This window comes from Embiotoca jacksoni, unplaced genomic scaffold (assembly GCF_022577435.1).
Source record: "Embiotoca jacksoni isolate LCO1_2020_lvr unplaced genomic scaffold, fEmbJac1.0.p SCAF_4, whole genome shotgun sequence".
NCBI lineage: Eukaryota > Metazoa > Chordata > Actinopteri > Embiotocidae > Embiotoca > Embiotoca jacksoni.
The window spans coordinates 24,228,775-24,491,035 of record NW_027185392.1 but is presented as its reverse complement, the minus strand read 5'-3'; the positions used below and the strand labels follow the sequence as shown (position 1 = coordinate 24,491,035).

The 262,261-nt window shown below is 43.4% G+C and overlaps 15 protein-coding genes, 1 long non-coding RNA gene and 1 pseudogene across 31 annotated transcripts in view; 5 read left to right on the top strand and 12 right to left on the bottom strand.

Annotated features, from left to right (window-relative positions):
* ccsapa (centriole, cilia and spindle-associated protein a) overlaps positions 1 to 10,939 on the bottom strand; it is an 11,547-nt gene extending 608 nt beyond the window's left edge. The window contains exons 1-5 of one of the 6 annotated variants that reach the window (XM_069167358.1): positions 10,804 to 10,939; positions 9,841 to 9,963; positions 9,365 to 9,759; positions 5,187 to 5,518; positions 1 to 4,088 (exon numbers count right to left, since the gene is read on the bottom strand). The exon at positions 1 to 4,088 is cut by the window's left edge and continues 608 nt beyond it. In XM_069167358.1, the coding sequence (XP_069023459.1) occupies positions 3,909 to 4,088; positions 5,187 to 5,518; positions 9,365 to 9,725 (873 nt within the window). In that variant the 5' untranslated portion in view covers positions 9,726 to 9,759; positions 9,841 to 9,963; positions 10,804 to 10,939 and the 3' untranslated portion in view covers positions 1 to 3,908. The remainder of the gene's footprint in view (positions 4,089 to 5,186; positions 5,519 to 9,364; positions 9,760 to 9,840; positions 9,964 to 10,803) is intronic. The other 5 variants (XM_069167353.1, XM_069167354.1, XM_069167355.1 and 2 more) reach the window with 5 other exon arrangements.
* Positions 10,940 to 19,223: 8,284 nt separating this feature from the next.
* acta1a (actin alpha 1, skeletal muscle a) lies at positions 19,224 to 26,179 on the bottom strand. Its single transcript, XM_069167456.1, has 7 exons — positions 26,025 to 26,179; positions 24,158 to 24,288; positions 23,136 to 23,460; positions 22,843 to 23,004; positions 22,515 to 22,706; positions 21,691 to 21,872; positions 19,224 to 20,247 (listed from the first exon to the last, which is right to left on the bottom strand). The coding sequence occupies exons 2-7, from the start codon at positions 24,284 to 24,286 to the stop codon at positions 20,104 to 20,106; spliced, it is 1,134 nt and encodes a 377-aa protein (XP_069023557.1). The 5' UTR covers positions 24,287 to 24,288; positions 26,025 to 26,179; the 3' UTR covers positions 19,224 to 20,103.
* Positions 26,180 to 29,237: 3,058 nt separating this feature from the next.
* nup133 (nucleoporin 133) lies at positions 29,238 to 53,729 on the bottom strand. The gene is made up of 25 exons (XM_069167660.1): positions 53,485 to 53,729; positions 51,154 to 51,269; positions 49,876 to 49,979; positions 49,164 to 49,397; positions 48,848 to 49,018; positions 48,227 to 48,382; positions 47,504 to 47,574; positions 45,068 to 45,215; positions 43,869 to 44,019; positions 42,955 to 43,109; positions 42,731 to 42,822; positions 41,184 to 41,347; positions 40,825 to 40,919; positions 40,109 to 40,333; positions 39,896 to 40,018; positions 37,057 to 37,156; positions 36,047 to 36,310; positions 35,228 to 35,361; positions 33,978 to 34,136; positions 32,684 to 32,819; positions 32,366 to 32,484; positions 31,526 to 31,606; positions 31,369 to 31,433; positions 30,755 to 30,843; positions 29,238 to 30,272 (listed from the first exon to the last, which is right to left on the bottom strand). The coding sequence occupies exons 1-25, from the start codon at positions 53,610 to 53,612 to the stop codon at positions 30,136 to 30,138; spliced, it is 3,417 nt and encodes a 1,138-aa protein (XP_069023761.1). The 5' UTR covers positions 53,613 to 53,729; the 3' UTR covers positions 29,238 to 30,135.
* Positions 53,730 to 54,227: 498 nt separating this feature from the next.
* Positions 54,228 to 65,625, top strand: taf5l (TAF5-like RNA polymerase II, p300/CBP-associated factor (PCAF)-associated factor). Of its 2 annotated transcripts, none has more exons than XM_069167945.1 (5): positions 54,228 to 54,404; positions 61,002 to 61,146; positions 62,513 to 62,617; positions 62,800 to 63,557; positions 64,378 to 65,625. In XM_069167945.1, the coding sequence occupies exons 2-5, from the start codon at positions 61,008 to 61,010 to the stop codon at positions 65,173 to 65,175; spliced, it is 1,800 nt and encodes a 599-aa protein (XP_069024046.1). In that variant the 5' UTR covers positions 54,228 to 54,404; positions 61,002 to 61,007; the 3' UTR covers positions 65,176 to 65,625. The 2 variants fall into 2 exon arrangements, with proteins under 2 accessions (XP_069024046.1, XP_069024045.1); XM_069167944.1 differs by having other exon boundaries at positions 54,229 to 54,404; positions 61,005 to 61,146.
* Positions 65,626 to 66,779: 1,154 nt separating this feature from the next.
* On the bottom strand, positions 66,780 to 75,996 carry cdc6 (cell division cycle 6 homolog (S. cerevisiae)). Its single transcript, XM_069168182.1, has 13 exons — positions 75,903 to 75,996; positions 75,331 to 75,583; positions 72,594 to 72,885; positions 71,921 to 72,172; positions 71,270 to 71,469; positions 71,021 to 71,169; positions 70,831 to 70,937; positions 70,295 to 70,434; positions 70,109 to 70,209; positions 69,939 to 70,006; positions 69,673 to 69,848; positions 68,129 to 68,269; positions 66,780 to 67,177 (listed from the first exon to the last, which is right to left on the bottom strand). The coding sequence occupies exons 2-13, from the start codon at positions 75,499 to 75,501 to the stop codon at positions 67,085 to 67,087; spliced, it is 1,890 nt and encodes a 629-aa protein (XP_069024283.1). The 5' UTR covers positions 75,502 to 75,583; positions 75,903 to 75,996; the 3' UTR covers positions 66,780 to 67,084.
* Positions 75,997 to 77,771: 1,775 nt separating this feature from the next.
* Positions 77,772 to 80,870, bottom strand: LOC138209123 (uncharacterized). Of its 3 annotated transcripts, none has more exons than XR_011179139.1 (5): positions 80,437 to 80,870; positions 79,650 to 80,151; positions 78,801 to 79,614; positions 78,291 to 78,672; positions 77,772 to 78,077 (listed from the first exon to the last, which is right to left on the bottom strand). It is a non-coding gene; the product is annotated as an uncharacterized lncRNA (long non-coding RNA). The 3 variants fall into 3 exon arrangements; XR_011179140.1 differs by having other exon boundaries at positions 79,650 to 80,351; positions 80,691 to 80,870; XR_011179138.1 differs by having other exon boundaries at positions 79,650 to 80,870.
* A 959-nt stretch (positions 80,871 to 81,829) lies between these two features.
* Positions 81,830 to 96,481, bottom strand: LOC138208825 (WAS/WASL-interacting protein family member 2-like). Its single transcript, XM_069166977.1, is given in 9 exon segments — positions 81,830 to 83,980; positions 85,020 to 85,121; positions 86,808 to 86,862; positions 86,864 to 87,057; positions 90,221 to 90,904; positions 91,126 to 91,245; positions 91,562 to 91,694; positions 92,447 to 92,477; positions 92,479 to 96,481. Coding segments are annotated over 9 exon segments (1,389 nt in total). The 5' UTR covers positions 92,505 to 96,481; the 3' UTR covers positions 81,830 to 83,936.
* A 2,344-nt stretch (positions 96,482 to 98,825) lies between these two features.
* gtpbp2b (GTP binding protein 2b) lies at positions 98,826 to 113,653 on the top strand. Of its 4 annotated transcripts, none has more exons than XM_069167689.1 (12): positions 98,828 to 99,543; positions 102,641 to 102,667; positions 103,701 to 103,885; positions 104,557 to 104,668; positions 105,009 to 105,206; positions 106,201 to 106,375; positions 107,179 to 107,398; positions 108,464 to 108,572; positions 109,661 to 109,779; positions 110,396 to 110,567; positions 110,989 to 111,153; positions 111,240 to 113,653. In XM_069167689.1, exons 1-12 carry the CDS (start codon positions 99,352 to 99,354, stop codon positions 111,432 to 111,434), a joined length of 1,869 nt encoding a protein of 622 aa, XP_069023790.1. In that variant the 5' UTR covers positions 98,828 to 99,351; the 3' UTR covers positions 111,435 to 113,653. The 4 variants fall into 4 exon arrangements, with proteins under 4 accessions (XP_069023792.1, XP_069023790.1, XP_069023789.1 ...); XM_069167688.1 differs by having other exon boundaries at positions 98,831 to 99,543; positions 108,437 to 108,572; XM_069167690.1 differs by having other exon boundaries at positions 98,832 to 99,543; positions 108,437 to 108,572; positions 109,661 to 109,719.
* Positions 113,654 to 113,771: 118 nt separating this feature from the next.
* LOC138209242 (apoptosis-stimulating of p53 protein 2-like) lies at positions 113,772 to 140,757 on the bottom strand. 2 transcript variants are annotated; one of them, XM_069167686.1, is made up of 18 exons: positions 140,378 to 140,757; positions 128,232 to 128,379; positions 127,691 to 127,804; positions 127,153 to 127,229; positions 126,842 to 126,943; positions 126,087 to 126,243; positions 125,242 to 125,447; positions 123,845 to 124,009; positions 123,529 to 123,748; positions 122,581 to 122,700; positions 122,260 to 122,366; positions 121,423 to 121,795; positions 119,769 to 120,499; positions 119,546 to 119,683; positions 118,332 to 118,465; positions 116,689 to 116,855; positions 116,268 to 116,467; positions 113,772 to 115,664 (listed from the first exon to the last, which is right to left on the bottom strand). In XM_069167686.1, the coding sequence occupies exons 1-18, from the start codon at positions 140,384 to 140,386 to the stop codon at positions 115,623 to 115,625; spliced, it is 3,210 nt and encodes a 1,069-aa protein (XP_069023787.1). In that variant the 5' UTR covers positions 140,387 to 140,757; the 3' UTR covers positions 113,772 to 115,622. The 2 variants fall into 2 exon arrangements, with proteins under 2 accessions (XP_069023787.1, XP_069023788.1); XM_069167687.1 differs by lacking the exons at positions 113,772 to 115,664; positions 116,268 to 116,467; positions 118,332 to 118,465 and having other exon boundaries at positions 116,739 to 116,855.
* Positions 140,758 to 144,071: 3,314 nt separating this feature from the next.
* rrp36 (ribosomal RNA processing 36) lies at positions 144,072 to 151,015 on the top strand. 3 transcript variants are annotated; one of them, XM_069167814.1, is made up of 9 exons: positions 144,072 to 144,182; positions 144,390 to 144,537; positions 145,421 to 145,816; positions 147,118 to 147,250; positions 147,332 to 147,398; positions 149,040 to 149,144; positions 149,369 to 149,446; positions 149,748 to 149,865; positions 150,488 to 151,015. In XM_069167814.1, the coding sequence occupies exons 3-9, from the start codon at positions 145,444 to 145,446 to the stop codon at positions 150,649 to 150,651; spliced, it is 1,038 nt and encodes a 345-aa protein (XP_069023915.1). In that variant the 5' UTR covers positions 144,072 to 144,182; positions 144,390 to 144,537; positions 145,421 to 145,443; the 3' UTR covers positions 150,652 to 151,015. The 3 variants fall into 3 exon arrangements, with proteins under 3 accessions (XP_069023915.1, XP_069023913.1, XP_069023914.1); XM_069167812.1 differs by lacking the exon at positions 144,390 to 144,537; XM_069167813.1 differs by lacking the exon at positions 144,072 to 144,182 and having other exon boundaries at positions 144,202 to 144,537.
* A 9,658-nt stretch (positions 151,016 to 160,673) lies between these two features.
* Positions 160,674 to 180,865, top strand: jag1a (jagged canonical Notch ligand 1a). Its single transcript, XM_069167227.1, has 17 exons — positions 160,674 to 160,875; positions 162,780 to 163,073; positions 164,209 to 164,266; positions 167,888 to 168,145; positions 168,270 to 168,330; positions 168,613 to 168,743; positions 169,856 to 169,975; positions 171,072 to 171,179; positions 171,265 to 171,378; positions 171,927 to 172,040; positions 173,165 to 173,281; positions 175,392 to 175,505; positions 175,617 to 175,726; positions 176,818 to 177,048; positions 178,223 to 178,351; positions 179,089 to 179,236; positions 179,682 to 180,865. The coding sequence occupies exons 1-17, from the start codon at positions 160,816 to 160,818 to the stop codon at positions 180,170 to 180,172; spliced, it is 2,658 nt and encodes an 885-aa protein (XP_069023328.1). The 5' UTR covers positions 160,674 to 160,815; the 3' UTR covers positions 180,173 to 180,865.
* A 1,660-nt stretch (positions 180,866 to 182,525) lies between these two features.
* Positions 182,526 to 182,922, bottom strand: LOC138209496 (uncharacterized). The gene has a single exon (XM_069168116.1). The coding sequence runs from the start codon at positions 182,920 to 182,922 to the stop codon at positions 182,761 to 182,763; it is 162 nt and encodes a 53-aa protein (XP_069024217.1). The 3' UTR covers positions 182,526 to 182,760.
* A 367-nt stretch (positions 182,923 to 183,289) lies between these two features.
* Positions 183,290 to 186,295, bottom strand: LOC138209494 (uncharacterized). The gene is made up of 2 exons (XM_069168115.1): positions 186,112 to 186,295; positions 183,290 to 183,487 (listed from the first exon to the last, which is right to left on the bottom strand). Exon 2 carries the CDS (start codon positions 183,473 to 183,475, stop codon positions 183,290 to 183,292), a length of 186 nt encoding a protein of 61 aa, XP_069024216.1. The 5' UTR covers positions 183,476 to 183,487; positions 186,112 to 186,295.
* Positions 186,296 to 200,285: 13,990 nt separating this feature from the next.
* Positions 200,286 to 203,665, bottom strand: LOC138208762 (solute carrier family 22 member 7-like; annotated as a pseudogene).
* An 8,181-nt stretch (positions 203,666 to 211,846) lies between these two features.
* LOC138208913 (atlastin-2-like) lies at positions 211,847 to 233,826 on the top strand. 2 transcript variants are annotated; one of them, XM_069167142.1, is made up of 14 exons: positions 211,847 to 212,269; positions 219,061 to 219,353; positions 223,984 to 224,118; positions 224,329 to 224,433; positions 224,667 to 224,717; positions 225,805 to 225,861; positions 226,150 to 226,242; positions 226,437 to 226,575; positions 228,090 to 228,217; positions 228,468 to 228,524; positions 228,711 to 228,782; positions 229,204 to 229,635; positions 230,036 to 230,050; positions 230,913 to 233,826. In XM_069167142.1, the coding sequence occupies exons 1-14, from the start codon at positions 212,206 to 212,208 to the stop codon at positions 231,021 to 231,023; spliced, it is 1,752 nt and encodes a 583-aa protein (XP_069023243.1). In that variant the 5' UTR covers positions 211,847 to 212,205; the 3' UTR covers positions 231,024 to 233,826. The 2 variants fall into 2 exon arrangements, with proteins under 2 accessions (XP_069023243.1, XP_069023244.1); XM_069167143.1 differs by lacking the exon at positions 230,036 to 230,050.
* A 5,348-nt stretch (positions 233,827 to 239,174) lies between these two features.
* LOC138209623 (creatine kinase M-type) lies at positions 239,175 to 250,009 on the bottom strand. Its single transcript, XM_069168312.1, has 9 exons — positions 249,897 to 250,009; positions 249,259 to 249,305; positions 248,730 to 248,928; positions 247,345 to 247,502; positions 245,985 to 246,117; positions 243,090 to 243,243; positions 242,732 to 242,855; positions 239,994 to 240,183; positions 239,175 to 239,784 (listed from the first exon to the last, which is right to left on the bottom strand). The coding sequence occupies exons 1-9, from the start codon at positions 249,910 to 249,912 to the stop codon at positions 239,624 to 239,626; spliced, it is 1,182 nt and encodes a 393-aa protein (XP_069024413.1). The 5' UTR covers positions 249,913 to 250,009; the 3' UTR covers positions 239,175 to 239,623.
* A 1,070-nt stretch (positions 250,010 to 251,079) lies between these two features.
* The window catches only part of rcor3 (REST corepressor 3), a 13,284-nt gene continuing 2,102 nt past the window's right edge, over positions 251,080 to 262,261 (bottom strand). The window contains 8 exon segments of the mRNA XM_069167447.1: positions 251,080 to 253,209; positions 253,211 to 253,366; positions 253,911 to 254,155; positions 254,544 to 254,601; positions 255,067 to 255,144; positions 256,869 to 257,084; positions 259,907 to 259,985; positions 261,523 to 261,647. Of these exon segments, the coding sequence (XP_069023548.1) occupies positions 252,979 to 253,209; positions 253,211 to 253,366; positions 253,911 to 254,155; positions 254,544 to 254,601; positions 255,067 to 255,144; positions 256,869 to 257,084; positions 259,907 to 259,985; positions 261,523 to 261,647 (1,188 nt within the window). The 3' untranslated portion in view covers positions 251,080 to 252,978.

Below are 262,261 nucleotides of genomic sequence, written 5' to 3'. Positions count from 1 at the left end.
AACGTTCCTTTATATTTATTTTTTAAGAATAACACAAAGAAGTCGTGGAATGTAACACAAATATTCTACTTCAGTAAAATTTGTACTTGAATATTGTATTTTCATAATGAATACTATTTAGAAGAAAATATACTTTTTACTGCACTACATTTATCTGACAGCTTTAGTTGAGGATTTTCATTATTAAAATATCCAACAGTAAACACACATTTGGACTCACTATATTCTGACTTCTTTTGTTCAAAAGTAAACAATTAATCAACAGAGTAAACAGCAGATTGATCCTTAATAAACCTGCTCACGATGAGCTGCTTCAGACGGGACGCTCAGAGACGACGAGAGGTTTCCTGTTGTCCCACAGCGCCGTGAACAGACACGGCTGTGCACATTCAGAGCGACGAGGTTCAGCCGGCGTCACGTCCATAAACATTCTGAATTTAGAAGCATTCAGTTTGAAAAATATTCTCACAAAATGTGAAACATCGCAGGTGAAGAACATTAGCCCTCAGTGTGAGTCACCACATGTGACGTCACCATGCAGTTACAATCTCAAGCTACACACAAAGTACAAACTCAAAACTTCACGTTACATTGACGGTTTTTTTCATGATCACACTTAAAGCCTGCAGTTTCTTCACATCCTGAGTCTGATCGATAGAAACAGAAACAGAAATTTTAGATGCCTTTAAGGAGGTATTGTTCTACTTAAACCCCAACAGATGTTCATGCATTATTCATTTATTCTTGGAAATTATTTGCCACGTATGTTGAACTGTGCACTAAAATGTCGAGAGCTGCAACGATTAAATGATTATTCAATCCAAACAAAATCACTCAGCAGGGAACTGATTTTGAGTTTTGGTCATTTTTTTTAGCATAAAGGCCAAAAATGTGAAAGTTATAGACGTCAAATGTAAACATTTTCTTTTCTTTTAGATTTCATATTACAGAAAATTGAATATTTGTTGGTAAAACAAAACAAGACGATGAATGTTAACTTTCAGCTGTTTTAACAACATAAATCTGTCATATTATAAAGCTGCATTTTTATAAATCTCACATGCTCATCATTTAAAATCTCTATTAAACCTAAAAGTTTACCATAATTTAAGTGTTTACTTAATTCATAATCACCCAAAGAAGTTGAACAAAGCCGAGAGGCTCCTGCTATTTAAAACGTGGCCATTCACTGTCTACTGGTGAGTTAACAGAAACATGTTTGTTGTGTTATTACTCATTAAAATCAGGAGAAACAAGAAGCTTCTTTGTGCGCAAACTCACAAATAAACAAGTCAGCTCTGAAATTGTTTAACAGTCACCTGATTTAAATTAAGACTGAAAATATTATAAACTCAGCACATCTTAAGTAAAATTTTTACCCTAAAAATACCTTAAATACTCATTTTATCTTATAAATGACGTGTTTATATATTTCTGCTCAACCATCCAGCAGTAATTTCTTCAAATCTAAACACGAGTCTTTAGTTCCAAAATACTCAGATATCAAAAATAGTTGAGTTTGGTCCTTTGTGCTTTCTGATCAAACACGTGTGAACACACAGCTGCCTGGAAAAGTTGCCTGAAAGAAGATTAACAGCTAATTTAAAGCACAGAAGTGTTTTCTTTCATGCTGAGAAATAAAATACATTCAAGTGATTGTTTATATTTATAGAAAAGCTCACAAGTAAACTCTGCTGTTGGTTTGTTCATCAATCTGCCAACAGAACCTCAGAACCTCAGAACCATAGTCCCACAGAACCACAGAACCTCAGAACCTCAGACCCACGGAACCTCAGACCCAGACCCACAGAACCACAGAACCTCAGAACCTCAGACCCACGGAACCTCAGAACCAGACCCACAGAACCACAGAACCTCAAAACCTCAGAACCTCAGACCCACAGACCTTCAGAACCTCAGAACCACAGAACCTCAGAACCACAGAACTTCAGAACCTCAGAACCACAGAACCTCAGAACCTCAGAACCACAGACCCACAGAACCTCAGAACCTCAGAACCACAGCACAGTTCACTCCATTACCTCCAAAACTCTTCTCAACTCTTTTTTTACTTTTGCTTTTGGTCATTTTGAAATAACAGTCATATTTGTTTGTTTTTTTGCAGGTTATCTGAATCTATTCCTTAATAAAAAACTTAAAACACACTTTTTTTTCTTTAAGTTTGGTGCCACTAAAAGACCGACAGCCAGCGAAGCAGAGCTTGATTTAATATGAACGTTTCATATATATATTACAGAGAAACTTAAACGGGTTTTGACCAACACTTAAATGAGCTTTAAACTCGGTTAAATCCTTTTTTTTATCCTCGGCAGCCTCTCAGAGGAAACTGGAGCAACAAGACAACACTGTCCCTGTTGTTTCGTTACTTCATCATCAATCACTAAGTGTGACGTGGTATAAGAGCTGAGCGGGATTACACTGAATGTCCTATTCAGTAATCACATAGGTGATGTTAACTGAAGGGACAATTCTTAAACTTGTTTCCTGTTTTGGTCAAAGTGAGGAGAGCAGATATTTAAAATATAGTGATCACATAAACTGATATTGATTATTTTTTTAGGTGGGCCTTTATTTAAGTGGCTAAATTATAAATTTGAATGACCCCTCCAAAGCTGGACATTAATTATCTTCTGTGCCAGTCCGACATGGGTGACCCCTCCATCCCAACTCGTCTACTGCAGGTAACATGGAGGCGGAGTCTCAAATCACATACTTACATCCTTATACTTGTTATTCTGAGTGCATAAATTTACACTGTTAATTGTGGAAACGAAGTAAACTCACTGACTGGATATAAAATGGTTCCGATGCAGAAGTGTCTTCAGCTGCAATACCAGCGAGTGCCACTAGAGGTCGGCTCCAAAAAGCCTCCGGCTCCATAGACTCCCATTCAACTTCTCTCATCAAATCCAAAGTGAATAAAATGTGTCCATCAGTTATCTCGGTGTTGTTAGCTAAAGTCACTCCTTCTTATTAGTTTTCTGGAGGTCCATCTGAAAATAATCCCTCATTCATTAGAAAAGAAGATTCAAGAAGACCTGTTTTTGGGGGCGTGTCTGTTTGATTGACAGGCCTGTGGTGCAGTCAGGTTACAGCTATCGGTGGGCAGGACGTAGTATCGTCAGGTTTCCAATCAGATCGGTCAGATCCAGCGCTGGCTCCTCCCCCAGCTCATCCAAATATGGTCACTTCCTGATTTTTATCCTGACAACAATGAAGTGATCATAATAGAGCGCGTATTATCTTTACTGATATATTACGTGATATTTCAACATAAGTGTTGCCATTACATAGAGTAGTGACAGAGACAGCTGATGTTGATTCATCAAATATATAATGTTATGTGCAGTAAATGTCTTGGTCATAATTTTGTAAAAAAAAAATTATATATATATATATTTAAGGGATTTTTAATCAAAAATCTTCTTTGCTTCTGCAAAAAAAATGAAATGTTGGCTAAGATATTTGATTTTTATGATTTTAAAGACTGACATAGGTGTTAAAAGATCCAGTTTGAATCAGGATAAAAAAATTAATTGCGCTCTTGTCCATCGGAAAAGTTGCAGAGACTTATGGGTAATGTAGTATTTAGAGCTCCTGGATTCACCGAGCTCAGCGGTGAAGGAGGGACGTGAAACTGTGTCTGGATCTGAAGGCCACAACGTCATCCTGGTATATCTTTGAAACCTTTCCACCTAAAATCTGCACCAGCAGCTGTTCACACCTGCTGACTATTGCTCTGTGTTATTTCATCAAATAAGGAGACAACATTTTGGTTATGATGGACAGTAACGAGACAACGTGGTTCTCAGTCTGTCTTGTTAATTCAACTGAAAACAATCAGCTCCTCCTCACTTGGCGGTCGGCGGTCTGCGTGGACGCCGTCTCTACCTCAGCCTCGCCGAGAAGCAGCGCATGTACTCCGTCATCCAGCGGTCGTCCACCACCGTCAGCTGCGACCGCCTCGTCTTCTCCAGGTCAGCTGACCGCGCTCGCCGGTGGTCCAAGTTGGAGCTCCGCTTATCGGACCCGCGGCGGGTCTGAACACCGGCGTCAGCCGTGTGGATCTGTGAGGAGAAACCAGAGAGAGAAACACACACCGGAGATTTATTATTCATGGTCACTGGCTTCACTTCTCTGGTGTCCTCTGAATGAAGTCCACCTGCTCTGAAGGACTCCAACTGATCTGACTTTTAAATTGGACATTCAACACTATCACAAGGTTGGGAATAAATTAAGTGACAATAATATTAAACAAAAAAGCAGTCGATATTGTATTTTTTTTTCTTGTCAACGAATTCCTCGAATCTCCTAAAACCTGGTGTCAGTAAATAAAATGCACTGGACAAACCACAGACTGGATGGAAAAGAGTTCGTAGCTTCAAGTCTGCAAAATGGTTCCGATCCAGAAGTGTCTTCAGCTGCAATACCAGCGAGTGCCACTAGAGGTCGGCTCCAAAAAGCCTCCGGCTCCATAGACTCCCATTCAACTTCTCTCATCAAATCCAAAGTGAATAAAATGTGTCCATCAGTTATCTCGGTGTTGTTAGCTAAAGTCACTCCTTCTTATTAGTTTTCTGGAGGTCCATCTGAAAATAATCCCTCATTCATTAGAAAAGAAGATTCAAGAAGACCTGTTTTTGGGGGCGTGTCTGTTTGATTGACAGGCCTGTGGTGCAGTCAGGTTACAGCTATCGGTGGGCGGGACGTAGTATCGTCAGGTTTCCAATCAGATCGGTCAGATCCATCGCTGGCTCCTCCCCCAGCTCGTCCAAATATGGTCACTTCCTGCTCCAAACCGCTCCGAACTAACAAGATGGTGACGGACAGAATCTGAACTGGAGGATTCATAACGTTCACAAACCAACGATGACATCGCTGATGGATGATGACATCACTGATGGCTAATGGATGATGACATCACTGATGGCTGATGGTTTGGACAAACCAGTACATCGATGATATAAGAATATTTAAATCTGGTAGTTTTTTAATTCAAATTTGTACTTACAACTGAAAGAGAATAAAATGTAAGAAATTATTCAGTCATTTTGAAAAGCGGTTAGTCGTCATGGAATTTATATTTAATTTTATGACTAAGACACAACTGTGTGTTTAAAAATAACTTTGCGTCTTAACTGAGACAAACACATCATGTGACTGACCTCCATCTGTCTCTCGGACCAGTCCAGTCGGCTGGACGGTCTCCGGTTCTCCTTCTCCTTGGTGCTGATTGCCGGTTGGCTCTTTGCTCTCAGAGGTTTGCATACGACAGCTAGTTTATCGTCGTGGGAACTGTCCCGATGTCCCAACTCTGGGCGACGGGTGCGGCGGCGGTGACATCGTTTTGGTGCCGGATTCACCGGTTCCGCGTCAGAAGACTCCGTGTCGGCCGGTCCGTCGTCTGTCGCCGTGTCGTCGGGGGCTCCGCCGGTGTTCAGAGGACCCGTCACAGAACCTCCGCTGGCCTCAATTACTCTGTTTTCTACAACTTCTACTTCAGGAGACAAACACATGGGAGACAAGGAAGATGATTAATATTATGTTTTCCGATTGGTTGGGTTACAGAAGGTGGACTTTTTAAAAATGTTCATTTACGTGTGATGACGGATCAGTATTTGCTCAAAGGAGGGAGTTCCTGGGTTCAGACCACAGACTGTTTCTAAAAGTGTTCGTAGCTTCAGGTCTGTAAAATGGTTCCGATGCAGAAGTGTCTTCAGCTGCAATACCAGCGAGTGCCACTAGAGGTCGGCTCCAAAAAGCCTCCGGCTCCATAGACTCCCATTCAACTTCTCTCATCAAATCCAAAGTGAATAAAATGTGTCCATCAGTTATCTCGGTGTTGTTAGCTAAAGTCACTCCTTCTTATTAGTTTTCTGGAGGTCCATCTGAAAATAATCCCTCATTCATTAGAAAAGAAGATTCAAGAAGACCTGTTTTTGGGGGCGTGTCTGTTTGATTGACAGGCCTGTGGTGCAGTCAGGTTACAGCTATCGGTGGGCGGGACGTAGTATCGTCAGGTTTCCAATCAGATCGGTCAGATCCAGCGCTGGCTCCTCCCCCAGCTCGTCCAAATATGGTCACTTCCTGCTCCAAACCGCTCCGAACTAGCAAAGATGGTGACGGACAGAATCTGAACTGGAGGATCCATAACGTTCACAAACCAACGATGACATCACTGATGGTTGATGACGTCACTGATGGATGATGACGTCACTGCTGGTCGCTGATTGGTTTGAACCTGTTGGTTGGCCGTTCTGTGTGGAGTCTGCTCTCTTGGCTTCCTCCCAGTACAAAGACTTGCATGCAAGCTTAACTAGTGATAATAAAATGACCACAGTGAGTTGCTCTCTCTGTCTTCAGGTTAGCTCGTCCTATGAACCAGGGTGTCCTCCACCTCATGTGCCATATGAAGGATAACAATGCTGCCATACTGGTGCATAGCTTCAACAATGAATGTGGTTTTCCACTGAGCAGCAGTGAGTCCGGTTGGAGACCTTTGAAGTACGTTTCCTTCCTACTGATAGTTGGATCGTTTTAACACAACACTCACCAGCCTACAAACACCTCCGACAGGTCACACAACAATTTGTGACAGAAATAGACAAAGCTCCCATGTATTGGGTGATTGGTCCATACTGGTCATGTGACGACTGACCAACAGATATCAGCGACAGCCCATAGTACATTATAGCTGCCTTGATGAAGGCCTGAGAGGCTGAGACGGAAGGCATGTGTGTGTTAATGTGATTGAACAGCCACGACTGATTAAAGGCTTTTTAATTAATCACCTTGTGGAAGGCCTCACATTTCTTTGAGATTTCAACTGTTTGATCCACAAACTGAAGAGCAGCAGAAGGACAAGCGTTCACCTCCGAGCAGCACCGCACGCCGACAGTTTCACCACACGCTCCGGAAATAACGAGCAGACAAACTAAACAAGCCGATACAGCGATTATCAACTCAACGCAGCCGATTAGTTCCTGAGGTGCTCGGCGACGTGCCGTCCAGTGGAAGTGAGGCAGCATGCTGCGTTTCTGAATCTCCAGGATGTGAACTGACAGTCTTCCTAAAAAGCTTTCCAGGCCTTTAATTTGTCGTGCAGCGATGAGCTGGATGCAGCTAGACGTCAGCAGAGACCCAACAGCTCAGAGACGACCAGGTGGAAAACGTGTGGCGGATTTAATGAAAAATGTCAAGTTTTAAGTGAGTTTTTTGCGGAAAATTGCAGGAATTAGAAGTTGAGAAAGAAAAATGATTTTTTTTTTTAGGCCCTACCTGATAAAGTAATAAATGTGTAATCACTTCCTGTGATAATAATCATGCTGCACATCAGAGATATTTTAGTTCTGATTTTGTTTATGTATTTATACATTCTCATACATAAAGAAATGTGGAGGTAAAAGCTCCTAAAAGCTGCGTATGTTTCAGCACCATCTGGCACCATCGGCACCATCAGCACTATCAGCACCATCTGCACCATCAGCACCATCAGCACCATCTGCACCATCAGCACCATCTGCACGATCAGCACCATCTGCACCATAAGCACCATCTGGCACCATCTGGCACCATCAGCACTATCAGCACCATCAGCACTATCAGCACCATCTACACCATCAGCACTATCAGCACCATCAGCACTATCTGCACCATCTGCACCATTTGAACCATCTGCACCATCTGCACCATTAGCACCATCTGCATCATTTGCACCATCAGCACTATCAGCACCATCTACACCATCAGCACTATCAGCACCATCAGCACTATCAGCACCATCTACACCATCAGCACTATCAGCACCATCAGCACTATCTGCACCATCTGCACCATTAGCACCATCTGCATCATTTGCACCATCAGCACTATCAGCACCATCTACACTATCAGCACTATCAGCACCATCTGCACCATCTGCACCATCAGAACCATCAGCACCATCAGCACCATCAGCACCATCTGCACGATCAGCACCATCTGCACCATAAGCACCATCTGGCACCATCAGCACTATCAGCACCATCTGCACTATCAGCACCATCTACACCATCAGCACTATCAGCACCATCAGCACCATCAGCACTATCTGCACCATTTGAACCATCTGCACCATCTGCACCATTAGCACCATCTGCATCATTTGCACCATCAGCACTATCAGCACCATCTACACTATCAGCACTATCAGCACCATCAGCACCATCAGCACTATCAGCACCATTTGCACCATCAGCACTATCAGCACCATCTGCACCATCAGCACCATCTGCACCATCAGCACTATCAGCACCATCAGCACTATCAGCACCATTTACACCATCAGCACCATCTGCACCATCTGGCACCATCAGCACCATCTGCACCATCATCACTATCTGGCACCATCAGCACCATCATCACTATCTGCACCATCAGCACCATCAGCACTATCAGCACCATCTGCACTTTTTGCACCATCAGCACCATCATCACTATCTGCACCATCAGCACTATCAGCACCATCTGCACTTTTTGCACCATCAGCACCATTTTTCAGATGTATATATTCATTTCTATGCTGTTTATGTCTATCAGTTTTTTTGTTTTTTTTTGCACACTGACAGTGAAGTTACAACCGGAGTCAAATTCTTTGTATGTGTAAACATATCTGTCCAATAATCCGATTGTGATTCTAATTGTAATTCTGATTCTAATTGTAATTGTGATTGTGATTCTAATTGTGATTCTAATTGTGATTGATTCTAATTCTAATTGTGATTGTAATTGTGATTCTAATTGTGATTGTAATTGTGATTGTAATTGTGATTGTGATTGTGATTGTGATTCTAATTGTGATTATGATTGTAATTGTGATTGTGATTCTAATTCTGATTGTAATTGTGATTCTAATTGTGATTGTGATTGTAATTGTGATTGATTCTAATTGTGATTGTAATTGTGATTGTAATTGTAATTGTGATTGTAATTGTGATTCTAATTGTGATTATGATTGTAATTGTGATTGTGATTCTAATTCTAATTGTGATTGTAATTGTGATTATAATTGTGATTTTAATTGTGATTGTAATTGTGATTGTGATTCTAATTCTAATTGTGATTGTAATTGTGATTATAATTGTGATTTTAATTATGATTGTAATTGTGATTGTGATTCTAATTCTAATTGTGATTGTAATTGTGATTGTGATTATAATTGTGATTTTAATTGTGATTGTAATTGTGATTGTGATTCTAATTGTGATTGTGATTGTGATGTTCCCCAGTTGGTGAACCAACTAATGGCCAACTAATCATCACATTGTTTCCAAGTCAGTCGGGTCGTCTCCAGGTGTTTGCTCACCTGTACCTGGTGCCACCTCCACAGCCGGATCCTCTTCGGCTCCCACCTCGTCATCGCCGGTCTCAGAAGGCGGCTTCGGCCCGGGACCGCTCTTCAACAACTTCTGCTTGACCTCGGAGGACGTCGGCGCCGGTGGGAGAGACAGAGGAGCGACTTTGTTCCTGGTCAGCCTCGGCGTGGACCAGCCGCTGGAGTCGGAGCCGCTGTCCCAGCCCTCCCAGAACCAGGGCTTGTGGGAGTGCTCCATGACCCGCCGGGTCAGACGGTACTTCACAGAGTCCTCGTAGCATTTGGAAAACGTCTCCCATTTGGGATCCCTGAACTTCTTCATATATTCTGTCCTCACTTTCTTGGTCACCATGGTTGCCGTGGTTGCTTGTGGTTGGTCCTTATCACTGCAGAAACCACAAGCAAAAATACAATACTCATATTTTTAAATAAATCTAAATAAAAACAAAACTGTGAGTAGCATTTACCGTGACTGTCTCTAATGTAGTCGGGTTACCATGACGAGACAAATGATAGACTCATTTCGACAACTTGTAAGTTTTCGGTCACGACCCAGAGGTCAGTCTGCTCTGCTGTTGATATGAATTATTCTGAAAACATGACACATCACACTTTTAGGGGTTATAAAGTAATGAAAACATAATTATGAATATTCTAGTCTGTTTCTGCACATTAGACCTTGATAGCCCTCCTACAAACTACACACCGACCCTTTAAGGATTCCACCTGCAGCACCTGGTGACGTATGGTCTACCTGTAAGCCCCGCCCACCTCCCCTCTACCTGTAAGCCCCGCCCACCTCCCTCCACCAGAGATTACCATCAGGGAGGCTTACTGTAGATATTCTACTGACTGTGGCACAACTAGGTTACTACTCACTCTACTGGACCAGGAACACACTTTCTAATTTAGTCAGGAGTCCTCCCGCCTACACGCATTTATTTTATTTTATTTTAAATTTAAATCACTTTAAAAAAAAAAAAAAAAAAAAAAAAAAGAACTACATCAATTATTCATCTGTTTGAGCTGGCCTATATCTGATAAGGATGAAACCGTAACAAAAGCCTATTTACTGTCATCGTCTGAGACCATTTATTGCTGTATTTCTCTTGTATTTTCCATACAAACTGTCTCTTGTTTTGAAGGCTGTCATTTCCAGTCACACCCAGTACAATGTGTTTATACCTTTCAGTCCATTAATAGACACCGCACAAAAATTAAATACAAAAACATTTAGCCGTTTGTGTCCGTTGAAAGTTTAAATCAAATGCATTTCAATGTAAATGATTAAAATAAGAGGGAACCGTGTTCAAGCGGCTCCAGCCGCGTTCACCTGCCTGCTGCTCCGTTAGCCTCCACCTGTAAACACGGAGAGCTGTCCAACCTCCGGCTGACGGTCGCGTGTTAATGTCACATATGAATTTGCTCACCCACTCCTGGTTCCGGAGGGGATGTACGACCAGTCTGTCCCCCCGGTTCGGCTGTCAGACGACGGACATCTCTCTGCTGACGGACGGCAAAACACCGAGAGCGGAGCCGAGCTAACAAGTTAGCATCAATGCTACAGACGGATACCTGCTGAGAATTTCAAAATAAAACACCTCGAACGAAACAACCGTCTCCTCTGGGAGAGAGGAGGTAATGAGGGACCTTTCACTTTCATTGGCTTCGGCCCTGCACATAAACCAGTTGTTTGGTCTGCAGCTCCTCGACACAGCTGATCAGATCAAAACAACAACAGGAAAACACCCACCTGTCCTGTTGATGGCTTGCTGGGTTTAAGACCGCACAGAAAAGAAACAGCAAACCTATTCATATGGCTGAATGACTGAAGTAACCGGTAAATTAAACTTTTCCTTTAGCGCCTCGATGTATGGAATTTGGGATCAAGGGAATTCAGTTTAATTCAATTCAATTCAATTCAATTCAATTCAATTCAATTCAATTCAATTCAATTCAATTCAATTCAATTCAATTCAATTCAATTTTATTTTATTTATATAGCACCTAATCACAACACAGGTTATTTCATGGCACGTAACACATTAAAGTCTTTACAGCAAAACTTTACAATATTATACAGAGAAACCACCAATTCAACAATTCAACAATTCACCAATTCAACAATTCAACAATTCAACAATTCAACAATTCAACAATTCAATAACTCAACAATTCATCAATTCAACAATTCAACAATTCAATAACTCAACAATTCATCAATTCAACAATTCAACAATTCAATAACTCAACAATTCAACAATTCAACAATTCAATAACTCAACAATTCATCAATTCAACAATTCAACAATTCAATAACTCAACAATTCATCAATTCAACAATTCAATAACTCAACAATTCATCAATTCAACAATTCAATAACTCAACAATTCAACAATTCAATAACTCAACAATTCATCAATTCAACAATTCAACAATTCAATAACTCAACAATTCATCAATTCAACAATTCAACAATTCAATAACTCAACAATTCATCAATTCAACAATTCAACAATTCAATAACTCAACAATTCAACAATTCAACAATTCAATAACTCAACAATTCAACAATTCAATAACTCAACAATTCATCAATTCAACAATTCAACAATTCAATAACTCAACAATTCATCAATTCAACAATTCAACAATTCAATAACTCAACAATTCATCAATTCAACAATTCAACAATTCAATAACTCAACAATTCAACAATTCAATAACTCAACAATTCAACAATTCATCAATTCAACAATTCAACAATTCAATAACTCAACAATTCATCAATTCAACAATTCAACAATTCAATAACTCAACAATTCATCAATTCAACAATTCAATAACTCAACAATTCAACAATTCAACAATTCAACAATTCAATAACTCAACAATTCAACAATTCAATAACTCAACAATTCAACAATTCAATAACTCAACAATTCATCAATTCAACAATTCAACAATTCAATAACTCAACAATTCATCAATTCAACAATTCAATAACTCAACAATTCAACAATTCAACAATTCAACAATTCAATAACTCAACAATTCATCAATTCAACAATTCAATAACTCAACAATTCAACAATTCAATAACTCAACAATTCAACAATTCAACAATTCAATAACTCAACAATTCATCAATTCAACAATTCAATAACTCAACAATTCAACAATTCAATAACTCAACAATTCATCAATTCAACAATTCAACAATTCAATAACTCAACAATTCATCAATTCAACAATTCAACAATTCAATAACTCAACAATTCATCAATTCAACAATTCAATAACTCAACAATTCAACAATTCAATAACTCAACAATTCAACAATTCAACAATTCAATAACTCAACAATTCATCAATTCAACAATTCAACAATTCAATAACTCAACAATTCATCAATTCAACAATTCAATAACTCAACAATTCAACAATTCAATAATTCAACAATTCAACAATTCAACAATTCAACAATTCCCACATAAGCTAGGAAGAAAAAACTCCTCTTTAAGGGAGAAAAACCTCCAACAGAGGGAAGAAAAACTCCCTTTAACAGGAAGAAACCTCCGACAGAACCAGGATCAGAGGTGGAGAACATCTGTTAACAGAACCAGGATCAGAGGTGGGCGGAGCATCTGTTAACAGAACCAGGATCAGAGGTGGGCGGAGCCTCTGTTAACAGAACCAGGATCAGAGGTGGGCGGAGCATCTGTTAACAGAAACAGGCTCAGAGGTGGGCGGAGCCTCTGTTAACAGAACCAGGATCAGAGGTGGGCGGAGCCTCTGTTAACAGAAACAGGCTCAGAGGTGGGCGGAGCATCTGTTAACAGAACCAAGATCAGAGGTGGAGAACATCTGTTAACAGAACCAGGATCAGAGGTGGGCGGAGCCTCTGTTAACATAACCAGGATCAGAGGTGGGCGGGGCATCTGTTAACAGAACCAGGATGAGAGGTGGGCGGAGCATCTGTTAACAGAACCAGGATCAGAGGTGGGCGGGGCATCTGTTAACAGAACCAGGATCAGAGGTGGGCGGAGCATCTGTTAAGAGAACCAGGATCAGAGGTGGGCGGAGCATCTGTTAACAGAACCAGGATCAGAGGTGGGCGGAGCATCAGCCTCGACCGGTTGGGGTGATTTAGGCTATACAGCACTGAATCACAACATAACAGGTTATTTCAGGGAAAATTCAGTGCATCATAATCATTTCCACAGTTACACCTGCGTTCAGGTGTAAACTTTCTTTCTTTCTGTAGTTAATGCACTCTGCTGACTGATATGAATTTGAGTTTGGGGTTGTTTTTTTTAATTGGAAGCTTTATTTTGAAAGGACAATCTTGTATTTCCGGCACACTTTTTTAAAACTACATTTGCACACATCTTCAAGACAGCAGACACGCCCAGAAATCATTATGATTTTCCGTGAAGATGCAGGAACCAGAGTGCGCATGCGTGCTCTGCCTCCATCTGTGCAGTGAAGACAACAGGTGAAAACAACCACCTGCAGAGAAGAGAAGACTTTAATTAAAGTAAAGGTATATTTAGGCCTGGTCTCTTAAAGGGCCACGACACCAACGTTACACATAAATACTAGATGACTAGTAACTACTCACCCAATCTGGGAAAACAGTTTTGTCAGGTCAGGATTGATAAAATAACCCTGATGATGTCATGCTGTGGAGTTGCATTATGGGAAATGTAGGATTCAGTGATGTTTGGGATTTGCCATTACAAGTAAGGACCAGAAGTCAGAATATATTGGCCCTTGCGGTCTCAGTTTTGATCTCTCCTGGTTTTTATCTGTTTCTCACAAGTCTCCTTTTACCTTTGTGGAAATTTAATTTAGAATTGCTGTAGTTACCTTTTGTCTATTTAACCACTTAATACTGACAAAAACAAGACCTGGCAACCCCTCAAAATATTTGTAATAAACCTGCATAAAACACTCATCTTATTATTTCAAACATCGGAGAGGTTTTGTTATTTCACTAGATGTCCAGGAAAATACAGATTTTCCAAAGAATGTTTTGTGAGCAGACAGACAGCAGCAGGGAGAGGATACGAGTAAATCTGCTCTTAAATCATAGAGTTATTGAATTTGGCTCACAGCACTTTGCTGCTGGATTTATTTTAACACTTGAACCTGAACTCTGTGTTTGTTTTAAAGCTTTAAGAGCCTCAGCGTTTATTATTAGTCTGGTTTTACTCTTGTGTTTGGAATTGGACCAATAAAGTGGGATCTCTGAGGGCAGATTGACGACGTAGTTTATTTTCATGGGGAGGTTATTACCGGCCGAGCTGTGGCTCAGCGGGTAGAGTGGAGGTCCCCACGGATCTTCTGGTTGGGGGTTTGATTCCCGTCCTGCTGTCCCCATGCTAGCAGCAGCTCTGCACCGTTGGTGTGAGTGTGTTCGCGATAAAATAAATGAACTGTCAAGCACTTTGAGACTGATAAAGTGCAGAACATTTATTTTGTATTAGTGTTCAATAAAAAAAAATTATTTTGTACTGAAGTACCAATTCTATAGTTAATGCTAATTGTTCACAGTATTAACTATTTTCCTTTATGGCTTCTGTACAGTGGCCCTGAGGGGCAAACACAAAACATTTAACAGAACACAAAAACGTTACTTAACGCAAAATAAATTCACAAAACGCAAAAACAGTCAAATTTAAAGAAACATTTTTGTGTTCTGTGAAACGTTTTTGGATTCTTTGAAATGTTTTTACGTTTATTGAAATGTTTTTGCTTTAGTGAAATGTTTTTATGTTTATTGAAATGTTTTTGTGTTTAGTGAAATGTTTTTATGTTTATTGAAATGTTTTTATGTTTAGTGAAATGTTTTTATGTTTATTGAAATGTTTTTATGTTTAGTGAAATGTTTTTATGTTTATTGAAATGTTTTTGTGTTTAGTGAAATGTTTTTACGTTTAGTAAAATGTTTTTGCGTTTAGTGAAATGTTTTTGTGTTTATTGAAATGTTTTTATGTTTATTGAAATGTTTTTATGTTTATTGAAATGTTTTTGTGTTTATTGAAATGTTTTTATGTTTATTGAAATGTTTTTGTGTTTATTGAAATGTTTTTGTGTTTAGTGAAATGTTTTTATGTTTATTGAAATGTTTTTGTGTTTAGTGAAATGTTTTTACGTTTAGTAAAATGTTTTTGCGTTTAGTGAAATGTTTTTGTGTTTATTGAAATGTTTTTGCGTTTAGTGAAATGTTTTTGTGTTTATTGAAATGTTTTTGCGTTTAGTGAAATGTTTTTGCGTTTAGTGAAATGTTTTTACGTTTAGTAAAATGTTTTTGCGTTTAGTGAAATGTTTTTGTGTTTATTGAAATGTTTTTGCGTTTAGTGAAATGTTTTTGTGTTTATTGAAATGTTTTTATGTTTATTGAAATGTTTTTATGTTTATTGAAATGTTTTTGTGTTTATTGAAATGTTTTTATGTTTATTGAAATGTTTTTATGTTTATTGAAATGTTTTTGTGTTTATTGAAATGTTTTTATGTTTATTGAAATGTTTTTGCGTTTAGTGAAATGTTTTTGTGTTTATTGAAATGTTTTTGCGTTTAGTGAAATGTTTTTGCGTTTAGTGAAATGTTTTTGCGTTTAGTGAAATGTTTTTGTGTTTATTGAAATGTTTTTGTGTTTATTGAAATGTTTTTACGTTTAGTAAAATGTTTTTGCGTTCAGTGAAATGTTTTTGTGTTTATTGAAATGTTTTTGCGTTTAGTGAAATGTTTTTGTGTTTATTGAAATGTTTTTACGTTTAGTAAAATGTTTTTGCGTTCAGTGAAATGTTTTTGTGTTTATTGAAATGTTTTTGCGTTTAGTGAAATGTTTTTGCGTTTAGTGAAATGTTTTTGTGTTTATTGAAATGTTTTTGCGTTTAGTGAAATGTTTTTGTGTTTATTGAAATGTTTTTATGTTTATTGAAATGTTTTTATGTTTATTGAAATGTTTTTGTGTTTATTGAAATGTTTTTATGTTTATTGAAATGTTTTTATGTTTATTGAAATGTTTTTGTGTTTATTGAAATGTTTTTATGTTTATTGAAATGTTTTTGCGTTTAGTGAAATGTTTTTGTGTTTATTGAAATGTTTTTGCGTTTAGTGAAATGTTTTTGCGTTTAGTGAAATGTTTTTGCGTTTAGTGAAATGTTTTTGTGTTTATTGAAATGTTTTTGTGTTTATTGAAATGTTTTTACGTTTAGTAAAATGTTTTTGCGTTCAGTGAAATGTTTTTGTGTTTATTGAAATGTTTTTGCGTTTAGTGAAATGTTTTTGTGTTTATTGAAATGTTTTTACGTTTAGTAAAATGTTTTTGCGTTCAGTGAAATGTTTTTGTGTTTATTGAAATGTTTTTGCGTTTAGTGAAATGTTTTTGCGTTTACTGAAATGTTTTTGTGTTTATTGAAATGTTTTTGCGTTTAGTAAAATGTTTTTGTGTTTATTGAAATGTTTTTGTGTTTAGTAAAATGTTTTTGCGTTTAGTGAAATGTTTTTGTGTTTATTGAAATGTTTTTGCGTTTAGTAAAATGTTTTTGCGTTTAGTGAAATGTTTTTGCATTTAGTGAAATGTTTTTGTGTTTATTGAAATGTTTTTGTGTTTATTGAAATGTTTTTGTGTTTAGTAAAATGTTTTTGCGTTTAGTGAAATGTTTTTGTGTTTATTGAAATGTTTTTGCGTTTAGTGAAATGTTTTTGCATTTAGTGAAATGTTTTTGTGTTTATTGAAATGTTTTTGTGTTTATTGAAATGTTTTTGTGTTTAGTAAAATGTTTTTGCGTTTAGTGAAATGTTTTTGTGTTTATTGAAATGTTTTTGCGTTTAGTGAAATGTTTTTGTGTTTATTGAAATGTTTTTGCGTTCAGTGAAATGTTTTTGTGTTTATTGAAATGTTTTTGTGTTTATTGAAATGTTTTTGCGTTTAGTGACATGTTTTTGCGTTTCGTGAAATACTGTTACGTTTAGTGAATTTTTTTTGCATTTGACCTTTAGGGCCACCGTACTTCTGAGTGAAAATCACCCTGTGTTCCGAAATGGTTAACTATCTATTTTTACTTTTATTACGGACTGCAGCTGCCCTTAAAAAGTATTTATTGTTGCATGTAGTATGTTTACAACTGGGACAAACTACTTCATCATAAAATGCGTCTTGAATTTTGACCCACTTGGTCATATCCGTTGCGATCCGTAGCGCGACGTTTGTAGTAAAAAGAAAAGGATGCAATTTTTAACGAGTGTGCTTCCTTTTAATGATTCTTCTTCTTCTCCTCCTCCTCCTCTTTCTTCTTCTTCTTCTTCTTAGTCTGGTAGTATGGATACTAGAACATACTAAATAGTGTGGTGGTATGGATACTAGAACATACTAAATAGTGTGGTGGTATGGATACTAGAACATACTAAATAGTATGGTAGTATGGATACTAGGACATATGAAAATCTGTTAGTGTGGATACTAGAACACGCTAAATAGTATGGTAGTATGGATACTAGAACATTCTAAATAGTGTGGTAGTATGGATACTAGGACATATGAAAATCTGTTAGTGTGGATACTAGAACACGCTAAATAGTATGGTAGTATGGATACTAGAACATTCTAAATAGTGTGGTAGTGTGGATACTAGAACATTCTAAATAGTATGGTAGTATGGATACTATAACACACTAAATAGTATGGTAGTATGGATACTGGAACATATTAAATAGTATCATAGTATGTATACTAGGACATACTGATAAGTATGGTAGTGTGGATACTAGATCATGCTAAATAGTGTGGTAGTATGGATACTAGAACATACTAAATAGTATGGTAGTATGGATACTAGGACATACTGATAAGTATGGTAGTATAGATACTAGAACATGAAATAATCTGGTAGTGTGGATACTAGAACATGCTAAATAGTATGATAGTATGGATACTAGGACATGCTAAATAGTATGATAGTGTGGATACTAACATGCTAAATAGTATGGTAGTATGGATACTAGAACATGCTAAATAGTATGATAGTATGGATACTAGAAAATGCTAAATAGTATGATAGTATGGATACTAGAACATGCTAAATAGCATGATAGTATGGATACTAGAAAATGCTAAATAGTATGATAGTATGGATACTAGAACATGCTAAATAGTATGGTAGTATGGATACTAGAACATGCTAAATAGTATGATAGTATGGATACTAGAACATGCTAAATAGTATGATAGTGTGGATACTAGAACATGCTAAATAGTATGATAGTATGGATACTAGAACATGCTAAATAGTATGATAGTATGGATACTAGAAAATGCTAAATAGTATGATAGTATGGATACTAGAACATGCTAAATAGCATGATAGTATGGATACTAGAAAATGCTAAATAGTATGATAGTGTGGATACTAGAACATGCTAAATAGTATGGTAGTATGGATACTAGAACATGCTAAATAGTATGGTAGTATGGATACTGGAACGCAGGGTCTGTTTAGATTTATAAATTTGTTAACCATGTTGGGAAGTAACGAGTTAAATGTAACCAAATTACAAAATAACTGTTATTATAATCTGTTACTGTCCCTAAGAAAACATGTGTAAATAAATTATAGTTAGTATTCAAAATATTGGTGATTACAAAGAGTTTACATCCGAATAAATTCTTTATTCTTACACAGCTTTGGTCATTAAATTTTTAGCACTTTTTAGCTTAATTGCCCAGTTTAAATAATTTGTTAGAAATGTAGTCAAAAAGTAATCAAACACAGTAAGTTACATTACATATGACATAATTGAAATAGTTACATTACTTAACAGGGTAACTGGTCATCTGTAAGCTGTTTCAGAAGTAACCTTCCCAGCACTGGTTGGTAACTGTATTTTGATCACGTAATCAATTGATACATCTTTAAATGAAATTTTGATAAATTAGACTGTTCCATTTGTTTTTATTGGCCCTCTTGAATGAAACACGCTTTGGATCTTCAAACAGGTCAAATATGTTCATGAATTTCAACCTGAATCAAGAAAACTGAAAGATTGGTCCAAAATTGCCTCGAGTCCCCGATTGACCCTTACCCCGTGCTGTAGTCACTGCTCTGGGATGATCTCCTCCTGATTCCACTTCGTTTCAACTTCCAATGTAAACATTACAAAACCATGGTAAATAAATAAATAAAATATCTGAGCATCAGTGGTGCACAAGCACATCATTTTAACTCAACTGGAGACACCAGCATTGCTAGTACACTGCTGCAAAAGGAGGTTAAATAATAATGACGTTCTTCTTTTTTTTACCAATTTTAGATTATTTTCATTAATATTCAAGCAAATTTGATGCAGTTTCTTGTTTGTTTGGTTTGTTGAATGAAATAAAGGAATAGAGTAGAATCAGAGTTGGATGATGTGATAAATAAACCTGCATCGATTAATCAGCTACATTACAACAGACAGCAGTCATATGTGAAAATAAATGGATTTTATTCGCTTTCATGACTCTTTTGTTCTTTTTGTGTATTTTTCTGTCGTACCTCGAAGCCAACACTCACATTCGCACACAGTCACATTCGTAACATCACATCCATACAAGAAGGAATAAATAAGTTATGTACAGGTTAGATGTGATCACATGATCCCTGCTGGTGAACAAGCAAACGTCCCGTTAGGCGATGATGTCACGGAGTCCGGGGACAGCAGCGTCCTGAAGCTGACGGGTTTAGAAACACTTGCGGTGGACGATGCTGGGACCGGCCTCATCGTACTCCTGCTTGCTGATCCACATCTGCTGGAAGGTGGACAGGGAGGCCAGGATGGAGCCGCCGATCCAGACGGAGTATTTACGCTCTGGGGGAGCGATGATCTGCAGAAGAAGAAGAAGAAGGTTTTACTGCACGTACGAAACAAACACTCACACCAATCTTCATCCTCCAAAAAAACTGTCGATACGAACTGTCAATCAAACCTCTTACAGAGAACCAACAAATGGACTCTTCATTAAACTAAAGGCACTCAAATCAAAGGATCTGGTGGATTTCAGAACTATTCAAACTATGTGATAAAGTAATAAATGATCAACAGCCTGCTGGTGTCCGAGGGTTGTTCCACCTGAGAGACAGTAAACACAACCTGAGAGGAACCTGAATATCTAAAGGACACATAGAAAACACTGTGTTTCAACTAAGGGAGTTTCTTTGAGGAACAACTTTATCAAAACTAAAAAGAATCTTTCAAAATAAAATACTGATGGATTTGTGATGAACGGTGATTCCTCTGATTGGTTGGTTGGTTTCTGGTGCGTTACGTCCTTGTCTGGTGGCTGTTTGAGTGATCTGAGAACATGGACACATAGTACCATCCGTCCTCTGCAGCTCATCCAGAATGCAGCAGCTCGACTGGTCTTTAACCTCCCGAAATACACTCACACTACTCCGCTCCTCCTCCTCCTCCTCCTGCTGCTCCTCCTCCTCCTCCTCCTCCTCTTCCTCCTCTGCTCCCTTCACTGGTTACCAGTAGCCGCCCGCACCGTTTCCAAACATTGGTACTTGCGTACCGTGCTGTGAACAGATCGGGCCCAGTCTACATCCAGGACATGGTCCAACCCTACATCCCAACCCGTTCACTCCGCTCCTCCTCCTCCTCCTCCTCCTCCTCCTCCTCCTCTACATCCAGGACATGGTCCAACCTTACATCCCAGCCCGCTCCCTCTCTTCCTCCTCCTCCTCCTCCTCCGTCCTGGCTCCTAAATGGTAGAATGAGCTCCCCAACGACATCAGAAACTCTGAACATCTTCCACCACAAACTAAAAACACACCTCCTCCTCCTCCTCCTCCTCCTCCTTCACCTTGAACAGTAGAACTTTAGTATCTTAACATGGAACTTACTGATAGAACTTTGTAGTTTGGCTTTCTGGAAGAAATTATATTTTCTTGATTCTTGTTGTTCTGGTTTAAACCCTCATGGTTGAAATGAACTTATTGTAAGTCTTTGGGTAAAAGAGTCAGATAAATGAAATGTAATGTAATGTATTGTAATGTAATGTAATGTAATGTATTGTAATGTAATGTAATGTAAAGTAATGTGATGACACTAAGGATTGGAGAGGAACTCTTTTCTTTCTTACCACTCTGGGATTAGTAGAAGTGGGAGGACCAGAAAAGTTGATGAACTTCTTCCTTCCTCTTCTGAACATGATTTCCAGCCTTTTCATTTGGCTGTTGTTGTATTCTCTTGTGAATAATGTTGTTTTTTTGTTTGTGAAATGTATTTTATTGTTTCTACTTGTTATATGTTGGTGCTGCTGTACCTTGATCTTCATGGTGCTGGGAGCCAGAGCTGTAATCTCCTTCTGCATGCGGTCAGCAATTCCCGGGTACATGGTGGTTCCACCGGACAGCACGTTGTTGGCGTACAGGTCCTTTCGAATGTCAATGTCACACTTCATGATGCTGTTGTAGGCGGTCTCATGGATGCCAGCGGACTCCATACCTGTTCAGGTGAACAGCAGACGCTCAGGTTAAACCGAAAGAAACGACAATTAAACCAGCGGGTCAGTTTAAAGAAGATCGGAGAATGTATTTAAAAATTATAGCAACTTGTAGTTTCATGGTGAGATGCTCAAAATGGCCGCCACGCCACCGGCACAACCGTTCGACGAAAACAAATTATTTCACAACTATTCATCCCAAATGTCTTAGGAGTGCACACGCCAAAGTTCAAGTCGGTCCGATTAACCCTGTAGGAGGAGTTCATTAATGTACAACACGTGCAAATCGCCAAAATGGCCAATAAACTCAAAATAGCGGACTTCCTGTTGAGTTTAGGTCGTGGTGCCGATAGAGGTTTTTTAGATCTAGCTGTGATACACGTCCACCGAATTTCATTGATGTAAGTGAAAGCAGCCTTGAGATCCCGTTTTAGAGCCAAAACCAATAAAATACTTCCATTTCCACTGGGGAAAAGTTTTTGAGCATGTTAAAGCTGCCAAAAATGCATTTTATTTGCCAGAACTATAACAACAACAATTCCTTGCATATTAAGACGCTTTTAACTGTTGATTCCTGAAACATTTCAGGTTGCATCCGGTTCATTTCTCCACAGAATGAAATGAACAGCGTTGATGCTACGTACCGATGAAGGAGGGCTGGAACAGCGTCTCCGGGCAGCGGAAGCGCTCGTTGCCGATGGTGATGACCTGACCGTCGGGCAGCTCGTAGCTCTTCTCCAGCGAGGAGGACGAGGCGGCGGTGGCCATCTCGTTCTCGAAGTCCAGAGCGACGTAGCAGAGCTTCTCCTTGATGTCGCGCACGATCTCCCGCTCGGCTGGTTAACGGAGAACAGAGATCAGACCTTCTGCACGTCGGGTTGAAAAAATGTCTGAAGAAAAACTACAAACTGATGCGTGACTTGTTTGGACGGAGCAGAGAATAAAAGATCGGCGGCTGTGTTGTGCGTTTACCGGTGGTGACGAAGGAGTAGCCGCGCTCCGTCAGGATCTTCATGAGGTAGTCGGTGAGGTCGCGACCCGCCAGGTCCAGACGCATGATGGCGTGAGGCAGCGCGTAGCCTTCGTAGATCGGCACGTTGTGGGTCACGCCGTCACCGGAGTCCAGCACGATACCTGAGAGGTATATTTAATATTAAAAAGATCTGTACTTCTCCAACAGCTTATCAAACCTCGTATTTCTTTTATTTTCCAGCTTCCTCTGATGATTCCTGCCGGAAGGCGGAGAGCTTTGAGCTCAGACTCACCGGTGGTGCGGCCGGAGGCGTACAGCGACAGCACGGCCTGGATGGCCACGTACATGGCCGGGACGTTGAAGGTCTCAAACATGATCTGGGTCATCTTCTCCCTGTTGGCCTTGGGGTTGAGGGGGGCCTCGGTCAGCAGGGTGGGGTGCTCCTCGGGGGCCACGCGCAGCTCGTTGTAGAAGGTGTGGTGCCAGATCTTCTCCATGTCGTCCCAGTTGCTGATGATGCCGTGCTCGATGGGGTACTTCAGGGTCAGGATGCCCCTCTTGCTCTGGGCCTCGTCACCCACGTAGGAGTCCTTCTGACCCATGCCGACCATCACACCCTGATGGGGTGGGGGGGGGGGGGGCAGGTGAGTTCACTAGTTCATCCACATATACTGTCTAATTTACTTATAACCTTTCATTCATGAATGTATTTTACTGTAGTTGGTTGTTTCATCTCTCTGTAAATATAAATGTGCTCTATAAATAAATGGATTAAATTCCTGATTGAAAAAAAAATATCCAAAGAACATTTGTCAAATAATAACTTTAGAAATAACAATTAAAGAAAGTTGTATTTCTTATTTGAGTCTCTAGTCCTTGTGTACAGAATTTGGTCCATTTCTGGGGTCTATAAATGTTCCCACTGACGGTGTGACTTAACATGTGAAGATAAGTGTGAAAGGGAAATGTCCCTGTGAGGAAGAATACTAATGCTGGGCTTGTATTTCACTTGGTAAAGTAGAATTAAGTTATTATTGTGTTTACTTTTATGGATTTTATCTGTGCTTATGCATCTAATTTATTTTCTATATTTTTAAATGTTCCTTTATATCTTGTTTTTATGTGAACCACTGCATGTAATTATCTTGCTGTGAAGCACTTTGACTGCATTTCTTGTATGAAAGGTGCTCTACAAATAAAGTTTATTATTATATTTTGGGATCAGAGTTGGTGTGAGAGCTCAGAAATAATCAGAGAAAGATTAAAAACAGGCGATCATCTTTGATTTGTTTGTTTGGCTTCTCTGCGGGGTACCTGGTGACGGGGGCGGCCCACGATGGAGGGGAAGACGGCCCGGGGCGCGTCGTCCCCGGCGAAGCCAGCCTTCACCAGGCCGGAGCCGTTGTCGCACACGAGGGCGGTGGTCTCGTCCTCATCACACATGTCTGCAGATTGTGGAGGAGGAGGAGACTCAACGCTGGAAATACATTCATATGAACTACTGCTTCATATCTGGTATAATTCATTAAAAAAAACATTTCTAGCAGCGTGGTTTCTTTTCCAGATGTGTACAGATGCTGCATTAATGACACATGAACTAACAGATAAATACTAGAGCTACAACGAACAATTAATTTAATTATTGCTTATTGTGGACTGTCTTCTTCATTAAGAATCAACTAATTGTTTTAGCTGTTAAACAAAATGGCTTTCAAACCTTAATCTTTGGATGTGTAACATTTAAAAACAAAGCTGTAATTCATGTAACCGCAGCAATATGTCATCATATGTAAATAAACAGTATCGTGCTTTGTTTCGCTTCTGCAGCCTTCGTACTTTAAAAAAACTACTTTTGTTATTTTGTTTAATTCTGACCAAAAAAACCAAGTTACTTTCTCGCAGCTGCAAAAACTAAAGCCAACGTTTAAAAAGTGGCACATTTTAGGTTGATATTCGTCAGAAATGTTTAGATTGGATTTAAGAGGAAAACAATGATGACATGCAGCCATCAGAAGAAAAATACAAAAGCCATCAAATCTGATTTATTGTGCTGATGCCTTCAAGTCTTACCCATAAATCCGAAATCTGAACTTTAACCTGTTATCACGTATCAAAGTGCTGCTGGAATCATATTTAAAAAGTTGCCTTAAAAACATATGTATTATATACGTAAACTGAAGGACAATATTATCACAATTTCTCTTCAAGACTTGACTTCAAACAAGTTGCATCTGCACAATAAAATGTTATAATTACATTCTGAAAGTAGAGGCTATTTTAAATATAATATTACATTTCCTTTTTTTCTGTCTGTTTTTCGCTTTAATTTTAATTTCATTTAAAAACACCTGTTTGTGGGCTACAATCCATTTATAGTCATTTTTTGTAACTAAATTTTGTGATTTTATCTTCGAATTGTTCTGACTCACAAATCTAATTACTTCGAGACTACGTCCTATTATTTTCTCTCAAAACTTTGAATTAGCCAAAACGATCTCCTCAACTCAGTATTGACAATGTTGAAAATGTAAGTTTGCGTGTTTTGTAAATGTATTTTCTTTTTATTCCGATATAACGTTTGATTGATCGCTCCCTCCCATTTCCATTACTCAACACTATTCTGTTGACACAGTTGAACATGGAAACAGATTGTCTTTGGGATAAACAATGTGTGCGGTGATTCATGTAACGCCGCAATAAAACGACGCAGTCAAAAGCCGATTTTGGTCATTTACAACGTACAAACATGTCGAGCTCTCGTAATTAAGGACATTTCCGACAGCATTGAACGCAGCACGGCTCCCCGACAGGAAGTTCCCCGTGCCTGTCATAATAAAAGCTTCTTTTTCTACGTCACTGTCAGCAGTTAACCACTTAGTCCGGATTATTCTCCATCTGTTTCACCCAGTTAATCCATAACAACAAGCCCGACTCCGCTCCCCTTCTCCCCTCCTCCCCTCCTAACACCCGACTCCGCTCCCCTCCTCCCCTCCTCCCCTCCTAACACCCGACTCCGCTCCCCTCCTCCCCCCCTCCTAACACCCGACTCCGCTCCCCTCCTCCCCTCCTCCCCTCCTAACACCCGACTCCGCTCCCCTCCTCCCCTCCTCCCCTCCTAACACCCGACTCCGCTCCCCTCCTCCCCTCCTAACACCCGGCCCCGCTCCTCCATGCCACTTACCTGCGCTGGTCCTCGGCTCTCAGTGGGGAAACTTTAACCGCTGATGATGCTCGCTGCCCGGCCGACTGGTTCTTATATACCCGGTCTCCTCAGACCCCCCGGACGGGTTTCCTTCTTCCCAGACAGCTGTTTGGCATGCCCGAGTATTCCACAGGAATTCAACCGGCACTTCCTCCATATTTGGTAGCGCGCGAGGGCCGCCGCCGCATGCAGGCACGTAGAGGCTCGCGCGCCGGGCAGGCCAAATATGGAGAGGAAGCCCCCCCGGGGAGTCCGCCGTGGAGCGCACGAGCCCGTGTATGGAGCGAGACCAGAGTGACTCCACATAATACTACTACTAACTACTACTACTACTAACACTAACTACTACTACTACTAACACTAACTACTACTACTACTAACTACTACTACTACTAACACTAACTACTACTACTAACACTAACTACTACAACTAACTACTATTACTACTACTAACTACTACTACTACTAACACTAACTACTACTACTAACACTAACTACTACTACTACTACTAACACTAACTACTACTACTACTAACACTAACTACTACTACTACTAACTACTACTACTACTAACACTAACTACTACTACTAACACTAACTACTACAACTAACTACTATTACTACTACTAACACTAACTACTACTACTAACACTAACTACTACTACTACTACTAACACTAACTACTACTACTACCCACTACTAACACTAACTACTACAACTAACTACTATTACTACTACTACTAACTACTACTAACACTAACTACTACTACTACCCACTACTAACACTAACTACTACAACTAACTACTATTACTACTAACTACTACTAACACTAACTACAACTAACTACTACTACTACCCACTACTAACACTAACTACTACAACTAACTACTATTACTACTACTAACTACTACTAACTAACTACTACTACTATCACTACTAATACTAATATTAATACTAACTACCACTACCACCAATACTACTACTCATTTAATATTCTATTTTATTGTATATATTGTGCATTTTCATGTTTAATATTTGTTCACAGCAGCCAGTTTCTAAACCAGCTGAGACTGAATGAAAAGGAGAAGACGACGTCACTCAAACATCCGGTGACACAAACGTTTTCCTACTTCCAGACGTTGACCCGGAAAAACATCCTGATGTTCAGCGGAACTAACGGATCCCTCTGGAGAGACGAACAAACCGTCAACCTCTCCGGCCCGTTACTCTTTAAACCAAACCACTTTACTGGATTGTGATTTGGTCATTATTAATCTGCAAACTGTGGTTTCCACAGAATCTCAAAGAGCAGCCTCCGTCTGTGGTCGCTGGAAAAGAGAAAAGAGGAACATGAACCCAAATATTAAAATTCTGCACCTGAAAACCAAAACAATCAGCTGAAAAGCTCGACAGAGCAGAGAACCCCTTTCACACGTTCTCCTGAAGGGGGAGCAGCCCAGGAGCTCACATCTATTTATAACCAACATCTGGCCTTCCTCACCACACTGGAGGAAGTCCTGACCAACGCAGCCCGGCTTCTGGACTCGGCACCTCCAGGCCAAGATTTCTGACACTTTCTGGGTCAAAATGCTCTGATATGATGCGAGAGATTATAAATCAGAGATATATTTAACAACAAATGTTTTAACACTCGACAACCATTACTGTTCCCTATTTTACATAACAATATAAACATTTAAAATGAATTATAATTCAACCCCAATTCCCCAAAAGTGTGGACGCTGTGTAAAATGAAAATAAAAACAATGCAATGACTTGCAAAACACATAAACCAACATTTTATTGCAGATAGACTAAAGACAGCATATTAATGTTGAAACGGAGAAATGTTGTTTTATGAAAAATATATGCCGATTTTGAATCTGATGCAGCATCACGTCTCTATAAAGTTGTTCCAGGATCATGTTCACCACTGAGCTGCATCAACTCTTCTTTTAACAACACTCTGGAAACGTTGGGGAACTGAGGAGACCAGTTTCTGGAGTTTTGAAAGTGAAATGTGGTCCCATTGTTGCCTGATAGAGGATTTCAGCTGCTCAACAGTTCAGGGTCTCCTTTGTTGTATTGTTCATGTCCTGATGCTCCAGATGTTTTCAATGATTGACAGGTCTGGACTGCAGGAGGCCAGTTTATCAGCGGACTCTTCTACTAGAGAACCATGCTGTTGGAATACGTGCAGAATGTGGTTGGACGTTGTTCTGCTGAAATAAACAAGACCTTCCCTGAAAGAGACGTTGTCTGGATGGCAGCATATGTTGCTCCAAAACCTGAATATATCATTCAGCACTAATGCTTCCTTCCAGATGTTCAAGCTACCCATGCCATGTGCACTAATGCATCCCTGTACCATCACAGATGCTGGCTTTAGAACTGAGCTGATAACAAGCTGGATGGTCCCTCTCCTCTTTGCATTGCATTCAGTTTTTATTCACATAGTGAACAGTGTTCCAACTTTTTCAGAAACGGGGTTGTATAGCTGCATATAACTGAAGAACATTTACTCTCTGAGGAAATAAATGCTTCATATTTTACTTTCCGGTAGATTTAGTCTTAAATAGATGAAAGTGACATTTCAATAAACTATGTTAACGAATGCTGGCTTTAAAATGGGATGAATAATGAAGAGTGCACATATGTTTTTTTATATTTTTAATAATTTAAGATTATATTGTATCTCTATTAAAAGGTATTTTCTGGTTTTGTAGGATGACAAAATATGTTTTATATATTAAAAGGTAATGCAAAACTCTGCAGACTACTAGAGGCTCCTGCTTTCTTCTGGAGAAATCTATTGATCTAAAAACTCCTTTAAGTTTCCTCTCACTAATTACATAACATTAGTACTTTATCAACTTAATGCCCAGTACAAAGTACTGAGTTGATTCATGCTGGGACGTTACACTGGGAGCAGCTGAGCGAGGAACGGAAGAAGAATAGTGTTGAGAGGATGGGAAATTAATTTTAAGGTAACAAAAAACACCCTGAGAGAAAAAAAACAAAAGTAGTCCTCCAAAACATGCCCACGCTGCCCCCTGCGGGGCGCCGTAGATGGTGGACATGAATGCAGCCGTCACTCAGGAATTTTCTGCCCTCTCAGCAGGGAAAAAAATAAATACACGATTTATTATTATTCATCTTTTAACTGTTACAGATTGAAAGCCGAAGCCAAATGGACTTGATATCAAAAACAAAATGATTTGGGTTTATTGTCCACACTCTTAAAGATCAACACAAAATGTTTTTCACCGTTTGCTCAGCTTCATTTAAAATGCGACAATTTTTTTGTGTGACACCAGAGAGAATATACGGAGGCCAAAACTCTACAGCCAGTGTTTGGTTTGTCCCTTCTTGGCTACCGTACCAACATGGTGCTGCACCCACAGTCTGGATGTAAAAGTGTTCGTAGCTTCAGGTCTGTAAAATGGTTCTGATCCAGAAGTGTCTTCAGCTGCAATACCAGCGAGTGCCACTAGAGGTCGGCTCCAAAAAGCCTCCGGCTCCATAGACTCCCATTCAACTTCTCTCATCAAATCCAAAGTGAATAAAATGTGTCCATCAGTTATCTCGGTGTTGTTAGCTAAAGTCACTCCTTCTTCTTAGTTTTCTGGAGGTCCATCTGAAAATAATCCCTCATTCATTAGAAAAGAAGATTAAAGAACACCTGTTTTTGGGGGCGTGTCTGTTTGATTGACAGGCCTGTGGTGCAGTCAGGTTACAGCTATCGGTGGGCGGGACGTAGTATCGTCAGGTTTCCGATCAGATCGGTCAGATCCACCGCTGGCTCCTCCCCCAGCTTGTCCAAATATGGTCACTTCCTGCTCCAAACAGGAAAGTAAGATGACTAATGATGGTAAATAATTGCTCTGTTTTGATCAATTACAGTATAGTAACAGTGTCTGTAAAATCACGAAGAACTCAGTGCCTGTTTTTGTAAAAATATCAGTCCAAGTACAGAAAATAACAACATTTATTTAGAAAAAGAGCCACAATGGAGACAAATCTGTAAAATGATCAGAATGCAAAGGAAAGCTGAAGCGCAACAGATGTTACAGGAGCAGGAGGCAGCTGTCACATCTGGGCTTGGAGGTAATGTTCGTAATTGGCTCGAAGAACAAATTCAAAATAAGGCTTTGATTTTAAAGTGCTCAGCTCGTCCAGCTCCAGCAGCTCTTTGACGTCGGGCAGGTACGTCTGCAGGGGAACACCTGGAAAACAGACGTAGGAAATACAGCATTTTAAGGCTTGTTTGCAAGTCGATCCTTTAATACGACAATACGTTCTGATCACATGACGATCCAGATGAACTGAAACTGAACGCTTGATGCTAGTTTGTTGCTCAACAACAAAAGATGCATAAATTAAATGAATTTTGCCTGTTTTTTCGAGATGTGTAAGAAAAAACACGCATCAACAAACAACAGGATGAATTATTAACAGTTCTTTCTCTCACTGTAAAATATGCCAGAATGATAAAGATCATTACATATGAGCAAGTGTTAGTATGTTATGTACTTATATAGTAAAGAAAGAAAAAGCTAATGTTAACCTCGCCCCACATTTGTGTGTTCTGTGAAATGTTTTTGCGTTTGACCTTCAGGGCCTCCGTATTCAGGGTCTAAATATCTTCATTTAACATATTTCTGTCCTTCAGTGAAATCTTAAAGACACCTTCCTGAGCGTTTCTCACCTTCCTGTATGAGTTTGAGGAGGATCTTGATGAAGATGCTGTCCTTGGCTGCTTCCAGAGGGTCGTCGGTCCCGTCAGCAGAGGACAAGCTGAGAGGCAAACACAAGTGATTGAAAACAACAGCCACAGTCTGGGAAATAACATTTACAAATCAGCGTTTCCATCCATTTCTTCTGACGTATTGTTTTCCACACTAAACATTCAAATTTAAAAACGGCAATGCTGTAAAAGCCTTTTTGCGAACACTAGGGGGCAGCAGAAACAAGCTGGGAACATAACATTAAGACTTCATTCACACCTTTCAAGTTGTTTTTAGTGAACTGAAACAAATCCATCAGTATTATTGAGCTGGAGTCGTGTTTCTGATCACCAGGAGAACAAAAGTCCAAAATTCAACATATTCTAACTCTGCTTTTGGTATCCTGAGAGAAATATCTGGCTGCTTAGGGTTGTTTTCTCTTTGTTAAAACTGCAGTGTAGATCCGTCACTAGCAGAGAAATCTTTCATGTTTCCACTTTATAAACGTTAAACAAATACTAACTAGAGCTGCTTTAAATTTGACAAATCTGTGGTCCATTTAAATGACTGGACAAACAGAAACATGACATCTTACTCGTCTCTCTTGAGCGCTTTGCCGAAGATCTCACATTTGAGTGAGTCGATGTCCACGTCGTCCTCCTGCGATATAAACACAGAACAATGTTGACGTTAACTGAAGACTGACTTGTTCAAACCTAGAAGCCAGCAGAGCTCAATGAAAGCAGATAAACCTCGTCGATGTACTCCAGCAGGTCCAGAGCCTTTTTGAAGTCGTACTCGTTGGCTCTCCTGTTGTCGTCGCAGACGTACAGCTGCAGAGGAGGAAACGCTGAAGGTCACTCTGCTGACGTCGCACTGATCAGCTTTCACAAATATCAGAAGAGCAAACGTTGTTTTCTTCTTTTATCTAATAGGCAGAGGCTCATTTCAGCTGGTGTTCAACACCATTAACTTTCTGACTTTGAGTATCTGAAGGTGGATGACGAGATAAAAATTAGCAACAGTTCAGATTTCACAAAAAATAAGGTGTAATTTCAAATTATGCAACCAGTAGCTCCGCCCCCAGAGATCTGACTGGTCAACTGAACATCTGGAACAGATCATCATGACATCACATCCTGCTCATCACTACAAATATCCCTCCACCTCCTCAATGGAATATAGAATTAGAATAGAGTTTCATATAATATGTAATATAATGTAGTTTCTACTTGTTATAGTTCTATTAAATGACCCATTTGGTGAAGTCGGGTCTCTTTTGGTCCTTTTTGGTCGCTCCGAGCACCCGTACCGTAACACCACGGATAGTCACGCACTTACAGTCCTAGCGACAAACATAGAATAATAATGCGTGTACCTGTCATCCATTTTTTGTGTGCCTTTTAACGTAGTCACTGACATAAAGTGAACGTTTCAAATAAACAATAATACAGTGATGTTGATTGATTTTGATAGTGTAGGAAAATGTTGGTCTCTGCTACCAACACAAACAATTTCTGCAAAGATTTAAAGCACTGAGAAGACGGATGTGGTGCTGCCGGTGTTTGAGGCGTCTGCATGCGTGTTTCCACCTGGATGAGGTTGTGAGCGCTGAGCAGAGGCATGGTGTCGGGGTTCTGCTGCTTCTCCTCCAGCAGCTGGCGAGGCAGCGTCTCCTGGTGCAGCAGGAAGCGCTCCTGCTCCACCATGTCTGACCGGACACATGAAGGCAATAAATCTATTTATTTAGGACCACTTTGATTAAACTTAAGACAAAATGTAAAACACAAAACTTATTTTTATTGAAACAGTGACCAGAAAAAGTTTCACAGTTTCAGGCGTCCCGGCTGAGATAACTCCTAAAAAATACTTTAAACAGTGACGACCCGATGACCAGGAGGTGCTCTTACCGTTGACTTGTTTGTTGAGCTCCTCCGCCGGCAGGTCGGACGCCAGCGCCGTCAGCTTACTGAGAGCCAGCAGCGTCTTCTTCTTCACGAAGTAGCGCGTCTCCATGTTGGCCTGCTTGTAGAGAGTCCTGTAGGCCTGCGGACACACGAGACGCCACGTCAGCCACGACGCCGCGATAAAACCTGCATTACACAGCGCAGCGGGTTATTAATGGAGACGTTTGGAGACCGGAGACCGGATTCACAGAGTCCTCGAACTAAATGTTCCTCAGAGTGAACAAAGTCTCTGAAAGTTCTTAGAGTTCTGACGTTTTCTCAGAATTTCCCCTCAAAGTTAAAAGTAGATCCTCATAAAGATAAAAACATCTCCAGCCTTCAGAGAGCTGCAGGAGGTGAACTGTCCGGATCAGAGAGGAAGACTTCAAGAGGATGAAGAGTTTCTTATAGAGAGAAAATGATACGAAGTCAGAGAAATGTTGTTCAAACTCTGAATGACTTGATGAAAGTGTCCAGATGGTCTGCAGGATGTTTGTGGTCTCATCAGAGACGTCTCTTCTCCCACCAACACAACAACACATGAAAGTGATGAAGATGTTGGAGTGTAGAAATGACTGGAGTCTGTTCAACCTTCATCAGCACTCATCACACACACGCTTTAACACGCAGTTCACTTGATCTCCACCGGAGGTCGCTGTCCGTTCTGTCCCTTTATCACCAAGAGGGAATATTTTGGATCAACCAATCACATCTGTTAAAAGGACGTGTCACCTAGCAACGGGGTGGACCACACCCCCTCCCTGAGATCAGGTTTCTGTCCTTTCCTCCATCACAGCTGATCAGAGAAGTTTCCTGAGAGGTTTTTATTTCTTTATTTTAGTTAGTAGCTCTGAGGATTGAGACTCTTTGTGAATACGGTTCCTGAAGTTTCACCAAAATATTAATGAATGTGAGCTACAACTACCAATTATTGTTTTTTTTAATTCCTTGTTTCCCGTTTACTTTGGAAGAATGTACAGAATTTTATCAAATGAATTGATAAAAGAACAAATATTTTGTGATTAAAACTTAAAACTTCCTTTTCTGACCATCAACTATTAATTAAATGTCTCAAGAGTGTCAATTAACTCTTAAAGTGCTGCACAAAAAGAATAAAGACTGACAAATGAATATTGTTTTAAAACACGTTGAGCCAAACGAATGCACCGTGGCAACGAGGCCCTCAGAGACAGAAGTAGAAGAGTGTGTGTGTGTGTGTGTGTGTGTGTGTGTGTGTGTGTGTGTGTGTGTTGTGTACTCGGTGGTAGTCGTGCAGCTGGATGTGGTGCAGCCAGCTCAGGTGTTGGTGGGCCTCCAGGAAGCTGGCCAGCTGCTGGTACTGAGCGGCCGGCTGGGACAGCAGCTTCCCCCTCTTCCCCTTCTCCATGTACCAACGAAACAGGAAGTCGGCGAAGTTCTGCAGCAGAAAACAACAGATGGGACGAAGAGGGAGTCGGTGAGTGTGATGGACACGAGCAGCTTTGTTACACCATTGTTGTTTTTGTTAATTGCAGGAACCTCTCTCAACCATCAATGATGTTATCAACTATCAGTGATGTCATCAACCATCAGTGATGTCATCGTTGGTTTGTGAACGTTATGAATCCTCCAGTTCAGATTCTGTCCGTCACCATCTTTGCTAGTTCGGAGCGGTTCGGAGCAGGAAGTGACCATATTTGGACGAGCTGGGGGAGGAGCCAGCGGTGGATCTGACCGATCTGATTGGAAACCTGACGATACTACGTCCCGCCCACCGATAGCTGTAACCTGACTGCACCACAGGCCTGTCAATCAAACAGACACGCCCCCAAAAACAGGTCTTCTTGAATCTTCTTTTCTAATGAATGAGGGATTATTTTCAGATGGACCTCCAGAAAACTAAGAAGAAGGAGTGACTTTAGCTAACAACACCGAGATAACTGATGGACACATTTTATTCACTTTGGATTTGATGAGAGAAGTTGAATGGGAGTCTATGGAGCCGGAGGCTTTTTGGAGCCGACCTCTAGTGGCACTCGCTGGTATTGCAGCTGAAGACACTTCTGGATCAGAACCATTTTACAGACCTGAAGCTACGAACTCTTTTATTAACAGTCTGTCTGAATGTGACTGACTTGTCGAGTAAACTTGTGTTTTTTGGAGCATTGTTACCCACTCTGCATGTTTTTATTTGTTTTGTTTGGTGCACTTTTTTAAAGTCCACCGACTACTTTGCTTCATCTTCTCAGGGCTGTGGTCTCATTGTGTTACTATGGAAATGCAAATCACAATAAACTGAGGATTCATGTTTGAATTAGTGTTTAAAAAGTACCTGAAAACAACAAGGAATCAAAATATTACTGCTGATGGCAAAAAACGACATTGAACATGCTGAAAATAACACGCTTCATAATATATTTGTCTGCATTTTAATTGAGTCAGTTCAGTATCTTTAGAGTCCAACATCACAAATCTGCCTCGACAGCACAAAACAAATAAAACAGAGTTTGTGTTTGTGTCGTTGTGCACCTGCTCGGCGAACTTGGCCATGTAGTGCTGCAGGCGGCTCTGGTTGTCCGTCTGCTCGCACATCTGGACCAGGATGTCGAAGTCGCAGTACTTCTCAGCCAGGGCGGCCACCCACGGGTACTGACCCAGCTCCACTGCAACACACAGCACACGGAACAGAACCATTTTGAATTCATTTTGCAGCATTTTTACAAGATTGTTATTTGTAAATGCAGCTTTTCATCGTCTGAATAAAACAGACAGCAGATTACCGGCTGCTTCCTGTTTTCTGGAGACACGTCTTCATCTGAGCTTAATTCAGGTTTACTTCCACTCATGAGAACATAATGTACTAATCAGACACATAATCCCCAGTTCAAAGTAATATTCAATCACAAAGAGAGCTGGGACGCTGTACAAAATGAAAATATAAACCGCATGCAATGATTTGCAAATCCTTTAAACCCACATCTCATTCAAATTAGATTGAACTAAATTTAAATATATGCATATTTTAAATTTGATGCCAACAAGTTTCAAAAAAGTTGGAAGAGGAGCAACAAAAGACCGGAAAAGTTGTGTAAAATAAAAAAAATAAAAACCTGGTGGAACATCTGATAACTAATCAGGTTACCATGGCAACAGATTGGGTATAAAAGATGATTTCAGAGAGGCAGAGTCTCTCAGCAGTGAAGATGGGGAGAGGTTCACCACTCTGAAAGACTGTGTTGGAAAATAGTTCAACAATCTAAGAATAATGTTCCTCAACGTAAAACTACAAAGAATTATAAAATCATTCACAGATTTCCAGGTTTCCTGTTTGTTCAACGATCTACTCACACAGCGGCGACAGCAGCTCGGAGCGCCGCTGGCTGTACTCCATCTCCAGGCTGTTGTAGCGCTCCTGTTGGGCCCCGGGGGGCCTCTGCTGCTGCAGGGAGGTCAGCTGGGCCACGTAGCCACCCAAGTAGATATCCAACAGCGCCACCAGCTGCTCACAGAGGGCGCTGCGCAGCTCTGAGTCGGCGTGCGGGTACACGGAGCGCAGGATGATGTCGTGCTGGCGGGAGATGACGGTGCGAACTCCACCAACGCTGCCCGACGCTGCAGGACACGGACCAGACGAAAAGATTCAAATATAAAGAAAGTTGATATCAAAATACTTTCAGCCATCTGTGATATTAATTCGGCATTTAAAATAAATGTAATTGTTTAAGAAAGTAATTGGACAGAGGGAAATCTATTTTTAGCAACTATTAGGTATCTGAAGTGTGCTTCATATTTTTCAGGATTTTTTTTCCCGATTACTTAAGTTGCACTTTATTTACAGCAAACATATGACTTGTTTTTCCTTCTTTGTTTTCCTCTTGTAACTTTTCATATTGAAATATGATTTTTGAGAAGATCTGCTGCCAGATGAAGCATTTTTGATGGACACGATCACAAAAAGAATCCTGGAGATGTTTAAAGGACGTTTAGGATGCGTGTTGTTTCCTAGCAACACCGGCAGCTTGAAAACAGCACAGGCTCATAACTTTATGACTGAACACAAACTGAGTTTCACAGGCAAATTAATTCACATGTTTTGCTTTTGGTTTTGATACCTGGATAATAATTGTGGTTTCGCCTCCGTCGGAGTCCGAGCGAGCTGCTATGATACTAAAAGTTGATGTGAAAACACTGCAGACCACCGACTGGTCGGAAAAATAAATCCATCTCCCACCAACCTCCCAGTCTTAACCAATGAAGCTACTGAAGCTGTTCCTGTTTTTCAGCAGGTTTTTTTGTTGCTGCCTCTTTTGAAACACAATTTGTCTTCTGTTTGACAAACAGGAGAAGACGGATGTTACCTGTCCATGGGATGTACTCGGGCTCCACAGCAGCATTTTCAGAAGCTCTGTACATGGAGGCCTTCGTCTCTCTGTACTGACCAGACGCCTGGAGTATGTCCTACACACACACACACACACACACACACACACACACACAGAGACACACACAATATTTCATACACATCACTATAAATTGCAGGACTCCCACTTCAAGTCAAACGTCCAGTTCAACGACTCTCACCTAGTAAAAAAGCTGAAACTACAATAAACAGGACGGACGAGAAACAGACACATTATTTTATTCTCAGCCATTTTCAACAGAAACCTTTTCACTGCTTAAACCTGCTGCACAATTATGATCCCACACGACTCCTGTGCACTTTATAAACACACTGATCCTGGTGCAAAAAAAAACTTTTAAACTTTTAGAAAGTGGGAAGCGAGTCTGCTTCTTACCGAAAGCCTCCGTCTCCCATGTTTAATAGACCTTTGCTCGTTTTACAAACTAAAGCTTCAGCTTTTCTGTCCTCTGTTTTTATCACTCAATCTTTGCCGTCTTCATTTTGTAACTGAAGCTCTTGAAATTGACATTTTCCTGCATGTTTATGGAAAGTCAGAATCTTTACTGACGTGCTGCCGCTTACTGAGGAACAGAAGGAGGATAAAACCACCACGGCAGTATGGAAACACGTGAAATAACACGGGAAATAACACCTGAAATAACACGTGAAATAACACCTGAAATAACACCTGAAATAACACGGGAAATAACACGTGAAATAACACCTGAAATAACACCTGAAATAACACGGGAAATAACACCTGAAATAACACCTGAAATAACACCTGAAATAACACGGGAAATAACACCTGAAATAACACCTGAAATAACACGGGAAATAACACCTGAAATAACACCTGAAATAACACCTGAAATAACACGGGAAATAACACCTGAAATAACACCTGAAATAACACGGGAAATAACACCTGAAATAACACCTGAAATAACACGGGAAATAACACCTGAAATAACACCTGAAATAACACGAATAAAAGACCACACATTCTGAGAAATGGCAACAAAAATAAAAACGTGCAAACTCCCAGAGACTCCCTGATACTCCCAGACTCCTAGAGACTCCCCGATACTCCCAGAGACTCCCTGATACTCCCCGATACTCCCAGACACTCCCCGATACTCCCAGAGACTCCCTGATACTCCCCGATACTCCCAGACACTCCCCGATACTCCCAGAGAATCCCAGAGACTCCCTGATACTCCCAGACTCCTAGAGACTCCCCGATACTCCCTGATACTCCCCGATACTCCCAGACACTCCCCGATACTCCCAGAGACTCCCTGATACTCCCAGACTCCTAGAGACTCCCCGATACTCCCAGAGACTCCCTGATACTCCCCGATACTCCCAGACACTCCCCGATACTCCCAGAGACTCCCTGATACTCCCAGACACTCCCCGATACTCCCAGAGAATCCCAGAGACTCCCTGATACTCCCAGACTCCTAGAGACTCCCCGATACTCCCTGATACTCCCCGATACTCCCAGACACTCCCCGATACTCCCAGAGACTCCCTGATACTCCCCGATACTCCCAGACACTCCCCGATACTCCCAGAGACTCCCTGATACTCCCCGATACTCCCAGACACTCCCCGATACTCCCAGAGAATCCCAGAGACTCCCCGATACTCCCCGATACTCCCAGAGACTCCCCGATACTCCCCGATACTCCCAGACTCCTAGAGACTCCCCGATACTCCCTGATACTCCCCGATACTCCCAGACACTCCCCGATACTCCCCGATACTCTCAGAGACTCCCCGATACTCCCAGAGAATCCCAGAGACTCCCTGATACTCCCCGATACTCCCAGAGACTCCCCGATACTCCCAGATACTCTGAGATTCCCCGATACTCCCAGAGACTCCCCGATACTCCCAGAGACTCCCCGATACTCCCTGATACTCCCCGATACTCCCAGACTCCCAGAGACTCCCCGATACTCCCCGATACTCCCAGAGACTTCCAGAGACTCCCCGAGAATCCCCGATACTCCAAGAGACTCCCCGATACTTCCAGATACTCCCCGAGACTCCCTGATACTCCCCGATACTCCCAGACTCCCAGAGACTCCCCGATACTCCCAGATACTCTCAGAGACTCCCCGATACTCCCAGACTCCCAGAGACTCCCCGATACTCCCAGAGACTCCCCGATACTTCCAGACTCCCAGAGACTCCCCGATACTCCCAGATACTCTCAGAGACTCCCCGATACTTCCAGACTCCCAGAGACTCCCCGATACTCCCAGAGACTCCCTGATACTCCCAGAGACTCCCCGATACTCCCAGAGACTCCCCGATACTCCCAGACTCCCAGAGACTCCCCGATACTCCCAGATACTCTCAGAGACTCCCCGATACTCCCAGACTCCCAGAGACTCCCCGATACTCCCAGATACTCTCAGAGACTCCCCGATACTTCCAGACTCCCAGAGACTCCCCGATACTCCCAGATACTCTCAGAGACTCCCCGATACTTCCAGACTCCCAGAGACTCCCCGATACTCCCAGAGACTCCCCGATACTCCCAGAGACTCCCCGATACTCCCAGACTCCCAGATACTCCCAGAGACTCCCAGAGACTCCCAGAGACTCCCTGATACTCCCCGATACTCCCAGAGACTCCCCGAGACTCCCCGACTCCCAGATACTCCCAGAGACTCCCAGATACAACCAGACCCGTGGGATTGCTGCATTTAATAAGTCTTTTGTCTTCTCTCTCTGTTAGAGCACATCGCCCTTCATGAAATGACAACTTGTGAATTTACCTTGATGATGTTGTTGACGGTGAGAACCACCTCGGCCCACTGCACTGAGTCGACCGGACTCTCCCTCAGACTCCGCTCCTCCTCCTCCAGCAGACAATCGAACACCGAGGAGATCTGAGACACCTGTGAGCGTAACCACAGCAACAGTCTCACAGCCGTGCAAGTACAACAACACTAAACTGTATGGGCGTTTCCACGGGGTGGGACACGGACCTCCCTGAAGAAAACGTCGGCGGCGGTAAGGCTGGGCGGCACCGAGGTGTTGCTCCTCTGCAGCGCGGCGCTGATGGCCCGGTTGACCAGCTCAGGGTGTTTGGTGTGGTGGTTCTTCAGCACCATGGCTGCCTGCAGCTTCTCGGCGTGCTCGCACAGCAACAGGCGGGTTGCCATTGGAGATGAACGCACAGTCACCTGACCCAGCCGGTCCAGCAGACCCACCTGCCAGGAGAGCATGGGAGGTATGAAAACACCGATCTCTCATTCCGGTCTGTGAAGATTCATTTTTAGTCTGTTAGTGAAGGTGCCTTCAGCGCAACATCAGCGGAGGTTTACTGCACGAGTTGGGGTCTAAAACATCGCGGTCCAGGCCATCAGATGTGTCGTGAATTTTTTGTGGGTGAACAGGATGCAGGTGAAGAAGGCTTCTCTCAACTTCTCGCTTCTCACTCACTGTCTGTGACTCCGTGTGCACACGGCACTGCAGTCTTGTGCCCTTTTATGGGCATTAGCAGGGCGTTTATGCTAATTAGGAACAACTGGCATGCGCTTTGAACAAAGGCGCAAACAAATGTTTAAGAACACGTTGTGAATTTGACGTAGACTTTTTCTGAGGACATTTAAGAACAAATTTAATGAAAATCTTAAGAAGATATTGGTGAATGAGTGTATACACACACACAACACATTCACAAACGTGTGTGCGCCTTCACCTGGAGCAGAAAGTCCATGAAGCAGCCGTGGGCCTTCATCTTGTCCTCCAGTTGGTGGAGGATGATAAGGGAGGTGAGAGGGAAGCCGGCGCTTTCTGAAACAACAGAAACAGAAATAAAAAATGTATAAACAAAAAAACACTAAAAACGTATGAATCCTCCTCTAAAAACAGGATGTAAAATATCAAATCCAGAGCAGAGCCTGACAGCGTCGGGGAGTTCGTCTGCTTTCTCGTGGCTCAAACACCTTCCTGCAGTAGAACATCAGGCCCCAATTCATGCAGAAATTATATCAAACATCATGACGGGTTTAAACTTTTTTAGGAGCTGGTTAATAACGTCTGTCCTCCCGTCCTCACCATCGGGGACGGACTCGGCCCAGCGGGGATCTGACGCCGGGTAATCGTCCACCAGGTCCAGGTTGATCTGAGTCACCATGTTGTCCAGCTCTGCTCCCTCCTCTCCGTCCCCGTCGGCGGGGAAGAGCTCGTCTGTGACCGTCTGAGCTCCCACCAGGTCGTTACTGACAGAGGAGAGCACAGCAGCTTCTTATTCAGAGTTCACAGCTTCTTATTTGCTCAGAACTGGTTTGTCAAAGATCCAGGTGGAGTAAAGAGCTGACACTCACAACACAGTTTTAAAATCAGGGACAACGGCGCACATTTGAAGACAATCTCTTCAGAGAGACGCTGATAGTTGCATCATCAGCATCGAGTTGTACACACAAAAAATATTTTTTATTATCTGCAAATGTCAAGAAAAACAGTCAAAATATTGAGAATGAAGTTGAAATTAGATTTCAAGAATAAAGTCGAACTTTTGAGAATAAAGTTGATATCTTATTTCAAAAATTAAACACAGGTGTTGAGAAGCCAAGGAAGTATGTTTGGACTTCTGCTGGGGTGTTTCATGAGCTCCACAACTTCAGGATCAAACATACCATCTATGATCTTACTGTGTCGAGTACGTCTACCTCCTCCATGTTTGTGTGGTTTATCCGTCCGGTCCTGATAATCAATAACAAACTGTGTTTAATCGAGAAATAATTTCCTCGTTACGATGACAGTTGCATGAGTTCATCTACACGAGGCATCATGTAGGATCATATGTGCAAATTAATTAGTTCAATTAATTCCCAAAAGTTCGGCTTTATTCTGGAAATTTTATTAAAACTTTTTTTCTTGACATTTCGACTTCCTGTTAAAATATTCGTTAAATTTTATTTTTGACATTTCAACTTTATTCTCAAAGCAAACCTAAAAAAAAAATGAAATCCTCTTCTCGTTGTTTATCCTTTAATGTGGCCCTAATGCTCTGTTGTAAAGTAATAAATAAAAGAGTGTTATTCTTTCTTAGGTCGACAGATGGCCGATCGTGGTGTGAAGTGGGTTTATTGTTTCAGAAGTAAGGTTTGGAGGTTTCTGAAACAGTCGAAACAATTCAGCATGCAGCTCGGTTGGATCATGAATCCTTTCTAAGATCCTAAAACCCGGTCCGACATGCAGGGTCAGGGTTTGGATCGTTTAACGCACAGTTAAATGTGTCAATTAGCTGCAGAGAATCTCAACCACAGACTTTTTCTTTTTAGTACTGTGAGCTCAAGAAAAGATTTATTTTCACATCGTGTTCATCAGAAGTCTAAGATGTTGCAAACAGCCAAATTTACCAACAGTAAATGATGCAGAGAAATAAGAAAGCTCCGAACATCATGTTTGATGTCATGGTTTCACCTGATTTGGCGGTAATATCCCCACAGAGCTGAAATGAACCACCTTCGTCTTTGCCAGAGGAACACAGATCCTTTGCAGATTCTGTCTGATGCTCGACTGAGACGACTGAACTGGACCTGCTGATGTCAGGAATCCTTCTCTTGTTTTTTTTTAAAGGAAGCTGTTTATTTACGTACCGACAGAACTGCAGGAAAGCTGCCTTCAGGAGTCTGGTCTTGTCCTCCTGAGCTACAGGCTCCCCTCTGGTCGGAGTCTCCATGGCCGAAACCTTCAACGCAAAGTCTAAATTAGAAATGTGTGATGGATTCGGTGACGAGCAGAGTGTCATTATATCCGTCTTCTCTATCCGTCTCCTTTTTTTTCCCCTCGCTGGATCTCCTCCTGAAGGCTTGTGTTTTACCTCTGGGGCAGCGGCCAGCGAGGAGCACAGCGACTCCTCCATGGTCTCCGGCAGGATGGAGGCGCCCTCTCTGGCCACCACCGCCACCAGCCCGCTGTTCTGGGAGAAGAAGACGGGCAGGTTGGCACAGCAGCCGCCTCCACGGACACCGTCACCTGGATGCAAAGACCAACGTCAACATCCCACAGGCCTGAACAACAACACTTCATATGGAAATAAAGTTTCCATGATAATAAATCAGACTGTTTCTGTAAGATGTGATGCTCATGATACGTTTTTACTTATTCAGGGTTTCTTCCGGGGTTTGCCGAATAAAATAATAAAACAAACAATATTAAATACTGTACAGATTGCAAATCAAACCTCTTTTTAACACCAAAATATAAAAAGAAATATGACAAAAATATTATTTCAACACCCAGTGAGCATGAATTTGTTTATATTTATATCGCCTTCTTATGTCAGTGCTAACCAGCGTTTCCTAATAAACTTAATCAGGATGTATTTGAACTCCACATACAGACATTTCATATGGTCAGAGGTCCTAAATACAAAAACTATTGAGGACTTTTTTTTTTTAACACCATTTAAGTCTTTCTGTGACCTGCACAACACCTAATGTGAAGTTTTTTATTGAATGATGCCATACAAATAAACTTGCATGTACATTATTCATTTAATGTTGTTTCTGTCTCCTCACTATGTTCCATGGATACGATTAATAGTAAAATCTTTATCAAGTGACTTCTGAACAATCATTAAAATCCTCTGTAACCCCATCGAGCTGTATTATTTCCATCGGACTCTTTTATCTCGTCTATTATATTCAGTGTTTGTACAGACAGCAGCAGAGATTCACATCAGCTCTCCGGTGTGATTCGTGAGCTCCATCTCACAGGACTGTGACTCCTCACCTGGAGAGTTGAAGCTGATTTTCTCATCAGGAACGTCTCCCCTGCCGGTTCCCGTTGAGCAGGCGAACACCAGCTCGTCGTTGTAGAGGAAGGCGGTGGAGCCGGGGCAGCGCGGCAGCAGCAGCCGCGTGGCCTGCAGGGCCTCCTCGCTCTGAGCAAACAACACAGGAAAATACTTTCAAAATAAAGCACACATTTCCTGTTTCCTGTGGCAGAAAGTCTAACAAAACACAAGGGAGAGAGACAAATACTAAAATACAAAAACCAGACTGCCGATGCAACAAAACTAAAGTGGAAGTTCAGACAAATATTTATATATTTATAAATGATTGTGTTGTTATATAAATATACGTGATTTTTATATATATAAAAAGATATATATAAAAATCACGTATATTTATATAATACGTGATTTCATTTTTCTCTGGTGTGTGATCTTATCTGACCATGTTTGTTTCAAACAACCATCTGAGGTTTCCACTGTGACTCCAATGAGAATGAGGCTCAAAGCATTTCACATTTTTTAAGTAAAAAAAAAAGTCAACAACTGCCTCTTTCCAGAAACCCTTGCTGTGTTCCAGATGTTGTACTCGTGTTCCAGATGTTGTACTTGTGTACTAACTCTCTACTCTGAGTACATCAGTGTGTTCTCTCTGTCAGTACAGAAACATCAGAACACTACAAGTTCCAGGATGAATCACTCAGAACGCTCCAAAAAAAAAAGAAGTAGTGTGAAACTCTGGATACTTTCCACCTTAAACGGTCGCCATCTTGTCTCTGTAGAGGAAGGGGCGGGGCCACCGACATAAAGGATTTTCAAATGAAGGCGTTTCTGTCAGTGTGCGATTTGAAACAACACAATTCCTGTTCTACACAAGTAGGAGTCCCAACATGGAAGAGTACTATTAGTTAGTGTAGTAACGGAAATATGTCATCTGGAACACAACAAGTGTCTTGGTTACTGAGGATAATCCACAGTCAGCAGTTTTTACAAAGACAAGTTATTTGGCAGAAATTGCCTACAATTTGGATCCACTAGTTTTGGAATATACAACTGATTTTTTTTTATAGTCTGCATGGCTGGATATTACACAAAGAAGTAAAAAAATAATAATAATAATAATCTGAGACTTTAACAGACGCAGTCAGGAAGGCTGTGCATCCTCAGACTGGGTTTCATTCTCCCCTGCAGGACTGACCTGGAAGGGAGAGTTGTACTTGGTGACCTCCACGGTGAAGTGGTCAGAGATGGAGGCTCCATGGTCCTGCAGGGTGACGAGGCAGAAGTAGGCCATGCAGGGAGTGTCCGACGGGTTCCAGGCTGCAGCCAAAACCACCAGACCAGCTCTGAAAGCACACGGAGGAGAGTCGGGCCCGGTTCAGTCTGAGATGCAGAATTGTGCAGAGCTTTCAACAACTGAAAGTAAAGTTAACAAACTAATAACTTTTTTGACAAAGGTTAAAAGGAGCATGAAGTTTGTAGGGTTGGATGAATTTTTTTTTCTCAATTTATCTTTAATTGAATGAGCCAATATTGATTTTTAAAATTCTGAGATTGATGTTTTCTCAGTAAACGTGTTACATCTGCGCTAAATATTTGGTCATGCTAACGACATGGCCAGAGTCCAGATCAATTCAGAGTCAATTCAACAATATGCATAATAAGTATGCATTTACATATGGTACAGGTCTTTTATTATTTTATGTTCACTGTTTTGTGCCCGCAAACTGAAAACAATGAGTCACGTTTTAGTCTTTTGTGAAAAAAATCCAAGAACCAAGAAATCCCTTTACAATTCAGCCTGTTTAGTGCAACATCTTGTGTTGATCACTTGTTAAATGTGGAGTAAATGGACATTTGAATGATTAATGGTGCGTTCAGGCAGCTGGAAAGTGGGAAAGTTCTTATTTGGTAACCTCCGACTTTCCATTTGAGAGCGTTCACGTGACCACAACAAAAAGGCAACATGGCCGCCACCAGGAAATCTGCTCTATATCTGCTGTCTGAGTGCAGGAAAGTCACAATCAACCTCGTCATCACCCAGCAGACCACCACAGGGACAAATACAACCATTATTATTCGACCACTACATTTCTACATGTCGATTTTAGCATAACGTTTAAAACAAAAAACTAATGGCAACAAAGTAAGGGCAACAAACTAATGGCAACAAAGTAACAGCAACAAACTAACGGATTCATAGTAACGCAAACAAGCAGCAAGAAACTAATGGCAACAAACAAACGGCAACAAAGTAATAGCGACAAATTAATGGCAACAAAGTAATAGCAACAAACTAACGGATTCAAAGTAACGGAAACAAACAGCAACAAACTATTGGCAACAAACTCATGGCAACAAAGTAACAGCAACAAACTAACGGATTCAAAGTAACGGAAACAAACAGCAACAAACTAATGGCAACAAACTAACGGCAACAAAGTAACAGCAAAAAAATCTAACAGCAACAAACTAACAGCAACAAACTAATGGCAACAAAGTAACAGCAACAACCTGATGGCAACCAAGTAACAGCAACAAACTAACGGATTCATAGTAACGCAAACAAACAGCAAGAAACTAATGGCAACACAGTAATAGCGACAAACATTAATAATGGTAACAAACTAACATCAACAAACTAATGGCAGCAAACTAACGGAAACAAAGTAACGGAAACAAAGTAACAGCAACAAACTAATGGCAAGCAAGTAACAGCAACAAACTAATGGATTCATAGTAACGCAAACAAACAGCAAGAAACTAATGGCAACAAAGTAATAGCGACAAACTAATGGTAACAAACTAACATCAACAAACTAATGGCAACAAACTAACGGAAACAAAGTAACAGCAACAAACTAATGGCAACAAATTAACAGCAACAAAGTAACAGCAACAAACTAATGGCAACAAAGTCAACAAACTAACAGCAACAAACTAACGGCAACAAACTAATGGATTCAAAGTAACGGAAACAACAGCAACAAACTAATGTCAACAAACTAATGTTAACAAACTAACGGAAACAAAGTAACAGCAACAAACTAATGGCAACAAAGTAACGGCAACAAACTAATGGCTACAAAGTAACAGCAACAAAGTAACGGCAACAAACTAATGGCAACAAAGTCAACAAACTAACAGCAACAAACTAACGGATTCAAAGTAACGGAAACAAACAGCAACAAACTAATGGCAACAAACTAACGGCAACAAAGTAACAGCAACAAACTAACGGCAACAAACTGACGTCAACAAACTAATGGCAACAAAGTAACAGCAACAAACTAATGGCAACAAAGTCAACAAACTAACAGCAACAAAGTAACGGCAACAAAGTAACTGCAACAAACAGCAACAAACTAATGGCAACAAAGTCAACAAACTAACGGCAACAAACTAACGGCAACAAAGTAACGGAAACAAACAGCAACAAACTATTGGCAACAAACTAACGGCAACAAAGTCAACAAAGTAACGGCAACAAACTAACAGCAACAAACTAATGGCAACAAAGTAACAGCAACAAACTAACGGTAACAAAGTAACGACAACACACTAACTGTAACAAACTAATGGCAACAAAGTAACAGCAACAAACTAATGGCACCAAACAACAGGTTTCACTCACTGGCAGAGTTTCATGTCCAGGTACGCCACGTTGGCGCCCTCCTTCATCTCCTGGTAGTTGCTGTCTGAGCCCTGGTGGAAGAGACGTCACTTCATTTAGTCATTAAAACTTCACTCACATTCTCAGCAATAAAATTGTTTGTTTTTAATCAACCGGGAAAAACTTATGTAATGCAAAGTTAAACTTTACTGAGGCTTTAGTTGAATAAAAGATAAGTCTGATTGAAGGTAAAAGTCGGGTTACATGATTCTGCATTGATGAGAAACACTCTTTTTGTGTGTGCAGGTGGTAGCTGGCAGAATTTAGCACAAAACTGGCACATTAATTTTAGACAAGAAAAAAGAAACGCTTCATGAATGTGATATTTCCTGTCAGCAAGACTTATGGCCAATGATCCACTGCTGAATGTTCACATTCGTCAAAACAACTGACAAAAACGTTAACTTGTGTATTTGTAAATTTATGAATGTGTGTGTTTGTATTTATTATTAATTTATATATTATTGTATAATAAAGTGAAATAAAAATAAAAATTCATTGGTCTTATTTTTTTTGTTGGTCTTATTCTTTTTATCGATCTTATTTTTATTGTATGCGTTTCTGTAATTTATTTTCTTATGGTGTATCTTCCGGTTTCTTTGCTCTACTGTGACCCCAGAACTGTGTGATTTAGTGCACCGTGACATCCCTCGTGATGCGGTCATGTGAATCCTTGGTACTGACCCAGATGGCATCGGCGATGCTCTCCGTCAGAGCTCTGCAGGAATCCCAGCTGAAGATCTGGTGCTCCGAGCTGTCGTCCACCTCCCACTTGCTCAGACTGGAGGTGGTCAGCGTGTACAGACAGCTGCTTCCTCCGGCCCACAGCACGCCGTGGAGCTGTAACAGACAGAGACGGCACGATTCAGCTGCAGTCTGCGAGAAGTCCCGCTAAATACGAAGAAGATGGAGGAACAAACAGGTACGGGGGGGCTACAGGTTGAATGTTATCACGGTGATGGAAACAAGTGGGGGATAAAGGTTTGCAGGATTTCAGAATATGATAAAGTACTTGAGCTGTAAGATAACATCCCCTCCTGCACAGTAATTTCTACGCCACCTTCAATAGACACACACAAGTGTCTCCGAAGTAACAGCACAGATGTACAAGGTCTCCAAAATACCATAAATGTGAACACACTGACACGTGGGGACATGTGGCTTCATACAGGAGCCTTCGGTCAACATCAGCAAGTCATCTTTTTACAGACACAGAGGTTGTAAAGATGCTGTAAAGGCTAACGACGGAGCCGTCACACAAAATGACCACCACCCCCCACACACACCCTCCCCCTCCCCTCTCACCGTGTCACTGGCCGGCGAGGAGAGGATGCCGAACAGGCTGGAGACCCGGCGTCCGATGCCCGACAGCATCCCCTGACCCTGATGCAGCGCTCGATACTGCAGCTTTCCAGAAGGATCGGCGCTCGCCCTCAACAGCTGACTCTTAACTGAGGACAAGACGAAGCTTCCACCCTGAGAGGAGAGAGGAGCTGTTCAGGAACCACGTGAGGAATGTGCAAATAAAAAAAACAAAAAAAGTCCCGCTTTATCAAACAGATTTTGGTAACGAATCAGCTGCCATGTCCGGAGAGAGAAACGCATCTGAGCGTCTACTTACTCTGACGGCAACCACAAAGTTGCAGAGATCTCCCAGGTCCACGTCTGTGTCGGTGTAGTTGCCCTCCTGAGCCAGGCTGGGCCAGAACCGAGCCGTTCCCTCCGCGGCCACCGCCAGGACGGCGATGGACTGAACGGCGGCCACGTCCAGGGGAGCGGAGGACGTCACGGCGATGAGGTCGGCCGTGTAGTTGTATTCACTGCTGAGCAGCTGCAGCTCCTTACACACCGACAGCTGCAGGAAACAGTTAAAGAACCAGGTGTTTGACCGCAGCTCCTCACCGGCTGCAGGTGATCATCACTTTGAGCTATGAGCATTTTTACATTCATCATTTAGTCCAAAAAATATCAGAAAATGTAAAAAAAAAAATGTAAAAAAATTGCTTGTCTTTCTGAACAGTTCGAAAAAAGAAACATTAATTTTCATCAAATCGTCCCGTTTGAGGAGCTGCAGCCCGTCAACGCTTTTCCTCCTAAACTACTTAAGAATCAATAAATGATTCAGATTGTCCACATTTTATTTTCCTGTAACCTCAGACTTGTATGAATATAACAGACTTCACAGGAATGTTCCAGAGCTCAGTGTTTCCACCCCCCAACAGCGTGTGGTGGGGGGGTGCGGCGTGTGGTGGGGGGGTGCAGCGTGTGGATTAATTTTAAATGTATTTATTCCTGATGGATCTGGTGAGCGGTGGCGTTGCCATGACTACTACCTTCGCTACAGTCGTCTGGCAGATCTTCCAGATGATCAGAGTCTCTCCACACACCATCCAGGCCCAGCCGCTCTCATTCACCTTCACTGAGATCTGGTCGTCAGCTAGAGGACACACGGACCAGAACCATGGACGTCAGGACGCCGGTCTCTTCAACCAGACGGTGACATTAACAGAAGAAAAGAACTGGAAAACATTACAGTAAATACACACACAAAACGTTTCTAGGACTGGCCGACATCAATATTTTCTTGCGTATTTTAATTGATATCATACACCCAGTAGCTCCGCCCCCAGAGATCTGATTGGTCTCTGGAACAGATCATCATGACATCACATCCTGCTCATCACTACAAATATCCCTCCACCTCCTCAATGGAATATAGAATTAGAATAGAGTTTCATATAATATGTAATATAATGTAGTTTCTACTTGTTCTAGTTCTATTAAATGACCCATTTGGTGAAGTCGGGTCTCTTTTGGTCCTTTTTGGTCGCTCCGAGCACCCGTACCGTAACACCACGGATAGTCACGCACTTACAGTCCTAGAGGAGGCTAGCTGGACCGGTTTGGTTTGAACACATGACACGGAGCTAAAATGTTAAAAACACATGAGAACATGGATATCTTTGTTCATCAGATATCTTTGTACATCAGATATCTTTGTTCCTCAGATATCTTTGTTCCTCAGATATCTTTGTACATCAGATATCTTTGTTCATCAGATATCTTTGTTCACCAGATATCTTTGTTCATCAGATATCTTTGCTCACCAGATATCTTTGTTCATCAGATATCTTTGTACATCAGATATCTTTGTTCACCAGATATCTTTGTTCATCAGATATCTTTGCTCACCAGATATCTTTGCTCACCAGATATCTTTGCTCACCAGATATCTTTGTTCATCAGATATCTTTGTTCCAACCAGACTGAGCTAGCTGATCAGTTTAGTGTTTCCATGTTCTGTATTTATTCAGTTGGAGACTAGAAATCCTCTCTGTTGCTAGGTGGTTGCTAAGGGTCGGACTACTTCCTGGAGTAGTAAACATTACATAAGAGTCTACTGACGCGTTTTCCATGTGTTGCCATGGAAACGGAGATCTCGCTAACAAAAGGTTTTATATTTTAGAGTGAATCGCTCCACAATATGAACACATTTAGATTACATGTTTTATTTAGATGGTAACTTGTTGTATAATCACAATATTACACTCTTAACGCGACGCGGTCAATGACGTCATCACACCCTCTTAACTAACATCTCGTCATCTCACCATCCGCCATCGTCAGAGCTTCCATCACTTTGACGGGCAGCGACGAGCCGAAGGTCTGCACGTCGTAGTGGATCATTTCTGCGGCTGCGTGGTTCTGGACTCGAGTGGGCGTCGACCTGGTGGACGAACATTTCACAGCTGAAGACCCAGTGAGCAACTTCACAGCACGCAGCCTTCTGTTGGCGTTGTGACGTGTTTCCTCTGCTTCAAGAACTCCGTTTGGACTTTATTCTTTTATTTTTACTTTATCAATTACTCTGATCATTGCGATCGAAATTAATTAACGCAAATTCAAGCAAACTGCAATATTTGTGAGCTTGAACTTTAAATGGTATATTTTTATATTTCTGTTGGTTCTTTCATCTAAATATTGAATTCAGACTCTAAAGCCTCACAACTGATTTACTTCACAGCAGACTGAAAACCCCAAAACATATTCAGAATCTTTCCTTGTTAATTAATGAAAAAAAGGTTTCATGAGATTTGAACAGAAAACACACCAAGGTGATAGTTTGGATGACCTGAAAGAGCCCAACAGACCTGAAAGATCCCAACAGACCTGAAAGAGCCCAACAGACCTGAAAGATCCCAACAGACCTGAAAGAGCCCAACAGACCTAAAAGAGCCCAACAGACCTGAAAGAGCCCAACAGACCTGAAAGAGCCCAACAGACCTAAAAGAGCCCAACAGACCTGAAAGAGCCCAACAGACCTGAAAGAGCCCAACAGACCTGAAAGAGCCCAATAGAATGGAAAGTAATGGAAGTAATGAAAGTAATGGAAGTAATGAAAGTAATGGAAGTAATGGAAGTAATGAAAGTAATGGAAGTAATGGAAGTAATGAAAGTAATGGAAGTAATGAAAGTAATGGAAGTAATGGAAGTAATGGAAGTAATGAAAGTAATGGAAGTAATGGAAGAGAAGCTCCATCAAGAGAAGCTCCATCATGAGAAGCTCCATCAAAGAGAAGCTCCATCAAGAGAAGCTCCATCATGAGAAGCTCCATCATGAGAAGCTCCATCAAGAGAAGCTCCATCAAGAGAAGCTCCATCAAGAGAAGCTCCATCATGAGAAGCTCCATCATGAGAAGCTCCATCATGAGAAGCTCCATCATGAGAAGCTCCATCAAAGAGAAGCTCCATCAAGAGAAGCTGCATCATGAGAAGCTCCATCATGAGAAGCTCCATCAAAGAGAAGCTCCATCAAGAGAAGCTCCATCATGAGAAGCTCCATCAAGAGAAGCTCCATCATGAGAAGCTCCATCATGAGAAGCTCCATCAAGAGAAGCTCCATCAAGAGAAGCTCCATCATGAGAAGCTCCATCAAGAGAAGCTCCATCATGAGAAGCTCCATCAAGAGAAGCTCCATCATGAGAAGCTCCATCATGAGAAGCTCCATCAAGAGAAGCTCCATCAAGAGAAGCTCCATCATGAGAAGCTCCATCAAGAGAAGCTCCATCATGAGAAGCTCCATCATGAGAAGCTCCATCAAGAGAAGCTCCATCAAGAGAAGCTCCATCATGAGAAGCTCCATCAAGAGAAGCTCCATCAAGAGAAGCTCCATCATGAGAAGCTCCATCAAGAGAAGCTCCATCATGAGAAGCTCCATCATGAGAAGCTCCATCAAGAGAAGCTCCATCAAGAGAAGCTCCATCAAGAGAAGCTCCATCAAGAGAAGCTCCATCAAGAGAAGCTCCATCATGAGAAGCTCCATCAAGAGAAGCTCCATCAAGAGAAGCTCCATCAAGAGAAGCTCCATCAGGAGAAGCTCCATCAAGAGAAGCTCCATCATGAGAAGCTCCATCAAGAGAAGCTCCATCAAGAGAAGCTCCATCAAGAGAAGCTCCATCATGAGAAGCTCCATCAAGAGAAGCTCCATCAAGAGAAGCTCCATCATGAGAAGCTCCATCAAGAGAAGCTCCATCATGAGAAGCTCCATCAAAGAGAAGCTCCATCATGAGAAGCTCCATCATGAGAAGCTCCATCAAGAGAAGCTCCATCAAAGAGAAGCTCCATCAAGAGAAGCTCCATCATGAGAAGCTCCATCAAAGAGAAGCTCCATCATGAGAAGCTCCATCAAAGAGAAGCTCCATCAAAGAGAAGCTCCATCATGAGAAGCTCCATCAAGAGAAGCTCCATCAAAGAGAAGCTCCATCAAGAGAAGCTCCATCATGAGAAGCTCCATCATGAGAAGCTCCATCAAGAGAAGCTCCATCATGAGAAGCTCCATCAAGAGAAGCTCCATCAAGAGAAGCTCCATCATGAGAAGCTCCATCAAGAGAAGCTCCATCAAGAGAAGCTCCATCATGAGAAGCTCCATCATGTCCACTCACCGCGCCGACAGGGACGTCCTCCGCGGGGAGAACAGCAGGCTGCCGGCCGCGCTGGAGACGCTCCTCCTGCCGGCGGTCCGACCCTGCTGCCGGCGGCCTGAGCTCGGGGCGGTGCGGGGACTGAACATGACTGTGACGGAACCCCCGAACTGCTCGACCGTGGACGAAAATCTGTTTTCCTGACCGTAAAATGTCTGCTGGCACAAACGTACCCGCCAACCCAAAGGACTTCTTCTCCAAACAACGCGCCGTGTCGTCGCTTGAATTAAACGTCATGACGTCGCCGCCCGCCCATTTTGAAAAACCTTTATTATCTGTGTGAACAGAACAATTTATAACATAAGATGTCTAATAATAATAATAATCCAGCTGAACTTCACTAAATATACGAGAGATTGCTTATTTTATATTGTGGTTGTTGTTACTTTGGTTTGGTAAATATTGACGTCCATTTGTGAACTATATATACTGTGTGACATTTTAGGAGGTGACCGGAAGGCAGCTGATACAAGACTAACGTGAAGAAGTGAGGCTGTCATTGTTCTGTAGTTTTATTTATCTTATAAATAAAGTTACACAAAATTAAGTTACAACAAATTATTACTTTTAAGCTGCTTATTTTTCCTACAATATGACATCAAATGATCGTATATGATAAATGTATAAAGTGTTGACGTGCTGACGTGTTCAGGCCGCGACGCTTCCGTGAGGTTTCTGAACGGGTTCAGAGAGCAGAGCGACAGATCGACAGATCTGGCGTCGATAGATTCAGACTGCTGTCAGACAGGAGGAGGAGATCACCGAGGGATCGAACGAGCGGATGGAGGCGGCGTAGCTTCACCGGGACACCGGGCACGAGTTAAACCGCAGGCAGCTCACACACACTCACCGAGAAAGGGGGAAGAACAGCACGATATGCAGTGAGTATCCATTTCCAACAAGGTGCTTCGGGGCCGAATGAATCCTCTGACCCGGAGAGGAGCCGCCGGGCCGCCGCAGCCCCCCGGGACCGGGACCGTTAGCCCCGCTAGCCGGTTAGCTCGCTGCGTTCACGCTGATCAGATGTGGAAACGAGACCATTTATATTGGATTCGTTTTGCAGCTCCACTTGTCCCGGATTAACAGATGATCTGATTTCATAATTGGGCGTTTAACGGTGTTTTGTTTGTTTTCTGCGTCACGTCAGTGCTTTGTTGTGCTAGTTAGCTGGTTCGTTAGTTAGCTAGCTAGCTGCTGCACTCAAGATGTTTAATGTCGAAACGGAGAAGATGGAGTTGAATTTAAGTTCCGGAACAGAAACGCTCGGTTTCCTTCGGTCTCCTGACAGCTTGAAAACGGTCAGATTTGACTGTCTAGTGCCTCCGATGATCCGGTGGACTGGAGGATGAAAGAAAGGTGGAGGTGTCTTCTGAAACACGGTGGGGGGGGGGGGGGTGATGGTGGTGTGGTGTGGTGTGATGGTGGTGTGGGTGTGGTGTGGGTGTGGTGTGGTGTGATGGTGGTGTGGGTGTGATGTGGGTGTGGTGTGGTGTGATGTGATGTGATGGTGGTGTGATGTGGTGTGGGTGGTGTGGTGTGGGTGTGGTGTGGGTGTGGTGTGATGTGATGGTGGTGTGGGTGTGGTGTGATGTGGTGTGGGTGTGGTGTGGTGTGATGGTGGTGTGGGTGTGGTGTGGTATGATGTGATGGTGGTGTGGTGTGATGTGATGGTGGTGTGGGTGTGGTGTGATGGTGGTGTGGGTGTGGTGTGGGTGTGGTGTGGTGTGATGGTGGTGTGGGTGTGGGTGTGATGTGGTGTGGTGTGATGTGATGGTGGTGTGGGTGTGGTGTGATGGTGGTGTGGTGTGGTGTGGGTGTGGTGTGGTGTGGTGTGGTGTGATGTGATGGTGGTGTGGGTGTGGTGTGATGGTGGTGTGGGTGTGGTGTGGGTGTGGTGTGGTGTGATGGTGGTGTGGGTGTGGTGTGATGTGGTGTGGGTGTGATGGTGGTGTGGTGTGGGTGTGGTGTGATGTGATGGTGGTGTGGGTGTGGTGTGATGGTGGTGTGGGTGTGGTGTGGTGTGGGTGTGGTGTGGTGTGGGTGTGGTGTGATGGTGGTGTGGGTGTGGTGTGGTGTGATGGTGGTGTGGTGTGATGGTGTGGGTGTGGTGTGGTGTGGTGTGGGTGTGGTGTGATGTGATGGTGGTGTAGGTGTGGTGTGGGTGTGGTGTGATGTGGTGTGATGTGATGTGATGTGATGGTGGTGTGGGTGTGGTGTGATGTGGTGTGATGTGATGTGATGTGATGGTGGTGTGATGTGGTGTGGGTGTGGTGTGGTGTGGTGTGGGTGTGGTGTGATGTGATGGTGGTGTGGGTGTGGTGTGATGTGGTGTGATGTGATGTGATGTGATGGTGGTGTGATGTGGTGTGGGTGTGGTGTGGTGTGGTGTGGGTGTGATGTGATGGTGGTGTGGTGTGATGGTGGTGTGGGTGTGGTGTGGTGTGATGTGATGGTGGTGTGGGTGTGGTGTGATGTGGTGTGATGTGATGTGATGTGATGGTGGTGTGATGTGGTGTGGGTGTGGTGTGGTGTGGTGTGGGTGTGGTGTGATGTGATGGTGGTGTGGTGTGATGGTGGTGTGGGTGTGGTGTGGTGTGATGTGATGGTGGTGTGGGTGTGGTGTGATGGTGGTGTGGGTGTGGTGTGGTGTGATGGTGGTGTGGGTGTGGTGTGATGGTGTGGGTGTGGTGTGGTGTGGTGTGGGTGTGATGGTGGTGTGGGTGTGGTGTGGTGTGGTGTGATGTGATGGTGGTGTAGGTGTGGTGTGATGTGGGTGTGGTGTGATGGTGGTGTGGGTGTGGTGTGATGTGATGGTGGTGTGGGTGTGGTGTGATGGTGGTGTGGGTGTGGTGTGGTGTGGGTGTGATGTGGGTGTGGTGTGATGTGATGTGATGTGATGGTGGTGTGATGTGGTGTGGGTGTGGTGTGGTGTGGGTGTGGTGTGGGTGTGGTGTGATGTGATGGTGGTGTGGGTGTGGTGTGATGTGGTGTGGGTGTGGTGTGGTGTGATGGTGGTGTGGGTGTGGTGTGGTGTGATGGTGGTGTGGGTGTGATGTGGGTGTGGTGTGATGTGATGTGATGTGATGTGGTGTGGGTGTGGTGTGGGTGTGGTGTGATGTGATGGTGGTGTGGGTGTGGTGTGATGTGGTGTGGGTGTGGTGTGGTGTGATGGTGGTGTGGGTGTGGTGTGATGTGATGGTGGTGTGGTGTGGTGCGGGTGTGGTGTGGGTGTGGTGTGATGTGATGGTGGTGTGGGTGTGGTGTGATGGTGGTGTGGGTGTGGTGTGGGTGTGGTGTGATGTGATGGTGGTGTGGGTGTGGTGTGATGGTGGTGTGGGTGTGGTGTGGTGTGGGTGTGGTGTGGTGTGGGTGTGGTGTGATGTGATGGTGGTGTGGGTGTGGTGTGATGTGATGGTGGTGTGGGTGTGGTGTGATGGTGGTGTGGGTGTGGTGTGATGTGATGGTGGTGTGGGTGTGGTGTGATGGTGGTGTGGGTGTGGTGTGGTGTGGGTGTGGTGTGGTGTGGGTGTGGTGTGATGGTGGTGTGGGTGTGGTGTGGTGTGGGTGTGATGGTGGTGTGGGTGTGGTGTGGTGTGGGTGTGGTGTGATGTGATGGTGGTGTGGGTGTGGTGTGGTGTGATGTGATGTGATGGTGGTGTGGGTGTGGTGTGATGTGATGGTGGTGTGGGTGTGGTGTGATGGTGGTGTGGGTGTGGTGTGGTGTGGTGTGGGTGTGGTGTGATGTGATGGTGGTGTGGGTGTGGTGTGATGGTGGTGTGGGTGTGGTGTGGGTGTGGTGTGATGGTGGTGTGGGTGTGGTGTGGTGTGGTGTGGGTGTGATGGTGGTGTGGGTGTGGTGTGGTGTGGGTGTGATGGTGGTGTGGGTGTGGTGTGATGGTGGTGTGGGTGTGGTGTGGGTGTGGTGTGATGTGATGGTGGTGTGGGTGTGGTGTGATGTGGTGTGGGTGTGGTGTGGTGTGATGTGGTGTGGGTGTGGTGTGATGGTGGTGTGGGTGTGGTGTGGTGTGGGTGTGGTGTGATGTGATGGTGGTGTGGGTGTGGTGTGGTGTGATGGTGGTGTGGGTGTGGTGTGATGGTGGTGTGGGTGTGGTGTGGTGTGGGTGTGGGTGTGATGGTGGTGTGGGTGTGGTGTGATGGTGGTGTGGTTGTGATGGTGGTTGTGATGGTGGTGTGATGATGGGGTGGTTGTGATGGTGGTGTGATGGTGGTGTGATGGTGGTGTGGTTGTGATGGTGGTTGTGATGGTGGTTGTGATGGTGGTTGTGATGGTGGTGTGGTTGTGATGGTGGTTGTGATGGTGGTTGTGATGGTGTTGTGGTTGTGATGGTGGTTGTGATGGTGGTGTGATGGTGGTTGTGATGGTGGTTGTGATGGTGTTGTGGTTGTGATGGTGGTGTGGTTGTGATGGTGGTGTGATGGTGGTGTGATGGTGGTGTGATGGTGGTGTGGTTGTGATGGTGGTTGTGATGGTGGTTGTGATGGTGGTGTGGTTGTGATGGTGGTTGTGATGGTGGTTGTGATGGTGGTTGTGATGGTGGTGTGGTTGTGATGGTGGTTGTGATGGTGTTGTGGTTGTGATGGTGGTTGTGATGGTGGTGTGATGGTGGTTGTGATGGTGGTTGTGATGGTGTTGTGGTTGTGATGGTGGTGTGGTTGTGATGGTGGTGTGATGGTGGTGTGATGGTGGTGTGATGGTGGTGTGGTTGTGATGGTGGTTGTGATGGTGGTTGTGATGGTGGTGTGGTTGTGATGGTGGTTGTGATGGTGGTTGTGATGGTGTTGTGGTTGTGATGGTGGTTGTGATGGTGGTGTGATGGTGGTGTGATGGTGGTGTGATGGTGGTGTGGTTGTGATGGTGGTGTGATGGTGGTGTGATGGTGGTGTGGTTGTGATGGTGGTGTGTGATGGTGTTGTGGTTGTGATGGTGGTGTGATGGTGGTGTGATGGTGTTGTGGTTGTGATGGTGGTGTGGGTGTGGTGTGATGGTGGTGTGGGTGTGGTGTGGGTGTGGGTGTGATGGTGGTGTGGGTGTGGTGTGATGGTGGTGTGGTTGTGATGGTGGTTGTGATGGTGGTGTGATGATGGGGTGGTTGTGATGGTGGTGTGATGGTGGTGTGATGGTGGTGTGGTTGTGATGGTGGTTGTGATGGTGGTTGTGATGGTGGTTGTGATGGTGGTGTGGTTGTGATGGTGGTTGTGATGGTGGTTGTGATGGTGTTGTGGTTGTGATGGTGGTTGTGATGGTGGTGTGATGGTGGTGTGGTTGTGATGGTGGTTGTGATGGTGGTTGTGATGGTGGTTGTGATGGTGGTGTGGTTGTGATGGTGGTTGTGATGGTGGTTGTGATGGTGTTGTGGTTGTGATGGTGGTTGTGATGGTGGTGTGATGGTGGTGTGATGGTGGTGTGATGGTGGTGTGGTTGTGATGGTGGTGTGGTTGTGATGGTGGTGTGATGGTGGTGTGATGGTGGTGTGGTTGTGATGGTGGTGTGATGGTGTTGTGGTTGTGATGGTGGTGTGATGGTGGTGTGATGGTGTTGTGGTTGTGATGGTGGTGTGGGTGTGGTGTGATGGTGGTGTGGGTGTGGTGTTGGTGGTGTGGTGGGTGTGATGGTGGTGTGGGTGTGGTGTGATGGTGGTGTGGTTGTGATGGTGGTTGTGATGGTGGTGTGATGATGGGGTGGTTGTGATGGTGGTGTGATGGTGGTGTGATGGTGGTGTGGTTGTGATGGTGGTTGTGATGGTGGTTGTGATGGTGGTGTGGTTGTGATGGTGGTTGTGATGGTGGTTGTGATGGTGTTGTGGTTGTGATGGTGGTTGTGATGGTGGTGTGATGGTGGTTGTGATGGTGGTTGTGATGGTGGTGTGGTTGTGATGGTGGTTGTGATGGTGGTTGTGATGGTGTTGTGGTTGTGATGGTGGTGTGGTTGTGATGGTGGTGTGATGGTGGTGTGATGGTGGTGTGGTTGTGATGGTGGTGTGATGGTGGTGTGATGGTGGTGTGGTTGTGATGGTGGTTGTGATGGTGGTTGTGATGGTGGTTGTGATGGTGTTGTGGTTGTGATGGTGGTTGTGATGGTGGTGTGATGGTGGTGTGATGGTGGTGTGGTTGTGATGGTGGTTGTGATGGTGGTTGTGATGGTGTTGTGGTTGTGATGGTGGTGTGGTTGTGATGGTGGTGTGATGGTGGTGTGATGGTGGTGTGGTTGTGATGGTGGTTGTGATGGTGGTTGTGATGGTGGTTGTGATGGTGTTGTGGTTGTGATGGTGGTTGTGATGGTGGTGTGATGGTGGTGTGATGGTGGTGTGATGGTGGTGTGATGGTGGTGTGGTTGTGATGGTGGTGTGATGGTGGTGTGATGGTGTTGTGGTTGTGATGGTGGTGTGATGGTGGTTGTGATGGTGTTGTGGTTGTGATGGTGGTGTGGTTGTGATGGTGGTGTGATGGTGGTGTGATGGTGGTGTGGTTGTGATGGTGGTGTGATGGTGGTGTGATGGTGGTGTGGTTGTGATGGTGGTTGTGATGGTGGTTGTGATGGTGGTTGTGATGGTGTTGTGGTTGTGATGGTGGTGTGATGGTGGTTGTGATGGTGGTGTGATGGTGGTGTGGTTGTGATGGTGGTTGTGATGGTGGTTGTGATGGTGTTGTGGTTGTGATGGTGGTGTGGTTGTGATGGTGGTGTGATGGTGGTGTGATGGTGGTGTGGTTGTGATGGTGGTTGTGATGGTGGTTGTGATGGTGGTTGTGATGGTGTTGTGGTTGTGATGGTGGTTGTGATGGTGTTGTGGTTGTGATGGTGGTGTGGTTGTGATGGTGGTGTGATGGTGGTGTGATGGTGGTGTGGTTGTGATGGTGGTTGTGATGGTGGTTGTGATGGTGTTGTGGTTGTGATGGTGGTTGTGATGGTGGTGTGATGGTGGTGTGATGGTGGTGTGATGGTGGTGTGATGGTGGTGTGGTTGTGATGGTGGTGTGATGGTGTTGTGGTTGTGATGGTGGTGTGATGGTGGTTGTGATGGTGTTGTGGTTGTGATGGTGGTGTGATGGTGGTGTGATGGTGGTGTGATGGTGGTGTGGTTGTGATGGTGGTGTGGTTGTGATGGTGGTTGTGATGGTGTTGTGGTTGTGATGGTGGTGTGATGGTGGTTGTGATGGTGTTGTGGTTGTGATGGTGTTGTGGTTGTGATGGTGGTGTGATGGTGGTGTGATGGTGGTGTGGTTGTGATGGTGGTGTGATGGTGTTGTGGTTGTGATGGTGGTTGTGATGGTGTTGTGGTTGTGATGGTGTTGTGGTTGTGATGGTGGTGTGATGGTGGTGTGATGGTGGTGTGGTTGTGATGGTGGTGTGGTTGTGATGGTGGTGTGATGGTGGTTGTGATGGTGGTTGTGATGGTGTTGTGGTTGTGATGGTGGTGTGGTTGTGATGGTGGTGTGATGGTGGTGTGTGTTTGTGGTCAGCAGGTCATGAAGCGGGTCCGTACGGAGCAGATCCAGTACGCTGTGGCTCAGTACCTGAAGAGGAGGCAACATGTGGACACAGACGGCTCACTGAAAGGAGCCAAACTGTTCCAGTCAGCTGAAGAGATGGCAGCCAGCCTCACAGGTGATATGGAGGGGGTGGAGGGGGTGGAGGGGTGAAGGGGGTGGAGGGGTGGAGGGGGTGGAGGGGTGAAGGCGATGGAGGGGCGGAGGCGATGGAGGGGTGAAGGTAATGGAGGGGTGAAGGCGATGGAGGCGATGGAGGGGTGGAGGGGTGGAGGGGATGGAGGTGTGGAGGCAATGGAGGGATGGAGGGGTGGAGGCGATGGAGGGGTGGAGGGGATGGAGGGGTGGAGGCAATGGAGGGGTGGAGGGGATGGAGGGGCGGAGGCGATGGAGGGGTGAAGGCAATGGAGGGGTGGAGGGGATGGAGGGGCGGAGGCGATGGAGGGGTGAAGGCAATGGAGGGGTGGAGGGGATGGAGGTGTGGAGGCGATGGAGGCGGTGGAGGGGTGGAGGGGATGGAGGCAATGGAGGGATGGAGGGATGGAGGGGCGGAGGCGATGGAGGGGTGAAGGCGATGGAGGGGTGGAGGGGATGGAGGTGTGGAGGCAATGGAGGGGTGGAGGGGATGGAGGGGCGGAGGCGATGGAGGGGGTGAAGGCAATGGAGGGGTGGAGGGGATGGAGGGATGGAGGGGTGGAGGGGATGGAGGGGCGGAGGCGATGGAGGGGTGAAGGCAATGGAGGGGTGGAGGGGATGGAGGTGTGGAGGCGATGGAGGGGTGGAGGGGTGGAGGGGATGGAGGCAATGGAGGGATGGAGGGGTGGAGGCGATGGAGGGGCGGAGGCGATGGAGGGGTGAAGGCGATGGAGGGGTGGAGGGGATGGAGGTGTGGAGGCAATGGAGGGGTGGAGGGGATGGAGGGGCGGAGGCGATGGAGGGGTGAAGGCAATGGAGGGATGGAGGGGTGGAGGGGATGGAGGGGCGGAGGCGATGGAGGGGTGAAGGCAATGGAGGGGTGGAGGGGATGGAGGTGTGGAGGCGATGGAGGGGTGGAGGGGTGGAGGGGATGGAGGCAATGGAGGGATGGAGGGGTGGAGGCGATGGAGGGGCGGAGGCGATGGAGGGGTGAAGGCGATGGAGGGGTGGAGGGGGATGGAGGTGTGGAGGCAATGGAGGGGTGGAGGGGATGGAGGGGCGGAGGCGATGGAGGGGTGAAGGCAATGGAGGGATGGAGGGGTGGAGGGGATGGAGGGGCGGAGGCGATGGAGGGGTGAAGGCAATGGAGGGGTGGAGGGGATGGAGGTGTGGAGGCGATGGAGGGGTGGAGGCGATGGAGGGGGTGGAGGCGATAGAGGCCAGTTTATGGGCTCCATCAGGGAGAAGTTGTGATCGATTTACAGTTTTAATTTGACTTCCACTTGACAGTGCTGTATCCTCCCCCTCCTCCTCCTCCCTCCTCTTCTCCCCCCCCCCCCCCCGAGCAGTCCAGACTGAGTCGGGCTGTTCCAACGTGGTGTCAGCGTCTCCCTGCCAGTCTGACTCCCATCAGTATGAGGTCCAGTTCTCCAGGCTGCGCTCCTTCCTCTCAGGTAGGACCTGAGGACCTTCTGTCCTCCAGACGTGAACACTGTTGGTTCAGACACCTTGAAGCACTTTCCACTCGTCCTCCTGAAGAGTTTATGGACTCCGGAGTCACGTCGGATGTTTGTGAGCGGTTTGTCTTGGTTTTTGATCTCAAACCCTCCGACGTCTTTTTATTTCCCCTGAACAGAAGCAGACATCTCGTGGGCGGAGGAGGTGAGCGGCATCCTGTATCCGCTCTTCGTCTACCTCCACCTGGACATGGTGCGCTGCGGCCCGAAGGGGGCGGTAGACGGTTTCTACACCCGTTTCCACGGCGACTTCCTTCAGGACGGCGAGCGGCGCGCGACCGTCGAGCAGCTCCGCCACGTTGTCACCGCTCAGGACGTCGCCGCCAACCCCGAGCTGAGCGCCTTCCTGGAGCACAAGTACGTGGTCCACCTGGCGGAGCCGGCCTACGGCTACCTGCTGCGCTTCCTGCAGAGCGAGGACAACGGCGCCCTCTGCAGGGCCCTCAGCGCACACCTGCAGGTGGAGGTCACCGCCTCCAGGCGCACGGACTACCAGCTGTACGGCACCGCCGGCGGGGCGACCGCCGCCCCCAACTCCGCCTCCTCGTGGGCGGGGGTGGACGGAGGGGAGGGCGGGGAGGGGGTGGAGGTCCCCGCCGGCATCCCGCAGAGCGAAGTGGCGCTGGAGGCTCTGCGGGACTGCGTGAAGAAGGTCCGGGAGGGCCCGCCCTCGCTCACCACCGTCTGCTTCTACGCCTTCCACCACACGGAGCAGATGCTGACCGGCGCCGAGGTGTCGGCCGACAGCCGGCTGCTCGCCGCCGGCTTCGACAGCTCCGCCGTGAAGCTGTGGAGCCTCCGAGCGAGAAAGCTGAAGGCGCGACCGCATCGGGCCGACGTGTCGCGCATCCACCTGGCCTGTGACGTCCTGGAGGAGGTGAGGCGGCGCTGCCGGTGCATGCTGGGACGCGTTTCCTCTGCTTTCCTGATTCCTTCTGGATGTTTTCTTTCACTTGGTCAATCCACCTTTTGGTTTAGGAATCATTGCGATCGCAATAATTAACGCAAATTCAAGCAATATTTGCGGAACTTTCAACTTTAAACGGAACATTTTTACATTTCTGTCTTAGTTCTTTTATTTAAATATTGATTTCAGACCCTAAACATTCAAAACTGAAACGTATTTACTTTCCAGCACCCTGAAAACCCCCAAAATATATTCAGAATTTGTCCTTGTTGAATTGCAGATTGATTAACGATTAGATGAAAAAGATGTTTCATGATATTTGAACAGAAATACAATTAAAACATTCAGAGTTTGAATTACCTAAAAGAACCTAACACTGCTTATTTAATGTGACTCGACAGAAACATTTGATTGAATAGATGAAGATTTCAACCAAAGAAGCAGAAAGCAACTCAAACTCTAACAAACATTTGGTTTGATAAATTCATTAACAACTAATTAATCACTCAATTTGTGCCATTGCTGATCATTTATCAATCAAAAGTATCTTCAGTGTGATTATTGGTTGGTTTCCTCAGTCAGATATAATTATTAACTGGAATATTTTAGGATTTCAGACATTTTGTTGGACAGGAGACATTTGAAGACGTCTTCATGGTCTCCAGGAAACTACGTTGGACATTTTCTCAATTTGTTTTTGCCAGTTCAAATAATAGATGAAAACAGATTAAGCGAGAATAAAAAGGATGGTTGGTTCCAGCTCATCCAGATGTTCCCCGTGTCTCCTCAGGTGGACGAGGAGGACGCGTCCGGCAGCGAGGTGAAGACGCTGCGGGGTCACAGCGGCCCGGTGTTTCGGACCGCCTTCCTGACGGACAGCTCCGGGATGCTGTCCTGCTCCGAGGACACGACCATCCGCTACTGGGACCTGGGCAGCTTCACCAACACGGCTCTGTACCGCGGCCACGTGTACCCGGTGTGGGACGTGGACGTCAGCCCCTGCAGCCTCTACTTCGCCAGCTGCTCCAACGACCGCAGCGCTCGCCTCTGGACCTTCTCGCGGACCTACCCGCTGCGGCTCTACGCCGGACACCTGTCCGACGTCGACTGCGTCAAATTCCACCCGAACTCCAACTACCTGGCCACCGGCTCCACGGACAAGACCGTGCGGCTGTGGAGCACCCAGCAGGGGGCGTCGGTGCGGCTCTTCACCGGCCACCGCGGCCCGGTGCTATCGCTCGCGTTCTCGCCCAACGGGAAGTACTTGGCGTCCGCCGGCGAGGACCAGCGGGTGAAGCTGTGGGACTTGGCGTCGGGGACGTTGTTCAAAGACCTGCGGGGACACACGGACGGCGTCAGCAGTCTGTCCTTCAGCCCCGACAGCAGCCTGGTGGCGTCGGCGTCTCTGGACAACTCGGTGCGCGTGTGGGACGTCCGCAACTCCCACGGCGGGACGGCGGCCGACGGCTCGTCCGGCGAGATGGTGGGACTGTTCGCCGGGAACACCAGCAGCGTGCTCAACGTGCAGTTCATGGCCTGCAACCTGCTGCTGGTCACCGGCACCGCCCAGGAGAAGGCGGAGCCGTAGAACGGGTCGGTCCCTCGGCACCGCCCAGGAGAAGGCGGAGCCGTAGAACGGGTCGGTCCCTCGGCACCGCCCAGGAGAAGGCGGAGCCGTAGAACGGGTCGGTCCCTCGGCACCGCCCAGGAGAAGGCGGAGCCGTAGAACGGGTCGGTCCCTCGGCACCGCCCAGGAGAAGGCGGAGCCGTAGAACGGGTCGGTCCCTCGGCACCGCCCAGGAGAAGGCGGAGCCGTAGAACGGGTCGGCCTCATGTTTTCCTCACAGGTTAAATGGCACCAACAGGCTCAGACTTTGTTTTCCTCGTGAGTTTTTTAATGAAAAGACTGGCTTCATACTTTTTTTTTTTTTTATAAATCACAAGTCTCCCTCTTCAGAAAGATGCTTTGATATTCATTTATAGATAAATATTACAAAAACATGTTCACTGGATGTCAGAATTAAAGAGTTCCTCAGTTTCTCGTTGACCTGATTATTAAACAGTGTTGAGGTTCTTTGCTGTTCTGCACCATCAAAACAAAATATGGTTATTGGTTAATATCGGTTTTACCCAAAAGAGAAAATAGCACAAAGAAAAAAAGACGTGACTGAAGTGCATCAGCTGGTTCTGGAAATATAAACGTGATTGAACACAGAATTTACAAGATAAAAGATTTGTGGCAGAAACAGACGGACAACTAAGATAATGATACCACAATATCAGACCAACATCATACAGCAAGTAGCTCTGCCCCCAGAGATCTGATTGGTCAACTGAACATCTGGAACAAATCATCATGACATCACATCCTGCTCATCACTACAAATATCCCTCCACCTCCTCAATGGAATATAGAATTAGAACTGAGTTTCATATAACATGTAATATAATGTAGTTTCTACTTGTTCTAGTTCTATTAAATGACCCATTTGGTGAAGTCGGGTCTCTTTTGGTCCTTTTTGGTCGCTCCGAGCACCCGTACCGTAACACCACGGATAGTCACGCACTTACAATCCTAGAGGAGGCTAGCTGGACCGGTTTGGTTTGAACACATGACACGGAGCTAAAATGTTAAAAACACATGAGAACATGGATATCTTTGTTCATCAGATATCTTTGTTCACCAGATATCTTTGTTCATCAGATATCTTTGTTCATCGGATATCTTTGTTCATCAGATATCTTTGTTCATCAGATATCTTTGTTCACCAGATATCTTTGTTCATCAAATATCTTTGTTCCTCTGATATCTTTGTTCATCGGATATCTTTGTTCATCAGATATCTTTGTTCACCAGATATCTTTGTTCCTCAGATATCTTTGTTCCAACCAGACTGAGCTCACTGATCAGTTTAGTGTTTCTATGTTCTGTATTTATTTAGATGGAGACTAGAAATCCTCTCCGTTGCTAGGTGGTTGCTAAGGGTCCGACTACTTCTTGGAGTAGGAAACATTGCGTATGTTACATAAGAGTACTAACGCGACTGGTTGTTTTCCAGTTCTTAGTCATACCCCATGTGTTGCCGTGGAAACGGAGATCACGCTAACAGTTAATTGCTCCACAATATGAACACATTTAGATTAAATACTTTATTTTGTCTTTATGACTTCAAAGCAAAGCCTTGTGAAATATTGCTTAATTTAAAAAACCAATAGAATTGATTTCAATGGATCTTATTCATCACTTTCTCACACTGCAAATGTCTGTATATTTGTTTATTTACAGAATAAAAACTGCAACAAATGCTGTTATTTAACAACCGCTGTGACATTAACATTTTCTAACAACGTAGTTATGAACAGACACCAGCTGGAGAAAATATTAAGAATTCATTTAAACTTTTTCCAAAAATACTGTACAAAGTCCGGGCAAAAATTTGAATAAAAGATCAAATTCAACTTAAAAAAAGTGAGCTAAAAAGGAAGTAAGTTGTGCATCAGGAGGGAAGTCCTGCAGCGAGGATGCTGCCCAGCAGCGTCCGGTCCTTCAGAGCGTTCTCCACGTCGCTCTCCTCGATCTTCAGGAACACCTGCAGGAGACAGGAAGCAGGAACACGTCTTTAAAACCAGACGGAGCACCAGCACCCAGAAAAACTATCAAATAAGAGCCGTCATCTCCACTACAAGTCATTTAAACCTAAAAAGAAGACCTTCGGTAGAGAAACTGACAATAAAAACAAACATTCAGTCAATAGATTCAACAAAATCTAAAAAGAGCATCCGTGTTTCCATGACGACGCGTTGATGACCCGTTGCCGTTGACGACGCGCAGCCTCATTCACTAATATGAGCGTAGAAATGTTGTTACTGTGCTCACGCAAAATCACAATTCATGACACGCGTTCTCACCACATCCCGCTTTGTTTGAAATAATAATAACAACAACAACAACAACATAATTATGAGCTGAGGTATCGGCCAGGTTCGCCCCAACAATGACCGATACAGGAGCTTAAAACGTGAAGGCAGTGAATTATTAACATGAATATAAAAGGAAAACGTCGTATAAACGGATGGAAGTGATGACATCATCCACGGGTAATTTATTTATAATATGTGTGAATATTTGAATTACGTTAATAACCGATGAGGATTAAAGGTTTCACGGTTCGCCTGTTTGATGCTTTTGGTCAACGCATTAGTGAATTAACGGTTTTCAATATTGTCGTTTATTAAATCCTTTCTTAATGATTAAAGTTTTGAGAAGCTAAAAGGTGTGTTTACATGTTCTCAGTCATCATCTGTTCCTCCTCATGAGCTCGTTCTACATCCAACAATCCCAGATTAGTGAAAACGTCTCAGCAGATGAACAGGTCGTCACAAATAACCAACAATTCAAACAACAACTCCAGACGCACAATAAAGAGACAAACCCGTAAGATCAGACTCCAGCTGTGAGCAGCAGGAAGATGAAAGCCTGATGAGAGTTCATCTCTTGGTCATCGTGGTTGTGTTGTGTTGTGTTGTGTTGCGTTGTGTACCTTGGTGAGTCGAGCCTCTTTAGCCTTCTTCAGAGCGACGACTCCTCGACTCTCCAGCAGGCTGCAGAGCGACAGACACTCGGCCTGACCGACCGCACACACCTGCTGCCGGACGCACACCCGGCTGTACACCTCGTGGAGCTGGAACACAAACACACTGCTCACTACACACACCGACAACACACTGCTCACTACACACACCGACAACACACTACACACACCGACAACACACAACACACACCGACAACACACTGCTCACTACACACACCGACAACACACAACACACACCGACAACACACTGCTCACACCGACAACACACTGCTCACTACACACACCGACAACACACAACACACACCGACAACACACTGCTCACACCGACAACACACTGCTCACTACACACACTGACAACACACTGCTCACTACACACACCGACAACACACTGCTCACTACACACACTGACAACACACTGCTCACTACACACACCGACAACACACTACACATACAACACACTGCTCACTACACACACCGACAACACACTACACACCGACAACACGCTGCAGCGCCTCCTGCAGGTCGACCCGGTGAAATGAATCCTAATATTTATTAGTTAATCAGAACCTCCAGAACGAGTTTGTTTGTGATTGTTTTGATCAAAATGTTTGATTTTCTCAGATTTACGATATAATTTGTGAAGTTTTAAGTGAGGTTTTTTTGCGTAAAATTGCAGGAATTAGAAAAAGAAATTGCAAATCACAAAGAAAAAATTTTAATCACCACCTGATAAAGTAGTAAATGTGTAATCACTTCCTGTGATAATAATCCTGCTGCACATCAGAGATATTTGAGTTTTGATCTTTTTTAATTTATTTATTGAACTTGGAGAACCGTGGAGATAAAAGCTTCTAAAAGGTCCTAAAAGGTCCTAAAAGCTGCGTATGTTTCCAGAACAGACCGTCTGTGACTGGAATATAGAAACAAGGACATCAGCCTTTCAAAATAAGAGCTTTAGATGCTGTTTAATTCATGTTCATTCAACACATAGACCTGCTGGATGAAACAAACAAAGAGACGTCTCTGACAACTGGACGTGTGGAGAAAACTCATTTAACATCCAGTAATATGGAATCACTTCCTCTGATCACAAACATTTAATCATCATTTTAATGTGAAGAACACATTTCCCACAAACCCCGTCACTTCCTGTTTCTCCTCTTGTTCCTGTTTCTCCGGTGAACAGAGTTTTATTTGGAGATGAAAACAGGAGCAGAGACTTTCTGGTTGAAATGAGGAGTTATTGTTGGTAATAAAGAGAGTTTAGTTTGAAAAGATTTACTTTATGTTTTAATACTTTCAGATTCTGATGACGACGTTTTTTGTGCAAAAATTATTGGGATCACAAGATGGTGATTTCCTGGAGGGACTGATTACGCTTTAATTAACGTGGACGAGATCATGAATGAACTCATGTTCCTTCCTGATGATTTCATGAGGTGTTAATGCAGGAATGAATCCTTAATATGTCATAGTTCTGTTCCTGAACTCACCTTCCCCAGGATGACCTCTTTGCTCTTCCCGGTGCGACTGACCAGCAGGAGGCAGCAGACCAGCAGCTTCTGCTGCAGAGGGAAACTCTCGCCCGTCGAGTCGCCGCCCTGCGACATGCGGTCGCCGTACACCTCCGACAGAACCCGCGCCACCTGCGGGAGGCCGACCCGGGACGCTGCGGACGGAGAAGAGCTTCAGCCGGCGTTCACGCAACGATCTGACCTCCGACACGGTCACCGCACCGCGAACACAAACATGGACTCACCTTTACCTGCAGCGCCGGGATCGGTTGCTTTCTTTCTCTCGTCAGACTCGACGACCTCAACGGCTCTCCTGAAAAAAAACACGAGAAAATCAAACTAACGTCAGTAAAGAGCTGCGAGACGCGAACGGAAAGAATCCAGCCGAGGACACAAACGTTCAGCTCGTCTCTACCTGCAGATGTCCAGAGCCTTCCTGGCGTCTCCGGAGACCGCCGACACCTTCCGGGCACAGAACTGGACCGCCGAGGCGTCGAGGAGCCCGTCGGCCGACGCCTGATAGGAGACACACAGATCAGACGTGAAGACGCCACCAGGGACGCTCAAATCAAAAAACACTGAATCGCACAGCGCCGCGTACCTGAGCGAGGCGGTCCTGTACGATGGCCGTGAGCTCCTGCCGGCTGTAGGGAGGGAAGTGGAGCAGCAGGGGGCGACAGTGAGGCCGAGCCTGCAGCCGGGGCAGGATGCGGTCCGTCAGATCCAGAGCGTTGGCGATACCTGCACAGGTGTTACAGGAGGGTCGGGTTACAGGCGGCTTTGTACAAACACACATAACTGGATCTATACAAGAGCACACGTATGTAACTTCAAGCATGCAAACAACACGTGTTCATTTTAAACAGACTGGATATAGGTTAGGTTAGGTAGTTACTTTATTAATCCCCGAGGGGACATTTTTTATATAAAAGATATAAAAGAGTTCCTAGCTTCAGGTCTATAAAATGGTTCTGATCCAGAAGTGTCTTCAGCTGCAATACCAGCGAGTGCCACTAGAGGTCGGCTCCAAAAAGCCTCCGGCTCCATAGACTCCCATTCAACTTCTCTCATCAAGTCCAAAGTGAATAAAATGTGTCCATCAGTTATCTCGGTGTTGTTAGCAGACGGCGTCCTTACCGACGAGACAGAGACGTGACCCGGGCAGATACGGCCACTCGAAGATGGTGTAGAGGACATCTTGAGTTCTGCTGTCCAGCTGATCCATCTCATCCAGAACCAGCAGCCTGACGGGGAAGAAAGACGGAGTCAGTCTCTGGCGTCCTCTGAGGGGTCGTGACCTTTGAACCGGAGAACCCAAAAGACTCACACAGCGGGCCCCGGGGCCGTCAGGAACCGCTGCAGCCCGTTTGGCCCGCCGGACGCCTTCAGCTTGTCGGCCAGCAGAGGGAAGACGGCGTGGGAGCTCCTCAGACTCATGCAGTTCACCACCACCGTCTGCACGCTCGCCAGCTCGGCCTGACGACACGGAAACAACGACACGACACTCAGCGACCAAACGACAACAACCCCGAGAAGAGATCAGCTGTTCGTCCTTCAGAGAACGTTTCCGGCTCACCTCCATCTCCTGCAGCACACAGCTGAAACACGCCGTCTTGCCGGTTCCCGGAGCTCCGGAGACGTAGAGGCTGCCGGGGAGGCGGCGCAGCGCCGTCTCCTCCAGGAAGGAGCGGATGGAGGTCCGCTCGGCCTCCCGGGACAGCAGGCGCTCGGGCACGGCGGTGTGCAGCGCCTGCTTCACGCCGTGGAACCGCGAGTCTGTGGAGAAGTCGCGGTTAATAACGCCGTCGAGAAAAGAAACACAAACTAAACGCAAGTCTGATTACTGAAGCTGAACTGGAGGACGACGTGGACATCATTTCTGGTTTGATCCATAAACTCATAAAAAACTTCAAGTGACTGGTTTTAACCACAAAGTCTAAAGATTTTGCATCAATAAAGAAAAATAATGAGATCAATTTTCTGTTTTTCCTTTAAAAAGATGAAAACTTATCAGCTGCTAGTTTACTAAAGTAAATCAGTTACAGACACTCAGATATAAATATGTGCTTGGTTCTTTTTTAAATGGTTTTCAGTTGTGTGTAAATATTATTATTATAAATAAGTTGTTGCCCGTAAATGGTCGAGAAGTAATACAAATAAACTGATAAAATAAAGTCCAGATTCCTGGATCACAGGTGTTTCCTAGATGGATCATTGGTTTTCATACTTTCTGCAAACAGCCGAGTGACCGCGGGACTCTTCCTGGACTTGTGGCCGAGGCTCCGGCTCGCCGTCTCCTGGCGCCTCGGCGGCGACCCGTCGGCGGGGGAGCACGGCGAGGACGGAACCAGCCGGCGACGGGCCGACACCGGCGAGTTCTCGTCGAAGCCCAGTTTTCGCGGTGAAGACGACGCCGGCTTGCTCTGCTTCGGCGGGGAACCCTGCAGCACGGCGCCGAGGTTGCAGCCGTTGTCATCACCTTGACAAACAAAATACTCGTTAAGCCTTTTACGGAAATGACCTCATCACGTGAACGCATCACCTCCAACATATCTGAACTAATCAAACGCCTCCTTCTATAAAAACATTACATAAAAAACATTATTCCTTCCATCTTTTTTCTACTTTTGTGAAATATATTAGTAAAACTCATGTTTTTTTTCTCTTTCTTTTTTGATGATTTATGACATCAGAACTTTGTTATATTGCACAAAAGACATTGCAGCCGTTTCTATAGACGGGCAGCCGGTGCCGTGGAAACTGGACCCGCAGTGAGTGGAAATGTGACTTTGAGCCCAGAAACTGTTTGTGGTTTTTTTCCTTGTCTAATACGAGTCAGTGGTTTTAGATCTTGAAGGTGGAGAAAACATTTACACCAGAATAAATAAAAGACCTCTCACCTGCACGCTTCCGAGGGCTGAGAGGAAGCCGGGTCTGCGGTGAGGGCGGCGCTGCCGGGCGTCGGGGTGACAGAGGAGTGAGTCGGTGGGGGAGACATCTGGGTGACAGAGAGCCGGGAGGTTTCGGGGAGATCGGTGCCATCCGGGTCGGGGCCCGAGGTCCGGGCTCGGTCGGTGAGGGAGCCGGCGGTTTCTTGGACTGGGAAGAAATTCTGCAGGATTTGCGTCGAGGGAACGCCAGCGTGGGCTGAGCTCCGTCCTGAGGGCGCCTGCTGGGCATGTCGGGTTCAACCTGAAACAAAGACGGGGAAAAAAAACCTGGAAATGAACCTTCAAGTCTCTAATGTTGATGCAGAGTTCAGATTTATCCCCACATGAAGTCTGAATCTGGTTAATATTAATTCATTGATATTAATTAATATAAGAGATGTGACATGGAAAACATTCGTATTCACTTTAATGGGTCAATAGGTTTTTCTTTGAGTTGCTGGAGAGAGAAAAAACCCAGCAAAATATAGACTGGAACAGATCTCAGAGATTCATTTCTGGATAAAAAATTAATTAATTAGCAAAAATTCAAACAAGTAGAAAAACTTCCAAGCTCCCAAATACAGACACTGAAAAAGGTTTAAAAAATAACCTCATTACGGTGGTTTCTATTTTTTTTGTTTTTTATTCATAAAAACGGCCTTCACATCCCAAGCTCCTAATTTTACCGGTTAAACTGATGGGAAAAAGGATTTGTCTCTTCCTCTTGTTTGCGTTGTGGCTCCGGAAAGTCTCTTGTCAAGCAGACAATGTCCGATGTGTTTGATTTTGAACCAAGCCTCTTGAGTAATTTTTCCAACATAATTGGTCCTTCGAGCCGGATCCCAACATCTCCTCCTCTCTCCGGACACATCCTGAAACCGTGAAAGACCTCAGTTTGGACATTGGTGAGATCAGGACTGACTGGAGAGAGGACGAGTGACGGGATCCTAGAACAAGGCTGATTCACCATCAAAACATCGGACACCCGGGTAAGACAACTTCTTTTGTTGTTGTTTTGATCTAAAGAGTAGACTAGGTAAACTAAAGAGTCTGAGTAGATTAGGTAAACTAAAGAGTCTGAGTAGACTAGGTAAACTAAAGAGTGTGAGTAGATTAGGTAAACTAAAGAGTCTGAATAGATTAGGTAAACTAAAGAGTGTGAGTAGATTAGGTAAACTAAAGAGTGTGAGTAGATTAGGTAAACTAAAGAGTCTGAATAGATTAGGTAAACTAAACGGTCTGAATAGATTAGGTAAACTAAAGAGTCTGAGCAGACTAGGTAAACTAAACGGTCTGAATAGATTAGGTAAACTAAAGAGTCTGAGCAGACTAGGTAAACTAAAGAGTCTGAGTAGATTAGGTAAACTAAAGAGTCTGAGTAGACTAGGTAAACTAAAGAGTCTGAGTAGACTAGGTAAACTAAAGAGTGTGAGTAGATTAGGTAAACTAAAGAGTCTGAGTAGATTAGGTAAACTAAAGAGTCTGAATAGATTAGGTAAACTAAACGGTCTGAATAGATTAGGTAAACTAAAGAGTCTGAGCAGACTAGGTAAACTAAAGAGTCTGAGTAGATTAGGTAAACTAAAGAGTCTGAGTAGATTAGGTAAACTAAACGGTCTGAATAGATTAGGTAAACTAAAGAGTCTGAGCAGACTAGGTAAACTAAAGAGTCTGAGTAGATTAGGTAAACTAAAGAGTCTGAGTAGATTAGGTAAACTAAACGGTCTGAATAGATTAGGTAAACTAAAGAGTCTGAGCAGATTAGGTAAACTAAAGAGTCTGAGTAGATTAGGTAAACTAAACGGTCTGAATAGATTAGGTAAACTAAAGAGTGTGAGTAGACTAGGTAAACTAAAGAGTCTGAGTAGATTAGGTAAACTAAAGAGTCTGAGTAGATTAGGTAAACTAAAGAGTGTGAGTAGACCAGGTAAACTAAAGAGTCTGAGTAGATTAGGTAAACTAAAGAGTCTGAGTAGATTAGGTAAACTAAAGAGTGTGAGTAGACCAGGTAAACTAAAGAGTGTGAGTAGAGTAGGTAAACTAAAGAGTCTGAGTAGATTAGGTAAACTAAACGGTCTGAATAGATTAGGTAAACTAAAGAGTGTGAGTAGACCAGGTAAACTAAAGAGTCTGAGTAGATTAGGTAAACTAAAGAGTGTGAGTAGACCAGGTAAACTAAAGAGTGTGAGTAGATTAGGTAAACTAAAGAGTGTGAGTAGATTAGGTAAACTAAAGAGTCTGAGTAGATTAGGTAAACTAAAGAGTGTGAGTAGACTAGGTAAACTAAAGAGTGTGAGTAGAGTAGGTAAACTAAAGAGTGTGAGTAGATTAGGTAAACTAAAGAGTCTGAGTAGATTAGGTAAACTAAAGAGTGTGAGTAGACCAGGTAAACTAAAGAGTGTGAGTAGAGTAGGTAAACTAAAGAGTGTGAGTAGATTAGGTAAACTAAAGAGTCTGAGTAGATTAGGTAAACTAAAGAGTGTGAGTAGACTAGGTAAACTAAACGGTACACTGTATAAAGACCGGTTGCTCAGGTGGACTCCATACTAACTGGTTGGCTCACAGATAGAAAAAATGGGATTATGCTGTAATCAGATCGAAGAGATCCCTCTGGAGGGAGACGTGAAACACATGCACTCAAAAGGTGCAGATTACATCAAATATTTTAAAAAATGGTCAAAGAAACACGGATTCAAGGGGAAACTACCAGTGACAGGCTGGTCCTCCCAGTGTTCAGAGATGTGCGGCCCTTTAGAGCCAACAACTGTGATGAAGAAGATGTTCCTCGTGATTCTGTTGTTCTGTCCTTGTTCTGTTGGACTAAACAGGAGGGATGTGATGGAAGGATGTGTCCTCGCGTCGCATTGTGAGGGTACATGAGAATAAAAGTCCGATGTGTCTGGTTCTGAACCGAGTCGGGTTTCCAACATCAACGATCTCTCGTCTCGTCGGACATTTTCCTGTAAACTTACAAACATCATGATGAGCTTCAGACCAACGGTGCAGCGAAGTGAACTAATGGCGCCAAACACCGGCGTCGTCATTAAAACAAGTACTGTGGCTGAATGTGAAACGTATCAGCTCAAAGGAAGAAATGATCTGATTTCATCGACACATGACGTGAAGAAAAGAAGTTAGTTGCGTTGTTTTAGACGAAAAACGAGCAAACAACCAACTAAGTTTCAAACAGACCCGCCTGCTCAACTCACTTCCGCCTTTTGATTAACAAACTATTTGACCTCTGTTTACTTCCACGTGCGTGTTTGATGAACGGTTTACCTTTGTCGAAAGTAGAAAGAAGTCCTTTTAGCTCAAAGTAGAGTATCCCCTCTCGGCCCGTCCGTCTCCTCCGTCTCCTCCGGCACACTGAACACAAAACTGGCGCCAAATGGTGTCCAGCTCCTCCTCGATCAGCTGCGGTTCCCGCCACAGCTCTCTGATTGGTTAGTGATACAGCGTCCGCGATGCTCATTGATTGGGCGTTTCCTGGACGGGATGTTACGTCAGTGTTGCCATGACGCGCTCAGCCCGGCGGTGGGAGTTTCAATCGAGGGCTGTTTTGGCGGAATATAATTTTTCCCGGGAACTTCAGTGTTGTTGTTCTTAAGTACGGTTTCATAATTCACTCTTTGGGCCAGTTGATGACGTCACTCTCCTTTTAATTTACGGTGCCACAAAGTCACCTGAAATGTTGACTTCCTGTGAATGATGACGGTTTATTCAAAGAGCTGCGATCTAAAACTGATGTAGTTTCTAATAAGTATTTATGTAGTCGTACTGATGACGTTTGTACGATACATCCGAGCAATAAGATAGATGTAAAAACACTCATTACAATTAAGGATGTCATGCTGACCATCCAGTTTTCAGGCTCCTCCCCTGTGGAACCAGCTCCTCCCCTGTGGAACTAGCCCCTCCCCTGTGGAACCAGCTCCTCCCCTGTGGAACCAGCTCCTCCCCTGTGGAACTAGCTCCTCCCCTGTGGAACTAGCTCCTCCCCTGTGCCAGCTCCCAGGTTGTGTTCCAGAGGCAGAAACCCTCTCCAGCTTTTCACATCTCATTAACTTCACTCTTTCACTCTCGAAACACTCATATCTCACCATTACACCTTTTCTCTCTCTGCTCTCCTCTCACCCCAACCAGTCGAGGCAGATGTTCTCCACCTCTGGTTCTGTTGACAGATGTTCTCCACCTCTGACCCTGGTTCTGTTAACAGATGTTCTCCATCTCTGGTTCTGTTAACAGATGTTCTCCATCTCTGGTTCTGTTAACAGATGTTCTCCACCTCTGAACATGGTTCTGTTAACAGATGTTCTCCACTTCTGGTTCTGTTAACAGATGTTCTCCATCTCTGGTTCTGTTAACAGATGTTCTCCACCTCTGAACCTGGTTCTGTTAACAGATGTTCTCCATCTCTGGTTCTGTTAACAGATGTTCTCCACCTCTGAACCTGGTTCTGTTAACAGATGTTCTCCATCTCTGGTTCTGTTAACAGATGTTCTCCACCTCTGAGCCTGGTTCTGTTAACAGATGTTCTCCACCTCTGAACCTGGTTCTGTTAACAGATGTTCTCCATCTCTGGTTCTGTTAACAGATGTTCTCCACCTCTGAACCTGGTTTTGTTAATAGATGTTCTCCACCTCTGGTTCTGTTAACAGATGTTCTCCATCTCTGGTTCTGTTAACAGATGTTCTCCACCTCTGAGCCTGGTTCTGTTAACAGATGTTCTCCATCTCTGGTTCTGTTAACAGATGTTCTCCACCTCTGAACCTGGTTCTGTTAACAGATGTTCTCCATCTCTGGTTCTGTTAACAGATGTTCTCCACCTCTGAGCCTGGTTCTGTTAACAGATGTTCTCCACCTCTGAACCTGGTTCTGTTAACAGATGTTCTCCATCTCTGGTTCTGTTAACAGATGTTCTCCACCTCTGAACCTGGTTTTGTTAATAGATGTTCTCCACCTCTGGTTCTGTTAACAGATGTTCTCCATCTCTGGTTCTGTTAACAGATGTTCTCCATCTCTGGTTCTGTTAACATGTTCTCCACCTCTGAGCCTGGTTCTGTTAACACATGTTCTCCATCTCTGGTTCTGTTAACATGTTCTCCACCTCTGAGCCTGGTTCTGTTAACAGATGTTCTCCATCTCTGGTTCTGTTAACAGATGTTCTCCACCTCTGAGCCTGGTTCTGTTAACAGATGTTCTCCATCTCTGGTTCTGTTAACAGATGTTCTCCACCTCTGAACCTGGTTCTGTTAACAGATGTTCTCCACCTCTGGTTCTGTTAACAGATGTTCTCCATCTCTGGTTCTGTTAACATGTTCTCCACCTCTGAGCCTGGTTCTGTTAACAGATGTTCTCCATCTCTGGTTCTGTTAACAGATGTTCTCCACCTCTGAACCTGGTTCTGTTAACAGATGTTCTCCATCTCTGGTTCTGTTAACAGATGTTCTCCACCTCTGAACCTGGTTCTGTTAACAGATGTCCTCCATCTCTGGTTCTGTTAACAGATGTTCTCCACCTCTGAACCTGGTTTTGTTAATAGATGTTCTCCACCTCTGGTTCTGTTAACAGATGTTCTCCATCTCTGGTTCTGTTAACAGATGTTCTCCACCTCTGGTTCTGTTAACAGATGTTCTCCATCTCTGGTTCTGTTAACATGTTCTCCACCTCTGAGCCTGGTTCTGTTAACAGATGTTCTCCATCTCTGGTTCTGTTAACATGTTCTCCACCTCTGAGCCTGGTTCTGTTAACAGATGTTCTCCATCTCTGGTTCTGTTAACAGATGTTCTCCACCTCTGAGCCTGGTTCTGTTAACAGATGTTCTCCATCTCTGGTTCTGTTAACAGATGTTCTCCACCTCTGAACCTGGTTCTGTTAACAGATGTTCTCCACCTCTGGTTCTGTTAACAGATGTTCTCCATCTCTGGTTCTGTTAACAGATGTTCTCCACCTCTGAGCCTGGTTCTGTTAACAGATGTTCTCCACCTCTGAACCTGGTTCTGTTAACAGATGTTCTCCATCTCTGGTTCTGTTAACAGATGTTCTCCACCTCTGAGCCTGGTTCTGTTAACAGATGTTCTCCATCTCTGGTTCTGTTAACAGATGTTCTCCACCTCTGAGCCTGGTTCTGTTAACAGATGTTCTCCATCTCTGGTTCTGTTAACAGATGTTCTCCACCTCTGAACCTGGTTCTGTTAACAGATGTTCTCCACCTCTGGTTCTGTTAACAGATGTTCTCCATCTCTGGTTCTGTTAACAGATGTTCTCCACCTCTGAGCCTGGTTCTGTTAACAGATGTTCTCCACCTCTGAACCTGGTTCTGTTAACAGATGTTCTCCATCTCTGGTTCTGTTAACAGATGTTCTCCACCTCTGAGCCTGGTTCTGTTAACAGATGTTCTCCACCTCTGAACCTGGTTCTGTTAACAGATGTTCTCCATCTCTGGTTCTGTTAACAGATGTTCTCCACCTCTGAACCTGGTTTTGTTAATAGATGTTCTCCACCTCTGGTTCTGTTAACAGATGTTCTCCATCTCTGGTTCTGTTAACAGATGTTCTCCACCTCTGGTTCTGTTAACAGATGTTCTCCATCTCTGGTTCTGTTAACATGTTCTCCACCTCTGAGCCTGGTTCTGTTAACAGATGTTCTCCATCTCTGGTTCTGTTAACATGTTCTCCACCTCTGAGCCTGGTTCTGTTAACAGATGTTCTCCATCTCTGGTTCTGTTAACAGATGTTCTCCATCTCTGGTTCTGTTAACAGATGTTCTCCACCTCTGAACCTGGTTCTGTTAACAGATGTTCTCCACCTCTGGTTCTGTTAACAGATGTTCTCCATCTCTGGTTCTGTTAACATGTTCTCCACCTCTGAGCCTGGTTCTGTTAACAGATGTTCTCCATCTCTGGTTCTGTTAACAGATGTTCTCCACCTCTGAACCTGGTTCTGTTAACAGATGTTCTCCATCTCTGGTTCTGTTAACAGATGTTCTCCACCTCTGAGCCTGGTTCTGTTAACAGATGTTCTCCACCTCTGAACCTGGTTCTGTTAACAGATGTTCTCCACCTCTGAACCTGGTTTTGTTAATAGATGTTCTCCACCTCTGGTTCTGTTAACAGATGTTCTCCATCTCTGGTTCTGTTAACAGATGTTCTCCACCTCTGGTTCTGTTAACAGATGTTCTCCATCTCTGGTTCTGTTAACATGTTCTCCACCTCTGAGCCTGGTTCTGTTAACAGATGTTCTCCATCTCTGGTTCTGTTAACATGTTCTCCACCTCTGAGCCTGGTTCTGTTAACAGATGTTCTCCATCTCTGGTTCTGTTAACAGATGTTCTCCACCTCTGAGCCTGGTTCTGTTAACAGATGTTCTCCATCTCTGGTTCTGTTAACAGATGTTCTCCACCTCTGAACCTGGTTCTGTTAACAGATGTTCTCCACCTCTGGTTCTGTTAACAGATGTTCTCCATCTCTGGTTCTGTTAACAGATGTTCTCCACCTCTGAGCCTGGTTCTGTTAACAGATGTTCTCCATCTCTGGTTCTGTTAACAGATGTTCTCCACCTCTGAACCTGGTTCTGTTAACAGATGTTCTCCATCTCTGGTTCTGTTAACAGATGTTCTCCACCTCTGAGCCTGGTTCTGTTAACAGATGTTCTCCACCTCTGAACCTGGTTCTGTTAACAGATGTTCTCCATCTCTGGTTCTGTTAACAGATGTTCTCCACCTCTGAACCTGGTTTTGTTAATAGATGTTCTCCACCTCTGGTTCTGTTAACAGATGTTCTCCATCTCTGGTTCTGTTAACAGATGTTCTCCACCTCTGGTTCTGTTAACAGATGTTCTCCATCTCTGGTTCTGTTAACATGTTCTCCACCTCTGAGCCTGGTTCTGTTAACAGATGTTCTCCATCTCTGGTTCTGTTAACATGTTCTCCACCTCTGAGCCTGGTTCTGTTAACAGATGTTCTCCATCTCTGGTTCTGTTAACAGATGTTCTCCACCTCTGAGCCTGGTTCTGTTAACAGATGTTCTCCATCTCTGGTTCTGTTAACAGATGTTCTCCACCTCTGAACCTGGTTCTGTTAACAGATGTTCTCCACCTCTGGTTCTGTTAACAGATGTTCTCCATCTCTGGTTCTGTTAACAGATGTTCTCCACCTCTGAGCCTGGTTCTGTTAACAGATGTTCTCCATCTCTGGTTCTGTTAACAGATGTTCTCCACCTCTGAACCTGGTTCTGTTAACAGATGTTCTCCACCTCTGGTTCTGTTAACAGATGTTCTCCATCTCTGGTTCTGTTAACAGATGTTCTCCACCTCTGAGCCTGGTTCTGAGAGTTTTTCCTTCCTTCTGTTGGAGCTTTTTCTCCCTTAAAGAGATTTTTTTGTGTGTGAATTGTTGAATTGTTGTGTTTGTCTGTAATATTGTAAAGTTCTGCTGTAAAGACTTTAACGTGCCATGAAATGACCAGAGTTGTATTTTGTCGCTACACAAATAAAACTGAACTGAAGAATCCTGTTTTCTAGGATGACACTGACTTCAGTCAGAATCACAAACAGTCCCATATTCAAATAGACAAAGGCCAACTTAAAATAAGTGTATGTAAAGAAAGCGGTTGAGTTTGAAGTGGCCTGTGTGCATAAACTAAAAATAAATGTGTATGTCTTATGCAGCTTTTTACAGTGTAAGATAAGGAATTACTGAAATGTTCTGTTTCTGTTTTCCTTTAACGACGACCTACGTTTCTTATTTTACTCAGACGTATGAAACAGCGATTCTACACACTGAAAATTAAACGAGAAACAAAATCCATCGTTTTACTTTTACATGTTTGTACTTCTGTGTATTTTACTACTTGTATGTTAAGTGTTTACTTCAGTGCTGTTTCCCTCTGGATAATTAAAGCTTGTATTTTCTCCTAGCGAGGATTCTGTCGGTCTTTAGTTCAGCAGTCATCCAACACTTGTTGACGTGAGAGTAAGAAAATCACATTAAACTGAGAGATCTGTTTCAGGGAACACAAACACCTGTGATGTCACCACATTTTTAAAACAGTGATTTAAAATTGTTTTTATTTGTATTTGGTAAAAATCACTCTTTTTTTTAAGAGCAAATAAAAGTGACAGTTGCAGGTACAAGTTGTTGTTGAAACTTCTCAACAGTAACTTTAACAGTTTGTGAGCTCCAGAGAAAGAAGACAGAGACACGGTGAATCAGGTACCCTTTTATCCCCCAACAGGAATATATTTATTTGAAATTATTTCAAATGATAAAAAACATGGTTGATTAAGATGAACTAGCCGCAGAGTTTCTGCTCGTACGAGTGGACGAGGTGAGCGATCAGGAGACGGCGTGGCCGCTCGTCTCCGGCGTGTTACGGTGAATGAACGTCCCCCAAAAGGAAGTGAAGGTCGATATGTTTTGTTGTTGTTTTTTTTTGGTGTGTTGTTGCTGTCATCCACCGCTCACCTTCTCTAAATTACAAACCAACTGTTTTTGTTTTCAGAAAGCAGATCTCCGAAGTGTTGGCTGGTAGGAACCCGTCACACACATTCAGCTCCTTCAGCCCGACGGCCCAACATCCAGAGTCTGGAACAACCTTCTTATAACGCTTCATCTGTTTTCTTACCTATATTACAAGCTTTTTACAACATAAAAATAGATCAGTGACTATAATTACCATATTCCTTAATGTAAATATACAACATTTATTGCATTTTCAAATAGACTTGTTTCTTATTTACCTTGTTGTCATCATCTTCCCCTTGAAAAAAACCCAACAAAACATAAAACCAACGGTACCGATGAGTGACAACAGGTTTGTGTAAGGCAAAGACCAGCAGGGGGCGCTGCATCACTGACAATCTGACCTCAACCAGCATTTTGTTCTTATTCATTTGTCCTGCATTGTATTTTGGTGGGAATGATGTCATTAGTGTTTTTAAAGTGAAGCTTAATGGTTCATAGAAAAAAAATTAAAAAAAAGGATATAATAAAGAACCTCCATCTGTTCTTCAAAAGTTCTCTGGCACTTAAGTGTTCCTGTTATTATTATGGTTTTCTTTTTGGTTAGCTGCTACCATCTACAATCTGTACAAACTGCTCTTTGCATAGCATCTGAACAACAACAACAACAACAACAACATATTGTCTTTCATACAGACCGACACACCGTCCTTCTTTAAAGGGCCACCAGCAGCAAAAGTAAAACTCTTAAATCAGAGCAGAGTCGAGTTTTTAGATCAACTTCCTCAGAAGATGATTTCTGCAAAAAAAAGTGAAACACGATTCCTCGCAAGAAAAATCTGAACTCTCGGTTCAGTAAACAAATAATAAACTAGTGTTGACCTCGCAGAGAAAGCAGCGCGTCGGGAGGAAGATGTTGGTGAGTGAACTACAGCTGGTCAGAAACTTCAGGGACAAAATCAGAATGAACCCTGTTTGTTTGTTTGTTTATGTTTTTGTTGTTGTTTTCTTTAGTGTTAAATGAACGCGAGTGTAATCCCGATGTCCTCGGTGCACCAGGATCCTGCACAGTGTCTCGGTGGAGCAGGTAAGCTGCTGCGCAACGTCGCCTCCAGATGGAAACGACAACACGCCCAGAAATAAAGGAAAGAAAGAGGCGACAGGAACGTTCTCCTCCGGATGTAAAACAAACAGCAGTGGTGACGTGGAGAGCTTCGTGTTCTCCGTCCACAATCAGAACTATAAACGTCACTCGATGTGACTCCTCCTGCATTTGGCACGCTAAGAAAAGAGTGGATTCAAACGCTTCCTGGCACTGCTTAATGGCTAATAAACACAAAACATTATCAAAATAAGAAACACTAGGAATTCATCAGTTTTGTCAGAAAACTCGAATTTTTTTCCTGCTGAAAAAGTTTTCATTCATTAGTGTTGAATTTTTCTTCCCACAACTTTATGCTGACACCAAAAATAATAAAATAAACTAAATAAAGAATTATGAAAATCACAACTACTATCATCATTATCATGAATATGCATAAAAATAAAACAACAATGGAATGCAGAGATGTGGAAGTGTTCAGAGTTTGGTCCTGATATGTGTCAAACAGAAGTCCGGTCCAGGGGGTCACAGTCACAAAGGTCCAGTCGGCTGGTTCTGTTCTCTCGTGCAAAAGATATAAAGTGACCGGCGGGTAGTGTGGGACCGGCCCGGTGTGGGCGGGGCCCGGTGTCATAGTGCTTACTTTGTGTTCCCCGCTGTGCTTCTGGCTGCTGGTTTAGTGTAGTGTTGTGTTTGTGATCCGAGTGCTTCGTCACCGCTCCCTCCGTCCGGGTCCCCGAGCCGAGGTCCGTTCACCTTCCCACCGGTGGCGCCGGAGGAGCTCCTCTCATCATGGCTGAGGACGGAGAGACGAGAGGAACCGAAGGTCAGACCCATTAAAGAGCGCACACGCTGGTGGAAATGATTAACTCTGAAAAACGGGCCGTGATATCTCAGGACAGAACCAGAACCAGAACCACAACTACAACCAGAACCAGAGCTGCAGCTCAGGAGCAGAAACCTGGTTTTCAACTGATGTTGAACTTTAAACTTGTCTTCTTATTTTCTTCTCACACATAAATATAATCTTCACATTGTTATGAAGAAATCAAACCTCGTTTGATTCCTAAATGTTCTGAAAGAATTTGAACTTTAAACTACTTTTAATAAATAAAAAACTCCTTCAACGCCAACAAGCAGCGACTTCATGGGAAGAAACAGAATCACGATCACATCCATCTCCTCTATTCAAATAAATGAGGGTTCAAACCGGGTCATCTATTACAGAACCAGAGAGGACTGAGTGGTGAATATGAGAAGAACCGTGATCTCCTCTGACAGTCCGTCTCTCTGCCGTCCTCACGTTCACGTGGAAGAAAAAGCACCACGACATGAAATCATTTCACCGAGTCAGCAAACGTGAGGCGCCATTACGGGTTCGGCTTCTCGCTTCAGGACCCGTCAGCACGAGGACAGGAAGAGGCGGAGCCAGCGACCACGAGGACAGGAAGAGGCGGAGCCAGCGACCACGAGGACGGGAGGAGGCGGAGCCGGCGACCACGAGGACAGGAGGAGGCGGAGCCGGCGACCCCTCAGCACGAGGAATTTACAAATATTATTGCGATTGTAAGATGGTGATTTCCTGGATTTACTTCCTTCATCCAACTAAAAGTTAATCACGACCGAACTAAGTGACGGAGACACGACGACAGATAGTTCATGAGTCACACCACAGACATCAATCACTCCTTCAGTCTGCGGATTTCATCACATCACATCTCACAAATAAACCGAACTAGTCTGGCAGGAACACTTCGCTCTTTCAGAGGATGGAAACGGAAAGAAAACATTTATTAATAACGCAAAAGCGTTATGAGGAAGAAGAGGACTCGTACCCTTGTTGTTCTTGCTGGGGTAAACCCTGCTGGCATGCCGGTACTCTTCAGGAGGTGGAAGGTCTTCGATGGGGTGGAAGTTGAACTTTGACTCAAAATCATCTGAGGGAAGGAAACAAACACAAAAAACAGCTTTTTAAAATATGATTATACAGCAATCAATCCCACCTTTATACATCTTTGAATGTTCATTTGGTTTATTTTATTTGAGAGAAATTTGAAAGTCAATGAAATTCAGATATTTATGTAGCTGTCTGTGAGGCGTTCAGGGGACGTCTGTAAATTGTAGCGTCTACTATATGTGAGGTGTTTAGGGGACGTCTGAAAATTGTTAATCGCTGACTGGACTGAAAAACAATTAAAACATAAAACAACAAAATATAAAACAAACACGTAACAAACATTAGAAAAAGATCCTCCAGGGAGAAACACTCGATGTTCAGTTGAATCGCGGTCAAACGGCCAACCTTAAAAAAACCTCTTTGACCTCCACGTTATTAACTTCATTCATACGCTGAAAACTTGTATTTTGATTATCTTTTGGTATGAATGTTAAACGTGAAACGAGGCTCAGACGGTAATCGAGGAACGGCGTCGGCCCTCCTCATGTCCAGCGCTACAGGAAACAACGAGGCTGGTTTGCATATCTGCAGTGGAACATTTGACTATCAGCACCGTCGCCTCCGTCACCAGGTCTGACCCCCGCTGCTTCCTGTTTGTGGGGAGGCTCATTCACAGAGCAGCTTATTGACCTTCTGAGAATCCAACAGTGTCTAAAGCCCTGAAAAGTTTCAAAATAAAAGCATCTCCTCAGAGATATTAGCTGACAAAGCCATGTTGAATGTTGCTTCTGGTCATATGACCTCACGTCCTTTTGAAGCTGGATAAAATCAGATCTGGATCCCTGGTCCTATTTCCCCCTTTAAAGACTTTTCCTTTGATGATTGTGGCTGTAAAGGTCAAACGCTCCTACACAATAAAATCATCTCATATTTTTGAATTAGTATTGAAGTGATTATTTTCCCCTTTCTTTTCTCAGTCCCAGCTTTTATGGGAGAATGATACTGAGGCACCAACAAAGCTCTTTGAAGGAGGAGGACGGAGACGGTACCAGGAGCTCCTCGGAGGCCTTCAACACACTTGTGCAACATAAAAATTAAAGTTGTTGGATTTTAGGAGGTAGATGTAGTGTTCTCTTATAATCAGTGTCCACAGTCTCCTGTTTCTAAACACCTTCATGTTCATTTAAGGCCATTTTATGTTCAACTTCATTTCTAGTTAAATATTTGACCTCACAGCTTGACTAGTTTTAAACTGACGTGGCGTTCAGGTAACTGGCCCAGTGTGGTGGAGGCTGGGTGGAGTCGGGTCGGCCTTTCATCATTAATGTGGCATTACATGTAAAATCAGAAATATGGGCAACACAATTTAAAGAAACAAATATTTCCCTTTTTTTTGCCTCCTGGAAACTGCAGAAGTTCCTGCTCTGATCTCCTCTCTCCAACTGGTCCTGCTCTACTGAGACGCACTGAGACATATTGAGACATACTGAGACACACTGAGACATACTGAGACATACTGAGACATACTGAGACATATTGAGACATACTGAGACATACTGAGACATACTGAGACATACTGAGACATATTGAGACATATTGAGACATACTGAGACATATTTGTTCAGTAAATCACTTCAAAACTTGTAAATACGATAACAGTCCACGGGCCTTTTCATGAATGAGGAGGAGAAACACGATGATACCGAAGCGGTCCGTCCACACTCACCTATGATGGACTTGGAGGAGGTGCTGGAGGAGTGGCCGTTCCGGATGGGCGGGGGGTGGCGGCGGGGGTCCGGCCGGGGTCCGGGAGGATGAGGAGGAGGATGACAGGGAGGAAGAGGAAGGAGGGGGAGGCGGTTTTCCCGCTCGGCTGTGGGCCTCTGAGACCGCAGAGCTGTGGCCACGGTACGGGGGAGGGGGGGGAGGGGCGTCCCGATTGCCGTTACGAGAGCCTTGAGGGGGTACCTGGGGGGCTACACACACACACACACACACACACACACACACACACACACACACACATTACAGTTGTTGAATTCAGAGTGAAGGTGATAAAATAAAAACTGCTGTTATGAAATGAGTTTAATGAATGTTGATGCAGAAAGTGTTAAAATGTGTAAATTTTGCTGGTAAATCTGTTGCCGGAGTTTTTCCCACCGCGATCACATACGCTGTGTCAGCGTTTCTTCATGCTGATTAAACCCAGAATCTCTGGAAGTCATGTTTTCACACACTGGAGATGATTTCACGTCATGGAGGAATTTATTGGTATCCTTAACCTCTCAGTGAAAAAAGGGATGACATTTTAAGTAATTTTCTCACGTCTCATGTACATGATAAATTATTTATTGTTCCACGAAGACTAATCTAAAATGACCTTGAAACATTTGTTGACACCCGCAGAAAAATAATGAGTAATAATTAGGTTTTAGTCATATTTTATGTTTTTTTTGTGTTTTTTTAGTATCACAGGTCTTCAATCTTGTACTCAGTCAGTGATCTTATTTAAACGGACAGAAGAGGTCGTCATCGTTCTCCCGTTGTACTGAACATGGAAAATATAGAAAGATGACAAAGATAAAGGCAAAAGGCTGTAAAACCATCTCCAAGCAGCTTTATGTTCCTGTGACTACAGCTGCAGATATTATTGACGAGAGTCTGAGGGACTGTCGGAGGGACAACGAAGCGAGGACAACGTCCAGGTAGATAAGAGCTGCTCATAAAAGATACTGGAAGTTACTGAAATGTCTATTGAAGAGCCGCAATTACAGAAGGAGAACTTCCTTTGGACAGATGAGACAAAACACATCAGCTCTGTGTTCACAGACCAACAGATGAAGTTTGCTTTTTTATTATTTAAGTATTCTGTTTAATCAAAAATCAAAAAATAAAGTCTGATTTTTGTTAAATATGAGATGAATAATGAAGCCGCATTATTTTGTCAGTTTCAAATTATTTCAGAGAAAACTGTGGCTTTTCTTTCTTTGCTTTAAGATTCCCAACAAATTCATCCACGACTGGATTTCCAGCAGCACAACACCAACAAACATTTCAATATTGGTGCTTTTCTTGTTTTTCATGCGTGTTTGGTTCTCCACAAAAACAACCTGCCAGCTGTAGGTGACGTCCTCAGATCTCTTATTTCGTCTGTCCAACAGTCCCAAACCCAGAGATATTTACTTTAAAATGATGCAATTGCAGATGTAAGCTGCGAATTCTCACGTGAAGAGAAGTGAGTGTCATAACATTATAAGCAGATTCCCACCTGCCATAAGCAATAATGAGGCTGCTTACAGGAAAGTGTTTTTCTTCTTCTTTGAACCAACAATTGATGTTTTGTAACAGAAACCAGCTAAATACTGACATGAGAAATGATTTCCATCATTCGTTCCAGCAGAAGGTCAAACACAGTTCATCTCATTTCAACCTTGCATGTAATCAATGTAAGAACGATGAATGAACCTCAGACGTGCTGCAACTTAATGTGAAGGTGGTGTAGAGGGAGAAAGTAAAGAGCAACGCTGGAATATTCCACCGGGCTGCAGGAATGCAGAGAAACCAGGAGATCGCGTCGCCGTCCAATCACGAGCCGGAGCGCCGGCTAACAAGCGCCTTCCTGTTTTGTGTGTTTGCTCTGAATTCAAACATTGAAAACGTCTGCAGTGAACCAGAAATCTACCGGAGGGAGGAAACAAAACCAACTGCATGTTGAGAGCCGGTGCAGACACCTGACCGCAACGCTGTAATGTTAAATAGAGCAAATCACACGGCAGCCTTCTGCTCTACTTTCACACCCAGAGTAGTTCAGTACTCGTCAAATAGGAACTAAGATTCTCCTGTTCGACTGGTAGTCATGAGTTCAAGCCAAAAGTCCACCGTTTGTTGTTAATTTAATCATTTATAAGATTCCAGGGTTGACAGAATAAAAAACCCACCGATAGCTGTAACCTGACTGCACCACAGGCCTGTCAATCAAACAGACACGCATTATTTTCTGGGGCAGCGAACACAATTTTGACGCCTCTTCAGATCCTTTATTGTTAACTACAGAGACTTAATCAGCGCTGTGGACGCACACCTCACCGTGGCAACGGATTCTCTCACTCCCACCAGACTCCATCACTTCCCACAACAAAAGCCCACGTCACCACAACTCCACAAGAAGACCTCTCTGGAGGAGAAGAAGATCTCTCTGGAGGAGAAGAAGACCTCTCTGGAGGAGAAGAAGACCTCTCTGGAGGAGAAGAAGATCTCTCTGGAGGAGAAGAAGACCTCTCTGGAGGAGAAGAAGACCTCTCTGGAGGAGAAGAAGATCTCTCTGGAGGAGAAGAAGATCTCTCTGGAGGAGAAGAAGACCTCTCTGGAGGAGAAGAAGATCTCTCTGGAGGAGAAGAAGACCTCTCTGGAGGAGAAGAAGACCTCTCTGGAGGAGAAGACGACCTCTCTGGAAGAGAAGACGACCTCTCTGGAGGAGAAGATCTCTCTGGAGGAGAAGAAGATCTCTCTGGAGGAGAAGATCTCTCTGGAGGAGAAGAAGACCTCTCTGGAGGAGGAGAAGACCTCTCTGGAGGAGAAGAAGATCTCTCTGGAGGAGGAGAAGATCTCTCTGGAGGAGAAGAAGATCTCCCTGGAGGAGAAGATGACCTCCCTGGAGGAGAAGAAGATCTCTCTGGAGGAGAAGAAGATCTCCCTGGAGGAGAAGATGACCTCCCTGGAGGAGAAGATGACCTCCCTGGAGGAGAAGGCTCAGCCAGAGACAACAGTTTTCTCAGTCATTCACAACGTCTCTGACAAGTTTTCGTTTTCTTCCTGCAAATGAACCACTAATAAACTCATTCAACTACGACTCTTCTCACTAACCAAGTTCTCAGTGAATATCGAATAGCAATATATATACGCTCCCTGTCTCCTGTGTCTGCAGGGAGGACGGGGGTGTCTGTCTGCAGGGAGGACGGGGGTGTGTGTCTGCAGGGAGGACGGGGGTGTGTGTCTGCAGGGAGGACGGAGGTGTGTGTCTGCAGGGAGGACGGGGGTGTGTGTCTGCAGGGAGGACGGAGGTGTGTGTCTGCAGGGAGGACGGGGGTGTCTGTCTGCAGGGAGGACGGAGGTGTGTGTCTGCAGGGAGGACGGGGGTACCTGCTCTGCGTCCGGGCGGCTCTCTGGCGGGTGGTGGCGGTCTGCTGACCTGCTGAGAGGATGGAGACGGTGAAGGAGGAGGGGGTGGAGCGTGGCCACGTCCTTGGCTGCCACCTCCTGATGTGTGTTTTTTGTGCAGGGAGTTATGCCTCTGGGGGAGCTCTGGAGCCCCGCCCCCATCCATGTGGGACGGCCCGTTGGAGAGGCTGCCTGATGAGTGGGGTCTGTATGGCGGAGGAGGAGGCGGTGCTGAGGAGCCGCCGGTTGGTGGCCTGCTGGAAGATGGAGGCGGTTTCACGGTGCTGGAAGGGGCGGGGCCTTTGTTGGGTGTGGGTGGGAGGGGTTTCTCTCTGCTGTGGGAGGAGGATGAGGAAGGTGGAGTAGGTGCCTTCTGGTTCGGAGTAGGCGGAGCGTTGCCACGGCCACCTCGGTTAAAGGGCGGAGGGGGAGGTGGCGCGGAGGTGCTGTGCTTCATCCCGCTGCCTGCAGAAGAGCTGCTGCTGCTGCTGGGGGGGCGGGAGATGTCTGGCAGGGAGGGGCGGTGGGAGCGCTGGTGCTCGGGTGGAGAGGGCTTGCTGGCTGGGGAAGGGGAGGTGGGGTTGCCCGCGGGGGGGCGAGGGGCCGCGAGCCGCGAGCCCGGAGGACGCAGGGCGGACCTGCCGACAGAACCACCCGCCGAACCATCTGGGTGGAGGACAGACACAAGTTTAGTACAACACACCTGCTGTCAGGTGGGCTAAAGCTGGAAGTAAGGATTCTGCTGATCATTTATCTTCACATTTAAGAGAAGGGGGAATGTTTTGGTAGTTTTGTTTAAAAAAAAAAAGATTTAACCTTTAAAAATAGTTAATGTTATATAGTGCGATAGAGAGAGAGAGAAACCGAGAGATAGGTTGGTGTTTTACCTCCAATTGAACGTAATTTTGGCACACCTCCTTGGAAAAGGCCAGCCATACCCATCGGTGCTCCGCCTCCAAATCCTCCTCCTCCTCCTCCTCCTCCTCCTCCTCCTCCTCCTCCTGATTCTGGAGAAAAGATTAAACACATTAATACTGACACACATTAAAGCTAAACTATCAAGACCATGATTCATTCCCAACTCAATTCAGCAACATTTATGTGGACAGTCTTGGCAAGTTAGAAGAAAAATATGACCTTAATTTGGAAGCCTTTTGATGATATTGATGAAACCCATACAGGAACGTCTTCTTTGAAATTATTTTTCAAAGAAACAACAACTTTACTAATTTCAATTAAAGTTCTGACTTCATACGTGTCATCCTGATCATCTGTGTGTGTGTGTGTGTGTGTGTGTGTGTGTGTGTGTGTGTTGTGACTCACTCTCCAGGACCGGAGCGCTCCGGTCGTTCACCGCTGCCACCTTCTTTAGCCGGGCTCCTTTGCAGATGTCTGACAGCAGAGCTCCTCGGCCTTTTGCGTCAGAGGAGTTCAGTTTGGGAGGATTCATGTTCACCTGTGGAGGAAGTCAACAGCTACGTTAACACACCTCCAGTTCCTCTGCTCTGAAACCGTAGAGGGAAGTTTGAAGTGTGTCTGGGTGCTTCACTGGACAGATGTTCGGTAACTTCTCATCCTGCCAGCTTTGAGAATGTGGCTGACTTTAACTACAGATACTGACACGGCTCATTTTTCTATGATGAACCTCCTCTGATGTTAACGCCAGACGAGAGCTCGAACATGATGCAGCCTTCAGACTGAGCTCACGGTCTAATAGAAGAAGAAGCTACACTACAGATCTGTTGGAGGACTTTTCCTGCTGTGCTCACTGATAAACAAAGACGTGTTCAACATCTTATTTCATTTTAAACGTTTAAGCAATTTGTCTCAAGATTAGTCTTCCTTTGGAAAAAGGCAACACTAAATATTTTGAATATTAATACAATATAAATATTGCCATCATAATGAAGTCATTTAAAATGAAATATCCGTTGGCTGCTTCCCTGTAATTGTGTCCAGGTGCTTCCTGGTAAATTGGTAAAGTCCAAAACAACTACAGCATCAGAACAATCTTAGCATTAAGAATATATTTAACAGAAAACTGTTTGGGACACATGAGTTTATGAAATATAAAGGACAGAAGTGTTTGTGAAGCCGTATCATCATGTGTGACGTCCAGTTTTATCCCATCATACATTGTTAATGTCTCATTAATTATCCCACACACACGCCGGTGGATCGTACTGTGTGTTTGGTTCAGTCACTGACCTCACTGAAGGTTGGGGGAGGCGGGGGGCCCCGGGGGAGGGGGGGGAGGAATAGGCATCCTGTTCCTCTGGTGGCACCTCTCTGTGGGGGGTAAAGGCCGGAGACCTCACTGCCTCTGCTGGGACAACGCACACGGACTCCTGGAAAAGGAGAGACACATTTCACATGATGGAGATGAAATATTGTGGAACATGAGTTGGAGCAGCTTCACTGGTTCGAGAGCCGGCTGTAAGAATCAAGGAAGCTCTTCGCCCAGATTACAACTGTTGAAGCTCACTTCACATGACGTCACTTGTAGGTCTGGAGTTGATCTTAAAATGTCCTCTAGGAGACTAGAAATCCTTTCTGTTGCTAGGTGGTTGCTAAGGGTCGGACTACTTCCTGGAGTAGGAAACATGGCGTACGTTACATAAGACTCAACTGACGCAACAGATTTTTCTCCAGTTGTTAGTCGTACCCCATGAGTTGCCACGGAAACGGAGATTACATAGGAAAGCACACCCTCTGTGTAATACTGTTTAATTGCGACACACTCGATTTTCAAGGAAATCTAAGGTGTAGATTTGAAGCAGGAAGCAGGGAGGGGCTGCAGGGTGTCTTCATTACTGCCTTCACTAACCAGGACGTCAGCGGCTAGAGGCAGAAGGAAAAAGATGAATTATGAAGTATGAAGTATGAAAGTGCTTCTATTTTGTCGAAGCGTGCAAAAGGAGTTTGATGAGTTGACTGCAGCTGTTTCCAGGATAATTCACCAGGAAACTAGCTGCTGAATTACAGTTGACATGACTGATGTGAAACATGACTCATGAGTAAAGGATCTGACAGCAAACTACGCAGTTGTCAAAATAGTTCATCAATATATTGTGTTGTAATGACGAACTTCCTCTGTGATACAGTCTCTATCTAAACATATTAATCACAATTCCTATTTCTTTTATAATATTTCAGGCTCGTCTGTGATTTTATGTTCATCGCTGCACTCTTCAGTAAATCCAACGTGGAGTGCCAACATGTTGATTACTCAGTTTTGAAATACTTCCAGGATTTCACAAGACTTGGGGGGTGTGAAGACACTCACTCCACCTTTTGTAGGACAGAAGTGAACAAACCTGAAAGCAGCAGGATTCGTTACAGCTGCTCGACTTCTCTGATGCGTTGAAGAGAAAACAAGACGACGAGCCGGACGAGTTTCACTCTCCTCGCTTGCATCGGTGGAGTTCAGAGAAGACAGACGTCGTCAGGACAAGAGAAACGTGGTGCCTGAAGTGTTTTAAATCTCATCTTTAAAACCCACTTGGCACGGTCCAAGGGGTGGTAGCGGTCCAAAGTTAAATATTTTAGCAACTCTCTGAGACTAATTGCCAGAACAGTTCAGAGCTTCATGGAGAGGATTAATCCCAAAACATCCACTCAGACACGAGGTCAGAGGATGCTGTCGTTTCTGAAAACGACTTTCTGAAACAAAGCCAAGGTTCTCTATAAATCACACAGATGCCAAAACGTTGATTGATGGCTTCATTTCTAGCTTTAACTTGAATGTTCACGGGCCTCCCAAAGAAAACAACACAGGGACTTCAGATCCTCCAGAACTCTGCAGAACCAGGAGGAGAGTTCTGCTCTGTTCACCTGTAACACACAGGAGGGACTTTAAGCTCCGCCTCCTGACATCCAAAGCTCTTAATGGGCTCGGACCGAGTCACATCTCTAACTCTGGTTCACCATGAGCCTTCAGGAACACCGAGATCATCTGCTGCTGGTTTATTGGAGGTTCTCAGCAACAGATGGAAGAAGTTGGGGATTCAGCTTTTGTCAGTTCTGCTCCAAAGCTGTGGAACAAACTATCTGTTAGATATCAGAAAAACCAGCTCAGTTAATACTTTCAAAAGAAAGATAAAAGCATGTCTTTACTTCGGCCTTTAACCAGCTCTACCTGAAGCTCTCCTGCCTTCACTTTGAACTACCGCACCTTTAAAATGCACATTGCTGTATTTTATATTTTAACTCTATTGTATTTTAATATTTTAATTTCATGCATTTTATCTGTTCTTTTGCATTTAATATCCTTTGTATATTTTTTAAATGTTTCTTTATATCTGTTTTTATGTGAATCACTGCATGTAATTTCCACTTTGAGCTGCACGTCTTGTATGAAAGGTGTCGTTCAAATCACGTTCATACTCTGTCAAATATGATCATAAACTCTGTTTATATGATATGATATGATATGATAGACAACTTAAGCCAAAGGGAATTTTACTGTTGTATACATTGTGAACAATACAATCACAGACATTATGGAAAATATTTTAATTTTATTGGCTGCTATATGCCAGTAAATATATAGAAGGGAGCAGTGAAAGTGCTGTGATGGACAGGAGCACCTGAACCGGCTCTAAATGGGTCAGCACCGCACACGATGAGGTCACTGGATCCTCCCAAACCAGTTAGCCGTCGGGACCCATTGTTGGCTCAGCGTCGGGCTCCAGTATTGAGTTGGATTGAATCAGTCCTCTAATTCTGAGTACATGTTATATTGCAGAAATAATCAAAACAATTAAAGCATTTTTTCTTGTCCTCTGATGATCATCTGGTACCTCGACAGCATCCAGGCCAAAAAAAAACAACCACAAACAAAACCGGCAGCAATACTGTAATAAAAACCAACAGGTGACCTTTGACCCCTATCATCTAACAAATCCTTTCCATTCAAGATCAAAGTAAAGTGAGGTCACACATGAAAGATTAAAAACAAATTAATCCCACACACAAAAAGGGTTTCCCCACATGGACAGTGTGACTCTGCAGCTGGGGAGGGAAGGAGGGAAGGATGGAAGGAGGGTAAGAAGGAAGGAAGGAAGGAGGGGAGGAGGGAAGGATGGAAGGAGGGAAGGAGGGAAGGATGGAAGGAGGGAAGGAGGGAAGGAGGGCTGTACGAGGAAGTTGGATGTTTTTGTGTTCGAGGAAATACAGAGTTTAAGACCTGTGGCGCTTCACTGGGTGTTTCTAGGATTTTGAGGAGCATGAACTCCCCATCTGTCTGAACAGGACCTAATCAATGAGCTCACAGGACCTGATCAATGAGCTCACAGGACCTAATCAATGAGCTCACAGGACCTGATCAATGAGCTCACAGGACCTAATCAATGAGCTCACAGGACCTAATCAATGAGCTCACAGGACCTGATCAATGAGCTCACAGGACCTAATCAATGAGCTCACAGGACCTGATCAATGAGCTCACAGGACCTAATCAATGAGCTCACAGGACCTGATCAATGAGCTCACAGGACCTGATCAATGAGCTCACAGGACCTGATCAATGAGCTCACAGGACCTGATCAATGAGCTCACACACAACCAGGACGGGTCTCTCCAGAAAAACTCCTCTTCAGTCATCGTGTTTGATCCACATCTACTTTATCTGACAGATCAATAAATAAATCCAGCTGGACGACTACCTGCTTTGTAGAACTGTCACATGAACTTCTTACTGATAAAGTTAATGGATTGATCAAGAAAATAATTAGTCTTATTAATTCACAAAGAGTGAAGTAATATTAGTTTTAGCCGTCGATATGCAACTCAACCAAAGATGCAAATGAAATGTTTGTTGAATATTAATGCCCACTAGTAATAATCAGTAACTAGTTAGATATTAAAGTTGTCCTGTTAATAGATGACAGATTCTTTGTTAAAGTGGGACTCTGATATCTAGAGAACACTTTTCTGTACAAACCTTCATACGTCTACTGAGATGATAGTTTTGAACGCGGGACTTTCATTTGTGACGGTTTACTTTTGAAGTGTGGTCGAGTTGTTTTGTTCAGGCAGATAATGTGAACATTAAATAATGTGAACATTAATAATGTTCACATTAAATAACGTTATTTAATGTGATTCAGGCATCGTGTCGGACAAATTAAGGCGTTTTCCAGCGAGCAGAACGTGAAAGTGAAGTCCGGAGAGCAGAGCGATCAGGCCCGGACAGGTCGGGGAGCCGCTCCCGGGTGGACACCGACATACCTGAGGCCACGAGGAGGCTCCGCTCACCGGCTCGAACAGGACGTCTGGTCGGCGCGTCGTCACAGCATGGAGGCACAGAGCCGAAGGGAGGTGCTGCTGAGGAGGGAGCCGAAGGGAGGTGCTGCTGAGGAGGGAGGGAGCCGACGGGAGGTGCTGGTGAGGAGGGAGCCTGCGGGAGGTGCTGCTGAGGAGGGAGCCTGCGGGAGGTGCTGGTGAGGAGGGAGCCGGCGGGAGGTGCTGGTGAGGAGGGAGCCGAAGGGAGGTGCTGCTGAGGAGGGAGCCGGCAGGAGGTGCTGCTGAGGAAGGAGCCGGCGGGAGGTGCTGCTGAGGAGGGAGGCGAAGGGAGGTGCTGCTGAGGAGGGAGCCGGCGGGAGGTGCTGCTGAGGAGGGAGGCGAAGGGAGGTGCTGCTGAGGAGGGAGCCGGCGGGAGGTGCTGCTGAGGTAACTTAACGCCACCAGAAGACACTCGCAGGTTGGCTAACGTTAGCGAGCTCGCGTCGGTTTTCCGGTTTTCCGGCAGCTAGCCGCAGTTAGCTGTTAGCACCGAGCTGTTTACCTTCCAGCTGTCAATCAAGTGTCAGCGGTGAACCCGCAAAGAGCTCTCGTGAGATCACGCAGCGTTGAAAACAAACCGCCGGACGCGTTTAAAGTGCTGTTTTATAACAGTTTTCAGGCGGCTACGGAAAACTTTACCCGCAGTCTCGCCCCGCGAGCAGAGCCATACTCCCCGCTGACTCGGTGTGTCGGTCCCTTCTCCGAAACCCGGAAACGGGAAGACCGACACAAAATGGAGGAATGTTGGCGCTGCGTTCAAACGCCGCCGTAAATTTCAGCCTTCAAATCCGCAGGGGTTGTGACGACAGTTGGTTTGTCGACGACAGTCGGAGTTAGGATTACAGTCCGTTCACATGTTGGGTTTAATGAGAGGAGGAAGAGGCCCACTTCACGTGTTGTGTTGCTTCCTTCTCAAAGCCACACAGACTGGAGCTGCTCTGCTCCTCCAACAGGAGGAGGTGCGGTGGCACCTCCTTCAGAGCTTGTCGTACACCTAACAGGAGATCATTGACATGAACAGCGATGTTTGGTGACTCTACTCTGAATAACACTGAAGCTGTTGATTATTTTTTCCAACATAAAATACTCAAAATTATGCAAAAGCATATATTCATGAACTAAGGACTGAAGTAAAGCCAACTGGAGCCTCCTGCTGGTTGAACTGATCTGTTGACAGGAAGATTTAATTCATTGAAACATTTTCCCAATAGAAATTACTCAAAATTGTGCAAAAGAATATATTCCTTGACCAAGAGTTGTAGATCAACCAACGGGTAGGTAGTTTATTAACCCCAAGGGGAAGTCTTTTCACTACAGCAGCATTTATAGATACAGGAAAGAAAGAAAATAACAGTACAAAATATTAAATATAGACTAAATGGAGAAAAAGAGCAAAGTTCATAAATATTCGTCCTTATTACAAATCCCCAAAACTGGCAAAAAACATTTCTACGTTAGAAGATGTCGTATAATCAAGCTACTGGTGTGTAATGTGAGTTTGGTGATCCCACACTGAATAAGACTGAAATGATAATATCCTCAGAGCACTTTGCAGACAGTCTCAGGTGACGTAATCTCTCCTTTTAACGGAAACGACGTCACTCGTGATCTACCTTCCTGCAATATGAAACAACTGCCGTTTACTCATCGAGTTATCGTTTGGTGAAGTTCAAATCGGCCAATATCTTTCTGCCTTTTTAATCCTGGAGAGAAAAGGTGCGTGCGATGCGCTTTTTGTAGTCCCTTTTAGAGCAGGCAGGCATGACGTCATTACACCCGCCGTCACGTGGTTACGTCACGTGGTTACGTCACGTGATGCCAGAGGTGCGCAGGCTGCAGGCGGTGGAGACGAGTTGTCTGAACACCTGGCGGGCGACGGGCGGTGTTTCATACCTGAACGGGGTTATCGTGACATGTTTGGATTCATTTATTGATCTTATTTACCCCCAACAGACACGCTCGTTCATCCGTTTATATTATGTGTGCATATTTCCATATGTATTGTTCTGTTTGCACAAAGACACGTAATAAAGTTTGATGAAAAACACCAACACCGTGGATGTCTCCTAAATTCATAGATTTATACCTTTTCCACTGAGGTCAAGAACAAAGTTTAGGGAAGGATAAAGGAGGGTTTTTCTCCACTATTCAACAATTGTTCTTTGAGCACAATAAATAAAAGTACAAGCGTTTCTTACCGCTTGTACTTTTATTTTGAAGTTTTGGTTCTTTTCCTGTTCGCACACTGGCCGGAAAACTATTTTGAAAGCTGGAACCGGAAGCTGTATGATAAACGGTAAAGCCAGAGTTAGCTCGGCTGCTCGGCGATGCTGGGAGCATCCTGCGGAGGAGCATCCTGCAGCGGAGCATCCTGCAGCGGAGCATCCTGCGGAGGAGCATCCTGCGGAGGAGCATCCTGCAGCGGAGCATCCTGCAGCGGAGCATCCTGCGGAGGAGCATCCTGCGGAGGAGCATCCTGCAGCGGAGCATCCTGCGGAGGAGCATCCTGCGGAGGAGCATCCTGCAGCGGAGCATCCTGCGGAGGAGCATCCTGCGGAGGAGCATCCTGCGGAGGAGCATCCTGCAGCGGAGCATCCTGCGGAGGAGCATCCTGCGGAGGAGCATCCTGCAGCGGAGCATCCTGCGGAGGAGCATCCTGCGGAGGAGCATCCTGCAGCGGAGCATCCTGCAGCAGGGCAGGACGAGGCTGGGTGTGATGGTACAAACACAAGCGTTGTTCTTGTGATTATTGCTCCTGCATCGCCGTGAGGTCAGACTTCTCCCGGGACCTCCGGCTCCAGGCTGCCGCCGACACCCTCCGTCCAGACATGGTGGATGTGTCCGTGGGTGGTGCAGCGTCGCTCGGACACGGCAGACCCGGACAGGGCTCCGGCTCGGGCAACAACGGGAAGAAAATGTCGAAAAAGTCGCGACCGAGAAGAGGCAAACGGGGCAAGAGAAGAAGGAATAAAAAGAACAACAGGAACAATAAAAGCCCGCCGCCGTATTTACCTCCGGAGGTAGCTACCCTCGCTTAGCCTGGAGATTACCGGGACATCCTGGCCGCTAATCGAGCCAGCTAGGTAGCGGTGCTGCACCGGGCAGGGCGCAGCTCGGTGCACCGACCGGGCAGGGCGCAGCTCGGTGCTGCACCGACCGGGCAGGGCGCAGCTCGGTGCACCGGGCGGGCAGGGCGCAGCTCGGTGCACCGACCGGGCAGGGCGCAGCTCGGTGCTGCACCGACCGGGCAGGGCGCAGCTCGGTGCACCGGGCGGTGCTGCTGTTTGATTTACACCACACCGGTAACCACGACACGGCTCCGGAACATGGAACAAGGAAACACGTATTACAAGCTTTATGCAGCCCTTCATGTCAGGACCATCTGTTGTCTGTCTGGAGACGTCACGCCGAAGTCCACTCTAAATATGTAGATTTAAATACCTTTGAAGTAATAACGGCCAATTCATAATTGGATATATGCTCCAACAACAACAGCTGTTTTCGTCAGTGTGTTTTGCTCCTAGCATGTGTAACAGTTTGAAGCCTCTAAAGCTGTCTGATGGCTCATTTTAAAGACAAAACAGTTGAAATGTACAAATATTTAAATGACGTTGGGCTGCCAGAATTTAAAAGTGACTCCTGTCCTTGTGGACAAAGGTGAAGTAGATATTATATATGAATTAACATTTCATTGATCTTGACAACTGAAATACAAAATATAAGCATTGAAGTGCCACTCAACATACTTCCATTCAGTGACACTCGTTTAATGAACTTCAGAATACACATGGTGTTAAAAAAATGGGAACCAGTAGATTTGCCATTTTTCTGAAAAAATAAAATATATAATATATTTCAACCAATGTAAATGTTCATACAAATGAAAAAACAATGTAATATCTATAATATCTAAGTTGAAAAAGTAGAATTTGTGGGTTCACTCTCTTTAAGAGGAGCATCAGAGGAGCAGGGCCGTCGGTGTCATCGCTTCCTTCTTTGGATATGTTCAATAATCAGTTTCATCTCTGTGTATTCAACACAGAGATTGTTCCCAGATGTGGAAAGACTGGACTGGCAGGTCCCTGACAAGTAAACAAATCCACCTTCCGGTAACTAAGATATGACGTAAATGATGTACCAGGAAGTCGAGACAAGTACAACCCTGTTACCAAAAAAGTTTGGACGCTGTGTGAAATGTAAATCAAAACAATGTGGTGATTTGCAAATCATGTAAATCCATATTTAATTGAAAATAGAAGAAAACCCAAATGCTGAAATGAGAAATGTTAATGTTTTGTGAAATATATATGCTAATTTTGAATTTGATGGCTGCAACACGTTGGGACAGGCTCAATAAAACACTGGAAAAGCTGTGTAATGCTAAAAAAAACACACAAAAAACACCTGGTGGAACATCTCCACTAATAAGGTTAATGAGGTTACCACGGCAACAGATCAGTAACATGATTGGGTATAAAGGATGATTTCAGAGAGGCAGAGTCTCTCAGCAGTGAAGATGGGGAGAGGTTCACCACTCTGTGAAAGACTGTATTGGAAAATAGTTCAACAATCTAAGAATAATGTTCCTCAACGTAAAACTACAAAGAATTAGTGGATTTCATCGTCTACAGTTCATAATATCATTAAAAGACTCAGAGAATCTGGAGAAATCTCTGAACACAAGGGACAAGGCTGGAAACCAATATTGGATGGTGGTGATCTTCGGGCCCTCAGGCAGCACTGCATTAAAAACACACTATTCTGGAGTGGAAATCACTGCATGGGCTCAGGAACACTTGTGAAAACCATAGTTTTAGATGGTTTGTTGCTGCATCTACAGATGCAGGTTAAAATGCAAAGAAGAAACCAGATCGAAACATGATGCCAAACCAAAAAATATACATGGACTGAGGTGAAGTGGAAAAGTGTCCTCTGGTGTAATGATTCAAAATCTGAGATTCTGTGTGGAAATCATGGACGCTGCATCCTCCAGGTTAAAGAGGAGAGGGACCATCCAGCTTGTTATCAGCTCAGTTCTAAAGCCAGCATCTGTGATGGTACAGGATGCATTAGTGCACATGGCATGGGTAGCTTGAACATCTGGAAGGAAGCATTAATGCTGAATGATATATTCAGGTTTTGGAGCAACATATGCTGCCATCCAGACAACGTCTCTTTCAGGGAAGGTCTTGTTTATTTCAGCAGAACAACGTCCAACCACATTCTGCACATATTCCAACAGCATGGTTCTCTAGTAGAAGAGTCCGCTGATAAACTGGCCTCCTGCAGTCCAGACCTGTCAATCATTGGAAACATCTGGAGCATCAGGACATGAACAATACAACAAAGGAGACCCTGAACTGTTGAGCAGCTGAAATCCTCTATCAGGCAACAATGGGACCACATTTCACTTTTAAAACTCCAGAAACTGGTCTCCTCAGTTCCCCAACGTTTCCAGAGTGTTGTTAAAAGAAGAGGTGATGCAGCTCAGTGGTGAACATGATCCTGGAACAACTTTATAGAGACGTGCTGCTGACATCAGATCTAAAAGGAACAGATATTTTCCAAAAAACTCTAAAATATCTCAGTTTCAACATTTGACATGTTGAGTTTGTTTAATTTTCATTAAATGATTTACATGATTTGTAAATCATCACAGTCTTTATTTTAATTTACATTTTACACAGCGTACCAACTTTTTGGGAAACAGGGTTGTGTTTAGATTTTTTTAACATTACAGCCATATTGCGATAGTTCAACATGATTCCAACACAACAGACATGAATCTGCTCCTCTATCAGACATGAGATGCTCAACCTGCTGCAGAGATTTGCTCACATTCAGACTCTTGAGTCTCGGTTGGTGGATGGTGTTGCTGGCTCATGGTTGAGCTCCAGTTAACCCTGAAGGCGCTGAATCGTGCTGCGTTCAGGTTTCTGTGTATTCCAGTTCATTCCTTCCACACCAAATGGCCCAAACATTTTTTTTATGGAGTTGAAAGTTAAGAAAAACAGCACTGCTGCCAGGGCTGTCCAGATACTTTTGGATATACAATGGTCTGTACAATCTTTTTCAGCAGCGTGCTGTTTATTAACCTCAGCTGTCTTCTGTTTCCAGGCTGAAGAAGGAAACATTGAATATAAGGTAAGTTATTGCCTGCTCTGATTGACCACTGTAATTGATCTACTTTTCTAATTTCTGTCTGAGCGAGCCGATGATGCTGAAATGATGCTTCAGGTGACGGGAATGTTTCAGGTTCAACTGTTTGATTTGGGTGTTAAAGAAAAATATCAGTTCACTTTCCCCCCCAAAGAGTCTACAAAGGTTTTAAAAAGTCATTTTTTTGTTGACTAAAAAAAAAATTATTTTATTTTTCCAACATCTAAAATATATTTGGCCTTGCTGCGTAATAAGGTTTGTTATGAAATAAAAAAATTATCCATTATAGTAAATACTTTTTTTTCTGCTTATCAATCTCATGATTATTATTTGAAATCATCAGGAATTACTGTAATCAACAACTATTTTAATCTTCATTTTAGTCAGTGAAAGCAAAAACTAAAAACATTTGCTGGTGTCTGCGTCGACATCGTGAGGGTTTGTGAGGCTGTCCTCTGAACTCATTGATTCTGTGGTTTAACTCTGCAACAGCTGTTTGAAACCTCCTTAATTACTCATGGCTGGTGTCGGCCGTCCGTCTGTCCGTCCAACACTTTTATCTGGAACCAGGTCTCTCAACCTGTACATTTACAGTTGAATCATCTTTCAAAGTCAAAACATTTCACCTTATTTTTTAACCAATTTAAAAAGCCTTTAGTGTAATTTTGGTTTTACAAAAACATGTTAGAGGGGAAAAAAATACATTTTTAACTGTTATTTTATAGGCAAAACGATTAATTGATAAATTAATTAATAAATTAAATTATTATTATTATTTTATTTATTATTAAAATAATAAAGATAAATTAAATGCAGAAAATAATCATCTGATTAATCTCATTTGAAAACATTTGTTAGCTGCATCCCCACATGTGAACATATGAGTCAGCCTCTTATTTGTGGTGAAGTTTCTTTCAGTCACTCTTTGATTTTAAGGCATTTACCTTGAAACTGCAGCCGTGCGTGCTCGATGGATTATTCCCTGCTGTGCTGAACATGGTTTATGTCTGTGCTGTAGCTGAAGTTGGTCAACCCCACTCAGTATCGCTTTGAGCATCTGGCCACGCAGCTGAAGTGGCGTCTGCAGGAGGGCCGCGGCGAGGCGGTCTACCAGATCGGCGTGGAGGACAACGGTCTGCTGGTCGGCCTGACGGAGGCGGACATGAAGGCCTCGCTCAAAACCTTAAAAAGGATGGCAGAGAAGTAGGTCACCTCGTACAGGGTTACTCTAGCTGCTTCCTCTGATGTGATTTGGTAGGTTTCTGCATTCATAAAGCAACATGCATTCAATAATTGTCTTTTGTTGTTTCGTTTTTAAACTGTTTATTAAACTGAACTTATTATTTATTAAACTATTATAAAAAAAAATGACAGACAATCCTTAATGGAGACTTTAATAGTCCACGTCATTTTTGTGCTTCTGTTGTTTCTTTTTTTCATTTATTGTTGGTATTTCCTACATTAACAGACAAATTTAGTCCATCTTACTGTGTTTTAGCCGATAAACAACCATCCATCCTTCTAATTATTTCATAACTCTTTCAGGCACAGTGCCTGTAGCCGGAGCTGCTCACATTTCTTGTCCAAATCGACTCAGCGACGATCTTTAGCATCTTCTGGAGTGCTGCTGACACGGCGTGACCGTTGAGATGTTAATCACTGACCTGAATGGCAGCCATCCAGTAAAAAATAGTTTCGATGTTCTGCTGGACTCTTTACAAAACATTAGACGGCTTTTAATTTGAAATGAGGGCTTTTATTTTGAAATGTCTACAGAGAGTCACGGCAGCCGGTGGACCAACGGTGTAACTTTGATCACTCACTCCTCCTGCGTTAGCAGTCGTAGTATTTCTTTTCTCCGTCCTCCTTTTCAGAGTCGGGGCCGACATCACTCTCCTCCGAGAGAGGGAGGTGGACTTCGATTCAGAGAGAAACACCCGCAAGATCGCAGAAGTCCTCGTTCGAAAAGTTCCCGATGATCAGCAGGTGACGGTCTATCCTCCAGATTCTGGTTTTCTTGCTGTGTCTGTGCTGACATGGGCGTTTTTAAACCTATTCTTCTTTGTTCTTAGGTCTGAAACCAGTGGGTAAGTTGTAACTTGTTCAGCTTTCCACCTTGTAGAGGGGAAACAGCCCGAGTCCAGTCTGCTTGAACCAGACTTAACAGTGCAGCTTTGAAAATGCCCCCAAGACCACGCCATGATGTACCTGCCCTCAGCTTTACCTGAACTGTAGACAGCACCAGAGCACTCTTCAAACAGTTTGATCTCAAAGCTGATGAAAATGTGATCCCTTTCCTCCCTTGTGCTGTTTCGGACCACAACAGTTCCTGGACCTGCGGGTGGCGGTGCTGGGGAACGTGGACTCGGGGAAGTCCACCCTGCTGGGCGTCCTGACGCAGGGCGAGCTGGATAACGGGCGAGGCCGAGCGCGGCTCAACCTCTTCAGACATCTGCACGAGATCCAGACCGGACGCACCTCCAGCATCAGCTTCGAGATCCTGGGCTTCAACAGCAAAGGAGAGGTGATCACACCGCCATCCCCCACAGACCACACGGGTTGCAGGAAATATTAGCTCATTATTCTGTTGATGCATCTTCCTAAATGTCTATTTAATATCTATCAGTGAAATAACAGCTGTAGACTACAAGCTATTGGACCAAAATACTGAAGGTCCATCAGACATCAGACGTCTCAATCTGTTGAAGTTGCTGGACAACAGAAACTCTTGTGGTTGTACAGCAGGGCTGCAGAGCATTGCTGTCTCTGTGAAGGCTCTTTATGTGAGCATAAAAAAATGTTTTCAGAGAAAATTTCTTGCACTGCAATCAAAAATCAAGTTTGTAAGTAAAAATATATGAACTGAGGATGAAATGATTTAGATTACACTCAAATTCTCTCATAGTTTTGTTGGTTTTTGGACAGACTTGAGAATTAAAATTTGGTCTCAAAAACATTTGTTTGCGAATCTAAAAACTTTGTACTCTACGCAGAGTCACAGAGAGAATTTTTTTAAAGGACCATTTTTGCATTCCCACCACAGACTGTTTATAAAAGAGTTCGTAGCTTCAGGTCTGTAAAATGGTTCTGATCCAGAAGTGTCTTCAGCTGCAATACCAGCGAGTGCCACTAGAGGTCGGCTCCAAAAAGCCTCCGGCTCTCATGAGATTCTCAGACAATAAAAATGTTCCACGTTTCCTGCAAGTCATTCTCTAAATTCACTCTTCCAGATTAGTTTTTAGTTTCCACACAATATGTTCTGCATTACTTTGCAGTACTTTTCTTCTTCCTCTGCTTCTAAGCAACATGTCTGTTCTGGTCCTCATGAACAGTAGTGTGTTGGTCCAGTTCAACTGGAACACAAACCCAGTTCAAGAAAACACTCTCCAGATACTACTGGAAGGCGAGACGAGGGTTTTAGCAATCATACTCACTGAACCGTCACTGATGCAGCACAGACCTGAAATCACCTGTGTTATTCCATCCTCATGTTTTTATCATCCCGCCTTGTGCTGCAGGTCGTGAACTACAGCGAGTCTCGAACAGCTGAGGAGATCTGTGAGAGCTCCTCCAAGATGATCACCTTCATTGACCTGGCAGGACACCACAAGTACCTGAAGACCACCATCTTCGGCCTCACCAGCTACTGCCCCGACTTCGCCGTGCTGGTGGTGAGCGCCAACATTGGCATCGGTGAGCTGCAGCCACACACTTAACCTACAACAATAGCAGAACAACATGTTCAGTATCCAGAGCTGTCACCCACTGAAAACATCTGGAGCATCAGGACATGAAAAATACAACAAAGGAGACCCTGAACTGTTGAGCAGCTGAAATCCTCTATCAGGCAAGAATAGGACCACATTTCACTTTCAAAACTCCAGAAACAGCTCAGTTCCCCAACGTTTCCAGAGTGTTGTTAAAAGAAGAGGTGATGCAGCTCAGTGGTGAACATGATCCTGGAACAACTTTATAGAGACGTGCTGCTGACATAAATTATATAATAAGCTTATATTTTTCATAAAACAATTCTCAGTTTCAACATTTGACATGTTGTCTTTGGCCTATTTGCAATTAAATATGGGTTTACACGATTTGCAAATCATTGCATCCTATTTTTATTTACATTTTACCTACTTTTTTGGAAACATGGTTGTATTTTAGCATCAATTAATTTTCAATAATTTCCAGTAATATGCCCCTTTTGCATCCCAAGAGAAGCGAGTACTGATGAGGGAATCTCATACAGGTTCCTTAGCTGCTTCAACCCTGCTGCTATAAATGCAGAAGTAGTTTTCCAAGAGAAATTTGCAACTTATGAAGCCAGATAATCTCACAAATATGCACATAGAAAAGTTAGGCCTCCAGTTCTGTGCAATAATCACTTTGCAATAAGAATCATAAAGTACAAAATGTAAAGTATGACAAGTGACCTGGATGATAAAATATATTTTGTGTGGTTAGCTTGCTCAGCGTTCCTCTTCTCCTCCGTCTAGCCGGTACGACCCGGGAGCACCTGGGCCTGGCCATGGCGCTGAAAGTTCCCATCTTCATTGTGGTCAGTAAAGTGGACCTGTGTTCTCGTGGCACCGTGGAGCGAACGGTCCGACAGCTGGAGCGAGTTCTGAAGCAGCCGGGCTGCAACAAGGTGCCCATGGTGGTGTCCAACCCTGACGACGCTGTGACAGCCGCACAGCAGTTCACCCAGTCTGCATGGTGAGGGACACCTCGGTGATGATACATCACTAACCTGATGATACATCATTAACCTGATGATACATCACTAACCTGATGATACATCACTAACCTGATGATACATCATTAACCTGATGATACATCATTAACCTGATGATACAACACTAACCTGATGATACATCACTAACCTGATGATACATCATTAACCTGATGATACATCATTAACCTGATGATACAACACTAACCTGATGATACATCATTAACCTGATGATACAACACTAACCTGATGATACATCACTAACCTGATGATACAACACTAACCTGATGATACATCACTAACCTGATGATACATCACTAACCTGATGATACATCACTAACCTGATGATACATCATTAACCTGATGATACATCATTAACCTGATGATACAACACTAACCTGATGATACATCACTAACCTGATGATACATCACTAACCTGATGATACATCATTAACCTGATGATACATCACTAACCTGATGATACATCACTAACCTGATGATACATCATTAACCTGATGATACATCACTAACCTGATGATACAACATTAACCTGATGATACATCATTAACCTGATGATACATCATTAACCTGATGATACATCACTAACCTGATGATACAACATTAACCTGATGATACATCACTAACCTGATGATACAACATTAACCTGATGATACATCACTAACCTGATGATACAACATTAACCTGATGATACATCACTAACCTGATGATACAACATTAACCTGATGATACATCATTAACCTGATGATACATCATTAACCTGATGATACATCACTAACCTGATGATACAACATTAACCTGATGATACATCATTAACCTGATGATACATCACTAACCTGATGATACATCATTAACCTGATAAAACTACTGCAGTCTACAAGGGGAGTGGAAATAACACTTACTGGAAGGGCAGGAAAGTCCACTCTTCAATGATGTGTGTGTGTGTGTGTGTGTGTGTGTGTGTGTGTGTGTGTGTGTGTGTGTGTGTGTGTGTGTGTGTGCAGCATCACGCCCATCTTCACCCTGTCCAGTGTTTCTGGTGAGAGTCTGGACCTCCTGAAGGTTTTCCTGAACATCCTCCCTCCACTGAGCAACAGCAAGGAGCAGGAGGAGCTGATGCAGCAACTCACTGAGTTCCAGGTACACAAACACACACACTCTCTCTCTCTCTCTCTCACACACACACACACACACACACACACACACACACGTTTGGTTCACTATCCACAAGGGGATTCTCCATTGTCGTAATGCATTCTCTAGCCCCTTACCCTCATCTTAACCATCACAACCAGCAAGATACATACCCCAACCCTAACACCAACCTAACCCCAACCCTAACCCCAACCTAACCCCAACCCTAACACCAACCTAACCCCAACCCTAACACCAACCTAACCCCAACCCTAACACCAACCTAACCCCAACCCTAACACCAACCTAACCCCAACCCTAACACCAACCCTAACCCCAACCCTAACACCAACCCTAACCCCAACCCTAACACCAACCTAACCCCAACCCTAACACCAACCCTAACCCCAACCCTAACACCAACCTAACACCAACCTAACCCCAACCCTAACACCAACCTAACCCCAACCCTAACACCAACCCTAACCCCAACCTAATTCTAACCTTAACCCTAAAACCAAGTTTTAGCCTCCAAAAAGCAGCCTGGACCACAGACTGGATGGAAAAGAGTTCGTAGCTTCAGGTCTGTAAAATGGTTCTGATCCAGAAGTGTCTTCAGCTGCAATACCAGCGAGTGCCACTAGAGGTCAGCTCCAAAAAGCCTCCGGCTCCATAGACTCCCATTCAACTTCTCTCATCAAATCCAAAGTGAATAAAATGTGTCCATCAGTTATCTCGGTGTTGTTAGCTAAAGTCACTCCTTCTTCTTAGTTTTCTGGAGGTCCATCTGAAAATAATCCCTCATTCATTAGAAAAGAAGATTCAAGAAGACCTGTTTTTGGGGGCGTGTCTGTTTGATTGACAGGCCTGTGGTGCAGTCAGGTTACAGCTATCGGTGGGCGGGACGTAGTATCGTCATGGTTTAGTTCACACCGGGATATAAAAACACAGGATGAGGAAGTTACTGTGATACCAAACTGCTCCGTCATCATAATGCTGCACGTGTCACAGACGATCTGAAGCAGGTTTAAAGTGTGATTAAAGTAAATGAGAGTGAGATACTGATCTGCCATCACGTCTGTGTGTGTTTGTAGGTGGACGAGATTTACTCGGTGCCTGACGTTGGGACGGTGGTGGGAGGAACTCTGTACAGGTGCGAAAACCTTTCTACTTTGGAAGGTCTTCTTCATTTCCTCTCGGTCCTGGTGTTCGGGTTAGTGAATCCTTGGATGTTGACCGTTTTAAATCAGATCAAATCCTCTTAATAATGAGTGAGTGTGTGTGATGTCACAGCATTGGTCGGCTCAATAAAAGCAGCTTGCCGGATGTTGTAACTTCCTGTGTCCATTTCAAATGAAGAGCCGTCGTTTCAAATGAAAAGCCCCGTAGAGCCGGTCATACATGTTCCAGCCGTGTAAACTACAAGCAAAACAATGAATTTCATTTTTTGTTAAATTCGTTTTGAAGTATTACTGAACATCAGGGTAAATGCAATCATTTTAAACTAAAGCCAAAGGTTTAAGCTCTAAAATGTTTTTTATTTTGTGTTTTGAAACTTCAGCTGGCTAATTTGCCGGATCTTCTTCTTCTGTGGTGACATCGTAGATATTAAAGGGCTCGAGGAACCTTCAATCAGTTTCAGCTTCAGGTTCTGGAAGCTCTTCATAGAAATCAAGAGTTTATATAACATTTACAGTTTGTCTCCTGACTTCACTCAGCTGCTCTTTGGTTGGCTTGGTGTTTCTAAAAGCCTTCTTTTAGAGCCGCTATCTGGCTGGTCCTCGTTCGGACCGACTGCTTTCCAGCTCAACTGACCGTGTGTGTTTCAGCGGAGTTTGCAGGGAGGGCGAGCGGCTGGTGGTCGGCCCGACAGACGAGGGCCGCTTCCTGCGGCTGAGGGTCGGCAGCATCCAGAGGAACCGCTCGGCCTGCAGGGTGCTGAGGGCCGGGCAGGCCGCCACGCTGGCTCTGGGGAACTTCGACCGCTCGCTGCTCCGTAAGGTCAGACCTCACCTGAACACTCACCTGATGAAAGAGCCGACGCAGCTGCCCGCTGTCTGAAAACAAGACTCACACTTCCATGTGTTCATTGCAACAGGTTTTTATATTATAGTTATAAATCTTCGTCTGTGCTGTCTTGTGATTCACTGAGTTCCCAAGTTTAAGACTGAGTGGTCACAAATTGAATTCAGCACAAAGAGGCACCTTAATGATAAAAAAGGCTCATTTGGTAAAATACCGATTTGATTGGGCGCAGACTGCCGGAGCAAAGTAGTTTGTCCCGAATCTCTTCCATTACGTTGCGTTATAAGGGATCTCATCTTATCCAGAAAGGACAGGAGGGACAAGTCCTGCTGAGAAGTGTTGCACCTTTAAGCTTCCCCGGGCCGGTGCGGTGACGGCCGTGTGCTGCTCGTTGCAGGGCATGGTGATGGTCAGTCCCAAGATGAACCCCACCATCTGCTGTCAGTTCGAAGCCGCCATCGTCCTGCTCTTCCACGCCAAGACCTTCCGCCGGGGGTCGCAGGTCACCGTGCACGTGGGCAACGTCAGGCAGACGGCCACCGTGGAGTGCCTTCGTGAAAAGGTCAGTGCACGGGTTACGCGACACACGACGGGCTGCGCGTGATGTGCCGTTGCGCGGCGTGTAACCTGCCTCTGCTGCCGCTGCAGGACGAGCTGCGAACCGGCGAGAGGGCGGTCGTTTGCTTCCGCTTCATCAAACACCCCGAGTACCTGAGGCTGGGCGCCAAGCTGCTCTTCAGGGAGGGCGTTACCAAAGGCATCGGCCACGTCACCCGCCTGCTGCCTCCCTCCCAGAACCAAGACCAGAACCAGAAACACGACCAGAACCTGCAGGAGCATTAAAGACCCCGTTTCTTTGCGCTCCGTCGAAGGACCGACGGATGCTCAGCTCCTCGGATGGGGTTTCCCCTCCTGCCACATGTCTGCGTATTAATCCGCCCGTCCTGGATCCGTATTCCCGTCCATCGCTGTCACCGTCCTCCCGCAGACACTCGTGTCTTGGCTTAAAGCTGGATGATTTAAGCCTGGACGGTTAATCTGATGTTGGGCCATACATTGATTTAACAGGCGCCTGTTTTTTATCACGAGACGACAGCTGGATTATTTATGGGGGGAGGAGGGGTGGGGGAATGGTTGTAAGGCATCACGGTGCTTATGGGTTCTTCTGAGGAGGAAAGCAGGTGAAACCCTGGTTCTGTGCTGCGCTGGATGGATCCACCGCTGCCGTTAACACGAGGTCCATTTCTTTCTGAAGAATCCAAGAATGCTGTCGAGCACGTGAGCTCGTCCTCCATGTTTCAGCCCGTCAACTTCACGTTAGAATTATTTCCTTTTCCATATTCTATATCACTGCTAAGCTTTTCAACAGTGTCCGAGTCATTTTATGAGTTTCAGAGGACTAACGAGCGGTTTGGGCTCAAAAATCAGCACTGACGAGAGCAGGAGACCGAGTCCGAGGTGTGAAGCACCTCCGGTGTCAGCAGCAGGCTACGAGGTACCGACAAACACTTCCCCATACAAGTGAATGAGACAAGTAAAAAAAGGCCTGAATGAGTCTCCTGTCAGGTCGAGTCCACGCCGAGAGGCGACGGAACCGCCGGCAGGCTGGGAGCTGTTCTCGAGGGGTCGACACCGGCCCGGTCCGACGGCATGGCCAAGTGCCTTAATGTGGTCGCTCAGAGAAACTCACGGGTGTGATGGGAAGAGAAAGAGGCGGTAAAATTCACTCCAGAGAACCAATCAAAAATTTAAAAAAAAAGCAGAGCATCAGACTGGCCGTTGTATTCTACGTTTTCCCCTTCAACATCCAAACAGGAAGTGTAAATTGATCCAGAGTTTTTCTGAGTCCTCCCCGACATCGTGCTCTAATCAGCTGACTGACTGGTCCTCAAGCTTTCCCCCAATCAATTCTCCTGATTTGGTCTGATTTGTTTTCGTTGCTACCTTCATCTCGTTTTGGTTTCTTCACCCTTAAAGATCACATTTCACTAATTAGTGTATTGGGATTATTGATGACTCGTGAGCACAAGTTAAAATGACTCGTTGCCCAGCTGATACGACCTTTTGGGATTTGTGTAATGATGCTGATTTTAGGCCCTACTGTCATTGACAGGGTGAGGTGTGAGATCACACCTCTGGTCGGCCAAATGCCGTGACTTCCTGTATTGCTTTCAAATTAAAAGCCCTGTAGGGTTTTGACTGTCTCGGACAAAACCACCAACTTATCGTATGACGATACTCTTTTGTTTTTTTGCAATATATTGAAGTCATTACGACCGATCCCTTTTCTCCGGTCAGCGTTGCTCTGAATCAGCACATACAGAGACACACGGATATCTTCCCTCTTTGTTCTCTTTGTTTCCGGTCCAGCCGCACAGATAAACCACAATTCTTGAGGATGATTTGCTCTCCAAAGGGTGGATGAAGCTTTCCGATGAATGCATCATGTAAATATGTCTACGTAGAAGGTTTCTTCATTGTCTTTTTTTCTTTCTTTTTCTACTCTTTACAGCCTTACATTCAGTTTGTTTACAGTATGTTGACATTCAACTTTTGAAGCCTGCACATTCACCATCTGCATTCTGGAGGGACTGACACTGAAGCTTTTCCTCTTCGGTTTCCAGTTTGTTCCAGTTATCAGTGTCAGTAACGCTGTAAAGTGTTTGATGTACCGGGCAGCTTTTTGCAGCTAAACATACTGTAACCTGCATGACTGGCAGAACAACCTCCAACCCTCTCGTTGACGATATAACACTTGTAACTGGTGACGTGTTGATGCAGTTTTTAATCTTTATTTTTTGAGGTTTTGTGCAATTCTAAAGATCAATATTGAATGTACTTTTCATGATCCCGTGTAGCATCGAAAAACTGCTTACTTCTGTCAAACCGAGTTATTGTTGACGTTGCACTTTGTATTCTGGAGAGCAACTCGGAGCCGGTTCTGGCTCCCGGAGGTCGACGTGTGAGACGACCTCACGAAGCTGAACAGTCGAGAGAGGATTTATCACTTTGTTTTTCTTGACCGTCCCTCCAGCTAATAAATAAACAGTTGCAGTGAGAAATGGAACGTGTCTTTCTTCTATGGTCGACGTCGAGGAGAGAAGGTGTGAATTATTTTTTACTTCGCAAAATTGCCTTGTTCTCTATTTTCATTTCTGCACCGAGCACACAGACAGAAAGCAGGAGGAACTTCTGGTTTATTTCTGGGATGTTAAGAAAATCTCGAGCTTCCACATGTCAGCATTGAGTACTAAAGCTTTCAGGACAGGCCAGCGAGGAATTCACCATTTAGATTTTTCACAATATTACATATTTTATATTTGCTGATGTAGATTGTCATTTTATTTTATGCTCTCTGATGCTACCTGATGAACAGACATTTTTTTGGGGAAAAAATGAACAAAAAACACTTTAAAAACAAGGTCATTAATGATAAATATTAAACTAACAGGTGGCACCCTGTTCACACTGAGCTGGGTTTGGTAAAAGAGTTCTTGGGGACACAAAAATGATTTTTCACATCTTGTTTTCAGCCTCGTGAGTTAAAAAATGATCATGCACACTGGTCCTGCTCAGCATTACATGTTTATGTCATCAGCAACATCTCGGTCCTCCTGGACAGTAATCAACACTATTTTGAATATTTCTTGCAACAATGGTTGTAAATACATAATGTTCCTGATAATTCTGTGTGAGGAACATAAGAATAGTTGTCCTACGCACACAGAACGGGTGTAATGTTGTAAGAACACTGACTGGAGATAAAAGAGTTCGTAGCTTCAGGTCTGTAAAATGGTTCTGATCCAGAAGTGTGTTCAGCTGCAATACCAGCGAGTGCCACTAGAGGTCGGCTCCAAAAAGCCTCCGGCTCCATAGACTCCCATTCAACTTCTCTCATCAAATCCAAAGTGAATAAAATGTGTCCATCAGTTATCTCGGTGTTGTTAGCTAAAGTCACTCCTTCTTATTAGTTTTCTGGAGGTCCATCTGAAAATAATCCCTCATTCATTAGAAAAGAAGATTCAAGAAGACCTGTTTTTGGGGGCGTGTCTGTTTGATTGACAGGCCTGTGGTGCAGTCAGGTTACAGCTATCGGTGGGCGGGACGTAGTATCGTCAGGTTTCTGATCAGATCGGTCAGATCCACCTCTGGCTCCTCCCCCAGCTCGTCCAAATATGGTCACTTCCTGCTCCAAACCGCTCCGAACTAACAAAGATGGTGACGGACAGAATCTGAACTGGAGGATTCATAACGTTCACAAACCAACGAATTGTTAAATGTACTCTCAATAGAGGAGGACATTCATCAAGAATAGTGATGAATCGTTCTTTCTCCCTCAGACTGAAGGGATACTGGAAGTCCGAACAGCTCTCTTAAAAAAATAATCTTGTTTACACAAAATATCATTGTGTTAACACAAGTTATTGTCGTGTTGAAACAAGGTACTCTTTTGTTCATGCGAGTCATTTTCTTTTCACAAGTTTCTACCTTGTTTGCACACAAGACGTCATCGTGTGATTCTGTATCTCCGTACGTAAGCAAGACTCAGTCCACTACGTAACAATACAGACCGTCCCACTGTAGACGCCCTGGAGGTGTGTTTCATCATACTCCCAATATCTCCATGCATTTTGGAAGCTACATTTAGTAATACAAAGAGTGGTGGTCCAGCTGCAGTGAACCAGGTCCAGCTTCAGGCTCCGGGACATTTCTTGCATGTGTTACTGACTTTTTCTCTCCCAGTAATTCCTTTCTTACTCTCAGCTCTCAGTTTGAATAAAAAAAATGTAAATGAAAAGAAAGAAAGCACGTTACACGGAATTCCCAAACGAGTGTTCACATTGTGATTGAGGTTTCCTGGTACGACCCATCAGCCAACGTGAAACATCTGCAGGTGAACTATCGTCTCATTCTTTGTGCTGCGGTTGAAAACCAACCAGAGGTCCGATGGCGGTTCAGGATCATCGCCGGGACCTTCGGATGTTTCTGTGCTGCGTCTCCCTCGTCCTCTGAAGGAGACGTCGGTCGTCGTTAAGCCAGGGTCCTCTGCCGCGGCTTGATCCTCAGACACAGCTGGGAATAAAAGGCAGAGCGTTTCTCATTGAAGCACCACGAAGATAACATTAAATACTAAAAGGTCTTACGTAAGACTGTTGAGTAATAGGATTCTTAAAATCCTGATTAAAGCAGATTTAGGGAGAACTGGAAGAAGCAGCCGACTGACACTGGCAGGGCTGATGGGTCAACGCCTGCTCGTTAGTCCTACTGCATCATCCTTTGATGAATATGCACTGTTGAAGCAGTTTTTAACACCATCTTACAGGTCATATAATTAAATAAATAATGGATATATTAGTCGAAATTTTGTCATTCGGTAATAATTGCTGGTAAAATGAAAACATGGTTCAATTGAGTGCAAGTTCAAAAATCCTTTAATTGGCAGTGTAACATTTTACCAGGCCGAAACAAAATGTAATAAATGTAAAAACAATGTAATAACTACTGTACATTTTACCAGGTTACTCATAAAAGAGAAGAAGTGCGGATGTATCAGCTGCACAAAACATTTCCTGGAAAATTATTTCCAAAGTGCAGAACCTGTTAAATGAAGAGCTAAATCTCAATAGCTTAAGTCTGAACTGTTCATCAGGTTCATCAGCTGTGTGGTCCACTCACCCCCAGCAGGTTGCGGGGGATGTATCCCTCGTGGTCGCCGCATCGCGCCCACCACCACTCCGTCTCCACCTCATCTTCTCGTCTCAGCACCGTCATGCAGTCGCCCTCGCTGAAGCCGAGCTCGTCGTCGCTCTGAGGCTCGTAGTCCCACAGCGCGTACACCACGCCGCGGTTCATCACGCCCATCTTCTCCTGGACGCCTACGGCAACAAAAGGGAGAAGGAACACTTCCTGAATTGTCAAAATCAAAAAGTCAAAGTCAGCAATTTGATATTTTTGTGCGACCTCAACTGTAACAAACAACGTGGTGAAATGACATCCGTGTATCAACATCCAGGAACGAGGAACCTCCCCACAGATCCAGATTTAGAGTTCTGTTTTCTGTGAATATGTTACATGGCCATGAAGAGTTTAGCCTCACCGTAGAGGAACTGGGAGCACTGGGCGTAGCCCTCCTCCATCTCCTCACATTTGTCAGCAGCCGTCTGCATGTCGCTGTATGTGGTGGCGAACACGGCGGCGCCGGACTCCACCAGGAACTTACAGACCTGGACGTTGTTACAGGAGGCAGCGCAGTGAAGAGGAGTCCTGGAGACGAGAGGACGGGAGAGTAAGAACGGTCCAACTGGTCTGGTGCTGCTCACTGACAGCTCAGTTCTTTGGTTTGGAGAAACAACGAAGACGTTATCGTCCTACACAGAAAAATACCGAGCATAAACATTTTTAGGAGAAACGTACTGGATTGGAATCATGGCTCAGGACCACGTAAACGACCAAAGACTTATTATAAAAGAGTTCGTCGCTTCAGGTCTGTAAAATGGTTCTGATCCAGAAGTGTCTTCAGCTGCAATACCAGCGAGTGCCACTAGAGGTCGGCTCCAAAAAGCCTCCGGCTCCATAGACTCCCATTCAACTTCTCTCATCAAATCCAAAGTGAATAAAATGTGTCCATCAGTTATCTCGGTGTTGTTAGCTAAAGTCACTCCTTCTTCTTAGTTTTCTGGAGGTCCATCTGAAAATAATCCCTCATTCATTAGAAAAGAAGATTCAAGAAGACCTGTTTTTGGGGGCGTGTCTGTTTGATTGACAGGCCTGTGGTGCAGTCAGGTTACAGCTATCGGTGGGCGGGACGTAGTATCGTCAGGTTACCGGTGGCTCAGAATAAACATAAATATGATGGCAATAAAATGGCAGCTGCACCAAAAACAGCCCAAACCATGATGATACCGCCACCATGTTTCTCAGGTGAAATAAGGTTCTCATGCAGCGTTTTCCTCATTCCAAACATAAAGCATCTTATCTACACCAGAAAGAGGCTTTTCTAAGCTTTTTTTTTTAGCCTGATGAGCATCAACAACTGGTTTTGTGAGGACCTGGGAAACCTCCTCTGATGGTGCTGTGGTACACATTGATAACCGCCTCTCCTCGACTCTCTCGTTCACTTTCCATGCATTTATATGACACTATCACACGTTATTAACTTAATCAAATAAAAATAAAAAGCAGACGCTGCGTTACTTTCTGATTTCTCCTCTCCCTGCCTTCCTGCTGGTGTCTGTTGCTCTGCAGCAGCATGTTTCTGATCTGTGGTTCCTCCAACCGGTTCGGACCGATGACCGCCCTCGTCCTCCGAGTCTCCGAGGTTTCTTCCCGAACAGTTGCTCATGAGAATTGATGAATTGTTGGTTTCTCACTATGTTTGCTGTCGTTATCGTGAAGTGCCCCGAGATAACTGTGATTTGGCACCATAGAAGTAAAATCTGACAGAAATAATAACCCGTCCTGACCAACCAGTCCTGACTGAAGATGAGGCCGGCTGGCCGGACCGCTGTGGTTCTGACCGCTCTGGTTCTGGTTCTGACTGCTCTGGTTCTAACCGCTCTGGTTCTGACTGCTCTGGTTCTGGTTCTGACTGCTCTGGTTCTGACCGCTCTGGTTCTGGTTCTGACTGCTCTGGTTCTAACCGCTCTGGTTCTGACTGCTCTGGTTCTGGTTCTGACTGCTCTGGTTCTGACCACTCTGGTTCTGACTGGTCTGGTTCTGACCGCTGCGGTTCTGACTCACCAGCCGTCGCTGTCGGCAGCGTTGATGTTGACGCCAAACTGAACCAGAAACTTGACGATGTCGGTGTGGCCGGCGCAGACGGCGTTGTGCAGCGCCGTGATGCCCTCGTCGTTCGCCATGCTCGGGTCGTCCACCTGCAACACAGACACGTGGACACGTCGTCGTCTGGAGACTCAGCAGCTGCTAATGTCAACATTTGCATTTTTTTTGACGCCGTCGTTTTCAAGACGGACGACCGATAAAATGCACGAATGCGGAAAACGCCCGATGAGTCAGAGTCTGCTGAAGAAAGAAGGAGGAGCAACAACACTCCACCACATCTGTCGGCGCTCGTGATTCCTGCAGAGATGAAACGTACCGACGTGGACCGAAGCTGCAACCTCAGCCTAAAAACCTTTTCGGAGCGACCTCTAGTGGCACTCGGTGGTATTGCAGCTTAAGGTCTCATTTTGCAGTTATGTCCAACTTTACATCGTCTGTGCTTGTTACCGAGGATGAGCTGATTACATTTTGGTGGTTAAAGGTCAAAGGTCAGGGTCACTGTAACCGCAATTCAACGCATCCAAGAACACCTGGATGGAATTTCTTCAAATTGGGAACAAGGATGAATTGATTAGAGTTTGGTGGTCAAAGGTCAAAGGTCAAGGTCACAGTCGACTCACATCCTCACGGACGCTGATGTTTCAGGGACGCCTTGAGGGAATTTCTTCAAATTTGTCACAAATATTTACAGTACGTCTACTTCAGCAAGAAACGGATTGGATTGAGGTCAGAGGTCAGAGGTCAATGTGACTTCACCTCCGTCAGCCCCACCTGTGAATATGATATCTCACGAGCACCGTGAAGGGAATCACTTCAAATCTGACATTTACTTGGACTGAAGGATCAACTGAGCAGCTTCACTGGTTGATGTGTTGTTTATTATAAATCACCAAAGTTGTGGAGAAGATATAAAAGGGGCCAGTAAAACTCTGACCTCGTGGCCAAGTGGGCCACAGGGGGAAATGTGTTTTTGGATATCAATATGAATATTCCCTATCGATCATAACACTATGAAATGTCTCATGTCATCCAGACAGTTCAGCCGTTGTTCAACAGCAGCAGAGCTTTAAAGACATTTTAATTATGATGATTTTATTCCCTCAGTCCGTTTCGCTGAGAGTTGAACTGGACCTGTTTGTGGTGGGCGAGCAGAGAGCAGCCGTGTGACTCACGTCGTAGATGACCCTCTGGACCAGGTCGTACTCGCCCTCCAGAGACGAGTCCAGCAGCAGCACCAGCGCGTTGAACTTCACCCGCATGCTGTGGTGGATCCGCTCGGCGCCGGCTCCGTGGAGGATGGACCTCTTACCCTGCGACGGGAACAACAGACGGACGGTCATGAAGTTGTCTCCCCTCGTTCAGCCGACCTGACTGGACTGTCGTCCCGCCTCTCACCGGAGGCGCTGTGACCTGTCCCGTGACCTCCGGCGGCTGCAGGTTGGCGGCATCGTCCCTCGGCTCCGCCTCCCCACAGCTCGGGTAAGGGGGGGGCGGGTATGGGGGGAACTCCTCTGGATAGTGGCCCTGACGGACGGAGGCGGGCAGACGCACCTCCTCCTCATCCGGCGTCAGCGAGTGACAGGAAGTGGGCTCGGGGATGGGTGAGCGGGGGGGCAGCGGGGGAGGAGTCATACTTTCCTCGGGGCTGTCAGCTGACGGCGCGTTTAAGGCGTCTCTGTTATCCTCGAGCCTCGACGTCACATCCGCAGCGTGCGTCCCCGCTGGACCGACCGCCTCGGCGTGGATGGTTTCCATGGCAGCCAGAGTCGTCTTCTGGTAGAGCAGCTTCTGGATGTTGGGTCCGGTTGGACCTTCGGGCTCTGTGATGGAGCCGCGTTTCTTCAGGGGCCGGGGGGCGTGGTGCAGCCGGCGCCGCAGGGCCTCCAGGTCAGCGTCGCTGGGGTTCCTGTGAGGGTTGGACAGGAAGGGGAGGAGCTTGGTGGGGCTGAGCGGGCGAGCGGTGACGCGTTCTGTTGCGTCTCCTCCGACGCTTTTGCCGTTATCGGGACAACTGTTGCCGTCAGCCTCGCTCCCTTCAGAACCACAAAGCCCAGAATTCAAAGCGCCGTTATCTGAGCCGGCAGACTGCTGCCCCCCGCTGGCTGGGAGGACCGGTTTTCCGTACACTGAGAAGGGAGAGACAGGAAGTAAAGTCAGCAGGAGGAGCTTATAAAGCCAACTTTACAAAATGTATTATTTTATATAAAAAAAAATTACGTCCTCAAATAGGATGAACACCAAAAAAGTTTATTGGGGAAAAAGTGTGAGAAAAGTCAGAATGAGCGTTTTTTATCATGAACATACAAACTAACAATCGATTCTTCCAAGACTAACAGTCCTGAATGAAATCCAGCCTTCACGGTGGTGCAGCTCAGTTTGGTTCAAAGTAATAAATACTTTCTGATGAGGATAAGAGCGCAAATGTTCCCGTTTAAAAACATTTTGCATCAATGTTTACCTATAATTTGTATTTTCTAGTGTTGTTCTTGTTGTATTGATTATATTGGAGTCCCAAATAACTTCTAAAACTTAATGTTTGTCAGAAGAATTTGATTAATAACGCAGAGTCGTGGTGTGGCATCACATTTACATCGTGGTGGCGGTTACAGCTGTTCCAAATATCTCTAACAATTTCTCAAAAACAGACACGAGTAAAAATCAGATGAAAGTCAAGTGGAAATGTTTTTGTGATGAACAGGAATATTAAAAGAACGTCCATGGTGCTCATATCATATCATAAGGCCTGAGACACACTGCCTGGGTGGGTGGGTGTACATGGTGGTTGTGGGACGTGTCTGTGTGTGTGTCTGTGTGTCTGTGTGTGTGTCTGTGTGTGTGTGTGTGTGTGTGTCTGTGTGTGTGTGTCTGTGTGTGTGTGTGTGTGTGTGTGTGTGTCTGTGTGTGTGTCTGTGTGTGTGTGTGTGTGTGTGTGTGTGTGTGTGTCTGTGTGTGTGTGTGTGTGTGTGTGTGTGTGTGTGTGTCTGTGTGTGTGTGTGTGTATATGTGTGTGTGTGTGAGAAGTGTAAGAAGGAAACTGAATGAGCATCACCTCGGGGCTGGCTGCGGGGCAGCGTGCCCTGGCCGCTCGGTTGGTAGCCCCTCTGGGTGTACATGGAGTAGATGGACGAAGCCGCCAGAGTCTGAGGCTTCCGCAGCACCGCGGGGGGGCCGTCCGAGAGGTTGGGGGTGTAGGGTCGCACCGCGGCGGCCGGAGGACTCTCCTGCTTGTTGGGCAGAGGGAGCGTGTTGCTGTGGCAGGAGAGGAGCCCCGGAGCCCTCAGGTGGCCCCCCACCGGCTTCACCTTCCCGGGGAAGGTCCCGGTGCTGTAGGGGGGCTTGGAGAAGGTTGGCGGGCCGGGGCAGAAGAACGGTTTGGGCTTACTGGGAACTGGAGGCGGGGCTGACACACCTTTACCTGAGGCCTGAAACAGAGCAGACAAAGAGGATTACTGTCAGCAGAGATGACTGCTGTTACTTTCTGCTGTTCCATAACGACACGTGTGATCACAACTGTTCAACTTCCAAGAGATGAAAAAAAAAGATGACCACTAAAAATAAAGCATTTCATATATTGACTCGTTTCCTTGCTGGTTTGTATTGTGTTCATTATCATTGCTCTTATTGTTCATAATCATTGTACAAAATCCAACTCTGAATCTGGCAGCAGTGTAGTCACATGATCACAGGGAAACCGACTGAGCTTCTATTTTGAAATATTACATCAATGTAAATGATAAACAACAGTTGCATCCTTCACTTTGGTCAACAATGATTATTAATACCTAACAAAGTGCTGCCTGCTCCTTAATTTCAAATAACATCACCATGCTGAATATAAATGAGCGTCAGGTTTTTCTACTATAAGACATGTGACTGAGAGCGGTACCTCGTTGTCCCTGAGCGGGCTCTCAGTGGTGTGATTGGACCGTGAGGGGACGGGGGGCGGGAGGTCCGACCCAGAGAGGCCCGTCCGGTCTGTGAGCGTCTCACCACCTACATGACAGAAAATTACACCAACAATTTCTAATGTTGGATTTTAAAGAACTAAAACAATAACAGACTACCAGACAGGAAGTTGATTAATTTCTTCTCTTCTGGATTGATTTTACATATTTTTTAAATAAAACCGCTCACGAGAGGACGGCTTTCTATGATTGCAGACCAACGGTGTGGTACCCCGGGGTGGGGGGGGGGGGGGGTCACTGACCTGAGCTGTGGCAGCTGAGGCTGGACATGCGAGGCAGGGTGGAGGCGTGGCCATAACCTCCACTGGGCTCACACAACGAGCCGCTCCACTCACACACTTTTAGTTTGGACGTGTTGAACCCTGTGAAGAGCAGAGAGACGTAGATCCATGACAGTAGAAGAGACACGTCAGGGTCCAAACGATGCTGCAACCTGATTGGACAGAGCCAATCAAATGTTGTTTGGAGGTTACACTCTCTCTCTCCCTCTCTCTTATTCTCTCTCTCTTTTATATTCTCTCTCTCTCTCTCTCTCCCTCTCTTATTCTCTCTCTCTCTCTCCCTCTCTCTTATATTCTCTCTCTCTTATTCCCTCTCTCTCTCCCTCTCTCTCTTATTCCCTTCCCCCCCCTCTCTCTCTCTCGCTCCCTCTCTCTCTCTTATTCCCTTTCTCCCTCTCTCTCTCTCTCTCTCTCTTATGCCCTCTCTCTCCCCCTCTCTCTCTCCCTCTCTCTCTTATTCCCTTTCTCTCTCTCCCCTCTCTCTCTCTCCCTCTCTCTCTTTTATTCCCTTTCTCCCCATCTCTCTCTCTCCCTCTCTCTCTCCCCCTCTCTCTCTCTTATTCCCTTTCTCCCTCTCTCTCTCTCTCTCTCTCTTATGCCCTCTCTCTCTCTCCCTCTCTCTCTTATTCCCTTTCTCTCTCTCCCCTCTCTCTTCCCTCTCTCTCTCTCTCCCCTCTCTCTTCCCTCTCTCTCTCCCCCTCTCTCTCCCCCTCTCTCTCTCTTATTCCCTTTCTCCCTCTCCCTCTCTCCCTCCCCCCCCCCCCTCTCTCTGATGGTTTTCTCCCCGTTAAAGGGAGTTGTTCCTTCCAGCTGAGTTCTTGTTTATCTTCATATCGTTGTACGTTCCTGTGGTGAAACCTTCCCTGTTAAGTTCCTTGACATCAGGTGTGCTGTGACTGATTGGATCACCTGAGGCCGGTTTGGCGGGTCGAGGCGGCGGCTTCAGGGACGAGTCGGGCGTGGGCGGGATGGCGGTGCCGTCTGGGTACGCCGGCTTCAGCGCCGTCTCCTGGAGGCCCCGCGGAGGAGGCTCCTGGGAGCTGGACGGGGAGGACGCCTGGATGTACGGTCCTACCGCCGCCACTCTGGAGCCGCCACCTGGCTGGGGGGCCACGCCATCTGAAGCCACCTGGAGGCAACGCAAATATGACAGCTGGAGATGGAATCTCTGAAGAAAAGGAATGATCGAACGAAAGCCTTTTTTATTCTGCATGTCCAAACTCACAGGCTGGTTGTCCTTCTGCTGCAGCGCCGCCTTCTTCTTCCAGAGACGCTCTCGAAGCTCGGCGAGCCGGCGGTCCATCGTCGTCACCTCCAGGTTCCTCTTGTTCAGGCTGTCTCTCTGCTGCTGCAGCCGGGCGCTCTGATCCTGGTTCAGCTTGTTGCGCAGCTGGGAGGGAGGAAGGTGTCGGGGTCAGGGACGGAGGTGGGAGAAAGTTCACCGAGGTAAATATACAACTTTTAATACTGCAGAATCCAGACTTGATTCACGACCGTCCAAACTGTATGATGGAAAACCAGCAGGAGCGATGTGTCTCAGAGACTAGTTCACCAGCCTGATGTGTCTTTTTCTTATTCAAGTAATATTACACGAGAGGATGATTGTAATATTGTGATTGTGCAACAAGCTACCAACTAAATGAGATAATAATAATAATTTAAGATCATTTAATAAATAAGATAAGAACTTTATTAATCCCACAGTGGGGAAATTTAGTAGTAATTAATTTAGTAATAAAATATGTAACCTAAACGTGTTCATATTGTGGGGCAATTCGCTCTCAAAATATACAATGTTTTCTGAGTGTGATCTCCGTTTCCATGGCAACACATGGGGTACGACTAACAATTAAGTGCGTGACTATCCGTGGTGTTACGGTACGGGTGCTCGGAGCGACCAAAAAGGACCAAAAGAGACCCGACTTCACCAAATGGGACATTTAATAGAACTATAACAAGTAGAAACTACATTATATGACATATTATATGAAACTCTGTTTTAATTCTATATTCCATTGAGGAGGTGGAGGGATATTTCTAGTGATGAGCAGGATGTGATGTCATGATGATTTGTTCCTAACGTGCTGTTGACCAATCAGATCTCTGGGGCGGAGCTACTGGTTGTATAATTGTTGTATAATCTGTAATTATGCATGTTTGACCTCTTTAGATGCTTTTTTAGGATGCTTTTCTACAAACAGGACTGTTGGCCACAAACACCCGAGAAGGTTGCATTTAAAAGTGAAGCCTTATAACAGTTCTTACCTTTTTCTGATGAATATCATCAAAACTAAAACTTATTTTGCCAGAATATTTCTGTCAGTGGTGCCATTACAGGTAAAATCAGCAAAATATACATGTTCTATCTTCTACTGGATAATTACCACTAAATGCAATGATGAGTCAGCAGTTTTATTTTTACTGTTGTAGTCGGTTGCTTAATGATGTCAAATATTTTTCAGAGCAGCTTTTCTTCATTGTTTGTTCTGATGATGATTTTCACATCCAGATTTTCCATCTGAGGGCTGCGACATCGTCTCTGTAGAAAACCAACAGGACTGCAGGAGTCCTGGTCGCACAACATGTGGACTTCACGGATGAATCATAAGACCGAAAGCTCACCTGCAGCTCTTTAAAGAGGCACTCCAGCTCAGCGGTGGAGAAAGAGTTGTGGTAGTGAGGAGGAGCGGAGGGAGGACACGGAGGCTCCAGCCTGTTGCTCCTCAGCGCCTCCAGCTGGTCGCTCAGCTCCTCCACCCTCCCCACGGCCGCCAGCAGCTCCCTCTGCTTCTGCTGGAACAAGGTGGTCATCTGCTCGATCTCCTCCACTAACACACAAACACAAGAACACAAACAGAGAGGATTTAACACCCGTATCAGGATAACATTCACACAGCCACACTTTTACGACAAAACCCTTTTTTTCATTTCATAAAAAAGACTAATTTAAAGCTACATGCTGAAGAAAACAGCTGAGCAGATAGAAATCTGAAAGGATGAAACAGTCACAATAACATTTGAAATGACAAGCAGCTTAATGCCAACTGTGCAGTAATGATGAGCCTGAGTCCAATCTCATTCCATCTGATCAGGTCTGGTCTGGTCTGGTCTGATCTGGTCTGATCTGATCTGATCTGATTAGGTCCGGTCTGGTCTGATCTGGTCTGGTCTGATTAGGTCTGGTCTGGTCTGGTCTGATCTGACCTGGTCTGATCTGGTCTGGTCTGATCTGGTCTGATCAGGTCTGGTCTGGTCTGGTCTGGTCTGGTCTGGTCTGATCTGATCTGGTCTGATTAGGTCTGGTCCGGTCTGGTCTGATCTGATCTGGTCTGATTAGGTCTGGTCTGGTCTGATCTGACCTGGTCTGGTCTGGTCTGGTCTGATCTGGTCTGGTCTGGTCTGGTCTGATCTGATCTGATCTGGTCTGATCTGATCTGATCTGGTCTGGTCTGGTCCATCCCACTGACCTAGTTTGCTGTTACTGAGCCGTTTCTGCTCCACCTGGCCCCTGAGGGCCCGGACCCGTCGCAGCTTGGCCTCCTGGTTGTGTGCGTTGTCTCGGAGCTGCTGCAGCCGGCCCTGCTCCGACGCCTCCTGCTGCTTCAGGTATCTCAGCCGCTCCTCCTGCAGACACCCGGACAACCAATCAGGCCTTCGATCACCGGAGCTTCATCCATGTCAACGTGCCGCCGATAGAGCGAGCGGCTGCAGACGGAGCTGGGTTTGTCTCTAAACTATATTCAGCTGCTCATCTGGTCTCTGCGTGTGACACCGTGTCGTTCACACACCGAAGGTTCGGCCATCTAATTCATGCTCGGAGAGTAAATTAGTCACTTAAAGCTCCCGATGCGATTCGTTTGTTAACACCGTAAAACCAGCGACGCCTCGAACACGTTGCTCTTCGTCGGTGTTGTTAATAAATGAAGTGCATTGTTTTCATTGTATGATATTATTAAAGCTTCAACTGGACTCTCATGATACCAGAGGAGGAGGACTTGATAATATCAGCCGCCTCATCATTTCTTCATACTGGCTGTTCAGACTCCTTCCAGATGCACTTGTAGTGAAATCCATCAACCACAGCGCTCGTTTGGTGTCTAGATGTTTATGTGTCTTTAGGTCACATATCCCCCCACGCTCATGGTGTGTCTCTGTTTGTGTTTCTCTGTTTGTGTTTCTCTGTTTGTGTTTGTGTGTTTGTGTTTGTGTGTTTGTGTCGGACCTTGCCGGCCAGCTGCTGCTGCTGAGCGCTGATCTGCTGCTGCTGTCGGCTCGCCAGGTCCTGTAGCTCACTCAGTGTCAGGTCAACACGAGTCGCAGAGACCTGCAACACACACACACACACACACACACACACACACACACACACACACACACACACACACACACCCCGTCAGAGTGACAGCTCACCTTCACAGCTGTCTGTACGTTCCAGTTCTGTTTGTGAATCATTTCCATTGTTTATTTTCCACGTTCAGTTTCTGAGTGAGTTTGGACAGACGGACTTTGAGGATGAATCTTCTCCAGTCTCACCCCGTTCTCCAGACATCTGTCCACAGACGTTCTCGCCGGGTTCCTCTTCAGCATCGGGTTTGCAGAGACGGATCCACCTGGACACAAACGGGTTTTTTGGTGTTATTGTAATTCTGCCAGTTCGGCACTTTGGCACGAAATCTCTCCACGACGCTGCCGAGACTTTGATGACTCCGCCTCTTCTTCTGTCACCGGGCAGGTCAAAGTTCATACTCATCCGGGAAAATTGCTGAAAATCTAGTGGATGCATTGGCATGAAATTGAGTATAAATGTTTCTGGCACCGAGGGGATGAATCCTGCTGGTCTTCAGTCTTTTACAGTTTTAAAAACTTTATGACCAAATATCTGCAAAACTAGTGACAACCCAAGTAGATGTGAGGCTGTGATCACTGCTGTGATCAAACTGTTCCATCTATGTTTTTCTCCTGGTGGTTAAATCACATTAAACAGGTTATACCTTATTCACATGGTAATTATATATTCATAATCATTGATCTTTTGGTAATTAGCTGTTTATGGTGGTGAACCTGTCCTTACCCGACTCCCGTCCCAGAGCTCTGTGGTGACGCAGCAGGTAGCGGACCTCCCCCCTCTGCCCCCCCCATCGCTGCAGCACCTCCAGCATCTGCTCCGCTTCGCCAACAACACGTTCTTGATGGGTTGGAAAACACAATGTTCTCTTATTATTAATTAGACAACTACATTATGGTAATTACAACGACACCACGAGGACAGATGGTGTAATTATAACTGTTCCTCGATGTTTCTGAAACAGTCAAACATCAGCGTGTCGTGTGATGAAGGATGTGAAGGATTATTGTTAGTAAAAGTCAATAACGATGATATTGAGGGTTTGTGATTATATCGTTAGCAACATGCTAACTCTGAGGATGCTATCGCCTTTATAGTCGGTCAGCTGACAGTTGAAGCAGGTGACCTTCATGCTGAGAGGAGAAACTGTTCTGCTGTGATGTCTCTATAGAAACTCATCTGCACATGATTGAGTATCTGGTGGGATCGATTGCGTTTCTCTCTGTATGTCCCCTGCAGGACTCCGTAGATTTCTTTGGGAACTCACCGGAGCTCCTCCACATCTCCGCCAGGTAGCAGTCGACCTCTCCGGGCTCCCTGCAGAGCTCCAGCACGTCTCTGCACAGAGTCTCCGGCGTGATGGGAACCTCGTTGAAGTGCTGGTCGTTGTTACTGAGGTACACGGTGAGGAACATCTGCCAACACAAAGAGGGGGTGGGGGGTGGGGGGGGTTACACCAACAACCCAAGCTTCCTACAGTAATATGATGGTATAAACCTGACTTGCAGTATTTCTAAACACACCGATGAACTCGCTGTCTCGAGAAACTCCGACGTCACGAACAAAACTTACAACCAAAGATTTCTTTCATCAGTTTGAACCTGACGTCAGCAGAAACGGTTCCAGCTGGTTTTATGACAGAAAATCTAAAGTAACTTCCACTGACGCGTTGGAGCATGTTATTGTAAAACCATTGAACTCCAGTGTCTGGTCCGCAGCACTTTAATGACCTCGGTGTGCTTTGACAGTCGAGTTTCCAACGATCCGCTTTAAAGTGTGAAAACAAAGCCGGCTGGAAGCGTCCTGTTCTGGACGCTTTTAATACACCAGCATGTAACGAGGTGATCTCCATCCACAGACCTGCCTTCTTCTTTTTATTTTTTTTAAGCTTTCCTGTGTTATTCAAGACTGTAACAGATATTTGTGGACAGAACTCCCATGATGCAACAGGCCATCTGTTCCTCCAGCAGGGTGCTGATAGGCCCGGAGCTCCGTCCCTCCCACGGCCCACCAGCCGGCACCGAGCAGCTTCAGCATTTCTCCAGCCTTCATTTATCTGGAGGTGAGAAACAGCTCTTCAAAGATTCTGAAACGGTTCTTCAACCTGCAGCCCGACTGTCCTGAGACGTCCTGATTCTGGTTCTGGTTCTGGTTCTGATTCTGGTTCTGATTCTGCTCCGTCATGTTCAGCTCTCGTCTCCTCTCTCTCTGTTTTTGCATCGTTCCACTCGGCCCGGTCTGAAAGAGGAGCTGCCTTCTTTTCTTTTCACACCCAGAGCAGAGCCTCACTGCAGCGCACACACACACACACACACACACACACACACAGTGACACACACACACACACACACACACACACACACACACACACACAGAGAGACACACACACACACTGTGTTGACCGTTACTGCTGCAGAAACAGCTAAAGAGAGGAACGCTCAGAAGAACTGAACAGACACTCGTACAGAAGCTGTAGATTATGAAACATGGACTCTTCAGGGACGACCTCCATCCTGACAGCACAGCAGGTCTCAACAGTCACTTCCACATGGACGTCCAGCGGTGATGTCACTGATTCAGCATCTGTCCTAAATGTGAAACAGCTGATCCTCAGTGATGGTGTTGAATAACAGACAGAAAAGTATCGCAATAATTTCATCTTACTAGATATTTGAGTGAAAGTTTGTCATAATTAATGTGTGAATTCTCCAGTTACGGCCGCACGTGTTATTTTGTGACGTCATTCTGACTTTTGACCTTCAAATTTAAATCAGTCCGTCCTCGCGTCCAAGTAAAACGTCAGTGACACCTTTTAAGAAATTCCCTCGAGACATTCCTCAGATATCGCCTGCACAAAAATGGGACTGATGGAGAAGATGGACTTGGGGTCATATTGACCTTGACCTTTGACCTTGACCTACGATTAACAAACTCTATTCATGTCATCTTCGAGTCCAAGTGAATGTTTGTGGGAAATTGGTAAAAGGTTGCTGAGAATGAGATTAAAGATGAGGTCACAGTGATCTTTTAAATGTGTTGCTGCCATCAAATTCTTATATTTTCTTAAAAAAATAACATTTCTCAGTGTCAACATTTTAACCCATATTTTCAATTAAATATGGGTTTTAAGTGATTTGCTAATTATCGCATTCTGTTTTTATTTCTATTTTTACACGTCCAGCTGCAGCTGAGCAGCGACCGCAGACCGAACCGCTGATGACGACGTCTCGTCTTCTGTCTCTCTAGACTTCACTCAGGATTCAGACGTCACGACTTCGTGACATATTATTGAGTTTATCGTGACTTTTCTGTTGTAAAACCTTCTGCTGCTGTTGCAAAATAAAAAAAATGTGTGTCATCATGTCAAGAATAAGTAATAAGAGTGTGTACAAGATAAAAAATAAAACTAATACCGAGAGTTTTTTGTCTCATAGCTGCTGCTCCACTAACAGACGTCCAGTGGTGGAAGTTCAACCAAATAAATGTGAAAATAGATGTCAGGATATTTAAAAGTAAAAACATCTGAGGATCACCAAAGTCAGCAGGATTCAAACTCTAAAGACCACAAATACCTGTACGATGTTTAATAGTTAAATCTATTCTATATTAATTAAAACACCTCACTGAAGCAAACATGTCCTCCCACACATCTTTAGAGTCGGTGGTTGCATTTCAATTATTGGAGAACAGATGAAATCAGGAGCTGGTTTGTTGTGCAGCATTTCTGACACTAAATAGTTCCACATGGAGCGAGCAGGTAAAGTCGTTGGGATTATTCAGCTCGCGTGAAGTCGTACCTGAGCAGGAATCTGGGGGAAGATCAACATTTCATTTTTCAAGACTTAATTATTCTGCAGAATGTTTTCTATGTTAATATTGATTTTGAGGACTCAGGTTAACAGTCAAACAGCTGCAGCAGATTCAGAGCTGCAGCAAATGGAAATAAAGTGTCACATCTACATCTATCTATATATCTATCTACATGTATCTATCTACATCTATATATCTACATCTGTCTATATCTATACATCTACATCTATATATATCTATATATCTACATCTATCTATATATCTACATCTGTCTATATCTATATATCTACATCTATATCTATCTACATCTATATAGCTACATCTATATAGCTACATTTATCAATATCTATAATCTACATCTATATATATCTACATCTATCTATATCTTTATATCTACATCTATCTATATCTTTATATCTATCTATATCTTTATCTATCTACATCTATCTATATCTATATCTATCTATATCTTCATCTATCTATATCTTTATCTATCTACATCTATCTACACCTATCTATAGCTTTATCTATCTATATCTTTATCTATCTACATCTATCTATATCTATCTATATCTTTATCTATCTACATCTATCTATATCTATATCTTTATATCTACATCTATCTATATCTATATCTATCTATATATTTATCTATCTACATCTATCTACACCTATCTATATCTTTATCTATCTACATCTATATCTTTATCTATCTACATCTATCTACATCTATTTACATCTATCTATATCTACCTACATCTATCTATATCTATCTATATCTTTACCTATCTACATCTATCTATATCTTTATCTATCTATATCTGTATCTATCTACATCTACATCTATCTATATCTATCTATATCTTTACCTATCTACATCTATCTATATCTTTATCTATCTATATCTGTATCTATCTACATCTACATCTATCTATATCTTTACCTATCTACATCTATCTATATCTTTATCTATCTATATCTGTATCTATCTACATCTACATCTATCTATATCTATCTATATCTTTACCTATCTACATCTATCTATATCTTTATCTATCTATATCTGTATCTATCTACATCTACATCTATCTATATCTATCTATATCTTTACCTATCTACATCTATCTATATCTTTATCTTTCTATATCTGTATCTATCTATATCTATGTCTCTTCAGCTGTAAATGCTCTGATTAACAGAAAATCTAATTAAGTAAGAGATCTTCCAGTTGCTGTTTTATTGAATCTGATGTGATGGACGGAGACGGTGATGAAGCGGTGGAACTGAGGTGGAACTGAGGTGGAACTGAGGTGGAACTGAGGTGGAACTGAACTGAGGTGTCCCACATAAAGCTGAAGGAAACTGGAGCAGCGCCGACTTCCTTCAGGTTTATAAAGATAAAAGTGGGTCACTGCCATCAGGATCGGAACTGAGTTCGACCCGGAAACACCTCAGCCAATCAGAGACCGGGGGACGGGGGGGTCTGTCCCTCAGGATGACAAGAGGGAAGGGTAGAGACGTCCTGTTACACTGAGCCCTGAATTAAAGTTGGAGTCCCGTCGATGACCTCATAAATGCTCCGTACATGGCAGCATCGATCGGCGCTGGTAAAACTCGGCGTGTCCGCCGGTCGAGGCCTCGTTAAACTCCTGCAGCTCCTAATCCAGTCAGGAATTAGCTCAGCATCACGCTGCCTAATACCACGAACCCCCCCAGAGACGGAGGACGTTAACCGTCCATCGACTGTCTAGAAGACGTAAACAGAGTCTCCTGAACAATGATCAACATGGAGCCACGTTTTAATCCAGTTAGCGAGCGGTCGACCGGAGACGTCCGGTCAGACCGGTTCAGCTCCAGTTCAAATCAGAGAAATAAAAACACATACTTTTTATTCTCCTCTTTTAGGGGGACTTTATATCGTTGTTTTATCATCCTACAAGAACTCTGTAGCTCTTATATGTAATTTAGTTATATCAACTAAAAAACCTTGAAGCCCTTTCGTTATTCTTTCTTCAGTTTGCGATTTAAATCATAATTTGGCCAATTGTCATTATATTTAAGGCAAGCTGCTTGTGTTTATGGATCATTTATCATTTGGCTAACTAAATGATAAAAAAAAAAAAAAAATTGTACAGAAATATGTAGATATATTTTTCAAGGAAAATAAAACACAACAATGAAACATGAGAGTTAGAACAACACAGCAGTGATTAGTATGAGTGACAGGAATTAGGATCTCTGATTCTGACAACAGGATTTTAATTAAATCCAACATATAATCCAAAATATGACCAGCCTGAAAGAAAGAAAAAAAACAAGTAAGTGTGAGAGGAGCTTGTGAGTCGGGACTCATCCGTGTTGGACGGCAGATAAAGTTCTGTTTTCATTTGTTCTATTTCTGCTCGGGGAGACGAGGTGGCAGCTGGTGAGCTGCATGTCACATCCCCGATGTTTAGAGGGAGGCGTGGACGGCTGGAGCCATATGGCCGGCAGCATCACGTGACGCAACAGTATTGGATTAATCACACACACACACACACACACACACACACACACACACACACACACACACAGCCAGCCCTAAACCCTGCCTGCTGTTCAGGATACTAACATGGTAAATAACACAGGACAGCATGCTTCTATTGTTGGGAGGACGTCTGGTGACGGGCTGCCTGATATCTTTTAAAACATACGAGGATAATTCACTAATTAGCTCGTTTCTTTTTCCCAAAGTCTGACTGTGATGTTGGTGTAATTCAACAAAAGCGGCTGAAGCAGTCGAACAGTTTCAGATGAGATAATTCAAGTGCATTTACTCAGGTAAACATTTGGAGGTGTTTGTGAACCACAGGTTCCTCTTGATGTGCAGGCTTCAGATATAATAATCTTGTGAAATATAATGAGTTGGGAACGATTAAAGCAGCAGTTCCAAACAGCAGGACTTTCACTGTATATGTCTGGCTGTATTTGATTTATTTTGTTTATATAGCTTGTTGTGTATTTATACACTGGTTTATTTTTGTATTTCTTTAAAGTTTCTTTTTTATTGTATTTTTTTTTATTGCATGTGTATTTGTATTTTTTTCCTCCCTGCATTCTTAAGATGTCGTGACCACTAAATTTCCCCACCGCAAGATTAATAAAGTCTGATCTTATCTTACCGATGCTGACAAACCGCCCTGCTAACAGTGTGTTCAGGTGATGTAGAAGCTGAGTATTCAGTATTCAGTATGGTTCCTGCTGCAGAGCCTCACAGTCCAGTTTAAAGAGCTCTTTCACAGCTGTAGTTTGGTTCATCGGGTCCAAATCAAAGCCAAACATGATTGATGGGAAACAGGAAGTCACTGCAGTAGACTTCTGGAGCTACACGGACCGACAAGCTTATTTATTTTCTCTGATGTCACAAAGACCTAAAAAAAAAAAACAGCTTGAAACTTCATGTGGTAATATTCACGCTGCTTGGTCAACACTGTTCATGTTGGCTGAACCAGACCGAGGTCTGTACTACGAAGGAGGATCTGCGCTTATCCAGATAACTTCAGGTTCAACTCCGGCTTTTCAGTCGCTATGAAGCTGTTCCCTTCTTACCGGGATACATCACCATGGTAACTGATGCTGCAGAGCTAACCTGCTCCAGTTATGGTCAAGATTTCAGATCAAAACGTACAAAAGTACCGTCTACTGACCAATCAGGTCTCTCTGAAAAATGCCCCCACCAATCAGAGAAGATGTTCTCTGTGGAGTGAAACGGTTCTCTGTGGAGTGAGACGGTCCTCTGTGGAATGAGACAGTCCTCTGTAGAGTGAGACAGTCCTCTGAGGAGTGAGACAGTCCTTGGTGGAGTGAGACAGTCCTCTGGAGTGAGACAGTCCTCGGTGGAGTGATACAGTCCTCTGTAGAGTGAGACGGTCCTCTGTAGAGTGAGACGGTCCTCTGTGGAGTGAGACAGTCCTCGGTGGAGTGAGACAGTCCTCGGTGGAGTGAGACGGTCCTCTGTGGAGTGATACAGTCCTCGGTGGAGTGAGACAGTCCTCTGAGGAGTGAGACAGTCTTCTGTGGAGTGAGACGGTCCTCTGAGGAGTGAGACGGTCCTCTGTGGAGTGAGACAGTCCTCTGAGGAGTGAGACAGTCCTCTGTGGAGTGAGACAGTCTTCTATGGAGTGAGACGGTCCTCTGTGGAATGAGACAGTCCTCTGAGGAGTGAGACAGTCCTCTATGGAGTGAGACGGTCCTCTGTGGAGTGAGACAGTCCTCTGTGGAGGACAGAGTGTTCTGTGTCTTTCCCCAGAGAGTTTTCCATCAGATATTGTTTCATGGTGTTTTTACTGATATCAGACTACAGTTGACAGACTGAAGCTCTGAAGACTTCCAGTTACAAACATGACAGCAAGCCAATTCACCGCTTTATGTTTTTACATGTATTTCTTATTTCTTCTGTCCTGAAATAATAAACGTCATGAAAAAACATCTAAATGAAATACACACATGTAATTATAATCAGATGTCCCCGTGTACTTTATGGTGAAGTGATGTTGAGTCTGTCAACGTGAGCTATGCATTCATTCAGGTGGCGGTTAGCTTTTTTGAGCAGCACATCCTTTCTCCTTCATCCTTCGTCCTTCGTCCTTCCATCCTTCGTCCTTCCATCCTTCATCCTTCCATCCTTCCATCCTTCGTCCTTCATCCTTCGTCCTTCCATCCTTTGTCCTTCCATCCTTCATCCTTCGTCCTTTCATCCTTCCATCCCTTCATCCCTTCCATCTTTCATCCTTCATCCTTCCATCCTTCATCCTTTCATCTTTCATCCCTTCCATCCTTCATCCCTCCATCCTTCCATCCTTCATCATTCATCCCTTCATCCTACCATCCTTCATCTTTCATCCTTCATCCTGTCATCTTTCAGCCCTTCCATCCTTCATCCCTTCCATCCTTCATCCCTTCCATCCTTCATCCTTCCATCCTTTCATATTTCATCCCTTCCATCCTTCATCCCTTCCATCCTTCATCCTTCCATCCTTTCATATTTCATCCCTTCCATCCTTCATCCCTCATCCCTTCATCCTTCCATCCTTCATCGTTCGTCCTTCGTCCTTCATCCCTTCATCCTTCATCCCTTCATCCTTTCATCCTTCATCCTTTATCCCTTCATCCTTCATCCTTCCATCCTTCATCCTTCCATCCTTCATCCTTCGTCCTTCCATCCTTCATCCTTTCATCCCTTCATCCTTCCATCCTTCATCCTTCCATCCTTCATCATTCATCCTTCATCTTTCCGTCCTTCGTCCCTTCATCCTTTCCATCTTTCATCCTTCATCCCTTCCATCCTTCATCCCTCCATCCTACCATCCTTCATCTTTCGTCCTTCATCCCTTCCATCCTTCATCCCTTCCATCCTTCATCCTTCCATCCTTTCATATTTCATCCCTTCCATCCTTCATCCCTCATCCCTTCATCCTTCCATCCTTCATCGTTCGTCCTTCATCCCTTCATCCTTCATCCCTTCATCCTTTCATCCTTCATCCTTTATCCCTTCATCCTTCATCCTTCCATCCTTCATCCTTCCATCCTTCATCCTTCATCCCTTCCATCCTTCATCCCTCAATCCTTCCATCCTTCATCCCTCCATCCTACCATCCTTCATCTTTCGTCCTTCATCCCTTCCATCCTTCATCCTTCCATCATTCATCCTTCATCCTGTCATCTTTCATCTCTTCCATCCTTCATCCCTTTCATCCTTCATCCTTCCATCCTTTCATATTTCATCCCTTCCATCCTTCATCCCTTCATCCTTCCATCCTTCATCCTTCCATCATTCATCCTTTCATCTTTCATCCCTTCCATCCTTCATCCCTTCATCCTTCCAGCCTTCATCCTTCATCATTCATCTTCCATCCCTTCCATCCTTCATCCCTCATCCCTTCATCCTTCCATCCTTCATCCTTCCGTCCTTCATCCCTTCCATCCTTCATCCTTCCGTCCTTCATCCTTTCATCTTTCATCCCTTCCATCCTTTATCCCTTCATCCTTCCATCCTTCATCCTTCCATCCTTCCATCGTTCGTCCTTTGTCCCTTCATCCCTTCATCCTTTCGTCCTTTATCCCTTCATCCTTCCATCCTTCATCCTTCATCATTCATCCTTCCATCCTTCATCATTCATCCTTCCATCCTTCATCATTCATCCTTCCATCCTTCTTCCTTCCATCCTTCATCCTTCATCATTCATCCTACCATCCTTCATCTTTCATCCTTCATCCTTCCATCATTCATCCTTCCATCCTTCTTCCTTCCATCCTTCATCCTTCATCATTCATCCTACCATCCTTCATCTTTCATCCTTCATCCTTCCATCATTCATCCTTCATCCTGTCATCTTTCATCCCTTCCATCCTTCCATCCTTTCATATTTCATCCCTTCCATCCTTCATCCCTTCATCCTTCATCCTTTCATCCTTCATCCCTTCATCCTTCCATCCTTCATCATTCATCCTTCCATCCTTCATCCTTCATCCTTCCATCCTTCCATCCTTCATCCTTCGTCCTTCCATCCTTCATCCTTCCATCCTTTCATCCTTCGTCCTTCATCCTTCCATCATTCATCATTCATCCTTCGTCCTTCATCCCTTCCATCCTTCATCCTTTCATCTTTCATCCCTTCATCCTTCCATCCTTCATCTTTCCGTCCTTCGTCCCTTCATCCCTTCCATCTTTCATCCTTCATCCCTTCCATCCTTCATCCCTCAATCCTTCCATCCTTCATCCTTCATCATTCATCCCTTCATCCTACCATCCTTCATCTTTCGTCCTTCATCCCTTCCATCCTTCATCCTTCCATCCTTTCATATTTCATCCCTTCCATCCTTCATCCCTTCCATCCTTCATCCCTCATCCCTCATCCTTCCGTCCTTCATCCCTTCCATCCTTCCATCATTCATCCTTTCATCTTTCATCCCTTCCATCCTTCATCCTTCCATCCTTCATCCTTCCAGCCTTCATCATTCATCTTCCATCCCTTCCATCCTTCATCCCTCATCCCTTCATCCTTCCATCCTTCATCCTTCCGTCCTTCATCCCTTCCATCCTTCATCCTTCCATTCTTCATCCTTCCATCGTTCGTCCTTCGTCCCTTCATCCCTTCATCCTTTCATCCTTTATCCCTTCATCATTCCATCCTTCATCATTCATCCTTCCATCCTTCATCATTCATCCTTCCATCCTTCATCCTTCATCCTTCCATCCTTCATCCTTCTTCCTTCCATCCTTCATCCTTCCATCCTTCTTCCTTCCATCCTTCCATCCTTCATCCTTCCATCCTTCATCCTTCTTCCTTCCATCCTTCCATCCTTCCATCCTTCCATCCTTCATCCTTCTTCCTTCCATCCTTCCATCCTTCATCCTTCATCCTTCATCCTTCATCCTTCCATCCTTCATCCTTCATCCTTCTTCCTTCCATCCTTCCATCCTTCATCCTTCATCCTTCTTCCTTCCATCCTTCCATCCTTCATCCTTCCATCCTTCCATCCTTCCATCATTCAGCAGCTGAGCTGCTTTCTCGTGGATTACGTTTCACTTCTTTGGATTTTTCTAAAATTATGAATGAAATAAGTCGCTCTGCTGTCACAACACTTGTCCCTGTCTGTGATTGGTCAGATGCTGTGAACTCCTCCTCTTTGAAGTGAGCGTGCTCAGAGCGGGCCTGAGAAACGCTGAGTGGACACGGTGAGTTGTTGGTGATCTGGTTTGTGAGGTTTTGTTCAGCCAGATGACAGAAAGACGTCCTGATGTGTTGGACCTGAGCGTAGTTCAGGCCTCAGGTCGGGAGTGAAGGCGCCTCCAGCTACCAGCGGAGCAATGTGTAGCCTTGCAGTGCTGCCGATGTGAAAACGGTCCCATTTAAATGTGACAAAAGAAGTCAGACCGGAACAAAGTCTCTGGTTTTATTATCAGCCTGGAGACACAAATGTCAGCATTTTATAAATTAATATGAAGGTTACAAACGCTTCAGTTCCTCATCGCCTGAGGAACACTAAAATAATAGCGTTCCCGTATGACCTTGAACATTGTGTGTGTGTGTGTGTGTGTGTGTGTGTGTGTGTGTGTGTGTGCGCGAGTGTGTTTCTGGTCACTGTGGCAACAGTTACCAAGCAGCACGGCGAGCTCCACTGAGCCCTGCCTGGAAGATGATGAGGACTAAGAGTAACGATCAGGGCGTGATGCCTCTTAAAGGAAACATTCAGGGATCCTTTCTCTGCTCAAACACCTCCAACATTTAACAACACTCACACTGAAACATCGGCGGCTTCCGCTCGAGAGCTCGTTGTAAAAGCTTCCTTATCACACTGAATAAATATCATGATGTCGAAAGCAGAATTTACAATCCGAACAAAAACAATAATAATAATAAGGTCTATAAATGGTGATGCTGGTGAGAGAAGTTCAGCTTATTGTTTCCTCATCAACAAACAGCCAGTTCCCTGAAACAGACCTCATCAAGTTCTTCTTTTCTTTGTATCATTTATAACACAAAAAGGGAAGATAATGCAAAAATAGCTGATCATACATGCAGATATTTACAGCCACAGCTTCGATGGATAGCTCACACCTCTTGACTCCCAGGAGCTGGAGGTACCGGAGCAGAGAGACAGAACCATAACACGATGGAGGTCCAGATCCCAACCACAGTCGCTCTGATAAAACCGCCCACAAGCATTTTAACACCAGTAATTCAGCAGCTACCGCCATGTGGACGAAAAGGTCACCGCTCGTTGTTCCTCAGGACCCTGAAGTAGCACTCTCAACGAGGACAACGTCCTCCTATCAGTGATGGAGCTGAACTGAAGTCACAAACTTCATCTGCTCACAGCTTCTGTGTCTCCCGCGGGTTCGATGTCTGATGACACAATTACCTCCAACGTTACATCACTGAGGCACCAAAGTGATCAATGGCCGTCCGAGCTACAGCAGCCAGTATTTTACCGTCTTTAATACCTGACAACACAAACTGCATCATTAATTGGTCAATTTCAGGAGTTACTGGGAGGTGTAGTTTTTTGCCTTTGGGCAGAGCTAGGCTATCTTTCCCCCTCTGTTTCCAGTCTTTATGCTAAGCTAAGCTCATTGTCTCCTGACTCTCCAGCTTTTAACAAACACAGGAAGTCCTCAGTTTCTTTTTTAAGATGACTCCTAAAATTCAATAAGCATCACAATTAATATGATAATTTCAAAAGATGATTCTACTGCAAAAGAGGAGCCTACCATATCAAAGATCATTGATAAAAAAGCCCATATACAATCACGTTATGGAAAGTTCAACTTAAAAATGTGATGCAGTGGGATAAACATTAGTTTAGTAAAAAATTAATATATTATTTAGTAATTTTAGTATTTTCCAAAATGTGTTTTCTTTCGAATATTTTTTGATCATTTAATTTTTCCATGAATATGCTGACTTCATTCACCTGGACGGGAGTTCAAAGTTGGAGGAAATAATGAGACCTCCTTGTTATGATGGTTACAGACGAAGCTGCTTTCTATTTGAATGGATGATCCAAACACTGATAAAAAGCAGGAACCGGTGTGTTCATTCACAAAGTCGTTAAACTCACCGGCATCATGGTGGCAGCTCTCCGCTCCGCCGCATCCACACTGAGCCGGAGCCGTTAACGCGTCCTCCCCGCCGCGCCGCCCGCCGCGCCTCCCGCCGCGCCTCCCGCCGCGCCGCCCGCCGCGCCGCCCGCCGCGCCGCCCTCAGTCCCTCTGACCTGTTGCAGAGAGCCGGCGGGCCTTTCTGTCGGTCTGTCCGGTCCCTCCGGGAACTAAATTCAAATTAGAACAAATTAAAAGAAGGATTTCGGAGAGAAGCTCGGCATGAACCGGCGCCGGAAGACACAACTGTCGGCTCGGAGGACCGCAGCGGAAAAACGGATGTCTCGTGCGGAGCCGTGATCCGGCGGTCCCTCCAGGACCAGGCGGACTGCTGCTCTGGACCATTCAATCACCGGAGACCGCTCATTAGCGGCAGCAACGCCGGTAAGAAGACAACTTCCGCTGCGTATCTTTCAGAATAAAAGAGACACTACTGGTCACGACTTCAGTCTCCGACTTCCGTAGTTATTCAAACAAATGATGATACATAAATGTTCAGAAAGAAAAAAGACAAAGAAATAACTGGCTGTATGTCTCCGCTACCAAACCGACTTGTGTTTCACGCGAGACTCGATATAAAATTGTTTGTAGCTTCCGGCTCCGAAAAATGAGGCCAATGCGGAAGTGCCTTAAACTGCAATACCACCAAAGTGCCGCTAGAGGGCGGCTCCAAAAAAGCACCGATTTCCATAGACTCCCATGATTCTCTTCCAGATTAGTTTTCTGGCAGTCCATCTGAAAATAATCCCGTCATTAAATAATAAAATAAGTATAAATAAAAGAAGATTCAAGAAGACCTGTTTTTGGGGGCGTGTCTGTTTGATTGACAGGCCTGTGGTGCAGTCAGGTTACAGCTATCGGTGGGCGGGACGTAGTATCGTCAGGTTTCCAATCAGATCAGTCAGATCCACCTCTGGCTCCTCCCCCAGCTCGTCCAAATATGGTCACTTCCTGCTCCAAACCACTCCGAACTAGCAAAGATGGTGACGGACAGAATCTGAACTGGAGGATTCATAATGTTCACAAACCAACGATGACATCACTGATGGTTGATGACATCACTGATGGATGATGATTGGTTTTACAGCACAAAACAGCCTGTAAACTAAGCAACGATCTGAATCAGGAAAATATAAATATAAATATAATATAAAATATAAAAACGTAATCAACGAGCTGTAACAGTCACGTTCACTGTTTCTTCGCTGTCTTTATACAGGATGCAATAAACATGCACGAAGATAATAAGATCTTAAAAATGAATTCCTCATGTGCACATTATTAACAAAGTGGGGCTCATTGGCTACGTATTCAAATTATTGTTTATATTTTAATATTTATGTGAATATTAGAAGGACTTGTACAGTTGATTTTATTTTATTTTGTCACAAACATTTTATTATTAATTAAATTAAAATTAAATATAATGACATTATTATTTATTGTGTCTTGTAGGCTGTAATGTCAACAACATGTTTCTGACAAAAACCACTGAATCGTGTCACGTGTCGGCTTTTTGGATTCATATCCTGTCTGAACGTGTGTCTGTACTTTTATTTCTGGTTTCTGAAGCCTTCAGCTCGGTTTTATTTAGTTCAGAGAACGAGCACCTTTACATGCTTTTAATTTGAAGGACAATTTATGTGCGTCCCCCAATAATACGTCTAAATTGATGTTGCTCGTCTTCCCCATCACCTAGCAACCAGAATAAACTCCTCCCAGTTCCGCTGGTTCTTCAGTGTGTGTGTGTGTGTGTGTGTGTGTGTGTGTGTGTGTGTGTGTGTGTGTGTGTGTGTGTGGTAATATAACCCCACCCCTTTTTTTGAAGCCTCAAACCAAAGGTTTAAGGTTTGTTTGGGTAATCTTGGTTTTAACCTAAACTCAGTTTATTTTGAATCGATCAGATTTGGTGATAATGGTGGCGGACCAGCAGAAAGCAGCACGGAAAACTCTCAGAGAAAACATTTATAATCACTTTTAATTTATTTTATTTTATAAATGTATTCATCCATTTTGTGATTATTTATTTTTGTGATTATTTATTTTTGTATTATATCTGCCAAACAATTTGACTTTATAAATTGACAGTATATTTTTATTTATTTGATCATTTTATAATGTTTTACTGTCATTGTCCTGATACCGTTTGAAAATAAAGTTGATAATAAAAAGGCGCAGCTGTTGTAAAAGTGACCTGGTACCAAAAACAGGAAGTTAGTGTTGTCTTTCCACAAAACAAACATCCGGTGAAGACATATCAACACATCTGACAGGGCGGTAATAAACCACATTAAAGACCATGTAGTCCATATCATTAATAGGTTTTTTTGTCGCACAATTTCTGATTTATCTTCTCAAACAACCACGCAGGACTTTTATTTTGACATCAGAACTCATAACCAGAGTTGTGGTCTGCTGGTTGAGTCTCTGAGGTCTCATGTCAGGTTATGCTTCACAAAACAAGAAATAAACTGAAGCTTTCAAAGGCAGAAATACAATTAATCATGAGGGAAACAAAGGAACAGCAGCTGCAGCGATGAAAAACCTTCACACAGAACAAAGTTGGACTTGGAGACAGGAAAGAGGAAACTATTCATAACTGGGTCGCAAATAGGTCAGAGGGCTGAACAGTACAATCCACATTATTGGAAAGCACCCAGCTGGATTATGGGATGTTTGTTAAATGCCAGAAAGAGCCGAGCACGTATTAGTTGTAGTGAACATGTAGCGGAGAGGAGAGACATGATGGATGAGTTGAAAAGATTTGGAGCTGAAGGGAACAGGACTGATGAGGAGAACAGGACGGACTGGTCGCTGCAGGAGGTGACCAGCACCAGAAGGTGGCAGCAGTGCGACATTAAGGAGGCAATCTGCCCTTCAAAACCAAAAGAAGAAGAATAAGCAGCTTCGTTATGGCAAAAGAAATGAGATGACATGAAGTGACACGACGGGTTGTTATTGTGGCTTCTTGTGTTCTGTTGAAAATAAAAAGAGATAAAGGGGAAAGAAATTGGGCAGATATATATTAGATGATAAAATATAAACTTTAATGATCATATAGCAGTAAATCCAGTCGAGATACCAGCTGTTGAAGCTTTGCAGAGGATAGAGCAAAAATAATTAATAATAAAATTTAAAAAAAAAAGGTCATAAAAAGGTCACAAGCTCTGCAACATGACAGAATTATGGAGGTAGTTCTTGGTAAAGGTGACGTAAAGCAGGTATCTGGAGTAACATCACGGCTGGATGAATAAAAGCATCCGGATGATGAAGGGAATAAAGGACGAATTCTACATCAAATACAGCACAAAGTGTGGAGGGATGGAAAACCTTAACAACTGCAGAGAGCAAACAGTCATATGAAGACGGGGTTGAACAGAACAACGACACCCGTCAGGACTGGGTGAATGTGGATTTGTGGGAAGAAACGGTTGAACACGTCGAGGAAAACTAACGAAGGAACTCATTAATGAGAGTATTAAAGTATCTAAAGAATTTATTTAGCATTGAGGACAGAAAATACAAAGTCTTATTTGAGGTTTTTGAAATTTTGGGTGAATGAACAGAATGTAATTTTTCAGTCCCAGTGAAACACTCCAGTCCAGCAGGTGGCGGCAGTGCGCCTTCGACACGAGATGCCGCCCGACATTAAACCGAAGAAGAAGAAGCTCGTTTGTCTTGCTGGAGTAACACAGGCAGCAGATATGGACCCACGTGGATGAAGCTCGGTTCAGGTGTCCAGGAGGAGTGAAGTCCGCTGAGTCGGTGGGTGTTGTTGGTTTTAATCTTTGTTACGGGTTGTGTATGAGACGGTGGCCGGTGGGTCGAGGGGGGAAGTAGTTGGATGGAGGATCGGACGACGGGCTCGAAGGTCTGGCTGCGTTTCTCGTCGCTCGCCGTACCCGGAAGTTCTCGTGTTGTTGTTGTCGCTGAGTCCGAAGACTGCACGGTTCTTCTTCTGTCTTTACAAAGACGATGTGCACCACGCGGGGAAGATCACGACTTCCTGAAGTGCGCAGCATCAACTCCACAGTGTTGTCGGGACCGTGAGGGAGTCACGTGGCTTCGTCCGGAGAGTGTCGTCACTTTGTCAAAGCAAAACAAATTCAGGAGGTCAAAGGTCAGCAGAAGATCTCGTAATAGTGCATTATACAAGTTACCATCTAAATAAAATATTTAGTCTAAATGTGTTCATATTGTGGAGCAATTCACGCTTACAATATAAAACCTTTTGTTAGCGTGATCTCCGTTTCCATGGCAACACATGGGGTATGACTAACAACTGGAAAACAATCACCAGGAAGGGGACTGCTTCTACCAGGAAGTAGTCCGACCCTTAGCAACCACCTAGCAACGGAGAGGATTTCTAGTCTCCAACTGAATAAATACAAAACATAGAAACACTAAACTGATCAGTTAGCTCAGTCTGGTTGGAACAAAGATATCTGATGAACAAAGATATCTGAAGAACAAAGATATCTGATGAACAAAGATATCTGATGAACAAAGATATCTGAAGAACAAAGATATCTGATGAACAAAGATATCTGATGAACAAAGATATAGATATCTGATGAACAAAGATATCTGATGGACAAAGATATCTGATGAACAAAGATATCTGATGAACAAATATATCTGATGAACAAAGATATCTGGTGAACAAATATATCTGAGGAACAAAGATATCTGTTGAACAAATATATCTGATGAACAAAGATATCTGATGAACAAAGATATCTGGTTGGAACAAAGATATCTGATGAACAAAGATATCTAATGAACAAAGATATCTGAGGAACAAAGATATCTAATGAACAAAGCCATGGACTCATGTGTTTTTAAGATTTTAGCTCAATATTCATATAAAAAACCCACTAAAATCAAGTTAAAAAGAGAGATGTCTCATTTGTTCATTAAAGAGCTGTTTGCTTTTTTTTTTTTTTTTTTTAATTTCAGAATAAATTCCCCCCCGATATTTCCTCAACTCTGTTATTTTCCAGAATCTTCCAGAACCACACGAACAATGATGAAGGGAAAAGACAAGCAGCAGCACAAAGTGACGCTCTCGAAGAAGAAGACGAAGATGGCGAGTAGCAGTGACGACGAAGACTCTGATGTGGAGAAGAACTTTGCTCTGCTCACTGAGAGAGGAGGAGGAGGAGGAGGAGGAGGAGAGACTGACCAGGTGGGGCAGCAGCTTAGTGCTGAGGAGGAGGGGTCTGATGGTGAGGAGGAGGGGTCTGATGAAGAGGAGGAGGGGTCTGATGAAGAGGATGACTCTAATGATGGTGAAGAAGAGGATGGCAACAGTGAAACCTCTGATGAGGAGGACGAGGAGGAGGAGGGCGGCGGCGGCAGCAGCAGTGAGATCCAGACAAAAGACAACATCAGGAAAGGTGAGATCATCTTTTATTTTACATTTCAACCAGAAAATCAAGATCAGAATAATTAACACAAATTCAAACAAACTGCAATTTAAAAATTCTTGCGATTTTTCTGCAAAAAACATCATCAGAATCTGAGCTGAAAGTATTAACGACATAAAGTAAAACTTTTCAGACAAAACTCGCTTTATTTACACAAATATATATCATATTATTTCAACCAGAAAGTCTCTGCTCCTGTTTTCATCTCCAAATAAAACTCTGTTCACGGAGGAACAGGAACAAGAGGAGAAACAGGAAGTGACGGGGTTTGTGGGAAATGTGTTCTTCACATTAAAATGATGATTAAATGTTTGTGATCAGAGGAAGTGATTCCATATTACTGGATGTTAAATGAGTTTTCTCCACACGTCCAGTTGTCAGAGACGTCTCTTTGTTTGTTTCATCCAGCAGGTCTATGTGTTGAATGAACATGAATTAAACAGCATCTAAAGCTCTTATTGTGACAGCTGATGTAGTCCTTGTTTCTATATTCCAGTCACAGACGCTCTGTTCTGGAGACATACGCAGCTTTTAGGACCTTCTAGGACCTTTTAGGACCTTTTATCTCCACGGTTCTGTAAGTTCAATAAATAAATTAAAAAAAGATCAGAACTAAAATATCTCTGATGTGCAGCAGGATTATTATCACAGGAAGTGATTACACATTTATTACTTATCAGGTGGTGATTAAAGAAATCTAATTTGTTTGTCTCGACTTGCAACTTTCTCAAATTGATGCAGTTTTACGCAAAAAACTCACTCAATACTCGACATTTTTGAGAAAATCTGCTACAAAATCAAACATTTCTGATCGCAACAATCACAAAAAGATCCCTGATTTTAACATGTTAAACCTTTAGCCCCGCCCCTTCTTGTTTGAAAGTCTTCCTCACGGAGAAATGCAGCACCTTTCTGTGAACCTGCACGACTCGAGCTTTCCAGAAATAAAGCGCCTCGTCTGTGAGGAAACGTTGAAGAGAAAATGCATCAGATTTAATGGCGGTTCCACTCAGCTTGTAGCGCTGCGTCTCCACACCCGACGGGGCGGGGCCACAGCTGATGATGTCATCAGCACTGACATAATCCCGCTGCGAAGACGGTAACATGTCGAGCAGTTTCTTCAACCGACCTCAGATAAGTTCCTGGAGGAAACGGTTTTATGAATCAATTAAAACAGATAAAAGTAAATGAAACAAGCTTTTGTTTTGCGGTCGGTCTGCTGTGAAACGGTTCCTAACGAAGAGATCCGCTCTGCTCTCCGAACCGTCCAGAACTGTCCAGCATGACGTTCGAGGACATCATGAAGCTGCAGAACGACGTGGGAACCAAAGTTTACAACGAGGTGGCGTACGGCAGCGGCAGGACTCCAGGAACCAGGAGGAAGAAACGACTGAACAAGAACAGGTGAGAACGGCGTACCGCGCCGTCGACCGTCCAATCACGTGTCACTTCCTGTCGGAGTTTAACGTCTGCCTGTGATTTCAGACCGGTGGAGATTTCAGCCAAGAAGCCGGTGGCGTTCCTCCGTCAGGTCGTCCCCGTCAGGAAACCGGTGAGTGAAGAACGACCTGCAGCGCTCACAAACCTGCAGCGACGTCCAGATAACTCGGTTGTGTTTGGTCCAGATAACTCGGTTGTGTTTGGTCCAGATAACTCGGTTGTGTTTGGTCCAGATAACTCGGTTGTGTTTGGTCCAGATAACTCGGTTGTGTTTGGTCCAGATAACTCGGTTGTGTTTGGTCCAGATAACTCGGTTGTGTTTGGTCCAGATAACTCAGGTTGTGTTTGGTCCAGATAACTCAGGTTGTGTTTGGTCCAGATAACTCAGGTTGTGTTTGGTCCAGATAACTCGGTTGTGTTTGGTCCAGATAACTCGGTTGTGTTTGGTCCAGATAACTCAGGTTGTGTTTGGTCCAGATAACTCAGGTTGTGTTTGGTCCAGATAACTCAGGTTGTGTTTGGTCCAGATAACTCGGTTGTGTTTGGTCCAGATAACTCGGTTGTGTTTGGTCCAGATAACTCGGTTGTGTTTGGTCCAGATAACTCAGGTTGTGTTTGGTCCAGATAACTCAGGTTGTGTTTGGTCCAGATAACTCGGTTGTGTTTGGTCCAGATAACTCGGTTGTGTTTGGTCCAGATAACTCGGTTGTGTTTGGTCCAGATAACTCGGTTGTGTTTGGTCCAGATAACTCGGTTGTGTTTAGTCCAGATAACTCACGTTGTGTTTGGTCCAGATAACTCGGTTGTGTTTGGTCCAGATAACTCGGTTGTGTTTGGTCCAGATAACTCAGGTTGTGTTTGGTCCAGATAACTCAGGTTGTGTTTGGTCCAGATAACTCAGGTTGTGTTTGGTCCAGATAACTCGGTTGTGTTTGGTCCAGATAACTCAGGTTGTGTTTGGTCCAGATAACTCGGTTGTGTTTGGTCCAGATAACTCGGTTGTGTTTGGTCCAGATAACTCGGTTGTGTTTGGTCCAGATAACTCAGGTTGTGTTTGGTCCAGATAACTCGGTTGTGTTTGGTCCAGATAACTCAGGTTGTGTTTGGTCCAGATAACTCAGGTTGTGTTTGGTCCAGATAACTCGGTTGTGTTTGGTCCAGATAACTCAGGTTGTGTTTGGTCCAGATAACTCGGTTGTGTTTGGTCCAGATAACTCGGTTGTGTTTGGTCCAGATAACTCGGTTGTGTTTGGTCCAGATAACTCAGGTTGTGTTTGGTCCAGATAACTCAGGTTGTGTTTGGTCCAGATAACTCGGTTGTGTTTGGTCCAGATAACTCAGGTTGTGTTTGGTCCAGATAACTCGGTTGTGTTTGGTCCAGATAACTCAGGTTGTGTTTGGTCCAGATAACTCGGTTGTGTTTGGTCCAGATAACTCAGGTTGTGTTTGGTCCAGATAACTCAGGTTGTGTTTGGTCCAGATAACTCGGTTGTGTTTGGTCCAGATAACTCAGGTTGTGTTTGGTCCAGATAACTCAGGTTGTGTTTGGTCCAGATAACTCAGGTTGTGTTTGGTCCAGATAACTCGGTTGTGTTTGGTCCAGATAACTCGGTTGTGTTTGGTCCAGATAACTCGGTTGTGTTTGGTCCAGATAACTCAGGTTGTGTTTGGTCCAGATAACTCGGTTGTGTTTGGTCCAGATAACTCAGGTTGTGTTTGGTCCAGATAACTCAGGTTGTGTTTGGTCCTCTAGACGTTGAGAGATCCTCGATTTGACGACCTGTCCGGAGAATACAAACCGGAGATCTTCGAGAAAACATACAAGTTCATTAACGACATCAAGTACAGAGAGAAAGAGGTGAGACACGGAAACACTGTTCAGGAGGCTGAGGACCAGGCGGTGTGTGTGTGTGTGTGTGTGTGTGTGTGTGTGTGTGTGTGTGTGTGTGTGTGTGTGTGTGTGTGCTGGTTAACACTGTGTGTGTGTGTGTGTGTGTGTGTGTGTGTGTGTGTGTGTGTGTGTGTGTGTGTGTGTGTGTGTGTGTGTGTGTGTGTGCTGGTTAACACTGTGTGTGTGTGCAGATGGTCCAGAAGCAGCTGAAGAAGACGAAGCAGAACAACCAGCGGAGGGAGAAGCTGCAGTTCCTCCTGAAGAGGATGGTGAGTCTCAGGAACTGATACCTGAAATAAATACTTCGTTTTAGGCTTTTTTTTATTTATTTTTTTGACAAATTGACAAATTCAGTTATTAGATTTATGGTCATCTCAGTCAAAAAAATGCTAAAAACACATTAGTTTTCATTTTATGGGAAGCCAATGAAGAGAAATCTGATCTCATGTTAAATCCCATCAGAGCATCATTCATCAGATTGATGACAGAAATCAGGTCTTTTGAACGGATTAGATGCTTTTAATGTTGAAGAGAGTTGAAACATGTGATCACGTGACTCTCTCTCTGCAGGAGAACCAGGAGCGAGCGAGGAAGAGCCAGGAGCTGCAGCGGGAGAGAGAGCTGCAGCTCAAGAGGCAGCAGAGAGAACAAGCCAATCAGGGCGGCCGGCCGTTCTTCCTCAAGCAATGTAAGAACCACGTTTCACGGTGTTGGAAATCTAATATTAAATTGATAACAGCCCAGCTGTGACGAACAGAACCGGACGACCTGAAACCTGATCACAGAGTTTGTGTAAAAAGGGAGAAGCAGCGACGGTTGTTGTTGTTGACAGTCTGACTCTGGGGGACCGATTCACGGTGACACAAAGAGAAACAGAAAACCCAGCTGGGGCCTCGCCCGGCTCATCGCTGCATCCTCATCGCCATGGAAACCACAGATGCAGCCCGACCGCTGCTCACAGAAACGCGTGTCCTCCGGCGCTGTTGTTGATAGAGAGACGAAACTTGGAATACTTGTTCACCACGCGTACGGCTTCGCCCGGTGACGTAGACGATGACGTCATCGTGCACGACAGGAGAAATCGCTCTGCTCGTATTTTGCTCAAACCTGACAACACTTGAATATTTAGTAACCAAAATTATCAATGCAATAACTTGTCATTTTCAAATTATTTCAGAGAAAATATATATATATATATTTTTTTACTAACGTATTTATTTACATCTTTATTAACTGTCAAATCTGGAAACATTGAAATTTTCAATAACTCTTCTGTTTTTCTTTTTTTTTCTTTTCTGTTTTTTGGCCAGCTGAGAAGAAGAAGCTGCAGCTGGCTGAAAAATACCAGGAGCTGAAGAAAGGCGGCAAACTGGAGAGCTTCCTGAGCAAGAAGAGGAAGAGGAACGCCGGGAAGGACCGCAGGAAGCTGCCCAGACAGCTCCAGAACCACAACCACAGCCAGAAGGCTGCCTGAGGAACACCCGGAGAACCCGCTGAGACCGATGGTCCGTCTGCCGGCCTGCTGATGGCGCTGCAGTCCGTTCCACTTCCTTTAGTCACATTTATTTCCCGTCCACGGATAAATCTCTCCAGTGCATTCGAGGACATCTGGACGTTCGTGTTGAGAAGCATCCTGTCGTCGCCTTCAGGAGCGATGGTTGTCTTGAAGTCCTGTTTGTCATCGCCGAGCGAACAGGAGCCGAAGTGAAGCTGTTAGAACCAGAAAAGTACAAAGTAGATGTGGTTTTTTTTTCTGATTTAGAGCCATGAATGCATTTAAAACCGTCTCCGCTGTAAATGATAGTTTGAAGATAATAAACTTTGCCCGTGATGGATTATTCTTCTGCAGATTGATTTTTTTATAGAAATAAAGTGACACCGTCGACAGCCTGGAAGACAGGAAATCAAAGTTCACGTGTGCAACCATCTTTTTCCTCAACTTCTTTAAACTTTCAGCGATTACAAAATATTAGGAACACCTGGTTTCAACCTGCCACAGTTCAACAGGACCATAAATCATAAATCACAGACTCCATAATAAATCCACATCTCTTCATCCGACCGAATAGCAACTGAACACGATCGTCTTCCTGAAGGAGGAATCACTGCTGCGCTGTCGTGTGACGCTTCACCTGTCGCTGGTCTTAATGTCGCGGTGGAGTCACAGCTGTACAGATGTTTTAGTGCAGCCGACTGAACCTGAGAAACTCACATGGTCAAACTTTACATTTTAAAATGTTCACTTCTACGGTAATGAACGATTCTTAAAATTTTAAGTTTCTGAAAAAGTTGGAACGCCGTTTAAAATGTAAATAAAAACAGAATGCAGTGATTTGTAAATCATGTAAAATCATATTTAATAGAAAATAGACCAAAAACAACATGTTGACATTTTAGTGTGTTTTCTAAAACAGATATTTTTTGAATTTGTGTCACTATTTTCCAAACAGTCTTTCAGAGTGGTGAACCTCTCCCCATCTTCACTGCTGAGACTCTTCCTCTCTGAAATCATCTTTTATACCCAATCATGTTACTGATCTGTTGCCATGGTAACCTCATTAGTTGTCAGATGTTCCACCAGGTGTTTTTTAAAAAAAACGAACTTTTCCAGTCTTTTGTTGACCCTGTCCCAACTTTTAAAAAATGTGCATGTGTGGTTTTCTTTTAGGAGAAACAGCTGAGACGCTTGAATATAATGAATAAATATAATTAAGCGGTAAACTCAAATGAAATCTGAAAAATGAAGTCAGTGAGTCTTTGAGGCTGCAGAGCAACAATAATGGTCAGTAACTTGCATCTCAAATACAAATGGGCGTCAGCGTAACAGAAACAGCCTGCTGATACTAATTTGAGTGTTTATTTTTTGCCGAATTTGTATTGAAATAATCTTTTTTACCTGGTGGCCTTCACCCAGGGAAACATCTGTATTCAGATATTATCATAAAACAAACATAAATGCAATAAGACCCTCAAACATAAAAGAGTTTCACAAATACATCAGTGAATAAAACTAAACTGCTGACCTCCAGGTGCACACTGGGCAGGATGCTCCACTGACCAGCAGAGGGCGCTACAGGACAGAAGACAGGTAACACACACACACACACACACACACACACACACACACGCACACACACACACGCACACACACACACACACACACACACGCACACACACACACACACGCACACACACACACACACAAAACACACTCAGAACTGTCCACTAACAGCTGGCCTGATGGGCTCCAGACGGTGGGGTTTCCAGAGGGGGGGAGGGGGGGGGGGTTCCAGAGGGTGGGGGCTCCAGAGGGTGGGGGCCCAAACAGAGAAGGTCCGTCCAGACTTGAGCACCAGCTGATTGAAATGTCAATCATTTTGCAGGTATTTGATCATAAACACCATCGCATGCAGCTGAAAGGTTCAATTTACATAAATGCAAATTGAATTAATATTTAATGTCTTTTTAGAAAACTGATGGATACTAACACCAGTTTATGAGCTGCTTCTTGTTACTTACCTGATGCATAAATTCCTAGGTTTTTTCTTCTAAAAACTGACATATAATTAAGTGGGTATTTATCAACTACAGTCACTTGAAAACAGGTAATTTTTAGTAAATTATGAGAAGGGTTTCCTGAAGAGTCTGTAAATACAGCAGCTGACCTGCTACTGGCTGAGACCTGTACGGACTCTCCCACCTCTCCTTCTTATCATCTATTTCTACTGCAAACTATCAAATAAAAGCTGAAATGTCCCCAAAATCTTAAATTCTCTTTTAAATTAGGGCCCAGGAAAAGTAAAGAAAAGGATAATTACCCTACATGTGGACAAACGATATCAAAACTTGCTTGATTGGAGCTTGGTTGATTTTACCAGCAACAGGTTTCCTGAGTGTCATCGGTGTTTTTGAGTTGATTGATTCGTTCGTTTTCTCTTCCTCTCATCGTCATGGTTACCTGTTCTCGTTTTTAGGATCCCAAAAAGTCAATTAGCAGCGTCGAACCGGGACAAGAGCTCGCTGGCTGAATCCTGTTCTCTCCGCTCTCTGACAGGTGCCATTGAGCCCATCAGAGCCCCCACAGGACAATGGAGGTCGAGGGGGGCAACAATAACACTGGGGGGAGGGTGCAGAAATACAGGGCCTTATATTCATGAGCTACAACACTGAAACACCAAACCTCCGTCACTCCTCCACCCTCCAACGTTTCATTGGTCTCACTGTTATACAAGTTTAAAAGACTTCAAATGAATGGTGTGTGTATGTGTTGTGTGTATGTGTGTGTATGTGTGTGTGTGTGTGTGTGTGTGTGTGTGTGTGTGTGTGTGTGTGTATGTGTGTGTGTGTGTGTGTGTGTGTGTGTGTGTGTGTAACAACAGCTATATGTTATTTGATTGCGCAGGTTTAAGATTTCACATTTAGATGAATAAAAATACATTATTTAGCAAACTAACACAGAATAACCGTAAAAAACAAAACAAAATAAAGTTCTTTACATACTGACGTCAATCAGATCAAATACCTCCTCAACAGGTTTTTAATTTTTTTTATCCGACACTTTTAAAATCAATAGTAACATTTTGTTTAATCTCCAAAGGCTTCTCACTCTTGAATGCTTCGACAGTTTCTATTTATGATAATACAACAAGTTTTATTTCTGTGACATTAAATATATTTTGTGAATAAAAACACATTAATTCTGAAATGTTTTACAGAAATTAAAATAACAATATTTTTTTGTACACACAAATAGCCTAAATAAAACATAAAATAGAATTGTATCACAGTTTTTGGAAATATTTGTATTTCTGTCCAGAGCTGCCAAAACGAAATCATAATCAGATAGATTCCAGTTTGTCCATGTCAACAATGAGTCTTCCAGACAAACAAGAGTTAGTTATGGAGTTCCACAAGGCTCAGTGTTAGGCCCAATACTTTTTACTTTGTACATGCTTCCATTAGGAGATGTCATCAGGAAGCACTGCATCAACTTCCATTGTTATGCAGATGACACTCAGCTATATCTTTCTATAAAACCAGATGAAACTAATCAGTTAGTAAAACTTGAAGCCTGTCTAAAAGACATAAAGGCCTGGATGACCAAAAACGTCCTGCTTCTAAATTCAGACAAAACAGAAGTTCTTGTACTTGGTCCTAAACACCTCAGAAACTCTTTCTGTAATCACTTAGTTACTCTGGATGACGTTGTCTTGGCCTCCAGCAAAACTGTGAGGAACCTTGGAGTCATCTTTGATGAGGACTTGTCCTTTAGACACCATATAAAGCAAATCTCCAGAACTGCCTTCTTCCATCTACATAATATTAATAAAATCAGGAAAATCCTTCCTCAGCATGACGCAGAAAAACTCATTCATGCGTTTGTTACTTCTAGACTAGATTATTGTAATTCCTTGTTGTTAGGATGTCCAAATTACTCATTAAAAATCCTGCAGCTGATCCAAAATGCTGCAGCAAGAGTACTGATGGGATTTATCAAGAGAGATCATATTTCTCCAGTTTTAGCTTCTCTTCACTGGCTTCCTGTGAAATCAAGAATAGAGTTTAAAATTATCTTGATGACTTACAAAGCTCTACATGACCAGGCTCCATCATATTTTAGAGATCTTATAGAACCATATAATCCTAGCAGAGCACTTCTCTCTCAGTACGCTGGTCTATTTGTGGTTCCTAGAGTTTCCAGAAGTAGAATGGGAGGCGGAGCTTCAGTTTTCAGGCTCCTCCCCTGTGGAACCAGCTCCCAGTTTGTGTTGGAGGGGCAGAAACCCTCTCTAGCTTTAAGATTAGACTCAAAACGTTCCTTCTTGATGAAGCCTATAGTTAGGGCTGGCTCAGGTAGACCTGAACCAACCCTTAGTTATGCTGTTATAGGCCGAGGCTGCTGGAGGACCTCGTTACATGCTGATCTTCTTTTCTTTCCTCCTACTCTTTAACTGACTCATACCTCACCATCTTCTTCTCTCCCATAGTTTCTTCTTATTATCTGTTGTCTCCATTCAGTTCCTTCACTCGTGTAGTTTCTGTTCTTTCTTTTCCAGATGTCCCGTCATGGAGCTGCATGTCTCTGTCCTGCGCTTGTCGTCTCCACCAACAATTCTTCTCTTCTACCTCTATGCTGTCCTTTTCTCTCTCTGCTCTCCTCTCACCCCAACCGGTCGAGGCAGATGGCCGCCCACCTCTGATCCTGGTTCTGTTAACAGATGTTCTCCACCTCTGATCCTGGTTCTGTTAACAGATGCTCCGCCCACCTCTGAGCCTGGTTCTGTTAACAGATGCTCCGCCCACCCTTGATCCTGGTTCTGTTAACAGATGCTCCGCCCACCTCTGATCCTGGTTCTGTTAACAGATGCTCCTCCCACCTCTGATCCTGGTTCTGTTGGAGGTTTCTTCCTGTTCAGAGGGAGTTTTTCTTCCCTCTGTTGGAGGTTTTTCTCCCTTAAAGAGGAGTTTTTTTTCCCTCCTAGCTTATGTGGGAATTGTTGAATTGTTGAATTGTTGAATTGTTGTGTTTCTCTGTATAATATTGTAAAGTCTTGCTGTAAAGACTTTAATGTGTTAAGTGCCATGAAATAACCTGTGTTGTGATCTGTCATAATCCTGTCAGAAATTGCAAATTGGATTTACACTTGTTTTATACATATTACGAGCAAATAAATCGAATTTCAGTTTGAATATGTGATTTATCTTCAACTCTGGGCTTCAATACATACTGTAACAATATGTTGTGGTTGGTTAGAAAGTCACGAATTGACCCGAAAACTCAATGATTCCTGAATGTGTAGAACAACATCTGGAGATGAAGGACTGAACATAAACATTCATACGTCACTAAATGTCCTGGAGCTCGTCTGCTGACTCAGCGGAGGTCCTGCAGAGTTTCATTTTGTGGCAGTTTCTCTCTCTGACCCTTTGAACCTACAACTAAAATTCATCTTTTCACTAATTTCTCTGACCTGACAACAAAGCGTGAAATAGCCACGCTTTGGGCTGTCCAGCCGTGAAAGTTACACGTTTTCATGTCGTGGACGGAAATGAAACCTGCCGCACGCTTTGAGGTGCCGGATTTACAGGAAAAGGAAACTTTTTGCAAAAAAACACATGGTTGGAGTTCGGAAAGAAAAATCGTCCCACATGGCAGTCTGTGAATAATGCCACCGTGTCACCTCCTAATACTGACAATAAATCATTTGTACTAAAAATCTGTTGCGGGAACTCGGTCACATGATCCTGCATCTCATGGTATTTACATGCGTGTAACTGTCACGCCTCGACAGCCCAGAGCGTGGCTATCTGACGTTTGCGACCTGAACAGTACAAATCTTTTTCACGCCTGTCTGGTGAAGTTTGATCAGGTTAAAATAGAGAACCTCCATCGTCATGGTGATGTGATGAGCAGGCGGTGGAGGTTATGGAAACAGGAAACAGCGGTCTCCCGTGTTGAAGTCCGGTGCTTGGTCGACCAGTCAGACCTCGTCCCCACGCTGACTCGGTGGTCTACAACTCAACAGTTTTAAGACCTCTTTTTCTGCCACTTATCCCCAAAGAAACTGTTTTCAGCTCAAAATATTCACGTTCATTTTGTGAAGTCTCTTTAAAACGGTGAGAATATTTTCCCCAGTTCAGACACAAACTTTTACTCTGCCATTCCTTCTGCGATGTGTAACTGTGGCTGCTCACACCGGCGGGGTTTTATCATGGGATGACGGATATCAACAGATCCACGGTGCTCCGACTCTTCGCTCTCATTACCATTCATGGCCACTTCAAGTCGGCCATTGTTGCCTCTGAGGCCATGAGCGTCATGAATAGCCAATAAAAAGCCCATTTATTCACGGTGAATCTAAGTAGAAGAAAAGGTGCTGGGAGGGTTAGTGACGGCCTCCCTTCAGCTCTCAGGGTGGAAACCATCTGTTGGCTGAGCCCCCTGCTCGCTGGGTGAAAGGGATAAGTGATTATTATAGAGAGCAGAGAATAGATCCCTCTGCCGGTGATTTGTGAGCCATAAAGGAGCCAGGGGTTTCACACCACATCTGCCCTTCAGCTCCTAAAAGCCCCATTCACTCCTCCGTCAATTAGCACACTCAATTAAGCCCTCATAATCCTTTTAAGGACAGAAAAGGTCTCTGCGGAGCGCCACGCCTGCCATAGAGCCGTGGCAACAAATGAAACTTTAGTGACTGTTTTCTTTGGGAGGAGGGAGGTGAAACATCGCAGCCTGAAGGCAGCGAGTCCTTCCACACTTCATCAGAGGAGTTGATGGTTGAAAGGCCGAGTGCTGCTGCAGATGGCAGCCAACATGAGCTCCCGGCTCTATTAGTCAGCTATTGTTCATTATGAGCTTCCTTTTCACCGGAGTGTTACGATTAATGAAGAGGAAGGTGAAGTGGAGAGGCCGTCCGTGGGGAGGCCGTCCGTGGGGAGGCCGTCCGTGGGGAGGCCGTCCGTGGGGCCGCATGCAGGCCCCAGGACGTCTGCATGCACAGGAGCTGTGAAAACCCACTAAATGCCAGCAGAGTCGCTGCTGATGAAGAGCTTCAGGTTTAATCCCCATTAAAGATTTAATCTTAGATCCGGAGCAGTCGACGTGACAGGGAAGTGCACTGCAAAAAAAAAGATTCCTGTAATTGAAATAAATATTCAAAAGCCAAACAACAACAATTCTTTGAAAATGCTAAAAAAAAAAACAAAGAGAAAGAGAGGAGCCTGGAGCGTTTAATCAGACCTCCTGATCTCCATCGTGAAATGGAGTTGTAAACACAGACTGGATGTAAAAGAGTTCGTAGCTTCAGGTCTGTAAAATGGTTCTGATCCAGAAGTGTCTTCAGCTGCAATACCAGCGAGTGCCACTAGAGGTCGGCTCCAAAAAGCCTCCAGCTCCATAGACTCCCATTCAACTTCTCTCATCAAATACAAAGTGAATAAAATGTGTCCATCAGTTATCTCGGTGTTGTTAGCTAAAGTCACTCCTTCTTATTAGTTTTCTGGAGGTCCATCTGAAAATAATCCCTCATTCATTAGAAAAGAAGATTCAAGAAGACCTGTTTTTGGGGGCGTGTCTGTTTGATTGACAGGCCTGTGGTGCAGTCAGGTTACAGCTATCGGTGGGCGGGACGTAGTATCGTCAGGTTTCCAATCAGATCGGTTAGATCCACCGCTGGCTCCTCCCCAGCTCGTCCAAATATGGTCACTTCCTGCTCCAAACCGCTCTGAACTAGCAAAGATGGTGACGAACAGAATCTGAACAGGAAGTGGTAATGCATCATCCATCTTTATATACAGTCTACGTTTGGCACCATCTTCTCAGTTCATCAGAAATAAGGAGAATCTGGAGACACAGTGACAACATCGCCTTACTGACAACTCGCGATACCTCAAGAAAGAATTTCCTCAAACTCGGCACAAACCTTCATGTTGACTCAAGCCTGACCTGATTAGATGTTTGAGGTCAAAGGTTAAGCTTCAAAATCACTGTCCCTTCATAAACACATGTTTGTTAACACAAGAATTTGCATTCTAATTTCCCTACAATTTCTTAAAGAGGTGAAAATTGCAAACATGGCATTATGAGCCAGAGTCACAGTGGCCACATTATTTATAAAAATAAACCGGAATTAACCTTTAATTTAATGACCCTGGATAGATGCTAATTGAGATTCTAATGTATTTTTTTTATCATAATTTATTTCCTGTGAATTCAACTGCACCCACTTACAACCTTTCACCAAATTAAATGACTAATTACAAAGAACAAATCATCAAACCAGTTATGAACTCAGCAATTTTTAACTAGTTTCAAATTGATGCTGACTCGGCAGGTCTGGACCTTAAATCTGGTCCAAATCAAGACCTTGAAATTTCAAGGAGAGCGAGAATTTGCCTGATTATCACAGCAGCAGAAGGGGGATGGTAAATATGATATATGGTGGTTTGAGTGGTGGGAGGGGTGTGAAGGGAGGCTGGGTTTCAGTCTGGGAATGTTTTGTCTCTCAGAGGTCCAATAATGTATTCATGGGCTCTTTGAAGGAAAAGAGCCCAGCTGCTCTACATAGAGAATAAAGTGGAGGCGGCTGTTGTCCTGTCACTCAGGCTCTATTTCATGAAGCAACATCCTCCGCCTCCTTTCATTCCTCCACTCCTCACATCGGGCACGTTCACATATTCTGTTTTGAATATTCATAACGTTGTCTTAATGTCAAGGTTCATGTTGTTTGTCATTGCTGTCAAATTTTAAAATATATTTGACCACAATCTCTCTTACGTTTCATATTTTTAGTATCATCCACCACACATTTTTCTCCATTATCTTCTTCTCAAGTGGATATGTGAAAATAAAATAAATGCAATATAATATAACATTTAAAAAAATGTTTAAACATAATTTTTTTAATGGTATTTAAGTATTTTTTTCCCGCAATTCAACATTTGTTCTTAATTATGAATTTGCTATTGAATACAAATACAGTAAAAATAATACAACCTATAATGTTCAGATAATTTTGTATTTTCTGATTTTAATGTGTGAATATGATGCTGCTGGTCAGTTATGTAACTGAAGGACTGCAGAGGAACTACTGAAACCTTTTAATGAAAAACATGAAGAGTGAATGTGATTAGAATAAAAAAGGAAATGTGTGACTATGTATAGAAGTGACAGGTAAAGCTGTGCCAACATTGCAAACCTAGATAATGATGATGATGATGATGACCCCTCCGGTAATGATGAAGGTGGTGGTGGTGATGTGACATCACTGGACGGTGTCTTTGACAGAAACTCTAGGAATCTGTGGACGTCTTTGTTACACCACAGATGGATTTTACTTTGAAAGTAGGAATAGTTTCTAAATTTCAAGGACATCTACATATTTTTTTTAAATAAGTGTTATTAGATTTAATTGGACTTCAACATATTTTTTTCACAGAAACAAAAAAACTGAACCAAAATAAACAATTTTATAAAAAGTATATTTAATATAACAGACAAAAGAAAGCAATACATTTTGTGTTATTTTTACAGTTGTATTTTGTATACTAGTGTTTATTTAAATGTTTTTTAAATTTTACTCACTATTTTATTTTTTGTTAAACATTAAACTTCAAAAGAACTGTAACTTCTTCTCGAAATGGTAAAATTATCATCGGGACGTTAAAGTCTTCTCATGTCGGTTTTGGAGGTTTTTGGCCTCCATGTGTGAAAGCACTTCACCTGAATGTGAACTGACTAAATAACTGTAAACAAACCGTTGCTCATTATCATTAAGATATGGGTGTGGTTTCGCGGTAAGCCCCGCCCCCTCGCGGTGGTTAGACAGCCTCATTCTGCACCTATCAGAGAGCTGTCCGAGCCGCAGCTGCAGTCACCTAAACAGGTTACCGAGACCGGGACGGGTCATGCAGGAGCGGCAGCACAATAGCAGACAAAAGGTTCCCGGTGCAGAAGGAGGCAGGACGTCTCCATGTTGGTGGGACTTCGTGTAGGTTTCGTTTGGGATTAAAGAAAAAACAGCTGCATCTCAGTCTCCGCACGTGCATGTCCCACCCGGACAGGTCTAAACCCGGAGCGGAGGGTCGCACCGACTATCACTGAGCTCCGAGAGCCGCCTGGCAGCAGCCCGCCGCCGGCATGCCTTTCAACCGGGGCTCCGTCCTCCTGCAGCTGCTGCTGCTCTCTGCCAGCATCCAGGTACACCCCCCTCACCGGGCTCCGTTACTGTTAGTCTGCTTACTTCATTGTGCACGAGACGTTTCCAAAAACCTTTCTGTCTGTTCTGAGTGAAATTATGTTGATTTTTGCAAAAGTAACATCTCCATAAATCAGCAGCTCTTTTTATTGTCCACAAACTGAGAAAAAGCTGCCAAATAATGAACTGAAACTGTAATTTAGAAATCCTCTGTGATCACGATCAGTGTGAAACGTGCCTCCTGAAATCTGGTCATCACCAACCTTCAACGGAAAAATCACCCGTTTTCATGAAGTGCTGTGAGAGCTGATGGAACACAAAACTAAATATCTTTATTTTTATGAAGTTAATATTTCGCCTTTGATATATCATTTTGAAAAATGACATGAAGGTGAGTTCAGTTATGACTTTAAGAGGTGAAAACCACCTGCATTTGATTCTATTTTACTGATAAAGTAGTTTTAACTCTTAACCAAAACTTTAAAGGGGCAATCTGTAAAATGTTTAATTTGAATATACTAGATCTGTCAACAGTATGTGTAGAAATGTTGATGTTTTGTCAGGGACGTCTTGTGCTTTATGTGAAAATGTGAGCTAGTCAGCCTGTGTGACAGATTAATTTGATCAGGAGGTTGTTAAATATGCATGTAAGTGCAAGAGATGAATATACATAGTTATTAAAAACAGCCAGGAGGATGGAGAGGAATCCACATATTGATAGTTTACAACTACAAAAGAAAAAAGTCTAATAGGAATACAGTGTTCTGTAAAAGAGGTTAAAATTCATTTAAAAAAAAAAAAGAAGGTCAACAGGGTTAAACACTTTTAAAATGTTGAGGATACTAACCAGGTAGAGAAATGAATCCACGACCAAATTGTTAAGCCTGTAGAGGTCAGTCATGCCTGTAGACTCCGGCAGGGGGCGCTCTCACCACAATGGAAGCGTCGTGTCTGGGCATCTTTTTCGATATCTATAAAAAAGAGTATTTATGTTCTTAAACGTTGGAATATTTCGCTCAAATCCTTTGTTAGTGTTTTTTTTTTTTTAACATACTTCATAGGATGTTCTTAGGACTGAAGGATTAAACGTCAGGACATCTCTGATGACTCCTTCTGTAATGTGTTTTGAATCTTTTGGGGGAGAAGGGGATCACAGTCCTGTCATCACGAGATCAGACATGGAAAAACTTTAGATTTGTAATGTTTTGAGATGAACATGTGTCATGAAGTTCGACCCGTTTGGAACATAAAGCTCTTCACGGGGCCACACATGTGCCTGAATATGATTAACCAGATGGCTGAGTTACCAGGAAGCAGAGGCCAGTTAGAGCCGGTCCTGAGGGTCCTGATCCACCTGTAGGTTGGAACAGCAGCAGTAGAGAAGGTCCTGAGGGTCCTGATCCACCTGTAGGTTGGAACAGCAGCAGTAGAGAAGGTCCTGTGGGCCTGGTTCACCTGTAGGTTGGAACAGCAGCAGTAGAGAAGGTCCTGAGGGTCCTGATCCAGGTCCTGTGGGCCTGATCCACCTGTAGGTTGGAACAGCAGCAGTAGAGAAGGTCCTGAGGGCCTGATTCACCTGTAGGTTGGAACAGCAGCAGTAGAGAAGGTCCTGAGGGCCTGATTCACCTGTAGGTTGGAACAGCAGCAGTAGAGAAGGTCCTGTGGGCCTGATCCACCTGTAGGTTGGAACAGCAGCAGTAGAGAAGGTCCTGTGGGCCTGATTCACCTGTAGGTTGGAACAGCAGCAGTAGAGAAGGTCCTGTGGGCCTGATCCACCGGACAGATAATTGGACTGAACTTGTTTGTTTTCTTTTACGCGGACGCTCCTCGAGGACAAAGTCCTGTTTGTAGAATCGTGTTCTTTCTTTCTTTTCCCCACTAACTCACCTGTCCGCCCTCTTTGCAGGTGTCTTCGGCTTCAGGACACTTTGAGCTGCAGATTTTGTCGATGCAGAACGTGAACGGGAAGTTACAAACCGGCGCGTGCTGCGACGCGCGCCGGGACGCAGCGGACGGGTTGTGTTTGGAGGACGAATGCGACACGTACTTCCGGGTGTGTCTGAAGGAGTACCAGCTGAAGGTGTCCCCGGCCGGGCCCTGCAGCTTCGGCGCCGCGGTCACACCTGTCCTCGGCGGGAACACCTTCTCCACACACGACGGCAGAGCCAGGCTCGTGCTGCCGTTCAGCTTCGCGTGGCCGGTGAGTCCGAAAGCTTTTCAATTTGCTGATGCTTCCTTGGCGTTTGATTATTATTATTATTTTTTATTTTTTGTCATTTTGGTTGTGTGAAAGTTTTTGATGCTTCTGTTGCCAGATATTAAAATGTTGGAGTAAAGACGTGGATGGAAACTGATCAGCAAGCGGAAGTCATATCTTGATTTTAATTTTGAGGGCTTCGTATGTAAAGAGAAGGATTTTCAGTTTAACAGTGGACATGGCTGCTGACACATGACCTGAACTGCTGATTTTTTATTCCTTTAAATTTTATTTTTTTTAAGAGAGGAGAAGGCTTTATTTTATCTGTTTAAAAAAAACAACCAACCATCACATCCAGGTCAGTTTCCAAACCTTTGAGTAAAGCATATAAACAAGATAATGAATGACGATCACCAGGTACATGTCAACCACAGACTGTATTTAAAAGTGTTCAGAGCTTCCAGGTGTGAAAAATGAAGCTGAAGTGACTTCACCTGTTGGTTTGTGAACATTATGAATCCTCCAGTTCAGATTCTGTCCGTCACCATCTTGCTAGTTCAGAGCAGTTTGGAGCAGGAAGTGACCATATTTGGACGATCTGGGGGAGGAGCCAGCGGTGGATCTGACTGATCTGATTGGAAACCTGACGATACTACGTCCCGCCCACCGATAGCTGTAACCTGACTGCACCACAGGCCTGTCAATCAAACAGACACGCCCCCAAAAACAGGTCTTTTTGAATCTTGAGAAGTTGAATGGGAGTCTATGGAGCCGGAGGCTTTTTGGAGCCGACCTCTAGTGGCACTCGCTGGTATTGCAGCTGAAGACACTTCTGGATCGGAACCATTTTACAGACCTGAAGCTACGAACTCTTTTATAAACGGTCTGTGTTTCAGGTGACAGGTGAGGTTTTTTTCGTTGTGGTGTCAGATGCTGCAGAGACGTGCCGCCTCTCCGACAGGTGTGCAGGTGTTCCTCCAACCAACCATCTACTTTGTAAAAACCTTAAAAGCAAAGAATCCTCATGTTTTTGAAGGTGGCACCAAAATATTTTTTGGTATTTTTACCAAGAAAAATTCATATCGTCACTTCCATTGTCATAATGAGTTTGTGTTTGTGTTTGTGTTTGTGTGTGCAGAGGTCGTACACGTTGATCGTGGAAGCCTTGGACTTCAGCAACGACTCCTCCTCCGGCAGTGAGTACCACCGTCATCATCACTCATCTTTTCTGCTCTCTTTAGTTTCCCGCTACTGAAACTAGCAACGACCTTTGACCTGACAGGCCAACAAAAAGGGATTCGATACGGACGTCATTAATCAGTTAAGATGGATCCATTTTATTGGCCGACGCAGAGGCATTATGTTCTTTGGTTGTTTGTACGTCGGCACAGACCTTCACTAGGTTCAACATGAACCGCTTAGATTTTGGGGGTCAAAGGTCAAAATTTAAGGTAACTGAATTGAAGTTGTCTCTGATTATCTTAATTTCTTCAAATTTGGCAAAAACAGTCACTCATACTTCAGGATGAACTAATTAAATGAGTTATTAACTAAGTGACAGTGACTTTAACCTTTGACCTCTCATAACTAGTTAGAGGTCAAAGGTAAAGGTCACTGTGACAGAGAAAAATGTCTTTAAATGTGCCACAAACGTTCACTCAGACCCAAGAGCTGATTATAATTTGGTGTCAAAGGTCAAAATTCATTGTGACCTCGTTAAAAACACGTTCGTAGTCATAACTCAATAATAACTGGCTGATCACGACTAAATTTCACAAACGTCCAAAAGGATAAAATGACAAAGTTCCATGTTTTAGAATTTTTAGCTTCTTTTCAGGAATATATATATATATTAAATGTAAAGTGGACCTTCAGTGGTTGATCGAGATATTCTAGTTTTTTTTTTTCATGTTACAGACAAAATATTGCATTCATGACAAAACAAATAGTTTCTGGATTGAAATGAAAAAACAAAGTGAAAACATACAGAGTTTATTTTTTTGCTTTAGTTTTGAGTGTTTTATGTGACATCTTTGGTGGCTAAATTTTGCGCGAGCACATAAAACACAAATTTGACAAATCGTTTGCAGTTTACTCAGATCAAATCTGTAATGTCCTCAACTCGGTTCGCTGTCTCTCCTCTCACTCAATAACAGGAAAAAAATCATCTTGGAAAAAGAAAAAAAATACAAAATGTGATAAAATCACTATTCAGTATGTAACAATTAACACGTTAAATTACTATTACCAACTATGACTATTGCGTTTGTTTAAATATTTCAAAGCAACAGTATGATATTCCTTTTTTATTTCACCCTTCGAATGTTTTTTATAACATTGAATAAATCCTTTTACACCAACTTGTGGAGGTGTTTACACGCCACGAGTGAGTCCCATTCAGAAAACTGTTTTCACAGCGTATTTTTTTTTTCTTGTGTTTATCAGCCGGTAGTCAGTGAGGCCGTCGGAGCAGGACTGTTGGCTCTGTGCTGTATTTGGCATCCCACAGGGAACCATTATAGGGCCGGTGTCAAGTCTGCTGACCTCAGCGCAGGTGGGCTTCAGTACAGGCAGTGAGGAGGAGGAGGAGGAGGAGATGGAGGAAGAGGAGGAGATAGAGGAGAAGGAGGAGGAGGAAGATGGTTGAGCCAAATGAGGACAAAGCAAACGTTGAGCCTCTCTGTTTGGCATCAACAAACTAAACGCCGGCAGCAGGCGGTCTGACTGAACCTCTGCAGGAACCTGTTGCTGAGCTTCAGCTCCTGTTGCAGCTCCGACTGCTGCAATGACGCACCGGGATTATTTAGCTATCGTGATTATGTACCAAGTAACACCAAGTAAAGCTTCGCCAATCTGGAGTTTTATTTTAACAGCAGAGCAAATTACCAATAGTGTGAATGAAATCCCTCACAGTGACATAGCAGCAAAGACTGTGGAGTTTTAAGCCTCTTTTAGCCTCCTTGTTTTGGTCTTGGTTTACATTTATCCAGATAGTTCTCAGGAGTTGTAGCCCGGCTGCTCCGGCGGTTGCTCACAGCTTCAGTTTTCTTCTCGGTGAACACAGTCTGAAGGGCAGACCAATCAGAGACCAGTTTCGGTGGTTAACCGCGTTTGCCCCGCCCCTCCTTCATTGTGATTGGACGGCCGGTGACGGCAACAAACACAGCGTTAACGTTTTCAACTTTCTCTAGTTAACAACACGGAGATAACTGATGGACACATTTTATTCACTTTGGATTTGATGAGAGAAGTTGAATGGGAGTCTATGGAGCCGGAGGCTTTTTGGAGCCGACCTCTAGTGGCACTCGCTGGTATTGCAGCTGAAGACACTTCTGGATCAGAACCATTTTACAGACCTGAAGCTACGAACTCTTTTCCAAACAGCCTGTGGTTCCTACCTGTTGTCCTGTGACATTATTGATGAGCTTTGTTTACTGATGCTGAACCAGCAGAGGGCGCTCAAACAGTCGAGGAACAATCCGCTGCAGTTAGAATATTTCTGATAATCTTTTCCCACATGAATCAGTGTTTGTATTTGGAATAACAAAGGACGGCTCGACTGAGAATTAAACTCCGACTCCAGATCGGTTGTTTGCTCACTTGCGGTTCGACAGTATAAACGCCACAGACAGCTTTTACTTTGGATTTAATTCCAGTTGTGTGGCAGGTCGGGAGGGAGGGATTCATCGGTGAAGTGCCAGGTTTGAATATTTGCTCAAAATATCCTGAACGGAATAAATCCAGCCTTTTTGTTTATAGCTTAACTATTTTTCAACTGATACCTTCGTGCCATTTTCAGCACCTTTTTTCTTCTCCATCATGACGCGAAGTGTCACAGTTTGCTTCCAGGCCGACGGTGTTAGCGGCAAGCAGATTTTTCTGGAGTTTCTTTTTCTCTTCTTTAAATCATTGCAGCTCTCACCTCAGCACAACCACACTTTCCACCCCGCTGGTGAAATACCACAGAGCCGCTGGTGAAATACCACAGAGCCGCTCAGCATTTCTAACTCGGTGGAATATCACAGCAGCCGGTCGTCCTCTGCAGCTGCAGCCGGCGGCTCGTTATCTGCTGGACAGACTGACAGCTCGTTATCTGCTGGACAGACTGACAGCTCGTTATCTGCTGGACAGACTGACAGCTCGTTATCTGCTGGACAGACTGACAGCTCAGGGCTCAGGTTCAGGACAGAAATACTCATCTGTTCCATCAAATCAAAACTCATTGATTTACTTGTTCCAGCTGGTCAAAAGTCAGATTTCTTTGTCCTCTACGATAATAGATAGTGTCATTGTTTTTTTTCTTTATTCAAATGATTATTCAAGAAAGTAATCTGCATATCCTTGATAATAAAAACAATAGAATAAAGTACTTCTGTTAATAGTGTTAAAAGTGTTTCCTGAGATTCAAAACGTTACAAAATTAGCACCGTTAACGGGCTAAAAATGACATGTTTATGAAAATGTTATGACGCCAACATGCAGTTAAACTAACAGCTAACAAAGACACGAGACGTTGGTTTAAGAAGGCACAAACGGTTCTTCAGTCAAGAATTAAATATGAACCTGTTTTAAATTAACTTTCCTTTCTGCAGTGTTTAATTGTACTGTTGTTTAAGAGATTAATGTAATTACACATTGTCAACTATACATCAGATTTAAGTAGTAAACATGTTTCTTCTTTTTACACCCACAGTTGTGCAAAAAAAACAAAGTGATTCTTTCACAATAAAAGCTCTCCCTGAGGTGTCCTTGTTTACATTCCTCCGTGGAAGGTTTTTATTGTGAAGTTTGTCTGATCTGAACCGATGCGTTCACAGGCGTCGGCGGGGCGGTGATCGAGAGAGCGGTCCACTCCGGGATGATCAACCCCGGCCGGCGGTGGCAGAGCCTGAAGCACGACGGGCCCGTGGCTCACTTCCGCTTCCAGCTCCGCCTCGGCTGCGACGAGCACTACTACGGCTTCGGCTGCAACAAGTTCTGCCGGCCGCGAGACGACTTCTTCGGCCACTTTGAATGCGACCACAACGGCAACAAGACGTGCCTGGACGGCTGGTCCGGTCCGGACTGCAACACCGGTGGGTCACACGCTCTCCTTTTGATCAAACAGCTGAAACCGGTGGTCCAATCAATTAATACATATTTTATACACAATGCAAAATCAATACACGTGCTTCAATTCAGGTTTCTGTCTCTGTTTAGCAATCTGCAGACTGGGCTGCAGCACCGAACACGGATCCTGTAAAGTCCCTGGAGAGTGCAAGTGAGGACGCACACACACACACACACACACACACGCACACGCACACACGCACGCACGCACACACACACACACACACGCGCACATACATTTTACAACATTATTCACGACAGTTGTTCTGCGTGTGTAAATGTACACACAGTGAAACCATTTTACAACCATCAGTTTATTAATTAATTATTTAATGTGCAGAAAAAAGTATTTTCTGATTCCAGTTATCCGAATATAAAGATTGTCATCGATGCCAAAGTACACGAGTACTGATCAGCTGTGTGTGTCCGTCAGGTGTCTGTATGGCTGGCGGGGGGAGTACTGTGATCAGTGCATCCCTCATCCCGGCTGCGTCCACGGCGGCTGCGTGGAGCCGTGGCAATGTCTCTGTGACACCAACTATGGAGGACAGCTGTGTGATAAAGGTAACACACACAGTACACACAGTACACACAGTACACACAGTCTCCTACAATATACAATAACACAACAATTTAAGACACAACTAACCACATCAATTCGTGACAGAATCAAAGGTTTTGTTTCCTAAAAGGACCAAAAGAAGCTCGTCCATGTGTTGGTTTTCTGCTCTTACATAGACTATAAAGACCTTTAAACATCTGCAGCTCCTTCAACATGCTGCTGATCATTTCACTCCAGTCCTTAAATCTTCAGTTAACTACAGAGTAGATTTTAAAGTGCTGCTCCTCGTCTATAAACCCCTGAATAGTTTAGGTCCACATTCTGTCTGTGTTTAATGTTAAAGGGATATGAACCGGTCAGTGGTCTCGGACTCTTGGACTCAGGTCGTTAGTGCAACCAGAGTCTCAACTCAACATGGCGCAGCAGCTTTTCGTCTGCTTTTTTTTGTAACTGGAACAAAATGCAGTTGATCGTAGATGAGCTTCAGATTTTTCAGTTTTTAAATCACTACAAAAGAACACGTAGCTCCGCCCCCAGAGATCTGATTGGTCGACAGAACATTTGAAACAAATCATCATGACATCACATCCTGCTCATCACTACAAATATCCCTCCACCTCCTTAATGGAATATAGAATTAGAATTGACTTCCGTCTAATATGTAATCTAATGTAGTTTCTACTTGTTATAGTTCTATTGTAACAAGATGGTAACGTGTTGTATAATCACAATATTACACTCGAGGCTGATGCTTTAAAACATCATCTCATGTATATTGCTTAATTAAAACATTTTTCTTAGCATGTCCCCTTGATTGAGCTCTTTGTATATTTTACAACTTTAAGCAGGTCTCCAAAATATATTTTTACTGTTTTTGTTCTATTGTATGCAAAAGAGGGATGGGAACTCTGTATTTAATTACTATCTTATTGACCTAGCTCAGATTTTTTTAAATTATATTTATTGCATCTTTTATATTCCTTCTCTTGCCTTCATCTATGTGAAGCACACTGAATCTGCCCTGTGAATGAAATGTGCTGTACAAATAAAATTGCTGGTTTGCTCTACATGTAAATAAGATATTGATACCATTCAGCTTGTCTTCATCTTGCAGACCTGAACACATGCAGGACATGGCAGCCGTGTTTGAACGGAGGAACCTGCAGCAACACGGGACCGGACAAATATCACTGCTCCTGTCCTGAAGGCTTCTCCGGAGTCACCTGTCAGAAAGGTGAGATGGACACCAACAACTCTGCTTTGGTTTTTCTTTTTCTAGCTGTTTTATTCACAGACAAAAAAAACCACCTAAAAGAAAAGAAGAGAGAAATACAAAGTTGTTGTTTTTTTTATTGATTTTCTTGATAAACCAGAAGGAGGATCTGTGAGCTCTGGAAACGACTGTGTGGCTGCTTGATTAAAGTAAAGACGGGTGTTTAATGATGAAAGGAGGTCTTTTAAAGTCACAATCAAAACCATTTTACAGACCAAGTTACAGACTGACTTTGGTGCTGTAAAATAATAACTGAGTTATTTCAGGCTGGATTATGATTCTGTTTAATTCTGACCCGATTTGTTCTATATTGAAATGAAAACAACTTATTTCCAACCTGATCTCAAGATGTTAAAAGACAAAACACAAGACCAACTAAATATGATGCAGATTCTGTTGCTCTGGTCTGAACTGTGCTCACAGCACTTCTCAGGTCATCACGACCAACACGAAGGCTTCAATAAATCTGAATAAAAAGCTGATTGTGCTGCTAAGACAGAGTGAAATGTCTGTTACTGTCCAGATCTCTGGGTCCAATCATCATCATTATCCCCAGAGGATAAATCTGGCCACAGAGAGGTCTCAGAGAGGCTGCTCAAATACGTCGTACAAGATTAAATCATGTGAATACAGCGGACTGAAACGGCACCAGAAACCATCAGGTAGTCCGGTTCGATGGTCGTGAAGTGTTCTGGTTCCGTTCCTGCTCCCCAGAGGATGAATCCTCGACACCATCATCCTCACACCGCTGAGATCAGGAGCGACTCCATCGTGGATAAATCTCCTCCTCACAAAAATAAGACACTTAATTATAATGTCACACAAAATTCCTCAACAACACGACGACGTTTCCTCCGTTTACGAGTGATCAGCTGATTGTCGTTTCCGGTGTCGAGAGAAACGGCTCACAGCGAACGCAGCTTCGCTTTTCATGTTGCAAAATAATTCTGACTGACTGTGCAAACTGAGAGAAAAGCGCAAGACTGGAGGGTTTGGTTGGTAGAAGAACTGTGATTGTGTGGTGGAGATCCTGAACCGTGTGCCCGGCTCTCCACAGCAGCCTGTCGGTCCGGCCTCTGTCTGAACGGAGGAAGCTGCGCAGAGACCGATCAGGGCTTTGAGTGCCGCTGTGCTCCCGGGTGGACCGGACCCTCCTGCTCCATCAGTAAGACCTCCTCAAACCTTTAACTTTCATTTAATCTGTTCTGAACCTCCACTGAACAAACACGGACTTTGTTTTTGTGTCTCAGATGTGGACGAGTGTCTGGTGAACCCCTGCAGTCATGGAGGAACCTGTCACGACCTGATTAACGCTTTCAAATGCACCTGCCCTCCTCAGTGGACCGGGAAGACCTGCCTCATTGGTCAGCGCTCTTTAAATTCAGTACTTTCTTTGTGTTTATACAAGTTATGATTGATTTATTTCAGCATACAGATAAGTTAAGATGTTTCCAAACACAGAAATGAGGAATTGCTACGCAGCGCCGGAACGCTCACTATCGCTAATTCCTGAAAAGTGGGCGGTGCGAGCTGCTTCCTGGAGCGGAGAAGAGTTTCTAAAAAGTTATTCTCGGTCGACTTTGTCAAAGAAAGCAGAAAAACAGATTCATTCTTCTCGTCCCCTGAAATATAAAGTTTCAGACACACAAACTGCACACCTGTACTATGCACAGCGGTGAGTGTGGTCCACGGTGGATGTGGATGTGTGCAGCGGCAGCTTTACGCATGTTTCATTAGTTTCAAGTGAAACGGGCCCCGGGCCACCAGGGGGCCCTGCTGCCATCCCAGAATGGACAACGCCACCGTCTTTTGAACGCAACAGTGCTGGTGACTTCGTTTAAAGATGGCACACGTCACGCCGCAGCGCTCGCGTGATATCAGGTGTTCACCCTCATTCACCGTTTCCTCCCAGATGCTAACGAGTGTGGCGACTCCCCCTGCATCAACGCCAGCTCCTGCCGAAATCTGATTGGAGGATACTTCTGCGAGTGCCTTCCTGGCTGGACAGGCCAGAACTGTGACAGAAGTGAGTAAAACACTGATCAATGGGACATGAGATGAGATACAATTATTTTCTTTTCATCTTAGTTTGGGAAAAAGAAAATGAAAAGTGAGTTTTGAAAACAATCTAATAAATAGAAGTAAACCCGGTTCATTTTAAATGGGAAGGGCAAAATATTAGGAACATGTCTCAGGATAACTCAGTGCAGTTCAACTTTATAAATTTATGACCATTCAAATGAATCAATCTACTTGTTGTATAATATATGTTATTGTCACTTTCATCTCTTTACAAAATGTTCCTCGCGTGTGATTGGCTGGCAGTCACACAGTTGGTACTTGTACAGAGCTCTGGCCATTTAATACAAAAATACTGCTCGATATTCACTGGAAATATTTGAATATTATTTGAAGACTCCCTGATGGCTGTGTTAGTATTATTATATTCTTCGCTGTTTATTTCTTGTTTTTTTCATCGTTCCAAACAAAACATTTGGACAGTTGTAGTAATCTTTAAATTGTTTCTACAGTTTGTAGTGCATTACCGCCACCTTCTGCCAGTACTAACGCATGTTTTTACCACTGATATATTCTCTATTTTCCACTTCATCTCTGAATGCTTCATCTTTGTGATCCTCCTGCAGCGTTACTTCACATAATTGTCTCTTCAGATTCAGTTCATTCACACATCTGTGGTGGAAATAGTGAATTAGTAGCATTCATTCCTTCTATTGAGCATGAAAGGGGTTAAATGTTAATGTTAAATGTTCTCTATCTGTCGCTGCAGACAAAGGGACTGAAATGTCAACAAAACAACTACAAATTCCTACAAATATATCCTTGGGTTGTACTGTATAATGTGCATGTAATAACAATGCCTACTTGGTGTTTGAGGCGTTCCAGATGTTGGATTTACTTTGAGTTGCTTGCCTGTGGTTTCAGCCGATTGAAGGATTTAGTTTTTTACCACCAGTAAAGAGTCAGTGTGATGACGCGGCCTGTACCAATGGAGGAAGCAGCTCCGTCGGAGGAGACGCCTTTAAGTGTGTGTGTGCAGCCGGCTGGGAGCGTCGTTGGGACCGCCGGCTGTACGATGGACGTGTTTCCATGGAAGTCAAATGGCTTAACGGTTGTATTTGTTCTCTCCAGCGAAGAACAGCAGCTGTCTGCCAAGTCCCTGCGAGAACGGAGGAACCTGTGTGGCGGACAAAAACTCCTTCAGCTGCGTCTGTAAGGAAGGCTGGAAGGGCGCCACCTGCCGCCACAGTGAGTCATTGCACAACAGTACTTCTTACTGAACATTAACCAGTTTATTTGGCAGGATTTGACTGGTTTACTAGAGCCGGACCCGTATATGGGCCGGCAGATTTGATTGGGAGGAAGGAAATAAAGATTAAACTGGCCTATCATAGATATATCAGTATCAAGCCATATAAAGTTATATGTATAACATAATATAGTAAAGTTCTTACAACATTATGGAGAAACCCAACTATTTAGCAAATTCCCACGAGTGACGCAGCAATCTCAACAGAGGAAGTGTGTCGAGAAAACAAAATAAAATTCCGGGAACATTTTCAAAATAAAACACCCATGTACAAACTGCCGTTTGTAAAAAACATCCACTACATCACCGTCTGCCTCCAAACACTTCCTCCTTCTGCTAAAGGTTAGGTTAGGTTAGGTTAGGTTAGGTAGTTACTTTATTAATCCCCGAGGGGACATTTTTTCGCTACAGCAGCATACAGAAGCAATAAGATAATAATAATAGAATAATAGAAAGCAATAAAATAGTAAAATAGCAGTAAAAACTATCAAATATAAATATAAAATATAAAATGCACAGTGTATACAGTATATACAGTACAGTATATATCTATATATATTATATACAAACAACCAAGAAACACAGACAACAGTGTTATTGTTATGTGATGGATTTTACCAGAGGTGAGTTATTGTACAGTCTTATTGCGGTCGGCAGGAATGATCTCCTGTATCTGGAATGATCTCCTGGATCAGGAATGATCTCCTGTATCGGGAATGATCTCCTGGATCAGGAATGATCTCCTGTATCTGGAATGATCTCCTGTATCAGGAATGATCTCCTGTATCAGGAATGATCTCCTGTATCTGGAATGATCTCCTGTATGGGAATGATCTCCTGTATCGGGAACGATCTCCTGTATCTGGAATGATCTCCTGTATCTGGAACGATCTCCTGTATCTGGAATGATCTCCTGGATCAGGAATGATCTCCTGTATCTGGAATGATCTCCTGTATCAGGAATGATCTCCTGTATCTGGAATGATCTCCTGTATCGGGAACGATCTCCTGTATCGGGAATGATCTCCTGTATCGGGAATGATCTCCTGTATCTGGAATGATCTCCTGTATCTGGAATGATCTCCTGTATGGGAATGATCTCCTGTATCGGGAACGATCTCCTGTATCGGGAACGATCTCCTGTATCTGGAACGATCTCCTGTATCTGGAATGATCTCCTGTATCAGGAATGATCTCCTGTATCTGGAATGATCTCCTGTATCTGGAATGATCTCCTGTATCAGGAAGGATCTCCTGTATCAGGAGTGATCTCCTGTATCAGGAATGATCTCCTGTATCTGGAATGACCTCCTGTATCTGGAATGACCTCCTGTATCAGGAATGATCTCCTGTATCTGGAACGATCTCCTGTATCAGGAATGATCTCCTGTATCTGGAATGATCTCCTGTATCTGGAATGATCTCCTGTATCTGGAACGATCTCCTGTATCTGGAACGATCTCCTGTATCTGGAACGATCTCCTGTATCAGGAATGATCTCCTGTATCTGGAAGGATCTCCTGTATCAGGAAGGATCTCCTGTATCAGGAATGATCTCCTGTATCAGGAATGATCTCCTGTATCTGGAATGACCTCCTGTATCAGGAATGATCTCCTGTATCTGTCCTTGTGACAGCGGAGCTGGAGGAATCTTTTCCCGACACGGTATGTGAAACAGTTCCACAATGAACAGGATTCATGTTGTTAATGACTCAAACTCAGCAGCTGTATTAACTCGGTCTGCAGCTCAAAGTAGGATAAACACACAACGGACAAAAAAAAGAATCCGTTTAACCACGTTTACCTGATAGAAGAACGGAAATCAAGGAAATAAAACGGAACAAAATTGCAGCGGACGCACAAATTAAATTTTCAGTGGAAAATGATGGTTGGAGGAATAAACTCCTTTTAATAGGAAGAACGGTGGAAAGGAATCCAACTGGGTCTCAGCCTCCATGTTCTCTGTTTTGTTTAAGAGGCACCGATTATTTAACACGATTTAAAAAGATGATAATAATAATCACATCCTACCCGTCTACGTGTTGTCAGATATGAATGAGTGCCAGTCGTCGCCGTGCTGGTTTGGGTCGACCTGCGTGGACAGAACCAACGGTTACCGCTGCGTCTGTCCTCCTGGAAGAACCGGCGCCCGCTGCCATGAAGGTGAACGTCTTCCCGACAGTCACTTCCTTCGTTTCACACAGTTTGTGTGCAGAAGCGGGTTCATTTTGTGAGTGGAGTGCTGACGGTGCTGCTGGTGGTTCTGTGCTGCAGGGTCCAGGAGGCCCTGCCGGATCATCGGGTCGCTGGTTCTGGACGGGAGCCGATGGGATGTCGACTGCAATAGCTGCCGCTGTAACAACGGGAGAGTTGCCTGCACAAAGGTAAAAGTAACATTTCATCTGGGTTCATTTGTGCAAATCATGTTTGTTTATATGATTATGGTGTCAAATATCTTTTATTTCTATTCTCACATTTAGAAATGAACTTTTTTTACAAGTAAGATTCTGCTAATAAAAGAAACATTTTGAGATTTCTTGCAAATTATTGACACGATCTCAGAAAAATGGCAGATTTTTTTTTTCTCTGTTTGATTCTCAATATTGTTGCTTTCTGAGCTGAACATACTTTTATTTGTTTGGTTTGCACAACCGTGACATTAAAAGGTCAGAAACAGATTCATTTATTTTCTAAAAAGACAGCAGGGGATCCAGAACAATTCATCGTGTGTGCAACGTGAATGATTTCTCTGCCTCCACGCCAGCGACAGTCGTAGCTGCAGCACCTGCAAACTTCAAATGTGTCCTTCTTCCCGAAGATGAACTGATTCGATTTGTCGGTGAATTCTTCATCTCGCCCTTAAATTTGGCAAAAACATTCACTTCAGTTTTAGGATAAATCTGATGAGAACTTCGTGGCCAAAAGTCAAACTTCACTGTGAACGCACAATATTATTTTTCTGGCCAATATTAATATTAATAAATGGAAGATTGTGACCATATTTCACATTTGTTGGGATACTAATCTGCCAACACTGATTTGGTTTTTTTTAATTTTGTCTTATGTTGTCAGGTTAACGGTTTGTGTGAAGCGTCCTTGCTTTTGCAACTCCTTTTCAGAAACATGAATATTCGAAGCATTGTCTTCTGTCAATCTGCGTTATTGGACAAGAAGTTGAACACGTTCTTAGGAGGGAAGATGTCTTCCGGTTAAAAGGGAGTCTAGTGTTGTGAGGAGCTTTCTATGTCCAGAGCGCTGAGTTGACGTTACTTGGATGGTTTTGGTTTGGTAAAAGAAATAAATTGAACCCATATCAGGATCTTTTCTCCACTTTGTTACTGTCAGATAAATGTAGTTTAGGGAAAGAAGCTAACAAAGTTAAAGCCATCTAAACCTACAGTAGGAGAACGATTAAAGCTAAATCACTGTGATACTAAATAGAAAATAAAGAGGATCAACTTTTCGTCGCCAACAGCTGCGGTGCGGACCGAAGCCTTGCAGCCTCCACAGTAAGACTCGGGGTGCCGAGTGTCCAGCCGGCCAGACCTGCGTCAGAGTCCGGGACGAGCACTGCTTCGTGAAGCCCTGCCCCGGTCAGGGGGAGTGCATTAGCCCCGCCCACCAGGCCCCGCCCCCAGCCAGGTGTCACCCAGAGAGCGGCTGCGCCAACGTCACCTTCACTTTCAACAAGGACGTCATGGACAAGGTCAGGGTGGCTCTAAAACTTCTGAGTATTGTCTCGCATTGCATTGTTACCATGGTTACTGTGGCATCATCAAAATCAGAAAACAGCCTTTGTGCGTCCCTTTCTAATGAATGCAATATCAAAAAACACCTTCAGGGATTTTTTAAAATTAAATGTAGGACTGAAAAGGCGACTTGGGCTCAAGATGATTTGGACAAATGCTTAAATCTCTCTACTTTTTTCAGTGTCATTGACTAATACAAAAAAAATTATATATTATTTTCTTTTATTAAAACAAACACCACATTCATGCAATTTGAAAACAACAAAAAAGTAGAATTTGCTTAGTTTTATAGCTGTTACATTGGTGTGATTTGTGGTCCTACACCACAGCTGAGTTATCGGCACATTTTACACAGTACGAGTCCCTGAGTACGAGTCCTTGAGTACGAGTCCCTGAGTGCGAGTCCTTGAGTACGAGTCCCTGAGTGCGAGTCCCTGAGTGCGAGTCCTTGAGTACGAGTCCCTGAGTGCGAGTCCTTGAGTACGAGTCCCTGAGTGCGAGTCCTTGAGTGCGAGTCCCTGAGTGCGAGTCCTTGAGTACGAGTCCTTGAGTACGAGTCACCCGGAGTCATTCATGTCATTTGTTTTCAGGCACTAAGCTCATATTTGTTTAATTGCTGAGTCAAACAGTGTCCCACAAACATGGTTCAGATATCACCAGATTCTACACAATCTCCTCTCCACAGCTATAAAAAGAGATCTCTACTGACAATGTCTTCTGGTGAGATACATGTAAAAACATAAGTTCATCAGATAACTTTTTTTTTTCCTTGAATATAGAAAATCTATTAGTATTATCAAATTAAATGTTGAAAGATCTGGATAACTCCACTGTCCTGAAAGAAACCAGATATAGCATGAATGGTTCGTCCCTATAAGGACCAAGATATGAGTTTAAAAGTCTGTCTGGCCAATATTCAACTCCATAAGTGAGGAGGAGGTTGTGATCATATTTCACATCTTTTTAAATTGGTGATATGAATGTTGGGCGTCCATCTTGAAACTTTTGTGACTGCAAAGACAACGCGTGCTTTTGGTTTGACAATGACAGTCGATCTGTTTCATTGGCCAAGAGCATGTCAACACGTTATATGACTGTAAACCGCATCTGAACTTTGTGTGGCGTTGACAGGGTGTGACGGTGGAGGAGGTTTGTCATGAGCTCAGGAGCCTCTACGTTATCAGGAACCTGTCCCACAACGCGTCCATCTCCATGACCTGCGAGCCGTCACGCAGCGCCAACGAGATCCACGTCACCATCGTAAGTCGTGTTTATTTTAAAAATGGATACCGAGAGACTTCGGAGAAGCGACGAGACGAGCGCTCGGCTGAAAACGAGTACGGATAACGTACTTTTGACGAGTGTCATCCGAGTCAACGTGTCATCATCCGTGTTGATGAAGACTTCTAACAGACACCAGCTGTGTGCACACATCGGGCAGCAACACACTAAGCCCCGCCCCCTCGTTTACCAGATGGCTGCAGCTCTCGTCTCAAGCGCACACGCTGTCGGCATAAATCACCCGGCTTCCCGCCGTCACTTTATTTAATGAAACAGTAAAAACCACCAGGCTAACGATCTACACCAACATGACATTTGTTTCTCACTATAGCTCAACGATATCGATAAATATAGCAACTTTTATAAAAAATTAAAAAAAAAACACAAAAAAAATAGTTGTCTGTCTCTTGTGACGTTGCTCTGAAGTTCAGTTCTGCAGCTGTTCTGATTAATGTTCTAATAAATAATAAACGTATCCATTTCTGATCAACCCATATCAATCTCAGGCTTACAGGAGCAACTTCAGGTTAGTCCCCGCCCACTTCCAGATTAAGCCCCACCCCTCAGAACACAGATGATGGTGCACTCGCTCGTCCCGACTGCAGACTAGCTCTCCGTGGTGTTGCGTAATGATGACGGAGGCAGTGTCATCGTTGAGATGTTTCCAACAGACCATAATAGACGCATTTTGGCGTGTTTTTTGCTAAATATTTCAGTTGGCCGACAACCAGAGGAAAAGCGTTGCTTTCACTCAGGAAATCAGCGCCAGCATCGTGGACCTGGTGGGCAAGAGGAGCTCCAACAGCAGCATCATCAGCGCCGTGTCGGAGGTTCGCATCCACACGCAACCGAGCCACAACCACGGTGAGGGATCAATATTCTGTAATATACGTATGATATATCAGTATTACACTCCAGGGGATGTTTACTTGCTATGTGCTTGTTTTCATGCTTTTGAAAAAAAAAAAAAGGTTTTTAGGCTTTGCTGCCGGAAAAGTTTGTGAATGAAGTTCAATGGAGATAAATTTGGAAATAAATCAGGAAACATTCAGGAAACACGAGATTCAAGCTGCAACTGAAACGACAAAACCATCAGATGTGTGCAGTGATGATGTCACCGTTACTCCTCAAATTATTAACCACGTCTATTATATTGTCCATGTGTCTTATTGCTAATATTAATACAATTTGTGGATGGAAAGACATATTAATTGAACATGAATTAATTCAAATGTTTTTTTTATTGCTGACCGACATGCAGATTGTAGATTTTGAAGCTGGACTTTGTCCTCTGCTCTCTGTCCACCAGACGTCCTGATGCCGCTGCTGGTTTCCATGGTGACGGTGGTGTGGGCGGCGGCGGCGGCCTCTGTGTTCCTGTGGTGCGTGAGGAGGCGGAGGAAGCAGAGCGCCCACGCGGGGGTCAGCGCGCAGGCCGTGGTCGAGGACAACAACGCCCTCCACGCCAGCATTGGAGCCGCCCGCGAGCAGCTCCACCGCATCAAGAACCCGATCGAGAAGAACCCAGCGGGCCGCCGGCAGCACCGCCCGCCGCAGCGCCGCCCCGACGACGACAAGAACTCCGCCTCTGGGAGCCGAGCGGGCGACGACGAGCTGGACGAGAGGCTGCCGAAGGCCCGGCTCCCTCCGGCACCGCCGCCGTACTCGCTGGTGGACCGGCACCGACCGAGCAGCCACGCAGCAGCTCACCCCCCCCACTGGACTGACAAACAGGACAACAGGCAGACGCAGACGCAGACGCAGCCACGCAGAGGAGACAGGATGGAGTTCATCGTGTAGCTGAGACCAGAGACCCTGCTGAGCAGAACTTTAACGAGCAGACTTTTCTTTTTTTATTACTTCAAGATGGATTTTTGCTGCTTTTGCAATTTCTGATTTGTCGACGGCCACGAAGTGACGATTTATCTTCTGCACATCCGTCAACGGAGCAGCGTCTCCTCCACACTTCCTGATTGTTGCAGCTCCCCGGGCCTCGGGAAGTTCCCCCCCAGGCCGTCTGTCTGTGTAAATGGTAAATGGTCTGTACTTGTATAGTTTTATCACCTTTTGGTCTCAAAGCGCTTCAACATGGTTTTCCATTCACACACTAATGAGACAGATCACCATGTAAGGTGCTGCCATCAGAACATTCACACGCCGATGGTTCACCATCAGGAGAACATTCACACACTGATGGTTCACCATCGGGAGAACATTCACACACTGATGGTTCACCATCGGGAGAACATTCACACCCCGATGGTACACGGGTGAATGGAGAACATTCACACACTGATGGTTCACCATCAGGAGAACATTCACACACTGATGGTTCACCATCAGGAGAACATTCACACACTGATGGTACACGGGTGAATGGAGAACATTCACACACCGATGGTTCACCATCAGGAGAACATTCACACACTGATGGTTCACCATCGGGAGAACATTCACACACTGATGGTTCACCATCGGGAGAACATTCACACACTGATGGTTCACCATCAGGAGAACATTCACACACTGATGGTTCACCATCGGGAGAACATTCACACACTGATGGTTCACCATCAGGAGAACATTCACACACTGATGGTTCACCATCAGGAGAACATTCACACACTGATGGTTCACCATCGGGAGAACATTCACACACTGATGGCTCACCATCAGGAGAACATTCACACACCGATGGTTCACCATCAGGAGAACATTCACACACTGATGGTTCACCATCGGGAGAACATTCACACACTGATGGTACACCATCAGGAGAACATTCACACACCGATGGTTCACCATCAGGAGAACATTCACACACCGATGGTTCACCATCAGGAGAACATTCACACCCCGATGGTACACGGGTGAATGGAGAACATTCACACACCGATGGTTCACCATCAGGAGAACATTCACACACTGATGGTTCACCATCGGGAGAACATTCACACACCGATGGTACACCATCAGGAGAACATTCACACACCGATGGTACACCATCAGGAGAACATTCACACACTGATGGTTCACCATCAGGAGAACATTCACACACCGATGGTACACGGGTGAATGGAGAACATTCACACACCGATGGTTCACCATCAGGAGAACATTCACACACTGATGGTTCACTATGAAACAGCTGCTCCTATCATTGTCTATGAACACCTTCCACTCCACCGTTCCTCTCAGTCCGTCAGCCGATATGAAGAATCGTCTCTGTAAAGGTGTAAATCATTTTTTTTATTAATTTGTGTATATGTGATTTGATAATTTTATCGTCAAGAGCCTCAAAACATCTTTTTTTATTCATAAGATGAGAGTTGGAGGTTGTTGACTTTTTGATGGAAATTGTTCTGAAATATTTCTTTGTTCAACACTTGTTGAAAGAGAAGTTTATTTTTTAATTTTATTTGGATTTGGGCATTTTTGTGCTTCAGCTAAATGTTTGATCCGTCCATGTCTTTATTTATTCTTTATTTGGATCCTCCCACTGATGTCTGCTGTAAGTACTTTACATGTAAATAGAAAGGAGGACGTGAGTGCTGGGAGCTTCTTTTTTTGAAAGAAAACAACATTTGCTTTTGCGACTGAAAGCAAATCCTGAAGGGATGAAACATTTGTGCTGTTTTGTATTTTTGAAGTGTAAAACTACAGATTTTAGATCCTGGTGCAACAATCTGAACGATCAAACCTGCATGAGAGTTCAACAAGAACACCGCTGTCTCTCTTTGACTGGAAATATTACTTTCTTCTTCTACATGACATTTTGTGTTTTTGGACCTTGAGAAGTAAAAGTCTTTGTATCTGACCGGCAGCAACGTCTCCTTTACTAAAATAAGTGTAATGAAGTCGGTCGGTCACTTCATTCATAAATACTGAACATTCAATATGGAGTCTTTTCGTTCCAGCTGTCCGTCACAGTTTTGGTGTGAACACACAGAAGAAACAGAATTTGTCTTTAGTTCAGTTTAGTTTCTTGTTTTTCTTCCTGACTTTCATATCTGCACAAACAACAAGTCTTCTTAGCAGAATCAACAAATTCATATTTCCACGGGACGTGTTGACAAGAAGAAAAACACGGAATAAGACTTTAACCTGAAACCCAGCGACGCAAACACAAGAAATAAAACCTAGATTTGATCAATACTTTGAATCTTTTCATCGGTTTATTGATCTGTTTACTTTAAATCTCAACATCATGAATCAACTCTTAAATATTACAGAAGAGAAAGAAAAATAAAGAGTCCAACCGAGCAGCGTCTTTACTGCAGTTATTATTTCACAGCTCGATGTGTGGGATGGTGATGCTGTTTGTTTATCTGAGAGTCAGTGGGCGTCACGGTCCTCCTGTCCTGTTCGTCCCCAACGTTGAGCGGGAGTCAGTCCGGTCTCTCCTCGGCGGCGTTCTGTTTGAGCGCCACCTCCGAGCGGACGCTGCTCCTCATCGCTCTCTGCAGGAGCCACGTGGACAGGTGGACGCCGACAAAGACGCCGCCGGCCGCCCACAGCCAGTTCCTCCTGAGCCAGCTCCGAGGCTTCATGGTGGCTCGCCTGCAGGGGGCGCACAACACAGACGTCACTCACACACAGAAGGAGGTGGATCACCATGGAGACGGAGGAGCCAGACAAACCCTCAGGTTTAAGCTTCATGCCGACAGGCGGGATTTCATTAACCACCAATAAGTTAGAAACACGAGATGTTTACTTTAAAATGTCAAAACATCAACATTAATTCTCCACAGAATGATTTGAATGTTTCAGCTCTAAAACCTTCATCATCGTCATCGTCACACGTTTTCATTTCTTTAAAAAATAACTCATTTCTAATTAAAATATCGTGATGCAATTTTATCAACAATTATTGAGCTTGAAGGCTTACTGCTGCAGGGAGGCTCGTCTCCGTCTCCGTCACTTCTTCTTGGCGGGAGGAGCAGAGACGTAGCTGACGATGCCGGGCTCAGGGACGAACTCCTCTCGGTGTTTGTGCAGCAGTGGACTCGTCTTCAGGTGGTACCAACCCCAGTGGATCGCTCCCAGACACGAGCCCATCACAATCAGAACCTTGTAGTTTCTCCAGAAGTCCCGCAGACCCATGACGGACAGGTGCTGAGGACGGGGACAGACACACAGATGACTGACAGGTGCTGAGGACGGGGACAGACACACAGATGACGGACAGGTGCTGAGGACGGGGACAGACACACAGATGACGGACAGGTGCTGAGGACGGGGACAGACACACAGATGACTGACAGGTGCTGAGGACGGGGACAGACACACAGATGACGGACAAGTGCTGAGGACGGGGACAGACACACAGATGACGGACAGGTGCTGAGGACGGGGACAGACACACAGATGACTGACAGGTGCTGAGGACGTGGACAGACACACAGATGACGGACAGGTGCTGAGGACGGGGACAAACACAGATGACGGACAGGTGCTGAGGACGGGGACAAACACACAGATGACGGACAGGTGCTGAGGACGGGGACAAACACACAGATGACGGACAAGTGCTGAGGACGGGGACAGACACAGATGATGGACAGTTCATATGGATATCCTATTTTCATTTTCAGGACGCTACAATAACTGGAGGAATAATGTGAACTAAAGGTGAACTAAAGGTGAACTAAAGGTGAACTAAACGTGAACTAAAGGTGAACTAAATGTGAACTAAAGGTGAACTATAGGTGAACCAAAGGTGAACTGTAGGTGAACTAAAGGTGAACTAAAGGTGAACTAAACGTGAACTAAAGGTGAACTAAATGTGAACTAAACGTGAACTATAGGTGAACTAAAGGTGAACTGTAGGCGAACTATAGGCGAACTAAAGGCGAACTATAGGCGAACTATAGGTGAACTAAAGTTGAACTATAGGTGAACTAAAGGTGAACTAAAGGTGAACTATAGGTGAACTATAGGTGAACTAAAGGTGAACTATAGGTGAACCAAAGGTGAACTATAGGTGAACTAAAGGTGAACTAAAGGTGAACTATAGGTGAACCAAAGGTGAACTATAGGTGAACTAAAGGTGAACTAAAGGTGAACTAAACGTGAACTATAGGTGAACTATAGGTGAACTAAAGGTGAACTAAAGGTGAACCAAAGGTGAACTATAGGTGAACTAAAGGTGAACTAAAGGTGAACTATAGGTGAACTAAATGTGAACTAAAGGTGAACTAAAGGTGAACTAAAGGTGAACTATAGGTGAACTAAAGGTGAACTAAAGGTGAACTATAGGTGAACCAAAGGTGAACTATAGGTGAACTAAAGGTGAACTAAAGGTGAACTAAACGTGAACTATAGGTGAACTAAAGGTGAACTAAAGGTGAACTAAATGTGAACTAAATGTGAACTAAAGGTGAACTATAGGTGAACCAAAGGTGAACTGTAGGTGAACTAAAGGTGAACTAAAGGTGAACTAAAGGTGAACTAAACGTGAACTATAGGTGAACTAAAGGTGAACTGTAGGTGAACTAAAGGTGAACTAAACGTGAACTAAAGGTGAACTAAATGTGAACTAAAGGTGAACTATAGGTGAACCAAAGGTGAACTGTAGGTGAACTAAAGGTGAACTAAAGGTGAACTAAAGGTGAACTAAATGTGAACTAAACGTGAACTATAGGTGAACTAAAGGTGAACTGTAGGCGAACTATAGGCGAACTAAAGGCGAACTATAGGCGAACTATAGGTGAACTAAAGGTGAACTATAGGTGAACTAAAGGTGAACTAAACGTGAACTATAGGTGAACTATAGGTGAACTAAAGGTGAACTAAAGGTGAACTAAAGGTGAACTAAAGGTGAACTATAGGTGAACTAAAGGTGAACTAAACGTGAACTATAGGTGAACTAAAGGTGAACTAAAGGTGAACTATAGGTGAACTAAAGGTGAACTAAAGGTGAACTATAGGTGAACTATAGGTGAACTAAAGGTGAACTAAATGTGAACTATAGGTGAACTATAGGTGAACTATAGGTGAACTAAAGGTGAACTAAAGGTGAACTATAGGTGAACTAAAGGTGAACTAAAGGTGAACTATAGGTGAACTATAGGTGAACTAAAGGTGAACTATAGGTGAACTATAGGTGAACTAAAGGTGAACTAAAGGTGAACTATAGGTGAACTAAAGGTGAACTAAAGGTGAAATAAAGGTGAACTATAGGTGAACTATAGGTGAACTAAAGGTGAACTAAAGGTGAACTAAAGGTGAACTAACAATAAGACCCGTAAACACTGCGTTAAGCTGCAGGGAGCTCCAGGTGTGTTATAAAGAAACATCACATTTTAACATATAATAATACAACATGAAGGGTTGGACTCTAAACTACATGTGAATAAAAACAACATCAACCTCATTGTAATGAATGATGACGTCGTTGTATCCTTTAGACGACACACTGATCAAAGTTAAATGAATGATGACGTAATGAATGATGACGTCGTTGTATCCTTTAGACGACACACTGATCAAAGTTAAATGAATGATGACGTCGTTGTATCCTTTAGATGACACACTGATCAAAGTTAAATGAATGATGACGTAATGAATGATGACGTCGTTGTATCCTTTAGACGACACACTGATCAAAGTTAAATGAATGATGACGTAATGAATGATGACGTCGTTGTATCCTTTAGACGACACACTGATCAAAGTTAAATGAATGATGATGTAATGAATGATGACGTCTGCTCAGGTGAGAGAAGAGTGGTTCTCACCTTCAGAAACGAGCTGTCCGCCTCGCGCCCACCATGTTGTTACGTATGTCTGGTTCACATCCGGCACGAGAGCGATCGAACAGATGCCGGAAAAACTCCGTCAACGTCTCGTGGCGTTCACGACAAATTAGGATCGCACGAGACGTAAATATAAATATACTTTCAGATTTACGTTCATTTCAGGAAACTAAAACGTAAACGTACGTCGGTGACAAGTTTTTCAGTCAGGCAACAACGCCGGCGCCTACACACACGTCACGTGACAATAGGGCCTCTACGGATCCTCGGTTGGTACAGTTTGGGCTCAAATAACTCACAATTAATTAAATCCGAGAACACTCTTTATAATTATACAGAGATTTAACCAACAAATCACGATGTCACTAGTTAAAGACTGCTCGTTGTGTGATACACCCTCAGAAACAAACTACGTTTGTTTTGGCACCAAAACACTATGGAAGGATTTAAAATCTGTAAAGTTGAATCAAAAATGTGTTTTTCACGGAACAAAATAATAATTTATAACCACTCAGCCAAATTTAAATAAAAAAAGCATAGACAAGTACAGTATATTGAATTTGCCCTCTCCAACGCTGGGGGCGTGTCTGCCACTGAAACCACGCCCAGTTAGGTGCCCGTTCTGCCTGTATTACTGACGAGCTTAACCCACATACGTCACGTAAAATTATCAATACAAAGAAATGAATTGTGTAGTTTTTCCAGTTTTATGATCTGGTCACAGAGCAAATTTGATTTAATTTGATTGAACAGTAGGGAGAAAGTTGAGGGAGACCTTGAATGATTAATTCTGTGTTTTTGCACCTCTTAATGCTGTAAAAGGGTCTTAGACCCTGTCTGAAGAACATTTTAAAATTTGTGAAACCTTTATTCTATTTGGGGAAATGCTGCAAAGGGACATTACAGAACTTTTTACACATCTAGAACACATTATATGTTGTCCACATTGAATTGAGTCTAGTTATGAATTAAATGCAGCTCTGCATCAACATGAATGTTAAAGTCACCAATTAAATCACTTTATCTGTCCTGAGCAACAGAGAATAGAAAGTGTTTTTTGTGTTTTCCAGTTTAAACTTGTTGAGTGAGGGTGTTAAATATCCTCCCAGGAATGTGATCATTAATATGTCAGGGAGGAGTTGATTAATTCAGACGACTGACTCTTCCTGGTGCAAAATAACATCACAAATACATCAATTTAATGATCAGTTATCAAATCATTTACTCACGAGCTTTGGATTTATTTAATTTGTTTAAAACTGCAATTCTGCTTCCCATAATATACAGCACCTGATATATATATATATAAAAGAAAAGTGCAGCACCATACAAAGTGGGATGGACTCCACCTCTGAATTAAACCAGGTGATTCATATCAAGCCAAAGAGCATTTTCAGTTCCGACAACTAATATCGTTAAATATCAAAGGTGAGTTGTTATGAACAATTAAATGGATCATCCAGCGGATCAGACATGTTTTTGTTGGTGGGAAGACATCAGGTGCTGTAATCTTAAAACACACACACACACACACACACACACACACACACACACACACACACACACACACACAGAGGTGGGAAGGACGGCAGCTGCCTGATAAGAAGAACACACCAACATCCAGGCTCTGCTGACATGTTGGACCTTTTTCGCAAGAAGGCAGTTAATTAATGACTAAAGTAGTCAAAAGTGAACCAAAAAAACACTGAAGGACATTCACATGTTTCTGGCCAGACGTTAAACATAAACTGAACCCTACATGCATTTTAAGACTCCAATAGATAACACAAATAGAAACCAGGGTTGGAAGGATACACAGATCATTATTGACGATCATTAAATGTTTTCCTGAGATCCCACAGCTGTCTGCAGCAGTTATTAACCCACTCCTGAAGAAGGCTAATTTAGACACCTCAATAATGAAAAAGTATAGGCCAATATCAAACCTCCATTTTTAAACAAAATAATTGAAAAAGCTGTTTTTCAACAGCTGAACAACTTCTTGTCCGTAAATAAGTGTTTTGATGTCTTCCAGTCAGGCTTTCAACAGCACCACAGGACTGAAAGGTTTTCAACGACATCCACTGAAACACAGACAGTGGCAGAACTTCAGTCTGAGTATTACTGGATCTCAGTGCTGCATTCGACACGGTCGACCATCGACCACGACATACTACCAGACCAGAGGTCGGCAACCCACGGCAACCCGACCCCTGAGGCTTTGACAACAAACAAAAAAACAAAAAACAAAAAACAAAAATGTCTCCAGGGAAAGGGAGGCACGTTTGAGTGCAAGATGACTGTTTGCCAGAGATGTGCAGAGAGGCAGGCTCTCTCACTTTCCCTCTGTGAGAGAGTTCAGAGGAAATAATTATCACATAAATTGTGAGTCATTTACAACGTGCAATTATCGGAATGCAAACTCATTTGGGGAAAGATTCCGCGAGTTCAGGGAGAAAAAAAGCACATTATCCTTCCCCGTCACAGCCCTGGACATCGACCCATCCCAGCTGAACGTGTCCGCGTTCCCGGGAGTAAGTCGGCCCGATCTGGAAGTTGAACCGGCCGAAATAGCTGATAAAAACTTCTGGGTGTCCAAGTTCAAAAGCCTGACAGCTGATCTTGAAGATGTCGCCCGTCAGAAGGCCATCCTCACTAGAGAGCTCAAATGGAGTGATATTGAAAACCTCCCCAAACCCAACAAACTTGTGTTTGAAACATGGAATGCCATTACTGACACTGGTATGAAGATGAAGAAGTCCTGTCCATCTCCAGATCAACGTACTTATGCCAGCAGGGTTTCTCAACATGAACTACATAAAGTCACTCAAGCTCAAAGTCACATCTTACAGCCCTGATATAGAGAAACTCTGCAGCGATGTTCAGAAACAAAAATCACATTAAACAGGTGAGAACACTATAATTTAATAGGCTAGTATTTTGGAAAAAAATATTTATTTTAGATCCTGAACTGATGTAATTGTGTTGTTATGTTCAGGCGCGACGGTTGATGCCTGCAAGTGGCTGAGGAAAAAAAAGAAGAGGATGACAGCACACTGAAATGGACTTTAGTCTTAAATATGAACCGGCCTATTTTTTATGTTTACTTTTTTTAAGATATTAAGCTGTAGCTATATGTTATATTCATTTCAAAGTAGGCTATTTTTTATTTAATATCTTTTCCACAAACATGGGGAGGACCCAAATAGACCTACATTGTTCTGTGTTTAATTCACTTGTGCAGCTATATGTTATATTTATTTAAAAGTTATTTTATTTACTTTCCACAAATATGGGGAGGACTCAAGGCCTGCATAGTTCTGTGTTTAATTGACCTCAATGTAGGCCTACATATGCCAGCGTATTTTTTTTCTCCTCTTCATGATAGTTTGATATTGTTATAACAGGTAAAATAGCAATAAAATGTCAAGAATTTTCTTTATTATTGTTCTATAATTTCATAAATGCAACAAACTATAGTTTTTGTAAATATAGTATAACTATATATAAAACTTTATAAGCTGTGATATCAAATAATTTTTGCAGCTCCATATGAATTTTATTTGGTGGAAAATAGGGCAAAATGTCTCTTTGGATAGTAAAGGTTGCCGACCTGTGTACCAGACAGACTAATAATCTGGGTGAGACTCTCTGGCACTAAACCGGTTTGAATCCTACTTGAAGGACCGAGAAGACTTTGTGTCTGCAGCTAATTACACATCAGAGTGGACTAAAATGACATGTGGTGTTCCCCAAGGTTCAATTCTGGGGCCTCTTCTGTTCAACATCTACGTGTTTCCACTGGCTCAGATTATGGAAAGAAAAGATTATGGATAAGTGTATTATCATAATTATGCAGACGACACACAAATCTACATAACTATATCGCCAGGGGACTATAATCCCATACAAGGGTTGTAAATGCATTGAACTAATCAACACCTGGAGGTGCCAGAAGTTTCTTCAATTAAACAAAGATAAAACAGAAGTAATTGTTTTTGGGGCCAAAGATGAACGATTGAAAGTCAGTGCTCAGCTTCAATCTCTGATCTTAAAAACCACAAACCGAGCCAGAAATCTGTAGTTATGGATTCAGACCTCAATCTGAACAGCCATACCAAGACAGTTACAAAATCAGCCTACTATCACCTGAAGAATATATCGAGGATTAGAAGATTCGTGTCTCAACAGGATTTGGAAAAACTTGTCCATGCAGTCATCTTCAGTAGACTGGACTATTGTAACGGTGTGTTCACAGGTCTCCGTAAAAAGTCAGTCAGAGCACTGCAGCTGATTCAGAACGCTGCAGCTCAAGTCCTCACTAAGACCAAGAAAGTGGATCACATCCCTCCAGTTCTGAGGTCTTTACACTGGCTTCCTGTCCAACAAAGAATCCACTTCAACATCCTGCTGTTGGTTTATAAAGCACTGAACGGTTTAGGGCCAAAATACATTTGTGATCTGCTGCGACCTTCTGAACCATCCCGACCCCTCAGGTCGTCTGGGACGAGTCTCCTTTCTGTCCCCAGAGTCAGAACTAAACATGGAGAAGCAGTGTTCAGTTTCTATGTTCCACATATCTGGAACAAACTCCCAGAAAGCTGCAGGTCTGCTGAGACTCTCAGATCCTTTAAATCAGGACTGAAGACTTTTCTGTTTGCTGCCTTTCTTTGAATCAGATTTAAGGATGTTGATTAATTTCTTGCATTTCTGCATGTTACTCCTGTATTTTATTTCTTAAACTGCACTTTAACCTGTTTTTAGCTTGTTTAATGTTTTAATGACCGGTTTTAATGTTTTAATCACTTTTCTTAATTGTTTTTCAATGTCCTTTTCTTTTGCCTGATGTTTTGATGCTTTTAATCGTTTTATGTGAAGCACTTTGAATTGGCTTGTTGTTGAAATTTTTATTTACTATTCACCTGCAATATTTAACACCTGCCAGTTTAGGGAAAAAAAGCTAAGTTTATACACTTTTCAAAATACTCAAACGCAAAGTTTGTTTGGTGTCTCGTAAAAAACTTGTTAATCTGTTGGGTTTTGCCAGAATATTATTTCTGAAATCTTGCCTACCGTCCTGATTACTACCAACAGCTGTTACAGATGAAGTCCAACCTCTAATTGCAGCTGTATAATTACAGACTGTTTATAAAAGTGTTCGTAGCTTCAGGTCTGTAAAATGGTTCTGATCCAGAAGTGTCTTCAGCTGCAATACCAGCGAGTGCCACTAGAGGTCGGCTCCAAAAAGCCTCCGGCTCCATAGACTCCCATTCAACTTCTCTCATCAAATCCAAAGTGAATAAAATGTGTCCATCAGTTATCTCGGTGTTGTTAGCTAAAGTCACTCCTTCTTATTAGTTTTCTGGAGGTCCATCTGAAAATAATCCCTCATTCATTAGAAAAGAAGATTCAAGAAGAACTGATTTTGGGGGCGTGTCTGTTTGATTGACAGGCCTGTGGTGCAGTCAGGTTACAGCTATCGGTGGGCGGGACGTAGTATCGTCAGGTTTCCAATCAGATCGGTCAGATCCACCTCTGGCTCCTCCCCCAGCTCGTCCAAATATGGTCACTTCCTGCTCCAAACCGCTCCGAACTAGCAAAGACAGTGACGGACAGAATCTGAACTGGAGGATTCATAACGTTCACAAACCAACGATGACATCACTGCTTGTTGATGACATCACTGATGGGTGATGACATCACTGATGGTCGCCGCTGTGAATTAATACGTAAGTAGACATTTTGGAACAAAGCACATAAAAGTAAAGTTGTCAACAACTATTCCATGAATCTTGCTATAGATTTCAAAAACTATCCCATCTAGCCCCTAGTGGCCCTAATTGTTATTACACTTGACCTTTCAGTAAAAACAATGAACTAAATGGTCCGTTATTATTCTGACTTTACATGCCGCCACTTGGTGACATCATTAGAAGGCACAATGCTTGTTTGTATGCGGATGATACACAACCGTACATTGCTGCTGAACCCAATGATGATGCAGCTGTGCTCTCCATCACTGAATGTTTTTCGGCAATAAATAAATGGATGAGCAACAATTTCCTAAAATAAACCAGGACAAAGAACAGAAATCCTGCCAGTCAGCACCAAAACAAAACCACAAACACTGTAAAATAATGTTGGGCAGTTAAATCCTTGGACAACAAGTCTTGGTGTCATCTTCCACTCAGATCTTAGTTTCACATTTACTAGGTGACCAAAACCTCATGTTTCCTATTTTTGCCTGAAGTTCTCTTGCACTCGGCTGAACTTTGCACTGCTGCGCCTTTAAAATGCTTTATTTGATATTTTAACTCTATTCCATTTTGAGGATGTCTTTTGTGTTTAATTTCATCTGTTCTCATGCATTTAATATCTTTTTTTTAAAAATATTTTTAAATTACGTTTTTATGTGAAACACTACATGTGATTTTCTTGTATTTTCTTGCATTTCTTGTCTGAAAGGTGCCATACATTTAAAGTTTAAAATTATTTGATTGTTTTTAAACAATGCTCCATTATTCCACTTGAACAATGTGCTGACACGGCAGCATGTGGAGTTTCATTCTTCCCACATTGCATGCTGGAATAAATCTCAGGACAGATTTAAAACCAGAGACAAACTCTTCAGCGCGTTTCTCTGCGCTTCCATCAAAGTGTTGTTCTCCTAAATCGTGTTAGCATATGAACGAATATCCAACAATTATGAGGAAACCAGAGTCGAGCCGCGCTCTCAGCGGGGGGCAGCGTGCGTGGAGGGTGAGGAGGGCAGGGAGGTGTGTGCTCGCGCGGGGTCAGCGTGGTTCTGCAGCGTCTGGTTCTCAGCTCTCTTCAACCTGGCAGCCTGCACGCGCTTGTCCGTCTCACCGAGGTAAGAAGAAAACTTGAATTTCAAAAACAACAACAAAAAACCATCATGATACCGATGCAGATGTTTGTGATTGTGAAAGTCTGGATCGAAGTGTTATTTGTCGGATCGGAGGCTGAGTTTGAACGCAGCACCACATGTTCACAGACTCACTGCTTCTGTTCAAACTGGAAGAAGATTTAACACGTTTTTTTAAAACTGGATTTCGTGCACGTGAGTGAGGAAAACCTCCTTCTGATTTCATGACATGGAAACAGCGTTTGTTGTCCAATAAATCCTCTGCTGTCCATCATCGTACCACCAGATAATAGAACAGAATGAATGTGACGTGTTGTTGGAATGAGCAGGAGAGTCCAATGCAAATGTTGTAAAGTTGTTTTTGTATCATCATGTTTCCAAAACATTAATTCACCAGTGTTTCTAACATTCAGTTGAATCACCTGTTTGCTTTTCTGTTGAGTTGTTGCATTGTTGAGTCAGATTAATCTGTTATCTTTCAATAACACTCAGACATATCGAAGACGTCCTGCACGTTGCAGACTCATCACGTTTATGTTATTTGGAATTTGAGGGTTCGGTAATGAACCGTGATTTTGTCCTGACGTGCAGGGGCACTTCTGTTGTAACGTTTGTGCTGTTTGAGCAGAAACAGCCTTAAGAAAAGTGTATTTGGAGCACAGCGGGGGGTCGACGTGGAGAGACACATCTGCTGGCCGCAGACAACGAGGTCAACAACTCTTTGAAGATGACGGGGAGAACTTTCTAACTCTGTGACGCCGCGAGGCCTTTTGGAGTGCACCTCAGCAGAACTCAATCCCATTGTCTTTATTTTTCTGTCCTCCACAGCGGGACAATAGAGGAGCCGAGGGGGACCGTGTTCGATGTCCACTGTTCCCCGCTCTGACACCCCACAGCTCTAATTGATGCTTTGTCCGTCCACGTCTGGCCTCGTTAGAGACCCTGAGAGACCCCGGAGCCTCCAGGCCGGAACAAATCCAACGTGTCATCTGCAATCAGGTCTGTTTGTGTCACAGTGTGTGTTTGTGTGATGAGGGTATGATGAGGTCGATACGGGACACTGGTTGGACTTCTTTTTTTTTAAAACCATGTTCACTTTCGTACATATCTAGCTGCCATTTGCCCAAAGTTTCATTTTGAAGGAGTCAGCGAGGATGAAAAACACAGTTTCATGCTATTTAGTGGAGAGGAAGTACACATACTGGACTTAATTACAGCTGTAAGGGATTCCTGCTCTGTTGTTTTTAGAATTTACACCAACATTTACACACATACGAAGACGGTTTCAAAGAAGAAAAGTAAAGAAAAGTATCCGATATTTCACAACCAGCAAAGATTTGAGTGAAGTCCAGAAGACATGACATCTTACAGCTTCTCATTTAACCAGTGAAGCTAAATGTAGCTCGGACAATGATGCATCTCATGATCCCGTAAAATCAGGTTTCAGTCACAGGAAACATTTTTGTGTCCAACAAGAACTTTACTTTGATACTTTAACTTGTTATTCAGTATTATGCTGTATGACTATTTTGGTATTATGTTGTGTACCCAAGTAGATCCAAGCACTTCTTCCACACAAGATTCACCACACAGCTCTCTGAAACAGAACTAACGATGTCTCGAAGGTCATTTCTCTGCAGCACAGACACCACTGATTCATAATCGCTATTCATTTGCCGCCGAGATAATCTCCACCTGACGAATCCAACTCCAGTGTCCTGTGTCTTGTGGCTCCGTGTTTCCTGACGGGAAATATCCGTCTCTCCAGCTGCGTAATGCTCCTTGATGTTCACCTGCCGAGCCGGTGAGCCTCTTTTCGACCGCCAGTAACCGGCTCTGCTCGACTCTGCTCACTTTTGGTACCAGTCGCCTCTCTAGATTTTGTCTTCCGCTGCAGATAGCACCCCCTTAATGTGGCATTGTTACCATAGCAACGCAGTATTAAACTGTCACGATCAGGGGTCTACGGTGTTTTCACGTCCACTTTTAGGACGAGCTCAGCTCAGCAGCAGGTACCAGATACTATCCACAACTTATGGGAAATCAAAAAAGCAGCATGGAGCTGAGGTGTTACCAGCAGTGTCCCGAGGGTTTATGAGACAAGAGGTGGAAACGGGCCGCAAAACCAAAACTAACAGATTGAGGAGGCTGCAGAGTTATTTAATTCAATTAATCCAATACAGGCTAACCAATGCACATTTCATGTTTTGGTTGTGGCTGCTTGCTTCGTTGCTGCTCGAGTCCACGTGACTCTTTCTGATAACATTAAAACTTCATCATCAAAACAGACATCGTCTGCAGCGCAATAATGCAAGTGATTTATTTACAGTAGCGTTTGTGGCACACAGTCAGCTTCGTTAAAATCACCCAGAATACTTCTGCTTCTGTTCCTCAGATTGCACCAAAGTGTCGCATTACAATTAAAACTTAAAAAACTCAACAATGTGAGAACATTTCCACCAGCCTTTCCAAAACAAACTAAAACACGATTAATAATCTGAACCTTATTGTTTTACCAAAGATTTAAAAAGAACTCTTTTTACAGCCAGTCGTCTGAAGCTTTAAGCACATGTCTGCGTCACAGCTCAGCTCCCCCTGCTGGACAGCAGAGGAGCTGCACAGGTTGTCCTGCTGCTAATTTATAAAGACACGGTTGTATTGTATGTTCATTGTTTGGTACAGTGAAACAGCAGAATGACAAACATCTGTAATATCACTTCTTTATCTTCTGTGTTTTATTTTTACACTTTCACTTTTTTAATTTGTACTGTTTTAATCTTGATTTATTAAATATAGAGTATTTCATTCTGTTTTGGTTGCTGTACTTCTGTTGGATTTTTTTTTTTATTAGAGGTATAGATTTTGTTTGATTGCATTTTCTTTTTTGTAAAGCACTCCTTTTTAAAGATGCATTTGTTTTTTTTGTTTTTTTAACATTTTTGCTTATATTTGGCTGTTGAGAGACAGGAAATGAAGGCGGAGACATGCAACAACTGACCAGCGTGGAAACCGTGGATGATGCGTAATGTGTAGATGAATATGTAATAGTGTAGATGAATATGTAATAGTGTAGATGAATATGTAATAGTGTAGATGAATATGTAATAGTGTAGATGAATATGTAATAGTGTAGATGAATATGTAATAGTGTAGTGTGATTGCAGGGTGACTTTTCCAGTCATAATTTCAGTTTTTAGGGATACTGGTGGTAACTCAGATATCATCTGTACATCATTTACATCTCTACACTTCCCTTCAGACTTCCTCATCTGCCTCCCTTCATTCAGGTCATGAGAGCACAGCGCCCTCTGCAGGCTGAGACAACATGTACATCCTTACATTGTTGGAAGTCACCTTCCTTCTGATGAAAAACAGCCAGTCCTGATGAAGGCAAATCATTTAATATCAGTAAAGAGTGGTTTAAGGTTGGGGTCGGGATCAATCTCCAGGATATTAATGAGTCCTCTGAGGTCATCGAAAAGAGACTTGTTTGTGTTTCCAGCTTCTTAGGTCGACTTGTTAATCTCTGCAGGCAACTGTGACATCACATGTTTTACAATCACCTGCAGAGATGATCCAGTCGCTCTGGTTATTACTGCTCAGGTTATTACCTACCGATCAACAACACACTCGCTGCAGCAACAGGACTGATTGATTGGCCCTTTTTGAGCCAGTAATAACTTAAATTAATTGAAATGAAAGTGACAGAAAAGTTATTTGGTGTCAGAGGAAGATGACGTGTTTACACGGAAACAGCTGTGATTCAGTTAAATCTCAGCTGGCAACTGTGAGCTTTGAGCATCTCACGGCGTCGGCGGAGGTTCACCTGAACACAGAACCATCACTCCCGATCAGAGGCAGACCAATGAGTATTCAAAATATACAAACCTGTTTCCCAAAAAGTTGGTACACTGTAAAATGTAAATAAAAACAGACAGTGATGATTTTCAAATCATGTAAACACCATGATTGGGTATAAAAAGATGATTTCAGAGAGGCAGAGTCTCTCAGCAGTGAAGATGGGGAGAGGTTCACCACTCTGAAAGACTGTGTTGGAAAATAGTTCAACAATCTAAGAATAATGTTCCTCAACGTAAAACTACAAAGAATTAGTGGATTTCATCGTCTACGGTTCATAATATCATTAAAAGATTCAGAGAATCTGGAGAAATCTCTGAACACAAGGGACAAGGCTGGAAACCAATATTGGATGGTGGTGATCTTCGGGCCCTCAGGCAGCACTGCATTAAAAACACACTATTCTGGAGTGGAAATCACTGCATGGGCTCAGGAACACTTGTGAAAACCATCGTCTGTGAAACAGGCTTGTAGATATTTTGTAGGAGGTTTTATTTTGTTTCGCTCAACGTTCATTTAATCTTATTTACTTAATTTTCCTTTTTTGGTCCCAACTCTTGATTTCAAGATTAATTGAAATTTTGGGTGTTTTTATTTAATATTTGAAAGTTCAAGTTCTCAGTACATAATCTTTCCCTAACTGTTTTTTGGAGAAACTTTAAGTGTCAATGTTTGGCATTTAATATGATGGTTAACGTTATAAAATGAATCACACAAACACAGGTAAAAAAATAAAAGAAGTGTGAGTGCGTGAGGAGTCTTGTGATGTTGAGGGTACTGCATCAGGAACTGATTGCAGAGCGATGAGAAGCCATCAGCTCCTGATGCTCTGCCTTCAGCTTTGAAACACAGCATGTTCCCCTCAACATGTCACAAACGGAGGATTTATCACCAACCAGGAAATCATGGCCAGAAATGTATTTTACAGTGATATTATCCAGGTGTTTTCTTGTAGAGAACTACTGTACATCCACGCTGGCAGCAGCACGGTTGGTCAGTCCACCACCTTGGTTCAGATTGACCTATTTAGTTCATACAGTAATGCTCCCCTCAGGATGAATTGTAATCAGTTGAATGATCATCTGACCGCTCAAACTTGAATATGGATAATTCTCTGTTTGCTGGAGAATTAATTACATTCCCAATAATCTCAGTCAGTCACTTGATTCATTTCAAAATGTAAAAAAATTGATTAATGTAGTTCTAGTTTGAACTTTGGAGCTTTACTTTTCTTGACTATTTAGCTGGAGAATCAATGTAGGACTGCTGGGACAACGTTTCAACCCCCTCCAGATTTATTTGATTCTTTATGTATGTGTATGTGAAAAATAATTTGCTCCCTTCATCACTCAATTCACAAAAAACAACATTTAAACTGGTTAAAGCTGGACCAGACATCCGCTCACGATCCCCTCCGGCCTGATCACTCAGATCACGAGACCGTTTTCAGAAACATGATGTTGGCTTGACAGTTTCACTCGAATCAAAATCAAAAGAAATTCCACAACAGATTAAAAGACGTCAGTGTGAGAAAGGTTAAAAAGCGATTTCTGACTCCACAGAGAGAAACATTCTCTACTAATGGAGAAGACTTTAAAAACAGTGAGCCGTCCCACGAGTGTCCTGAAGACACAAAAGATTCAAGGTTCAGAGTTGCTGTCATCAAATTCAAAGTGAGAAGATATTTTTCATAAAACAATACAAGTTTTCAATTTCAGCATTTGATATGTTGTCTTTGGTCTATTTTCAATTAAATGTGGTTTTATGTGACTTTCAAATCATCTCATTCTGTTTTTATTTTACATTTTACACAGCGTCCCAACTTTTATGGAAATTAGGTTGTGAGAGACAGAAAAAAAAAGAAAAGGAAAACGCACAGATTAAATCTTGTTCAAATTCACTTTAATTCAGTTCAATTCAATTCAAGTCAATTCAGTTTAATCAACAGACTTCACAGGCATGAAAGTTTAAAAACCAAAGCATCAAATACAGTTTGTTCAAATGTCTATAAGGTACACTTAACAGTAATATGACTTTGAATTTAATAATAATAATAATAATAATAAACTTTATTTGTATGGCACCTTTCATACAAGAAATACAGCTCAAGGTGCTTTACAGTAAGAGAATTACATGCAGTGTTTAATTCATTTAATTTGTTTGAACATTATTAATGAGATATATAAGTGAGATAAATACAACAAGGATGTGCATTTCACACACTGCTGTTGGACTACTGGGTTCTGTTTAGTAAATAAAGGGACTTGGAGTTAAACCTCATGTCAGTAGATGTTACTAACAGATAAAACCCATCAGCTGTAACACATCGCCTGGATCTCATGTCCCACAGCTGGTTGATTGACAGCTGAATATCAGCTGTAGTTTGTCGAAAAGACTAAAAACCAGCTCTGCACTCCTGAACACTTCTTGCTCGACAAAAAAACCCATAAAAAGCACCGATCCATCCTGTGTTGATGTTGAAGTCACAGTTTGCAGCAAGAATTCACTGTTGAGCCATCCGGGAGCGTCAGGGAGGATTCCTCCTCTGATGCTCCTCCGGTTGGGAATTTCTTGTCTTCATCTGAGTCTGTCCGTTTCCATCACTCTGCCGATATCTAGAAAGTAAGAAAAGGACAAGAAAAAGGTTATTTTCTTTTTCCTTGCATGTGAAAAGTCTTCACCAGCTCTAAAGCTCTTCATGAATGCCTCCATTATAAACTGTAAATAAAGACAGCAACTGTCCACTATTTTACAAACAGGGAGTCAACTATGATATCAGGAGTTTAAAACAGGTTAAAAGCTGTAGAGTTGCAGCTGCCCAAAAAAACCACGTGTTAAAAGACTCATAATACCACTGCCCTATCATCAGATCAGCTCCGGGTCATCCTTCACACAAAAAACAATGGATTTAAAATGACAAAAACATCTTCTAAACTGGCTCGGCTGGTGAAGAGGAACACGTTAATACCATAAACATGTGCTCCTTTTTATCTTTTAAACTGACACGGAGACGCTTTAAACATGATGTGTTGTGGTCAACATCATTCAGGTCATCATACAGGAGGGGAAGTGAAATGTTCTATTTTCTGAACAATAACAGACAAGTTTGAAAAGCCAACAGGCTAGTTCCCCCGAATTATTATTATTATTATTATTATTATTATTATTATTATTATCAAAGTATCATTGAAGTAAATTATGAATTCTACTTTGTATTCTTACTGTTTCACCAAAACCATGTGACATTTAGAATTTTAGACCAAAACACATCTTCTGTACCCGTCAGTTCATCTGTCCATCACCACACGTTGACGTGTTTCTGCTTGGAAACAGAAATCGACTCCAATGTGGCTCAAAGTTTTACTTTTTATTTTGAAAACTTTATTTTAGATCCAAACAATCGGAAGGTGTTTTATTGCGTGTTAATAACGATTAAGGCTCTGATCTGCTTTCTCATCCTGTACCTTCCCTCCTCGACATCGAGGACGCTTCCAGGCAGGCGGACGTTGAGCGTCTCTGGGAGCAGGAAGACCAGGCCGCCGCTGACGATCCCCGTCAGAGCGAAGACCATCTGGGGCAGAAAAACCCAGACGTCCTCCAGGAGCAGGATCATCGGAGCCAGGGAGCTGCCGACCCGACAGAGGCAGGAGGTGTAGCCCAAACCGCACCGCCTGCTCGACAACACAACCAGCAGGTTTAACGTCGCCCTCAGGCACCGTCTCCTCCCGCGTGGTTGCTGGAGGCAACACACGTTTCCATGTGGGAAATCTAAGCGATGTACTGTTGTTGATGGGATCAGAAACGAGCGTATTTTAGCCAAAGGAAAACGGCCCACCTGAAAGAACAATATCAGTTGAAGTGTCGTCTACATTTGTGGTGTACCTGTCAGAGCAGAGGAGCCGCTGCTCCACCGCTGCCATCACATATACAGAAAAACACCACCAAACTCATTAACAGGTAAGTACCTCAAACAACAGCACTTTAAACAAAGCAAAATATACTTTGAAGCATCTCAGATTGGGTCTATTGGTTGTGTTTCCTATTTACGAATGTTTAAATGTAAATGTCTTTAAATCATATAAATAAATGTGGCTGTCAACTCTAACTGCTCTGTCCCATCTCAATAAATGATGTGTCAGTGAAAGCACCACGAGGTTGGCCCTTGTGGTCTGAGGACCCCGGTGGGGTTTTACCTGAGGACGGTTGGGTAGAGTTCAGCCGGGTAGAGGAAGGCGGTGGTGAACGCCGCCTCAGAGAAACCTTTGGCCACCACAGCGATGCAGGTACGAGTCACGTAGTACACTGACAGCGAAACAGAGCAATGACGAGAACCATTTCGGGAACTTCAGAGTGGATCTGTGCAGTTAACAGATAAAACACAGCGGTGCGGAGAGTTAAACAGACAGTGAGTATTAAGTCTGCAACCTCCAAACGTCTGCAGGACAACACCGATGCTACCTGGAGGTATGACTGTGTTTATTCCAATCAGCGCTCCCGTTGTGATCAGAAACCACGCCTGGCCGTTCCTGCGGCCGATCCAGTCCAAGACAAAGTAGGTGCAGATTTTGGCGGGAGCTTCGATGGCGGCATAGATGAACTAAGTGAGGTAGATACCGACGCCGAAGCCGGAGATCCTGAAGCTGATCCCGTAGTACAGGAAGGACACGGCGAACCTGGATGGACAGTCTCAATGAAAACACACGGCGGCACGTCACGGTCATTTTAAAAAGGATGATTCAGTACCAGAACAACCCAGAACAGAGCGTGATCTTCCTCAGCTGAGGGGTTTTGAACAGATCCAGGTAGAAGTGGCTCCTCTGGACCCCCTCAGACACCGTCACCTTCCCCAGAACCTGAAACAGTGAAAGTCTGAGATTACAGCACACTGAAAGCAGAGGCAGACGGGTTAACTCGCCTGGCTGCTGCATGGCCTTATGGCAGATGTATTGGTGATCACACACACACACACACACACACACACACACACACACACACACACACACACACACACACACACACACACACACACACACACGTTATCAGCAGCAAAAAGCAACAAAAGTCGTTAGAGTTGTTACAAGATGGAAACCCAGAAGAACGTCTGAACCCTCAAACCCTCAGAACCGTTTTTAGCCAAGCAGTCGCACAAAACATGCCAACGTGCTGCACACGTTCCCATTGGGACGCCCTGCAGAAACACAACGCATCAGCCTGCGCAGGTCCAGACCACAGCAGGTTATTTCAGGCCACTTGAAGTCCTTACTGCAGAACTTTACAACATTACACAGGAATTAGGGCTTTAAAACAAATAAAAAATTACTTTTCCAGATGAATAATGTATCTAATCATGTCAATATGATTAAATTAATGAATATTGCTTACATGCTGATGGTGTAATAATTCAGTCAGACTTTATAACTCTGAAATTAATCTTTGTACATTACAAGTACTTAATACTTGACTTAAGACTGGCTGAAAGGGTTTAAATGTTTAATGATCCCTCCTCCGCTGAGTGGAGCTCACAGGGATCAGACGAGGGTTTAAACACAACACAAACACAGACCGTTGAAGAGCTCAGCTGTCGGAGAGCTGTCCGAACAGGATGGCTCCAAACGTGACTCCGAGGAAGAAGTAGGTGGCGAGAGCTTGATTCAGCTGCTTGCTGTCACACACCAGATCCCACTGAGACGGGTTAAAACAGGGAAACATGTCGGTACGGTCGGTGATGTCACCGGCAGGTTCGCAAGCACTCAACCTTTCTTGTCGTCTGCTGAATCAGCAACATTTTTTACTTGACTTTTAATTTCTGAGATCCACTTTTTTAATGTAATTGTTCTTTTTAAGCGTTTAATGGTTCATGTTTTGTTGCTTTAATTCATTCTGTTTTTATCTGTGTTTTTTGTATCCAGTTTTACACACACTTGTAATTTGATATATCCTCTTTTTTTTTAATGGTGTTGAAGCTGCTTTTAATGTGTTTCCTCTGTAAATCACATTTCACATAAAGTTCATCATTATTATTAGTTTTAGTCAGATATTAGTAGTTTTTCTGAGTCTTAGTCAGAGACATTGACGTCCATCTCTGTGGTATACAGTCACTATGGCAACCGACTCAGTTTACCATTTAAAGGATGGTTCTCTCTATCGTGCTCACCTGTAAAGCTACCTAAAGCTACCTGTTGAGAGTTAAAACATTGGAGGGTGTGTTTCATTCATCCAGAGGAAGACTTTGATCTTGAGGAGGGAAATTGTGGCAATTTAGCTTTTCTGCATGTGACTCTCCTTTTTGCTTGTTTCTTATCATTACTGAGTACGAAGGATGAATCAGAAATCACTTGCAGGCTTTGAATACTTTTTCTTTGGTGCATTTCTTCATTTCTAATGAATCACTTTGATTTAATGAGCTCTAATTTTGCGTGTCCTCACCTCGGTGGCCGTTGTGGAGCCAAACTGTGAGCGGTCGTAGGTCCATCCCTGTGGACACGCTGCGGTCCGGTTTCCCTGGCCGAGGTCCGCGGTCAGCGAAGGATCGAAGACCCTGCAGGAGCTGAAGGAGCTGTCGGCCTGGCGGGGGATCCGGAGGGCCAGGTCCTCTGGGTCGGACCCCCAGCTGCCTCCATCATCGTTCTCCGAGCTCCCCAGGGAGCAGCGATGAGGAGGGGTGGCGGAGACAAAGTTGTGCAGGAGGAAGTGGAGAGGGAGGATGGCCCGGGGGAGGAACAGGATGAGCAGGACCAGGAACTGGAACTTGGAGAAGCCTCCAATGACCTCTAGGATCTCTTCGAACCTCATGGTGAGGACATGAATGAGGTGAGGAGCTCTCTGGGACCGACTGCAGTTCACAGAATCAGCTCCTTAAGTCCACAGAGAAACCAGGCGGTCAGTGGGAGGGGCTTCAAAAAGTGTGTGTTGTGTTCATGTGTTTGTGTGCCATTATTCATGCTGTACGATCATGTGGTTCATTGTTTGGGGGGACAGAAAGCATGTGTCCATTCATGTAACTCAGGGACACGCTCAGAGACAACTGATGTGCTCCATGTGACATACTTCCATTAGTACATTAATAAATATAACTCCTACATGTCAGGACTCTGACTGTGTAAAGCAGGAGTTTTAACAGAGTCGTGTTGTTTCAGATCACACTGACAGGAAGTGACCTCATCATGTGAACACATCCCCCTCCACAATATCTGAAGCTTAATTATTTTACCCAGAAATCAACGTGTTTTTGTGTCCTCTACGGAGCGGACCTCGGCCAGTGAAACCGGACCGCAGCGTGTCCACAGGGATGGACCTACGACCGCTCACAGTTTGGCTCCACAACGGCCACCGAGGTGAGGACACGCAAAATTAGAGCTCATTAAATCAAAGTGATTCATTAGAAATGAAGAAATGCACCAAAGAAAAAGTATTCAAAGCCTGCAAGTGATTTCTGATTCATCCTTCGTACTCAGTAATACTGGCGATAGAGATCCAAGAAATGAGGAAGATAGATTAAAAGCTTAAATGACAATAAGAGCGGTGAAATAGAGTGAGATAAGAACTAGAAACTAAAAACAAGTATAAAAGATGAGGACAATGGTTTAAAAAGATTAAAAGTTAGAGTTAATCTGAAGGTTTGATAAAACATGAGATAGAGATGAGAGGAATTAAAAGTATGGAAAGGTAACTAAACATGATAAAAGGTGTGGAAGTGAGGAGGAAATAAATAAATAAAAGCGTATGAATACACACGACACCGTTAACATACATGAAGTTAGCTCAAATGTCCCAGTGTATAAAAATGAAATGAATGACTATGTGGACTTTACAATTCTCAGGTAAATGAATTGTGGGACATGAATTGTTGTAGTGTTTTGTATGTCTTTTTATGTTTTTTCTTTTATTGTGTATCTATGTTAACAATGAAGTTATTGTGAGAAAAAAAAAGAAGAAAGCCTGGAGATTGTTAATGAGCGACAGAAACCACTAGAAACAGAACGGGAAGGACAGACAGGAGAAAAGCAGCATGTTTGTTGGATGATTTGTGTTCACTGTCAGTCCGTCGCTGGATCTTGTTTTTGGGGAGTTCAACAAGGATACGATCGTTAGTTATTTACTTGTGTTTCTGTTAAATGTGCAGCCTTTAACTAATAACTTAGCTACGGTAAGTCAGACGGAAACTTTCTTATGTTGTGTATTTCACCAGTTTTCTTTGCGTAAAGACACTTTTTAAAAATGTATTTATTAAAAAAAATGTATTTTAAAATTTGCTCTTGTTGTGGTCCTCCGTCCCTCCTCCGGACCCCCTCCTCCCACCCGGTCCGGCCCAGTCTGGTCGCCGAGAGGCTCCCTTTGAGGGGGTGGGGGGTACTGTTAGGATCCCTGTCTGTCCCTGGTGTGTCTTCCTCTGTTTTGTCCCCAGTCGCTTCTCCTTGTGTGTGCTGTCATTCCCCTGTCTGTTTGTTATTGTGTCCCCATGTGTTCTGTGTCCTCCTCCTGTCACCTCCCATGGCCACACCTCTCACCGGTCTGAACAGCTCACTGATCACCACCTGTAGGTGGCTCATTTCACTGATCACCTCCCTGGACGACATCAACCCGGTTCCTGCAGACCGTTCTGCTACCAGTCAGAGCTACCGGTCAGTGCTACCAGTCAGAGCTACCAGTCAGAGCTACCGGTCAGTGCTACCAGTCAGAGCTACCAGTCAGAGCTACCGGTCAGTGCTACCAGTCAGAGCTACCAGTCAGAGCTACCGGTCAGTGCTACCAGTCAGAGCTACCAGTCAGAGCTACCAGTCAGAGCTACCAGTCAGAGCTACCGGTCAGTGCTACCGGTCAGAGCTACCGGTCAGAGCTACCGGTCAGAGCTACCGGTCAGTGCTACCGGTCAGAGCTACCGGTCAGTGCTACCAGTCAGAGCTACCAGTCAGAGCTACCAGTCAGAGCTACCAGTCAGTGCTACCAGTCAGAGCTACCAGTCAGAGCTACCAGTCAGAGCTACCAGTCAGAGCTACCAGTCAGAGCTACCAGTCAGAGCTACCAGTCAGAGCTACCGGTCAGTGCTACCGGTCAGAGCTACCGGTCAGTGCTACCAGTCAGAGCTACCGGTCAGAGCTACCGGTCAGTGCTACCGGTCAGAGCTACCGGTCAGTGCTACCGGTCAGAGCTACCAGTCAGAGCTACCAGTCAGAGCTACCAGTCAGAGCTACCAGTCAGTGCTACCGGTCAGTGCTACCGGTCAGTGCTACCAGTCAGAGCTACCAGTCAGAGCTACCAGTCAGAGCTACCAGTCAGAGCTACCAGTCAGTGCTACCGGTCAGTGCTACCGGTCAGAGCTACCCGGTCTCTGTCTGCCTGCTGCCGTGTCTACAGCTCCCTCCCAAACATTGCCCGGACCAGAGCTGGTGCGTGTTCGCTTCGCCCCGGAGAGAATTGGTGGAGTTTCCCTCCCGACTCGGGAGGAGTAGAGAAGACTTTAGGTACCTGACCTGTAGGAATAAAAAACTGTTTTTTGAACTTATTCCCGAGTCTGTGTCTGTGTTTGGGTCCAGTTACACTCCACATCACAACAATTACAGACCGACGTGTTACAGACTGACGTGTTACAGACCGACGTTACAGACTGACGTGTTACAGACCGACGTTACAGACCGATGTGTTACAGACCGACATTACAGACCGACGTTACAGACCGATGTGTTACACCGACGTGTTACAGACTGACGTGTTACAGACCGACGTCACAGACCGACGTTACAGACCGACGTGTTACAGACCGACATTACAGACCGACGTTACAGACCGATGTGTTACACCGACGTGTTACAGACTGACGTGTTACAGACCGACGTCACAGACCGACGTGTTATAGACCGACGTGTTACAGACCGACGTGCTACAGACCGACGTTACAGACCGACGTGTTACAGACCGACGTTACAGACAGACGTGTTACAGACCGACGTTACAGACCGACGTGTTACACCAAGGTGTTACAGACCGACGTTACAGACCGACGTTACAGATCGACGTGTTACAGACTGATGTGTTACACCGACGTGTTACAGACTGACGTGTTACAGACCGACCGACGTGTTATAGACCGACGTGTTACAGACCGACGTTACAGACCGACGTTACAGACCGACGTGTTACAGACCGACATTACAGACCGACGTTACAGACCGATGTGTTACACCGACGTGTTACAGACTGACGTGTTACAGACCGACGTCACAGACCGACGTGTTATAGACCGACGTGTTACAGACCGACGTGCTACAGACCGACGTTACAGACAGACGTGTTACAGACCGACGTTACAGACCGACGTGTTACACCAAGGTGTTACAGACCGACGTTACAGACCGACGTTACAGACCGACGTGTTACAGACTGATGTGTTACACCGACGTGTTACAGACTGACGTGTTACAGACCGACCGACGTGTTATAGACCGACGTGTTACAGACCGACGTTACAGACCGACGTTACAGACCGACGTGTTACAGACCGACATTACAGACCGACGTTACAGACCGATGTGTTACACCGACGTGTTACAGACTGACGTGTTACAGACCGACGTCACAGACCGACGTGTTATAGACCGACGTGTTACAGACCGACGTGCTACAGACCGACGTTACAGACAGACGTGTTACAGACCGACGTTACAGACCGACGTGTTACACCAAGGTGTTACAGACCGACGTTACAGACCGACGTTACAGATCGACGTGTTACAGACTGATGTGTTACACCGACGTGTTACAGACTGACGTGTTACAGACCGACCGACGTGTTATAGACCGACGTGTTACAGACCGACGTTACAGACTGACGTGTTACAGACCGACGTTACAGACCGACGTTACAGACCGACGTGTTACAGACCGACGTTACAGACCGACGTTACAGACCGATGTGTTACACCGACGTGTTACAGACTGACGTGTTACAGACCGACGTCACAGACCGACGTGTTATAGACCGACGTGTTACAGACCGACGTTACAGACAGACGTGTTACAGACCGACGTTACAGACCGACGTGTTACAGACCGACGTTACAGACAGACGTGTTACAGACCGACGTTACAGACCGACGTGTTACACCAAGGTGTTACAGACCGACGTTGCAGACCGACGTTACAGATCGACGTGTTACAGACCGATGTGTTACACCGACGTGTTACAGACCGACGTGTTACAGACCGACGTGTTACAGACCGACCGACGTGTTACAGACCGACGTGTCACAGACCGACGTTACAGACCGACGTGTTACAGACCGACGTGTTACAGACCGACGTGTTACAGACCGACCGACGTGTTACAGACCGACGTGTTACACCAAGGTGTTACAGACCGACGTGTTACAGACCGACGTGTTACAGACCGACGTTACAGACCGACGTGTTACAGACCGACCGACATGTTACAGACCGACGTGTCACAGACCGACGTGTTACAGACCGACGTGTTACAGACCGACGTGTTACAGACCAACGTGTTACAGACCGACGTGTTACAGACTGACGTGTTACAGACCGACATGTTACAGACCGACGTGTCACAGACCGACGTTACAGACCGACGTGTTACAGACCGACGTGTCACAGACCGACGTTACAGACCAACGTGTTACAGACCGACGTGTTACAGACCGACGTGTTACAGACCGACGTGTTACAGACCGACATGTTACAGACCGACTGACGTGTTACAGACCGACATGTTACAGACCAACATGTTACAGACCGACGTGTTACAGACCGACTGACATGTTACAGACCAACATGTTACAGACTGACCGACGTGTTACAGACCGACGTGTTACAGACCAACGTGTTACACCGACGTGTTACACAGACGTGTTACAGACCGACATGTGGACTTTCATCGCATCTGCAGATGCACTTTGGGTAATAATCACTCGACAAGGAAAACATTGCTATTATTTGTCCACCCTGACCAGCAGTGATGTCCCCCGTTGGTTTGTGAACATCTGTTATAAAGCGACAAGTTGGGAATCTGTCCATCACCATCTTTGCTAGTTCGGAGCGGTTTGGAGCAGGAAGTGACCATATTTGGACGAGCTGGGGGAGGAGCCAGAGGTGGATCTGACCGATCTGATCGGAAACCTGACGATACTACGTCCCGCCCACCGATAGCTGTAACCTGACTGCACCACAGGCCTGTCAATCAAACAGACACGCCCCCAAAAACAGGTCTTCTTGAATCTTCTTTTCTAATGAATGAGGGATTATTTTCAGATGGACCTCCAGAAAACTAATAAGAAGGAGTAACTTTAGCTAACAACACCGAGATAACTGATGGACACATTTTATTCACTTTGGATTTGATGAGAGAAGTTGAATGGGAGTCTATGGAGCCGGAGGCTTTTTGGAGCCGACCTCTAGTGGCACTCGCTGGTATTGCAGCTGAAGACACTTCTGGATCGGAACCATTTTACAGACCTGAAGTTACGAACTCTTTTATATCCAGTCTGGGACCTTGACACATGCATCTCACGCTGGCTGTTCGTGGCTGCTCAAACCTGCTAACATTTTTTAATCATGCAGGTTGCTGCTCGCCTGCTGACCTCTGACCTCTCTGGACAGGTTTTTAGGGTTAACCAGATGCAAAGGGGTGAATGATCTCAGAGCTGGAAGCTGCTACAAAGTGATGGTCTGCAACAAAGACTGCAGCTGATTCATTATTTTCATCCGTAATTCAGAGACTAAATGATATCAGATCTAAATCCTCACACACCACGAACATGTTCACACTGCAAACTGCAGAACCGAGCTGTCACTGAGTATCTGAATCTTAAAAGATGAGTCCAATATGGAACATAGAACAGCTTTTATTTTTAATTTGTTGTGTTGTCTTGTGTTGATGCAATTAGCAAATCAAAAAACAGAGGTCTGTTTGAAAATACAAATGGAGTAAATGACAGTTAACAGTTTGGACACACTGTGACACATGACCTCCACGATGTGCCCGAGACAACTGCGTCTTCTATTTCAAAAAAGTATGACTGTGTAAAATCCCAGCAGTCAGCACAGAGGCCGAGGGGAATCAGCTGACTGTCAAATCAATTTTCTACAGAAGTCACAAGGGTTGAAAAACAACTTCTGGATTCAAACACAAAGAACAATTTTCTGCTGATCAACTAATTGATTAATCGATTAGCTCCTCTGAGTTCTGTGTGGTGCCCTCAAAAGTTCCACATGGTTATTTGTAGTGATTATCTTGCAGCATTAGAGGCGATAAGCTGTTGAAAGAATGAGGCAGCAGAAGGAACTGCAAAAAGAAAGCAACTCTGAAGGAAAACATTAAAATATCTTGTATGTTTCTCTGGAAGTTTATTTTATAATCTAAAGTGGAATTTTAAAAATATGGCAAAAGGAATGGGATGAGGAAACAAAGGGTCGATCATATTATGCTATTCAATCGTCAGTCACAAATAGATAAATAGATAGATAGATAGACAGATACTGTATTAATCACATTCTATACAATAAAACAAGATAAATAATATTAAATAAAGATAAATAATATTAAATAAACTAACCTAAACAAAACCTAAACCTAAACAACAGTGCAATGAATTAGAATAAAACAACAAACAAAACAGCAGCGCAAGGAAGTTATTGTTGTGTGATGGATTTCGCCAGAGGTGATTTATTGTACAGTCTTATTGCGGTCGGCAGGAATGATCTCCTGTATCTGGAATGATCTCCTGTATCTGGAATGATCTCCTGTATCAGGAATGATCTCCTGTATCTGGAATGATCTCCTGTATCTGGAATGATCTCCTGTATCAGGAATGATCTCCTGTATCTGGAATGATCTCCTGTATCTGGAATGATCTCCTGTATCAGGAATGATCTCCTGTATCTGGAATGATCTCCTGTATCTGGAATGATCTCCTGTATCAGGAATGATCTCCTGTATCAGGAATGATCTCCTGTATCAGGAATGATCTCCTGTATCTGGAATGATCTCCTGTATCAGGAATGATCTCCTGTATCTGGAATGATCTCCTGTATCTGGAATGATCTCCTGTATCAGGAATGATCTCCTGTATCTGGAATGATCTCCTGTATCTGGAATGATCTCCTGTATCTGGAATGATCTCCTGCATCAGGAATGATCTCCTGTAACTAGAATGATCTCCTGTATCAGGAATGATCTCCTGTATCTGGAATGATCTCCTGTATCTGGAATGAGCTCCTGTATCAGGAATGATCTCCTGTATCTGGAATGATCTCCTGTATCTGGAATGATCTCCTGTATCTGGAATGATCTCCTCTATCTGGAATGATCTCCTGTATCTGGAATGATCTCCTGTATCTGGAATGATCTCCTGTATCTGGAATGATCTCCTGTATCTGGAATGATCTCCTGTATCTGTCCTTGTGACAGCGGAGCTGGAGGAGTCTATTGGAGAACGTCCTCCTCTGTCCCTGCAGCAGGTGGAGAGGGTGGTCAGGATTATCCAATATGGATAATAGTTTCCTCAGCGTCCTCCTCTCCACCACCTTTTCCAGACTATCCAGTTTGCAGCCAATGATGGAGCCGGCCTTCTTCACCAAATAGGATTGCCACAAGCTCTGTGGGAGGAAGAGCACAGACCAAGTTAAATTACTGAGACTGAGATTAGGCTACTATGGGTTTAAATGTGGACTGGCCCAGAATGGAAAACACCCAGATGGGAAACTTCTGCAGGGTACAATCTAAACTGTGAGAAGGAAGACACTGTTCAGAGATCCAGATAAACTGGGGATACTATATTTAATCAGCCGTCCATACTTAGACTAGAAATCAGGGAGAAAACTCAGAAACTGCTGGAATTCCTCCATAACTGGTTTGTACCAGTAGATTGAGATTTGTTGCAATGACGTCGTTTGGACGGAAGAGGGCAGCAACGCGCTTTAGCCGCGTCTCGTCTGCCAGACCAACGAAGAAGAAGCAGCAGCAGGTGATGAACGTGATTGGTTTAAAGAAATACAAAGAAGCCGGAGCGTTTCTCCGGATACGAACTTTATATCTGGGTCGAAGCAGGCGGACATTTCTCCTGCTGTGTCGGTGGCTCCAGCGATGGGAGCCTTGTAAAGTAGTACATGCTCTTTGGCCTTCGGATGTGGTCGGAAATCACCAGGAAAAGGCTGCAAGCGGAGAAGCTAAATCGCTAGCTTAAAAGAGGGGGCGGGACCTCCATTGTATATTTTTAGGCGCGCGGAGCCCAGCGGACCTGAGATCTGTGACGTCACAGAGCCCAGCGGACCTGAGCTCTGTGACGTCACAGCGGCCTGCCTCCATCAGCAGGTCAAGAAAGATGGCGGCGGCGGAGGAGAGCAGGTTGAAGCGACGGAAGCACAATAACAGCATCTTCAAAGAAGGTAATTAAATACACGTCTAAAAGTGGTGATGAGTTGAAGAGGCGCGCCGCCTCCGGGCACCGGACACCGGGCACCGGGCACCGGACACCGGGCACCGGGCGGTGGTGGAGGCGGCGACCCGCCGGCAGCGGTCCGGTCCGCTCCGTCGAACACCCGAACCACCGGTGCTGAGCCCGTCCGAGTCCGAGGACATGTCACTGAAAACATGGCATGTTGTCATGATTCGTGGGGCACCGGGCGTGTGTTCGGACGACGTGTCCCCGCTGGTCGGTGGACGTCCTGCAGGGACAGTGTTGTTAGCGGTCCAGCTAACGGAGCAAGCTAACAAACAAACGGTTTAATAAACGTGTTCCCTGAAGTCTGAAGTCAGCCTTCAGCCGGTGAAGTCAGCCTTCAGCCGGTGAAGTCAGCCTTCAGCCGGTGAAGTCAGCCTTCAGCCGGTGAAGTCAGCCTTCAGCCGGTGAAGTCAGCCTTCAGCCGGTGACCGTGGATCATCGGTGCACACGTTGCAGTGGATAATAGCAGGATTAATAAATGAAGTAACGGACACTTATTTCATTTTAAGACCACCAGCTCTCTGACGTCCTCTGAAACTCTTCACGTGAACCTCCAAACCGACTTGTCCATCTGTGACCCGGTGAGGACAGGACGGGACGGGACGGGAGGATGTCTGGATCAGTGTGTGAGCAGCAGCATGGCCTCCTCAGACCTTTGAGATCAGCTGGGCCACTCCTTATGTTTCTGTTGGTTGTTGTGAAAACGCACCTGTCTGTCACCATTTCTTGAACACCTCGACCCGTTTCATAGTCAAAAGAGCAACGGACATCTGAGTTATACAATATGTGGTCTTGAAGTTGACGTCTGCAGACAGACCCGGTCTGTAATAGTTCCAACTATTATATCGGCACACTGACATGTTGGGACAAGTGCTTGTGTCCTTGAAGATTGACAGGCTTGTGTTGACGTCAATCACACACCAGATGTAACGGTTACATTTGAATGCAACTGCTTTGACTGATTTTACTTTTATGTTTTTAAACCCAGAAGCGAACGTGTTTATTTTCCTCTGGAACACAGCAGGAGGTCGTGTTCTTGTGAACGTTGTGTTTCTTGTTGATCTTTTTTTGTTTGGTTTGGATGATGTTTTTTTAGTGAGGAGAGAAACAAACACTGTGATCGCTGCGGTCAAAAACATTCAGATAAATGCAAAAACAGCTTTTTCCGAACCTCAAAAGGGGGTCGGACAGCAGATGTTTGATGCCGTGGACCCTCCCAACACCGGCGCTGGTCTGAGACGAGCTGATCGTTTCTACGTTCGTGATGGTTGTGTTTGAAATGGAGCGTTTCCTCTGTGTTGTCCAGAGTTGATCGTTACACAGCTCACGGCACCGCCAGGGAAGTTAAAGGAAAAATACCAGACGTTGTAATGATAAACCTGCTGCTTGAATATGATCTAATCTTCTCTGTTAGGATCATCAGTGATGACAAATTCTGTAGATTCTGTAGTTTTTGAACATTTTGGGTCATCAGTGTTTCATTAGACTTAGACTTCATTCGATACGATTGATCTGAAATATACAAGGTTTCCTTGATCAATCTAAATATTCATAATACTACAATATCTTCTGGCACATAATGAATCTCCATGGTAATTAATGTGCCACTGCTTTAATGAAACGGAGCCGAGGCTTAATTCAGACAGGATATCGGGAAAATCCCGGCATAATCCCTCATATCCAGGCTTTGAGAAACTGGTTGTTGTTCTTGTTGTTACTACATCAATTCAAATCGTGACATTACAAACTTTACATTTTCTGTCTCGGCTGACTTGAGACTCGGACCAGAACCAGCATGTTGGGAGGGTCACTGTCAGGATTTAGTGAGCGACAGATAGATTTAGATGATCTATCTATCTATCTGTCTGTCTATCGATCGATCGATCGATCTATCTATCTATCTATTGACATATAGATATATATAATTATTTTAATGTATTTTTGGGGCATCAAAACATAGTGAAAGCTTCAGGCCTGACTGAATGTGATCAGAAACACTCTGCTAGATTACACAAGAAATACAAAGCTGTAATAATGAGATTTTAAAATAGAAGTTGACACACAAAGCGAGCCACCTGTTAAAGACCATCGTTGGCAAAAGCAGTCGTGATTCTGAACGTGTCAGAACAAGCAACAAGAAGAAGAATGAACATTTGGTTGATTTGTTTTGTATGTTGTGTTGCAGCCTAACAGCATCTTGAGGCCCGGTTATGAACAGATTATTGACAGACAGCCGTCACGCATTAGTAGCGGAGAAGCCTTTTTTTCCTTGAGGCAGCTCATGTGCTCGTCCAGAGGACGTTGGGACGATTCATGGTCCCAAAGGCATCCCAAGAACCACCGTGTGCATCCATTGCTGCTGCCTGCAGAGCGTTGCATGTCCTGACCTGAATAACCACGCTGAGCTCCTTCCCACGAGGCCGCGGGCTGGTCAGGCCTGCTCGGTTCGCTGAGTTGTCACGGGAACAGTGTCTTTCTGAGGATGGAGTAGTAGCAGCGCGGGTGACGCAAGCACCTTCGAGATATTTTGTCATGCCCTGTTGGGAAGTTTAAGTGCACTCCAACGAGAAGGGACATGATTGTATAGCTTACCTGGGAGACGTCTCGAGGTTTAACCCAATAAACGGACATTTTTAGGATCATTTCACGAGCTTCACTTTTAAACTCAAATCTTTGTCATTCTAAGATCACCACATCTTTTCACCACAACTTCTGTATCATTGCACATGAATGATCTATCTGTCTTCATAACGTGATGATTTCAGTGTACTAACAACGGCCATCATTACGACGCTGCGCCCTGTCGAGTGAATGTGTGTTTCTTTACTGCATTTATTGGCATTCATTGAACAAAGTCATTTTGTCAACCACCCATGTGCAGTAAAATCACACGACACAAATACACCGATCCAGAAGGTGTGTGTGCCTCCAACCCGTCCAAACATCCCGTGTCCATCCACTCTCCTTTCAAAACACTGCTGCCAGACAGGAGACAACTCGTCTTGGTTTGACCCCCGGCTCACTGTTTCTGAGGTACGACTGCACTACATCATGTTTGTCACATTTACCTAAGTGACGTTTCAACAACTATCAGTAACGTTAGTTTGTTTTTTAAATGTAGTTGTCCCCAAAATCTATCTTCAAAGAAGACATTTAAAAAAAATAGTTGCATTGCAAATAGAAGAAAGTTGTGGATTTAGGGCCAAAGTCACATTGAAGAGTTATTAGAACCAGACTAGAGTCTCCTGGTCAACTAGTAATCTCTGGATTAAGATAAGTCGACTAGTTGTCACATGTTTATGATATAATTTTAATAATTTAAATGTATGTATTTTTTGGGGCATCACAAAGTACTTTATATTCCTAAAATGCAGCTAATAAGTGACATTGTTAACACAGAAGTACAAAACAGCATTAATGAGCCTTTTAATATATGAAGTTGATAAGCAGATGCATGAAGTGAGCTGCCTGTTGATGGAAAAGAGGGATAGTGACTCTGAATGTGTCAGAACAACTCGTTTTGTTCCTCTAAAGTATTAGTCCAGTGATTCCTGGCTTTCTTTGGTGAACACACGCTTCACCAGATGTTTTCATTTCATGTAATATTATCATTTAATGGTGAAGATGGCGTGTGATGCATCTCGGGCCGAAAGAGGACCCCGGGCAGGTCCAACATATCCGGGTGAACCGGTGCACTTTTATCCAGCAGTAATGCATTAGCAGTGAGCAGCGATTAACATTCACTAAATGTGAAGGTCGTGTAAGTCAAATGTCACTTAACTGAGAAAATATCATTTCATATTTTAAATAAGCAGTGGTGGAACTTAGCAAAGTACATTTATTTATGTACGTGGTTCTCACAGACAACGCTGATATAAATATGTGATGATCTTTTTGTTTTGCCGTAGTTATTAAAATCAGCACAACCATAAACATTTACAGCAGTAAAATGCATTTTAGACGTTAATGCAGCTGTTCGCTCGACCTCGTGACGGCGGTAGGTTTGTTATTCGACTTGTGTGAGATTGAAAGTAAAAGCAGTTGGCTGCTGCTTAATGTTTTAACAGAGGCAAATCCAGTTTGTTGAGAAGAGCTCGCTGTGGAAACACTCGGCTCTTTTTCTGTCTCTGCTCTGCAGTGCTTCTTTTCACGTGTTTTGCAGTCACCTTTTTATGCAGATGTTTTAATATCGAACGGGTCGCGTGTCCAAATCGCACAGAAGGCACAATCCCGGCAACACACCGACCGAGGTAGAAACAGGTGGGACGAACGGTTGTGGAGATGTGCGGACAGACAAGGACATTTATGAATCTACTGTATATAGAGAGATATGGTTTGCCCTATAGTGTCTGGGTCAAAGCCACTCGCATTATAATAACAGCCAGGGAGCGACACCTTTGCCTGAGAGTGATCTTTGATCTGCTGCTGAAGTTCAGAGTATTATGGGCCGACTGACTGCTCATGGGAAAGAACAAATCAAGTTCAGCAAACTCGTCAATTAGAAAGTCTCGATGTTAGTTGATGAATTGATTTGATGAAGTGCCTTTTCCTGCTCTCTGCTTCCTGATGAAGGCAAAAAGCTCCAAAAACAGTGAAGCGTGTCCTCCTGAAATACCTCGATGCCATGAGGGCAGAGCTGAGGATCAGTGGAGCGTACTGCTGCCATACAAGGAGAGCTGAAAGCTTTCCTGGTCTCCGGGTTATAACGGACTCTGACCAACAGCTCTGTCTATTTACTGTAAAGCTGCAGCGCTGCCGTCCTCTGACCAACTCACTGACGGGAACTTTTTCCATCCAGCAGCTGATTGATCTCTGTGGGAAAAACTGGGCCTTCGTGACTACAGTCGAACTGTAGAGAAGAAATACGACTGTGTGAAAGAAGCTCTATTTCATTTTAAGATGTCTTTGTTTAGTTTTAAACATGTTTTTATTCTGACGAGGGAGCGGAGTTGGAAGGATTTGTTGATTCCCTTCAGTTGACTGAAGCAATGCTTCATTTCTCCTGAAAAGTGCTGAAATTAAATGCAGATTTCAGAAAAAGAGGTGGTGTTGTGACCGTGGAGGGGAGACACTGTGTTTTAGGACTTTATCTGCAGACCAGACACAACGTCACCAGACAGATCCATGTCATTACCCTCCGCCATCCCATAATTACGTTGCCTCGTGGAAGTGGAGTCGGACTCTCTGAGCTCCGTGGATGTCTTTTACCACCTCCTCATGAACTCTCCTTCTCATCTTTCCTCGACTTCATGACCTTTTCCACTGAAAATTGTTTATATGGAAAGAAAAACTTCCAAAAAGATACAAGCAACCAGACAGAAAATGGATATTTATTTACAAGCCACCATACTCGTGGACGAATGTCCTCTGCACAGATGTGATGAAATGTGAGCTTTTTGGAAAGTCACATCAGCTTTGTATTCAGACGTTTTCCAAGAAGAGAACATGGTTCGGCTGAGAGCTGGAGGCTCGCTTCCTTTTTGTTGAAGCAGTTTGCTGTCTGCGGTACAGAGAGAGTCAGATTAGAAAGAGCATTAGAGCTGCTTCCCGTACTGCCTCGTCATATGTTAGTCAGACAGACAGTTCCTCTGCTCATTACTGTACATAGATGTCCTATACGGTGTGTACGCTGCTCTGAAGAGTCCTTCTGGTGCTGATGGTCACAGAAACCTCCTGACATGGCGGCCTTCGTGAGCGCAAAGAACCTTTTTCAAATGCACGCCACATTTTTTCAGGGCACAATCTGATGCCGAGGCCGTCCACGCATAATGAAGTGAAACGATGTCCACTGTCAGTCGCAGGTCCTCGTTCCTTCAACAGAGTACCGACCCAAAACACAGCGACAATCACTCAAGATACACAAACAGTTCCCACAGAAGAATTCTACTTCCTGTTACTGATCAGATATTGTATGTACGCAAAACGTAGTAAGTCTCTCTCTCTTTCTCTCTGTCTCTCTCTCTCTCTCTCTTTCTCTCTCTCTGTCTCTCTCTCTCTCTGTCTCTCTCTCTCTTTCTCTCTCTCTCTGTCTCTCTCTCTCTTTCTCTCTCTCTCTGTCTCTCTCTCTCTCTCTTTCTCTCTCTGGAGGTCCATCTGAAAATAATCCCTCATTCATTAGAAAAGAAGATTCAAGAAGACCTGTTTTTGGGGGCGTGTCTGTTTGATTGACAGGCCTGTGGTGCAGTCAGCTTACAGCTATCGGTGGGCGGGACGTAGTATCGTCAGGTTTCCAATCAGATCGGTCAGATCCACCGCTGGCTCCTCCCCCAGCTCGTCCAAATATGGTCACTTCCTGTTTCAAACTGATCCGAACTAGTAAAGATGGTGACTGACCTCACTGATGGTTGATGACATCACTGCTGCTTACCCGCGGTGTTTTCTCCGGGGGTTAAAGTAGACGGTAGGACTGAGAACACATGAACTCTTAGCTGCACACCTGCCCTGCACCCCCCCCCCCCCCCCCCCACCCCCTCAGAGGAGGAGGCTACGAACCACTTCCAAATGAAGAGGCCAGGTAAACATCATGGAGCATTCACCAGTAGGGTTGCAGCGATATACCAGAATAAACAGAACTATTATACGTGCTCTCATCATTAGTGTATGGCTACTGATCGAGGGAAAACGTTTAAAGCTCCACTACAGGCATGTTTTAAATATGATAAATCTCTACTTTAAATACTAATTTGTGTTTGACGGATTGAATGGTTCATATTTTGATCATATTTCCCCTCTCAGGTGGCCGCGGGTTCACATCAGATACATCTCAGATAAGGCGTGAAGAAGAGGACGATGACCTGCTGGAGGATGAGGAGGAAGAGGAGGAGGAGGTAGGCGTGGCCCGGCCGGTGCAGATTGTGGTGGCGGACGAGGAGGAGCACTCGTTCTCACTGCAGGAGGAGGCGCTGGAGAAGCTGCTGCTCCAGGAGGAGGTGCAGGACCTCCACGTGGTGGTCGTCTCGGTGGCCGGAGCGTTCCGCAAGGGAAAGTCCTTCCTGCTGGACTTCATGCTGCGCTACATGTACAAACAGGTACGCTGTCCACTGAAGACCTGTTCACATAACGGGGGGTCGGTTGTGATGGTGACTGATGGCAGCTCGGCCTCCGTGGCATGAAGGCTCAGTAAAGCCTGGACTTCATCCTCAGTTCGTCTCAGTCGTTCGTTGTTCATCTTTCGTGGCTGTTTGCTCACTCTGGGTTTTTGGAAATGCCGGTTGCTTGTGCTTCATTGGCTCGCGTGTTTCACCAGTCAATGCACACTTGCGTCAACACAAGAGCTAAAAAAAAGTAGCACAGAACACAGTTACAGGAACTTGGAAGTCCTCTGTGAGGACACAATAACAGAAGAACTTCCTCCCTCAGTTCTTACAGCTTTGAAAAAGTCCCGAGCCTCTTTCACTGAAACTCCTTTGACTTGACTGTTGTTGTGGTTAACGTCCTGTCAGCTGCTGTCAGTATCAAACCCTGCAATAGGAGCTGAATCCAGTTCAGGTTTTGCTCTGTGGTGAGATGACGGGGTGTAGAGGAGGCGGAGTCTCTGAGGATGTGAGATCTGCCCTCTGACCAACGAGGGTAAAGCACCGAGGAACGTTCTGGAGGGTTTCATCAAGCTGTAAAGAGGATTTGAGGCCGGCACAACGCCGGCTCTGTGGCTCGGCCTCCACAAAACGCACTCGTGCTCATTCCACACATAAAGGACTTCTTATTGCATAGAATAAGCTGCGTCCCCATAGGTCAGTCGGTGGTCGGGTTGCTGTTCACAACACGTCTACACGAGTCTCGAGGAAAGACTTTGGAAAGTGACATCCAGTTTTTTTCAGCACCTGAAGTGTGGAGTTTGTTTCATGTTTTAGCTGACTGTCCTCGGTGCATGTTACATGCAACATGTCATTCGTATCCTAGAAACAATACAGCACACCTCACTTTTTTTTTTTGTATTAGCTCTTTTTTTTAATCAGTCCAGTAGGATTCATGTTATTTTTAATTATGAGTCAGAATTCCTTTATATCAGATATTTCTGTTTGGTTATCTTATACATGTAATCTACATGTGTTCATATTGTGGAGCAACTCATTCTCAAAATATAAAACTTTTTGTTAGTGATCTTCGTTTCCATGGCAACACACGGGGTATGACTAACAACTGGAAAACAATCAGTCGCATCAGTAGACTCTTATATAACGTATGCAATGTTTACTACTCCAGGAAGTAGTCCAACCCTTAGCAACCACCCTAGCAACAGAGAGGATTTCTAGTCTCCAACTGAATAAATACAGAACATAGAAACACTAAACTGATCAGCTAGCTCAGTCTGGTTGGAACAAAGATATCTGAGGAACAAAGATATCTGATGAACTACGATATCTGATGAACAAAGATATCAGAGGAACAAAGATATCTGATGAACAAAGATATCTGATGAACAAAGATATCCATGTTCTCATGTGTTTTTAACATTTTAGCTCCATGTCATGTGTTCAAACCAAACCGGTCCAGCTAGCCTCCTCTAGGATTGTAAGTGCGTGACTATCCGTGGTGTTACGGTACGGGTGCTCGGAGCGACCAAAAAGGACCAAAAGAGACCCGACTTCACCAAATGGGTCATTTAATAGAAACTACATTATATTACATATTAGATGAAACTCTATTATAATTCTATATTCCATTGAGGAGGTGGAGTGATATTTCTAGTGATGAGCAGGATGTGATGTCATGATGATCTGTTCCAGATGTTCAGTTGACCAATCAGATCTCTGGGGCGGAGCTACTGGTTGTATAATATCAGTTTGCCAATGTATCAGAAAACCATAAAAAAAAAAACACAAAAAAACCCGGCATTACAACTTCCTACAGCCCAAGTTGGTAACATCAGATGTCTTTGTCTGATCAGCTGTGTAATATCTCAAAACATTCCCAAAAGGAACAAATTCTTCCACCTGGACTCGTGTGTCCACACTGATCGAGAGGAGGGAGTCCGAGAGAACCGAAGAAAAGTTGCCCTTCACTTGTTAAAATATGCCATAATTATATCCAAAATGGGTTTCTGCTGAGACTTCAAAAGTACACGTGACTCCAAATGAAAGGACTAAAATGGTTAAACATTTTTTTTCCTTTAACGGGTATGGGTATAACTTGGGCATTGAAAATATGGCGAAAGGTTTTGTTTATGTCAGTTTTATGTAATGTTGCTGATGTGATGATCTTTTCTATTTTTTGCTGGGAACCATTAGCGTGAAAAATAGACGAGACACCAACACTCATCGCACGGCAGCAGGCGTGATGCGCGTCTCACTCGGCCTTTTTGGCTGCGACCGCCACCCACACGTGTTCCCCAGAGACTGTTTGGCTTCATCAGTAAAATATCTGACTAATAGATTGAGGTATAATATTTCTATAATTAATGAATCTTTCATTTTAGCTCAGTAGTATTTGCTGATAAATGTTCCCTCTGATTTTTGATTATCAGGTCGTCCGTCCGTCCCGTTCTCGTTAACACAACATCTCAAGAACGTTTTGAGGGAATCTCCTCAAAGTTGGCGCAAATGTTCAATTAGACTCGATAATAAACTGCCAAGAATTTGGCGGTCGACGGTGAAGTCACTGTGACTTCCTAAAATACATCTTTGTGGCTCAAATATTAATGTCGCAATACCACACAAACCAATCAATCAATCAAACTTTATTTATACAGCACTTTTCATACATTTTGGTGCAGTTCAAAGTGCTTTACAGATGATTGACAGGCCAATAATAAGACATGCAGTTGTATACCAGAAAAAAATTCATATATTTGAGAACTAATTAAAAGGAAAATAAGAATGTAAAAACCACTGAGACAAATGCACGCAAGACGATAGCGATAAATGAAATCTAGAAGATAAATTAAAAGCTAAAATGATAATAAGAGTAATAAAATGGAGTGAAATAAGAACTAGAAACTAAAAATGAGTATACAAGATGAGGACAATCCATTGAAAAGATGAAAAGTTACAGTTATTCAGAAGGTTTGATAAAACACTAGATAGGAGAGATGAGAGGAATTAAAAGTATGTGAAAGTAACTAAACAGATGATGAAAGGTGTGAAGGAAATGAATAAAGAAAAGCACATGTATAGAAGGAAACTTTTAAAAGTCAGTATAATAAAGTTAAGATATGTCTTAAAGCCATTAAAAGCAAGGCTGAAGAGGTGGATTTTCAATTTTCCATTTGGAAAGTTCAACACTGCCGGCAGCTCGCCGATCCTCCGGCAGTCTGTTGCAGCGACGCAGATAAAAGCTGACTCGGCAGAAATTTTAGTCCTTCGTGGAGGAACGACTAAAAGACCTGAGGGGTCGAACTGGTTCAGAGTCCGTCAGCAGGTTTTACATGAGATGGTGTCCCATCAGATAGAGCGAAGTGACTGCAGCAGAAAGGGAGGTTGTGACTCTCTTTAACATGATGGTGTAAATGTTCTGGGGTGTCTGTCGGGCCGAACATGTGTGAAGCGTCCACGCTTTAACCCACATAGCTGAGCTCCACCATGTTATGTGAACAATAGCAAATTCATACTCAACACACCAGTAGCTCGAGCTACTCGACAATTCACTACATATGAGATTAACACTGAAGTAACCTGCAACTTGACTTGTGGGTGGGGCCATACAACCTGTGGGCGGAGCCATACAACCCGTGGGCGGTAATCCTAGTTGTCCAGGTCGTTGGTCCCGACAGCAGTCAGACTTTACAAAGCCAGCACATCATAATGTAGCTCTGCATGTGTCCGTGTCACCGGACTCTTTTCACCATCACTACATCACGGCTACTTCTATATATATATTATATGTTATATCATATTTAATAGAATGTGTTTATTACATATGTGTATATATGTTTTTATATACCTCATACATTTTATACAGTTATCTTTCTGTACATTTATACCATACTGTATGATATATATATTCATAGACGCTATGCACATCGCTCATAAATCAATTCATACCACTGATGAGCAATATACAATATATCCTCAACAATTACAATTAGCAATATATCTTTTATCACCTACGTACAATAATACCCTTTAAAAAATTTTTTTTTTTTTTTTTTTTTTTTTTTTTTAAATTCTACATTCAGAAATATTCATACTGACTGTATAAGCCAAAGGTATATTTATTTATTTTGTGTATATAGCTCATGTGTTATGTTATATATTAAATTGGTCTTTTTTGTTTTAAAATTTTTCTAAAACAAATCTTTTTATTCTATTTTTCTTTTATGCATATTTGTCATTTTTCCCTTTGTGCACTTATCTTTTTTTTTTACCTGTATTCTTAAACTGCAGTGACGATTAAATTTCTCCACTACGGGATCTTTTCTTTTATTTTCTGGACTTTTCTTTTCTTATCGCTATCTGGCACACTTTAGCTGTTATGGTAGGTAGGTAGGTAGGTAGGTAGGTATTTACTTTATTAATCCCCGAGGGGAAATTTTTTGATATGTTATGATCATGAAACAGGTATTAAACTGTGATTCACAGGGCATTAAGAAGATATTAATGTGTCAAATGGAACCTTAAAACCTTCCACGTGTCATGACACTGTGGGTTTTCGGGTAGAATCAGTATGTAATATCAAACGGGGACAGTTTTCTAAGCTGGCTCTCCTGTTGTGATCTTCCAGACGTCCAATTTGTGGGTCGGCAGTGAGGAGGAGCCGCTGACCGGCTTCACCTGGCGGGGAGGCTGCGAGAGGGAGACCACGGGCATCCTGGCCTGGAGCGAGGTGTTTGTGGTGGAGAAACCAGATGGCAGCAAGGTCCGTGCACGTGCCAGTTACAAAACCTGCATTCACAGCACTTCCTGAACGGTTTATTTCCTGCTTTGAAGCATGTTTTCCATCTTTTCCGAGGCTGTATAACATGTGCCCGGGGTAATCCCACTTAATTGCACGGTATAATCTCTTTGTAGTTGGAGCTGTTGGACTGAAATGAATGTGGTGTTTTATTTGTTTGTTTTTGTTTTGCAGGTTGCAGTTCTACTAATCGACACACAGGGGGCGTTTGACAGCCAGTCGACCATCAAAGACTGCGCCACACTGTTTGCCTTGAGCACCATGACGAGCTCTGTTCAGGTCAGTGGTCTGTTTCTGATGTATGCTCACATCGTTGACATTTATTAATCAGGGCACATCGGAGGCTCATTAATTCAGTGTAACATGTAGAAATGATGACCTCATCACATCATTGTGGTCAGATTTTTCATCCAATCAGGATTTGAGTTCTGTGTTTGGTGGAATGAAGGTTTCTGTCTGATGTTGCTGAGTGATTGACAGGTAGCAGTGTGGGCTTCTTGTGTGTATTACAGGTGTACAATCTGTCCCAGAACGTCCAGGAAGACGACCTGCAGCACCTTCAGGTCAGTATCGAACTCCAAATAAAATTTAAAAAAGGTTCACCAGACGAAGCCATGTTTTTATAATTTATATATTTTATAGTGTCTTGTTGTTGTTGTTCTCCATAAATCTAATCATAGATCCATCACGTATGTAATGGCACAAAGCTGATGCAATCCAAAGCAAGTTTAATAGCACAAAATAATCTCCTGTCGTTTGTTATTCTGAGTTGTTTGGTTCAGATTGATTTAAAAAAAAAAAAAAAAAGGGGGCAGTTTGACCAATTTAACATTTAAAAAGTGAACTGAATTTTTCCAGGTTTGGACACTTTGTTGGAGTTGGTCCATTTTGTCCTCTTTTGGTAATCGTCAGATATTTTCATCCTTTTACCTTCAGCTCCTGATAATGAAGCGTGTTACTGTGTTTAATGTCAGAGCAGCTTCACCTTTATTTTTAATCTAAAAGATTTATTTGTTAAACATATTTTGAAGATTCCATTCAATTCAGTTTTCTTTATATAATCTAATCACAACATGAGTCCCGTCAGGGCACTAACATGGTGAGGTCGTAACAGCAGGACCTGCGGTGAGAGAGGAGCTCCATGTTTGGTGTTGGGTGATGTGTTGTGGAGACAGCAGCTCAGACCGGGAGCCTGACAGATATCTCTCACCGTGGACTTTCTCTTCCATCTTTGGTTCCAACTGCTCATCACCGTCCATCAAAGACTGCCGGAGAGGCTCGATCCCTTTTTGGATTCTTGTTTTGGTGCCGCGTTGTGTCGTTCTCTCCTCCTCACCACAGTTTAATAACACCCACACAGTTCTGCAGGACTTTCTCAGGAAAACCTTGAACAGAAATCTTTGGAAAGATTTGGAGATTCTTATAACTTGTAATTCTTGAAACCCGGCAGTAAACATCAGAGAAGCCAACTTCTGCCCAGTTCGTCTATATTCCAAATAAAAAAGGATCTTCTATCTTGCTGTGTAGCAGCAAACTGCTTCCTGACGATGTGTGTTTAGAGATTAAAACCGGCAGGATAAAGTTCGCTCAATTAGCTTTTATTGAACTTGTATAAACAGTTCAGTTGAAATGGTTGCTTCTTCTCCTCAGCTCTTCACAGAGTATGGACGACTTGCCATGGAAGAAGTCTACGAAAAGCCCTTCCAGGTCTGCTGTGCCCCTTTCATTATCCTCCAAATACTCTGTTTGGTTTGCAGAGACTTGGTTTATGATAATCAGGACCTTCTAAAAAGACTCATTGAATGATTCAAAGATTAACAAAGATAAAGATGTAAGAAGTGGATTTACTGGTACCATATCTAATCCTGGTCCAAACTCCAGCAGCACTTGTTGTTCTTCATACTATCAAGTGTTGCTGGAGTTTTGTTATGGAGACTTGTCCTGTCCATGTAGTCTGATCGTGGATGAGTGAACTGAATGTGTCCCTCTAAACAGACTCTGATGTTCCTGATCCGAGACTGGAGTTACCCCTACGAACATCCGTACGGCCTGGAGGGAGGCCAGAGCTTCCTGGAGAAACGGCTGCAGGTGAGTTCCTCCACTCTGGCTTCCCTCTTCTTTAAACATCACAACTTAACAGCAGACAGACGTACAACACCTGCTCAGGTTAGCCCAGAGACTGGAAGCAGGCACCATCTGCTCACTCAGTTTTTACAAGTCATGCTGCAGGTTAACTTGTTTTAAGTCCTGCCTGGTGTTCATGAGTTCTCCTCGGTGTTCAGGTGAAGCAGAACCAACACGAAGAGCTGCAGAACGTCCGCAAACACATTCACTCCTGCTTCTCCAACATCGACTGCTTCCTGCTGCCGCACCCGGGCCTCAGGGTGGCCACCAACCCGCACTTTGACGGCCGGCTCAGAGGTACGACACCGACACGGGCACGAGAACTCGTCAGCCGGTCCAAATAACGGGTCCACTGAAGGGAACAGCAGTCTTCATCTCAGCTGCACTTTAAATACTAAAACAGCATGTTGTGATTGAAAGGGGGAAAAAAAGATAAGCTGAGCAGCACCGACCAGTGAAACTGTTTATCAAGTGCCAAATCTCAACATGCATCATCTCAAAACACAGTGAAGTCAAGGCCTCATATTAACATAGAGGGATGACTAACAATTCACTCATAAGCAAGTATTTGGTGACAAACACTCTTTGAACGGGAAGAAACCTCGATGACCTTAATGAACAGTTTGAACAACAGCAGACTGAATTACAAAGTGGTATTTCAGCTCCAGGAAATAGATTTACTTCCAGCGTAGTTCATCAGATCATTTACTTCCAGTGTAGTTTATCAGATCATTTACTTCCAGTGTAGTTTATCAGATCATTTACTTCCAGTGTAGTTTATCAGATCATTTACTTCCAGTGTAGTTTATCAGATCATTTACTTCCAGTGTAGTTTTCAGATCATTTACTTCCAGTGTAGTTTATCAGATCATTTACTTCCAGCGTAGTTTATCAGATCATTTACTTCCAGCGTAGTTTATCAGATCATTTACTTCCAGCGTGGTTTTCAGATCATTTACTTCCAGCGTAGTTTTCAGATCATTTACTTCCAGCGTAGTTTTCAGATCATTTACTTCCAGCGTGGTTTTCAGATCATTTACTTCCAGCGTGGTTTTCAGATCATTTACTTCCAGTGTGGTTTTCAGATCATTTACTTCCAGCGTGGTTTTCAGATCATTTACTTCCAGTGTAGTTTATCAGATCATTTACTTCCAGCGTGGTTTTCAGATCATTTACTTCCAGCGTGGTTTTCAGATCATTTACTTCCAGTGTAGTTTTCAGATCATTTACTTCCAGCGTGGTTTTTCAGATCATTTACTTCCAGCGTGGTTTTCAGATCATTTACTTCCAGCGTAGTTTTCAGATCATTTACTTCCAGCGTAGTTTTCAGATCATTTACTTCCAGCGTAGTTTTCAGATCATTTACTTCCAGCGTGGTTTGTCAGATCATTTACTTCCAGTGTGGTTTGTCAGATCATTTACTTCCAGTGTAGTTTATCAGATCATTTACTTCCAGCGTGGTTTATCAGATCATTTACTTCCAGCGTGGTTTATCAGATCATTTACTTCCAGCGTGGTTTATCAGATCATTTACTTCCAGCGTGGTTTATCAGATCATTTACTTCCAGCGTGGTTTATCAGATCATTTACTTCCAGCGTGGTTTATCAGATCATTTACTTCCCTTCCGCCCCTGATTGAGTTGTCTGCCTGTTTTTAACTCTTCAACCTTTAGTGGAACTTATTGATTTTGTTTTAATCCATCCGGTTTACGTTAGTATTTGTAAAAACATAACAAGTTTGGTAAACTTGCGTTAAAGCTGTGTGTGTGTGTGTGTGTGTGTGTGTGTGTGTGTGTGTGTGTGTGTGTCAGATATCGATGAGGAGTTCAAGAAGGAGCTGGTGAACCTTGTCCCGAAGCTGCTCTCTCCAGAGAACCTGGTGGAAAAAGAAATCGGAGGAATGAAGATCACCTGCAGAGACCTGCTGCACTACTTCAAGGTGACTTGAGGTCTTTTCCCAGAGAAGAGCACGTTAACATTCATTTGATTGGTCAACTTTTCCTCCCATTTATAAACTGAAACCCACAAACTAGCTAGTGGACCTTGAGTTCTGCAACTTTTCTTTTTCCTTCCGTGGTTGTTAAACTAAAGTTTACGTATGTGTTTGTTTGCTTTTGTTTTTTTTACCACCTTGCTGTCTTTCGGGTGCCATCTTTGTTGTGTTAGGTTTCAGCTGTCTGTGTTTTCAGGCCTACATGAAGATCTACCAGGGGGAGGAGCTTCCTCATCCCAAGTCCATGCTGCAGGTCAGTCCAGCTACTGAAGCTCCGTCTGGTAGACGGTGAACATCACGGTCTGTGAAAAGATAAAGAAGACTGCAGTTATATTATCAGCCTGTGAAGTCTAAAATAAACTTTTTACCTCTTAAAATGGTTTCTAAGTTAAGTAAATCTTGTAAATATTCATCATCTTCTCCTCGCTCTGTTACCAAGGCAACAGCTGAAGCAAATAATCTAGCAGCTGTGGCAGGAGCCAAAGATGTGTACAACAAAAGCATGGAGCAGGTAAACCTTTTCCCTCGGCGCTGCCGGTCCACGTTCGTCTCACAGTGAATGTATTTATTGTGACCCGTCTCGTTCCTCGTCTCGTTCCCCGTCTCGTTCTCCGTCTCGTTCCCCGTCTCGTTCCTCTTCTCGTTCCCCGTCTCGTTCTCCGTCTCGTTCCCCGTCTCGTTCTCCATCTCGTTCCCCGTCTCGTTCTCCGTCTCGTTCCCCGTCTCGTTCCTCTTCTCGTTCCCCGTCTCGTTCTCCGTCTCGTTCCCCGTCTCGTTCCTCTTCTCGTTCCCCGTCTCGTTCTCCGTCTCGTTCCCCGTCTCGTTCCTCGTCTCGTTCCCCGTCTCGTTCTCCGTCTCGTTCTCCGTCTCGTTCCTCGTCTCGTTCCCCGTCTCGTTCCCCGTCTCATTCCTCGTCTCGTTCTTTGTCTCAGGTCTGCGGCGGGGACAAACCGTACATTTCCCCGACGGAGCTGGATCGCCGTCACGCGGAGCTGCTGCAGGCGTCCGTGCGCCACTTCCGCTCCATCAAGAAGATGGGTGGCGAGGACTTCTGCCGACGCTACCAGGAGCAGCTGGAGGCGGAGCTCGGAGAGGTCTTCGCCAACTTCTGCAAGCACAACGACGGCAAGAACATCTTCTACGCGGCGCGGACGCCCGCCACGCTGTTCGCCGTCATGTTCGTCATGTACGTGGTGTCGCTGGTCACCGGCTTCGTGGGCATCAACTCGGTGGCCACGCTGTGCAACCTGGTGATGGGAGCCACTCTGACGGCGCTCTGCGTCTGGGCTTACGTCAAATACTCGGGAGAGTTTCGAGAGGTGGGCGGAGTCATCGACCAGGTGGCTGAAACCCTCTGGGAACAGGTGAGAGGACGAGACTTGCAGGCGGTGCTCTTTAATGTCTCCATTTTCTTCTTTAGTCTCCATGGAAACGTCAAGTCGTCTTCACCTGTCTGGCTTCATTCACATGTTAATAAGGTGGTTTCCAAAAACAGTCTGACTTTATTGAGAGCTGAAGAAGAGCACCTCCATCTAAATATATGTCTTCTCTAACAACATTGAAGTGTGTGTAACATCCTCTCAGCCCTGGACCTCAGAAACTTTATCAATAACAAGAAATTCTGACTCAACACTGCCTTTTTATTTTTAAACCTAATTTCACTTAAATGCCACATTTCTGGCATCGTTCATATTCTCCTTCTCTTCTCTTCTCTCCTCTCCTCTTCTCAACCTTTCTCTTTATTTTGTCTCTCAATGCTTCCAGAGGACTCCACGAAAGGTGAGACCACAACACCCACATGGGTTCATTTTGTTTTAATCAACTTTAGGCCAACTATATCAGAGCGGCATGCCCCGCCCCCTTTTTTGGTGTTACTAAACTATTAGAAAGAGTTAAATGCGTTTACAAATGACCCACAAACACCAGGAAGGGTAAATAAATGTCCGCTCTGCCTGTGATGGATCAAACGGTTTCATTTGATCCGTCCTGAGTCCTCAGTGGTCAGACGTCTCCTTCACCTCAGAGTCTCCAGGTGAGCAAATTACCAGGGAATTATTTTATTTTTCGGTCCTGCTCTACATAATATTCTGCCATCTGACGGAGCTCCATTAATACCTGCAGCGTCCCTTCAGTCGTCCTTCTACAGACTGGTTCATAGAGACCTTCGATCAGGATCTTTATTAGGACACGACAGAGAAACAAATCGGAGATACGAGGTTTTCACATTGTTGGTGAAACTACATCAACTCTTCAGCATGACGTTGTTATTTAAAGTGGTTCGTTTAAAGCAGCAGTTTGGAGAGAAGTCTTCCTCCGGTTCTCCGTTGCTGGGTGTGTTTCCCCCCAGAAAGGGGCGTGGCCATATGAGAGCCCGCCCCGGATGATGACATGCCGCTCTGATCTTTGGCGTTATTTTGGCACATTTAGTGTTTTTGATACAGTTTTGTGTTGACTTTAAAATGAGGTGCATCGTTTGGCTCTCCGCTTGCACCATGTTTGACCCCCCCGCTGGTAAAAGAAGGGTTTTTGGGGGGGAGTGTGCAAATTTCAAATGATCCGAGTTCTTTGTTGACCCGACATCTACCTCCTCTCCCTCTTCCTCTCCCTCTTCCTCTCTCTCCTCTCCCTCCTCTTCTTCCAGGTTTTCTTCAAACTCTTCGAGGTGGTTCAGCGTAGAATCCCGTTGGGGAGTCTGATCCCGGTTCCTCGTCCTCGTCTCGCCTCCAACAACAACGTCAAGAAGAAAAACTAGCTGTGCGCCTTGTTGGCGCTGCCATGTATATTCCCCCTCCCCCTCCCCCCACCTCCTGCTGGGGTTTGAAACTACGGTTTGAGATGTATAAATGAGTTTTTGTTGTGACTGTAGATAAGCGTTAGGTTGACGGACTCGCTGTAGATGTGGACGAAGCGTTCGATGTATTTTATTTATTGGAGGGACGAAGCGTTGTTCTGTCGTCCCAGCTGTGTCCACTTCCACGTTAATCATTCCCATTCATGTGACTGACTGAATGAAGAGCATGACCACAGACACACCCCTCCTCCCCCCGACCCCCCCTCTTGTCTGCGTCAGGTTGGTTTCTGTTGCTAGGTGGTTGTCAGGAGGAGGAGCTGCAACCAAAGTTTCCAGCTTTACTCTTGAGGCTCTGAGACGGAGCGGAGCGACTTCCAGCAGCTTCCTCTACTCTCCCAGAATCAGGAAACAGCACACCAGCAGTTTTCTGGGCAAATCCAAGCTTTATTGAACAGTTTGGCTTCAGTCGGTTACCGGATGAAAAATAGACAAACAGCTGAGAGGCTTACAGAAAGTCAAAAAGTCAAATCTTCCAACTTTTATATCCATTAAAATCCTCATAAATCTCTGAGGACAAACAATAAATAACAGATTGATTCAACTATTCCCAAATAATCAGTGTGTTTATTGAGTGTATTAAACGGAGGACACAAAAACACACTGATTTCTGGGTAAAAGAATTAAAGCTGCAGACATGTTGGAGGGTGATGTGTTCACATGATGAGGTCACTTCCTGTCAGTGTGATTTTGATTTCCTGCTTTACATAATAAGAGTCCTGACATGTTGGAGTTATATCTGTTGGTGTACTGAGGGAAGTGTTTCATCTGGAGCACATCGCTGCTTAATGTGGTCACATGACCTCCGTACAGGAAACGTGACGTGGGATGAGGTCAAAACTTCTCAGATTTGCTTCTGTGATTTTATGTTTTGACTTTTTAACCAGAAACAGAAATATTTTAAAGCAGAAACAATATTTGGGGGTTGAAAACATTAATGTTTGTTCGTGCTTCCCCGTTTGTCAAAAGTAAACCGAAACCTTTTTTTTTTTTTTTTTCTTTTATCGAGCAGGAGATCATAGATGATGTTTTTCTGCCCAAAAAGAAAAAAACATTTTCAGACGGTTACGTCGTGACTTCCTGTTGCAGGCTGGAAATCTGCTTTTAAATGTCCAGTTTTGTCCGAGGCAAACATGAAATCTTTTAGAAATCCAACAAACTGCTTGATATCAGACACAAAAAACTACTGTGGAAACCTTTATGACTAAAAAGCATGAATGATACACTTGTGTTGACTGAAAAGGACGAGCGCCCTGGTTTCTAAACCTTCCTCTGCTGCTGCTGTGACTGGAAGCTCCTCAGAACCACTGATTGTTCAACAATGTTCAAAAAGTCCATTTCAAGTAATACATTTGGCCATCTGAACACATAAATTAGAAGAATTGAAAAGTTCCCTCAATCATTCATGTGGATTTACAGATTTAAAATGTTTTCACTTGGACAGTTCATTTATCAAACCATTGTTTTTATTCAAGAAATGTTTAAATCTATTTTTTTATCTAATCGGCAAAATGGCAGAAAATAGGAAAACGATCTGTCAGTCAAAAAACACCTCGGCCATTAAAAACGATTAAAAAATCCAAACATTAAACTAACTTTCACGTAAAAGTATAAATCCTCATATTTCAGACCGTGTTTGATCTTTTTACCCCAAAAATGACAAATAATGATTTTTCTAAAACAGTCACGGAGTGATTTTTGCAGCTGTAAGTCACATGAAGAGTCAGTGTGCTTCAGAACCAGCTGTCATTCAGTTTGTGACAGAAGAACCGACATGTGTTTTATTTAAAGAAGTGTTGGTATATTTCTGGAGTTTTTTTTTACTGTTCATGAGGAGCTGCGAAGTCGGTCTGACTCTGGGAAAGTAGAAGAACGAAAGATAAACCGGCTTCAGTTGTGTAAAAGCACCGACGCGTCGCGCTGACCGGACGAGCGACAGATGGAAGAAGACGTCGGTGATTGAGATCAGTAAGAACCTCCAGAGTTTCTCTTCTCAATGACTTCAACGTGGTTTGGAAACCCAGCGAGCCCGTTGGGTTCTGATGGTTCTGAACATCACGTCACAGCTGGAATCAGGGATGAACAGGAAGTGAACAGATGTCTCTCTCCGTCTCTGAACTTCACCCACTGATGATGTTTCGCAAAATGTTTTATTTTCCCGTAATTCTTCGTATATTCTGAGATTATTATTTATTTTTTTGTTATCAGGCTTTTAAACATTTCCATATTTTAAAGGTCCAGTTTGAAGTGTTTAAAGGGGGGTTGTTTGAGGTGCTTGGACGTGCTGCTGTGGAAGGGGTCGGCAACAAAAACATCAATATCACTTTAACTGCATTATATTTACAGTATTTCAACTTTTTTACGTTGCCGACGGCGACCTGAAGCCGGCACCTGTTTCTGTGAAGCCACCACGCTCATTTGCCAAAACCATTTTCATTTTCCCTCCAGAACCCAGTTGGTTTGGATCCGACCTGCTGTGTCGCGCTCTAAAACGGGTTTTGTTTGTTTGAAGGTGTCCTCGGACCCCCGGATCTCGTCCACAGCAGCATGTCGCTGAGCTTCTCCAAACTAGGGAGGTGCTGCCCCCTAGCTGCTGGATCAGGAACTCACATGACCCCACTTTAACCTGCTGGTTGGAGCTGAAGCTCTCAGTCCTCCCGGCCCGACTGCTGCTGTTTGACAGAATAAAGCTTTTTTTTAATTTGTTCATCTTCGACCTGTAGATCATTTTGAGTCTGTTTTTAAACTCGAGCGTCATCCCCTCCTCCTCCTCTTCTTCCTCCTCCTCCTCCTCCTCCTGCTCCTCCTCTTTAGCTGATGGATTGAACCATCTCCTGTTTTTAAAGCACCAGATGTTTTATAGTCAAACACGGAAACCTTTTAATCAACATGTATTTCTGCTGTTGTATCATCCACACAATATGAACACTTTAAGATGCGTCTTGTTTCCACTTTTGAAGCCAAAATCCACAAATCCGATTTGAGAGAAGTTCGTTCCAAACCAGCTACTGTTGACGAAGCTTCAGCTTCTGATGAGTGAAGCACAATGTGGAAGTGCAATACCACGGAGAGCCACTAGGGGCCGGCTCCAAAAAGCCTCTCGTTCGATCTCTGACGTAAAACAAAGTCAATACGGTCTCGTTTGCTAAATTCACTCATTCTGATTCGCTCTCTGGGGCTCCGTCTGATAATAATTTCATAAACAATGAAGGATTAGGCCTCGGAGAGTGCTGTTTATCAGAACGGAGGTTTACGAACAAACGAGTGACGTCGTGGTCGGCCGACCTCCATCAGGGTTCAAAGGTCAGCGCGGCGGCAGTTCGCTGAATCATATTTTCCTTATTTCATCACTCCATCCACAGTAACTTCACTGTGCGCGTTTTGGTTTTGTACAATTTAGGTTTTTGGTTTTGTTTTTTACATCCACACGTAGGGCATGTGAAATATATACATATATAAATATCAATTTTCTAGACCTTTTTGTAGCTGAAAGAACAACGGTTGGTGATCGACTAGATTCAGCTCACTGGATGTAAAGGAATGCTTTCGTGATTTGTGGATATGTCTGACAAATTCCTTTTATATACATATATATATATATACGTATATATATATATATATATATGTAAATTTAATCTTACATAAGCACTGCGATTCCACCCCCTGCTGGCACAATGTTTTTAATCTGGTTCTTATTTTTTCTTTTTTTGTCTTCTGTTGCATTTTAAAGTTTTTGTTAATTTATTTTTCAATACAATATTAAACCAAACTCCTACAACACAGATTGGTGTTATCTTTTCCTTTCTGCGATTTTTCTGGATGGACGTTTTCATTTTTAGCCATCAGTGGAGGGAACCAGTGACGTGTTCATGCTGAGGTTAATTCTAGGTGGGCAGGATCAACAGCAAAATGCAAAAACTTGACTCAATCAATTTAGATTTTCTTGTAAAATATACATTAAAAGCACGTACTGGCAGAAATATATATTTTTTAAATAAATAAATTAACACAAAACAGTACAATATATCAACAAGTTTTACACATTTCCAAATTAAACTCTGTTACTGAAGGTACAGACCCATAAAACTACCGGTTCCTGTCTGAAGATGTTCTCTTCCCTGGAGCCTTTGAGCAACAACTGCAGCTGAGTTTTTGTGTCTCTTTAATGGAAGCACACAAGTCCGTTTTGAAAACATGTTTTCTGCACTGCAATCAAAAAATATTTTGCAAGTAAAAACAGGAACTCGCCAAAAAAAAAAAAAAATGTAAGTTGCAAACAAATGAGAGTTTGAGAAAACCAGCGTCTTCATCATGTCACAAAAACCTCTGATTGCAGATCAGGACTCTTTGGTGGAAGCTAAAACAGTTCAAACTTTGATCCGGCAACAGGAGGAGACTCGCTGGGTTTTATTTGGATTTAATCATGACGTTCTCTAAACATCATTCAGAGGTCCTGAGCTCCATCTTTGTGAACTAACGTGTGAATGAGCTTCTTTTCTTCGACAGCCGGCCGACCTGACGACGACGATGCTGAAGATAATCGTGCCTTCGACACAGAGACTGAAAGGCCTGAGTTGGAGTTGGTTGCTGCATCAGGAGACTCATTCTCTTCCAGAGGAAACATAAAGCATCCATTAGCCTCCATTAAGGCTCATCTCACTCTGTTCTCCACGTCCTTCCGTCTGATGCTTCCTGATGCTCGACACTCAGTTTCTGATGGACTCGCTGTCTGCTGGTGCCTCTTTAGATTAGACAGTTTCTTCCAGACGCTCCTGCTTCCTCCCATCTTCTACATGAAAAGAGATTTCACAAATTTAAATTATTTTCTTTTCATTTACATGGTTTTTAGATCATATACTTCCAGTGTAGTTTATCAGATCATTTACTTCCAGTGTGGTTTATCAGATCATTTACTTCCAGTGTAGTTTATCAGATCATTTACTTCCAGCGTGGTTTTCAGATCATTTACTTCCAGTGTGGTTTATCAGATCATTTACTTCCAGTGTGGTTTTCAGATCATTTACTTCCAGTGTGGTTTATCAGATCATTTACTTCCAGCGTAGTTTTCAGATCATTTACTTCCAGTGTAGTTTATCAGATCATTTACTTCCAGCGTAGTTTATCAGATCATTTACTTCCAGTGTAGTTTATCAGATCATTTACTTCCAGTGTAGTTTATCAGATCATTTACTTCCAGTGTAGTTTTCAGATCATTTACTTCCAGTGTGGTTTATCAGATCATTTACTTCCAGTGTGGTTTTCAGATCATTTACTTCCAGTGTGGTTTATCAGATCATTTACTTCCAGTGTGGTTTATCAGATCATTTACTTCCAGTGTGGTTTATCAGATCATTTACTTCCAATGTGGTTTTCAGATCATTTACTTCCAGTGTAGTTTATCAGATCATTTACTTCCAGTGTAATTTATCAGATCATTTAATTCCAGTGTGGTTTTCAGATCATTTACTTCCAGTGTGGTTTATCAGATCATTTACTTCCAGTGTAGTTTATCAGATCATTTACTTCCAGTGTAGTTTATCAGATCATTTACTTCCAGTGTAGTTTATCAGATCATTTACTTCCAGTGTGGTTTATCAGATCATTTACTTCCAGTGTGGTTTATCAGATCATTTACTTCCAGTGTGGTTTTCAGATCATTTACTTCCAGTGTGGTTTATCAGATCATTTACTTCCAGTGTGGTTTATCAGATCATTTACTTCCAGTGTAGTTTATCAGATCATTTACTTCCAGCGTGGTTTTCAGATCATTTACTTCCAGCGTGGTTTATCAGATCATTTACTTCCAGTGTGGTTTATCAGATCATTTACTTCCAGTGTGGTTTATCAGATCATTTACTTCCAGTGTGGTTTATCAGATCATTTACTTCCAGTGTAGTTTATCAGATCATTTACTTCCAGTGTAGTTTATCAGATCATTTACTTCCAGTGTGGTTTTCAGATCATTTACTTCCAGTGTGGTTTATCAGATCATTTACTTCCAGTGTAGTTTTCAGATCATTTACTTCCAGTGTAGTTTATCAGATCATTTACTTCCAGTGTGGTTTTCAGATGTTTTAGTTCCAGTGTAGTTTATCAGATCATTTACTTCCAGTGTGGTTTTCAGATCATTTACTTACAGTGTAGTTTATCAGATCATTTACTTCGAGTGTAGTTTTCAGATCATTTACTTCCAGTGTAGTTTATCAGATCATTTACTTCCAGTGTAGTTTTCAGATAATTTACTTCCAGTGTGGTTTATCAGATCATTTACTTCCAGTGTAGTTTATCAGATCATTTACTTCCATTGTAGTTTATCAGATCATTTACTTCCGGTGTAGTTTATCAGATCATTTACTTCCAGCGTGGTTTTCAGATCATTTACTTCCAGTGTGGTTTATCAGATCATTTACTTCCAGTGTAGTTTATCAGATCATTTACTTCCAGTGTAGTTTTCAGATCATTTGCTTCCAGTGTAGTTTATCAGATCATTTACTTCCAGTGTGGTTTATCAGATCATTTACTTCCAGTGTAGTTTATCAGATCATTTACTTCCAGTGTGGTTTTCAGATCATTTACTTCCAGTGTGGTTTATCAGATCATTTACTTCCAGTGTGGTTTTCAGATCATTTACTTCCAGTGTAGTTTATCAGATCATTTACTTCCAGTGTGGTTTTCAGATGTTTTAGTTCCAGTGTAGTTTATCAGATCATTTACTTCCAGTGTAGTTTTCAGATCATTTACTTCCAGTGTAGTTTATCAGATCATTTACTTCCAGTGTGGTTTTCAGATGTTTTAGTTCCAGTGTAGTTTATCAGATCATTTACTTCCAGTGTGGTTTTCAGATCATTTACTTACAGTGTAGTTTATCAGATCATTTACTTCGAGTGTAGTTTTCAGATCATTTACTTCCAGTGTAGTTTATCAGATCATTTACTTCCAGTGTAGTTTTCAGATAATTTACTTCCAGTGTGGTTTATCAGATCATTTACTTCCAGTGTAGTTTATCAGATCATTTACTTCCATTGTAGTTTATCAGATCATTTACTTCCGGTGTAGTTTATCAGATCATTTACTTCCAGCGTGGTTTTCAGATCATTTACTTCCAGTGTGGTTTATCAGATCATTTACTTCCAGTGTAGTTTATCAGATCATTTACTTCCAGTGTAGTTTTCAGATCATTTGCTTCCAGTGTAGTTTATCAGATCATTTACTTCCAGTGTGGTTTATCAGATCATTTACTTCCAGTGTAGTTTATCAGATCATTTACTTCCAGTGTGGTTTTCAGATCATTTACTTCCAGTGTGGTTTATCAGATCATTTACTTCCAGTGTGGTTTTCAGATCATTTACTTCCAGTGTAGTTTATCAGATCATTTACTTCCAGTGTGGTTTTCAGATGTTTTAGTTCCAGTGTAGTTTATCAGATCATTTACTTCCAGTGTGGTTTTCAGATCATTTACTTACAGTGTAGTTTATCAGATCATTTACTTCCAGTGTAGTTTTCAGATCATTTACTTCCAGTGTAGTTTATCAGATCATTTACTTCCAGTGTAGTTTTCAGATAATTTACTTCCAGTGTGGTTTATCAGATCATTTACTTCCAGTGTAGTTTATCAGATCATTTACTTCCATTGTAGTTTATCAGATCATTTACTTCCAGCATAGTTTATCAGATCATTTACTTCCAGTGTAGTTTTCAGATCATTTACTTCCAGTGTGATTTTCAGATCATTTACTTCTGGTGTGGTTAATCAGATCATTTACTTCCAGTGTAGTTTATCAGATCATTTACTTCCAGTGTAGTTTATCAGATCATTTACTTCCATTGTAGTTTATCAGATCATTTACTTCCAGTGTAGTTTTCAGATCATTTACTTCCAGTGTAGTTTTCATGTAAGTGCCAGAGAAACCGGATAAACTGGAGGACACCAGAACAAGTGGAAAAACTGGACGTGAGTTTTCAGGAAATGTGGTCTTCTCTTTAAAATTATCCAATTAAATACTTGTTATCAAAGGAAGTGATTACATATTACTCTTCATTAGGGAGTGCTTTCAAAATGTTTAGGTATTTTTTTTTTTATTGTTCACAAGTCACAAAAAAAGCTCAACTAAATGTCACATTGATTAAATGATATTATATTTGGGCCTTTTGGCATTGTGGATTATAAATTGTACAGGACACAAAGTTATAAAACAGATACACTAATTATGTTTGTTATATATTATATTTATGTAACGGGAAAGAACTGAAGTCAATGCAGTTCTCTTCACAACCCAATATCAGAAATCCCAAATTTGTGCTGTGACGGATCTTCACAGTGTGAACACCGTGTACCACTGGCAATTGTACAACTCTTATTAGTGAAGTCTTTTCATCTGATGCATCAGATTTTATATCAGAACAAAAACAAATGTGAACAGTCAGACGTATTATTTTAGCATGAACATAGTATTCCATCTGATTGGTCCGTCCATCCGTTCACTCCAGCCAATCATCATCCAGTTCTACTTCTGTGTAGGAACCAGCTCATCTATGTCCTGGTCACCTTCCAGCCTCTTCTCCATGGCAACAAGCAGTTTGACCGCATCCACCACCAGCTGGGTCAGACCCACCTCACTGAGGCCGAAGGTCGCCATGTTGCTCACGTGATAGAGCGCTGAGGATTCTGGGAAATAAAAAGTTCAATTAGGAACCTCAAGGTCTAAAACGTTTGATCTCAGCTACTGATGAAAGCTTTAATGTCCTCAAGAGACATCAAACCCCCAAATAGCAAAATCTGTAACAGGCCAGTCTGCCAAACGCATCAAATTCAAAATGAGCAGCTTAACCCGAAACAGAGTTCATAACGGATGTTATCACACGTGAGCTCGGTACCGGTTGTGTCCATGCAGATCCTCAGTCTCTTCAGGACGTCCCGGAGGCGTCGGTGTCGAGGAAGGTGCTGCAGTTTGAGGTGGACGCAGATCCTCAGACCCGTTCCCACGTCAGCCGGGGAGCTCGTCACCCAACCCAGCTGCTGCTTCCAGAGGAACGGGTGTCTGAGCTCCTGGTAGTGTTCCTCCAGCTGGACGGGGACACACACACACACACACACACACACAAACACAAACAAACAAACAACTACTTTTACCAGATCTTTGAGACCGAAACCAATAACTTATACTGAGTGGTAGTATTTTATGTCTAGATCAACTTAGCACTCTCTGGTGGACAAACTATGTAATGAAGATCATATATACAGTACAGTACATCTAGAAAGTATTCACTGCACGCACATTTTTCCACATTTTGTTGTTACAGCTTTATTCCAAAATGGATTAAATTCTTTTCTTTTCCTCAAAATTCTACACACCTCCCACAATGATTTTTGTAAATCTATTAAAAATGATCATCATGAGATGTTTCTACAACTTGATTGGAGTCCACCTGGTAAATTCAGTTGATTGGACATGATTTGGAAAGACACACACCGTCTATATAAGGTCCCACAGTGGACATGTCAGAGCACAAACCAAGACATGAAGTCCAAAGAATCATCTGTAGACCTCCGAGACAGGATTGTATCGAGGCACAGATCTGGGGAAGGGTACAGAAACATTTCTGCAGCATTGAAGGTCACAATGACCACAGTGGCCTCCATCATCCGTAAATGGAAGAAGTTTGAACCACCAGGACTCTTCGTAGAGTCGGCCGCCCGGCCAAACTGAGCGATCGGGGGAGAAGGGCCTTAGTCAGGGAGGTGACCAAGAACCCGATGGTCACTCTGACAGAGCTCCAACGTTGCTCTGTGAAGAGAGGAGAACCTTCCAGAAGGACAACCATCTCTGCAGCACTCCACCAAGCAGGCCTGTATGGTAGAGTGGACAGACGGAAGACACTCCTCAGTAAAAGGCTCATGACAGCCCACCTGGAGTTTACCAAAAGGCACCTGAAGGACTGTCAGACCAGGAGAAACTAAATTCTCTGGTCTGATGAAACAAAGATTGAACTCTTTGGCCTGAATGCCAAGCGTCATGTTTGGAGGAAACCAGGCACCGCTCATCACCTGGCCAACACCATCTCTACGGTGAAGCATGGTGGCGGCAGCATCATGCTGTGGGGATGTTTTTCAGCAGCAGGAACTGGGAGACTAGTCAGGATGGAGGGAAAGATGAATGCAGCAATGTACAGAGACATCCTTGATGAAAACCTTCTCCAGAGCGCTCTGGACTTCAGACTGGGGCGAAGGTTCATCTTCCAACAGGACAACGACCCGAAGCACACAGCAGAGATAACAAAGGAGTGTCTTCGGGACAACTCTGTGAATGTCTTTGAGAGGCCCAGGCAGAGCCCAGACTTGAACCTGATTGAACATCTCTGGAGAGATCTGAAGATGTCTGTGCACCGACGCTCCCCATCCAACCTGATGGAGCTTCAGAGGTCCTGCAAAGAAGAACGGGAGAAACTGCCCAAGAATAGGAGACAAGCTTATAGCATCATACTCAAAAAGACTTGAGGCTGTAATTTCTGCCAAAGGTGCTTCAACAAAGTATTGAGCAAAGGCTGTGAATACTTATGTACGTGTTATATTTTCATTCTTTATTTTTAATAGATTTGCAAAAAGTTTTAAATAAACTTTTTTCACTTTGTCATTATGGGATATTGTGTGTAAAATTTTGAGGAAAATAATTAATTTAATCCATTTTGGTATAAAGCTGCAACATAACAAAATGTGGAAAAAGTGAAGTGCTGTGAATACTTTCCGGATGCACTGTAAATCACCTCCAATCTATCATTTCTGTACTGTGATTGTATTGATATATATATATATATATATATATATTGGTATGTTTGCATCGCCGGGAGGGCAGGTCAGCTTCATTGGATGATACAAATCTTTATTCTTTATTTTTATATCTTTATTTTGTCAGCTGTTGAGCTGAATGGATTCTACTGAGAAGAGTTCCTTTTCTGTCAACACGATTTAAAAAAAAATGTAATATTAAGAAAACCTCTCAGTAAAACCCAGTGCAGTTCAACACTAGTTTTTTCAGGTGGTAACAAACAAAGCCGTCATACTGACCTCGCTTGGACAACACAAACTTTAGTAAAAAATATTTAAAATTCACTCGATATTTGTTTTTTCAGTGGCTGTTTTCTTTTTTTTTGTCTGTTTTGCTGTTACAGGAACTGTAAGTTTAACTGATCCTTCTTTGTCTGTCCACCACTGGGTGCATGAAATCTGACTTTACCATCATCGGTTATAGAAAAAAACAAAACAACTAGTTATGAATCGAATGACAAGAATATGTAAAATCCTGCCAAACTGCTCAAACGGTGTCACACTGAAATCCCCCCCCACCCTTAATGTACAAAGTGGTATTAAAAAATGGGATTTAATTGTTACAAATGACCTGTTTCAACTTATAACATGAATCAGCCCTTATTAGAGATGAGGAACAATATGTGGGAGCAGAGACGTTCTTCACGGTTAAAAACCAACAGGTAGAAAACATGACGCTCATCAGACCAACAGATGTTTGCAAAATGTATCACGAGTGAAAAAGTCAACTTTAAATTGAGTGTCACTTCACCAACAACTAGAAATACGAGAAAAATCTTTGATTATTGACCTTCAGCAGGTTCTCGCAGGTGAATTTAAAAGCTTCGGTGACGTTGGCGTCGTGTCGTGTGGTCCTGATCCGGATGTGGTCGTCCATGTTGACCCAGACCACCAAGCGGCCATTGTTACTCAGCCTGCACGAAGAGTTAGGAGGCGTTAGATGTTGGACAAAATCTCAAAATGTTGGATTTTGATTTGCCATTTAAACGCTGACAGTGACTGACTGAACGGAGGTTCTTCCACCTGGTTCTGAATGATTGGTGGTGTTGATGAGCAGTTTGCACATCTGTGTCAAGGACAGTCAGTTAATGATCTGCTGCACCACCTGAACCCGGCCCGTCCTTAATTTAAACAAAAACCCAACTGACCAGACGGCCCGGGCGTCGGGCCAGTCCCGGGCCACACCGGTCCGGAGCTCAGAGGAGGACGGACGGTTCAGGTTGAGCTCTCTCTGCTGCTCCTGGTCCAGCTCTTCCAGTGAGAGGAGTCGGCCTGGCTGGTCCCTCTCCAGCCGCTGCAGCGCTGAGACACAGGAGACACCGGTCACCTGGTTTATGAACAGTCAGCACCGACGAAACATCCTGAAACTAAAAGTAGGTCCAACCTGTCTGAGTCAGGAGGAACACCTGGAGACAACTCTAACTTCACTCCTCAGTTTTTGTTCCAAAAAGATTTGCAAAACATTTTAACACTAAAAACGACGGAGCGGCTACAGAGAGAAAAAAGAGGAAAAAAAATTGTGCTTTTAAAATACTTAATGTAGGCCACGATTTACGATCTCGTGCACACGTTTTAATTCATTAATGGTCACGCTGACAACAACTGTGTTAGTTAAGGACAGCTGTGATGAAGGATGTGAAGGATTATTGTTGGTAAAAGTCAATAACGATGATATTGAGGGTTTGTGATTATATCGTTAGCAACATGCTAACTCTGAGGATGCTATCGCCTTTATAGTCGGTCAGCTGACAGTTGAAGCAGGTGACCTTCATGCTGAGAGGAGGAACTGTTCTGCTGTGATGTCTCTATAGAAACTTATGTGGTGCGCAAAAAAAATAATTAAAACGTGGGAACGAATTAATTCAACCATGGGAACTAAATGCTATTTGGTGGATATGAATTAGTAATTTGCGGAACAATTTGGTATTAGTAGTCTGAGAGAGATTAGAGCTCCTGAGTATCTGCTCATAATGGTGTCGAACGCACAAACAAAGGATCGAATTTGAATTATATTTATGATCACATCTGGTCTGATTATTTATTTCGGGTGTTGTGTTGAGACATGGGTAAACGCTTTCGTTGCAGCAGCTCCAGCATCTCCTCTTCTGAACTATTTAAATGGTCAGTGACCCAATTACTATCAAATGAAATTCATTCCTAAGAATTAAAATGACTTGTTTCCATTGTAGATTTAAATTCAGTCTTGTCTTTCAGTTTAAAACATCTAAAATGTCACTCCAATTGTTCATTTTAGAAAATCTGTCGGCTTTAGCGTTTAAAGTTCTTCTACTTTTATTTTGTTGTTAAGAGCTTTTTGGTGCATTACTGCCCCCTTCAGGGACAACGAGGCCGATCCGACGGCCCCAATGATCCTGTGGTGCCGGTGGAAGATCAGAGAACACATACAAATAATTGTGTTTGTAATCATCATCCGTTTTGCTGCTCCCTCCTCCTGTGTACGTTTAACATGAACATTCATTGGTAGCATTCGCTGTCTGAGAACACGTCAAAACTTCACGTCCAGCTCATCTCCAGCTCGCGCTGCAAAATGCTCAAACTCTGCCGCGTACTTTATTTTTTCAGTGCAAAATATTCTTTTTGCTCTGAAGTCTCGTTTGATCTCACGAGTTTCTGTGAGATCTCAAGTTTCTGAGCTCGCCGCTCTGAATTTATTTAGTATGAACATGTCCTGCTTTTTGACCGTATTATTACAATATGAAAATCAGTTATGTGTGCGGTCTCCCATATTCTTAATTTTGGTTAAGTTTTGAAAATCCTCTGAGGTGCTGCAGGCCAACGTCCCCGCTGGGGTCGATGTCCCACCTCGTAAAGATAAAAACATCTCCAGCCTTCAGAGAGCTGCAGGAGGTGAACTGTCCGGATCAGAGAGGAAGACTTCAAGAGGATGAAGAGTTTCTTATAGAGAGAAAATGATACGAAGTCAGAGAAATGTTGTTCAAACTCTGAATGACTTGATGAAAGTGTCCAGATGGTCTGCAGGATGTTTGTGGTCTCATCAGAGACGTCTCTTCTCCCACCAACACAACAACACATGAAAGTGATGAAGATGTTGGAGTGTAGAAATGACTGGAGTCTGTTCAACCTTCATCAGCACTCATCACACACACGCTTTAACACGCAGTTCACTTGATCTCCACCGGAGGTCGCTGTCCGTTCTGTCCCTTTATCACCAAGAGGGAATATTTTGGATCAACCAATCACATCTGTTAAAAGGACGTGTCACCTAGCAACGGGGTGGACCACACCCCCTCCCTGAGATCAGGTTTCTGTCCTTTCCTCCATCACAGCTGATCAGAGAAGTTTCATAAATCTCTGCTGAGATGAGACTCCTTGATCATTTTTACATTTTTAAATTTTAGTTCGGAGCTCCGAGAGGATTCTGAGAATGTTTGTGAATACGGACCCTCGTTTCTATTGGCTCCTGCTGGCCACACCCACCTCACCTGCAGCCAGTTTGGTCGTTATCTGGACCAGTATATGTTCTCCCAGATCAGCTGAACCTCATGTTGAACACACCAGCACTGCTTCTGTTAGTTGTGTTTGAACTTCACCTGTTTATGGATCTCAGATCTTTGTGGTTTTGAAGCACATTGTAAGTACAGTTTGCTCTTTGTGATGATGTGTTGATAGTCATTTTAAATGGCCACAATTAGAAAGCTTAGTGACACAATTTATGTTTAAAAATAAGTACAGTGTCACACTTGTTGGTTCACATAGAAAAATACAATAAAGTATGCAAGAAACAATAACAGTGAGCCAATCAAAGCATGAAGTTCATGCAAATGTCTGACTGTTTGTCTCAGAAACTTACAGAAATGATCACAACAGAAAACTCTGATTTTACATTGACCCTCGGTGACGAGTGGGTTTCTGAAGCTTAGCTTTGCTTTATGTGGAGAAACAAAAAGGTTCTGCTAAAAAAGTTCTTCTGAGAGCCCAGTGCAGCCTGAACCTGTGTTGGGTTCATTCTGGGAATGTGTCATCACACTCTGAGTTAGTGTGGAGATACAAACATGCAGTACCTTTCCCGGCCAGTGTGAGGAGCTGTCTGCGCTCTCCTCGGCTGCAGTGTGTCGGGAAGCAGAAGTCTTCAACGCCCCGAACAACCGTGATGTCACAGCGTAAAACGTACGATCCGTCCAAGTCTTCCCCCCCCTACACACACACACACACACACACACACACACACACACACACACACACACACACACACACACACACACACACACACACACACACACCATTTGTTAGGTTGTCCAAACCTGACAGTTGTAGCATGTTTTTTGAGACAAGCGTCAGTAGTCGAGTACCAGCAGTCATTTTATTTCAGACCTTTGTGACCATTTAAACGAAGAAGTTGGCCAGACAGCGTCGGTGTGTTCAGACTAAATAAAGTTATTTCTGGTCTTAAAAAGCAGATTACTTCTGTAATTGCAGGTTTTTTTTCATCGTCACTGGATCCCCAATTAGGAATTCAATTCAAATTTCGATATATTTATATGGCACTAAATCATAACACAAGTCATATCAGACTGACACGCAGTGGTGGAATATGAAAGCATGGATAGTGGAGGAGCTCAGTGCATCATGGGAGGTCTGAGAGCTCCTGGAATAACGGTCTTTAAGGGCCTCGTACATACGGAGAAAGGTTTTAAATTCTATCTTGGACTTTACAGGAAGCCAATATAGGAGAAATATGATCTCTCTTGTTAAATCCACTCTCACTGCAGCATTTTGGATCAACTGCAGGCTTTTCAGAGAGTCACTGGGACATCCTGATAAACAATCACCATCTCCCAGCCTGGAGGAAACAAATGCATCGTGTAGTTTTTCAGCACCACTCTGAGACTTGCTTTAAAGACATATCCTGGTCAAAAATAAAAAGAACTTTCTCACAGGAGTGCTGGAGGCCAAGCAATGCCATCCAGAGTAACTATGTGGTTAGATTGTTTGAATTTAGAAGTAAAAGGTTCCAGGTCATCCAGGCCTTTATATCTTTAAGACATCAAAGTTTCTCTGACTGATTTCTTTCTTCTGGCTTCATACTGTAGATAAATAGAGCCAGGTGTCATCTGCATAGCAACGGAAATGTATGCAATGCTTCATAATAATTTTGGATTAGTGAAATCTAAAATTTGTCGGTCCGAGTACTGAACCCTGAGGAGCTTCAGTGTGCATGTGTACAAATTCAAATCTTTCTGATGTAAACCAGCTTCATGTGGCTGCTTTGATTTGAATGACCGGATTCAGTCTGTGGAAAAAAATGTTGTGAAAACGAGAGAAATATGCAAGTTCTAGTTTTTGTTTGGTGTGAAACCACACTCTATGGTTTCTCTGGTTTATTATTATTATTTATATATATTCTGAGTTGTGATTGGCTACCTTCAGGTTGTTGTAGTTGAAGTCGCTCTCGGGAGTCTGGCTGGTGACCTTGTGTCCGTGATACGCTTCGATGACTCGGTCAAAGAAGTCACAGAAGACGATGTAGGACTCGGCGTCGCCGGCGACACAGCCGACAGAAACGAGCCCTGACGAGTCGCCTGCATACGCAAACAAGGACGTACATCACTTCAGATCAGGAACGGGTTTAGCACAGTTTAAAAGACTGGGTTGTAATTTAACAGGATACAATGAGTGGTCTAAATACAGGAAGTAGAAAGTCTAAAACATACAACGTTTTTAAGAAATGCTCAAATCAGTTAACATCAGATTTAAAAGTTAGATCAACTGGATTAATTATATTTGGTACGATTCAAAGTTTCCTTTACATCAGTTGTTGGTGATCACAATGTAAATACCACCAAGTGCCACTAGAGGTCGGCTCCAAAAAGCCTCCGGCTCCATAGACTCCCATTCAACTTCTGTCATCAAATCCAAAGTGAATAAAATGTGTCCATCAGTTATCTCGGTGTTGTTAGCTAAAGTCACTCCTTCTTATTAGTTTTCTGGAGGTCCATCTGAAAATAATCCCTCATTCATTAGAAAAGAAGATTCAAGAAGACCTGTTTTTGGGGGCGTGTCTGTTTGATTGACAGGCCTGTGGTGCAGTCAGGTTACAGCTATCGGTGGGCGGGACGTAGTATCGTCAGGTTTCCGATCAGATCGGTCAGATCCACCTCTGGCTCCTCCCCCAGCTCGTCCAAATATGGTCACTTCCTGCTCCAAACCGCTCCGAACTAACAAAGATGGTGACGGACAGAATCTGAACTGGAGGATTCATAACGTTCACAAACCAACGATGACATCACTGATGGATGATGACATCACTGATAGTTGATGTTTGATGGGTGCATATAGTTGAATATTGAATGAGGATGCATTATTTGTTTCTCATCTTGGCCTTTTCTTCTTTTGTTCTAAGTTTTTACAACCGTTTTCTATTCGTTCATTTTTGTGATGCAGGTCTTGATCTGTAGGTCTCTTCATCTTCATCTTGATCTCAAATGTGTTCAAATGTGAACCAAATGCTCCACAAACCAAACCTGAATCAGATGAAAGCAGCTCTAAATAATGAGAGCTAAAGTTGTTAATCACATTAGTAATTGTAGTAAGCTTATATTAACAGCTTATAGTTTGTTCTGATCAGCTGAGAAAAAAGATCGAGAGAGCTGATTTTTCATCCACAGCTCAAAGTATAATTAAAGATATTTGTAATTTCTATGGACAAACAAGTCACTGATTTCCACCCCCCAGATTTGAATGTTTTTGTTGTTCTCTGACAGCCACCATCCTCCTGACATCATGCTGACATCATGCTGTGACGTCACCTGGTTCCTCGATGCCCGGACGGATGACATCATCGAAGATGACGCCGCTGTGGGTGCAGCGGTTGAACTGTCTGCTGTACATGGCCGGCGTGAGAATCCGCCCCATCCAGGTAGGGTTCCTGTTCAGGTCGGGGAACTCCTCCTCAGGGGAACCTCTCCGCAGGTGGAACTGGGACATGGGGTCAGGGGGAACCAAATTCTGAACGCAAAGAAAGGTTTTAATAGTGGAGAGAGTAAATGGATTTCACTGTATGAATAAGCTTTGTCGCATCAAGCAGTGTTGTTTACTACAGTGTCTTTTTGACATCACAACTTTATGACAGAAGGAACAGAAATTAAACCAGAACCTCCAGTGACAAGTCCAATCTGTGGTTAGTTCACCTGTCTGTTATAATATAGTAGTATACAATATATGTATACAATAACTCTGTCATATTACATACTACTTAAAACAGACACAAGAACTTGGCACAATGTGGCTTCCAAAAGAAATCACTGAATCACACTGTATCATGTTTATTATGTTTACCTCCAAAATGGGACGGTACCTCGTCTCCATGGGAAACGAAACTGGAGCTGCAACAATAACCAGATGGTAAACATACCATAGATCAAAATACTGAAATATCTAAAAATCTGAAAATAAAAACATGTTAAACATTTTCTCAGCTGTTTGTTTTATATACTGAACACAATGAGAATTTTTTTTAACACATTGTTTTACTAAGGAAAAAAAATAACAAATCGATAATGATAGGTGCAAAGACAAAACTAATTATCACTTAAAAAAATTATCTAATTTAGTATCTAATGGTAAAAAATGAGTTGTTCCCATCCTTAATTATTCCACTTGCCCACATTCTCCTAGTTATCACCACATACATGTATTACGTAAACATCCAACATATTTGTGTTTTTTTTTCTTGCGAGATGAAACTCAATATCTAATTAAAAACTGATCAGGTAAGAAAATCTGGAAAAGAAAAGCGAGACATCAAACATTGTGAGCCACGTTTTCTGAGTGATAACAACAGACAGACACGAACACGTCACTGCTGTCGCTGGTTAGAACAAAGCTTCAGTCGGACAGATAAACCTTTCTATGGTAGGGAGTTGTTTCGCTCAGAGAAAAATGGAGGCATGCAGTGAAAACGATCGGACACTCACGTTTGACCTTCCACATGTTGTCAGCTTGATATCAGACTCAAACAGCTGTTAGCACATACAATGATCTAAGAATAGTTGTGTCAGTCCCTCATCCTGCAGCCTGCAAGAGTCCAGTTACAGTGCAAACAGTGTCACCCATTTTATAACACATGACATCACGCCTGTGTTTGTAGTGCGGTGACGGTCTGTGTGAGAGTACATGTTCTTATCCATCAGCTAAGAATGTGTCATTTTTTTGTTGTTGTTTCAACGGACGGGATTCTTCGATCTTTATTTCCCAAAAAATTGGGACGCTGTGCAAAATATAAATCAAAACAAATGCTATAATTAGCAAATCACATAAACCCATATTTGATGGAAAACAGAACAAAGACAACAAATCAAATGTTGAATTAATTTTTTTTATTGTTGTTATAAAAAATATCTGCTCATTTTTAATTTGATGGCAGCAACACGTCTCAAAAAAAGTTGGGACAGGATCAACAAAGTTGTGTAAAGATAAAAAAAAAACAAAAAAAAAACTGGGGGAACATCTCAACTAATTAGGTTACCATGGCAACACATCACTGAGGGAAAATAGGGCAAGTATTTTTTAATGTTCCTCAAAATAAAACTGCAAAGAATTATTGGATTTCATCGTCTACGGTTCATAATATCATTAAAAGATTCAGAGAATCTGGAGAAATCTCTGAACACAAGGGACAAGGCTGGAAACCAATATTGGATGGTGGTGATCTTCAGGCCCTCAGGCAGCACTGCATTAAAAACACACTATTCTGGAGTGGAAATCACTGCATGGGCTCAGGAACACTTGTGAAAACCATCGTCTGTGAACACAGTTCATCGCTGCGTCCACAAATGATGTTAAAACTCTCCAAAGAAGAAACCAGATAGAAACATGATCCAGAAACACCGCCGCCTTCTCTGGACCGAGATCATTGAAGATGGACTGAGGTGAAGTGGACAACTGTCCTGAGGTCTGATGGATCACAATCTGAGATTCTGTTTGGAAATCATGGACGCTGCATCCTCCAGGTTAAAGAGGAGAGGGACCATCCAGCTTGTTATCAGCTCAGTTCTAAAGCCAGCATCTGTGATGGTACAGGGATGCATTAGTGCACATGGCATGGGTAGCTTGAACATCTGGAAGGAAGCATTAATGCTCAATGATATATGAAAACTCTGATGGTACAAATGTCATTTTTAATAAGCTGAGAAAAATCTCAGCAACTTCATCTTAACATCACTTTTTTTTTAACAAGTTCTATTGAAACTCAAAAGACTCTGTTTATGATTCCAGTTACATTTAATGCTGTGATACATGTTTATCCAAAAAAGCATTAAGAGCACTTTCACAATGATTTTCTTTTTTTTACACCAAGTCCAAACTGGTAGCACGAGGATAAAGAATACACACTGAAAAGCAGAACGACAGATATGATGCACATGATTCAGTCCAGGATGAAAAACGTGTAGAGAAACAACAGCTACTCTGAGAAAATGAAACGCAACAACAGAAGAACGGTGAGGAAGATTTTCGTTTGGCGAAAAGAGACGTCAGAAGATGTCTGGGTTAAAGCTTCAGTGTTTTCAAAAAGCTTGAAATCGACTAGAAAACCAAATGTAGAGCAGAAGCTCATCAGTTAGACAGCTGACCGGATGCACTTTGCGCTCCCAATGATTCCAATAGATACCAAACTGTACGTTTATGTCTAATGCTACTGTACACAACACTGAGGCCTTTAGTTTGATCTTCATCACGCCTGTCAGAGTTGATGAACCACTGGGGACCATGAAAACACTGCTGCTGCATACTCACACACATCATGGAAACTAGGATCCACTACTTTGTCCTCAGTTGCAAATCATTAAACTTTGATTTTTCTATTTCTCTGCAATAAATCAACACTGTTGACATCTTCCTTCATGACCATCAACACATAGTTTATTTTGACTCACTAGAGAACAAAGAGTGGATTCATCCGCTGGTGAAAATAGTTCCCGACAGCTGCAATACTGTTGTTTGCTAAAACACTGAAAAATGACTGCGCTTCTTTAGATTTTTTACAGAAGGCGAGATATGAAGCACTGCAGTCAAACTTCATTTTCACTTTGCTACACGACGGGATAGAGTTTCAGGACTGGCTTGTTTCTTCTGTTCACTCTGTGTGTGTGTGTGTGTGTGTGTGTGTGTGTGTGTGTGTGTGTGTGTATGTGTGTGTGTGTGTGTGTGTGTGTGTGTGTGTGCTCTAGATGGATATTAATCTTTGCATTTTGCCCGTGAGTGTGTTTTTAATCATTTTCCAAGTGAACTAAACTGTTTGTGTCGATGTCACCAGTGAATCTGACGGACTCCTTCAGATTTGGATGAATCTTTCAGCCGCCGGCCTGGTGGGCGACCAATTCAAAAAATGCCTCAACTACTGGATGGATAGCTATGAATAATGAATTCTTGTGACTGCAGTGATTTTTCACTTTTGTTGTACACCATCAGGTCAAAATGGTAAATATTAGCATGCTAACAGTTAAACTAAGGAGGTGAACATGGTAAACAATATACCCGTTAGCTGCTAGCACGTCTGCACTGAACTCGATCTTCATCTATTTACAAGGTTTTATGAACGTGACTTAAATCACTTGAAAGTGCGGTTGTGTTTAATTTTTGTCGTTTACTGCAGTTCCGTCCGAGTGGAGACGTCGACGGTGAAGACGAAGCCTGTTGGACTCAACGTGTTGCTGAGGACGAGGCGACGACTGAAAAGAGCGGGATTTCATCATCTGCACTTCTCGTTCCAGACATCTGAAGATTGAATAACTTCTCCTTTACAAAAAAAACACTTTAAAATGAGGTGCCCATCAACCAGCAGGTGTGCTGCGTTTAAGTCCTGTGGGAAAGACAAACATAAACGCTGATGCAGTGAACATTACATGCGTCCCTGTGTGGTAAAAGTGGAGAAAAATGGAGTCCGATTTTTCCCACAGGACCTGAACGCAGCAAACTTCCAACCGATAGACAGCTTCAAGTTGAGAGTAAATGTCTTCTTTCTTCTGTTTCTCAAAAAGAAACTCAGTCTGATGTTCGTTAGTGGAGGGAGGAAGACGAAGCCGTGTCTGATTGGTGGACGGCCAGGCCGGCGGGCTGCTGGGCGGAGCTTGGCCCCGAGCCCCCCGGGTTGCCGCTGAGAATCATGGGAGCGGGAGGGCGGGGGTTAAGGCGGGGTGGCATGGGGTTGGAGGGGCGGATGAGTGGCGGGGGCTGCTGCAGGGTGGGGCGGGGCTGCAGGAAGCGCGCCTGCTGTTGGAGTGGGGGGGGGCTGGCGGTGCAGGGAGGGCGTGGCCGGGAGGGAGGGCCGCAGGAGAGGCGGGGGCTGGTGGAGGGAGGAGGAGGCGGCGTTGGGTGTCATGGGAGTCTGAGCGGAGGAGGAGGAGGAGGAGGCAGCAGGTGAAGCACCTGAGGAGGTCACCGGACCCTGCAGACAGGAGAGGACAGTTACTTCTTCATGACAGCAGAGGTTCTGTTGGAAGATCATACCAAACCAGACAGAAAGAAAAACTACATCCAACATACACATACTGTATACTGTGATGAAAACAAAGCTTTAAATTGATTCTGCCTTTCCTGTAATCTTTCTAAATACAGGATCGTTTTTCTTTCCTCATTTCAAATGTGGAGAGATTAAAAACACACTTCAGCAGCAGACTGATATTTTAGGTTCTGCTGAGGTCATTTCCTGTCTGTGTGTGATTGAAACAACACGACTCTGTTAAAACTCCTGAGTCCTGACATGTTCGAGCACGGTTCGTTATTGTGCTGAGGAAGCATGTCATCTGGAACACGGCACACGTGTTGACTGTTTATTACTGAAAGTTTACTGTGCATTATCTCCGTGCAGAAAGTTTCTCCTCGGAAGAAAAATAAAGTGAAACAAATGGCTGCATTAAAATTAAATTGGAGCGCGTCATGCAGGCGCCATAGTCGGTGTAAATGTGAGCGTATGAAGCTGAAGGCCTCACCTCCTCGTCCTCTTCGTCAGTGCTCTTCCCTGACGGTGTGGTTGAGCTGTTCTTCCCCTCCTCTCCAGAGGTGGCGCTGTCTCCGTTGGGAGCCCGCGTTCCCTGCTCGGCCTCCCACTCCTGCAGCACCTCCTCCAGGTTGAACCGCCGCCGGTAGTTTACGAAGAAGTTTTTCACCTGGCCCACTGTCTTGTTACCGATGACGTCGGCGATGGCCTGGAAGTCTTTTCCGTACTTCCTGACACCTGGAGGACAGATTACAACGGTGGGATCAATCCTGACACGTATAGACGCCCTGGAAACTTAAATTAGCTTCAACATTCAGTGGCTCTTAGAGCTTAAAGCTCCAGTTGTGCTTTTTGATCAGGTCAAATATTCACTCTTTCTTATCTCTGGTTTGGGCTCGACCGACCGTAGAGAAATGGAAAGCTCTTCATCTGCTCAACGCTCCACCAAGTTCACCAGTTTGTCTCCAGCTGTGTTTGGTGCTGAGCATGATGGGTAAAGTGTTTTCTCAGAAAATGACCTGCTGTTAGCTGAAAGAGAGCCGACACCGGAACGGCTTCAGGAACTTCTTCATGTCTGTGATTTGGTGGGCGACCTGCTGCTACTGTGGAGAGTGATGGAGCTCACCTTGAACCGCCAGGAGCTGCTCATCTGTGGTCCAGCGGGCGTTCACCTTCTGGTTACACTGCAGGATCAAAGATCAAAGATTAAAGATTAAAGATTAAAGATCAAAGATCAAAGATCAAAGATTAAAATAACCCACAAGTAAAGACCGAGTTTGTTCCTTCAGCCCAAGAGTTATCAAAGTTATATCCCATTCTCCAAAAAAGTACACTAATACGTATTCCTTGACTTATCTTTGCAGAAACCCAACAACCATAAATGGTTTCAACTGAAACACATCATTTGTAATGCGTTTCACTGAGTGGTGTGTTTGTGTGTGTTTGTGTATGTTTGTGTGTGTGTGTGTGTGTATTTGTGTGTGTTTGTGTGTGTGTGTGTGTGTGTGTGTGTGTGTGTATTTGTGTGTGTTTGTGTGTGTTTGTTTGTGTATTTGTGTGTGTGTGTGTGTATTTGCGGGTGTTTTTGGATGTGTTTGCGTGTGTGTGTGTGTGTGTGTGTGTGTGTGTGTGTGTGTGTGTGTTTGTACCTCAGCCTGCTTGAACTCTTCGATCCCAGAGTCCAACATGTGTTTCAGTCCACTGTTCATCTGTTTTGCATTCTGGACCTGAAGAACCAAACGGAAACATTAAACTGAGTTTTAATGTTTCTTCATTAACAGTCATGTAAAAAATAGCTCGCATCGTATCGTATCAGCTGTGTTTGCATAATGTTTCACATTTGACAGATGACTTTCAGGACCTGACCCGTTACACCCGGGAGGTCCGAGCACCAGAACCAGACCAAAATGCAACTAGCGACATTTTTTCAAAGGTTGCAATGGATGTCGAATTTTTTTTCTTTGCTTAATTTCTTTTGGATCAAAATTGGTAGAGTTGCACTTGTAAATAAAAAAACAAAAGAAGTCCATCACGTCAGTTTTTACTGACTCATTACTGGAAGGCTGTTAATCACTCTACATGCTTCCTGGAGGCAACGTTGACCATCGTTATGCAGATGACACCAAGTTATATCTAGATGAAACAAATCAAAAACTTAAAGACACTAGGACTAGAAGACACGAAGGGCTGGAGGATTTATCATTTAATAAATTCAGACAACACTGAAGTTTTTATATTTGGCCTTACACACTTTATAAATTCTTTGTCCGACCTACTAGTTACTCTAGATGATATAATCTTGGCCTCCAACACCAGTGAGGAATCTTGAAGTCGCTATTGATGACGATGTGTCCTTCAAATCACACGAAGCAAATCTCAATATTTATAACACGGGAAGCATCCTGCTGCAGCGCAAAGTCAAAAAGTCAAATAGTCAAATATCCAAACCAGAATTCAGCCAGATGCTTATTGACGGCTGCCAAAAGCATCCGAGAGATTCTCATAAAAAAGCTCAAATAAATCACAGAAATTGTAATATTGCCAAGACAAACCGTTTATTGTCTCCTGTGTCTCCGAGGCTCAAACCTTTCTTTCGGTTCTTCTCACTGTTAAAAATCATTTTTCCCTTCAAGCTGTCGCTCGTGAGAGTTTCTGAATTATTGGGTTCCTCTAATGTTCTCGTTAGGACTCCTCCGTGTTGGTGTCTTGAGATAACTTGTGTGATTTCACACTTTAGGAATAAAACTGAGTTGAAACTGAACTCAAAGTTTCGCTGAAGTAAAAATGCTCGTTTTAGTTTTTCCAAATCTCACTGCGGGCTGGTGAAAAGGATACGGAGACTCGTGACAATCCTCCGTTGTTTTAAAACACAAACCTGACGGTTGCCATGGTGTCTGTTACTTAGCAGGAAGATACAGCGTGAGCCTCCTTTCTTGTCTTATATTTGTTCATATTCTAAAAGTATGCTGAATATGATGTTAGCTTTTCTGTTTGGAACTGAAAAATATCGCTGGATTTCTGTGATACTGAAGAAATCTTAAAAACGTTATAATTGTTCTGAAATGTTAAAATTGGTTTCATAGTTTTAATAAACTGCATTGAGACATCCAGGAATGATGGTTATGAATAAAAATGTTCTTCTCCTTCGTCCCCAGGAGGAGCAGGAGAGGAGGAGCAGGAGAGGAGGAAAGGAGAGGAGGAAAGGAGGATCAGGAGACGAGGATCAGGAGAGGAGGAGGATCAGGAGAGGAGGATCAGGAGAGGAGGAGCAGGAGAGGAGGAAAGGAGGATCAGGAGACGAGGATCAGGAGAGGAGGAGCAGGAGAGGAGGAAAGGAGGATCAGGAGACGAGGAGGATTAGGAGAGGAGGAGGATCAGGAGAGGAGGATCAGGAGAGGAGGAGCAGGAGAGGAGGAGCAGGAGAGGATGAGGAGGGTTGCAGCTGTCCTACCTGTCTCTTCAGGGACACCAGCTCCATGTCCAGCTGCCGGAGAAGCGTGTTGGCTGCGGAGGCGCTGCAGGACACCGCCACCACGTCCTCCTGGGTCAGGTACATGCCTTTGGGGGGGCGGCAGCGGGAGCGTTGGTGGTGCCGGTGCTGCAGGGTCTGGTGCTCCCGCCGACCCAGAGCCACCTTTGGGCCCAACACGGCCGGCTCGGCCTGGTTCTGGAAGAGAGAGAGTACAGAGTGAAGCTGTTAACTGATTTACAAACTCCTGAGACTGATGGAAATGTAGTTCCATGTAAAGCATCTGAGGTCCACGGTGCTGTGGTTGTGGTAGGGGAGGGAGGAGGGGAGGGCAGTTTATGGACAGAGAACTATGCTTTTTGACAACATTTTTGACTATCATTACAATATTTATTCAAAAAAACACAACGTGTGTCATAAAACTAATAATTACAAACATTGGCAAAGCAAGGCTTAAAGTGAATAAATTACAACTGCGATTTTTTTTTTTTTTTTTTTCATCCTCTCAGTTAGTCCTGCAGTCAAATTTAATTCTTATCTTGTCTATAATCTGGTTCTTTTTCATCACAAATGACATTTCTTTCTCAAAATGATTTACTATTTACACTAGAATAAATCAAAAGATGGAATTGGGTTGTGTTGCTTTTGTTTTGTTTTTTTATAAAGGGAAAACTTTTTATATTTCCTGGATTAAGTATTTAATTAAGCAAGAGGCATTTGGATTGCTCAATAATACGTGATGGTATGGCAATGCACACCCTAATCTAATCTAATCTAATCTAATCTAATCTAATCTAATCTAATCTAATCTAAATGTATCTAATCTAATCTAAATGTATCTAATGTAATCTAAATGTATCTAATGTAATCTAAATGTAAATGTATCTAATCTAAATGTATCTAATGTAATCTAAATGTATCTAATCTAAATGTATCTAATGTAATCTAAATGTATCTAATGTAATCTAAATGTATCTAATCTAAATGTATCTAATGTAATCTAAATGTATCTAATGTAATCTAAATGTATCTAATGTAATCTAAATGTAAATGTATCTAATCTAAATGTATCTAATGTAATCTAAATGTAAATGTATCTAATCTAAATGTATCTAATCTAAATGTATCTAATGTAATCTAAATGTATCTAATGTAATCTAAATGTAAAAGTATCTAATCTAAATGTATCTAATGTAATCTAAAGGTATCTAATCTAAATATATCTAATGTAATCTAAATGTATCTAATGTAATCTAAATGTAAAAGTTTCTAATCTAAATGTATCTAATGTAATCTAAATATATCTAATGTAATCTAAATGTATCTAATGTAATCTAAATGTAAAAGTTTCTAATCTAAATGTATCTAATGTAATCTAAATGTAAAAGTTTCTAATCTAAATGTATCTAATGTAATCTAAATGTATCTAATGTAATCTAAATGTATCTAATGTAATCTAAATGTAAATGTATCTAATCTAATCTAAATGTATCTAATCTAATCTAAATGTAAAAGTTTCTAATCTAAATGTATCTAATGTAATCTAAATGTATCTAATGTAATCTAAATATATCTAATGTAATCTAAATGTATCTAATGTAATCTAAATGTAAAAGTTTCTAATCTAAATGTATCTAATGTAATCTAAATATATCTAATGTAATCTAAATGTATCTAATGTAATCTAAATGTAAAAGTTTCTAATCTAAATGTATCTAATGTAATCTAAATGTAAAAGTTTCTAATCTAAATGTATCTAATGTAATCTAAATGTATCTAATGTAATCTAAATGTATCTAATGTAATCTAAATGTAAATGTATCTAATCTAATCTAAATGTATCTAATCTAATCTAAATGTAAAAGTTTCTAATCTAAATGTATCTAATGTAATCTAAATGTATCTAATGTAATCTAAATGTATCTAATGTAATCTAAATGTAAATGTATCTAATCTAATTGTATCTAATCTAATCTAAATGTATCTAATCTAATCTAAATGTAAACGTATATAATCTAATCTAAATGTATCTAATCTAAATGTATCTAATCTAATCTAAATGTATCTAATCTAATCTAAATGTATTTAATCTAAATCTAATCTAAATGTATTTAATCTAATCTAAACATTTAATATAAATAGAATTTAAATGTATTTAATAAAAATGTATCTAATCTGAATCTAATCTAATCTGAATCTAATCTAAATGTATTTAATATGAATGTATCTAATCTAAATGTATCTAATCTGAATCTAATTGTGATCTAATCTAATTCTTATCTTAATCTTATTTTAATCTAATCTTAATCCTAATCTCATCTAAATCAAATTCTAATCAAATTCTAATCTAATCAAACCTAATCTAAATCCAATCCAATATCATCTAATCTAAATCAAATCTAAATGTATCTAATCTAATTGTATCTAATCTAAATGTATTTAATATAAATCTAATCTAAATGTATTTAATTTAATCTAAACATATTTAATATAAATATAATTTAAATGTATTTAATCTAAATGTATCTAATCTGAATCTAATTGTAATCTAATCAATTTTTTTTAATCTTAATCTAATCTTAATCCTAATCTAAATCAAATTCTAATCTAATCAAACCTAATTTAAATCCAATCTCATCTAATCTACATCAAATATAAATGTATCTAATCTAAATGTATTTAATATAAATATAATTTTAATGTATTTAATATAAATGTATCTAATCTGAATCTAATTCTAATCTAATCTTAATATAATCTAATTCTAATCTAATCGTAATCCTAATATAATCTAATTAAATCTAATCTGATCTATAATATTTGCGGTGTAAGCATGATGTTTATATATATGTATTGTTGCTCATAATTTGCCTGAGGTTATAGTCTTATAGACTCGTGGGTATTAATATAATAACATATAAAGGGATGTTTTATTGAACCGTTTCAACAGGAACCGTCAGAGATGAAAGCTCAGTTTTGTTATCGCTTCACAAAACGCAGCTCCGACGTCTTCACGTTACCTCTTTCTTGGTTTCCTTGTTGGGGTCATAGTCACTGTCGCCGGCCTCGATGGGATTGGTCTCCTCCATTTCCTCATCACTATGGCAACGACAACAAGCCAAAATTATATCATCGGTAGTCGGCGAGTACCACCGACACAGACCACAAGTTCAGAAAGAAGAAACATGATGTTAAAACAACAACACAAAATATGAAAAAAATCCCTCTGATAAAGAAATGATCTGCTTGGTCAATTATATCGTTATATCGTTATATACAGAACAATGTCCAGAAAACAGAATCAGACTTTTGACATCATCTCGAAATCAAATGATTTGTATTTAAATTCTTATTTTCAGTTAATATGCTCCTAAAAACAATAAACTGAACAGTGAAGAAATACAAGAACAAGACAGAATACAAGAGCCTCTGTCGTAAACCTGGAATCATCCATCATGAAGTATCAGTGACTATTATTAAGGGAAATGAAGTGAACAGGCATAAACCAGAGGAGCTTCGGCGCCATCAGCTGTTCAAACCCGCAAACTACCAGCAGCACTTCAGATGAAAAGGATCCAATTTCTTTTTCCTTCACTTATTTGCTATTTGTGGTGTTTTTTGTGGGCGAGTCTGTTTCCTAAAGCAGCGAGTTTACATGCAGAAGTTCTCAATATGTTGATGAGTCTAATATGAACGTACTGACGATATAGAACTGCATCTAATTTATGGAAGAGGCAGCTTTCCTGTTGCAGATTTGTTGAGCGACAAAAATCTCCGACTTTTATTAAGAGACTGGCTTGTATGATATAAATGCCTGAATTTTTAATGCTCTACTTCATTATCATTACTTTACCTAAAAAAAAAAAAATCACAATGCTGCTTTTATTAACTTAAAAAGAGTCCTTCATATCTGGATAAAGAGCAGGTCCTCTCACACGGAGTCCTTCCTGTTGCACCACCGTGTTTCTGCAGAAGAGACGAACCAAACGTCGCAGCGAGAGGCGGCTTTTTATTTCGTTTTTATTGCGGCCGTTTATTCCAATATGAAGGTTTTTCACTTGGTGGCCTCTGAATCCTTCATGCTGCTGCTTTAACAACGCAAAACTAGTTTTTTGTAGTTTGTAATCAGTGAGGCCAAAATAAAGTCTTTTACATCTAAGCTCAAGATGTTTTTATAAAAAACTTTTTGGGGTTGGTTTTATTTCTATCATTATAAGAATCAGATTTATTGCCAAATCACATACACGGAATTAGTCTTGGTTTAGTGGTGCAAAATACTTAACGAAGAAAAAAGAGGAGTGTAAACATTTACAATATAAAGTGAAAAAATACAACTAAGAAAAGGTAGGTAGTATATTAATAAAGTTTCATGATAAATTACAGAAATATGTTGTAGTGCAAATGCACAAAGTACAAACAGCATGAAACGTGAAGAAGTAATAATGTAAAGACACGTCGTGTTAATTGAGTTCAAACTACTACTTTTCAAAACAGGACATTTTGAGACTTTAATCTGACAGTGATGAACCTTCCTGTGTCTGTCTGTCCGTCCGTCCGTCCGTCATTCTGTCTGTCCGCCCGCCCGTCTGTCTGTCCCTCCGTCCGTCCGTCTGTCAGAGCTGCCAGCGGGCCGTACCTGTCGTCCTGGTTGCTCCGGCTGGCCAGTTTGCGAGCCTGTCGGTCCATCAGACTCGTTCTGGAGCGGGTCTTCTTCCACGAGTAGTAATACTTCACCAGGCTGGAGATGGATTTGTCCGGTAACTGAAGGACACACACGAAGCCTTCGTTACAAGTTGTTAAACAATCTTCTGGGTTTTTTTCACAGATTTGTCTGAGCTGAGGTGGAAGTAGTCAGATAGACTATGTTATCAGCTCAATGTAAAAATACTCGAGCTGAGCATCAAAGCTTCACTAGTATTTAAAACTAGCTGCAGCTGGTTTTTACTACTTTATATAAAGTGGGATCGTTTAGTCCAGTGTTTCCCAAAGTAAAGGTCGAGGCCCCTATTCTGGGTCACCAGATAAAACTGAGGGGCAATGAGAGGAACGATTTAAAAAAAAAAAAAAAACTCAATTCTGATGCAGAAATCTGTTTTCCAGTTTTTGGTCTCCAGAAAGTTAATTCATATTCAGGACATGATGTGGTGTTTTTGTTTTTCTCTTAAAAACCCCAAAAGAACCAATTCATTGGATCAATAAGCAGCACAAGTAAGAGCAGCAGTATCATGTGAAATCTGATCAATAACCATCCTGTTCCTCCATCATCGGACAAACAGGAAACTCAAAGTATTTGAACTTATTTCAGCCAAAAACAATAATGATAAAATAACCATGGAGTTGTGTCACATCTTTTCAGGTTATATCTATGTTTCTTT

What these genes read in the sequence shown, in the direction of transcription:
- acta1a (XM_069167456.1), bottom strand. Translation starts at nt 24,286, where the DNA reads ATGTGTGATGAGGACGAGACCACCGCCCTCGTGTGCGACAACGGCTCC. An exon ending in CTACTCCTTCGTCACCACCG is followed by an intron (nt 22,707 to 22,842) that starts GTAAACGCACAA and finishes TCCGTTAACCAG; the next exon opens with CCGAGCGGGAGATCGTGCGC. An exon ending in CCAGCACCATGAAGATCAAG is followed by an intron (nt 20,248 to 21,690) that starts GTACAGCAGCAC and finishes CTTCTTCTGCAG; the next exon opens with ATCATCGCTCCCCCAGAGCG.
- nup133 (XM_069167660.1), bottom strand. Translation starts at nt 53,612, where the DNA reads ATGTTCAGTCCCCGCACCGCCCCGAGCTCAGGCCGCCGGCAGCAGGGT. An exon ending in AATCAGCTTCAACTCTCCAG is followed by an intron (nt 43,110 to 43,868) that starts GTGAGGAGTCAC and finishes CTTTGCATCCAG; the next exon opens with GTGACGGTGTCCGTGGAGGC. An exon ending in CGCTGGCCGCTGCCCCAGAG is followed by an intron (nt 42,823 to 42,954) that starts GTAAAACACAAG and finishes TTTGCGTTGAAG; the next exon opens with GTTTCGGCCATGGAGACTCC.
- taf5l (XM_069167945.1), top strand. Translation starts at nt 61,008, where the DNA reads ATGAAGCGGGTCCGTACGGAGCAGATCCAGTACGCTGTGGCTCAGTAC. An exon ending in GATGGCAGCCAGCCTCACAG is followed by an intron (nt 61,147 to 62,512) that starts GTGATATGGAGG and finishes CCCCCCGAGCAG; the next exon opens with TCCAGACTGAGTCGGGCTGT. An exon ending in CCTGTGACGTCCTGGAGGAG is followed by an intron (nt 63,558 to 64,377) that starts GTGAGGCGGCGC and finishes GTGTCTCCTCAG; the next exon opens with GTGGACGAGGAGGACGCGTC.
- cdc6 (XM_069168182.1), bottom strand. Translation starts at nt 75,501, where the DNA reads ATGTACCCTCACAATGCGACGCGAGGACACATCCTTCCATCACATCCC. An exon ending in GTCACGTCTCTGTCTCGTCG is followed by an intron (nt 70,435 to 70,830) that starts GTAAGGACGCCG and finishes ACACCTGTGCAG; the next exon opens with GTATCGCCAACGCTCTGGAT. An exon ending in AAGAGGTCATCCTGGGGAAG is followed by an intron (nt 68,270 to 69,672) that starts GTGAGTTCAGGA and finishes TTTGTGTTCCAG; the next exon opens with CTCCACGAGGTGTACAGCCG.
- gtpbp2b (XM_069167688.1), top strand. Translation starts at nt 99,352, where the DNA reads ATGGTGGATGTGTCCGTGGGTGGTGCAGCGTCGCTCGGACACGGCAGA. An exon ending in CGCCGTATTTACCTCCGGAG is followed by an intron (nt 99,544 to 102,640) that starts GTAGCTACCCTC and finishes TTCTGTTTCCAG; the next exon opens with GCTGAAGAAGGAAACATTGA. An exon ending in AAGTTCCCGATGATCAGCAG is followed by an intron (nt 104,669 to 105,008) that starts GTGACGGTCTAT and finishes GGACCACAACAG; the next exon opens with TTCCTGGACCTGCGGGTGGC.
- LOC138209242 (XM_069167686.1), bottom strand. An exon ending in AGCAGAAGGACAACCAGCCT is followed by an intron (nt 123,749 to 123,844) that starts GTGAGTTTGGAC and finishes CGTTGCCTCCAG; the next exon opens with GTGGCTTCAGATGGCGTGGC. An exon ending in GTGCTCCCAGTTCCTCTACG is followed by an intron (nt 116,468 to 116,688) that starts GTGAGGCTAAAC and finishes TTGTTGCCGTAG; the next exon opens with GCGTCCAGGAGAAGATGGGC.
- rrp36 (XM_069167812.1), top strand. Translation starts at nt 145,444, where the DNA reads ATGATGAAGGGAAAAGACAAGCAGCAGCACAAAGTGACGCTCTCGAAG. An exon ending in TCGTCCCCGTCAGGAAACCG is followed by an intron (nt 147,399 to 149,039) that starts GTGAGTGAAGAA and finishes TTGGTCCTCTAG; the next exon opens with ACGTTGAGAGATCCTCGATT. An exon ending in TCAAGTACAGAGAGAAAGAG is followed by an intron (nt 149,145 to 149,368) that starts GTGAGACACGGA and finishes GTGTGTGTGCAG; the next exon opens with ATGGTCCAGAAGCAGCTGAA.
- jag1a (XM_069167227.1), top strand. Translation starts at nt 160,816, where the DNA reads ATGCCTTTCAACCGGGGCTCCGTCCTCCTGCAGCTGCTGCTGCTCTCT. An exon ending in ACGAGATCCACGTCACCATC is followed by an intron (nt 178,352 to 179,088) that starts GTAAGTCGTGTT and finishes TAAATATTTCAG; the next exon opens with TTGGCCGACAACCAGAGGAA. An exon ending in GCAACCGAGCCACAACCACG is followed by an intron (nt 179,237 to 179,681) that starts GTGAGGGATCAA and finishes TCTGTCCACCAG; the next exon opens with ACGTCCTGATGCCGCTGCTG.
- LOC138209496 (XM_069168116.1), bottom strand. Translation starts at nt 182,922, where the DNA reads ATGAAGCCTCGGAGCTGGCTCAGGAGGAACTGGCTGTGGGCGGCCGGC.
- LOC138209494 (XM_069168115.1), bottom strand. Translation starts at nt 183,475, where the DNA reads ATGGGTCTGCGGGACTTCTGGAGAAACTACAAGGTTCTGATTGTGATG.
- LOC138208913 (XM_069167142.1), top strand. Translation starts at nt 212,206, where the DNA reads ATGGCGGCGGCGGAGGAGAGCAGGTTGAAGCGACGGAAGCACAATAAC. An exon ending in CCATGACGAGCTCTGTTCAG is followed by an intron (nt 224,434 to 224,666) that starts GTCAGTGGTCTG and finishes TGTGTATTACAG; the next exon opens with GTGTACAATCTGTCCCAGAA. An exon ending in TCCTGGAGAAACGGCTGCAG is followed by an intron (nt 226,243 to 226,436) that starts GTGAGTTCCTCC and finishes CTCGGTGTTCAG; the next exon opens with GTGAAGCAGAACCAACACGA.
- LOC138209623 (XM_069168312.1), bottom strand. An exon ending in GGTACCGTCCCATTTTGGAG is followed by an intron (nt 248,929 to 249,258) that starts GTAAACATAATA and finishes CTTTGCGTTCAG; the next exon opens with AATTTGGTTCCCCCTGACCC. An exon ending in TCCGGGCATCGAGGAACCAG is followed by an intron (nt 247,503 to 248,729) that starts GTGACGTCACAG and finishes TTGCGTATGCAG; the next exon opens with GCGACTCGTCAGGGCTCGTT.